Genomic DNA, 243793 nt, shown 5'->3' with positions numbered 1-243793 from the left:
CGAGCAGACATGTGTACACGCGTCCCCCCGACACCGATCTGTTCGCTTATGGTGAACTCTCCGAGTGGATCTGGGGTTCTGCCCACTCGCCGAGTGTTCGGTGGACGCCTGTGGAGGACCAGAGGCCGGACTCACGAGAGTCCTCGACCTTCAGTCCTCACCGGTGCTCTTCATTTCCTTCTTTTTTTTTTAAATTGTGGCAAAGCACACAGAAGTTGGCCACGTCAGTCATCTTTTAGTGAGCGGTGAGGTGCCGCGGGGCAGTGGGCAGTGCTGTCTGACGGTCACCACCAGCATCTCTGGAACTTGTCATCGTCCCAGAAGGAGACTCTGTCCCCATTACACACTCACTCCCACTCCCCTCCTCCTGCCCTGTGGGGTCATACAGTATCAGTCCCTTTGTGACTCTTATCCCACTCAGCGTGAAGTCCCCTGGATCCTCCAAGGGACAGCATGTGTCAGGAGACTGAATACCGTTCTGCACACACGGGCTACGTTTTGCTCATCGGTCAGTCGATAGGCACTTGGGTTGCTTCCAACTTTTGGCTGCTACGAATAATGCTGCTTGTGAACGTGAGTGTATCAATGTCCCACCAAGATCGGTGTTGCGTTTCCTGGGGGATATACCCAGAAGTGGAATTGCTGGGCATAAGATACTTCTGTTCTAAGACTTTGGGAACCTCCATGGTGTTTTCCAGAGTGCCTGCACTGGCTTTCGTTCCCACGGACAGTGCGCGAGGGTTCCGTTTTCTCCACATCTCTTACTTTTTCTTTCGTTGGCTGGACCCATCCTGTTGGGAGTGAGGTGGTAGCTCATCGTGGTTTTGATCTGCATCTCCCGGATGCCGAGTGACGTTGAGCATCTATTCATGTGCTTCCTGGCCACTCATACGTCATCTTCGGAGAAGCGTCTATTCAAGTGTTTGGCCCATTTTAAAATCAGGCGGTTGTTGTGAAGGTTGTAGTTCTTTATACACCCTGGATTTTAGCTCCTTATCAGGTGTAGGATTTGCAAGTATTTTCTCTCATTCAGTGGATTGTTTTTTCACTATTGGTTGTGTCTTTCTATACACAAAGGGTTTTTAATTTTGATGTGATCCAATTTACCTGTTTTTTCTTTGTTGCTTGTGCAGACAAGTAACTATGTGCCTGTAAGGCATTTTTTATACTGGATTAGAGGCAACGGAAACCTGCCAGAACCAGGAAAGGCTTTCCAGGTCTTAGTAAGCAGGGAAGCTTGCCAGACGGGAGCCGGGAGGGTAGTCTGACACGAGGAACAGAGAATTCTGTGCAGCTGCTGGGAATGGGGAGCTGGGTGGGGAGGTCACAGGGCTTTAAGACAGACTTCACACATGACAACTCAAGGACTTTTTTCTCTGAGCAGGAATTCGACGACAGCGCGGTGGTCAGCGGGGAGAAGAGACTAGAGGCCAGAAAGCATCTCAGAAAGCTCGTTGAGATTTGCGAGGGAAGGCTCAGGGGGCACCTGGAGGCAGCCCTTCGTTGTGGGGCGTGTTGAGAACCGGGACAGCAGCCACAGGACGCATGGAGGCCGCCGGGACAGGCACACGCGTGGCAGTGCGGACCATCAGGGGCAGGTGTGCGGAGGCACCCAGCTTCCTTAATTTCACACTTTTTGATTCAACAAACATCAGGGATTTGGGAGGACCTCCTGGGACTGCGAGCAGCTGGGTTAGAGGAGCTCTGGCCTCCTGCCTCTAGAAGTCTCCAGCAGCCCTGATTGCTCGCAGGCCACGGTGGTGCGGTCAGTACTGCTGCTTCAGGCACCAGATACTGGCAGGGTTAAAACACATCCAAGTTTCCCTAACAAGAGCGAGGATGCGGTTTCCTCCACTCCCCCTGGACACGCTGCACCCCTCCAGATGAAGGCCACACTGTCTGCGGCCCGTCTGCAGCAGGAACGAGATTCCAGGGACTCTGCCCAGAGAGGTGATCTTGGAGCTACTCGGACGGCACTCGCACTTCAGAGAGTGCCCGTGCAGGTGGCCGCAGACGTGACGGCCGCAGCGGGTCACCGAGCACGGAAATGTACCTCGTGCAGGTGAGGAGCCAGATTTTTAATCTTATTTAATGGTAATTAATTTTAACTGACACTGATTTTGTTACTGGAAAATACTCATGCTTGGCATAACGGGTATGCGAATTTTTTTAAACCAAGTGGTATGAAATCGAAGTCGGGAGAAAATATTTCTAAGGGAAGTCTGTCAGAATTGAGACGAGTGCTAGGTGTGAGTGGAACACAGTGGATTTTAAAAACTGCACCAGAAAACCAAGCCAACGCCACTGTGGCAATAATTTTGTAAAATGATGACATGTAGCTGAAGCAATATTTTAGATGCATGGTGTTAAATGAAATCCTAAGAATCCTAAGAATTTGAAATTTAAAAAGCTTTTTTACTGTGGCTATTAGGAATTTTTACATTGCCTATGTAGGTCATATTTGTCGAACAACCTGGAGCCAGACAAAACAGGATTAAGTGAAAGTCTTTCTTTTTTTAGGAGGAAAGTAACTTTTTAAATCAACTTGTGTGAGAAGCATTTGCCTGAAATCTCTCTTCTTCTACATTCGTTCGAAGCTTCCCCTGAGCCACCAAATCCGGGCTCAGCAGCTGGGCCAGCCAGTTGGCAGCAGACAGCTCCTGGAGTGTTTAAGGATTATTTCTTGGCAGCTTTTGAAAAAAAAAAAAAAAAAAAAACCCAACAAACCAAAAAGCACTAATTGAAAGGTTAATCAAATCAGTCACACTTGCATGTTGGTTAAACAAACACCGTCTCACCGACGACGGAACAGATGCGTGGCTCCGCGCACAGAAGGCCCGTGTCTTCCATCCGCGCCTTCACCCTCCTGCGAGGCTGTGAGCCACGGGGCGGCGTTCTGAATACTCCGCGATCAAAACTGTGTTCTCAAAATCACGCAACTCTTCTTCCTTTCCAGGATTTTGCAGAGCCTGAGATATGTCACAGCAACACGAACGCCATCTGTGGCACGTGCAACCGTCAAGTCCATGGGTAAGTGTTTCTAAGTCTGCTTCGGTATACAATGATTAGCTTCAAAGCGGACGCATTTTGAGGTACAATTTGTTAAAAATACAAGTAAATATGCCAGAATACGTACATCTGAGAATAAGTGCTCTTAGGGTCAACTTTAAAGAGCTCAAGAGAAGTACTTCTGGCAGCCAATAAAATATGTCACTTCGGGCAGAGTGAGCCTGGAGCTGTGCCCAACGGTAATGGGGCGGCTCACCAGGAACTCCCACAGGTCAGGGCTGGACACGGACCCTTTCAACTGTGAAGTGCGGGGAGATTTCCTTCCCTCTTGGTCAAAGAGCTGCACGTGGTCTGACCGCGGCAGAGCTGGGAGGAACCCCTGAAGAAGTGATGTCCTGGGGACGGGGGTGGAGGGCGCTGATCGCAGTGGGTGGGGGGGGTCACAAAGCCCTCCGGGAACAGCGACAGGTCCTGTAACACGGTTCTGTACTCACGTCTTTAGTGCATGTGTGGCACCTAAACTGTACACGGGAATTAAACTGAGACAATGTGCAGTTCAGGAATTACCGCGTGGGTCCCAAGGATGAGCAGTGACAGCAGCCCTGACCATCTGGGACCACGGCCTCCGAGTCGATCCAGCAGGAAGTGGCGGAGCATGGGGTCTGGATCAGAGTGGGACGGATGCGGGTCTCCAGGTTCTGACTGTGGGGTGCGCTGCTGCAGCGGCGCCTGGCCCGCTGCTTGGCGTTTATGCCGCTGGCAGAGGATGGCTGCCATCCAGAAATCCTGTTTTGCCTTAAAATTACTTAAAACGCGATCCAGTTTGATGTAAATCCTATACATAATGCACAAAGTAAAGGATCACTCAATTCTAAGTTCAAAAGTACATTTATTTAAAATGTGGGCAAGATCTCAATATAAAAGAAAAGAGTATAAGAAAAAAAATAATCAAAGTACAAAACGTTTCAAATCTTTAACATCCATAATTTAGAGATAGCAAGGTCTTTATTTACACCATTTTATTTATAGCCGAAGTTCTGTTAACAGTGTTGTGAAAACATTTAAAAACCTGGCAAATGAATCATAAAACCTAATGTGGGCTCGTAAATTCATATAATACAAAACATAATTTATGTTTCCTTGGAATAAAATTACACATCTTAATAAGATGCACAATATTTATTATATTTGTTCTCCTGCTTTAAAATGCCTGCGTCCCGCCAGCAGCTGGAGAACACGGGCCTCTGCGGGGGAGCGCGGCCGGGTCCGCCCCACAGTGGGCGCCGCCAGTTGTCGTTCCCGGGCTCCAGCCGCAGTGGCGAGGCCGTCAGTTAAATTTATATGTAGGCGCGTTGAGGAAAAAAACGTGTCAAACACAGTGTGAACTCACACCCCTTCCAGAGTGCCCAGTCTAGGTAAGTGAGCACGTGCTGCCATTTTTCTCTCCGCGTAAACTAGTCCACCTGTGCTCTCCGCCATGGCAGGACCTGGCACGCGTCTCTGACCCGGTCAGGGCCGATACGGCACGGACCGTCCGGGAGGCCGCCCCCCACCGCCCTCCCACACCCCCGCACCCAGCAACCCCTGCAGTTCTGACCCATTCTCCCGGGGCCAAATTAATCCGTCTCCTCCTGTCTCTAGGTGGGGAAAAGGCCCCTAAGAGGACACCCACCTAACTGTTAAAGTGGCTCTTCTTCCTGAGAGTAAAAGGAGCACAGAACAGGCGTTTATAGGTATTCTTAAAAATCTAAAATTAAAATCTTAAACCTTAAAAATCTTAGAATCTTAAAAATATTAAAAATTCTTTAAAATATGTACTTAAAAAGTACATATACATATACTTATTTGTACTAAAGTACAAGCACACAGAATCCTTACAGCACTGGGTCTGCAAGAATCACTGAGTCGGGCACGTACGCGGAATACACATGACTCCGCGGGCGGTGGGAGCTGCTTGCCCAAAGGATATGATTCGTAGTCCAGGGTCTGGGTGAGCACGCCCGTCAGCACAAACTCCGCGTTGTGAACGTCTGGAAGGGACGGACGAGCCCCGTGAGCGCGGTCGAGCCGCCGTGCCCACGCGCGCGCATCACGGGCAGGCGCGGCGAGACTTACCTATTCCTCTGGCAAAGTATTCTCGACATAAGTGAAGGTCATTTTCACAGGATATCAAAATTATTTCTGACAAACTCTAAGGAAAAGAAAAAGTTTATCGGTTATGGACAAGGGCTCGCACCGGGCACGGCGCGACAGCGGCCGCCTGCTCTCTCCCCACCTGGTTCTGCTTGTGCTCCACGAGCTTGCGGAAGGACGGCTGCTTCGACAGCACCCGTCCCCCTGCACACTCCACGATCGCCTTCATGGTGGACAGACTTGGGCAGATTCCAGGTGTGATGTAAAAATATTTTGCCTAAAAATAAAAATACGAGCACGTTTTTAACTGCTCTGAAATTCTAGGGTATGTAATTTTCCATGAATTCTACTGCAATTCTGGACCAAATGTGTAATCCCGTGGCGTTACAGAAGCCCCTGTCCCTGCCGGTCAACCACCTGATGTGGGCCCGGAGCCAGGGTGCCCGTCTGAGCTAGCTGGAGCGTCCCGCCAGGGCAGGTCAGGCCAAAGGAACTGGACCCCTGTCCTGAGAGGCGTGAGGGACTCCGTGGGTCAGCAAGGACACTACACTGTCCACCTCCAGGCGCAGGCGAGAGGCGGCCGGGCACCTGCGTGACCCTTGCTCGAGACCATGCGATCTCTGGGCTCCGACGGCTGAGACGTACCTTTCTAACAGCTGTTCTCTGCTCTCAATACTACTGTGTTTTAAACCGCTCGTAAAACATGCAGAAAACTCAAGACTATTTTAGATTAAGATACATCTTAACATTCCCATTCTCCTTCCTAAGCTGGTTCCCTGAAATGAGTAAAAACAGATCAATACAAAAAAAACTTTTCAAGCTGTTCTAAGCATCTTATCTAACAAATATTTAAAAATTTTTGGTCTTATTTAGGCACACGTTCAATTTCTCTTTTTCCAAGAATCCTCATTCTCCAGCGGAGTGTGGATTTAATGAGAAGAACAAGAAGTACCAAGGATTTGTAAAAGGAAAAATCAACCTAAATGTCTCTCGCTGATTCGGTCCTTCATGAGCACAGCGCGGGCCGCCTGCCTTGTCGTGCGCGTGTCCGACGGACACGGAGAGCGCGCTCCCGCTCCACACTGGGCCTCCGGCAGGGCCCCCAGGAACCAGTCCCAGGAGGACGACCAGCCTCCCGGGGCCGGGAGTGTGCGAGCCCCTCGGCCGCTGTGCCCTGTGGGGGGCAACCGCGAGGACGCCTGTGACCACCCTTTACCTTGAAGAGCGGGGAGGCATGCGCCCGTTTCAGGGACTCCTCCAGACTGAAGGAGAACAGCACCTCGGCCTCCGCGTCCCGGAGCACGTAGTTCTGCTCGTCTGGAAAACAGAGCCGCCCGCTCAGAATAGTGCAGACTCGCGGGGGACCAGGCACGGGATCCGCCCCCGAGGTCTCCTGGCAGCAGGTCAAGGGCATGTTGCCCGCGGCTCACCCCCCACCCCGGGAAACCGCTGAATACGGAAATCCCCGCTATTCTGTTTCATTTGCTCTTCCCTGAAAACAGCCAGACAACAGGACAGACAGACTTCCTTCTCCACAGCGTATCTTCGCCTCCGGGGTCATATGCTCCTGAAAACAAATGGACTGACAGCTGGGCCCCTCTTCCACTGCCCACCTGCTCTCCACACCCCTGCCCGTTCCACATGGTTTCAGCGAGTTCACAGACCCTGAAGGAGAACTCCGGCCCGGGGGACCAGCTCAGAACCCACATCACATTCAATGTGAATATGACGACCGCAGGCCTCGTTGCACTCAAGGAGCTGGTAATAAATTGCACAGATCTAACAGATTCCTTCTAAATATATGAAAGTGGACAGCAATTTACAAGGAATAGTTTCACCAAATCTTGAGGACGTAGGAGAACTCTGTCTTTCACAGTTCTTACGGTAACACTTCCAATTTACCAAAAGTCAAAGATCACAAGTTTCATCACATGTTTCAGGCTTCTTATCAAAGTCCCATGCTCAGGAAAGCATTTCTTCCTCATGTCATAGTAACAACCAGGTCGCATAACACAGCGGGCTCTGATGACAGTTGCCCAAAGTACGGCACAGGGCAGGGGTCGGGGAGCAAGACGACACACGCCAGGACTTGCTGGCTACGTGCGGTTTCTGCCCAAGGTCCTGTTCATAAAGCAATGAGGCTTCACACCCGGAGAAGCCGCGTCTGCTCACCAGCCAGCCGGCTGACCCCGACCAAGAACAGTCCGATCAGCAAAGAGACAAATCACTAACCGGGAAAGCCAGCTGATCCGCCAATTAGATGGAGCTGCTACGCTGTGTCAGGTGGGAGAAACAAGGTCTGGAAATTGGAGAAGTCCGAAATGAACAAAGGTGCCGGCACACAGGACACATCAGATGCAAATGTCCAGGGCAACCGACGAAGCAGCTATGCCTTCCCAGGACCTGGTGGCAGGTCAGCGGGCAGGAGCCAGCGCCCCCGCTGGAGCAGCCACCCGAGAGCAGCGCGGCTCTGACGGCCTGGGCGCAGGAGACGCTACCCTGGGTTCTGCACTCCAACCTCAAAACCTAACCAGACCGACACAGGGCCGCAGAGCATAATGTGAGCCTAGAACCTCCTTGTGCCAAAAGCCAGCCGGAGTGGCTCTCACTGGACATCAAAGACAGCACGGTAACAGCCCACGGAATAAAATTTAAGGTGTCCACACCAGGAAACAACAAATCAAATGAACAGAAATACCGGCACCGTTTGAATGTACTTCTCCGCAAATGACATACCGCACTGAGAAGGCCCGCAGATGGCACCTGCTCCTGGGATCACAGGGACCCAGGAGTCACACAGCAGAACAGCACAAGCCCCAGCAGGAGTGCTGCAAGGACCGACACCGAGTAGGGAGGCCCTGCCCTCAATCGGGAGGAAGCAGCTGGTGTCCCCGACAGAGGGACAGTCTATCAAACAACCAACCGAAGCGACAAAGGACACGGAGGAGACATGGTGACCATGTGCACGGTTCCGACCCGGACCCGCTGGATTTGAGGGACACCGCAGGGACAGCCAAGCAGAGCTGAGTGAGTGGCCATGGACCGGACTCAGGGTTATACTGTGGCCATGGGGCACGATGGCCCTCTCCGTGGGGGACACAGGTCACGGTGCTGGGGATGACTGAGCAGCACTCTGGTGGCGTGCCCTTCCATGGGTCAGGAGAAACCAGCAATTTATAGTATACTTGCAGCTGTTTGGTAGCTTAGTGATTGTTTCAAATAAATAAGATTTTTAAAAATCAAAACCAACTATATTATTTTTCTTAAATCAAAAACCAACTATGTATAAACCATGTTTATAAAGTATGTTTATAAAATGTTAAAAGATGGGTAAAACAAAGAAATGACTCTGAAAGCAAAACTTCAGACCCTACTACAAACCACCCACGTAAGGTCAATATTCTTCTTGAGAAATTGAGAAAATAATCCCAAAGTGTCAACTTTTGGCAAAACAAAATATTAAATGTTTATTAAAAATCAATGATTTGGGGCACCCGGGTGGCTCAGTGGGTTGAAGCCTCTGCCTTCGGCTCAGGTCATGATCCCAGGGTCCTGGGACCGAGTCCTGCATCGGGCTCCTTACTCAGCGGGGAGCCTGCTTCTCCCTCTGCTGCTGCTCCCCCTGCTCATGCTGTCTCTCCCTCTCTTGCACGCACACTCTCTCAAATAAATAAAATCTTAAGTAAATAAGTGATTTGCATATACCAACAAACTGATCCTAAAGCTGATACGGAGGGCAAATGGCCAAAGAAGCCGACTCAGCACTGAAGGACAAGAACAAAGCAGAAGGCCGCCTTCCAAGCTCAGCTCGACGTTCACAGAGTCAATACCGCGTAGCACCAGCAAAGAATCGATCAGGAAACCCCAGAAACAGGCCCATATCAACAATATAAACTGGTCTTTAAGAAAGGAAAAGGCAATACGACTGAGCAAAGACCAGTTTTTCAACACCTGGATGTTCACATGCAAAAAACAAACCTAGGAATCCAGACACAGACTCTACCCCCTTCACAAAAATTAAAATGGGTCACAGACCTAAGTATAAAACTATAAAACTCCTGGAACACAGGAGAAAATCTAGATGACTGAGTTTGGCAGTGACTTCAGGTACAACACCGAGGGCATGATCTACGGAAGGAATAACGGATCAGCTGGACTCCATTAAAATCAAAAATTTGTGTTCTGGGACAATAATGTCAACCGAATGAGAAGACAAGCCACAGAGGGAGAGCAACCAGCTGGAAAGACACAACTGACTCAGGACTGCTGTCCAAAATATACAAAGAACTCCTGAGACTCAACAATAAGAAAACAACTCAATTCAAAAAACGGGCAAAAACTCTGGATAAACGTGGCACCAGAGAAGATACAGAAATGGCAGATGTGTGCATGAAAAATGCTCCACGTCTAAGTGCTCACTGCACCGCAAACTGCCCCAGAACGAGGAGACCGCTACACAACACCTAAAATGGCAGAAACCCCAGACACCGACGCCACCAAACGCAAGCACGGACGCGGAGCGACGGCAAGGTCCTTCATCTCCGGCAGGGACGCGGACGGGGGCAGCTAACGCGGAAGATGTCCGGTGGTCTCTTACCAGACTAACCACACTCTTGCCACGTGATCCAGCAGTCACACCCCTCGGTACAGACTCTAAGTCACAGCCCCACAAAAGCTATACGAGAATGACGGCGGCGGCTGTGTTCATAATTGTCAAAACTCCCGTCGGCGAACAGATCAACTGTGGTCCACGCTCAGTGCCACAAAGAAATAAGCTACGAAGCCGTGAAGGGACGGGGGGACACGGAGATGCATCTCGCTGAGCGCAAGAGCCACTGAGAAACGATGTGGACGGCAGGCTCCAACGACAGGACTCCGAGAAGGCAATGACCGTGACCAGCAAACACTCTTCCATCCTGATACTCGGGGGCCGGACGGGAGATGTACGAATATTTATTACTAATACATAGTAAGTGTTTACAAGCGACTGAACCCCTTCGACCCCTCAGAGGTCAACAGTTAACGCCAAACAAGTGAAAGTCAGTCGGCCAAAACTTCGTGAAATGTGGACTGCTGTGAACTTTACAAACGGATAAAAGTCTTAGCGCCACTGCACTTCGGGCTTAAAGACCAAAACAAGAAACTAAACAGATGGTGGTGATGCTTGTCGCGGGGCCAAGCTCCCTTCTCCTGCTCCAGCGGACAGGTAAGGGGTGAGGATGTGGTTGCAGTGTTGCTGGGGAGGCTCACACAGAGGATAATGCCGCTGACGCTAACGAAGGCGCAAATGAACTGCGGCCATAAAGCTTCATGGAGGAATGGTCTGGAGCTCATACTCGCTCTCTGCGTAGCAAGTTCTAAAAACACTTGGATAAGCTAAGAGACAAACCTCTCCCTGACAGCCCAGAAGGAATTCACTCCTGGGGCTCTGAACAACAGGAGGCCGGCGAGGGGAGGCAGACCCCATCCCTCCGACGGAACCGGCCATCAAACCCGGGCCGGGACCACCACAGACACCGCTGCCTGCGGGGACGGCCTTCTACTGCCGGTTTCCAAACAAAGTACACGGGTCCGCAACCAGCAAAGGGTGGCAGGGCGCTTAGCTTCCCTAGCACTGCCTGAATGACCGAACTCCTACTTTGTAGCATGACAGCAGCAGCCACAGACTCGCCGGAACGCGGAAGAAATTCGTGAATTTAATGGTGAGTCTCCGGAGTAAAATAGTGAGCTGGAGTCGGCACGGACGAAAGCGGACAGACACCAGGGAAAAGAAGGTCTGTCCGGAGCAGGAAATGGGAGGGGCGCGACAGCAGCACGTACCGATGAACTTCTGACACTTGAAGCACTCCTCCAGCCACTCCGGGGTCACGATGTGCCGCACCACGGAGATGGCCGTCAGGAACTTGACCGTGCGCGTCACTTTGCTGGCGACGAGGTGCGTGCACTTCTGCGCCGACTCGGCGACCTCGCCCCCCAGGATGTAGAGCTTCTGAACGGAGCACAGGCGGCGATGAGTGCGGCCTCCACCGCCCCGGGACAGCGCGGCGCGGATGGCACCCACGGCTGTCGTCACGGCCACAGAGGCCACCTCCCTACCAATCGAGTCCCCGAGCACCGGGCAGCGCATCTCAGACCCGCAGGTGACACGGGCGTGCATGAAGCACGGTCACCTATAGTCTCTGCTTTCAAAGAACCCAGCAGAGACGTGACTGAGGAGGTGCGAGCACGCGGAAAACACTCAATCGTGAACACAAAAAATTAAATTGTACTGAACCTAGAATCCCATCTGTAAGTTTCTTTCCCTTAAAAACAATGAGAAGGAATCCAACAGGACAGTCACGAACTTTTCACTGCACCCCATCCCCATGGCCCAGCAACAGGAAGCTGCTGCTCCAGGACGGTGTCTGAGGTCGTGTCCCCACTTCCTATCCAAGGACATGATTCCCTGAGCCTCCCCCAGGTGGCCTGCAGCTTCAGTGGGAGACGCTGAGGGGCTAAGCTGAGCCTTTCTAGGACAATGCCTTTAAGCAGGCTTGCTCTTGTTTCTGCGGCTATAAAAATGGGTCTCGGTCTAATCACCAGAGTCCTACTAAGAAAGCAATTGTCTACGTAGAAAACCAAATGTAGAAAGCACAGAACGAGGTGAAAAAACCCTCAACAATTTAATGACTACTTATTACTATAAAAACTACTACAACTACTTTGTAAGTATATGTTATTAAGACTATTAGGATATTCCTGACTCAGTGTTATTTTAATTAACTGCTACCCTAAAACAAATATATACAGAAAGGCACAGGGCTAAATATCTTTACAGAAAGCAGAATATAATTTTACCTTAATATACTGTTGAACCTGGACAGGCTCAAATCCAGTGAAAAGCACAAAAGGGGTCAATTCTGGTGTTAACTTTTTGGTGGGAGGCGGTATATCTTCGATTCTGTAAAATGAATATAGAAAACACAAAGCTGACTTTGTCCACTTGAAACTACTAAAACCCCTTGTCTGCTAAAGATCATTTCTATTTTACCAACTGCGGAGAGCTTTAAGTATGTGGGGATTTGTCCATCCGGGAGAGTGCGAGGCGCCTGTCCTGTCTGTCCCCATCTTCCTTGGTCTCCCCAAAACACTGCACGGTGCCTCCAAGGAAAGTAACCCACTGACACCCCCCCCCCCCCCCAGTGACAAATGTTCTCAACTCCTGCCTCGATGGTTCTGCCGAGGACCTGTTCTGGGTGTGCGTCAGCCACTGAGGAGGCGTCCCGGGAGCTGCAGCCCCTCACAGGACCTCCGCCCTGTCTTACATACATCAGAGGCTCAAAACAAGCTACTGGACTTAAGCACACCTTTTAAATTAAATCACGGAGTCTTTTACTTATCCTTAAAATTTTGGAGTTCCTTTTTTACCCTACATTTGAGACCGTCTACATGAAATAGTTTTTAAGGTTCATTTGGGGGCATTTATATGACCATTTAATAAATGATCATAGGGACACTGGTAACTCCATTGGTTAAGTACCCAATTCTTGATCTCAGGGCCATGAGATCGAGCCCTGAGCTGGGCTCGGCACCGGGCAAGGAGTCTGCTTGAGATCCTCTCTCTCCCCGTCGGCACCCACGGCCCCATCACTGCTCATGCTCTCGCCCTAATAGATATGGTCAATCAGGACGTTACTGAATCCTTCCATGACTCACACACTGTGATGTGGGGGTGGATCGGGCAGGATGCAGAGCAGGGGAGAGACTAGGGGAAGCTGGTGACCACAGGGCACAGCCCAAGCAGGTGAACTGTGGTTTGCACGTCCAGCTGGGAAATAAGGGCTTTGGAAGACGCCGGATGAAGCAGCAAGCTCCCGGTTCATCCTGTGTCTGCTGTGCCTGACGCACCCAATGACAGCCGGGACACCACTGCTGCCCGGAGCCGGCCGAGCGGGTCTTTAGCACGGGAGCCCCAAGCCCCGCACACGCTCTCCCAGGGAGGGTTCAACCCCAGCCTGGCGCGCACGGCCAGCCCAGCTTGCCCTGCCGGGCCCCCAGTGCGCTCTGCCACAGCAGCTATGTCCCCCGAGCTTCTGATAAGGTTTTGTATAAAAAAAAAAAACCAAAAAAATACAGCTTTTTCTTTTTAATTAAAAAAAATACTTGCCTTTCACTTTTATGTTGAGCAACGAGACAGAAACAAACCACAACAAAGGTGTGAGGCAATAAACAAATCTCATTTACTGTGGAAACACCCTGAACCCGGCTCCCCAGACGCGCTGAGGGCTGAGCGCGGCAGGCGCAGGGCGGCTATACCTGGCTCTCTTGGAGGAAGGCTGGGCCGTCACGTCACTCGCTTTCGGCTTGGGAGGCAGCCGCACGCCCTGCAAGCAAAGGGTCACGTGCTTAGCACACGGGCCTGTGACCGGGCACCCCGGGCGATCCATGCAGGGAAGAGCCAGCGCGCTCCTGCGACGGCCCCGCGCCGCATTGCGGCGACACCAGCACCCGCCCGGGACCCCAGCAAGAGCCGCTGCCGGCAGCAGGCTCCAGACACTGCTGTGCGGGTCAGCGCCCGCCTTCCAGGCCCCCCAAACCCTCAGGCCCTCGGGGCATCCCCATCCCCCCCCCGCCCGCTGCTGCACCACGCAGGCCATCCTCCAGCTTCAACACCGCGTGGCGGTTTTCACTTCACGCGTGTGGCCCCGTGTCCCAGGGTGGACTATGGGGAACACGGTCACCGCGGTCACAGCCCCTCGAAGCCAATGGCCCCTCAAGCAGGGCTGCCGGCTGCGCGCGTTGTAGGACGGTCACGGGGCGGCCCGCAGCAGAGCGCGTTCCCGTAGCTACTTCCAGAGACGCGCCGTGGTTTACAGCCCGGACCCCTCCTGATCGCTTTCTAACCACTGCTGCCGGGTGTAGACGGCCCCTGCACAAGTCAGCGTGCGCGCAGGCGACGCCAGGGACCCCCGCACCCCGTCAGACTTAGGGCCGGGCTCACGGCACCCCGACAAGCGCAGCCCTCGGCTCTCAGCAGGGGGCAGGCGCTGGCAAGTGTCCCCGGCGCCACGGACCAGCAGCAGCAAGAAACACGCAGGGGACGCAAGCGGGGTGACCAGGCTGCTGTGACCGCCTGCACGGAGCCACAGGAAGGTGGTGTCTGTGGTGCGGGGCCTGGACGGGTCTTCCCTGAGGACCAGGTTCCCAGCTTCATCCTCAAGGCCACCATGACCCTCTCATCCATATGGATCCGGAGAGTATCTGTTCTTGCTCAGGTGTCAGAGCTGGTCAGGTTTCAGTAAAACCACAACTGTGAGTTTAAGCGAAAGGAACCACCCCACGTGACCACGTCATCACATCATCAGGATGAAGGAAACACTCTGGACAGTTGTCAGTGGCTTCTAACGACGTTAGACGTGGAAGCGGCACCGCAGATCGTCAGGAAGCAGGGCACAGGCTGAGGCGTTCTCGTAATCCTGAGAAGCGCACGCTCCTCGGCGGCTCGGGGGACACCAACCCTCCCTCTAAAGCTCCACGTGACCTGCAAGTCCATCAGCGAAAAAACCCAGCAGAGTGCACGCAGTGGCATGCACCTAACCTTGAACCTTTAACTTCCACGGACCCCACCAAGGAAACCATGGCTGTCCTTGCGGTGGCAGCGCGCCAGCAGTGACAGGGACCAGGGACCAGGTTCTACAGCGTGGCATTACTTAGACGTGCCGCGGAAACATAGCCCAAAACACCATTCGTGTCCCACCATCACGTCTGACCGACGGCCCCACCCAGAGGGCAGTCCAGCTTGCCTCCTGGCTGTCACCCGCATTCCAACTTGAGCCAAGGACAGAATCAGACACCTCCCCCGACGTGGCCAGGCGTCCCCTCCTGTCTCCTCTGCGGCCCAGAGCGCGTCGGAGCTGCCGGTGCTGCCGTCAGGGCTCCCGGCCCATGCATGAGACGGAAACAAGATGTATGTTTGTCCTACTTCCTTCTCGCTCTTTCCAGCAGCCACACGGCTCGTGGAAGCCAACAGTGCTCTTCACGTGGCAGCACCAAGGACGGAAACCACCACCAGGTAAGGGAGGAAAGGACCCAGGGCTAAATGTTCTATGACAGGTGGGGAGATACAACCTTCATTTGTTACGTGGACTAATTACTCAAAGAGTTTTTAACTGACAAACACAAATCCTGCACTTTTATAAGACCGTGACAGCCGAAGCGACTTGGCCGAAGCCTGAACGTACCATTAGCAGCTCGGCCGACACTTTCAACGGGACTCTCCAAGCATCTAGAGAGAAAGAGAAGTTACTTTACAACAACACTGCTTACGTGGAAAGCCTGTTTGTGAAAACCTTTTCTGGGGCTGGTAACCTTAGACATGTAGGTGACTTTCAATTTTATCAAGGCCACAAAACAGAACTTCGCTTGTGCTAACTTCTCTTCCAGGACGAGGGCAGGCGGGGACAGTGCTCGGGGTGAACATGCCGTGCCTCCTCTGGGTGAGGAGCACGAGGGAGAACAGTGACAGCCCAGCCACAGGTGTGCAGAGTGAAGCTATCCCACGGCCCGCTGTGGCGGCCGGCGGCCGGGCGTGGGAACCATCGCCACGTGGCCATGGCGTCAGGGAGCCAGCGTGAAGGACCACAGCACGTCCCCCACACATCCGCTGGGTTGAACGCTTCAGGGAAGGACGAGGAATCTTTATGATGCTTTCATTTCAGAATGGAAGGAAGACAGGTATGTCTGTCCCTAAGAGAGATCGTGGCTTAAACCGAGGACCTCTCTCGTGATTAAAGGCATCCGGACTTCACGCCGAATGAACTCGACAAGCGAGCACAGTAAAGCAGAGTTTGAATGACCGTCTGCTCGAACGGATGTCCTACAGCATACGCAGCACAGCTGCTGGTGGGTAGGGTGGGCAACAGAGGTCGGTGCCACCCAGGAGCAGCTGCAGCTGGCCCACACCTGCCCACACCGCCCTTGCCATGGCAGGTCAGCCAAGGCCCGACAAGGGCAAGAGGCAGGAGACAGGTGCTCGTCTACCACTGAGGCAGAGAAGGCTGGGCGTGGGTCACGGGGAGGGGGTGCTTCAGAGACGCAGTCACTGGCTGCAGACGAGACGGCAGTGCCCTGGGAGCTCCTCCGTCTGTGAGCGGCTACCAGGACGGCGACTGAGAACACAGAACGAGTGAGGCCTCCCTGCGGGGTGGCCGAAGGGAGTGTGGGCAGGAGACCAGGAATGACAGGGAATGAACACGACGGGAAGGCTAAGGGCACGGATATGCCTCCGGTAAATGCAAGGCGGCGGGAGCCCTGTAACCCGTGACGTGCCGGTGAAACCCCACTTACCCAGAAGATTGAAAACCAAGTGCGGAGTCGGGGCGAAGGGCTCCTGCAGATTGAATGCCGTGTAGCGGCCGTAGTGGACCTGCCTCAGCGCCTCGAAGTTCCCCAGGAGGATGTCGCCAAGCCACTGGGCGTTCACACACGGTATCCTCCACTCCTTGGCTTTTTCATACTTCAAACCGGTGGGTCTTTTTTTGGGGGGGGGGGACACATTTTATTAAGTGTTAGATTTGCCTACTGTTCAAAAAAAACGTTTATTTTCAACACAGTACCTTAGAAACATCGGGGGCATCTCAGCAGAGTCACCAGTAACCCCCGGCGGGTGATTCCGGGACGTGTCCCGGCTCACGCTGGGTCACCGGGTTTTCTGCTAGCTTACTAAAAATTCACCTTATTCCCAGCACCTAACTTAATCCTAATCTTGCCGATTCCTCTAATTTCGCTCCCTTTTATAGGTACTCCTGCTGCTATCAAACAGATCACTGCCCTGCCGTTCTTCCAACCGACTTGGGTTCTCAAACGCCCACCAGGGAACCAGGAGGACCTGGAGCCCCGCCCTGCACCGGGATCCCCTACAGGAGCCCCAAGCCCCCGGGGCCACGCTTACTCCTTGCAGATGAGCACCGTGTTGCCGCGGCACAGGTAGCCCGTGTACTTGGCGCCCGCCAGGTAAGCCATCAACTTCAGGTCGTCTCTGTCACTGTCGACAAATCCAGTCACAGAAATAATCTAAGCACAAAGAGAGCAAATAAGGCCGAGACACAGGGACAGGGCGACCCGTGAACACCTGCTCCTTTACCCACGGGTGTTCCCACGCGTCACCCGCGTCCCCGCACACAGGCAGGAACGCCCCTCCTGTGAATGTCCAAACCAGCGTCTTGTCCACAGTCCACCGGTGACATGCGGCGCCACGGGGGAGGTGGGGGGGAGGGCAGCGAACACGACAGCAAACATGGGGAAACCTTGCTTGCGTGAACAGGACGCCGCCCGGATCATTTGAACAAAGCTCTCTCACTAAGCACATAAACATGAACTGGCCAGTTCCTTGTTCTCACTAAACCCCAGCCTGGAGGTTACGTGAGTGACAGACCCCCACAAGTCCGGATAAGTTCTGCCAGCGGGGCCGCTCCCGGCAGACGAGGCCTGGTTTACTTGAGGGTTTTAAGTAGCGGCAGAAGCTGGAGAGACCCAGTGAAGTTCTGCTCCATGCAGGGGACTCTGATGGCTTTAAGGGACCCGGGCAATGAGACAGTGGCACCGCAGGGCCCTTTCAAGCTGGGCCGGAGGTAGCACGCCAGGACAGGGACTCAGAGGCCCACGTGGGAGAGGGGCAGGCGGGGCAGGATCACGACGCCAAGGGATGTCCCTTACGTGCTGAGAGCAGGGCTTTCCGCCCGGGGGGAAGGCCACAGGGAAGTGGAGGGCGCGGTGAGGCGGCACCAGCTTCTTCTTCTTTAGGACCATGTTCAGCCAGTGCGCCGTGACACACCTCTTCCTCTCCCTGATCGCCTGCCAAACAAGATCACAGGTTTGCCGGGCTGGCGTGTGTGCAGCTGCGGCAGAGGCACAAAGCGGCCAGGCTGTGTAACTGCAGCAGCACCTGCGTGGGAAGGCCTGTGGGGACTGTAGGGCACCGAGCGCTGGCTTTACCAAAGGGACAAATGACAGAGGCAGGCGGAGTCTCACGCAACTAACAATGGGACCACCTACATACAAGCAGCCGGCAACGGGGGACAAAAGCAACACATTTTATAACAACCTTAAAAATAACTTTGATCATGAGTAGGGTTTGTGATCATCAACATGAAAATTTCCCTTAAGAACACCAAGGGCCCCAAAGAGAACAAGTTTCTTCTGAAAAAATATAACCGCCCACTAAAATTAACCACAGAGTAGAGAAACTAACCCTCACAAGCACTTCTACGTTTTCAGGTGGAAAGTGTTTAAGAGGAGAGTTCTGGGCATTCATGACATGCCTAACGACCGCGGTCTGTCTACCAACAACAACACTGTTAGAAGAGAAAAGACTTGAGGGAACAGTCGAGGTGACACCCGGAGAAAGCCTGTGCCCCACGGAGCCTTGGAGCCGCCCCTCCAGCCTGCATACGTACACAGCCCCACAACAGCGGGAAAGCCTGCTTCCGCCCCCGGTCGGTCAGTGCTGCTCTGGACCGAGTACAAGGTCAGTGTCCTGTCCCTGACACCACCTGGGGTCACCTTCACTCTCTCCACGCTCAAAGACATAGAAGCCACCAGTCCACGAACATATTTATCCCGGCACAGATTGATGAAAATTACTAAAAACGTATTCCCTTTCAGAAGTAGACAAAAGTCCTTTCCAAAGACACTAGTCTCTAGAATCCTTGGATGGTCCTTGAAAAGGGACAGACCTCGCTGCAATCAGAGCCGAGGCCACTCACCTGCGCGTACATCCCGCTGACCTGACTCTCGCACAGCAGGTGTGTGCACCGGCTGGAGAACGTGGGGTCCACGGCGCCACCATGCGTCTGGATTATCTAGACACACACAAGACCCAAAGTTGCAATCAACTTCAAGTACTCAGAAAAACCGAGGAGAACTGACTTTCAGGTTAGACTGCTCTCAAAACAGTCCACGACAGGTTTTCACAGCCTACTTCGCCGAAGGGGGTGCGCTGGGTATCAGCTGTGTTTATGGGTGCTTCCGTCCAGCACCACAATGTGAAAATGAGCACCAGCACTCTCTGAATCTGAATCCCCAGATGGAGATGAGCGAGAAATGGAGCGCCCTCTTCCTGAAGCAGGGCCCTCCCCACCTGGCACCACCACGTGTCAGAGCCACTGATGGTGCGGGGCAGAGGGCGAGCCCGTGCAGGATGCGGACCACAGCCCTGGATGCCAACAGGACCGCCCCAGGACCCCCCCAGGTGTGACAATGAAAACCTGCTTCAGACATGACCAAACAGCCCGTGATTAAAAGCCATTACTCATTTCTTTAAAGGGAAACAAAAAAAGCAGCGAGAAAGCAGTGGATACCAAAATCTGTTAACTCAGACCCTGAGTGGGGGCGCGGGACTGCTCTGTGCCACACAGGCATTAGACGGCATTAGACGGCGGGCTGGGTGGGGGTCAGAGTCCAAACAACTGCACCGGAGAGACTGTCGCTGTCCGTTGAAAAAGACGTGCCCCGCAAAACAATTCTGCTTCACCTCCTTGTTAAGCTTCACTATTCTAGCCCTCTGCGCACACTGGTGAGGCCTGCTGGAAACAGCCACCTCCCCTGCCACCGCTCTGGTGCACATGCTGTGTACCCCCACCTCCAAGGACAGGACAGAGTCCTGGCCACCCCTCCCCCCATTTGGCCACATCACCGTTCGCGCTGGAGTCTGCCTCCGGTCCGTGTCCACTGCTGCACGTGCCCTCCCCGGGCTGGTCCAGAACTGCCCTCCTGCCTCCCTCTTCCCGTCCTGTACACCTTTCCCTCTGGCTCCCAAGCGCTTCAGAGAACACCACGGCAGCTAGAACCAGGCCCACACATCCCCAATGTGCTTCCCCTTGGACGAGAGCCCGATCCCCTCCGTGGGTACGGGCCAGCCCCACGGAATACGGATGACCATGGGCAGGGCTTCGTCCCTGCTGGGCCGCAGCTCACACGCCCTGGGGGCAAGCCAGGAGGCTCTCGCCCACCAACCGCACCGCCCACAGGGAGCCCGAACCCTGCGCCCCATCCTGCAGCACTGCTGCCTGGTGTCCCACCCGAGGAACGAGCACTGCCGCGACTCACGGCGCCATGGGTGGCCCCGTCCCACAGCAGCACATGGTACAACACACGCCTTGCCGAGAAGCCCACCAAGCGGCCTGGCAACCCCACTCTACCCAGTGCCACCCCTCTGAGACCCCTCTGCGTGCCCCAGCAGAGGCGGGCTCCTCCGGCCGCTCACCTTCCCATCTGCTGGACATGGCCCCTGCCCTCACCCCACTGACCGTGGAAGGTGAGGAGACCGTCCTTGCCGCTCTTCGGCCGGGGTCACCTGCTTCAGAACTCTGAGCTGCACCTGACGCGGCGCGTCCCCCTCCCCACCGCCCCAGGTGCTGAGCACCCTGCCCTGACCTCCCCTGCCCTCACACTCCTGTTGTTTAAGGCTGGCCCTCCTGGGCTAATCCTTTAATCCAACAAAACAAAAGCAAATCTTTCTCTACCTTCCTTTGAGTTATTCTACTGCTTTTTAGGACAGTCTCTACGCGTGGCCTCCTACCACTTCCGTGACTGTATTTTGAAGTTTTCTGCAGCTGTAACTCTCCAACGGGCCCCGCCCCCTCCTCCGACCACTGCCCCAGTACAGGGTCCTGGCATCACTTCCTGGTACTCCCTTCACCCAACTTTCGTGATTTAAAACGTACATCTCTCCTGTCTCCCTGTGCTCTAATAGCTCTAGGGAGAAGACTCCGGCGTCCACAACATGGCACGCAGCAGAGGCGTTAGAAGGGCTGCCCCAGCCCAGAGTGTGTGCCTTTCCACCGCCCCAGCCGCACCTGCGCCACCTGTCTACCTGCGGGGCTCCATCTGGGAGACCCTCCAACGCCCACTCCCACTTGTCCTTTAGGATGGAGTTCAGGAATCACCTGTTCCCGCAGACCCTCCCAAGGCACAGACCCACCACCCAAAGGGTGATGTTCTGTCTCACGGCTCGCCTGCACCCACCGTCCTGCCTCGTCAGTCCCGTACGGACAGCTAGTTTGCCAACTGACGCACCGTCTTCTGCGTCTTCTGCGCCCCGCAGTATCCCCCACATCCGAGTAAGCTGGGCAGAGCAGGGTTTACACAACAGGAACGCTCCGAGGGACGCGCGTCCCGGGCGAACATGAAGCAGACTCACACTCGCTTTTCTCTTTCAACTCTGACTCAGTTGGGGATTTGCGGCCTGAAGGGAAAAGTACCGCTTTCTCTTCTTCAAAGGCCACCAGACAGAACGCAGACCACAGGCACTACGGTTCCACGAGGGAGACTGTGCGATCCCTTCCTCGCTGGAGAGGCTAAGGTGCCCCAGCACTGCCTCTGGAGACAGGACTGAGGACACAGAAGTGCACGGCCCCTGCTCCAGGGCACCGAAACCCTCCTCTTACTGTCACATCCACAGCGACATACAAATAATTCATGCCCCATAGAATGTAGGAGCTGAAATGCCGTGAAGGGACAGAGCGCGCTTCACTCTCCCCTCACAGCTGCACAACCCCGCAGCCCAGGGGCGTCTGCCCGAGGTCGCAGGGACCGTGAGTGCAGACGCCGCCACACGTGCACGATGGCACTGTGTGCCTCGGGGGCTGGGGTGCGGGGCACCCGGATAAGCGCCATCCGGGCTACACTCAGAGCAGAGCGCTGGGGACAAGGCTCTTCCTCTGCGAGCACGACTCACCCGCTTCCAGGTGGCCAGCAGCTGCTTGTCAGACATCTGCTCCGGGTAGTCCGCAATCGCAAACACGCATCCCAGTAAGAAGCCTTCTTCCGGAACTGGCACAGAAAGACAGGAGAAGCGAAACCCCGTGAACACAGGAGTCTGCGTGCGCACACACGCTCACTTCGCCGAATCCCGTCTGGAGGTGTGAAGCAAGCCGCTCCCGGCCAGGACGTGCGGCAGCAGCCAGAGCACTAGCCTGGGGGTGTTGCTGGGCGCGCGCCAGCGGGGCTGTGTGCACTTGTGATCTGACAGCAGAACCAAGAGAGCGAAGCCCTGGGCACCCTCAGGGCAACGGTCATCCTGCGGGACGCCATCCACGTGGAGGGCTACGCCATCCCCCTCGGCAGAGGCCGTGCACCTGCTCTTCGCCAGGTGTGAGGCTCGGGGGTGACTCCGCACCCTGCCCCCCTCCCTGCCCCCGCTCTCAGCGGGGACGTTCGCACGGCTTCTGGGAGAAAGACAGACGCACCCCATGGGACTCACTTTCCACGGCTGGGTCGTGTCCAAAGAGCTGGTGCTGGGGCTGCTGGGACGGCGGGGGCGGCTGCGGCGGCGGGGGCTGGTGCTGCTGAAGGGGCTGGTGCGGGGGCTGGTGCGGGGGCTGCGCCGGGTGCTGCGCGGCCTGGGCCGGCTGGCCGGGCGCATGCGGCAGCGGGGCCGGCTGCTGCTGCAGGCGCTGGAGCTGGAGCTGCTGCTGGAGCTGGTGCAGCTGCTGCTGCTGGAGCTGGTGCTGCTGGAGCTGGTGCAGCTGCTGCTGCAGGACGTGCTGCGGCTGCGGCTGCAGGGGCTGCAGGGGCTGCTGGGGCCGGTGCAGCTGCTGCTGGGGGAAGGGCAGCGGCTGTGGGGGGAAGGGGTGCGGCGGCGGCTGCGGGTACGGCTGCTGGGCGATCTGCGGCTGCGGCTGGAGCTGCAGGAGCTGCTGGGCGGGAAGGTGCAGCACCGGGTGCGGCGGGGGCGGGGGCGGTGGCTGCGGCGGCTGCGGCAGGTGCGGCTCGGAAGCCACCTTCACCGGGCCGAAGAGCACCGCGTTGGCGTTCGCGTGGCCCTGCTGGCTGTGATTCACCTGCTGCTCTAAGGTTTTTGTAGGTGCAGAAAGGGACTGTAAGATCTAGGAAACAAACACGAGGCAAAGTCATTAGCCTTGGTCACTGAAACGTCCTAACGATCCCTCTGGCGACAGAGTATGCGCGTCTCGCACACGGCCTGACCGCTGACCGGAACAGGAAGCTCCGACAACTGCACGCTTCGAGAACAGTACGGCGTGTCTCTTCTCCACTCATGAAAGCATCGCCAACACCCACAAAGTCAGGGAACCCCATTCTGAGACCAACACTTGAAAATAAGGAAGACTCATAAATAAGCTCGCGACTTGGAGCGGACACACCTATGACCTCGTACGGCTGATGTGCTTTATGGAGCACAGTGACAGGGCTGCAAAAATGAATAAAACAAAGGCAGCACTTGCTCCCAGGGGCTTGAGCACGAGTGTGGGTGCCACGTGTGACACGCAGCCGCGCACAGCGCCCCACCGGGACCCCCTCCCTCCACAATGCTCCACGGACATCTGCTGACCCAGGGATACTCTGGGGAACGTCAGCGGACCCAGCCGCCTCTTGGCCTGAACCCCGCTCCCTTCCTACAACAAAAGCAGCGAGTGAGTGTCAACATGAAGACCATCCCCCAAGGGAAGCCACCGGCCCTCCTCATCTGTGGTCACCCTGCCCGTGCGCTGGCACACTCCGTCAACAGGGAACAGAAAAGACACCAACAGAGGTTTGTAAAAATGTAAGTGTTCTCGCAGATGAGAAATCCTCGGTAGAGCTGGTCCATCAGCCTTCCTCAAAGAGGCCTTGGGGCTCTTTACACGGAACTGAAGTGTTCTGATCCACAGAAGAACCCAACTAGCCAGACTGTTTCTGTTCTGGTTCCTTCTGCCGCACAGTGACAGGAGTCAGCGCAGCGCTCTGTGCCAGCTCAGGGGTCGGGGCGGATGGAACAGGGAGTCAGGAGAGGCCCGAGAACCGGACGGCAGGTCTCTGTACTGCCCTGCACGGCGCCGAGTGCCACAACGGGACACGACGAAGCTCCTTCTCCGATATGCTCCAACAGCGAGAATTACACCCCATCCCCAGAGGGTCAAGAGAACTGCAACAACCAAGGAGATTTTACTAAAAACAAACACAACGTGACCCTACTAAAAGAGCACTTGACATTTAAATAAAACTCTAGAAATTTAACTTTACTGTAAGCCACAGCTACAAAGAAATCTCAAGAAGGACCTTAAAACACGTCCTCCACTTAAACGGGCTCCGAAACACGAAGGTCCTACGATCCCCGAGGGGAACCCGATCACCAGGCCTCACGCCGAGCAGCAGTGCGGTGGCCCGTGCGACCGTGGCACAGGGAGAGCCCGAGCTCCGCAGGTCCTCCGCATGTGCAAAGGCTCCTCACTGGAGCTCTACGCAGAGGAAACAGTTTAACGAATCATAAACGACGGTGACAATCTCTTCTCAGTCCTTCAGAGTGGTAAAGAACACGCTGTGCAGCGGCGGGAGACGGGCCCTCCCACGCGCACGGCCCGGGCACGCGCACACGCACGCCTCCACCACCGGGGCTGGGGGCGAACAGCTGCGTGTCCTTATGGGTGGACCACAAGCCGGAAGCACAGAGCAGGGTCGGGAACAGCGGCTGCTTCCAGAGGGAACTGGAGTTAGGGGCAGGAGGGAGTTTATCACTTTACAGCCTTGGATGCCAGTGGAGTTTCTGAAGTCTGTACCTGGATTTTTTTACTCTCAGAGGGAACCAGCAGGTAAACTGGACTGGTAAGAAGGAATAAAGGCCCGTCTGCCCCAGCGCGCGGGGTCCAAGCGGTCGTCTGCCTCCCGCTGCCTGCCCCTGCCTGCCCCTGCGTGCCCACCCCCAGATCAGAGGGAGCTCCCTGGGACCCTCCACGTACACTCCACAGCCGGGAGCCGGGGGCTGTGCTCTCAGCTGGTCTCAGAGTGGCCAGCAGGACTCTGCAGGAGACCAGGAGGGCTGGGGCACCTTCCCTGTGGGGACCACGAGCTGAGAAGCTGGGGGAAGCCAGGCTGTGAGCACAGGGCAGCTGGGAGCCCACGAGCGTCGGAACAAGAGCACCGGCCAGAGTGAGATGGCACTGGCCTGGAGAGCTGGGCACCTGGCAGGCCAGCCAGTGAGGGGACTCTCAGGACATCACCTGTGCTCCTCAGACGGCTTCTCACCCTTCTGATCTGCCTCTGGCTCAACACACGTGAACCCCACAGGATCAAAGAAGAAGTAACCTTCTTAGCTGCGTGATCCCACACTTGGCCACACTGCAAACAAGTGTTAATGAACGTCAAGTCGGAATTTTTCGGTCACGGGATACTATCGTCATCTTGAAATCACTTGCATGCTGAGTGCCCCGACGCATGCAGAACTGCAGCACCAACCACACGGCTCCTAAGCACTATGAACCTGCAACCGCGACGGTCCGCTACATCCTCCCGACTCCCCATCTGATTTTAAACTAAATCCGTCTTCTATCTGTAACATTTCAAAAATTCATTTTCTCACATCTGGCAGTAAAAATGATCTAACATTGCCGGAGAACTCGGAACACCTCCTCGTGGCAGCTGCTGTCCCTGGAGCCGGGCCAGGCCCTCCGGCTTCCCACCTCACAGCACAGCGAGGCACAGCCCGCCTCTGACACCTCTCGGGCAGGCCGCCCCCCAACTGCCGGGTGTGGTCCCTCATCTCTACTTCTCAGATTGTTCCGTATCCAAATACCCATTCAGGGAGCGAGGGACTCCAGCTGACACCAGCGAATCCAGCGGCAAAGGCCACAGCGACGGCCAGCACTCCCTGCAGTGCCGGCAAGCCCAGAGCGGGGAGCACGTCTGTCCTGCTGGAACGGCTGAGCCCGTCCGGACCCCTCCACTCCAGGAGGGCTGGGCAAGCGCTCCCCGGGCCTCCCGCCGGCTGCGAGCGGAGCATGCCAGCCCCCTGAATCCTCGCGTGGCACCTTGTCATCTGCCTGCACGCCCGGCCTCTCCCACCCCTGGGACACCACAGCTCCCTGGTTTCTGACTGCCTCACGCTGTCCCCCTGCGGCTTTCCCCCGCCCGCCCAAGCCCCTGGCTTTCCAGGGCTTTCTGACCATCACCCCTGCTCCCGACAGCCCCCCAGGCTGGGCCCGGACCTCATGTCTTTGCCGGCCACCCCCAGTCAGAGGCGCCGCCGCCCAGACCCCTCGCCGCATTCTGTTATCCGTCTTCTCCCCTCCGCTCCGGGGACCCTCCAGGAGTGCGGGCGTCACCTGGACAAGCCTCGCCTTGCCGTGCTCGGACCACCCTACCTCAGGGACCTTCTCCTCAGCCCCCAGCTCCCTGTCGGCGTCAGACTGTCCTCACGCACTCCTCACCTCCTGGGCCCCGGGAGTCCGAGAGCGTGCGGCGGGGCAGGGAGGTGCGGGCGTGGGGAGCGAGCCTGCCGCAGGCGCCTCCCTGCCACACGGAAAGGGCCACTCGGCCTCCAAGCACTGTCACCGTGTAGACTGCAGGACACGGGCTCACCCACTTCTTGAGAAATGCCAGAGATCCCGTTTTTAATGAAGAATCTCATGATTTTAGCAAAAAAATTCAAAAAACTCTTTGGACCAAAGCGAAGGTGTCACACAAAAGGTGCCGTCAGCCACTGGTGTGCAGCCCTGCTCCGCCCCCGTCTGTCGGCCCCGGCCAGCGCGCCTCCGAAATCGCAACGTCAACCACGCCAGGCTCTGCCGGCCTCTGCTCTTCCTCCCGCTGGCCGCTGCCCCTGCCCCCCACCCCCTCCTGACCCGGTCACCGTCTTCCTCACTCTTCCTAATATCCCAAGCTAGACTGCCAACCTAAAACCGGGTCCTAACCAGGTCCAACATCACTGTCTTCCCGGAAGCTCTGTATCCACTATTCCAGAATTTTCCATTCTCCTCAAACCCCATTACCTCCCTCTTCCCCTACACACGCTGCCTCACACCATCTTAATTTCCTTCCTTCTGACACCCGAAGACCGTGTTTTCTTTTCCCCGGACCGTATTCTGGGTGTCACCACCTTCCGGCCTCTCGGGCCACATACCGCATCGGTTACTCACTGCTCAGTCAAGGGTGGGGGAGAAAAGAGTATTTTGAACGTGCCATCTCCAATGCAAGACTTTTTAAACCACCCCACAGTCATACCCCAACGTGACACTGTCATCTACATGTCTGGTCACCCTTCCTGGAGCCCAGCAACCTGCTCCGAAGGCGGACTCGCTCCGTCGGCACAACAGCCCGGGCGCCGGGGGCCAGGCCCCTGCAAGTGCCTCCAGCTCTCCCCGCTCCGTCAAGTCTCGCTTTCTTGCTTTCCTCACGACACGGCAAACCCACGCCTGCCACCCGGACGTCACGGCCGCTGCTCCTCTCGTCTGGAACTCTCCGCCCCCGGCTCTTCCCTCAGCCTGGCTCCCAGCCCTCCTCCCGGAGGCTGCTCCTCATCACCTCATCCAACAGCTTCTTCCCCCAACGGCTATTCTGTGACCCCTTATTACCATCTTCAAAACACCCAAGAGCCACAGAAGCCCTCCTGTTGGCATCCTGCGGTCTTCTCCATCTGAAACGAGGCTGGGAGACGCGTCTTCCTGATTCGCCCGCAGAAACGTACACGGCCCACGCGCCCTCTCCGTCACGGTCTTCCAGTTTTAAACTGAAAGACACCTACTAAACTTTTAACTCCATGCTGCGTCAACAAGCTCCAATCACGAAACTATCAATTAAGATTAAGGCATCTGGAATGAGTGAGTAATTCCGGTTATGTTATCTGTCTACTGTCGGCGAATGAGGAGCACAGGGTCGTCACCGGGCCTCTCTCTACTGCCGCTAACCCGGGGTTCGGCGGAGCGAGAGCCTGCTTCGGGGACCAGCGGTCTCAGCACTGGTGTCCCGCCGGAGTCGAAGCGACACTGAACTCCACACACACACACTCATGCAGACGACTGTAAAACACGTTCTTGAGTAAATACTGCTGGTAAGTCAATATAACCGCACTATGCTGAACCAGACCATAAAACCCGACTCCCAGATCCCCGCGTTAAGGAGTGACTCACGTGAGCAACATTTGACGGTCGGCTCATCTGCTGGAGATCGGCGTTGTTAGTGATGTTTCTCAGGGTCCGCACAGCCGGACTCCAAGTAGCGATCATTTCCGATCTGTCCGAACTTTGGAGATTCTGTCCCGGGGCCAGGAGGCTGCCCCGGACCTCGGGAGGTAAGATGTTGCCCGGGACGGGGGGCACGTTGGCGCACAAGTTAATGAGGCCAGGCTCCTTCCCCGAGGGCAGTCTGCGTTTCGCCGCAGCCAGCTGTGGGACCTCAGCGGGCGTCCAGTTTAAATTCCTCTCTTGTTTCTCGGGTGACGAGTCTGAAGAATCATCAAACATCAACTCCCCTTTAGACTTTTCGGTGTTGGATTTGGGTGAGAACTGCTGGTCCCCGGAAGGAGATCCTTCTTGAGAGCTGGCAGGGCTGGATTTTCCCTCCGAACTACCCTCATTTGGGGACTCCTGCTCCTCATTTTCTACCTCCTCCTCCTCCTCTTCTTCCTCCTCCTCCTCTTCTTCATAAATAATGAGTCGAGGATGATAAAATGCTTCGTCCTTTTTGGTTTTTTCTGATATGCAATCCAGGACCCAGTCAGGGGTCACGATCTTAATGCTTGCTCTCTTCAACGCACACTCGTACTTCTCCTACAAGCGAAGCACAAACACGCGAAGCTGTAAGTCGGACCAGACACCCCACAAGTGTGCATCTGAACACAGGACTCAGCACAGGCGCGCGGCTGAAGCGTCCAGCCCTACAGCGGTCATCACACGCAGACGAGCGTAAACTCCTTTCCGATGCAGGAGCTGGAACCAACCAGGATCCCATGCTGGCTTCAGGCCGGCAATAGTCATCGGAACAGATTTTGTTTCAAGTAACTTTTATAAATGGTAACAATTAAGGGAAAAGTACAGCTAGCAAACCCACGGGAAATTCTCTTAAATGAAATAAGTAACTGCCACCTCGTCTAGCTTTTGACACCTTGAAGGAAGAGCGCCTTCAGGACATCCAACACGGTCATGGAAGGGTGGCCAACTTTTCATGGGGAGGCTTTCCTAGTGAGGCGTCTAGTTTGTTGAGCTCAGTCCACAGAGACACAAAGGACACAACACGCCTCTGACCTAACGGGGTTCAGGACTTAGCTTGGGAGAGACAGTAAACGCCCCGAGAACAGGACGCAGGAGCCTGCGCTGAGTGAGGCGGGAATAAGCCCAGAGAGAGGCCCTACGGCGGAAAGCCGCACTGCACGGAGAGGCCTGGCAGGGGCGTCAGTGAGCACAGCATCCACCCCAGGGAAAAGGTGCGTCATAGGCAGGGGCTCTCCTCCAGGTGAGGGTGTACAACGGAGCAAATCCCAAAGGAAAAAGAGAGAAATGGGAGATAGGAGGCACGGGGAAGAGGATACCAGAGCTCTGAGATAAGGGAGATGCTAGCTGCAGCCCCCCAGGCAGCAGAGCCCACGTCCCACCTGGCAGCCAGGAGGATGGCAGCTCCTGGGCAAACCCATCCTTAGGGCCCCACACTGAAGCCCGTTTCCTGTCGAGGGGACCAAAGGTGGCACTCGAGGTCTAGGGTCGGGGCAAGGGGGACAGGCAGCAGGACTGTCCTGGAGGTGTGGAACAGACAGACGGCCGCCGTCCGTGTGGCACGGCCGAGGGCAGCACCGTCCAGTCCGACCTGCCTCCCAGGAAGGGGGAGACCACGCCCATGTACAGATTTCACCGCCTGTGGCTTCTGAGGATGTGCCACTTTAACCCTTTTTAAAACACAGGCACACTTGGTCACAGGGGAGCACACACAGGTAACCAGTGAAGCAGAGAAAGACGGACGCGTGGTCGTGACCCCGTGATGAGCAGCCACCGCGGTCCTCAGTGTGATGGCTTCGTTAGCAACATGCGCATGTATACGTGTGCTAGCGCACGGAGCCTTCACGGCGTGGCTGCACTGAGATCTCACGATCAACCTCCCACGACCACACGTGCCCCCTACCCTGGCGTTCTGGTGACCCTGAGACGAAGCCGAGCGCAGAGAGCTGGGAGACAGATCCCCCGCCTCCTGCACGCCTGCCCAGACTGGCTCCTAAGCGACACGGCTCACGCGCCTCCAACCGACAAAAGCGCAGCGCCCCGACCTCCACGCTTGCCGTCGCGCCGCCTCACGTCCACGGCCTGTCCGCTGGAGCCAGGCTCGCCGCTGTGCTGCGCAGCTGCCAGCTGGCAGCCCCCGGCTCACGGATCACTGCTGTCACCTCCAGGGCCATTTAGTGGTCCCGGGTGTTCCTATGCTCAGTGTTCTGCTGCCACGAGAAGCTGCAGTTAAAGCTCAACACACGCAGCCTAAATGGTTTATGCACAATGGACTCCCAGGTTCTGGAAGGCAGTGCTCTAAGGCCTCATTAGCTGCAACCACATCCCCCTCCCAAACGGCCAGGCCGCAAACTCCGTGTGACTGTGTCGATTCCCCCACACACAGCCCCCGCCCCACAGGCCTAACTCCTTGAAATGACACTGTGTAGACACCATGACCGAAGTGACATATTCTCTTATTCAGATACAAGCGTATCTTTAACTTCCCTTAAACTTACATACAGAAGCGTGTGGGGACAGCTAAACGCTTGACTCGGTAAAACTACGGCTTGTACGATCACAGCATCTTTCAGTGGGATAGAAGCGTGTGTGCACCTGTGGGCACACACCCAGCTCCCCGCGCCGGGTGACGCGCCAGCGCCGACCTCGGGACAGGCCCCTGAAACTGACACAGCACCGTGTGCGGACAGCAATTAACAAGAACGTTAACAAAACTAAGAAGATGTTTATTCTTTATTCTAAAAATCATTCTGAAATATTCAAGTATGAACTGTTAAATCCATCTTCCCACAGTAAACAGGGATGACAGGTTTTTACGGCAGACCGACTTCATTTCTTGACTACCTGTCCCAAAAGAGCCACAGTGCTGTCTCAGGAAAACATCGAGGCCGAATATACACCAAAGTAGCTATAAAACTACACAAATAAGGGCGCCTGGGTGGCTCAGTGGGTTAAGCCGCTGCCTTCGGCTCAGGTCATGATCTCAGGGTCCTGGGATCGAGTCCCCCATCGGGCTCTCAGCTCAGCGGGGAGCCTGCTTCCTCCTCTCTCTCTCTCTGCCTGCCTCTCTGCCTACTTGTGATCTCTCTCTGTCGAATGGATAAATAAAATCTTTAAAAAAAAAAAAAAAACTACACAAATAATACAGATGCACAAGATGACCAAATAACACATATATCAAATAAACCTTATATATTATTTTCCAAGGTAGAAAGGTGTTGAAATAACATGAAATAAACTTTCTCCCTTCTGTTACCAAGTAGCAAGCGTGAGACTCCTGCCATGACGTGCAGTGCTGAGCGCTCCGGACCCCAGGGAGAAAACAGCAGGCTCAGCGCCGGGACCCACAGCGGCAGCCTCGGGTTCTTGGTCTGCACAGCGCGTGGGCCCGGCACACATCAGCTGTGACCCACTTCTTGCACAAACTCAAATGCTATTTAAGTTTATATTTCACTCGGGTTTTCTCTCCCTTCTCACCAAATGGTTTTTGTCACCGGAAGACAGTTACTGCTTAAACCAAGGTGACCCAGGAGCAAAGCAATGTGAACACCCTGGCTGGGGCTAATTTACTAGCTAAGTCGCTCTCATTCCTGAATCTCCAAAATCACGAGTCATTAATGTGCGGACCGGGACACCAGCAGTGAGGCCGGCGGGGTCAGGGCCACGGCCGGCGGGGGCAGACGGCGCTGCACCGCCACGGCAGGCGTGCTTACACGCCGAAGCCTGCAGCAGCTGTGAACCAGCCCTTCCCAGTATCCAATGAGCACACCCTGTCCTGTGGATTTTGTTACTAAATCCCTCCATTCTTCTCCACTTAACTGACCATTTTTAAAACTTCCAGAGTATGAAAGGTAGTTTCACTATGCTATTCAAACATTTGCGGTGTTCACTTAAAAAAAAAAAAAAGGACTGAAAGAGATGCCACTGATTTCTGTGAGCCGTCAGCTGGTCTGCGTGGCAAACGCACCCCTCCCATACGGCCTCTTCAATTATCATTTAGCTCTCCAGAAGCATTGCTCATCCCTACAAAAGCTATAAAGACTTTGTTTCCGGAGCTCCTGGGTGGCTCAGTCATTAAGTGTCTGCCTTCCGCTCAGGTCATGATCCCACAGTCCTAGGATCGAGCCCCGCACTGGGCTCCCCACTCAGTGGGAAGCCCGCTTCTCCCTCTCCCTCTGCCCCTGCTTGTGTTCCCTCTCTCTTTGTGTCTCTGTCAAATAAATAAATAAATCTTAAAAAAAAAAAAAAAGACTGTTTCCTTTCAAACTAAAATCAAATGATTTACTTTTAGCCATAAATTATAAAATAAAATAGCATAACCAAAGCATACTATATTTCTCTTCCTGTTATGCAAAATGTAATCTTTTACTCAAACAGATTTTAAGATTCAAATCTTAAATTTTCACAGAGGATATGTCTTCCTGGACGGTGTGGCTTACGACGTGACAACCACACCCACTGGCCCAAAACCTGTCGTCAGGAATCAGGTGATACAAGGCCCGTGCCGGTGTCAGCTCTGCTCGGCATCAAAGCCCCGGGGACAGGTGTCTGCTCGGCCGGACCCGTGCGCACCAGCCCCGAGTCACCCACCGGGCAGTGGCGCCCGGCCACGGACCGCGCACGCATCCCCCCTCCCACACAGTCAGCACAGCGCACGGAAAGCACAGTGACAGCACGGAGACTGAAGGCCGTAAGGAAACACGGAGGGGATACCAACATGTGGAAAGGTCTCACTATAAATACACTGTCCGTGACGTTCAAAGGTACAAGTAACTGTTCAGGGGAGGACCAGGGTTTGGCTTCCAGAGAGCGGTAACTCTCAGATTCTCGGGTGCACCAGGATCACCGAGAGGCGAGGCCTGACACGGATGACGGGGCTCCTCACTCGCCCTCGGAGGGTGTACAGTCTGCCTTTCTAACACATCTACAGGACAGGCTGCAGCTGCTGACCTGGGGACCCCACCTGGGGAACCGAAAGTCGGTGGCCCCATCAGTGCTGAGACGGGGCACCCTACAATTATCAGGATAAATGTGCTTTTATATATTCTAGATTATTAAAAAGGAAATGGCCTTGAAAACTTCACCAAATACATGTTTACGAAGTTATCATCCTCAGCACAGACCTTTCTAAAGACAAGTGAAGACAACGAAAACTGCCTATTTTCACAAATAAAATAAACTGGTTTTACTGGATCTGAAAGGAAACTCAAGGGGTTCAGAAAACTTTCCCCTCTTCTCCATGAAACAAACCCACATTTCTCTGCATCTAGAGGTCAGCTCTGGCCCTGCATCGAAACGATCAACCTCTGCCATCCTCTCTGGAAGGAGGCTGGGTCCAAGGAACACAAACTAAGAACCAGCTTGTGTAAAGGGATCTAACAATTAATTTAAAAGAAACTCAAAACATGTGACTGCAGGAAATACGGAGAGGACAGCGTTCGCGAAGCGCTTACCCCCTTCGGCTCGGGAACGACCAGATGCGTGCATTTCTTGTTGAGCTGCAGCTGGCACCCCCCGCCGTAGAAGGTGAGCAGAGCCCACAGGGCACTCCTGTCGTCAGACGACACCTGACAGAGGGAGACACACATTTCAGCCCGGGCAAGGTTATCATTAAAATACACTGCAACATTGTAACAATTCTGCCGGATCTACTTAAATCGAACTTAAGGGTATTAGTGGGGAACACAGATGAGCTTTTAGCTACTTGCTTATCGTAACAAAAACTTTCATTCTTATCATGATAGTTTTATAGACATCTTTTTTTGCCTCATCACCAAATGAATAAAAAAAAGTTATATTCACACGTCAAAAAATGAATGGATTCTTTCAATGGAAGTCATAGGGAAAAAAAGAAGTAACTAATACATCATTCCATCTTAACAACTGTAATGTTTTAAAATGTTTAAATAAAATGGCAGTATCAAAATCATTAAGGAACTCCTTAATCATTAGTAGATAGGTACTAATTACAAAATGAATAAAATATAAAGATAAAAATATAGGTATCTGTAAGGTCAGGGAAAAACATTAAGTATTACTTAACACAAAGGAACTAAGGCAAGCATAGGAGTAACTGTTACGCTTGCGTAACTGATGAAGTCGATTTCAGAGCAAGTGATTCATGCTGGAAGAGAGGCTTTCAGGGGAACAAAAGCAGCTACCATTTATTGCCTGCCTACTATGTGCCAGGAACTGTGCCAAGTGCTTCATAAACATTCCTAACCCTGGGGACCGCCGTGGGAAGTCAGACTTATTAGATCCACTGTACAGATCAGGAAACAGATTTAAGAAATTAGTGACTCGTCAGAAAAGCTGGCTTTTAAAATCCAGGTCTGTCTAAACCCAGGCCTATCTGCATTTCCCCACTGCTCTATCCTTCTTTAAGGGCAGTTACTACCAAAAATAATTTCTAAAAAATAAAATTTTAGATTCTAAAAGACAGAAGAAACAAAAGGGTGTGTTAATTAATTCTAAGGTAATCACTTAACGAAGTGAATTTTTTTCCTGGATCACTGATTATAAACTGAGGGTTATGGTTGTTAAGAATCCTGAATGCTGTCTCACGTTAACTGTGAAAACTTTATGAACAGCACGTTTTGAAACCTGCCATTATCCAGCCGGCCGGAGCTCTAACACTTTACATCTACTTTCATCCGCTTCACAGATATTTCTAGAAATCACTCTGCATTCCACACTACCGTGACTACTCCTACGAACACACTGATTTCATAAAATCACCTTGAAAAATCACTACTTTGTATCTTTTTTAGTTAGTCACTGTCCCATTTCAGAGACTGGACAAGAAAACCTATTTTACTAGCTGCTTTCACAAAACCACTGATCTCCTGCCACATCTGGAGGGGTGAGATTTAACTACGTGACAGTAGAGCCTACTCCAATGAATCGTCAAGTCATCTTTATCAAAAATGAAACAAAAGACATAGAACCTCGGTCTGCCTCCTGTGGTGTGCCGGGGGGACAGGAGCGACCCCAGGCAGTCTAGTCCGTGGCTCTGGCCGGCCTGCGTCCCAGGCCTGGGTCTCAACCGGGACAAGGGTGTTGCTGTAGAAAGAACACTGGCTGGGAGACAGGGAGGCCCGGGACAGGTCCGCGGCCTCCAAAACTAGCTCCTGTCCACCTGAAGACTTCCATGAACCAGGTCCCTCCTCGATGCGAGTCTGGGTTAAATGACTTCAAACATCCACGCCAGATCATTTAATGAGTCTCTATCAGCATGATTAATAACTAAGAATGTTCTTTCCACACTACGATGTTAACAGTTATCTAGTGGTGATAGAATTATGGGGATATTTTTGTTTCCGTTTTTATACTTTTCTGTATTTTCCAAATTTTCAAGAGCATTAATTTTATAACTGGGGAAAAGTGTCTTTTTTTTTTTTTTTTTCTTTTTAAAGAAAGCAATCTTCATAAACTACACATCTCATCATCTTGGCTAGCAAAGCCTGGACGTGACCTCAATTCCTGAAGGCCGAAGCTGCTTCCATGGCAAGTCCAGCCGACCTGATGGAGCGGCTGCCGACTCCCTGGGCCCCGCCCACACCCCTATCTCCAACCACAGCCACGTGTGCGGCACCATCTGGCTCCATGCCCTCCCCACCCTGGGTTCCCACTCCGCTCCCACTGCCCCCAGCCTCCCCTGCAGAAGCATCTGCAGGCCGCTCAGGCTCTGTGAACTGCGTGCTTTCTCTCCCCAGCCGCTCTCCTCGGAGGATGGAGCAGAGCACCGTCAGCTCACCCATGCCCCCGCTGAGTAAGTGCTTCCTTTATAGCAATGGGGAACACCCGCCCTTCTTGGGAGGTCTCACAGAAGTAGGACACCCCTTGGGTCCAGCAGCCTCCCTGAATTTGTCCTTGTCCCACCGTGATTAGAAACTACAATCATCCCGATTAAAGTTGGGGATCTAAGAATCAGGCCTTAAACTTCTCCGAGATCTCTCACAGTACCTAGTACAGTACCAGGCACATGGGTAGGCAGTCAAGAAATACTTGATTGAGGTGCAGAATGGAAAGGGCTTTTATTTTCAGTCTTCAAGATTTAAGTCACGACCCTGGCCAGGCTCTCCATCAGACTCTCGACCTGTCCCCGGAAACCTACCCAGCACATTACAACGGGGCCCCCGCCTGCATCGATACCGGGTCAGGAGAAGGCAGATGGTGTCTGTGCTGCTCAGCTTCTGCTGCCACAAGTTCCCTTCCCTACCTCTCCCTGGGAGAGCTCTGGAAGCCTCCAACAAAGAGCTCCAGCTCGTATCAACACCCTGACGGGGAAAAGACAGAAGGTCACCGAGAGCCACCAAGCAAACAGTCCTTTCGTAAAGGCGGGGTCCTGCCTGATGTGCGCGTGTGCGCGTGCGAGTGCTCCCGTGTTCTGCTGCCTGGTGCAGACCAACCACCGCGACGGCTCCCTCTTGGCATGATTTCCACACCTCGCACTCCCTTGTACCTTTGTGTGTGCTACAACGTGCGGCTTACTCGCGGTCTGTCTCCCCTTCTAGAATGTACACTTACTGAGGAGCAGACAGCCCATGTGAATTGACCTGTACCCCTGGGCATTGCTCCTGTCACCAAAGATGTACTCGTCAGGTGTCTGCTGCACCCAAGTCCCTCAGCTGCACACCGGGCACACCGTCTGTTACTCCTTCTTAAAACTGATGTTAACACTTTTTAGCAACCACAAAGTATCAGTGTCCCCAGGGTACTTTTCTTAACCAGGGTCTGGTTGATGAAAAACCATCAAGTAAAATCTTGTCCATCCTTATCCGATCAATCCTCATGAACTCAAAAGCGCAGCTTTGTATTATGGGATCCCATGACTCCCTGGGGATTCCAAGTCACCATCCTAGTGATGAACGGAGTACTAAGTGATCCACAAAGATCATTCGGATGCTGGATTCCAATTTTATTATCTAATGAATTTGCTAGAGGGATACAGACACTGTCAAAGGTCCTCCTAAACTCACTTTTCTCTCTACCATGGACCCATCCACTGCCCACAATGAGTTCTGCACCTAGATACAACTCTAGGGGCTGGGCCACTTTCCAGACCACACCACCAAAGGACGCCTGCTCACCTCCGCCTGTGTGCCCTCTACCACATAGCTGGTGCCTTTTCCACAGGCTGTCCAGTCCCTCTCCCCACTCCTCTGGGGACTACACCTGCGTCTTCTCAGGCCAGAACCGGAGATCCACAGGGACCCCTGAGGCCGCATGAGGGCCACCAGAGCCATCAGCAGTCCCGTGTCCCTGTCCAGCACCCTTGCCCTCCTCCTCTCCCGGGCCACAGGTAGGACCGAGGGGACCAAACAAGGCCACGCACAACTACCTGCCACAAACTGGTGCTGCACACCTCTGCCCGGGGCGCTGCTCGCCTCCCGTGACAACAACCAGCTGCAGCTGATTTCATCCCTGGTTTCTGAAGACCATATCCTCCTCCCCAGACCACCTCTACCTATGCTCAAGTCTCTTTTCTTCCCAAATCTTCGCTGCACACTACCTAAGCTCTCTTCCTGGTTACAAGCCTTTCTGCCTTCTTCTACAAGAAGCTAATTCCCTGCCCTTCATGCCACATGTCCACAGCCCCCCACTTGGGTAGCAGCTCAACACCCCAACTCAATGTGTCCCAAGCCGACGTCACCATCTTCCCTGAGAAGCGCAGAGGAGCACTGCGGGCACTGCCGCCTCCTCCTCCGTCCCGAGAACGCCCGAGTCACCAAGGCCCGCTGCTTCCTGTCTGGGCCTCGTGTGCACAGCACCATCCAGGATCCAAACCTCTGCCTCAAGTCCAAGACCGCGCGCCTCCCTCCCGCCCAAACCCCCATCCTCTGCCGCCCGCCCGTGTCCTGCCACTGCTCCCAGACCTGCTGCACCTACGGACCGTAAGGATTTTAACTGTTTGCTTTCCTGTGTTTTCTGAACGTCCTAATGCAAATACGTGTAATGCAAAGTTAAATATGTAAGAAAAAAGGAAAGCGACAGCCTGCTGGCTACTTTCGAGAGCTCAAACTCCAACACCTGGGTTCCGCTGCCGCGTCCCCCACCATCTACCCTCCTGCACCGCAAGGACGTGCCGTTGCTCCCCGGCGCCCTCCTCCTCTCTCCTTCCACGTGGCTCTACCGCAAACACCCTGCCTTCCCCATTCCTGCTCGATTTCCGCCCACTCTTTCAAGCCCCTCAGGTCTGACATTTCCCCGCCCCACAGGCTTCCCCTCCTCTGCCGCCCACACTCAGGCCTGCGCTTGTGAACTCACAGACATCGGGGCCACGGGATTCTGCACAGCACACAGCAGGTCGTGTGTACCATAACCTTTATGTTAAGTGCCTAAAATAAGATCTGCTACGTTTATTATAACCTTTATTAAATAGAATCTTTTTTCTTAAGACTGAAAGTGTTCTCTAATGGTAAACTCAATTAATATTTCATGACGTCTGATTACCAAATTTAAAACCCTGAAATCAGGGCCCCGGAGTTGCTCAGTAGGTTAAGCCTCTGCCTTCGGCTCGGGTCATGATCCCAGGGTCCTGGGATCGAGCCCTGCATCAGGCTCTCTGCTCAGCAGGGAACCTGCTTCCTCCTCTCTCTCTCTGCCTGCCTCTCTGCCTACTTGTGATCTCTGCCAAATAAATAAAATGTTTTAAAAAAATAAATAAAACCCTTAAGTCATCTTATATTCACATATTTTTACTTTTCTTATTTATTTCCCCAACTCAGGTCTGCTAAATACCATGTCACTGTGATCTCAGTCCCTGAAAAGACCGTGGGACTCCCTGCCCCAGCTTCTTCCTCTTTTCATTCAACTTGAACCCACCGGATAGCGGGCTCCAAATCCCCAAGCCCACAAATCCAGTAAGTGAAAATAAAATTAAATGCAAAATTCACATTTTAGCCAAAATACACTGTGTTTATGCATTAAGGAATAATAATAATGTCTTCATTTAGAAAACTTTCCTGGTATTTATTGTACGTTTGGAACATACAGAGAAGTATAAGGGAACAATGAAACTCACAGAGCCACAGCCCTGGTCTTTAAAAGGTTTTCATTTTGGCCAACTTCAAAGACCATTATGGTCATATACATTTATAGCACAGATGTGAAAAACACTGAAAAATACAAGTATCGACAAAATTCCTGTTCTTAAGAGAAAAGAGGAAAAAAGGCCAAGATTTCAAGGATTCCTTTATTAAAAGAATGTAGCAAAAACAATAAAATTTGTAATTCTAAAGAACATCAGGAATTTACAAGAGATACAAGTAACAACCAAGCAGCCCTCCCTGAACCTGGCTACTGCATGGCCAGGGCAAGGCGGAACAGAGACAGGGCGGCCACTGGCACGAGAGGGTCACCCGGCTTCAGGACTCCGCGTGGCAGGGACAGGACTCCTAGCTCACCTAACACCTCTGACAGGTCCTTTCCTCAAGGCTGCCACAGGGATGAGGCCATGCTGCTCCTCATCAGGGTCACGGTGGGAGCGGGTCTGCAAGGCAGCACTGCGCACACCCCCTCCCTGTTGCCAAACACACTGCCCCATGCAATTTCCCAGCGAGCTCCAACAGCACCGGCTGGGCTGGTTATGGTGGCTTTTTACAGTTTGAGGGTTTTCCAGCTGGCGGTGCAGGAGACAGAATAAAATTTAAAAATACTGAATATTCACTTTCCCGCTTTCAAATTCCCACTGCTGGTGTTTTGGTCCCTCTTTTCAGATACTTCTCTCTGTCACTTGGTCACCAAGTAAAACACACACTGTTAATGGCCTCCCCTCCCCCCACTGAAAGCCTTTCCCTTCTCCTTCTCTGTTTCCATAAATCCTAATTCGAACCTGGCTCCGCAGTTAGGCTGCCGTGTAAGTGCACAGAACAGGTTTCTGAGCCATTTCCAAACACAGGATGACCTCATTTTTCCCCCAGGTTCACCCCAGCCTACGTAGTGCCCTGCTGAACACCTTCACCCGTCCATCTGCCCTCACCACTACCAGTTCAGGACAAAATTCTAAACCTCAGCGACCTGCAGGGGAAACTAACTGGAGTATTTTAGGGCTCCTGACTGAAAAACATCTGTAGAAAACGGCCGCACGGACGTGCACTTGCCCGCAGGGAGCGGGGCCCGTCTGCGGGAATGTGGCCCCGGACGCCGGTCACAAGCTGGAGAGTGGACAGTCTCACCTCGGTGCTAGGAAGATGCTCACGTCGTGGGTAATACAGTGTGTCGAATGTTCTGCCACACTCGTTACTTGTAATTCCTCTTTATAAAAAGTTGTGAGTTCATTTCTCTGCCTTATCTACTGAGGTTTTATTTTTCTTATTGATCTAAATTGAGCCCTTTACTAAAAAAGTTCTTTGCCTTTATGACTGAGTTTTTCTTGTCAACTTAAATAATTTCATTTTTCCTAGTTTGTCATATTCAAATTCTATATCTTTGTAATTCTTCGGATTAGAAAGACCATTTTTACCCATTAAAACTTCGTATCTTAAAGACCAAGCATAAATATTTAAATAACTGTAAGTGGGTCATAAGGTTACACCCAATACGCAGTTTAGCAAAGAGCTTCTTTAGAACTGGCTCAGCAACAGGCCGAAATCAAATCTTACACAAACTCAGGACTGTTACATGGGAGTAACACGAGACAGCTGTAGCCACACTTACCTGGGAGAGGCAGGCAGTGATTCCAAAAAAAATCTGACAGGACTCTGGAGAAAAACCATTTACTCTGTTTGATAGTTATTAAGATTCCAATGAAATGAGATTAGTGCACACTGCATCCCGCTCAGACGTCCTGTCTGCCCCACGCCCGCCCTCCCACCGCATCCGTGTAGGAGAGAGACTCGGGCTGTCGAAGAGCAAGACAGGCAGAGGAGAAGGCGCGGCTGGGGGAACCGGAGGGGCAGGGCGGCTGAGGGAAGCAGCGTCAGATCCGGCGTCACCGGCGACAGCGTCCATCACGCGGGGACAGCACCCTCGCAGGGAGAACCTCTGCCCTGAGAGCCAGCTCACCCCCCACCACACCAACACACACACACACACACGCACACGCACACGCACGCACGCACACACACGCGCGGCACGGCCACTGTCGTAAAGGCAGACGCAGTCCCGGGTCTGTTCCAGAAGGACAGGCCCCTGGAACCTGCGCGGGATGGTGGCGAACCGCCCACAAAGGAACCCGAGTTCCCGTCTCAGCACCACCACTAACTTCACACACTTGGGCCCGAGCAGCTCTGAACTTCAGTTTTCCCTTTGTGAAAATAAGAGTTAAAGACATCCTTATCCCTCCCGGTTCTACAGCTCTGAGTTTTAAAATTCATTCGCGATTAAAATTCACTCAGAAGAGCTTCCTGTGTGCCAGACGCTGAGCGCCCGGCCGGACGCCGCCGCGGCCCCTGGGTGTCTGCGCGCACACGACGACGGAAGAATCTGGAGTGTCTACCATTCGAAATGGGTTAGAGCATTACTTTGTTCTTCCTACAGGAGAAGAGTGTACCCCCTGAGATCAGTGAATTAAGAAAAACCGATCAGACTGAAAACTCCGCCCCCGTCTCCTCCAGGGCCCCGCGGAGAAGCCGGAGCGGGAGCGGAGCCCGTCTGACCGCGCTGCGCCCTGTGGCCCCTGACATCGGGCCCTCAGCCCCACTATCCATGATCGCTTCCAACCTCCTACCCTCGCGTCAAGGATTTCCGCCTTCCAAAGACTTGGGGAAACCCGGACAAAGGCAAATCCAGTGCTGCCCAACGGTCTGCAAGCTTCCCCTACCGTCCCTTCCAGCTGCTCTGGAACAGGCCAGGAAGAACTCCAGGGGAATGACGGCTTCTGAAGATCCTGACCCTGACCCAGGATCCAGGGCAGGAAGAACTAACCTCTCACTCAAAATCACCCCTCCCTCTCCCAGGCGTCCCCCAGGGCCGGCCCCCCCGCCCCCCCCCCCCCGCTTATAAACACTACACCAACTCCCAAGAAACCAGAAGAGTAAAAACAGAAATGGATTTCTCTTAACTCTAGGATTCTAGGAATCCTAGAACTTTTGAGCTGGAGATGCTGAAGTCCGGCACATCCCCTAAGAACTGCTTACTAAGCATAAGATGTTTCTGCTTATTTGACGTCACCCATAAATGTTTAACATAAAAAGATTCCCTCCATCTACATAAGTTCAGTAAGTAAAGATGCACTCACGGAACCGCCTGGCAGAGCTGCAGAACAGCACCGGAGAAGGCCAGCAGCCCTGCCCGAGTCCGCAATTTTCACATCACGGGGTGCTACCAGGTGCCTCCACCAGCACGTCCCGCCTGCCGGGACTGTCCATGCAGCCCCACGTGGCCAGAGGGCGACAGAAGCCATGTGGCGCAGGACGCGGACAGTAGCCCGACGTCTCCCATAGGCGGGGAGGAAGGGGCTCTGGAGCCGGACTCAAGAAATGAGGCAAGGGACACCGGCATGGAGGCAGCTCCTCGAAGCAACGAGAGCTTCGTGACCTCTAGTCTTCGTACCCAGCCCGCAGCAGGTGTCAACACGTGTCTTCAATAAACCTTTTACCCAGTGTCATCAAAAAGAACAGCAACCCCCGGAACTAGAAGTGCTCTGCTATTGTCTTCCTCATCTGTCCTTCCAATAACTCATGACCGGGTTCAGGCAGACTTGCACTCTGATCCGTATTCCACCTAACGAGACGCCACAAAGACGGGCTGTTCCAGAGACAAGAAAACTGAGGTCCAGAGAAGCAGACTGCCAGAGATCAGAAAGCCCAGTCCCAGAATGAAAGCGCCCCCAGGTTCCAGCCCAGAGATGTTCCCCCAGACCTGGTGCCCCTCCCTCCAGAGGTGATGACGAACACCGGGTCCATAAAACCCGATGCAGAATGGAAAACAGGAGGGACAGAGAACGCACACACACCAACTGCCCCAACTAGGGAACCCACCGGGTTCCCACGTCAGTCTTAAACCCAGATTCCCTCCTCCCTTCCCCAAAAAGGATACGGCAGAAGAGCTCCACACTGAACGGACAAAATCACCCAGGATGGCTGAAAAAGAAAACATGAACTCAAGTCAAAAATTATTTTCAATTTATCATCAAAATGACGTGATTTTCATCAGCACTGCTCCTAGAAATTAAAAGCTGTTATAACAACTATAAAGCACCTAGGTCACGAGCATTCCAGTAAAAAAATATCAAAGATTAGTCATTAATGCCTGAGGTGAAAAGCTGAATTAGAGAATGAAGCACTGCCAGATATTTTAACAATTTTTAGAGAAATTTAAATTCAAGGCATACACATTTACTACTGCATAAGTGTCTAGGCCAGCCGGAAACTGCCCTCACAACTGAAGGACAGGGACCTGACAGCCACCCCACCCCCTCCCCATGCTGGTACATCGGCTGCTCCCCGGTTCCCACCTTCAATCCTAAATCCAAGTGTAAATTCACGAGTGTTTTCAGTAAATTCCTACAGATACTACATTTGCAAACCATGAAAAGTCTCTGGTCATTTTTTACAACTTTCAAAATTCAGATTATAAAACCTTAGCTTATTACTACCTTTTGGACTAATTTATATTTTTTTAAAAATTTGCCTTACATTTCTACATTTAATTTTAAGTTACATTAAACTATGTAACACCCCATTCAGCCGGCTGAAAAGTCCAGAAACTTCCACCCGCTGAAATGTACATGCGTATGTTTTATTCACGCACCAATCTATTCACCCAGCACTCGCCGAGAACCTGCTCTGTGCCGAGGGTGCGAGCGCCGCGGACAGAACCGGGAAGGGAGGCACGTGCTCCTCGCTCTCCCGCACCTCGTGCCCCAGCCTCAGGAGCCCCCGCACCGCCTTCCAGCCTGGTCATGCAGACTCAAAAGGACTTCAGAGAGCCAGGTCCCCGTCCACAGCGTTCCAGCCTCCGTTCAGAACAGCGCGCCTTCTGTGAAAGGGTGTGGGAATACTGGGTATTTTATCAAAGAAAATGAAGACTGGCGGCACTTGGGACGGTTCTCGCACGACGACTGGGGGCTTCGGCTGAGCACACCCGTGTGCGATCACGTACGCTGCGCTGGAAGCCAGCACTTCACGTTTCTGACCACGCTTCAGGCCAGTGTGTCTTTGCATTTTCTGATAATCCGGGGCAAGCTTCAGGGAAGTCGAAGGGGGCTGGCCGGCATCAGGAACCGCTACTGGCTCTGACTCTTGTACAATCAACGTCATGCCGCAGGCCGAGCTTTCTCCTCCGCAGTGATACCCAGAGCCTCGCGGAGACCTTGGTGGCGTGGCTTAGCACCAGGCTGCTTTCCAGAAACCAGCCTTTCTACTTATCCCCTCGCCTAGAGTGCAGGGGGAATTTCAGAGCCTGGGATGACGCACTGGGATAGGGTTTGGGCAGGTGAAGGTGGGACTTTTCTCGAAGGCCCTGGGAGAGGTGACTCTGAATGGAGGAATGTGACCACAGAAGGAAGCAGACACTGGAAAGCCACCCGTTCCGACCACCATGCAGCAGACACCCTGGAAGTGTCCCTTTGCGAACTTGGGAGAGGTGGCAAGTATATAGGCCTGTTTAAGGATTCAGGGCTAGTCATGATGTCCACGCACAGCAGACCCGCGCTCGGACACTCATTCAGGGGGCTCTAGGCAAAATAACCCCAAGTCAGTAGGAAACACCAACAATAACAGAGCAGATATGGACAACTAGAAATGCAGAGTAACGAGGAGCTATTTAACCCAAAGGCCAACAACAATATATACAAACACACCCACCGTAAATTGCCACAATTAACACGTCCAATGATGCCCTACAGTCACTGAGAAAAATATTTCCATTAAAAAAATTATTCTGTAAGTTCGGGTGCCTGAAGACACAAGTTTTAAACATCTATATGATTCAAATACATAAATAACAGGCCATCACCATGCATTAGGAGGCCTTATTTTTAAAACGCATTCGTCAAATTAGTAAGTTAAAGGCCAAGGGATCTGCCTCCATCTGCTGAACTCAGACGAAGAGCCTGACGGTCTAGCAGCATCGTCTGGGGGTGCACACAAAATGCCGGGTCAGCTCTGACAAATCCCCCCTCCTGGCATGCAGCGCTGTAGGCCCCAGACAGGACAGGCCCTGCCACAAATCCCCAGCAGCCTGGAGCTGGGAGGTGGACGCAAGGAGTGCGCCCGGGGCCTCGTTTCAAGCTACCACAGCCAGAGCGAAAGTGCGGGATGGGGGCCTATGAGGCGAGATTGGCGAAATGGTGATAATTATAGGAGCTGGGTAATAGGTATTTTATGCAGCCTTATTACAGCCTGACTTTTCCAGAAATGCAACAGGTGAAGAGAAGAAGACTGCTGTTCGAGCTCAGCCTTCTAGCCAGGGCTGATCACCCTTCTGAAATGCTACCCCCCAGCCGGCGCCCCCACCCGCGAGCTCTGGGGACGAGCCCACATCTGCGGCAGTGACTGGACGCGGGACCAGTCCCAGCAGCTCACCTCCTGGCCCCATCTTCCACGGACCTGTGCCCAAGGAGCGACACACTGAAATACACATTATTTATTTTCTTTTGTTTCTCCTTTGCGTTCCAGTTTGGGGAACTTACACATAACACGTACATCCGGGTTTTAAATCATGGGACGTTCTCTCACATATAAATAAAGCGATACTCTGACATATGAAGGAATCTGACATACACATAAAAGGATAGTACAAAGCGCTTGCTGCAAAAACGAGATTCAAGAACCACTGCTCTAAATGGTCTGCAGCAGCCACCTGAGCGCGAAGGTTGGATGCTGAGGCTGCCCCTTTTAAGCTCGCTGTCCGACTGCACGATCCAGGTGAAGTCACCGTCATGAGACAAAGGGCTCCAGGCTGCTGAGGGAGTGGAGATCCGGTCCCCACAGCTAAGGATGAATGGAAGCAAACCAGAGACCAAAGCAGGGTCCCAGGGGCGGAAGTGCACGTGTCACAAGGCTCTCTCGCCGAGTGGAGTCCGGTGAAACAAGCAGCAGCCCTGCTGGTGTTCGGGCTGCACGAAGGAGCTGGTCGTGGCGAAACAAGGAGTCTAGGGCAGGATGGTGACCACCGCATGTCATTGCTGCACATTAAGTCACTCTGAATAACACAGCTGTCCCCTAGAGAGTGTGGTTTCTGAGAATCTTCTCATGAGACAAATCAGCATTCAGGTTTATTTTCAAAAATCAGGTTCCTAAGTCCGCAAGGCGGTTTCAGACCCTGGGTACTGACGAGCTGCAGATTTCCCAGGGCCAGCCAGCTTCTTGGCACCCCAGCCTAACTTACTGGCTCTCTTCCTAACTCCTAGCCTCTCTTGTTATTAAACCATGATAATTCTCATACTGATTTTTAGGCAGAGTATCTGACAGTATAAAGAGAAAAGTGGTAGTGGAACTGAACTGTTTTAAAACAAACATGTTAACACCTAGGATCAAAAAAAAATTGAAGGACCAAAACTACAAAATCACATCTCAAAGCATGCATTTAACAGCAGTCAACTCAACCACGAGGAGCAAGAGAACAGTATAGAGGGTGCAGACCAACAAACTCCAAACAAGCCACCCACCAGCTAAGGCCCCCACTTTCTAGAACACACCACCCAGAGTCAGCTTGACAGCGGTTCCCATGATGACCACCTGGTGGACAGAGGGACCGACGGTCATCATGACGCTGCCGGAGCAGTTAAACAGCACAGCAAATGGGGGGCAGGACTTCCTCCAACATGTCTAGCTGGAAATTCAGACCACTTGCCACAGCAGGGATGGAAAGTGGTCCCTGGAGGAGTCATGTCCTGACAGGACTCCGCCTGTCTGGGAGTGAGCACAATTTCTCATGGATCCCCAGTGCCCACCGCTGTAGGCTGACACACCCTTTTCCAGGATGCGTCCCTGGCGTAAAGAGCTCCGGGCAGGAAGGAACTAGGGCCACACCACAGCAGGTGCTGAGCGGACCGATCAGTCACCTGTGACGGACAGAAACCTGGCCACGGCAGGATCCCACGCAACGGGCCTTATGCTGCCGTAGGCTACCGCCGTGCGGGAAGAGCTCTGTCCACCGACAGCTTCCTACATGAAGCAGACTTGGGCAAACGCTCTGAGTCCCAGTGAGACTTTGCATTGACTTCAGGACACATAATGAAGCGTATGAAATTAATGAGACTTACTACTGACCTTAACTACAGGTAAATCAAAGACTTCCCGAGCTTCTCCAACCTCAGGATTGTCCCCGTCTTCCGAAATTATGTGGGAGGCTAGTGCGTTGTAGGACACTTCCTTAGCTTTCCCAGCTTTGAGGAGCTGGATGACCTTCAAAAAACCACACAAATTAAAATGAAAAACACCGCATTTCATTCTTGATTTACACAAACTGTTGTGAACGATGAAAATTCCAACAGAAACACGCCACGTTCACCACACAGAATTCCTAACCATTTACTCGAGTCACGTGCCATCAGACATCTGATGACAGTAGAAAGCAGCAGACCCTGATCCGCTGACCCAGGAAGCCTGCAGGCTGTGAGCCCGGGGCTAGGTAGTGTCTCGGTCTTGAAAACAGAAGGTCTGTCAGACAACACTTCAGAGCTGAGACGAGGCATCCAGGGTCAAACGTCAAGGCTTAGGGACAGGTAGCTTCACCACACACGGGAAGGTTTCCAGAAGAGGAACTACACGAGCAGAATCTTGACAAACTTAAGGAGTTAGCGAGACCAAAACGCATGCGCTCTTGGAGGGAAGAGCCTTCACGCGCTGGACATGTGCCCCTTCAGACTGGCACGTGCTACACAAAACTGTCTGCATTTTACTCTCATACAGAAATGTCTTCTGGAGCGACACAAGGGCTTTTGCTGGGAAACGGCACGACCGGATTTTACCGAAGATTGTGGCCAGCGCGAGAAGAACGGACTGAGTCCGAGACAACTGCAGCCGCCCGGGGGAAGCAGCAGCAACTGACCCGAGGACTGTCCCTAGGGAAAGAGGGAAGCGAGAATGCAGGAGACCCGGTGCCTGGGAGGGGGCAGGAGCAAGAGAGAAAGTGCTGGGGACACAGCAGCAGCATGCACGGAGGAAGAGCTGGTGAGTGCGAGGCGCGAGCAAGAGAACTTCTTCACCGCGGAGCACAGCCTTCCGACGCCAGCTGGAAGGTCTAGGAAATGACATCAGTGGGACCTGGAAGCCGTGGGTCCCCACCAGGGGGGAGCCAATGGTGGCCAAAGCTCTGAGAGTGAAGTCCCCAGGTGCAGAGCAGTAAGTGAACCGGAGGCTACTCACCTGCCAGAGACTTCAGGGACAGAAGCGGGCGAAGGCAGAGCCGGAGGAGCCCCGGCGTGCACCACGCATGCTGGTGACCGGATGCCCGCTCAGCTCGGTTTAGCCCCAAGTTGGTAAATTTTCTCAGAATACTTTATCGAGCATCCAGAGATGGCAACTAGAGCTACGCTAAGTATTTGTTCAATGAGTGAAAACAAAACAAAACAAAAACCAGTGGCTGTAGCCACAGGTCACCTCCAGGCACCGGCTCAGCCCGACCCGCAGAACACGGCACCCTCTCATCTGCTCAAGTCTGCATTTCCGACCCCAGTGCCTGTCCCAGGACTCCCGAGACCTCAGGCTCTCCCCGTCCACGCACGGGCAGCGGAGCTCCCGCGGGTCCTCACTCGCTCACACGCATCCTGGGCCTCCTCTGCTTCCTCTTGCTGACAAACCGCGTGGAGCCACAGACCAACCTGCCTTCCCTTCCTCACGGCCTCCTCACCCTGCACCACCGTCGCCGGCCCTTTCGGCAACTCTACTGCAGTACGGACTCTTCACGGACAGAAAGATGCCCAAACCGTCTCCCACGACGGAGTGTGTCTTACTAGACTCAGCTCGTGTCGGGGCAGCAGGTGGACTGCTTACCCTGGTCATCCCAGATACATGAACACCTCCGTTCCTCAGCGCACACGGTCCGCACAAAGGACATGGCCTCACCCTCCTCGGCTTCCACGTCCAGCTCCGCACCCCGCCCCCCGCCCCGAAGACGCCTCCTTTCAGAGAGCTCAGTGGTGCCACTTCCTCCGCACCGCAGCGGGCAAGTCTGTCCTCGCCGCACCTCCCACGCTACGCCATGCCTCCAGGTGGGCTCCCCAGGCCTGGGCAATGAGGGGCCTCCAGCAGAGCTATCACGTTCCGTTCACCTTCCGGTTACACGGCCACCAAGCCAGCCCCGTAACAGCTACGAGATGTTCAATATACATGAACGTCCAGAATCCGTATTTATAAGATGCAGGGAATCAACGTTCTGACTCTAAATCGTTTAGAAAATATACGGTTTCACATCGAAGTGGTTTGCCAAGGACATTTTAAGCACTTAGATTTGACTCATAGTTGAGCAAATATGGTTCCAATTCAACTTGTTCCAGGTTTTAAGTAACATTTGGTTCAAGTCCCTCCTAAGAGCCAAAGTCCTACAACGACACAGAGAGAGCAGGGAGAAGAAGGGGGCGGATGTTTGTGAAAGAGGAAAGTGATCAATACTGGAAACAGCGGCCGTGATTCGGGCGCGCATCAGGGCCGCGCGGGGTGCAGCACCTGCACCTTCAGATCCAAGGCTCAGTCTCACCTCATAGCCACAGCAGGACGAGGATCCACCTCGGGGGTCGCGCATGGGGGCTGGTTAGGTTTAGTAAGATGCCCGCAGACCGGCCTCTGGAAGGCCAAGACCCTCAGCGCCCGCAGCTCGTCCAGGCCGGCCCAGACCGCTGGAACCCGCCTCCACTCTGCGGACGGAGCCCGGTCACCGGCTCCGCCTTCCCTGGCCTCTACGCTGGGCTCTGGGCGCTGAGACCCCCGGGTACCGGGAACCGCACACCCTCCAAAGAAGGCGGCCCTGAGAGAACCCACCCCCAGACATTCACCGGGATTCGCTCCCGAGCGGCGAGCGCGACACAGGACGCCCAACGGGACGGTTACTGCGCTCAGAAGCGCACAACCTCCTGCGGCAGAGCCTCTTCGGCGCTCCCGGGGGTCCCGTGACCGCCAAAGCCCGTCGGAAGATCGAAGACCGGGAGGGCCGGGAGGACGCACGCGGCCGCGGCCGCACACCCGCGGCGGTGCACTGCGCCCCCGGCAGCCCGGACCCGGGTCCTCGGGGAGCTCCAGCCCCTCACCGCGTCCCCTCCGGGAGCCCAGACACTCGGGGGGGCAGCAGGGAGGGCGCTCCCAGGCCGCATCTGCCCCAGAGGCTCGGACGCCCCACAGCGCCGGGACGCCGGCCCCCCACCAGGCGAGGCCGGCGACAACCCACGCTAGGCCCGGGCCCGGCCCCCCACGCCCTCCCTCCTCTCCGGCCACAAAGTAGCCCCTCCACGCCGTGCCCTCCCGAGCCCGCGCCCCGGGTGCCGCCCCCGCGGACGGTCCCAGCAGAGCGCGACCCGATCTCCGACCCTCCCCGCCCCTCCAGCTCCCCTACTCGCGGGTCCTGAAGACCACCGCCCCTCCAGCCCCCGGCCGCGGTCGCGGAGACCACCCCCGCGGCCCCTCGCCCCGCCAGCTGCCCCCACCCGCAGGTCCCCTGCGTCCCCTCCAGAAGGTCCGGCGGACCACCGCCAGGCCCGCGCCCCAGGTCGCTCCCGAAAGTACGCCAGACCCCTCCCCCCTCCCCGGGTCGCCGGCCTCCAGCGCGCCGGGTCCCTCATCCCCCGCCCCCCGTCCCCTCCGGCCACCGGCCTGCTCGGCGCCAGGTGGCCCGGCCTCCGCGCAGCCAGGCCGGCGGGGCCCGCACGTTTTGCGCCCGGGCGCGCGCCCGCGGCGGGAGCGGGTCCGGGTCGGGGACGCGGAGGGCTGCCGGCCGGCGGGCGGGGGCGGCGCGGTACCTGCGGGTCGATGTCGCCCACCGCGTAGTACTTGACCTCCCGGAACATCTCCTCGGGAACTTTGGGCGCCGGGTCCGACATGGTCGCGGCGGCCCGACGGCTCGGCGGCGGCTCCCGCCCCGCCCGGCGGGGCCCGCTCCCCAACGGCGCGGCCGGGGCCCGGTCCTGCGAGTCGGGCCCGCTCCCCCGCCCTCTGCGCCCCCGCCCGCGCCGAGCGGCCCAAGCGCGGGAGCCGCGCGCGCCCTGCGGGACGCACCATCCCGCCGGCCGCCGAGGGGGAGCGCCGAGGAGCCGGCGGCCAGTCGGCGCCGCCCCCGCTGCCGCCGCGGCTCGCGGCCCCGAGGGCAGGGGCAGCGCGCAGCCCGCTCCGCAGACCCGGAGCCCGTGGCCGCCGCCTCCCCGCGAGGGGGACCCCGGGGACGCGGAGAAACGAGCCCCCCCCCCGGTGCGGCCCAAGTGGGCCGGTCCCGGGGAAGAAGGGAACGCGGCGGCCCCTCCCGTCCGCACGCGCGGCCGCTCGAGCTGCGCAGGCGCGCGGCGGAGGGGGCGGGGCTTGCGGCCGGCGGCGGCGGCGCGAGGCCGCCTGGGGCTCCGGGGGAGCTCACTTCGCCGGCGGCTGCCGGACGGGACCTGGGGTAACTCCTCAGCGCCCGCGGCCGGGACGCGCCGGGTCCCAGCCGCCGGGTCCCCGCTGAGGGGCTGGCGTTGGACTGCGTCCGGGACCGAGAGCGCCCCGGGCTGGCTGGCCGAGGGCCCCAGGCCTCGCCGGCGGGCTGCTCCCCGTCGCACCCGCACCGCGCTCCTGCTGAGGGAGGCCTCGCCGTCCCCCCCACACCCCCCGGCCGCGGCCCGCCGTGACGCGCGCCCTCTGACGTCACCGTGCCGGCGCCCAAACGCGTCCTCGCCCTGACGTCACCTGGCGGCGCCGCGGAGCGGTGGGCGCGGGGGGCCGGGGAGTGCGGCGGGGAACCGGGGCCCGAGGACGCCCAGGCCTGCGCGGCCGCCCGCCGCCGAGTGAGGGACGTTCTCAAGTCGGCGCTACGGCAGTCGGTGCTTTAGGGACCCGGGAACGTCCGGAGCCGGGCGGGGTCTGCGGCGACAGGCGCTCGGGCTGCGGAGGACGGCGGACGGGGCAGGGCGGAGAGGCCCGGGTGCTGGGACCGTGGCCGGCGAGGAGCGGCCCGGAGGGGACGGCGCGGTGCGGGCTCGCGGCTCCCGCGCGCGCTGGGCAGCCGGCGCCTTCCGCCGGTGGCAGGTGGAAGCGCGAGGCCGGCCTGCAGGAGGGGCCGCTGCCCGCCGTCTGCGAGCCGGGCCGGTCCCTGCGACGTTCCCGTCCGTGCCAAGGCGCTGTCGGGGGGACGGACCCGCGAACCGGCGAGGAGTGTCCGCGCGGCCGCGTGGGCTCTCCGGCCGGCCGGAGCAGGACCGCCGCGCCCGCGCAGACTTGGTGGCGCAGCGCGCGCTCGGGGCTCGCGTGCGGGTTCGGTCTGCGCTGCGCGGAGGCCGGCCTGTCGTCCCCGGAGCCGCGCGGGCCGCGGGCAGGCCGGGGTCGCGCGGAGGAACGCTCGAGGCCGCGCTGAACACGCCTTCGCCGGGGACGAGTACGACGTGCGGCCGAGGTCTCCCGTCGGGCGGGGCGCGCTGGAGACGGACGCCCGGAGCCCCGGAGCGCGCCCGGTCCGCGGCACCGCCGTTGGCGGCTCCCGTCCCCACGAGGAGCTTGAGACTCCTGGAAGTTTGCGAAGCGGGGGACGTCCGTGCGCAGAGACGGGGGAAGAAGGCGGCGTTGGGGCTGCTCGGCTGCTTGGGCGAGAGCTCTTTCTCACGGCTGTTCTGGCGCCGAGAAGACGTCCCGGCGGAGGGCACGACCTCCGGGTCGGCAGCAGCTTTCCACCCGGCGCCCTGCGCGCCGACTCGCCGAGCTTCTCCCCGCCGGGCGCGAAGTGGTCACTTCGTTGCTCGCCCGCCTGCGGGGACCAAACCGGCTGCTTGGTGCTAATTTGGCAAAGAAGGCCCCACGTCTCGCATTTTCTGTTTTGCAAGTTCGAGAACCCCGGGCTACGAAGGTGAAGTTGACAAAGCAGAAGTGCGGGGGGTACTTAGTTTGCACCTACTGGTGGGAACTCGAGGCGTTCTGGAGAGAAGTCTTTGCGGCTGGCTTTTTACAGTACATCCCTGTACTGGATACGACTCAGCCTTGCGCTCCTATTTTGTTCGCCCACTGGTCACGCACCCCTTAAAGCTAGATGCTAGCCGTGTTTAGTAAACCTTCTGTCGGGGTTGACCGACGGCCACATTCGGCCCTTCTCATGAAAGGGGGTACTTCAGCTCGACGCACAGAGAGCCGGAGTTTTATGGCAGGAGAACCCGGGATCCCTCGAGGTGTTGTGGATGGGAAAGGTTCATTCAGCTGACACAGCACAATTGCCACCAGTGATCACTGAGCTATTCAATGTATAAACACTAGAAAACAGGGACGCCTGGGTGGCTCAGTCGCATTAGCATCTGCCTTCAGCTCAGGTCATGATCCTGGAGTTCCAGGATGGAGTCCCGCACTGGGCTCCCGGCTCAGCGGGAAGTCTGCTTCTCCCTCTGACCTCCCCCCCACCTCAAATAAATAAATAAAATCTTTAAAAAAAAAAAAAAAAAAGAAAACACAAAGGGAAGAGTGAATTACCCCAAATTCCATCCCCAAAACTACACCTGAACCCCTACCACACATCGTCCCACGTCAATATATTTTCTCCTTAAAAAAACTGTGCCACACATACTCTCAAGTTGCCACTGAAAAGAATCGCCCTTCCACCTGAGTGTACAGATGTGCGTTATTTAATGCATACACCAGTTTTTTAATGTACCTGAATTTAATCAACTCTTGCACATTTGTTGGCAGTGTAACAAAGTGCAGTGAAGCGGTCATCATAAAATACACAGTGGCTCTGCTCTCCGTCACACTGACGAAGATTTTAACACCCCCTCGAACTTCTGAGCCCTGCCCTTCTCTTTAGATCTATTTCCATCTCCAAGATCCTGCCCATGGGTCTCACTTCTTTAATAGGATACTCTGAGGATGAGAAACCTGAGGCCCAGAAATGTTCAGTAACTTGGCCATGATCACAGTTACTAGCAGGTCGTGGGTTAAATCCATCTTTTGGGGCCTACTCTAATCCATTCTTTAGAAGAATTAAAAGGAACAAGTTTAATTTCATAGAAATAGAAAAACTATAATCCCTAAAAATAATATGGTATGGAAAATTTAGCTTTGTATCAGCCAAAAATAGTCCACTGATGACATATTTTTGTGGCTAAGTCAATGCTTCCCTTGGAATTGGCTGAAGACGAAGAGATGGTCGTTACATCTAAGTTCAAAACTTCCCAATTTTAATGTCTTGTGTCAGTTTTAATTTTCTGATTTAATTAGTTTCCTAATTAGAAGGGGTTAAATTAATTAACCTCATTATTTACTATATATTTAATGATTTCTCCTCTATTGGGAGTTACTTAATTTTCAGTAATTGGAAAGCTTATGACAAGAGGGAATATTGCCAAGTTTTACACTTACTGCTTGATCAGTGGCAGAAACAGGACAAGCTGAAAGGGATTTTAGGTGAGATATGTACATTCAAAGGCCCTTTCCCCTTTGTTTTGAAACATGGTACATATGAAAACAGATTGGGATTCCACAATTTCTATCAAATTAGAACTTAGTGGATATATCCTTTGTTTAAAAGATATCCTAGGACATAGGATTTTAAAAGAAATAACCTTACCACATCATCTTACTTACAGACAATGAAATAATCATGAAGCTTTGACTAATGATAGATAATTATAATGGAAAAAAAGGCATACTGAAATTATCACCCATATAAATGACACACTAAAATATTCAGATTTTCCTTGGACTTGTTAACGGTCTACATCAATGGCATTTGGGACAACGCAGTAAAACCATGACCTAATAGCCATCTGGCTTGTGAAAACCAAATAGGCCTGTTCTTCCATGCCATGCTCTGGGGGGTCATAGGAAGAGGAGGAAGACACCCATTCTGGTGGGGAGCAGCAGCCTCAGCAGAGGCCCAGCCCAGAACCAACATGGTGAGACAGCAACTCTGACTTGAGGAGGAGGCTTTGGGTAGGGCTCTGGAAGGCTCCCGCCGAGAAGTGGATTGAAGACCTTCAGGAAAGAGCAGTGTAGGAAGAATAATGATCACCTGCAGTTCTCACAGATCAGAATCTGCCGTAGATCGGGGCTAAAACAGACAGTTGAAGCTGGTCTTCCGTTGGATCCCGTTTGGAAAATGCCTACCTACCCTGATCAGTGTAGAGCAGGCATGATACCACAGGAGTTCTACAGTACTTGAGAAGTGCTAGCTGCCCAGTGCTCCCTGCTCTGGTCCACACTTTCCGGACCTTCTCACTGCCTGTGGACCAGAGTTCAATCCCATTAGCCCCCATCAGCGAGCTCTGTGACCTCCTATTCCTCTGACATAGGCCCCATCCTTATTCCCCAGAACTGAGCTCCGCAGGCTTAAGTCTGCTACTCCCCTTCATTCATGGTCTCTTCCCACCATGCTGGACTATTGGACTTTGTTGAAGCACGGCCAGAACTCCATGGCTTTCTACAGACTGTCAATCTCTCCATCTGGAACAACCCTCTCCACTGAACTCACTGTGCAGAACTTACCTCTTCCTGTGGCCAAGATCAAACGCCCGTTTCTTGAAACATCTCTCACGCCTGGGGATAGATTTTTTTCTGGCCCCTTCTACTTATGATTACCAATAAATTATGTAAGCAGACGCTCTTTGGCATGGATCACAGATAGCTAACCCAACCAAGTATGAGAGAGTTTATTTATCTCAGCCCAACGTAACGGCTGGTGAGGACTATCTGTGAACCATTCCAAGGGCAAGGAGTAGGACAGGGTAGGGAACCTAAAATGTGAGAGCTTGCCTTCATCCCAATACTTAACATTTAAAATACCAAAAAGGCTTTATTTTTAAATACTTCTTCATCTTAACCCCACCCCCACCCACCCTCACATAAACCCTCCACTGCTAACTAAAACAAGTCTTATTTCCCTTAGCATGTGTTTCCCCCACTGTTTAATGTGGTGCTTGACGTCAAGTGGACAGTGGACACATATTTAAAGAGTAGATGGATACCTTTTGAATGAATTCTTATCACTGCTAAGGATTCTTCACCCTGGTTTTAAGGCATCAGGAAAGACAGTCATCATTGTGCAAACTTAAAACCTCACTCTACTCACAATGTTACTACGTTATTGGCTATTGGGTTTTATTTTACAGACGGGGAAATGTTGAGAGAGGTTAGGTCTTGGATCAGCAGAGTTTTTTGTGTGAGCAGCCAGGTTGAAAAGCTTTCAGGCGTCCTTGTCCCTGGAATATGTTTTGATTTCCTACCTTGGCTGCCGCAGGGAAAGCAGCCATAGACCATGTGCTTACCCCGGAGTAAGGCTGTGTTCCAATAGAACTTTATTTGCAAAACCAGGCAGTGGGCCAGATATAGCCTTTGGGCCTAGGTGTGCCAACTTGGGGTAGGGGTGGGGGATGGGGGAGTCCAAACTTGAAAGTGGAAGAAACAAAGACTGACACCCAACAGGTGTGAACTAAGCCACTGGCAGCATGGCCCCGGTCGTTGCGCTTTCTGCTTCACTCTGATAGCTCTGCGCTCTCGTGAGGTCTGTCTGAATGCTTGACCATCAGGAAAACAAGGGGATTAGGGCTAATTAATTAGTCCAGACTTTGAAATCCAGAGAGAAAAGGGCCTCATATTAAGTGCAAATCATCACCCTAAGTAATATATTTGTGGCACTTTCATTAAATTTTCTCTCAAATCTTGAAAAATATGTATCTCCTGGATGCCAACATTTTCATCCTAGCATAATTATGAAGCCTCCCCAAATAATCATTTTTCAGTTTGTGATACTCAGTGGGGCACAATGCCAGCTGCTGAGACCTGCCCGAGCTGTTTGAGACTTATTAGCACGGCACAGGTGAAAATGAGTCAAGACTTAGTGAAATTTGTTCATTGTATATTGAATATAAATGCCTATTGTGTAGTGATGCTCGTGGAAAAAAAGAAAAGCACTGACATGTAAAAGAAGTTAAAATAATCCAGCGTCTGTCAAGATAAATACAGGGGTTCTAGGAACCCTTTCACAAGATAGTGATAAAATCCATGTTTATTACCAAAAGGAAGCCAGACATTTCAACATGGGATAATTGTTTTTATGAACAACATGTTCACAAAGAGAAAATGGTTGCAAGATTAGGTACGTGGCCATTTCCTAACATGAACAAATATTTTGGACCTTAAGCTTAGAACAAATCTAGGGACTATGAATCTAAAAAAGCATCACTCTTTGTTTATGGACATTCAATTCCTAGTCAATTCTAAAGACACATTTTCTAAGAAATTAAAAGCCCAAATTAAAAACCCAATTACATTGGGGCACCTGGGTGGCTCAGTGAGTTAAACCTCTGCCTTCAGCTCAGGTCATGGTCCCAGGGTCCTGGGATCGAGTCCCGCATCGGGCTCTCTGCTCCGCGGGGAGCCTGCTTCCTCCTCTCTCTCTGCCTGCCTCTCTGCCTACTTGTGATCTCTCTTTCAAATAAATGAAAAAATCTTTTAAAATAAAATAAAAAATAAAAACCCAATTACATCAAAGTTCTGTTACTGTCCTCTGTTTCCTGAGTAGGATTTTAAAAGGGACACTTAACTCAGTCTAAATCCGTTCACCATGGGGCACCTGAGTGGCTCAGTTATTAAGTGTCTGCCTTCAGCTCAGGTCATAGGTCATCCCAGGGTCCCGGAATCCAGCCCCGCCTCAGGCTCCCTGCTTGGCAGGAAGCCTGCTTCTCCCTCTCCTGCTCCCCCTGCTTGTGTTCCCTCTCTTGCTTTGTCTCTCTCTCTCTCTGTCAAGTAAATAAACAAAATCTTAAATAAACAAACAAACCCGTTCATCTTCTGAGGCACCAAGGTGGCTCAGTCGGTTAAGTGTCCAACTCTTGATTTCAGCTCAGGTCATGATCTCGGGGCTGTGAGATCGAGCCCCTCATTGGGCTCTGTATTCTGTACTAGTCTGCTTCTCTCTCTCTCTCCCTCTGCCCCTCCCCTCCGCTCATTCTCTCTCTCCCTCTCTCTTTGTGTCTCACTCTAAAAAAAAAAAAAAAAATCAGTTCATCTTCCACTAAGCACACACTACTCCTTCAAAGACAGAGACCTCCGGAAGTATCTTACCAGCTGGGAGTATGGAGGCTACAGGACGAATCAGAAGGAAAGTTGAAGGATGGAAATAACTGGTGTACTTCAACGGTGTGGCACTGACTTTCTGCTATTTCCTAAGAAAACTCACGGGGGTAGGTATTGGGGGTATCCGTACTCATCTTGTTGCCATGTTGCTCCATACCCATAGAGAGAAAAGAAAGCAAACCCGTGACAAGCAGAGAGCAACCTCGAAGAACTCTACCCAGGCAAGCAGCTCAATGATCAACTGACTTAGTAGAATCTTGGGTAATTCTACCATGTTCTAAGTGAGAGAATTTACTTAATCTATTTGCCTATCTTTAGGAGCTCTGAGAACAATCACAAAAGTATAAAAAATGGTGTTGAGTTCCACGTTCCATTGCTATAGAAAATTTTCAACATATTGGAGGACATGATGTTTCATCATAACATCATAAACACTGGATTTTTATACCTAAGCTTTGTGACTTATGTATTTCATTCCATTTATCTACGTGCTCATTAGAATCAGAGAAAGAAGCTTCGTTTACACCTTCTTTAGCGGTGGTACTTACAGGAAGGTTCACCAGAGATCAGCGCTCTTGAAGCTCAATCCATTGATGTTGCCCGTTTGCCGCGAAGTATTCTTCCAGACAGTCCCTCCTCAGAACCCATGCTAGGAACGGTTGCTTATATCCTGAATCAGATACTTTCAGATATAAAAGTATTTTTTTTAAAGATTTGTTTATGTATTTGACAGAGAGAGACACAGCGAGAGAGGGAACAAAAGCAGGGGGATTCAGAGAGGGAGAAGCAGGAGCCCCTTGGAGCAGGGAGCTCAATGCAGGGCTGAATCCCAGACTCCGGGATCATGACCTGAGCTGAAGGCAGACGCTCAACGACTGAGCTACCCACGTGCCCCTCAGATATAAAAGTATTAATTCCAGTCTTCGTGATGCTGAATGAAGATCCAAAAATTCAAATAAAAATGAGAGGCTCTGCCAAGATTTGAGGGTGGGCCACGTCAAGATTTTCCTTTCCTCCCTCCTCTGTACTCTCTCCTCGGCTTTCTTCCATGGTGCTCACTGATCCTCTTCTGTCTTGCTTGACTCGGTGTCATGCTTCTTCTGCATTTCTGTGGTGCTCAGACGAGAGGCTTGGAGAAGTTGGGGTTGGTAAGGTAAAACGTGCCGGAGGAAGGTTCCACCCAGGAGGAACAGGACTCTTTTCACCTTGTATCTTGCAATAATAATTGTGTTCATAATAATCAAACATTTGTCCAGATATCCATCCTTACTGGCAAAAAGGAAAAAAAAAAAGCTTGCTTATTCATACTGCCTCTTCATGTCCTTGACGGGCTTCTGTTACCACCAGCTTCTCAGAACTGACTTCCTCTTATTCCATCCCATAGTGATATAGGGACACCCACTGCTGCCTTCCAGCTGGCTTGTCTATCCCTCTTTTTACACCTTATGACTCCATATCTACCGGGAGTTCTGGGGACACTTAGTACCCCGTGGCCTGCGGTTAGAGCCAGTGGGGTGCTGTGACGACCAAGACCAGCCCAGGTGCTTTCGAAGGGCAAAGGAATCACAGAACGGAGAGCAGGAGAAGGTAGTTATGAATTCCAGCTGTGGCCATGGGAGCAGCTGCAAAACAATAAGGTCCAGTCACTATAATAAATTCCCTGTATATCTCGTGGTTGCTCCGCTTCTCTGAGTAAACCTAGATCCAGGGTATGTAATACATGAATTCATGTGCATAGCCGACTCCTGCCCTCTTCTCAGATTAGAACAGAGAACTTCCTTTCTGACTCTAAAGCTTAGATTCTATCCCACCTGTTTACATCGTGAGTCATCTAACAACCACTCTTTCTCTCCCTCTCAGCCTCTCTTTATTGGGTCTCCCAAAAGGCTTTTGTTGTTGTTGTTGTTGTTGTTGTTGTTAAGATTGATTGATTGATTCGAGGGAGAAAGTGTGAGTGCACACGTCGGGAGGAGCAGAGGGCAAGGGAGAGAATCTTCAAGCAGACCCCATGCTGAGCTCAGAGCCCAGCTCGGAGCTGGATCTCATGACTCTGAGATCGTGACCTGAGCCAAAATCAAGAGTTGTCTGCTTAACAGAATGCACCACCCAGGTGACCCCTAAAAGCTTTTATTTATTTTTTTTAAAGATTTTATTGATTTATTTGACAGAGAGAAATTACAAGTACAATGAGAGGCAGGCAGAGAGAGAGAGAAGGAAGCAGGCTCCCTGCTGAGCAGAGAGCCCGATGCGGGACTCGATCCCAGGACCCTGGGATCATGACCCGAGCCGAAGGCAGCGGCTTAACCCACTGAGCCACCCAGGCGCCCCCCCCAAAAGCTTTTAAATAAGCTCGTGCTGGGGCCCCTGGGTGGCTGAGTCGGTTAAGTGTCTGCCTTGGACTCAGGTCATGATCCCAGGGTCCTGGGATCGAGTCCTACATTGGGCTCTCTGCTCAGTGGGGAGCCTGCTTCTCCCTCTCCCTCTGCCTGCCGCTCCCCCTGCTTGTGTTCTCTGTGTGTGTGAAATAAATAAATAAAATCTTTTAAAAATTTGTTTAAAATTAACTTGTGCTTTTAAACATTACCACTTAATAAAGTCCAACCTTTCTCTTAGCCCGTATCCCTGAGCCACCGCAGAAGCACCTCACAGCAGAACTGGCGTGTGAGTTAGAAAAGGTTGTGGGCCATGGGGATTTCAAACGCTGCTGCAGGAGAATCCAGACATAAAATACAAGACTGGAGGGGCAAGCATAAAAAGACAACCATCTCCTCCATCCTTGTGCCCTTCTCTCGAGATTCAAAGTCAACGATGGGAGCACCTGTCAAACCTGCCTTGATGCTTCTCCTCTCTGTACACCACGGCCGCAACAGAGGCCTGGAGTCTTTCAGTACCTCCAATATGGGCCGGTGTCTGGATTTCTTTTTCCTCTAGCAGCTGTCCATGGTGGGGGATGGCGACCACACTCTGGAACTGAGGTTTTGTCTTAGCAAAAGGAAAACGGGGGCGCCTGGGTGGCTCAGTGGGTTAAGCCGCTGCCTTCGGCTCAGGTCATGATCTCAGGGTCCTGGAATCGAGCCCCGCATCGGGCTCTCTGCTCAGCGGGGAGTCTGCTTCCTCCTCTCTTTCTCTGCCTGCCTCTCTGCCTACTTGTAATCTCTCTCTGTCAAATAAATAAATAAAATCTTTAAAAAAAAAAAAAAAGGAAAACGATCTGTGGCAGCAAATTAGTGAGTCTTTTCTACTTTCTCTACTTACACAGGTAATCAAAATACGGTTGTGAATCTGTCTGCCCCCATTTATTTAAAAAATGTAATTGTAGGACTAATTTCCACTGAGTATGTCTTGGCATGCCTCCAAGTTAATATGGATGCTTCTAACTTAAAAAAAGTTATGTAGTTCCTATCATGGTTCTACCATAATTAATTAAACTAAAACCCGAATGCCCACTTAAACAGAGAGCTCTAGTTTTTTGTAACCACATATAACACAGCAATAAACAGCTTTGAACTACAACTAAGAACTGGTGCTTTCCAGCGAAGGAAACAGTCAACAAAACAAAGAGGCATGGGGCGCCTGGGTGGCTCAGTGGGTTAAGCCGATGCCTTCGGCTCAGGTCATGATCTCGGAGTCCTGGGATCGAGTCCCACATCGGGCTCTCTGCTCAGCAGAGAGCCTGCTTCCCTCTCTCTCTGCCTGCCTCTCCATCTACTTGTGATTTCTCTCTGTCAAATAAATAAATAAAATCTTTAAAAAAAACAAAACAAAACAAAAAAAAACAAAAAAAAAACAAAGAGGCAACCCACAGAATAGGAGAAGATATTCACAAATGACACTGTAGACAAAGGGCTGGTATCCAAGATCTATAAAGAACTCCTCAAAAAACTGATAAGTCAAAAAATGGGCAGAAGACATGAACAGACACATCTCCAGTGAAGACACACAAACAGCTAACACACACATGAAAAAATGTTCATCATCATTAGCCATCAGGGAGATTCAAATCAAAACCACATCGAGATACCACCTTACACCAGTTAGAATGGCCAAAATTAGCAAGACAGGAAACAACGCATGTTGGAGGGGATGTGGAGAAAGGGGAAGCCTCTTACACTGTTGGTGGGAATGCAGGTTGGTGCAGCAACTTCAGAAAACTGTGTGCAGATTCCTCAAGAAATTAAAAATAGAGCTTCCTTATGACCCTGCAATTGAACTACTGGGTATTTATCCCAAAGATACAGATGGAGTGAAAAAAAGGGCCATCTGTAACCCAACGTTCATAGCAGCAATGGCCACAGTCGCCAAACTGTGGAAAGAACCAAGATGCCCTTCAATAGACGAATTGATAAGGAAGATGTGGTCCATATACACTATGATGTATATGTATATGTATGATGCCTCCATCAGAAAGAATCAATACCCAACTTATGCATCAGCATGGACGGGACTGGAGGAGATTGTGCTGAGTGAAATAAGTCAAGCAGAGAGAGTCAATTATCATATGGTTTCACTTACTTATGGAACATAAGGAATAGCATGGAGGACACTAGGAGAAGGAAGGGAAAAGTGAAAGGGGGAATCAGAAAAGGAGACGAACCAAGAAAGGCTGTGACTCTGAGAAACAATCTGAGGGTTTTGGAGGGGAGGGCGGTGGGGGGTTGGGAGGGCCTGGTGGTGGGTACTAAGGAGGGCACAAATTGCATGGAGCCCTGTGTGTGGTTCTTGAACAAGGAATATTGGAACACTGTATCAAAAACTAATGATTGGGAGGGAGACAAGAGGGGAGTCAAGATGGCGGAGAAGTAGCAGGCTGAGACTACTTCAGCTAGCAGGAGATCAGCGAGATAGCTTATCTAAAGATTGCAAACACCTGCAAATCCATCGGCAGATAGAAGAGAAGAAGAGAAGAATTCTGAAACAGAAAAACAACCACTTTCTGAAAGGTAGGACCGGCGGAGAAGTGAATCCAAAGCAACGGGAAGATAGACCCCGGGGGGAGGGGCCAGCTCCCGGCAAGTGGCGGAGCAATGGAGCACAAAATCAGGACTTTTAAAAGTCTGTTCCGCTGAGGGACATCACTCCAGAGGCTAAACCGGGGCGAAGCCCACACAGGGTCAGTGTGGCCTCAGGTCCCGCAGGGTCACAGAAGGATCGGGGGTGTCTGAGTGTCGCAGAGCTTGCGGGTATTGGAACGGGAAAGCCGGCTACAGAGACAGAGCCGACAGTAAGCTCGCAGCTCGGGGTGACCTTGAACCGGTCGCAGGCTCGGTGAGCTCGGAGCGCGGCCGGAGGTCAGGCAGATGGGAGTGACTGGGCGCTGTTCTCTGAAGGCGCACTGAGGAGTGGGGCCCTGGGCTCTCGGCTCCTCCGGGCCGGAGACCAGGAGGCCACCATTGTATTCCCGTCCTCCGGGAGTCTAGGAAAGCGCTCAGGGAACAAAAGCTCCTGAAAGCGAACCCAAGCGGATTACTCACCCCGGCCCCTGGTAAGGGCGGTGCAATTCTGCCTGGGGCAAAGACACTTGAGAATCACTACACCAGGCCCCTCCCCCAGAAGATCAACAAGAAATCCAGCCAGGACCAAGTTCACCTACCAAGGAGTGCGGCTTCAATACCAAGGAGAGCAGCAGAATTCCAGAGGAGAGGAGAAAGCAAAGCACGGAACTCATGGCTTTCTCCCTGTGATTTTTTTAGTCTTGCAATTAATTTAATTTTTTTCTTTTTCATTTTTTTTCTCTTCTTCTGCTATAATTTTTTTTAACTTTTACCCTTTTCTTTTTTAACGTTTTTTAATTAGTTTATCTAATATATATATTTTTTCTTTTTTATATTTTTCTTTATTCGTTTTCTTTTTTTTAATTCTTTTTTTTTTCTTTCTTTCTTTTTGAACCTCCTTTTATCCCCTTTATTCCCCCTCACGATTTGGGATCTCTCCTGATTTGGTTAAAGCATGTTTTCCTGGGGTTGTTGCCACCCTTTTAGTATTTTACTTGCTCCTTCATATACTCTTATCTGGACAAAATGACAAGGTGGAAAAATTCACCACATAAAAAGAACAAGAGGCAGTACCGAAGGCTAGGGACCTAATCAATACAGACATTGGTACTATTCAGATCTAGAGTTCAGAATGACAATTCTCAAGGTTCTAGCTGGGCTTGAAAAAGGCATGGAAGATATTAGAGAAACCCTCTCAGGAGATATAAAAGCCCTTTCTGGAGAAATAAAAGAACTAAAATCTAACCAAGTTGAAATCAAAAAAGCTATTAATGAGGTGTAATCAAAAATGGAGGCTCTCACTGCTAGGATAAATGAGATAGAAGAAAGAATTAACGATATAGAAGACCAAATGACAGAGAATAAAGAAGCTGAGCAAAAGAGGGACAAACAGCTACTGGACCACGAGGGGAGAATTCGAGAGATAAGTGACACCATAAGACGAAACAACATTAGAATAATTGGGATTCCAGAGGAAGAAGAAAGAGAGAGGGGAGCAGAAGGTATACTGGAGAGAATTATTGGGGAGAATTTCCCCAATATGGCAAAGGGAATGAGCATCAAAATTCAGGAGGTTCAGAGAACACCCCTCAAAATCCATAAGAATAGGTCCACACCCCGTCACCTAATAGTAAAATTTACAAGTCTTAGTGACAAAGAGAAAATCCTGAAAGCAGCCCAGGAAAAGAAGTCTGTAACATACAATGGTAAAAATATTAGATTGGCAGCTGACTTATCCACAGAGACCTGGCAGGCCAGAAAGAGCTGACATGATATTTTCAGAGCACTAAATGAGAAAAACATGCAGCCAAGAATACTATATCCAGCTAGGCTATCATTGAAAATAGAAGGAGAGATTAAAAGCTTCCAGGACAAACAAAAACTGAAAGAATTTGCAAACACCAAACCAGCTCTACAGGAAATATTGAAAGGGGTCCTCTAAGCAAAGAGAGAGCCTACAAGTGGTAGATCAGTAAGGAACAGAGACAATACACAGTAACAGTCACCTTACAGGCAATACAATGGCACTAAATTCATATCTCTCAATAGTTACCCTGAATGTTAATGGGCTAAATGTCCCAATCAAAAGACACAGGGTATCAGAATGGATAAAAAAACAAAACCCATCTATATGTTGCCTCCAAGAAACTCATTTTAAGCCCGAAGACACCCCCAGACTTAAAGTGAGGGGGTGGAACAGAATTTACCATGCTAATGGACATCAGAAGAAAGCAGGGGTGGCAATCCTTATATCAGATCAATTAGATTTTAAGCCAAAGACTATAATAAGAGATGAGGAAGGACACTATATCATACTCAAAGGGTCTGTCCAACAAGAAGATCTAACAATTTTAAATATCTATGCCCCCAATGTGGGAGCAGCCAACTATATAAACCAATTAATAACAAAATCAAAGAAACACATCAACAATAATACAATAATAGTAGGGGACTTTAACACTCCCCTCACTGAAATGGACAGATCATGCAAGCAAAAGATCAACAAGGAAATAGAGGCCTTAAACGACACACTGGACCAGATGGACATCACAGATATATTCAGAACATTTCATCCCAAAGCAACAGAATACACAGTCTTCTCTAGTGCACATGGAACATTCTCCAGAATAGAGCACATCCTCGGTACTAAATCAAAAGATTGGGATCATTGCCTGCATATTTTCAGACCACAATGCTCTGAAGCTAGAACTCAACCACAAGAGGAAGTTTGGAAAGAACCCAAATACATGGAGACTAAACAGCATCCTTCTAAAGAATGAATGGGTCAACCGGGAAATTAAAGAAGAATTGAAAAAAATCATGGACAAATGATAATGAAAATACAACTGTTCAAAATCTGTGGGACACAACAAAGGCAGTCCTGAGAGGAAAATATATAGCGGTACAAGCCTTTCTCAAGAAACAAGAAAGGTCTCAGGTACACAACCTAACCCTACACCTAAAGGAGCTGGAGAAAGAACAAGAAAGAAACCCTAAGCCCAGCAGGAGAAGAGAAATCATAAAGATCAGAGCAGAAATCAATGAAATAGAAACCAAAAAAACAATAGAACAAATCAACGAAACTAGGAGCTGGTTCTTTGAAAGAATTAATAAAATTGATAAACCCCTGCCCAGACTTATCAAAAAGAAAAGAGAAAGGACCCAAATAAATAAAATCATGAATGAATGAGGAGAGATCAAAACTAACACCAAAGAAATACAAACTATTTTAAGAACATACTATGAGCAACTCTACGCCAACAAATTTGACAATCTGGAAGAAATGGATGCATTCCTGGGAGGGAGACAAACCATAAGTGACTCTTAATCTCACAATACAAACTGAGGGTTGCTGGGGGGAGGGGGTTTGGGAGAGGGGGGTGAGGCTATGGACATTGGGGAGGGTATGTGCTAGGATGAGTACTGTGAAGTGTGTAAACCTGGCGATTCACAGACCTGTACCCCTGGGGATAAAAATACATTATATGTTTATTAAGAAACAAACAAACAAAAAACAAAAAAACTAATGGTGTACTGTATGGTGACTAATGTAATACAATAATAAAAATATAAAAATACTGGCACTTTCATTTCCATAAAATTGAACTTTGATTCTTTGAGAAGGACTGCTGGGTTGCATAATATGCACATTGTTAATTTTAATAGCTCTTCCTTCTCTGTTGGGGATTATTTCCTTTCAAAATTGCATTTCCACCAACAATTTTCATTACTATCAGCAATGGGTAGGATAACTCATTTCCCTACACGCTCACCAATTTGGGATGTTATGTTATTTTTCTCCCATCAAATTAGCAAAATGAAAACAATTTTTAAAAAGTAAACTACAACATTTCCCGATCTGCAAGTAAGATTGGGCACCTTTTTGTGTCTTAATTTGGTTTTAGCACAGCAGTTATGCTCATTTGTAAGTCACATTCTCTGCCAGGAGTGCTTTGCAAATTCAACCCTCCTACGATGTCCTTGGTGGCAAGTGTGTGTTTAAGAGGGTGAAATTTATATACATCTACAAATTTGTACATTTACAGACATCTACACACGTGTATGGAAGACATGTAGCAAGATAGTTACTTTGGTGAGCCGAGGTTACGGTGTACCCATTCTCATTCTATTATTCTTTCAACTTTCCTGGAAGCTTGAACATTTTTCAAAATCGACGGTGGGATAAAGGTGGCCTCTTCAGTTGGGAGTGTGCTATATTTTGCGTCTCTGGGTTTTCCAAGACTCAGACACTGTGGCCTCCAAAAAAATGCTGCTTACAGAAAGATCTGCTTTTATTTTACCCCCCAAAGACTCCGTAGCTAGTCTTTGGAAGCTGTCATTGCGGCAACCACCTGGAGATGAGCACAGCTCGACGCAGCCGGCGGGGGCAGATCTAGAGCAGGGCTAACAGCTGCGGGTAGCAGGAGTGAAGGCTGGGAGCCACAGCAGGCTCTGGTCTAGTCTACTAATTGGCTTAAAGACTCTGCAGCACATAAAGCTTAATCAGCACAGAGAGAGCAGGGTCCCAAGCCATGACGGCACGAGCAATGGCACCTACTGAAAGTTCCCACACGACAGGGGTCCTTGGTTCTTAAACACGACACCTTGATTATCAGCGGAGCACAGACGGCATTGAGAAGCACAGTCCCCACCTGTAGGGGCCACACCCCCACCTTCAGCTCTTGGGGAAGGCGCCGTTTGGCCGATCGGCAGGATGAAAGCCGGGCCCAGAACGCCGAACGGTAATGGTCCCCGAGAAGTGAGGCCGCACGGCCATCCCCTGAAATGCAGAGCTCATTCTGCCAGCACCACTTTGAGGACCGTAGAGGTCAAGATTTTGAGAGTTCTAGGATGGAGGAGGGCTAGATTATGGAGTAAAAGGGCAAATCTGTGGTACAAATCTTCTATCACGAGATTTAAGTATCAATTATTGAATAGCAGGAGAAGTCACAGAGCAGAGCTGCAATCATGGTAAGTTTCCCCGCTTGACTGTCACCCCTGACCCTCTGTCCTCCGCTTGCTCTGCTATACAGACCAGAAGGCTTCACACGACATTTCCTAGCTTCTTCCATAGCAAGCATTCGTCACGTGCGGCCGTGCTGGCCCGTCCACGCTGAGCAGAAGGCTCCCGCGGAGGAAATCTGCACTCCTGGCTCACCGGTACAGGTGCAGAGGGCGAAGGCAGAGCTGAGCAGAACTTCGTTCTCCTTTGCTAACCTTCTCTTTCTTCTGGGAGAAGGACGCGGTGCTGGGATGTGGAGCAGGCAATGCGGAAGCAGGAGGTGGTGAGCCGGCCGGCGGGGCGTGGTGGGGTTCAGACAGAGCTGCGTCCTCGGAGATCTTGCTGTCACTGCTCTAACCCTAGGCTTCCGGGAGGTCATCCCAGTTTGGAACCACTGCTCACGAGGCATTCAGTTACCTGTAGCTAACCACATTCTTGGTTCCCTACGATCATTTTAAAACGACTACAAAATAACACCTAGAGTAGCAGATGGTTGACATCGGCATAGACATTACGGTTTTAAAATTTTATTATGATCTATCGAAGGAGGGTAAAATTTGATTTTGCTAAGAGGAGTGGAATCTATGACATTCTCAATATTGTTTTAAATAAATGCTTTCATACTAATCATGAGTTCTCTGTTCTGCTGAAGGCAGTTGTTGCTGGAGGAGGTAATTAATGTGAAAGGGACTGTTTTAAACTGGAAGGTACTGAGCAGCTCTCTCCACTGAATTTTCTATTAAAGTGTAAGGAAATATGATGCGTAATGTATAGTAACACGCACACGTCCTACATGTACAGCTGGAAGAGAGTCACGAGGTAGGCGCACTTTGTAGCCAATAAGCACCGGAACACAACCCCGTTCTGGTCACTCCGCGCCCCCACCAGCCACAGCTAACGATCCTGATTTCTGATGCCCTGGACTCACTTTCCTGTGGGTCGAATTGTATAAATGGAATTTCACAGTAAGCAGGACCCTGCACCTGTTGTCCTTTGCTCAAAATTCTGGGCGATCCGTCCTGGCTGTGGTTTTCGTAGGGCGTCTGCTCGTCTGCGGTGCCGCCTGGGACCCCATGGAGAAGCGGCCAGTTTACTCGCGGAACTACCCACGGATAAGGTGATAAAGTGGGGACATTGGTTCAAGAGGGTGTCATGGGGGACTCTGTATCAGAGGCTCAGAACTTCTCTGAGTCCTCGGAGAGTCGTGCTGCCGGAGACCCTGCAGGCAGAAAGGACGGAGCCCTATGTGCGGCAGAACGGCCGCCCTCCGCGGGTGGCCAGATCCAGCGTGGGTGGGTCTGGGACACTGTCCAGGTGGCTGGTGGGTCCCCTCAGTGGACGGTCCTGATGTGGAGCCCACACTGGTCTCTGTTTGCAGGCTGGCTCCTGGGCAGTGGCGGTAACTGAATGAGGCTTGGGGGGTGGGGGTCTGTCCTGTTCTACCACGGCTTCTCCATGCAGCCGTTGGCCTGCGCCCGGTGGGCCAGTGACAGAGGATGACTGTCCCCAGCTGGCTGGGACATTCTGCTCAGGATTTCATCCTGCGTGGTTGCCCTCTGGAGCACGTTCAAAGTAACTGAAAAAGGGAGAGAGACGTTCTCATTGGCTGTGTGTCCCTGTGGTTCCCCCACATGCTGCTTTCGCGGGGCCACCTTCTTCCCGCCTCCCCGCTTCCTGGCCTTCAGAGCCTGCTCACGAGTCTTCCCATATTCTTACTTCAGGCCACTTCTCTTTCCACACCAAATGGATAATGAGGAACAGCACCCGGAGCCCCGTCTGGTGGGAGGTACCGTGTTTCAAGGCCACCCGGAGCGAGGCCATGCGCAGCAGCGGTCTTTCCTCTGGCTCGGGCCAACGCCAAGTGACGCGTCTGTGTGACCCTGTCCCAGCCTTTCTCACAGCCCGTCAGCGGGTCAGGCAGCCACAGCTTTGAGCTGAGGAGCAGGTGCACTGCGGTGATGACAGGGTCGGGCGGTCTAGGGTACCCGTTTGTGGAGCTTGCTTATGTCTCTAGCTCTGCTCTGGAGCATTTCCATTTTAGACTCTTTTGCTGCCGGGCCCCCCCAGTCTTGTGGGTGGGGCTGGAGATTCGGGTCACAGTGGCTGTTTGTTCTAGCGCTACTTCACGTCCTGTGCTTGGATGCTCTCTCCCCACCGAACCGCTGGTGCACCATGAGCTGCCGTTCCAATGGCGTAAGGCTTTGTGCAGATGGCCTGACTTCTTATCAGAACCCTAGGAGTTCATACGGCGACTCCTTCACTGGTGCTCACTACAAAGTCTACACGGAGTCTCTTCCCATCCTGGGTACATCTAGTACCATAAGGCCTGCCAAGTCTCAAGGCCCAAGCCGAAGGGCCACTTTCCCTGCCCCCAGGACCTCTGGTAGATCCCTCTCCTGCTCTCAGCCCCAACCAGAGCAGGCCGCCTCTTCGTGTCACTGGGCGTATGAATCAGAGCCGTGTTCTCAAGTGTGGAATGTGGTGCCCGTGGCATCCAAATGCCTACCATGGGATTCTGCTCCCCTTCCAGTGGACCAGTCTCGGATGTGGCACTTTTTTTTTACTTGGGAAGGAGTGTTCTGTCACATCCCCGAGAACTAGACCCCTAACATCTTCCCTGATAGAGCAGCTGTCTGGATCCTGGAAGGGTCTGGCCCTGCCCTCTGCAGCACACGCGTTACCAAGGACTAGCAAATGGCCATCCGGTCCTCTCGATACTCTGTGTTAACACAGAGGACCAGTGTGACCTTCTGATGAAGGCACAACAGCACTTCTCAGCGCTGGTCTCAGGGCTCTGTTACATTCTGCAGAATGACTGGGGCTCCCAAAGAGATTTTACTTCCATGAGTTCTACCTGTGTATACTTACTGGAAGATAAATTTAAGTGGACATTGAGACTTATTTGTGTATTAATCTGTTAACAATAGTAATTGCTGGGCGCCTGGGTGGCTCAGTGGGTTAAGCATCTGCCTTCGGCTCAGGTCATGATCTCAGGGTCCTGGGATCGAGCCCCGCATCGGGCTCTCTGCTCAGCAGGGAGCCTGCTTCCTCCTCTCTCTCTGCCTGCCTCTCTGCCTACTGTGATCTCTCTATGTCAAATAAATAAATAAAATCTTAAAAAAAAAAACAAAAAAAAACAATAGTAATTGCTAGTATAGTAATAGTATATACTATATATACTACATATACTATAGTAATAGTAATAATAATAGTAGTAGTAAACCCATTATGTGTTTACATAAATGCATGTCTTTAGGAAAAATGAGTATTTTTAAAAAGTTTTTGAGAGGCATTGTTCAACATTTTTGCAAATCTTTCCAAGACAGCTGGAATCTCCTATCTGTTTCTGCATCCCATCTGTTGTGATACGTTGTTCTGGTTTAAGTTTATGAAGAAAATCTAGCCTCAGAGAAATGTATAGCTGAAAAGTGGAGGAGTATTTTAATAGTCTCTTTAGATAATTATGGGTATTTTTCTGTGACGCCATATCCAAGCTTGAAATGTGATCGTTTCTTAAAGGCTTGTTGTGATGCAGAAGGTGAGACCCTATCATGTACTTTGTGCACTTTGTTAGATTAAAGTCCACTGGTCTGTTTTGCCTTTGGGTTTTGTAGCATCGTGCATTGGTCATTGGCTCACTCTGGAACTATGTAGATCTTCCAGAGGTTGACACATTTTATTACATAACGTCAAAAACTCACATTTGTTAATATTGCCACCAATCTCATCAAAAAGGTCTTTAAATATTGGGAAGCTGTCAAATTCATAGTAGTGGATATGAGTTTTCCAAAATTCTAATTTTCACTTGAAAACTCACCTTTTATTATGGGCAACAAACTACCAGTTGTTTTGCCTGAAGGGAAGGTTCTCTTCAATCATTTTGAGAAAGTATCTGTCTAATACTGAAGACGCCATAATGATAGTTTATTATCTGTCGGTAGTTCTTTCAAGTAAAAACAGTGTTTCATTTTTTAAAAAAGCTATGAGTTCAACTCAATCACAGGCGTATTTTCCTTAAGGGAACTGTCTTCTTTCCACACACACTGGACACGCTGTATGCATAGCTTCGACTGGTTCCACCGACTTTTAAAAAAACTTGTATTCAAAGGTTGAGATTTAATATAATTAATAGTAATAATTTAATATATTGATATAATAGAATTGTATTATTACAATTACTGTAATTTAATATGATTAACGCTTCCTGAGGACATTCTTAAGTGAAACTGGCGATTTTTCCTTTTGTTTTCTTCCTGCCAGAGCACGGAGTGGGGAATCCCAGTGACGCTGGGACAACCTTCCTCCATTGCTTTGACCTGCGCTCGGCTGCCTACAGGTTAGCTCACCATCGCCCTCCCCCTCCATGACAGGGCCACCTCCGTGAAAAAAGCAAGCAGTCTCTTACTGTTACTGTGAAAACAGCTTTGACCTTGAAGACCTGCTGCAAGCGATTGAGGGGCTCCTCAGGGTTTATGGAGATGCTGTGAAACCACTAATCTAGGTGATCCAGGGTCCTTCAGACCGTTTTGACAGAGAGCGGGGGTTAGGGTAGCCCTGAACCAAGAACGTCCATGTCCGCCACGGACTGTTTCAAGGGAGTTGCACCTGTTTTGATTCTCCTGTGTGATGCGATGGGAAACTAGCTGGAGGCCAGCCCAGTGTCCGCAGACCAGTACTGGACACCGTGTTAGTCCCGCCAGCAGATAGGCCAGTTCGGCTGGGTCTGCCCAGGCTGTGGAACTGTGCTAATAATACTTGTTTGGTCGATCGCCCTTGCCGGCCAGGACCAGCTGACGTGGTAAGGATTAAGTATTGAATTGCATGCGAACGCGACAGGGAGGTGATCATCTCTGCCTTTTCCGCTCAGCTGTGCTGTTATTGGGTATTGTGGCTGCCCGCTGGGGGCGGAGTTTTGAAGACACTTCTTGTCCTTCCCTATTACAGCAGCTTTTACCCCACAGGCCAACCAACCAAAGTGGGGTTCCGCCAACCACCATAAGTGCATTCTCACCCTATACTAATTCCCACTGGGAAAGGTCCCCTGACCCAGTGCACCCGCTCTGATCTGGGCCTGCACCAGGCCTCCACTCGTTGGCTGGCCTCCAATCACACCTGCTCCCACAAGCCCATAGTGGGACTTCAGATTCTTAAGCTTCAATGTCAATTCAGACTGTGTCCAACTGTCCTCAAGAGGTCCTGACAATTTCCTATCCTCCAGGCACGGTGACCAGGCAATAGAGCTGCCAGTTCTCTGGAGAAGGACTGAGGCGATTTCTCCTGACTACACCTAGTTCTGTGTTGTAGGGTCACTTACGAGAGGCACCTGCCTTCTCCTGCAGCTCACGTTCTGGGCCATGAAGTGGCCCCGTGTGACCCCTGGGCAGATTGTGGCTCTTTCCTTGGCACTACCTACTGGCGGCCTCCTTGCCGGCCATGCTTAGCTTGTGTGGAGGGCGTACCTTAACCAGTACTCTTGCCGGCTAGACATCTGTCTAGGCTCGACGGTCACTGTGCTGCGTTCACAGTCTCCAAGGCTCACTCTGAACAGGTCCTTCCTGCCCCACCACTCTGCCCTGGCCATTTGTTGCAGTAATTATGGGAGGAGCACCATGTTATCTCAGAGGTGCAACTTCCATACCCATGTCCTGCTCTTACTGTATAAGATTTCTGTAACAACTTAGCATTTATGATTTCCTGACTTCCCCTCCTGCAGAACAATTAAGCTTTCTAAAAAAAGTGATCATAATTTTCATGTTACAGCATTTCTACTCAGAGTGCCTTAATCGTGCCTACATTAAACAGGAAAAAGAGTAGTTTACATGGGAGATTTTTTTTTTCTGATTTTGTCCTTTGAGCAAATACTTATGGAGCTAATACATTTTAGGCTCTGTTGGGTGTGATAGGAAAACAACCTTAAAGAAACATTGTCTGACTTAAGGAATTAATTACTCAGCCTAATGAATTGCCGATGACTAGTCAACCAGGTCATGTAGTTCATTCAGGAAGACGTGGATTTGGGGCCAGTAATTTGTGCTCAAGTGAATGGGTGGAGCAGGTGGCTTACTGCTCTCATGCCGCTCTGAATGATGACCTGTCACCCTTGCCACACGCTCTCCCCGACCAAGTCTATGTGTGTCATCCTCTGCAGATGGACCCAGAGAATGACCCAGAGTTAGTGGTCTCCAAATGAGGTACCATGCACGCAGGTGTGTATAAGGTGATCAATGGGGGTTCAGGCTAAAAATAACTTCCACTTGTCCCCCTTTATCCTTTGAAAAAGGAAAAAACACACTCTGTCATATATAATCTAGATCATGACTCGCACATTTCTTCTTCTGGTCACAGGGTCCGTAGGGAGCTTGAGACACCCTGGATGAAACGTAAGATCTCCACCCACGCCTCATTCTTCAGCTGTCAGGATACTGTGACTTGTGGCTGTTTTCTACTGTTAAGTCAATTAGATGAGGAAAAAAGCCAGACTTTTTACGTATAAACAGGGGTAAGCAATTGTGTTAAAAGTGTGGGGACCACTGTCTCTTAAGCTATAGCCTAGTGCGTGCTAGTCATTCTATCCATGATCCATTTCTGTTTTCTTCTTGACAAAACAGCAAGCCTGGATTTTTGTGGCCGTTATTAAGAATGTGGAGGAGGTAAGCCTTTATGCCATGCAGAATGGCTCCTGTCATAATTTTTATCTTCTATCACCTTTGGAAATTTGGTTGGGAATAACACTGAGCTATAAATTGTTTTGGTCTTTCCCTTACCATTAAGTGGTCTCTTAGGGCTGCTATGGACTGAATTGTAACCTCCCCACCCCCCTTCTGTATTTTGAAATCCTAATTCCCAGTGTGACTGTGTTTGGAGAGTCTTTAGAAGGTTAAATTAGGTCATGAGGGTGGGGCCCTTATCCAACAGGACTGTGGCCTTAGAAAAGAAAGAGCCCCTTCTTTCTCTCTCTCTCTCGCTCTCTCTCTCCCAACTGACTACACGCCAGAAAGAGAGCCCTCATCAGAACCTGTCCATGCTGACACTCTGATCTCAGACTTTGAAACTCCAGAACCGTGAGCAGGTCAGTTTCTGTTCTGTAAGCCACAGTCTGTGGTGTTTTGTTATAGCAGCCCAGGCTGATAAAGACTAAGGCTTAGGCTTTTAGTTAACTGTTGTGAAATCTTCATCATTACACAGTAAAACAGGCAGATCAAGAGCACAGATTGGGTTACACTCAGGCTCAAATCTCATGTGGTTTTGGGTAACCTCCTTCATCTCCAGGAAACCCATTGCCTCAATTATAAAGTAGGGATAATAGGGGCACCTGGGTGGCTCAGTCAGTTAGGCGTCTGACTCTTGATTTCCACTCAGGTCAAGATCTCAGGGTCATGGGATCAAGCCCCACATCAGGCTAGGTGCTGGGCATGGGATATGCTCAAGATTCTCTCTCTCTGTCTGCCCCTCCCCCTTCCCATGCTCTTTCCTCCTCTGTCTCAAAAAATGAAATAAAAATAAAATAAAGCAGGGATAAAAATTCCTTAAAATTTGAGGTATGATCATACAGGGATACATATTTGATACCTGGTTTATAATATAGACTTTATACACTAGCAATGAAGTTCTAATCATTTTTTGATCTCATGAAATTGTGATTTAGATGGGTAGGAAAAATCTTGTCCTTCCAATCCTTGCAAGTGGGGCAGAATAAGGTTATATTCTGCACTTCCCCATTTTTTCTCACTTTTAAACTTGGAATGAAGAATCTTCATTTGTGGGCGCCTGGGTGGCTCAGTGGGTTAAGCCACTGCCTTCGGCTCAGGTCATCATCTCAGGGTCCTGGGATCGAGTCCCACATCAGGCTCTCTGCTCAGCAGGGAGACTGCTTCCCTCTCTCTCTCTGCCTGCCTCTCTGCCTACTTGTGATCTCTCTCTGTCAAATAAATAAATAAAATCTTTAAAAAAAAATCTTCATTTGTAGTTAAACTCCTACTTGAATCAAATAGATGCATACCTTCCCATTATAAAAAATGTTCAGTCATCATTTTTCTATATGCCAATCACATGGCTTAATCACAAGATGTGGGTAACTACAAAAGACACCAGAACTTGCATCTAGTTGTTGCTAGAATGGGCACAAACCGCGTTTTATAAAGATGTGTTTCAGTAGATGTCTTGTGATTTGTCACCCCACATAGTATATCATCCTGGTTGTATCTTTTGTACGTATCTTTTTTTTTTAAGATTTTATGTATTTATTTGACAGAGAGAGATCACAAGTAGGCAGAGAGGCAGAGAGAGAGAGAGGGGGAAGCCGACTCCCCGCTGAGCAGAGAGCCCGATGCGGGACTCGATCCCAGGACCCTGAGATCATGACCCGAGCCAAAGGCAGAGGCTTCACCCACTGAGCCACCCAGGTGCCCTGTACGTATCTTTTGTTGAATGTATTTATTTGTGAGAGCTCCCATAACAAAATACCACTCACGGAGTGGCTTAAGAAATAGCAATCCTCCCCCTTTTATTCCACAGTTCTGAAGGCCAGAAGTCCAAGATCAAGGTGTCATCAAGTTTGGCTTCTCCTGAGGCTTCTTCCGTTGGTTCACAAATGACCACCTTTTTGCCGTGTTCCCACTTGGTGTCCTTCTGTGTGCACACATTTCTGGTCTCCCTTTGTGTGTCCAAATTTCCCTTTGCTATGAGGACACCAGTCTGACTCACCCTAAGAATTTCAGTTTAAATTCATCTTTTTAAAGATCCTATTTCCATATGCAGTCCTGTTTTGAGGTACTGGTGCTCAACACTTCAACACAGGAAGTTTGAGGGAGAAGAGGACACAATTCAGCCCACAGGAGGTGAAGCAGGAAATTCTACCACTCAAAACTGGCCTTCAGAGGTGCTTTACGGCAGGTAGGAGTTCTATACCTGTTTACTTTTTTTTTTCCCCCAAGCTAAAATCATGGCCATGCTCTAAGATAAAGAAACTGAAATGTTGTGATTTCTCTTTGTGTTTCTGTAAGGGATAAACCAGAATTTCTCAAAAACTTTGGTTCTCCTTGAGATGCTCCATTGGATTTCTTCTTTGTGAGAGCATTTGACTGTACTCTTACCTATGCGACACTCCTATTTTTACAAAATGTCCCCTGTCATCCCCAGCTTGGCGCCTTATTTGATGGCTTCTCACTGAACTCTCAGTGCGGACTGCTAGCTTCAGCACACGGTGCCAGTGGGGAATATTCTTGGAACCCACGGTGGCTTTTGAGATCTGTATCAGGAGATCCCTGCACCAAGGCCTGCTGCCTGTGGGATGTGTAGCTCACCCATTATTCCAGATCATGGGCTCCGGAAACTGAATGCAAAATAGTTCAGACCATTTGTTTCAAAGATGAAGATTCATAGTTTACATCTCATCCCAGTTGGTTCTATGGCTTCAAGAAGGTGATGTGCTCTGAATGAGCTCAAGTTTTCCCCTTGACTAGAGCCACATAGAGTAGCCCTGTACACAAGCGGGCACCATCAGCTGTATTTAGGGGGTATTTGGTGAAACAGCTATGTGCATAAACTTGTATTTAATGAAGAATATTCTCATCAATATTTCCTAACAGCTTTCTCTCCTCTGGGTCCCAGAGGAGGATTTTCTCTCTTTCCAGGGACTTCTCTTGGTGCTCATTGCCCTCTGATAGAAACTGAATCTTGTAACAAAACATATTTCTTATCTTCAAATAACTAAAAAGCTTTTGAACAAAGTTGTGGCCAACCACTTGTGAATGTATACGACTTATATGCACTTTAAAAATGCTTGATGCCATCTCATATTCTTTTCTGTCATATTGTTCTTCTTATTTTGGTTTATTTTATCTTGCTATATCACATTTCCCTTTGTGAAGTGCCTTCTATCATAACTTCTGGGTAGGAATTTTTTTTTTTCCCAATTACTATGGATGTGTATATGATCATGTGTGTATGTGGAGGGAAAGAATTAAATGCTTCCCCTTTCTTTCTAGTGAGATGGAGTTTTTATAACGACTTGTATCCCATATTGCATTTCAAAGGAAGCAAATCCAATGGGGAGCCCTGGAAGACTGCAGCTTCTCTGTGATTTTGAGGACATAGTTTAAACGTGGTGGTTCCAATACCTCAGCCATTTCTAGGAACAGCAGTAAATGCTCTCTTGCCTTTTCTCCTTAAAGGAAAACTATCCCTTAGGGGAAGCACCAGGTGTTGTGTAGGAAGGACGCAATTGTGTACTGACATCTTCAGAAGAAAAGCCAGTGATACCATCTTAGACCCGCAACGAGGAACTGTGCATGCTTAAGGTAAGCCCCCCCGGAGAGCTGAGAACCCACTCGAGGTATCCAGACCACCCCTGGAAGGACGTGGGTAGGAGGTAGCCCGAGGAATGCTTCCAGGAGAGTTCCTTGGTAAACTTGATCCACTCGGGAAGCGCATTTCGGGAAGCAGGGCCAGTACCGCGGACAGCACCAGGACCCCGGCCCAGGGTGGGGGGAGACGGCAGCACCACGGACAGCACCGCCGGGAGCGAGCCCTGCGCGCTCTGGGCGGAGGGGCGGGGATAGGCGGCCTCATCAGCTGATGCCTTACGTAGGCTGGATCCCCACTTTGAGAAGCAGGTCTGGAGGGGCGCGCCAGCGTTCCGCCCCAAAGCCGCGGCCCCAGACGGCGTGGGGCTGGGGCTGGGGCCATAGCAGGAGGCAGATCCCCAGAAAAACGGCCCCTGCCTGGCTTCCCTGCACGGGCTTGAGGCTGCAGCCCGCCGCCCGGAGAGAGGGGCGAGGAGGGAGCCAACGCGCAGCGCAAGTACTGCTCTGACGCACCAGCACCCCCTCCGGCACCCACAGGCTCCGGGGGCGCCAGCTGCCCCCCGACTTGCGAGATGCTCAGCTCTGGGTGACCAGACTGCTGTCCGTGCCGGGGGGAAAAGCCCGGGCAAGTGACGGCTTCGGAGGGCCCCGGCTGCGCTGCGAGACGCAGCCCAGCAGCCTCCTCTCAGCCACCCCGTCTCCCGCGTGTGCTCGCTGGCAGGAGGTTTCGTAAACAATCCCCAGAAACCCCGCCACCAGCCAGAGGTCGCAAACACCCCGAGTGGCTCCGGGCGCAGGGGCCACGACTGTCTTCCCGAACGCCCCTTCTGCACGCACCCCGGGCCGGTCTCCTGACCCAGCGATGGATTCACCTGTGAACCTAACCTATTTTTTTCTCTCCACCCCCACCCCTTCGGAGACCAACCACAGCAGCCTTGACGCCGAAGACCCGCGCCCCAGCCCGCCCCTCCACTCTGTCTTCGGTGTGCTTGTTCTGACCTTGCTGGGCTTTCTGGTGGCTGCGACCTTCTCCTGGAACCTCCTGGTACTGGCGACCATCCTCCGTGTGCGCACCTTCCACCGGGTTCCGCACAACTTAGTGGCGTCCATGGCCATCTCGGACGTGCTCGTGGCGGCTCTGGTCATGCCGCTGAGCCTGGTGCATGAGTTGTCCGGCCGGCGCTGGCAGCTGGGTCGGCGGCTGTGCCAGCTGTGGATCGCGTGCGACGTGCTCTGCTGCACCGCCAGCATCTGGAATGTGACCGCCATCGCGCTGGACCGCTATTGGTCCATCGCGCGTCACCTGGAATACACGCCCCGCGCCCGCAAGCGCATCTCCAATGTTATGATCGTGCTCACCTGGGCACTCTCCGCGGTGATCTCGCTGGCGCCGCTGCTCTTCGGCTGGGGGGAGACATACTCGGAGCGCAGCGAGGAGTGCCAGGTGAGCCGCGAGCCCTCCTACACCGTGTTCTCCACCGTGGGCGCCTTCTACCTGCCGCTCTGCGTGGTGCTCTTCGTGTACTGGAAGGTCTACAAGGCCGCCAAGCTCCGCGTGGGCTCCAGGAAGACCAACAGCGTCTCACCCTGGCCGGAGGCTGTGGAGGTGGGTGTTACAGAGATCCTTGAAAATACTTTACTTTCATTCGTTCAGGCTTTATCTCCAGCGCACCGACTCCAAAGTTTGTAGAAAGTGAGCTTTTTAGTTTTTTGGCGGGGGAGGGGAGGGGAGGAGGGGGGAGGACAGATGGTAACATGACTTGGCAGAAAGACTGCTCAACATCAGGCAGAGCAGATTAATGTTTTAGGCCGGTCTGCTTTTTTCTTTGCAAATCAAAGCAACTAATCTTGCAAAAACAGAGTATCTCCTGGCTTACCACCTGCTGTTCTGCAGTGTCCTTATGAGGCATTCACCCATTTCAGAGCCTGCTTTTGTTAGACACTTCCACTGCCTCTGTGTTGCCTTCTGGGTCTGTTTCCAGCCCCATCGGGCCTTTTGTGGGCAGCAGAGGGTCACTTGTCCGCCTTCCCAAACAAGCGACAGGAGGAAATTAAAAATCTAAGGCAGACAATTCCCCAGGCCTTTACAAGTAGCCTTTTCTGTGAGACAGTAGCTACGCAACAGTGAAGTCTCTTATCCTGCCCTCTTTCCACCATGCTTTCCTGTTTGGTTGTTAACCCTTACTAATCCAGCCCTGTGACTGCAGATTCAGGAAATGCATGACTGAATCCACCGGGTGTGAAGACAGCTCTCACTGCCAAGGTCTTCCCTTGAGCCCAATTCATGTATTTAAGTTAGGTCAGAAGTCTACACAGCCCCAGTTTCTGTTCTTGGCTCTGGAAAAACATAAATTCTATTAAGCATTTTAAACCCACACTGTGTATGGGCTCCGTGCAGGGAGTGAAGAATGATAAAGGCATCATCTCTCCCAGGAAGAGCTCCCTCTAGTGAGGGCGATAGACACTCCGGTGAGTGCTGCAATACGGCTGTGTTTGGGGATCAGTAGCTAATTCCAGCAATAACCAGTCAATCAAGCTCAGAGGGACCAGAGGTGTAGGTAAGGGAGAAGAAAGTGCGTCCTTCTAGAAGCGGGAAAAGGGGGTCAGAGGCTACCTGTCCTTTTATCCAGAACAATGGCCTCAAGCAGGGGGTGATTTATCCCCTCCAGGGGCCATTTGGAATGTCTGGAGACGTTAAGATTTGGGGGGAAAACATTGTATAATGCACCAGGCAGGCTCCCCCAACAAAAAATTATTCAGAGCAAAATGACAGCAGTGCTAGATTTGGGGAACCCTGTGCTATTAGATTTCGGAACTGAACGAGGAGTGCCGATGGGGCACCAAACTGCCCAGAGCTTCCACACGCGTGACGACCCACCCCAACTCCAGGCCAGGAACAAGAGCACTGGCCACCTTCAAGGGTCCTCCTCCCACAGACCCTCTTCTGCCAGGATGCTTATCCAGGCCAATGGTTTACAACCAATACCAGACACAGGGTGACAAGGAAAAGCAGTCACAGTTCCGTCTTGTGGAATTTACTGCAAAGTGATGCAGCCTTTCACTGCTCTGCTCTGGAGAGAACATTAGCAAAACATTTTGACATTGTTCTGCTTTTATATGTATTTTTTGCACCATTTTATTTTCTCTCTCTCTCTCTCTCTCTCTGCCACATAACTTAAGAAAATAGGGCCGTTGGTTTGCAAGACCTTCAAATGGTCCAGGGCTCCACTGTTACTGGGAAGGGTGAATGACAAACCAGGTCTCCTGCTTTGTCCCTGGTAGCAGGTGCCAAATTTTCCATATAGAGTCCTACCCCTAACTGGCTGTGTTACCTAGGGAAACACAACACTTTTTCCTTGATTCTTTTCCTGCCAAGTTTTCTTCAAATACCTACTGAGAGCCTAACCTCTGTCAGACACTGGGCTGGGAGGGGCCACAGGAGAGACGGGCCTTGCCCTGGACAAAGCACGTCATCATGCACCACTACTAAATGTCTGGCATAAAAAGATCATGCTGGATTTACTGCTGACTAGTCTGTGGCAGAGCTCTGCTGGCCAGCCACAGTCTCTAATCTTAAATGGCATTTTTGGGAAGCAATGGAGATCTAGGGGATATTAGGAGGGGTGACTTCATCTGCCTGAATCTTTATTTTTTTATTTTATTTAAATCCAATTCATTAACATAGAGTATATTATTAGTTTCAGAGGTAGAGGTCAGTGATTCATCAGTTGCATGTAACACCCAGTGCTCAGTGCACCACGTGCCCACCTTCATGCCGCCACCCAGTGACCCCGTCCCCCACCTGCCTCTCCTCCAGCAAGCCTCTGTTTGTCCCCTAGAGTTCAGAATCTTTTATGATTTGTCTCCCTCTCTGATTTCGTCTTATTTTATCTTTTCCTCCCTTCCGCTATGATCCTTTGCTTTGTTTCTTAAATTCCACATGTCAGTGAAACTGGATGATAATTGTCTTTCTCTGATTGACTTATTTCACTTAACATAACATCCTCTAGTTTCAGCCACATCATTGCAAATGGTTAAGATTTAATTTTTTGATAGCTGAGTAATATTCCATTGTTTATTTTTTGATATTTTCTTTAAGGTAAACTTTAATTATTTAATTTTATTTTTTTCAATGTTCCAAGATATTCCATTGTTTATATATACCACATTTTCTTTATCCATTCATTTGTCAATGGACATCTGGACTCTTTCCATAGTTTGGCTATTGTGGACGTTGCTGCTATAAACATTGGGGTGCAGGTGCTCCTTTGAATCATTACGTTTGTACCCTTTGAGTAAATACCTAATAGTACAATTGTTGGGCCATAGGGTAGCACTATTTTCAACTTTTTGAGGAACCTCCATATTGTTTTCCAGAGTGGCTGCACCAGCTTGCCTTCCCACCAACACTGTAGGAGGGTTCCCCTTTCTCCGCGTCCTCACCGACACCTGCTATTTCCTGACTTGTTAATTTTAGCCATTCTGACTGGAATAAGGTGGTATCTCATTGTGGCTTTTATTTGCATTTCCCTGATGCTGAGTGATGTTGAGCATTTTTTCATGTGTCTGTTGGCCATCTGGATGTCTTCTTCGGAGAGCTGTTTGTTCATGTGCTCTGCCCATTATTGACTGGATTTTTTTATTTGTTTGTTTGTTTTTCGGGTGTTGAGTTCTTTATAGATTTTGGATACTAGCTTTTTATCTGATAAGACATTTGCAAATATCTTCTCCCATTCTGTAGGTTGTCTTTTAGTTTGTTGACTGCTTCCTTTGCTGTGCAAAGCTTTTTAATTTTATGAAGTCCCAATAGTTCATCTTTGCTTTTGTTTCTCTTGCCTTTGGACGTGTCTGGCAAGAAGCTGTGACGGCCAAGGTCCTAGAGGTTGCTGCCTGTGTTCTCCTCTGGGATTCTGATGGATTCCTGTCTCACATTTGGGTCTTTCATTCATTTTGAGTTTATTTTTGTGTATGGTGTAAGAAAATGGTCCAGTTTTGTCCTCCTGCATGTGGCTGTCCAATTTTCCCAACACCATTTGTTGAAGAAACTGTATTTTTTCCATTGGACATTCTTTCCTGCTTTGTTGAAGATTAGATGACTATAGAGTTGAGGGTCCATTTCTGGGTTCTCTATTCTGTTCCACTGATCTATGTGTCTTTGTGCCAGTACCATCCTGTCTTGATGACCACAGCTTTGTAACATAGCTTGAAGTCTGGAATTGTGATGCCTCCTGTTTTGGTTTTCTTTTACAGCATTCTTTTTTTTTCTACTTACGGTCTTCTGGTTCCATACAAATTTTAAGATTATTTGTTTCAGCTCTCTGAGAAATGTTGATGGTATTTTGATAGGGATTGTATTGAATGTATAGGTTGCTCTGGGTAGCACAGACATTTTAACAATATTTGTTTTTCTAATCCATGAGCATGGAATGTTTTCCCATTTCTTTGGGTCTTCCTCAATTTCTCTCGTGAGTACCTTATAGTTTTCTGAGTACAGATTATCTCCCTCTTTGGTTAGGATTATTCCTAGGTATCTTATAGTTTTGGGTGCAACTGTTAATGGGATTGACTCCTTAATTTCTCTTTCCTCTGTCTCATTGTTTGTGTATAGAAATGCAACTGAATTCTATGCATTGATTTTATATCCTGTGACTTGGCTGAATTGCTGTGTGAGTTCTAGCAGATTTGGAGTCTTTTTTGGGTTTTCAACAAGAGGATCATGTCATCTGTGAAGAGTGAGAGTTTGAGGACTTCTTTCACAATTTGGACACCTTTTATTTCTTTCTGTTGTCTGATTGCTGAGGCTGGGACTTCCAGGACTATGTTGAACAGCAGTGGTGAGAGTGGACATCCCTGGCCATGTTCCTGACCTTAGGGGAAAAGCTGTCAGTTTTTCCCCTGTGGGTTTTTCATATATGGCTTTTATGATATTGAGTTATGTTCCCTCTACCCCTACACTGCAGAGCTTTAATCAAGAAAGGATGCTGCATTTTGCCAAATGCTTTTTCTGCATCTATTGAGAGGATCATATGGTTCTTATCCTTTCTTTTATTAAGGTGGTGTATCACGTTGATTGATTTGCAGATGTTGAACCACCCCTGGATCCCAGGAATAAATCCCACTTGGTTGTGGTGAATAATCCTTCTAATGTACAGTTGGATCCTATTAGCTAGTATCTTGGTGAGAATTTTTGCATCCATGCTCATCAGGGATATTTTTCTGTAATTCTTTTTGGTGGGGTCTTTGTCTAGTTTTGGGATCAAGGTAATGTCAGCCTCACAGAATTAGTTCCATTTCTATTTTTTGGAACAGTTCCAGAAGAATAGGTATGAATTCTTCAAATGTCTAGTAGAATTTCCCCTGGGAAGCCATCTAGCCCTGGACCTCTTTTTTGTTGGGAGATTTTCGATTACTGACTCATTTCTTTGTTGGTTATGGGTCTGTTCAGCTTTCTATTTCTTCCTGTTTCAGTTTTGGTAGTTTATACATTTCTGGGAACTTATGCATTTCTTCCACCTTGCCTAATCTGTTGGCATATAATTGCTCATAATATTCTCTTATAATCGTTTGCATTTCTTTGATGTTGGTTGTGACTTCTCCTCTTTCATTCATAATTTTGTTTATTTGGGTCCTTTCTCTTTTCTTTCTGATAAGTCTGGCCAGGGGGTAAAAGAAGGGCTTCTGAGGGATGCCTGGGTGTCTCCGTTGGTTAAGCAGAAGACTTGGTTTTGGCGCAGGTCATGATCTCTTGGTTATGGGACTGAGCCCCACGTTGTGCTCTGCCCCAGTACAGAGTCTGCTTTGGGTTCCTTCTCCCTCCTCTCCACCCCTCGCGTTCATGCTCTCTCTCAAAAAAACAAACTAAATCTAAAAGAGAAAGGCCTCTGAAATTGCTTTATATAATGCATTTTATATTTTTAGGTTTTAGATTTTCACAGCTGGATCAGACAGCCCCTCCCATTTCTAGCCTTCTCCTTGTAAGCATCTGCTTTTCCCCTTCTGAGGGGACTCCAGCGAACGCCACTCTCTGGGTCAGATTTGTAGTCCAGGACAATAAAAGCTTCCTTCAATACTCTCATGAAGCTTTAAGTTCTATAACAATTTTTATGTTTACTTTCTCTCTGAAGTTTAGGAAAAATCTAAGTTATAACTGTTAACTGAACTGCAGGCCAGGGTTTTAACTGAAAATCTATAGGTTTGACGTCTTACCTGGCACTTCGACTGTGTGACTTTGCTTTTTTCTGAGACACCCCTAAAGACAGTGCATTTAGGAGTTCGGGTGAAGCTGAACAGAAACATGCAAGACCTAGGTCTGCAAGGCAGGTGTGTTTGGGGATGTTACAAAACCTTTGAGACTATTTTAGAGTTAGAATTTTGCTTAAGACCTTAACATCCCAATTAAAGAAGCTGTTAACTGTTTGGTATTTCTCTCTCCTCTAAAATGATTTAATTTATTAATTTTGGTTTGGCCAGAAGTTCCTTATGAAGATTTTAAAAAGGCATAGAGGGCACGGATTGCATGGAGCACTGGGTGTGGTGCAAAAATAATGAATACTGTTATGCTGAAAATAAATTTTAAAAAAAGGCATTTGTCAAGAAAAGGACAAGAGTTAGGATTATAGGGCAATTTAAAATAGGAAGTCAAAGTTCTTAAAGGAGAAGTTCAAGACCTTGGCTTAGACAAACCATGACAGACAAGAAAGAACCTCCAAGAGCCATATGAATAATGTCTCAGGATCCCTGACCAGAGGCTGACAAGGCACCACACAATCACCAGCCCAACACTTACTGAGCTGGAATACGAGCGAAACAAAGTGACATTCTTTGTCACAAACTGAGACCCAAAGCCAAGTTTGATTCATTGCTTTCCACAAATTGGTCTTAGGTCTAATAGTCCTCAAACCATTACCCTTGGCTCTGACTTGGAATGGATTATCAAAGCAATGCCTTATAGAACAATCCTTTATACACTCAACTGAAAGAAAGGCTCTCCAGGAGAAAACATTTAAAAATTACCAATGAAACAAAGACTTTGCACGTATGGACAAAAAACAGCAAAAGCAAAGCAAGTAGCAGGAGAATAAGTACATTAAGGGCATAAAAAATACTTGCTAAATGGTACACCTCCAGGACTAGCGATCTAATGGGCTTATGCAAAGATCTAATTCAATTACCAAATGGTATACATCTCAATGAAAGGTCTAGTTACTTGATACAAAAACCTAAGCCTGAAGACCTTGAGGGAAGGCACTTTTGGTTACAAGTCCTAGGATAACGAAATGCAGAGAACAAGAAGAGCCAGTGAGACTGGCACCCTGAGGGCAACTGGACTTTGGGGCCCAGAAAATACACCTGTGGTCCAAGCATCCTGGGAGCATCTTCAAAATGGCATACTCTAGAGCTGTCTAAGGGTGATACAAGCACTGCACAGAATCTGAGATGGAAACACAAGCCGCACCTGCTGCTTACCACAGTAAGACAGAGCCACATTTGTCAGGTACTGTCTCTAGAGCAGGGCAGAATGCCAGCCATCTCTGGGCCTGGGGACAGCACGGAGTTCAGGAACTGGAGGGCGGTCGATGGATATCACCTTCAAGTAGGGTTACTCGGTGACACTGCTGTTGATTGGCGATCAGAGGAGCATTTATTGGGGTGAGTCCTACCCTAGTTGGCATGGGTTAGGGTAGGACTCAACCATGGATTGGTTGGTTTGCAGGTTTGTATTCACAGAGCTATATGGTCCCTGCTCAGCCAGAGATATTTAAACACATGGCAGGACTCCTTGTGACCATAGCTACAGAAGAATCCGTCTTTCCCTAAGTTAGTTTGGAAGTTTGAGGAAGGTTTATACTCTTCCCCTTGTGGAGCCGTCACTCAACATGCAAGACCAGTTCTCGCGTGAGCGTCCTGCCTCATCTGCCCGTCCCCCGTTCTCACAATGGTCTGGGCTAACTTGCAAATCACCCAAAACAACACTTTTGAGGTAAGGGTCTTCATCCCTGAGCTTCATACCCATTATGGATGGTAATCTATCGATTATTTGTGATATTAATAGGAAAGTGCAGCCAAATGGTAGAGGAAATTAAGGAAACACATTAGATTTATGATTAACTGGTGAATTATGATTTAGCACACAACCATTTTGGAAAGATGAGAAGTCTAACATGTAAGCCCATGACCCCCAAAGAACACCTATATGTGGAGAGATTAGGCTAATTGTTCACTTAGAGAAATTTCATAAGCGAAGTGATGGGCATTGAGGGCACGTGCTGTGATGAGCACTGGGTGTTACAGCAGCTGGGGAGCTGCTAAACACTAAAAATTAAGAAATAAATAAACTATAACAGTGTTATAAAGATAATTAGGAAAAGCCTAATTTGGCTTGAATGTTCACTTTCTTTTACCCTACTACTTCTTCAATGAGCATGTTGAGTATTTGGTAGAGTAATTCATAGAATTCAACTCTCCAGACTCAGTTAGGTGCCTGGTTGCTATCATTGATTAACAAGGAGCAAAGATCTAAGGAGTCCCCGAGTCAGAAAGCCACAGGTGAGCCACCAAGAGACATGAGACAACTAGAAACCTAAAACCTCCCAGACAACAAAGATCTTCCTCCTAGCAGGGCCTCTGCTACCCCAGAAGCACCACTTTGAATCAGTGACCCTCTTTCTTCTGACCAGTGAGTTGGTGTTGAATGCCACACCAGGAGAAGTGTCAGTGCTGATCAACATTTCACACTGAGGTCCTAGAAAATGTGCTTTTCCGAGACACATGGAGTTCTAGGACTCACCGATAAACAATTCCTGACTCCAAGCAAACCATAAAAAGAAAGTAACTAGAAAAAATATTTAACTTGAGTTTAGACTAGAACACTAAGGGGTTCTCATGGAACACGGCAAGAATTGTTGAAACATGACACTTGAATCTTTGTTGGAAGGACCCGTGGATGTGGGCCCCCACCCTGCTGTACTAGTAACTCCGTGAGAAAGGAGCATGAATCTAACACCTGTGAAGGAACATTCTGCTGGGACACCCTATTGACGTGAGAGAAATCGTCCTGAAGACAAACTCAGAAATACAATACCTGGAACCTGTTTGAGAACACACTTCACTCACCAGGAGAACCGTGACATGGAGGAAAACCCGTACAGGTCCAATGAATGTATGTTCTATTTGGGAATAGCTCTTCCTCTGTAAGAGCCTGTAATAGGCTGTACCAGAAGAACACGAGGTTTTATAGTATAATTGCCAAATAGTCTTTGAATCAGGGCTGCACGTAAGGCACTTAACCTCCCTTTACAAGGACCATGACTGAAGCCGTGGGCTTCCATGAAACTGTCTTACAATACATAGGCTCCCTTTCCTGAGACTTATTTTTATAGAAATACTCAACTCCTACACTTAAATGTAAGTCATACACCTGGACGAGCAACCACTGTGGCCGCATCCCTCAGATGAATGATGAGCTACATCCTGACATGGCAGCCCTTTTGCATATAGGACGGATCTGAGTGTAGGGATGGGCAGGGTCTCGAGAGAGGCAGATACTCTGAGTGTCAATCACTAGGAAAGAAGATGGCTCTCCAGAATGGAAACCTTGCAACCTCTTCCGTTATGCAACAGGAAACTCCTGCAAATTGAATGTGCAACTCTGGGGGTCTAGCTGAGCCTTACAGAAGGTTGGCTTTACGTTGGTAGTTTCGTTGTGGAGCTCATTCTGTCTTGTAATGGAAAGTTGAGAATATAAAGGACTGAACGTGGGCTTCTGGAGTCAGTCTGCAAAGGCTAACGACCACAGGGAAGGCAGACATGGAGTCGTGGTGCGAGGGGCTGGTCGGGTCCCAAGAGTGCGCCATCTCTCAAAAGCCAGGCTATCTGGGTGTGTGTTGCTGTGGTTATTTCTACTTTAACAAAAGTCTAGTTTTAGTGTTCTGCCTTCATATCAGCTGTGCTGTAGAGAATTAAGGGGTGGGTGCAAGGGAGTCACAACCCTGAGTGGCCAGTGTCACCACCAAAAAAGTGCTGGGAGGGAGCAGAATTGGGGGCGGGGTGGGGTTGAACGGTCAGGACCAGAATTCTCCTTCAGTTGCCATCTTTGGAAAATGGGGGGAAATGTCTTCCCTGATGCCATTTTAGGATTGAGTTTTATTAAAAATTTGGTGGGTTTCCCTGTTTTATGCTGGAAAATGAAACTATACATTGTGTTTGCATTTCCGTAAATGAATTCCCTGCAACGCACTACCAGATACGTGCCAATGATCTGAGAAAGCTGGGGCGCCTGGGTGGCTCAGTGGGTTAAGCCGCTGCCTTCAGCTCAGGTCATGATCCCAGGTCCTGGGATCGAGTCCCTCATCGGGCTCTCTGCTCGGCAGTGAGCCTGCTTCCTCCTCTCTCTCTCCCTGCCTGCCTCTCTGCCTACTTGTGATCTCTCTGTCAAATAAATAAATTAAATATTTAAAAAAAAATAATCTGAGAAAGCTTCCCATCGAGCCAAACCGGGGTGAGACTGGGATGTAGAAAGAGAGACTTTCCCTTCTCGTCTTGAGTCTGTTGTGAGGGGTGCAGCATGGTGCACTGTTTGTTCCAATACTGATGATCTTTTCAATTGTGCAAGAAGCAGTGTTTCGTTATTCAAGGAAATGACAGGAAGGCTATCGTACAAACAATAATTCATATCAACTAATATCGCTTTAACCATAGTATTCCTACGCACGCCTGATATTATATGACAGACAAGCCGATATCTTTTGACTCCAATTTATGGATGTAGTCTTAAACCTGGTAGGTGGTTTAGGTTGGCGAGAATGACCTTCCGACTTGGCCCTTGACCGGAAAGTTTGTGTGCTGCCTGAGAGAGAGCTGTGAAATTCTCCTTTCCAAACGCACTGGGGTCCCAGAATGCTGGTGTTGGGAAGAATAAAATCTAATATCCATGCAGTCTCACCTACCAGCGAATGCTTGATTGCCCCAGAAAGCCTGCCTGGGCCGGTTAGCTTGCTAGTTTAGTAAATCTACCCACTGTGATTTCTCCGTATTTAGGCTGTCTTTTTGTCAGATATTCCTTATTTCAATTCCCCAAAGATGGAAGTAAAAGGACTGGAATGGAGGGAAGAGCCCCTTTCCCAGAAATCCCACGTCTCTGGAGAAGGGACTGTGGAAACCTGCCCACAGGGGACCTGGGAGCACCCCCTGGGGAGAGCCTGAGAGTCTGGAGTCTGTTTTCCAAGAACGCTGGGGAAAGGCAAGGACACAGAATAAGCCCCGAAGGAGATCCTGGTGAGTGAACTGTCCCCAACAGTCATAGGAAGCTGACACCAGAAGAAATCCTAGAAAATTCCTTCAGGGAGGACCCACATGAGCACAGAAAGCTGTTAAAATTTCAGGAAATCAGGCCTTTATTGCCCAAGGGGTTGGTGAGGATTGAGCGCGCTTTTGATTACTCACGGACCTTTGTCAGTAAGTTCTGTCCTGCATGACCGATCTATTTCTGTTTTCCCCGCTGACTAGACAGCAGCAGGGAATTCATCGTCGCCACGTTTGTTAGAGACGCTCCCATCTCCTTCCATTTCTAAGACGTAAGCACGCGCCACAGTCCCCTGCCCTGTTTCCACAGCTGAGGGTGGGCTCCACAGGCGGCCAGTTTCCCGCACCCGACCGTCAAGGACTTCCTCTTCTGAGGGATGGGCAGGAGCCCAGCATCAGTGTCTGGTTCAGTTTACACAGGCCTGACGGGCCCGAGGAGCCCTTCATGGAGCTTCTGCTGATCTTTTCTAGGTGAAGACCCCTGCGCAGCAGCCCCAGATGGTGTTCACCGTGCGCCACACCACTGTCACCTTCCAGACAGAAGGGGACACGTGGAGGGAACAGAAGGAGCAGAGAGCTGCCCTGATGGTGGGCATCCTCATCGGGGTGTTCGCGCTCTGCTGGCTGCCCTTCTTCACCACGGAGCTCATCGGCCCTCTCTGCGCCTACGACATCCCCGCCGTCTGGAAGAGCATCTTCCTTTGGCTTGGCTACTCCAACTCCTTCTTCAACCCGCTCATCTACACAGCGTTCAACAAGAACTATAACAGCGCCTTCAAGAACTTCTTTTCTAGGCAACACTGAGCGGGAGGCCTGGGGAGGAAGGGACAAGATCCTCGAACTCAGTGAGATTTCCAGCTCCATCTGCTTCCCCGTCCCTACCATGGACCCCTTCCACATGGAAAAGGCACGTCCTCCAGGCTCTCCGGGGTCATCTTCAGAACTAGCCCTCACTTCCCCACTCCGAGGTAGGAATGTGGGTCTTCACAGGCAGCTTGGGTGCCCTTTTTTTTCTTTTACAATTTTTTTAAAAGATTTTATGTATCTGACAGAGAGATCACAAGTAGGCAGAGAAGCAGGCAGAGAGAGAGGAGGAAGCAGGCTCACCGCTGAGCAGAGAGCCCGATGCGGGGCTCGATCCCAGGACCCTGAGATCATGACCTGAGCCACCAAGATGGCCCTGGGTGACCTTCTTGATCTAACTTAATCTGTTATTGTTCACTCTGCACCTAACAGCCACAGACTTTGCCCACAAAATGCCCCTCCAGTCCACTCCAGCCTGGTCGTCGTCCTGGCCCCAGAGCAGTCATACAAGGTAAACGAGAGGAAGGAAATCAAGCAACGTGGCTAGAAAATGGTGGAGAAGAAGTCAGAACGGGGACACCAGAGGGGTAGGAAACCAGAATTCCCAGTTTTCTGGTATAGTCCCTAACTTGAAATTTCGTTCTATGGTCCTGGTAAGTATACCCTAGTACTTATTGTGTACGTCCCAGTGTTTGGCTACAAGATATTGTCTCTAACCCTATTGAAGTGCATAGCCACAGCACAGCAGCTGTGAATATTGGCTTTAAGACTTTGTGGCAACCACGCACGTGTGCTCTGGGCACATGCGAGCACACACACACACACACACACACACAGCTATGGAGGAGGTCAAGGTTCCGCTTGGCTAGTTTATTCTAAAATTCAACCCATCAACTTGGAAAGGAACTAAAAATCAAACACCCTTTCCATTCTGAAGCAACTGTACAATCTGCTGGTTTTGTAGAATCTGTCAAATGTGCTTATTTTCTATGGGTTTTATTTGTATGGAATTTATTCGGAAGTTGCAGGACAAAGACCTCTATCCTTGGATCCTGGGCGTCCAGGAAGCGTCATGACGTGAGTGGCCGACCTCAGCACAGCTTCACAACCGAGGACTGTGAAGGCACACTCACCAAACACGTCAATTTACAGGGACAGTTGGTTAATTCGCTATCTTTTTATTGGTGTGTGAATCCCACTAGCAACGAGTGAGAAAGGCAGAAGCACAATAAAATGTGGCCTCTGTCCCTTACAAAACGACACCTTTCTCTAAATGAGTCAACAACTAGATGATGATACAGCAGTTATAGGATCAGAGAAAACCCAGGCCGTCAGTCATGACTTTGAAAAGGTCTCGACAATAAAACTGACTGTGGTCCGCTACATCCCTGATTCTTGGAATGCATGAATTTAAAATTATGTATGATAATCACCTTTGAATTATTATAATAAATATATGTATGCTTTTGTTTATCATAAATTATATCAATTGAGACTTCAAAAAATAGTCTACGGCCATATCACCCTGAATGCACCCCATCTCGTCTGATCTCGGAAGCTAAGCAGGGTCGGGCCTGGTTAGTCCTTGGATGGGAGATTTCAAAAATAGGAAATTTGTGTTCGTTTGTATGCTTGGTTGGAAGCTTAGTCTTGCCCTTACTGCAAAGTCTTTCTCCAAGAATGTGAGTGAAGGAGAAAGTGTCGTACATCTTTTGTGAGGTTGTGACTGACATCGCTAAGTACAGACCTCAGGTCTAGAAGAATTTACTCAGAAACATTCTCAGATTTCTTTGTCCTTCTGCATTTATCACTTCAAGTGCCAAACCCGTAAATATCTCAAAATACAGATTGTTGAGTTACCTTCCCTGCTACTACCTGCAACAACAGAGGCCACCAAGTCCCATTCGACGCTGGTGTGGTAATAAAGAAGAGCTTCCAGAATTCCGCTAGCGCCCGCAGCGGACGGAGTCACGCACAGACACTGCAGAGAACCTGGAGATGCGCCATCAGAACCAAGGGTAAACGGTTAACGTCTATTCTCTCTGAAAGTGCATGTGAACTTCTTTACTATATGCCATAATTTCAATGTTTGCCTTCTTGTCTTTAAAGAAAAGGGTTATTTCCTTCGAACTTTTCAGTAAAGTGAGGCTTTCAGAAAACGTGCCACATCGGTCTGGTGGCTTTAGTAACTTCTGGACCCCCCCCCCCCCACCAACCAGGGTTCAACACACCTTGTTGGAGAGATACGTTGTCATAATATCCATTTCAATCTCCCACCCAGTTATTACTATCTTGTGAGATGTGTAAGGCACGGGACTGTTCGTATGTATCTCACACTTCCCAGACGTCACTTAGTCACTTAAAATATTCCCGGTCCAGAACACTCTACAGACAGCACCCAGAGCTGGAAACACCATCCGCGAGAAGGACCAAATGGCAACAAAGGAATCATTTTGCTTCCATTTCAATACCGAAGGCTGCCGACCACTAGGTAGGAAATATTACAAAATGCAAATGGTGGTCGAGGTAGGTGTGTCGGGGGCATTTCGTCCCCTGCGACTCCGCCGGCCGCCCAGCGCTGACCTGCAATCTCACGCTCAGTTCTGTCTGTTCGCCGGGCTGGGGTCCTCGCCCTCCTGAGCGGCCCCTGAGTGACGGGGGCCGGGTCAGCTCCGAGGACCACATCCTTCGTGGGTGGCCCGCGTCTGGCCACCATAAGGTCACCCAGCCACACACCGGCGCCCTGTCCTGTCCTGCCCTTTGCATTCAGAGCTGCACACTCTTCCTGACTGCTCTCGGGTGCAGAGACATTGTCTCTGGCCAACAGGTGTCTCTGTCGACAGGAATGAAGAGCGTCCTGAGCCCCGACCAGACGGGCGCGCGCTGCAGGCGGCGGCTTTCCACAGGACAGTGTCTCCAGGCTCCACCGTCCAACTTCTCTGGGGGTGTCGTGGGCTGAGTCGTGTCCCCCCAGAATGCGTATGTGACGCCCTAACCCCCAGCCCTCCGGGCGTAACCGGATGTGGAGGCGATTAAGGGAATGTGAGGTCCGGAGGATGAGTCCTGATCCCGTGGGACCGGTGTCCCTCGAAGACAGAAGGACACAGGCACACGGAGGGACAGCCATGAGAGGACATGGGGAGAGGATGGCCTCCACATGCCAGGGAGTGGCCACAGGAGGGACCCGCCTGCTGGCACCATGATCTCGGCCACCCAGCCCCTGCAACGGAGAAAATGGATTTTGTTTGTTTAAATGGCTTGGTCTGCGGTACTTGGCTAAGTCAGCCCAGACACACTAATGCAGGATAGGGCTAGGGATACGGTAGGATTAGGGACAGGGTTGGGGTTTGGGCTAGGGTTAGGGATAGAGATAGGGTAGAGATAGGATAGAAATAGGATAGAGATAAGGTTAAGGTCAGGGTTAGGGTTAGGAAGCTCTGGGAGCTTCACCCGGTAACCCGATGCCCAGCACAGGAGACTCGGATGCTGCAGCCCCGTCCCTGAGTCCAGCCACAAATGCACAGCGCTGTCTGTCTGTCCGTCCGTCTGTCGCTTGATTCTCCCCACGTGTCCCCAGCACCGCACTCTACGCAAGGCCTAGGTCCCGCTGTGCTGTCTGGCAGGTTCCCCAGCTTGCTCTCACGGTCCTTCACGGTCAGGGTCGTCCCAATTTTGTCAAACACTATCTTCCAGCTGCAGCCCTACTATCCGCATGCTGAGCTCCCGATAAAACGTGGTTGGTACTTTAAACTAACGGTGCGTGAAATGAATCCGTATGGCCCTCAAGTGACTCGGGGAAGGTTGTCTTCTTTCTGACGCTGAGTCCTCCTGTCCGAGAGCAGGGACATCCTCGTTCAACTGTCACCCACTCATTCCTTCCCACTCCTTCGCCAGCCAGCCTAGGTTTGCCCCCGGCAGAGCCAGGGCCCTCACGCCCCCCACGAGGCCATCCCTGGGACAGAGAGTTCCCGCTCCAGACACACCCACCCCACCACGCAGCCCGAAGCCAAGGCCCGGGGACCTATGAATGCAGCGAGGACCCCACACACCAGGCAGCTTCCCCCGCGTGATGGGAAGACACCGGATGCCCAATAATTTCACTAGAGAACATGTGCACTGTTGAGTTTCCTTTTGCTGCTGTAACAACCGGTACACATCTGATGGCTTGAAACCACGCAAGTTGATCATCTCACGGTCTGGGGGTCAGAAGTCCAACACAGCCTCCCTGGCTTCAAATCATGCCGCCCATGGGGCTGTTTCCCTCTGGAGGCACCTGCTTTCCTGGGCTTGTCATCTCTCCTCCGGCTGCAAAGGCAGCAGCCTTCCTCCCTCTGACATTCCGTGGCCACACGGCCCTGTGACTCACCTCTGTCCCCCTCCCCGACTTCGAAGGATCCCTTGATCACACCGGGCCAGACAGAGAATCAGGGAGGACGCCCCTCCCTGCTGACAGAAGCCTCGTGAGCAGCCGCGGGGGCCGGTGTCCACACGAGGCCGCAGGTGTGGATGTGGATTGTGCACTACCGATCGAGGGGGCTCAGGTCACTGGGGCCGTGGACAGGACACAAGCCCCTTCAAAGTCTGTACCTCTTACTGAGGGTTCTTCTGCCCGGGGCCCAGCAAACCTGTCCGAGATGGGTGGCTGAGTCCTGGGGCTGCTTCCAAGAAATGCTTGGTGATGGCACCAAAGCCACCACAGTCATTTGCCCAAGCAGTCGGAATGTGGGGTCTTACATGCGGCTTCGTGGGCTGATAGGCCGGACTGAACTCCTTTAGAAGCTCACAGGGTCACTCCCGAAGAGGGGAAGCTGGGTGCCGTGTATGCCAGCAGCTGTGCGGGAGGGCTCACTGCCCAGATCCCCCAAAATGGGCCACTGTGCAGCGGCTGTGCAAATCAGCCTTCCCTTGGGTCGTGACCTCTCTGCCTCGATGGGGCCCGGGACGCGGGGCCTGCGGTGGTCCGTCGGGGAGCACGGAGCCGAGGGAGGTGGGGACCTTGTCTTTGGGGCTGGTGGCGAGAATCTTGAGAATCACAAGGAAGAAGACAGAGGCTTTGGTGCTCAGGGACAACCTCCCAGAAGGGCTGGACTGGGAGCGGGATCCAGGGCTTGACCGGTTTATACACACAGAAAGACAGGTCACGCTGTGTCACCGTGAAGTCTGCGGTCCGTGCTTCTAGGGGAGCCGAAGTGAAGCATATATTTAAGAGAAAGTTGTATCTGACCTATGGTCTGATACCCGCTTTTTCTTGAAGCCCAGGCAGGTATACCGTGCGAGGACCCTCCAGGCAGTGCCCTCCCCTCTGGCCAGCAGTTAGTCCCGGGACGGGTTTGGTGTGGCCCTTCTGCACGGAAGACCAACGGCCCCGGCGCGCAGGCTGCCGACTGAGCACGGGGACCCTTGCATCAAGCCCTCACACTGCCCGGAGGCCTCTTGCCGGCAGGAACGAGGGACCGCTGGGGGCGGGGGCGGGCAGGGGCCCCTCCTCCTTCTCCTCCTCCCCTTCCCAGAGAGCACAACACTGGGAAGCCTGCTGGTTTCCTTAAGGCCTCGCAGACACAGATTTGTCCTCAGCTCCCCTCGGCCAAAATCCCCGTAGGGACCTGTCTGAGACAGGAGCACTCGGAAAGGTGCGCAAGTCCTCTCCGCACGTCCAAAATGAAGCCGCTTTCCGACAGAAATGACTTGGAAGGGAGCAGCCGGCTGAACTGGCCTTTCTCCCTGGTGTGCACCGTCCACGTTAGGAAATAATGAACATGTTTCATTCGCCACGTCCCGTCCTCGCGATGCCTCTGTGCTTTCGCGGCGGTGTTAAATCTGCTCTGAAATCGTTATTTCCTTCTTTGGTCCTCGGAAGACTCGGAAGCAGCTTATTAGAAAACCAGACAAAAACATCATTGTGATAAAAGCTGTAGGCACTTTGGAAGCCTCGGCAGAACGCCTCGGAGGACGATCGCGTTTCTGAAAGTGTAAACGGCTCTACCAGCGCACTTCCTTCCCAGTGCACATTCCGGGGAGCTGCTGTGGCCGTTCCACAGAGAGTGGAGGGGACAGAGCTGGAGGCACTAAAATGTGGGCCCCCCCCGAGGATCCCTCAGTCCGCACGGCCGCGGGGAGCACGGCTTTGCCCCTGTGCACGCAGTGGGGCACAGCTCTCAGACCGGCCGGTGCCCAGGGACCGGCGCTGGCTGCCCAGGGCTGCCCCGTGCGTTCCTCGCAGCGGCACGGAGGCCGCCTTCAGCCCTGGTGCGGGGAACACGAGCAGCCCCAGCTCCTCGCTGCTGTTGGAGACCGGCCCCTTGCAGATCTGAGGGTGACAATTAGTACGTCGTCAAGTGGCTGTTTATGCCCAAAGCACAGGACCGTCAAACACGTTCTCCGGGAATGGGGGGCGTAGCTGCTGGCCGAGGGCCCCACAAGAGCGGACGCCGTGGCTGACGGATCTGGTGTGTGAACCGGTGGTCCCGCGCGGAGGCTGAAGGAGCAACAGGACCCCCAGCCGAGCGATCTCTGTGTTAACCATCACGGGTTCGCCCTTTCTGATCCTGTCACATCTGTACGTGGGTTTTTTAAAACAAGATAAACGGACTTATAAAAAATGTTTAGAAAAGCCCCACTTAATCTCTGGTATTGCAACAGCAAATTGAAAGCTCCTTTCTGTAGTGATCATGGAGCTGCTTTCAGGGAAGGACGAACTCCGGGTTCCCCAAGTGCACCCCTTGGTCCGTCCCATCTGTACCCCTACCCTCCAGCCGCCGTGACTTCTGCGTCCCGCCCACCAAACTCCTATGCCGAAGGGCTGCCCGCCGTGGGAGAGCGTTTGGAGATGGCGCCTCCAGGAGGGGCTCAGGGTTGGGCGAGGTGATGAGGGTGGACCCCCACGATACCACTCTCATCCCTGCAAGAAGAGACGCCGAGGGCTTGTTTGCGCTCCCCGTGCACACTCGGGGCTCAGGCAAGCACACAGTGGGAGGCCGGCCACCTGCACGCGCGGCCACCGCAGCTGGAACCTTGATCTTGGACTTCCAGCTTCAGAACGGCGAGAAGGTCACTGCCTGTCATACAAGCTCCGAGTCTGAGCCGTTTTCCCAGCCTGAGCTCATACACCCAGGGTTAACTTACTCAAAATTGAAATTCTGGTGTAACTGGTAGACTTTTTTGAAGGATACGTTCATGTGCCTTCTTCTCATGCATCTCCAGGCAAACAGACCGCTCCCGGGTCACCAAGGGTGTCCATCTGCCAGGACTGGAGGGTAAGCCCGTCAGGAGAGACACTGGATTGGTCCGCTCAGCTTCGAACAGCCGCTTTGAAAAGACAATGAGAAAGGAGGATTTCCCACATTCCTCTAATGCCTTTTTGAGTGTTAGAAACAAAACCACTGGGGGGGATGTGTGTGTGCGCACACGTGCGTGTGTGGGCTCGTATGGAGAAAGAGAAAGATTTTAAGGAATTGGTTCATGTGATGATGGAAGCCTGCACATTCAAAATCTGTAGAGGCAGCCAGCAGGCAGGAAAGAGTGCATGTTGCAGTTGGAGCTTACGGCCACCTGCTGGCGGGAGTCCTCGTTCCTTGGGGGACGGCAGTCTTTTACGAAGGCCGTCCACTGATTAGACGAGTCCCACCTGCATCCTGGAGGTTAGTCTGCTTTGCTCAAAGTCCACTGACAGACGTATCAACCACATTTTAAAGATAGCTTCACACCTAGAGTATTGTTTGACTAAGTATCTGGGTACCATGGCCCAGATGACTCATAAAATTCCCTATTACGGAGGTTAACTCTCCTGCATTCAGGACCTGACTTCCCATCGGGAGGACAAGGGGGTTTCCTGGCTTCATTTCCAGGTGGACACATCCCTTCTTCCCAGGTACAGAGCAAACCTTTCAATGTGTGCATTCGGTCCGTCTTTCATCTCAGCAAGACGCCCCTGAACTAAGTTCTAAACAGTCTAGTCTATTGTTTTGTTTTTCTAGTGGCTCCATTTTTTGCACGTTGAACTTCTTTGTGACTTTCAGGATCTCTGATGGATCTTCTCTTTCCCCTCGGCACCTCCTGCCTCCGTCACGCTCCTCCTCGTGCTTCGGGCTCTTGCTTCCGTCCGCTGCTCATGTTCACGACCCAGTTGTCATTTCTGAACCGACTCTGTCTTCTCCTTCTCTTTCCCGAGATCGAGGAGCCCCCACGGCACGCCTTCACAGCTCTGATTCTCTTCTGAGTTTCTGAGTTGGAGTTTTGATCCACGACAATCTTCTTTTCTTGTTGAATGATACATAACTTACATTAGATTGTCGTGGTTCTCATCTGCCTTTGTTAAACGTCTACACATGAGAAACATCTGAATAGAAAACTGAGCTTAAATCCAAGTAAGCGGCTCAAAAAAGTTACACATCACTAATGATTGTAACAAATACATTATGAAAGCAACTATCTTTTCTTTTTAAAGATCTTATTTATTTATTTGACAGACAGAGATCACAAGTAGGCAGAGAGGCAAGCAGAGAGGGGGAAGCAGGCTCCCCACTGAGCAGGGAGCTGGATGTGGGGCTCGATCTCAGGACCCTGAGATCATGACCTGAGCCGAAGGCAGAGGCTTTAACCCACTGAGCCACCCAGGTGCCCCAACAATCAATCTTTCAATTAAGAAAAAAATCAGCAAGTCTAAGAATTCACACAATGGCCAAAATGAGCCGCCTGCGGTGCTAGAATGGCTAGGAGCACCCTCATTCCCAGCTGGTGGGAGTGAAAATTGCCCAATATTTTTGCAGTTCATTCCTCTCTATGTAACAGAAGCTTTGACCATGCGCAGAGCAGAAAAGCTTCCACGTGCTCTTCCTGCCCCACATTAGGGATGGGCCCCCCGGAGCTCAGAAAAGCAGCTCTCCATTTAGAAAATCATTTTTGAGAAGGTGACAGTTGTGTTATATGATGTGGAGAAAAAAGGCAAAAGAAAAAAATGTTATCTCCTTACAGCTTTCAGCCCATTGGCAAGTCCTTGAGACAGGCAGAGTGACCGTCCTCCAGGAAGCCAACTGCCTCCAAATTAATACTTTGCTAGAGGCAAAAGGCAACCTTAGCTTGACATTAGCCCGACCTCCAGGATCCTGTAAAAATCCCTTTAGAGGATGCCTGGGTGGCTCAGTGGGTTGAAGCCTCTGCCTTCGGCTCAGGTCATGATCTCAGGGTCCTGGGATCGAGCCCCACATCGGGCTCTCTGCTCAGCGGGGAGCCTGCTTCCCCCTTGCCCTCTGCCTGCCTCTCTGCCTACTTGTGATCTCTCTCTGTGTCAAATAAATAAAAATCCCTTTAGAAACTTCCTTTATCTCTGCGCCCCTCTCATGCAATCATCCTCCAGGCACGTGGGCACCAGCACACATCCGAAGGGTCTCACGACCATGGTTTTACTGGACAGCAGTAAATGACCCTTTCCTAACAACAGGTAGCCCCTTGGGCCCTCGAAACCTCGCTTCCAACTTCCTAGAGACTTACGCTGTCCCCAACCCCCTCCCAACTTGCACGTGTGTAATTGGCCACTGTTCACAACCCCAGCGCAGCTCTTTGTGCCGACGAGTCCTGTCCCGTGCTCTAATAAGACCGCACTTTTTGCACTGCAGACGTCGGAAGAATTCTCTCTTGACCGTTCGCTCCCAGACCCCAACATTTCACATCATTACATACTTTGATCTTATTTCGCCTGGAATTATTGAAGTTATTTTTGGGGGACCCTTATTTATTTGTTTTTAATATTGCTGGGGGTAAAGAATGGATTTCACTCTGGGGTGGAGGTGGGACCTTTTCTTTGGAAAGAGTCTCTGGCTGTGCAATGAAAATCCTGCTCTCAAAATCAGCTTGATTTTATTAAGAATCAAAAGGGTCCTTGTCCAATGTCTGTAAAACAGCCCTCATGCCCTATGTCCTTTTTATTTCTAGACATGTAGATTGTGATAAAAATTATTTCTCTTTTTTTTAAGATTTTACTTATTTATTTGACAGAGAGAGAGAGAGGGAGGGAACACAGCAGGGGGAGGGGCAGAGGGAGACGCAGGCTCCCCACCAAGCAGGGAGCCCCATGCAGGGCTCTACCACAGGCCCCTGGGATCGTAACCTGAGCCGAAGGCAGATGCCCAACAACCGAGCCACCCAGGCATCCCCAAGTTATTTCTCTTCAAGAGGCATTCCATCCTCTGCCCCTGAGGCCACCCACCTTACTCCAGAAGGAAGGGTTAGTCGAGGAATGTGTTCAGACCTGCTTCTCTGTGGCTCGACGTTGCTGCGATGCTGAACGTCATGGGCCGGACAGGAACCAGGTAGACTAGGTTTGTGGGGAGAAGGTGCGGGCGAGAAAGGCAGGAACCACAAGCCAGAGAGACCAGTGGTTCCTGAACTGAGCAACACGCCAGCTGCCCTGACCTGGGCTCATAGGTCCACGGCAGAGGTGGGCACACGGCACAGCCACTGGACCACGGGCTGTAGGGGCGGGACCCGTGTTTCTGGGCCTGCTGATGGTTGGCCTCACTCCGTCACTGGACCCCGATGAGACAGCTGCCCGCTGAGCCCTGCGAATGTGGGCTCACGCTCCGAACTCATTCAGGGCAGCAATGAGCACATCTCCCCGGGGTCTGCAGCCGGAGCGCGGCGTGGGCTGCCATCCGAGAGGCAGGCTCGGGGATGCGTTTTCTTTTCCAGATCCTGGCATGGCTGGGGGGCAGGTAATAGGTGTGAGCACCTCTGGGGAGACCCCCCGCCATGGCCTAGACCATGTTTCGTCCGGCAACCTCAGCCTGGTGACAGCCTTCACGGCCCTCTCCACACGGAAGCAGAGCCCCCCGCCTCCCCACACACCCACACCTCGGTCCCAGCTGCCTGTTCCCCATCCACCCGCCGGCAGGTGGCCTTCTGCGAGCCAGCTCAGAGCAGACTGGAGGCAGGGGGTCCCGGGTCCCAGGACAGCTCCCCAGGGGCGGTCTGGGGGTGCGCAGGGGGCCGGACTCACAGAAGAAGCCAAGGTAGCCACTGTGGAGATGGGAGCCCCTACATGGGCAGAAATAGGGCCCGATGGCAGAGCGGCCGCCCTACTGCTTCGGAACCTGTAAGGTGCCGGGACTTGAAGCCCGAACAATAACAAACACGTAGTAAGAATAATAGTAATGTGCGCGTCCTTGTCTCCACGGGGGTTTGGCCGCACCCACACAGAGTGAAGGTTGATATTGTAGCACTTCTGCCTCAGCCGTGTTTAATCAGCATGTATGTTCCACGGACATAGGGTCTGGTTTTGTGCTTTAATGATTCCTATAAGTCGCACGATGGCTTTCCTCGGCCTCCCTCTCAACAGTGCGTGGCACTTCACTCGTCACCCAAGCAGAACGGGCTCGTGCGTCTGATCGCCAGCAGGTGTTTTCTCTGTGACTGTCCCACAGGTCGTCCCCCCATCCCCCACCGATAGTCAGATTTTTCGAGTTTTTCAGCACCACCCAGGGAAGTGACGTTCTTGTGGGCGAGGAAGAGTCTTGTCTGCTTTTTCACACGCAAGGGAAGGCGTGCGATGGGTGCCGCGTGGTGCTGCCCGGAAGGAGACTCTGGGGTGGGGAGGCGGGTGTGGGTGTCCCCGGGGTCCCGAATCCCACCTTGCCGGGGAGCGAGGGAAGCAGGGCTGGACCGAGGGACGGGGGCCGCAAGGCAGGCGCCACAGAAGTTCGTCCAAAGTGGCCAAGCCCCAGAGCTGGCAGCTTTACAAAGGCACCACACTTCCCAGGGAGAGCATTTTCCATAGAGGCTACTGAACCGAGCCCGTGCTGGGCCACGGGGCGGGCCTCGGGCTCACGCTTCCTCCCTCCCGCCACCCCGACGCAGGACGGCGCCTTCTCAGAGAACGGCCCGGCTCTTCAGTTTCCGGGGCTGCCACTCCGGAGTTTTAATTGCTCCCTCAGGATTCAGCAGCCGCTCCCAGAAATGTCACCGCGTCCTGAACGGCCAAAGGGGTAACTGAGACTGTCAATTCACCCTCCAGCGGTGAGAGAAGCCCTTTATTCTTTTGCAAAAATAGACTGGTTTCCTAGGGTAAGGGAGCCCGCGGAGAAGGCAGATGACCACTGGATAATTACAATCGCGGCCCCTCCCTGAACACGGCACCGGGTTAGGAAGTCAGGACACGGTGCAGAACCCCGTACTTACCGCATTGGCACCGAGGCCGGCGGGCAGACCGCCCCGGGCGGTGTTCGTCCCTAGTTGTCGGAGCAGCAGGTGACGCGTAGCGAGAGCACGAGGCGGTCAGCGATGGCGCCTCACGGCTGCAAGACGGGACAGGTGGGTCTCTGTCTGCGTGTGGGGGTAGAGCCACTGCCCCAGAAGCGGAGGTCACCGTCAGAGGTACCTACAGGTGCTCGGTGCTGTCCCACAGGATCTAGAGCCTCCCCAGGGCTCTCCGGTCACCAGGCAAGAGGAGCACAGGTTAGAGCCCCATCTAACATGCTGTCAGAATCCCACTTCCTTCCGGCAAAATGGAACCAACGCCGGCCATGCCTACCTCACTAGTTCTCCTGAAATGACAGTGTGGACAGGAGCTACAAACACCAGGTTGGCACCAAAAATGTCCTCATTGTTCAATTCCTTGTGGATCCAGAACACCGAAAATCTCCTGATGGGCCAATTCTTTGCTGCTTGGAGCACAGACCCCAAGGGCAACTCACCTGTAGGTAACTGGAGGCAGCCCATCCCGATGGTCAGGCCCGAGGCTGCACCCAGAGAACAGAGTGACGATGCCACCAGGTAGGAGCCCTGGCTTCAGGGTCCATCCAGCATAGCAGGTGTCCAGTAAGTAATAGCCTCTTGGCCAGCAGGAGCCTGGGTCAAACCCAGGCTCAGAAACCCAAAATGTGCTTAGGCTGGAAGCGGAGAGAGTCCCGAAGTCTTTGTAGAGGGTTCCCAAAAGCCTGCCTCCCAGAGAAATGGAGTTTGAACAGGTGGTCTTGAACAGAAGCTGAGCCCAGAACTTTCCCACCCCGGACTAGAGACGGTCTTCCTCGATGGGGGAGGGCCTACAAGGCGTGGGCATGGCATGGCGGGGCGCACTGTCGGACCCCTCCAGCGGCGGGGGGGGACTGGGTTGGCAGTGGGCGGGGGGGGGGCAGCGACGCCTTCTCTGGCTATATCAGCTCGTCGGGAGCAGCTATGGAAGAACCAACGTCCAAGTTGCCGGGACAATGTGACGTCCACGTGCAAAAATGAGCCAGCGCTGTCCCTCACGTCACATACATGAACTAGATACGGGTCAGCAGCCCACAGGTAAGACCCGAAGCCGTGCACCCTCGGAGGGAAACACAGGGTGCGTCTCCGTGACCTCGGGTGTGGTGATGGATTCTTAGATGCGGAACCAAAAGCGCCGACCATGAAAGACAAACGGATTCATCAAATGTTATCAAAACTGAAAACTTTTGTGTATCAAAGATATGATCAAGAAAGTAAAAAGAACTTAGAGAAAGGGAGGCGTGCCGCTCCCAAGCACGCAGAACATATCTAGGACGCCTCCACCTCAACTGCAAAAAGGACAAACGACCCAATTCAAAAATGGGCAAAGGACATCCAAGAAGACGTACCAATGGCCAACAGGCTCGCAGAAGCGTTCCCAACCTCCTGAGTCAGTGGGGAGGCGCAAATCAAGCCCTGACAAGATGCTGGTCGGCCCCCGCTCGGTGCCGGGGTGGCTGGGACGACCACAACAACAAAACCGAAAACCAACGCTGGCGAAGGTGCGGAGAAAGGGGAAGGTCCGCCCAGTGCTGAAGGGAAGGAACAGTGGACCACCCTGCAAACGGTGTGGCCATTCCTCGAAGAGTTAAACACGAGATTCCAACCCGACCCAGCAATTCCACTCCTGGAAATGTGCCTTCCAGAATCGAAAACAGGGACTTACGCAAATACGTGTCACCCACTGTCCACAGCCACGCTCTCCGTGACGCCCTGAGGAAATGACCCAGCTGTCCGTGAGCGGACAGACGGACGACCAGCTCCTGCTGGACACACTCGGTCACCTCAGCCACCCCTGAAAGGGAATGAAGCGGGGACGTGCTACCATGTGGGCAGACCCGGAGAACACGGCGCTCGGTGAGGAGGGAGACACAGGGTTCCCATCGCAACTGCACGGATAGGAAACGCGCAGGACAGGGAAAGCCAAACCAGCGGAAAGGAGATCCGTGGCCAGGGGCTGGGGCCGGGGAGACGGGGATCATCCACGTAATGGGAGCGGGGGTTTTGCGGGGAGAGGAGATGTTCTGGAGGCGGATGAGGCACTGCTTCTAGTTGGTGCTGCTGGTTATTCACCATCAAGGGTTACTTTATATGTCGTGAATTTTAACCTTAATGAAAGGAAACCGCACCCAAGAGCCCCTGAACTCAGACAGAGGAACGGCCGAGCGCCCGTGTTTTTTTCAGAGCCCTCCGGGCAACATGACCTTGTAGCTTGGGCTGAGACCTGCAGATGTCGGAGAGAAGGACCGTGATCTCCGTGTCCCCCGGATGTCACGGGAGTGGGGCATGGAGTCAGGATTCGGTGTCTCACGGAGGGGCTGGCTGAGGCCCCCCGGGCAGGCTCATTCCCACCCTGTGTCGCTGGATTCCAGGATCGTAGATGCGGCTTGGCCGCTGAAAGAGGATTTGAAACGCAATTAAATGCCCATGTGGCCCCAGCATCTGTGTGCGGCGTCGGGCGCCTCTGTTGCTGCCTTTGGCGGACGGTTGCTCGGGCCGGTGAGAGCACCGGCAGCTCGTGTGCTCAGCCCCGGAGGCGGGGAGCGGTTTTTAGGGTCCCCTGCTGGCATTCCCGCTCTCATGTGCAACCCCACGTCCTCAAACCCTTCCTGACCAGTTCCCTTGGCTCCCTACGGGTCCACGCACTAAAGAGTCAAATAAGAATGTGACAGGTGCTTATCTAACGTGTTATTTACGGCGGCGGTTAAGGCTCCTGCTTTCCTAGTCTTACCGTCGTATTCACCTGCGAGCGGGAAGACTTACCAGTTAGCACCGGCAAGAAGCTTCTCTTGCGCACACGGTCAGACGTTCCTAACCTCGGTCCTTATTCTCAGCCCGAGACGGGGCCAAACCGTGACACAAGGCCACACAAAAGAGGTGTTAAAAATTAGTTCTTGGAGCGCCTGGATGGCTCAGTCGGTTAAACGTCTGCCTTCGGCTCAGGTCGTGATCTCGGAGTCTTGGGATCGAGGGCCGTGTTGGGCTCCTGCTCAGCCAAAATCCTGCTTCTCCTTCTCCCTCTGCCCCTCTCCCTCTCTCTCTCTCCCTCTCTCTGACAAACAAATGAAATCTTAAGAAGAAGAAGAAGAAGAAACCACTCCATGTTCCACAAACAATAAAACTGCTTTAACGTTTCTCGAGGCGAAGTGGAGTCCAGTGCTCGGCCTTCTCTAAAGGCTTCAAGGCCTGTCCTCTCTCAGGTGTTTGGAGATGAGCCGCCGCCGGACGTGAGGCGCAGGGAGCAGAGGCACCTCCTTTAGAAAGCTCTCCGCCCGCCCGGCGACCAGTGTCCCAACTTGCTGACACGTGGGAGCCTGGAGGCAAATCCAGGGAAAGGGGAGCCATGCCCCGGGGGGCGGGTCTGCGGGGACAAGAACCCTTTACAGGGCCTGACACGCAGCTGGCGTGTTCTGGTCAGGTTAGAGCAGGCGCGCCTGTACCCTTCCTTCCTGTGTGCGTCCTGCGAGAGAACGGGGAGGGCCGGGCCAGGCAGGGGATGTCACATGTCTAGACCAGCAGTGCTGACCTGTTGGGCCGGATCATGCCTTGCTCCCGGTTGGTCCCCCACACATGGGATGTTGGCGGCATCCTAGACCCTCCCCAGCGGATGTCAGCCCAACGCCCCCGCCCCCAGCAGCCGGCGACCTGTACAAGAACAGCCTCCAGACGTGCCGAATGTCCTCTGGGGGGCGTTCCCACAGCGACTCCTGGAGGCTCTCGGTAGAGCGCTTGGGTTCCCATACTCCTTCTCAGAGCCCTTGACAGGCTGGGTCGCTCTGCCTCCTAGACTGGTTTGGAAGCAGAAGAACGCGTATGTCCACGTTAGGATCTATCAACATTCCTTGGGATTAGGGTTTTATGAAACACGCCCTCAAGAGGTCTGGCTCAAGAAATCTTGCATGTGTAAGGGTCCTCAGGGGTGGGGGCCGGACGCCAATGACTGGGGCTGCCCGGCGTCCCGTGGGGTGGACTCGGCGGACACGGAGGCGACCAGAAGACGGCGGCACCTGCTCCCCGGCACTCTAGTTCCTTCCACCTTGCTTCCACAGGGGCGCGTTCAAGCAGAGACGTGCTCATTATCTTTCTGGGGTGGAAAACAGGGAGGAAGTGCCTTGTCGAAGCCAGAGTGGGGCCCCCCAGCCTCCCCCAACGCCCACACCCAGATGTCTCCAACTGCTGCCTCTTCCCTCTCTCTCCTGGTATCTTAAAGGCCACTTTCCTGCCGAATAGAAGCGTCTTGGGGAGTCTTCCCCACTCCAACCCGCTGACGGCCTCGGATCCACTAAGGGAGTGGCGGGACCTGTTCTTGAACCCGGGTTTATCCAGGCAAAACCGCGTGGGGATGGTCACACACGCGTGTCCTGCCTGGACTCTGTGGGACGTGTCAGAATATTCTTTCTTCCTCTTGTAGAGCTTGGGTCCGGGCAAGAAGACGTTTGGGGTTGACAAGGTGTTCTACGCAGTAAATGTACCTTTTCTGCCCTACATCAAGCATCGGGGAAGCCAGATGTGCCCCTTGACTATTCATGGTCTCGTAGCCTCTTCCGTTAATAATCCATCACACGCAGGAGCGTCTCATCAACAGGGCTGCGCAGGGAAGGAGACGCAGCAGAAACTCCTCCTCCCACCAACCCTGGAAGTCCCTGAACCCGAAGCAGGCAGAGGGGAGCCACACGCGCCTGGTGCAGGTCAGCCCCTGCGAAAGATGGTAAAACACGCTTTGTTGGACGTTCCTACATAAGCCCTTATTACTGTAGTAAGGCATGGGGGGGCGGGGAATCATCCGGAAAGAGGACAGCTTTTCCAGACAGACTTCTAAGAGGAACGTTGGCTTCTTTTGGTCATTATGAGGCAGAAGATCACTGCTAAGTGGGTCTATTTTAAATACACCGGGAAGTGTTCCGCCCCGGGCGAGCGAGCTTGTCCCCAGCTCCACGCCGGCAATTACAAACACCTTTGTTTCTGGTTAGAAACGACATTCGCTGCAAGAGTGTCGGAAACGATTTCAGAAGTTAAAAGCGAAGTCACACCTGTAATCCCAACACATGGATAGAAGCTCCATTCACGGCTTGCTTTGTAAGCTTCTAAGGTATATGGACCTACACAAACACGAATAAGTACCTAAAAACAGTGCTACGCTCTAAGTTCTCAGAAAGGTCGTTCCTTAGAAATATCTCGTCTCCCTCCTTTCCTGTAACACACACACGCGCGCGCGCGTGCACACGCAGTATGACGGCTTCACCGCCTCACATCGCACCGAGTATTCTGTTTTATCGAATTCCCTGGTAAATCTGAACGTTCCTCTACTATTTCTATGATCACAAGCGTGCCGCACTGAGTGCTCTTGTGTCGCCACATCCCGAGACTGACTTTCCTCCCTCCCTCCGTCTGCCCTGGTAGGAGCATGTGCCCGAGGTGACGATGTCTGTGATCACCGACTGTTAAGACACAGGGACAGAGCGAGAGAGAGACAGTGACAGTGGACCACAGGTTGACCAGGCACAGACCGGCCCCCGCAGCTCCCCTGCTCAAGGGAACAAGGGGAGATCCGCCCCAGAATGGCCCTGCAGGGAATGCAGAGCCTCTGCGATGGCGTTTTGGAGCGCAGAGCTGAGACCATTGGAGCCTCTCCTGCGAACTTTGGGTTCTGGGAAAATCAGCGTGAGCTTTCCCGAAGATGATGGACCTCCAGATTGCTTTCTGCAGGACGTACAACAAAGCGAGTCAGAGGAGCCAGCAAGAGGGTCGCCCCGGCCCGAGCGCAGCCTGCGTATGCGGGCGGCGCGGGGCTCCCGCCCTCCGGCTCCCCTTCTTCCCGCAGGCAGAAATCGCTTACAGACTTGGTCATAAAAACTTCGTAGTCTGCAGGCCTTGACCTTCAGACTCAGGACTCCAGACAGAGACACGTCAGGCGAATGCTGGCTTGTTTCTGTAGTTCGGGGGTTTGATCCCTTCACGACGCGCGAGTCTCCGCAGACCACGTCCTTCTCCCGTTCACCCCTCCCCAGCTCTCAGCCCGAGGAGCTCCCGCGCAGGGAAAGTGTTTGTATGGAGCAGTTTCCGCATCGTCCTCAGCTTGAAAACGAGCGCCGCCCGAGGGCCACACTCACTCGTCCGTCCGCCAGCCGCATCCTTGCCTACCGCACGCCAGAAACGGTCCGTTTATACCCGGCACGTCTTTCTTTCCTGCTCTTAGTGAACGCTGGTGCTCTCTCCTCGCGAACGCATGAAGAATTCACCTGTGTGTGTGTGTGTGTGCACGCGTGGAATTCTACACTGTCTATTCCACTGCTGGACATTTATATGACAATAAACAACCCGCATTCTTGGGCTGAAGGGTACGGTTAGAATTTCCGTGAGCGTCTCTAGCTCGAGCACCGTAACGGCGCCAGAGGGCCATCCTGCAGAGCGCGGGGACAGGAGTGGGGGCCGGGGATGGGACCCCCCCCTGCTTTCACCAGTGGGGCCAGAGCGAAAGGTGGACAAGGTCATCTCCAAATAGTTCTTTTGGCACTTCTTGCTGTCGGCTAAGTGCCCTTTTTGGTCCTTCGCTGTGAATCCTCCTTGTGCTTTCTCCTCTGTCCCGTGGAGTCACGCGTCTTTATCTGTACCCGCAAGCAGACGCCCTACCTATTGGGAAAATCAACCCTTTGTCTGGGAAGTTACCAGAAAGTGTTTTCTCCCATTTTATGTCTCTTTGGACCAAAGAGAAAGAAAGGAATTTCTGGATGGCAAAAGGGCCATATGCGTCAGATTTATTCATTTTTGTTTTATGGCTCCTGGGTTTGTGCACTTCGGCCTTTTCAGCTCCAGGCTGGACGAAACCCGCTGCTGACTCCCTCCTCCTTGTGGGTTTCATTCTTGCATTTAAGGTTTTAGTCCTTCTGGAACTTATCCTAGAGTCAGGTGTGAGACGTAAACCCAGTGTCGCTGTTCCACAGTCGTCGGCCTACGTTCCCGCTGCGGTTGCTTGAAAGTAGCTCCATATTTGAAGGACCCTCCTCCCTTGAAAGGGGCAGCCACCTGCTCTCCCTGTGGCTGTGGGCCAGACTCAGGGTCTCCCCTCGGACTAGCAGAGAGACACAGAAGTGACGGTCGCAGGAGACGGCGGCGTCTGCCCTGCGTGATTGGGTGTCCCGGCAGGGGCCAGCACCACGGTGCGCGGACACAGCGTCCTGGGTGGGGAACTGAGGCTTCTGGCCGCTTAGCACATGTCCGAGCACGCACTGCACCCGCAGGGCCTCAGCCCCGTCCCCAGAGCGGGACGGACCCCCCGATGGGAGGCCGCAGAACCACCCGGGAATAGTCACTGCGGAATCCCTGACCCACTGAAACCGTGAGACCATAATCGCTGCGGCAGTTGTAAGACACTAATTTGGGGAGGCGAGTTCTCACGCGTCATGGGGTAACTCGTGCACAATCTATTTTTCCCACAAGCCGGAGTGGTCGCTGTTTCTGTGGGAACGTGGGTCTGCTCCTGGATTTTCTCTGATGTTCTCTTGATCTCATCGTAAAGACTTTATTCCTGGAAGGGTAAACCCTGCCTCCCTTCCTTCGTCAGCCCAATCTCAACATTAGATCGCTGTGACTGTCGGGATGACCTAAAGCTTCCCACCCTGGGTTACGGAGGAGGAGTGGCAGCTCGCGATGCTGTGGGTTCCCAGGATGACAGTGTCGACGGTTTGCTTGCAGAAGGTGCGTTAGGAGCCGCTCTCGGGTCAACACCTCTGAGAAGGCGAGGGGCGCATGGACCAGACCCGTGGAACAGAGCCGGACGGTGAGCCATGGAGACGTCCGCCGGCCGCTCCGGAGCTGGTGTGGGGGAGACCCGGGCAGGGGCGACCTCGTGCTGTCTCCCCAGCAAGACCACCAGACGGCTCTTTATTTGTCGAAGTGTCATTTGTATCCCTTGGGAGTATCCGAAAGCCTCCCTCGTACAGATACTGTAACTGTCTCACTACGTTTATTTCTAGTTATCTTTAGTTTTGTGCTGGCGATGGATTTATTCCGACCCGTTCTTTTCCGTATTTGGTACGTGAAAGCTACTGACTGTTGCTTGATTATTTTGAACGCTGACACCTTGCTGAATTCTTTTAATCACTTGGTCTTGGATTTGGCTTTGGTCTTGGATGACCTGGTTACGCAATCCTACAGCCGACAGACAACAGCAAGTTGTCCGCTCCTCATTTCCTTTGTCCTCGTGGTTCTGCGGCGCACAGCCCGGCACGACGGTGTGCAAGGGCGTCCTCACGGGTCTCCTCTCGTGCCTCCTCAGTGAGAACCTTGCAGCCCCTTACCACTAAGCGTGGTCCCAGTTTGGGGCTGAGATAGACCCATTTCGTCACATTAAAGGAATGTCCTCGATGACTAAAAAAAAAGTGCTTTGTTGCTTTCCCAGGTTTACCCCAAACCTTCTCGAAGATGCCCATAAAAGAGCTTTCCCATTCACTGTACCAGCGGTCAGCTTGGGGCAATAAAACACAGGAGCTGCGCAGAGTCTGGGGACGAGGTTCACGTCCCAGCCCTGCCACCGATAGGCTAACTGCGGCTGGTCAGTCCCTGCAGTGACTCCAGGGCTTCCGTCTGAAGCCAGGGTAGAGATGCGGAGGGTGACAGGTGATGCCTGGCAGGAACCCAAGAGTCCCCAGCTGAGGGCAAAGTGAGCAGAGGCAGCCAAGCACAGAGCACAGAGAAGTGTCCTCTAACACAGGAATCACCACGGATCTGTTCTTCGTCCTCAGGGAGACAGAAGGACCAGCGCTGACTCTGTAGGTCCGCAGCACTTCCAGTAGGAAGCTTGGTGGTCGTCCTCGGGCAGCCCTAGGCTTGCAGCCACGAAGCCCCTGGTCCTTCAGGGGCGCAGGGCCATGCCCAGGGACGGCTGTGCAGGTCACTCTGCCAGGCTAGAGGCCCTGCCCCACCCCCGCGCCCAGCACAGTGCATGCCCAAGGACAGGGTGTTCACTGGGTGCCTACCGTCCCCCCCCTGCTCTCCAAGGGGCACTGCTATTTGCTCCAGGGCCATTTGGGGATTCAAACAACGGTCAGCGGCGTCTGCTCTGCCCCTGCTCTGGCTCCTGGAAGGAAGAAGGCGCCAAAGTCTGGACGCGCCAGAGACACGTCTGTTCCCGCCCAGTGACCGTCTGGCTAAGGAGTTTCCCAGGGTTGTCCTCGAAGCCCCTCCGTCTCCCGAATGTGCGGCCCCCACTCTTCCCTGCCTCCCTCCGCAGACTTCACGGTTTAGTTATTTCGTTTTTATTTGTTTAGTGGGGCAGGGACGGGAGGGGTAAGCGGGCTCCAGGCTCAGCTGCAGGGCCCGGTGCGGGGCTCGATCTTACGACCTTGAGATCAAGACCTGAGCAGAAACCAAGGGTGAGACGCTTAACCGACGGAGTCCTCCAGTGGCTCCACCTCCCCTGGACATTAGAACACCCTATCAGGTGCACTTCTGTGATTTTTTTCCCTAGGACTTTAAAATTTCAAACAACTTTTATAACCGAAAATCCTCTAGATTAGTAATTGTTAAGACCATTGAATCCATTTTGATGTCTACATACACAGCTGTGTGTGGCGTAAGGTCACGGTGATGCACGCGGCCGGACAGCTTTCCCGGCGCCATTCACTGACGAGAATGTCCTTCCCCACTGTGTAATCCTGTGTTCATAAATCCATGGGGCGCACACGCGCGGGTTTACGTCTGGGCTTCGGGATCTGTTCCATCAATCTGCGTGTCCGTTCTTCTGTCAATGCCGTACTATTTTGGTCACTGCAGCTCTGTCCTAGAGCTTGAATCGGGGGCGTGATGCCTCCAGCCTCATTCTTCTTCAAGACTGCTTCGGCTCTCCGGGGTCACTGGTGGTTTCATACACATGCTGATTGTTTTTTCTGTTTCTGTGAAAAATGCCATCGGCGTTTTGGTAGGGATTGCTTTGAATGAGTGGGTTCCCCGGGGTAGGAAGGACAAGACACTGCGTGCTACCGCTCGTATTCGGGTCTGAAAGACTCAAACTCGTAGAATCAGAGCAGAGCGGTGGTGGCCAGGGGCCGGGGTTGGGGGCCTGACGGGAAGTTGGTAAAAAAAAAAAAGTTGGTACAAACGTTCCATTACCAGATGCGTAAGGTCGGAGGAGCTAATGTATAACACGGAAACTCGCTCATAACGTTGTCCTGTCTGATTCCACGTTGCCGGAAGAATACAACTGAAGTGTTCGTGCCAAAGGAGAGGAGGGTAAACATGTGAGGTGACGGGTGGGTGTGTTAATCACCCCGATCGCGAATCTTCCGTACCGTGCGTGTATATCAAACCAGCACATTGTACACCTCTGGCATATTATGATTCCACTTGTCAACTATACCTCCATAGAGCTGAATAAAGGAAACATCACGGGACGAGCGGTTGACTGCAAGCAGTTCCCACTGCAAGAATGAATGGCTAACGCAGCATTCCATGGTCCTGAGACCCGGCTCTGGGACAGAGTGACCTGTTGGGGCCCCTCAAGCTGGTTTCGAGCATTCTAGGACCATCGATCTAGTGTTTTGAAAAGACCTCTTTGCCACGGGGGAAGAATTTTCTATTGTGCAAGGTGCTGAAACAGACTCCTGCATTTCTAGGAAACAATGGGAGATGGGCGGCTCCGTGGGACATCACGGCTCTACAGACTAGTGCGAAGGCCAGGGCGAGAGTGCACAGGCTCTCCTGCAATGGTCAGAACGCATCACGGGCGTCTGGAGAGCTACGGGAACGTAGGGGAAGCAGACCCGGCCAAGCAGCTCCCACGGGCTGCAGATTTCCCACACGCCCCGCCTAACTCACGCCCTGGCCCAAGGTTCTGGCCGCTGATAACAGCTGGCCAGGAGCCCTGTGCTGAAGACAGCACCCCCTCCCCACAGCACCCCCTCCCCACAGCACCCCCTCCCCACAGCACCCCCTCCCCACAGCACCCCCTCCCCACAGCACCCCCTCCCCACAGCATCCCCTCCCCACAAGCAAACGGGGGAGGCCAGCTCTCAGGCACGCCATGAGAAAAGAGCTGTGTTGCACGGCCGAGGAGGAAGACATCTCCGTGGAGGCTTGTGCCTTGTCTCAAGCAGAGGAACGTCCCGCGTGTCAGGTGTCTCGGTAGGCACAGGATCTTGGAACGTTTCTGAAAACCTACGATGCACCTGTTCCCCGGATAGGTCGCTGGCTTCGGAGCGGAAGGATCGGAAAGACTTCAGAGATTTCCGTGAGAGCGGCATCCTCCGTCTCTTTATCTGCGTTGACTGCTTCGGACTCGGCACGCACACACAGCCTTTCACGCAGGAAATCGGATTTGATAGCGTTTTCTCTAGTTTGTTCACGGGACACATGACTACGACGAAGGCCTCAGAAACAGGCAGAGAACCCCGTGGGCAGGCAGTAGCCTCGGCCGTAAATGAGACCTACCGTCTCACTCTTCCCTTCCTGTCCGCCCGCCGGACACGAAACGCTCAGCCGAAGGGGTTCCCCTCTGACCCTCTTCTTCCTGGTTATGCAAATAACTTTGGCTTCCGGCAGCTCGTCTTCCTGCGGCTGAGACGATGGGTTCGCGAAGGTCGCGGTCCCCTCCGGCCGCACGAGCTTGAGGCCGCAGTCACGGAAGGACGCGTCTTATCGCGGCTGACGCCGCACGGATCCGAACACCCGGAGCGGGTTTTCTTTGCCGAACTGATCGCCTACGTTGACCGCACTCGTGTCCCATACCAGTTTCTGCTCTACGATTTCTTCTGCAGGGCACGGCAGACACCGGCTGGCTTCCTGCCTGTGCCCGGCGGGAAGCATCATCTCCGGGCCTGTCCGCAGACGGCCACCCACAGCTTTGCACCGTGTGGTCAGACGGGCCTATATTCCAGCCCTCGTGGCCCAGAACCCCTGGCCTGCTTTTCCTTCTCATTGAAATAATACAGTTCCCTGTTTATAGCATATTCTATAAAAATCCAATAAAGTTCCTTCAGCTCTAAAACTCTAGGATACTACCATGCAAATGCATTTTCCTCTCCCGGAGGACAGACAGGCTTCCAGGCGCAGCCTCCCCGCGTGTGGAGCGGGTCGGCCCAGGAGCCGAGCACACGTGCGGAGGACGTGACAAGTGCTCGTGACATCTCGTGTGCGTGCTCCGCTCTACTTCCTGGTCCACCGCGACCGAAGTGAGGCGACTTCCGTCAGCACCCTGGGGGCTGACCAGGGGTGGTCCCCACATCCAGGCCTCAGGTCCCCCAGGGCCGGCCATGCTGTCCCAGCTCGCAGCCCTCCCGGGCCTCGCCCTCCGCTGGGATTTCTCTTCCAGGCCGTGGACGCTTCTGATGCCGTCCTGGGGCCAAGCCCCTGTGGCCCCTGCCCTCTGGGGGTGTTTATTCTGGTGAGCAAAATAGATGTGGAGTGATCACCGTCTCCTTCTCAAAGCACGAAACGACCCACCAGAGCTCTTTGTCCCAAGGTGGCTGGAGGGGTTGGCGCGTGTTCCCACAGGAAGGATGTCACCCAGGCTGTCAAGCAGCTCCTGGTCTTTGGGGCTGTCTCATCTCTCCCTCCCTCACACTGATCCAGACAGACCCAGACATGTCTGCCCTTGCCTCGCCTTCTCCAAATCAAAAATGACGGCCCCGCGGCTGTGGCTTCCATTGTCCTGGGCAGTGACAGAGGATGCCGCAGTTTCCGAGAAAATTAAGTCATCAGCTCCCGGGCACCCCTGACATCATCAGAAATGTCCTGGCTGGAGAGCCACAGGCCCACAATTTATTGTTGGAAATAATGGGCAAGAGGGACAATGACGTGCTGACACGGGCTGTGCCACTGCGCCGAAGGAGGGAGCTGTAACTCCTGCCCGGGGGGCATATCAACATTCGCAACCAGAGCCCAATTTGAAATAACATACACTAAAAGAATTGATTAGACCAGGTGTCATTCGTGGTGCGTCTCTCTGAACCGCCCACAAACCCCTGCAGGTTATAATCTGATGCACAGTAATTGCACCGACTTCCAGGGGGCCGGAGAGCAGAGAGGAACAGGTGACAGATGCGTCCGGCCCTGTCTGGACCAGCCCTCCCGCCTGCACAGCCTCTCCTCGCCCGTCCTTTCAACGCCGTACACGCAAGCCCCAGCCACCGGCACGGGGAGAGGCCCTCGGTAATTAAGGCCGATGATTACAAGCTGAGGTGCCCGCTGAACCCCCCTAGAGGCATGTCACAGAGGAGACAGGAGAGGTCTGGTTCCTAGGTGCCCACCCCGAAGTCCCAGGCAGGGCCCGGCGGAGCAGACAGCACAGAGTGAGGGCAGTGGAGAGCGGGGCCCTGGGAATCTGTCGGGGCTCGGGCTGTTCCGACCCAGAGGCAGAGCGGGCCAGGGTCAGGAAAGAGCCACTGGCTTCCTAGGGCCGCTGCGCATCTGAAGCCACATGCCCTTGGCAGTGGCGGTTGGAGGGGAGGAGCCCTGTGTATATTTCCCGGATTTTCAGGCACGGAGAATGGCCATACGAGCAGGGCGGCCACCCCCCGGCCTGAACCAAAATCCCCCAGCATTTGCCTTCCCTTGTCCTGGCTGCCCTCCCCACGTGGTCCCACTTGCTCTGTGTTTGGGGTCCAGCCTGGGCCCGAGCCTCCCTGAGGTCCCAAGGCACGCAGGCCACCAGGCTGAGCAGACAGCCGGAGCCCCCGGGTCTCCCACGGTCACCCCTGCACCCCCGTGTCATTGCCCAGCCCTGCCCACAGGTACCCTAGAACACCTAGACTCCTCCATGTCCCCACTCAGAGTTTCCTTTTCATGTGCTTATTTAAGAAATATTTGCCAAACCCACTATGGCGGCCGCCGCCTTCTCGGGGCCTCTGGCTACACTCCCGGGGCTGCATCTGGTCTGGGACGAAGAGATGATGAACAAGACGGCAAACAAATAGAAATGTCAGTCCCTCGCAGGGACTCGGGGACGCGCCACGCATCGACGTGGAGCTGAGCGCGGGAGCCGGGCGCTGCTCTGCGCCGCGTGGAAGGGAGCCCGCACCAGCCTCCACGGAGGAGCGCGTCTGTGGGTCGGGTGCTTGGTTTCTCCTGCGTCCTGTCAGCATTGACTGGTCTCCACCTGCCGAAGCACGGCTGGACACAGGGGACCGTGAGTCACTCCCCGGAAAGGCAAGTGCCACGAGCCAAGGGGAGAAACAGATCAGCACCAGGGGCGGCTCCCCGTGCCGGTTAGCCAAAGAGCAGGACAGGTTTTTCTCCAGATGCTAATCCAGTGGAGCACAGGTCCGTGGTCACAGAAGCCCCACCACTAAAAAAGAAGAAAGAAAAGGAAAAAAGGAAAGAAAGGAAAAATTTTAAAAATTCTTGGGAAAACCCCATTTCTCAAGAAATAAATAAAATAAATAAAGGAAATAGGAAAGAAAGACTTTAAAAGCTTAAGACATAACCAGCACCACTAGTAGAGTCCAGAGGTCGGCACGCCGGTGACTCAGGTCACTGTTCCAGGGAAGCCTGGACACGTGTGAAGAAGTGGTCTGAGTGCCAATAAAACTTTATTAACAAAAACCAGAGGACGAGGCCCCCACCAGGCAGCATGGAGAGGAGACCCCACCGGGAAAATAAGTCGACCAGAATGGCTCGTAGAAGACGTTTGACATTAACATTTCTCTATGTCCTCGTACATTTTAAGCTTCAAACCTGGAAAATGTATCAATATTTTAAGAAAGAAAAGTAACAAAGGACCATTAGTGATTCTAAAAATGTTGTCTTCACACAACATAATGAGTAGCTGATAAGGAACTAAAGTCTGATTTTAAAATCTTTCACGGACACCTGGCGAATGCCTGTGTGTCTGTTCACACCCACGCGGTCTCCGTCGAATCAGTATCACGCTTATCCCCATAGCACAGCAACGTGGTACTTTTTATTATACAAAGGAGGTAGAAGGAGATCCAGATGCTTTACTCTATAAAGTAGGTTAAAAATTTAAAAACCAAGTTTTGTGAGAAAGAGCAGCCGAAGGGACACAGCCGGGTCCCCATGAGGACTCAGAGGGGTGGGGGGGATGCGGGGGCCGACTCCCAGCATTCCACAACTCGGGGGGCCGGGGAGGGGACGGTGAGGAAGGGACAGCAGGTCTGGGAAGCCACGCTTGGGAACTGGACGCCTTCCTGTCCTCTGTCCCCCCCACCTTCCTGAAGTCCAGCCCCCGCTTCATAGGCTCTGCCCACTGCCTGCACCGGCCCTCCTGCCCACCTGCCCAAGCCCCCACCCAGTGGGGCTTCAGTTCCAGCGGTAACGCCTCTCCCCCACCTCCAGCCCGCCGCCTCCGGGCTCAGGGCCGTCCTTGCTGCCCGCAACGCCCGTCTTACTTATTTGAACCACATGCTGTTTCCGACATTCAACCATCTGACCTGCAAGGTGGCGATTTCGTAAGATTCACACAAAGAACACAAATATGGCAGTTTTCCAAGTCCGCACATCCCAGACCGTTGCATCCCCAGCTCGAGAGTCCTGGAAGACGGATTCTAGAGGCATGACGTGTGCACGCGGGATGCCCCCTGCTCCCGCCCCCAGCAGATGCCTGCACCGAGCGGCTCGAAGGACCCCCAGGTGGGCTTCCTCATCCAGACGGTGGCCGGTGGGCTGTGCCACCCCCTTTGCAGGCCAGACCCAGCTCGTCCCAGACCAGCCTTGGGGGTTCTCTGTGTCTCGGTGTCCGCGTGTGCCAAAAGAGCCCCGAACTAAAGATTCACGAGCGGAGCCTCTGTCCCAACACCGGCACAGCCCCAGTCGACCGCACAGTCCTAGACGTCTCCGAGCCGACGGCACCGACACCCGCCTCCGTCCCCGCGCGGGTCTTGCGGGCTCCCCCGCGCCACTCCTCGGAGCCTCCGAGCCCCCACCCTTGCTGCCCCGGGGGCCCCCCGTCCTTTGCCTCCGCGACCGGCAACAACTGGTGTATCACACCCCTTCCCGAGAAGAAAATGAGCCTGCACAGGAGTTGACGTCACCATATGGCCCAAGCTGCTGGAGCCAACAGATGGGAAGATGAGAAACAGAGCGAGACTCCAGGGACTCCGGGACGGCGCAACCCTCCTGGGGCCCGGGCCTCACGTTGTTTCCCAGCGGGCCGGAGACAGCCTGGTCCCAGCCCCGGACCACCCCTCCCTCTCTGGGTGACCTTGGTCGAGTTATTTACCCCCAAGACCTGGCTCTTCCCATGTAAAGTATCAGCCACAGCCGGTTTTCCTCCAGAAGGTGGTTGGGAGGGGCAGTGGGCAAGTGCACACAGCAGGCGCCCAGTAATCACTCTGGTCCCTGCAGGCATGCAGCCCGCGACCCTTGGAGTGGACTGTACTTGTAATAGGACACTGTGGCACGGGGACAGGCCACAGAGCTGGCTCTGCTTCAGGCCCCTGTGTTCTGGGCTCTGACCCAGCACCGGATCCCGCCGGCGGGAGAGGAGCGTGACCAGGTGTCTCGGGCGGCCGGACCGGGCATGGCCACGCCCCACCGTCCTCTGTGGAGACAGGTGAGCGGGGAGCTACCTGCCACGCTCTGGATGGGTGGGGATAGCGACATGAGGGCGACCACCTTGGGAGACCACCTGCCTCGCCACAGACACACCCACGGTCACCTCCCGGCAGCAGAGGTGGGGTTACGGCGCCACGAGAAAGGACAGTCTTTTCGATAAAGGCTGCTGGTCAAATAGCCACGCAGGTAAAACCCTGAGACGAGGCTTGGCACCCACTTTCCACAACACCCTCTCGAGGAGCCCATTCTAGAAGGAACAGAGATCCAAAAATGAAGGACAAGAGAAGTGGGTTTTGGAAAAGGCCAGGAAAACCGCTTCTCGTTACTGGAATAGGCAAGCGTTTCTTCAACGGGACACACCAAGTCCCCCCCAGAGAGGACACGCGACAGTGAGCGCAACCGCACTGCAGCTGAGCACGTCTCACCATAAAGACACCTTTAAGGGGAAAAAAGTCACAGACTGAGGGACGTCTTTGCAATGCATAAAGGGTTGATACCGAGTACACACACGCACACACAACCTGACCCAAGTCAGTAAGAAAACGACAGACTAACCAACAAAACCGGAAAACAGGAACTCCAAAATAAAGTTTCCCCAAAATCCAAAAACACAAATGAGAAAGTGCTCAACGAAGCAGGTACACGTCCCAGGACTCTCCTGAGAACAAGTTCAGAAAGCCAGGAGACACTCGCCTTTGCTGCGGACAGGAGGGACAGCCCTCCCCCTGGGCAGGGGTGAGTCCTGGAAGGGGCTGGACACCCTCTGAGATGCAGGGGTGCCTTTTTGGTTATATGACGCAAGGACTTTGTGAAGCTCACTGACCTGTACACTCCTGGTTTGCAGGTTTTCCTGTCTGTGTGTCGAACTTTAATGAGACGCAGTAAAATAAAAGGGAAAGGTCGACATAGATAGATGCTTTCTCACATTTCTCCATCTTCCAAGATTAATTACAAATTTGGAGAGAGAAAAGCAGGGAGGTGGGCCCAACAGGAAAGAGAAAGAAAAAAACAGAAATCAGTGTTTTCAGTGAGTGTTAAAGTGACCAAAGACACACACGAAGGGGGCAAGTCAACACCCCCGGCTGTTACTGTGATAAGGTTTTTGCACGTAGAATTGGGGATGTCTCGTTCTCGCTATGTTTTCTGTATCGAACACGGAGCCTCCTTTCCAAGACAGCAGATAGGAAGTAAATTGGAATTATTTCTCGTCCCTATAGAGGCTCTAACTTCAAATAACACAAAATGTCAAGTTTAATGATTCTTCCCACTGTTAAGCTGGAAATCAATTTCTTACCTCATTTATGGAGCCACCGCCCGGTCGCCAGCAGACACCGTGTCCTCGCCAGAAACCGCGGCTCCCAGCGGCGAGAGCTCGGGGGTCCCGGAGAGACGGCACCCGTCTTCTTGCAGAGAGGACTGACCGCCTCACGGGAAGGGGAAAACCCATCCCTGGGAACAAATGAGAAAGTGACGTGTGAGCGATCGCGGACTAAAACACTCTCCCAAGAAACCCAGAAGCAGGTCCCTGCCTCGCCCGGGCGGGAAGGTGGACCTCGGCCACAGAGTCACGGGAGAGAGCTCAGGAGAGTGTCCCTGCGACCTCGAAGGGAGGAAGGATGTCTTCATCGATATGTCTGAACCCACGCGGTGCGCGCACAGAACGTCCGCTCCATGACGGAGGACCCGGGCTTCTCTCCAACGCGCACCTCGGCCGTGAGCGCCCAGCACGGGAGGGACTGAGGGCGGTGTCATGACGTCTGGGGCTGGTGAGCCCGGACTCTTGCACCAACAGGAAGGCGACAGCCACCACAGGGGACCAGGAGAAGCCTCCAAACTGGCCGTTTGCAGAAAGCAGATGCCAGGAGGCCTCAAGCAAATAAAGCCATGTTCAAGCCACGAGGCATCCCGCAAACACGAAGGACAGCACCGTGTCTCCCTTTACGCTCAAGGGCTCGGCAAATGCTACACGTGGGTCCTGGGACACGAGGGTGGCGGGGAGCGGCACGGAGCCCGGCCCGCAGCCCACAGCAGCCCCCCGTACCCGGGGAAGCCGTGCCTGCAGCCTGGGCAGAGGGCAGCTCCCGCCTTGGGGTGCGGACCTCACCTGCTGCTGGCCACCCAGCTTGCCCGTGGGGGGCCCTCCCCCAGGAGGCCATCCTGGGCCCAGAGCAGAGGACGGAGCTGGGAACGCGCTTGTGTTTTTGAAAGTTCACGGAAGGGCGAGGGCCGCGGGGGTCTGGGGCACGGGCGGCGTCCAAGCCCCCGAGAGCGGGGCAGGGGGCAAGCGTGTCCGTGTCCCAGCTGCAAGCAGAGTCTGCCATCCGTGCGTGCACTCTCGTTTATTGGGAGACCAGACCGCTCCTTGGGGAAAATCACTTTAATGGGCTTTGTTTTTTCCTCCAGAAACAAAGATTTGCGGAGGAATCGGAAACAGCGGCATGTAATTAGCCAGGCTTGTGCTGTGGGCTATTCCCACCTTTGCGAGCCTGTTTCCTTTAGGAAAGATGCTCATTTCCTGAAGAAAAATGTTTCTTTGTTTTTAAAAAATGGGTTTCTAGTGCATTGCCCCAGAAACTCACTAGTTCTGGGGAGATGTGTGTGTGCACTCAGTCCGCGGCCCTCGGGGCCTGGGTGGGGGCCCCCGGCAGGAGGGTGCAGCACTAGAAAGGAAAAGGCGACCCGTGTGGAGCTGGGGTGCAGAAGGGGACGGTGGGGGTCAGAGCAGCGGGGCCTTCGGGCAAGACGACCGTCCCCAGTGAAGCAGGGCCCGGCCGCAGGGCATCAGGCAAAGGGGCCTCGGAAGGTGGGAGGAGTCAGTGCTGAGCCCAGGGAGGGAAGGCGGGCTCCATGCTACCCGCCAGCACGCAGACTAACCCCCGTCCCCACAACATGGGGAAGGGCCCGAGCTGAGGGCATGTGGGATCCAGGAGGGCTCCTTGGAGGCGGTGAGCTGACAGCCACGCTGTCTTCTGGTCCCAGGCCCCTGTCCCATGATCCCTGCTGACCACCCCTCAGGCGAGGCACATCAGCAAGGGGTGGGCATTCGGGGGCGGTGGGGAGCGTCCCAGCAGACACGTCGGGCCCCCCGGGCAGGCCCCCTGAGCCAGGAAGTGGGTGGTCTGTGGCCGCACCTGGTCAGGCGATCGGGAACCGAGACCGCCTGCGTGGCTTTCTGAGGCAGCGGAGGGCTCCACGCCGACGCAGCGTGACTCATCGGCTGTGTCCCGCGAGCAGGAGGTCTTGTCACTATTTCAGGACATCCTCACCCTCGCGGCTGACGGTCCTGCAGCTGTCAGCCGCGGGCCTCCCGCATTTACACGTCCGGGTGAAGGGCTGTTACGGATTCAAAATCCTCAAATACGCCTGACAGCGTGGGCGCAAGGGAAGAGCGGCCTCGCGGGCAGACTTGAAAAGGGCGCGGCGGGCGCACGAAGGCCTGGAGGAGGACCGCAGACGGGCGCCGCGGAGCCTGGGCAGCGGCCGGCGGGCAAACCCCCGCACGTCTCCTCGGGGAGCACGGCTCTCCCGCTAACCGGCCTGGCGGGGCTGTCAGCTCGGGGCCCTGCTGGCGGGGCGGGGGACGGAGCTTCGGGACACGCACGGAGGCCACACAGTCGCGCTCTCGAGGGGTGCGGGGCGAGCACTGCGGGCGAGCAGCGAGGGCCTGGGTCCACTCACACAGGTGATGGGAATCAGACAATGAAACGAGGAAGCAATTGATTTCTCCCGAGTTTGGGACTTTTCAGCACGTGGTACAGCGCGTGGACGAGGAGGGCCCCCTCCGCTTTCGGGGAGCTCAGGGGACAGACGGGGGAGGGAGAGAGTGACGGCCACAGCGGCAGTGTCCGTGGGGATGGGGCGGGGGTGGGGCCCGGGGGCAGGAAGGAGTCACCGGGAGGCGGACTTGAGCTCTCCCCACGGTCAGCACCGGGAAGCTGACTTACAGAAACACGCGGAGCAAAACACAGAGGGGAGCCCCCACGGCCCCCACAGCCCCCACGGTCCCCACAGCCCCGACGGCCCCAAAGGCCCCCATGGCCCCAACAGTCCCAACGGCCCCCACAGCTCCCACAGCCCCCACAGCCCCGAATGACAGCAGCTCGGGGCGTCGACCCGGGAGGGTGTGGTGCGTGGTTGAGTCTCAAGTCCTGGGTCAGACCTCAGGGTCAGGCCTTGTCTCAACCCCGCGGAGCCTCACCTTGCCCATCTGGGATGTGGGTTCGGTGCCGACCCGTGACCTCAGCGAGACGGAGAGACGGCACATCGCGGTGCCCCAGACCAGGGCGGTGCCTGACGCATGTTAGCTATCGTGGCCATGACCCTGGTGAGGGGTTCGGGGCGACGCGGATGCACGGTCGTGGCCCGCTGGGAGCGAGGACTTCCTGTCCTGGGGAGGAGGGGCCCCCCCGGAGCTCCAGGGATTAAACATGGAGGCTTCCTGCTGAGAAGCCACGGCCAGAGCGCAGGCCTAGCCCCAGGCCAACAAGGACGCTCCCGGCCCAGAACATTTCAGGGCCCAGACGCCTCCTCCCAGTTGTCCAGGGCAGCACAGGGCAGACCTTTCCTCGGGCGCCGTGAATCCCACACTGCTCCGCCCCCACCTCCCCACTGGAGAATGATAAAGACCGAGGACTTTCATTTTCTTTCTCCTTTTTCTACTTTTTCTCCAGGGACTGCTCTCACCTGTACAATTCCTGTTAAGACTGTCCACACCTGGGAGCGAGGCCCACAGGCCCACCTACAACAAGGAGATGCAACTGCGTTTCTTTGGCTGCTAACTAAAAGGGCCCAAGCTCCAGCTGTAAGTGGGGTCTTCGCAGGGAGAGGCCCCTCCCCCGGGCTCTGAGAACCCCCCAGACGCTCACGCTCCCCCGTGGGCGGCCCTCAGGCCCCACCCTCAGCTGCCGGGAGGGAAACTGCCGGTGTCCCCCGACCCTCCCCTGCCACTCTGCCCGCCGCCGCCCCAGCTCAGGCCCCCCGTCTGGCCGCCGTAGCGCCTCTGGCAGGGGCAACACTCAGAAAGGAGGGGGCGGTCATCCAGTCTGGGAGCAGAAAGTGGGGGCTGCACAGACAGGCTCAAGCAAGCTGCCTCAGGGGACTGGGGCCTGGGCTAATCCGACCCAGAGAACTTGAGCCCCATGGTCCAACCCTGACTAACGGGGCTGCAGGCTGGCCTGGGTGCTGGAGCCCCGAGGGGGCCTCGGACTCCCCAGCATCTCGGGGAGTCTGCGTGTGACACATGGGCATGTCTGCCGTCCACACCACCCCTTCTGCCTCTCTCTCGCGGGCATGCACGGTCCAGGGCTGGTGCGGGTTGGGGCCTGGGACAGGAGCCCCCCCCCCCACCTTCCCCGATGAACCTCCACACAGAGCGTGGCCTTCACTCAGCGTCTAGAGGGTCTGGGGGACCTTTGCTCATACACGCCCCCCACACTGGGTGTCCGCCTGGGGAGCCCCGGGAGCTCACCTCTTTCCGTGGATCTCTCTCGCCCATCGGAGCACGGGGTCCTTCTCTGCCAGGCGTCCCAGTGCCCCCACCTCGTTCCGAAGCCTTGAGAGGACTGGATTTACTTAAGGAGGGTCCGTGCGGGGCCCTGGTGTCCATCCAGGACGGACATTTGCGGAGCTGGGCACCACGAACGGCGGTGTCCCACGGGCCATTCGTTTACTTCCTCACGGAAAACCCGTCACGTACAGTGTTTTCTAGAACAGAGAAATGTGACTTCATCTTACAAGTGCAGTCTCTGGGAAGGACGAAACGGTCAGACCGAGAATCAACCCTCGTCCCTCAGCGCCCTGCCTTCCTCTCCTCTGCCCGCTCCCCCAGCCTGAGCCCGCACACCTGACGCCCCCAGCCTGAGCCCGCACACCTGACGCCCCCAGCCTGAGCCCGCACACCTGACGCCCCCAGCCTGAGCCCGCACACCTGACGCCCCCAGCCTGAGCCCGCACACCTGACGCCCCCAGCCTGAGCCCGCACACCTGACGCCCCCAGCCTGAGCCCGCACACCTGACGCCCCCAGCCTGAGCCCGCACACCTGACGCCCCCAGCCTGAGCCCGCACACCTGACGCCCCCAGCCTGAGCCCGCACACCTGACGCCCCCAGCCTGAGCCCGCACACCTGACGCCCCCAGCCTGAGCCCGCACACCTGACGCCGCTAGACCTTCCGTTGGCGTCGTTTTCGAGTTCAGACTCCAGCCGCCCTCGGCGACTTCGGGATGAAGAGCTGCACCTGTCTTAGGGCGGGCTGTCGGGGAGTCTGTCGTGTCCCTGGTTTTGAGCAACACATTCACGGGCTTCTGGTCTCACCGATCTGTCTGGTGGGCTTGGCTCTCGAGTCTCTGAGAGACAGCACGCGGCCGGCGCCGACATGACCGCGCTTCTGAGCTCAAGGCCGCAGGTCCTACCGGACGGGAACCGTTTCCCAAGGAGCCAGGGACTCCCCAGGAGGCCCCACGTGGGCTCTGCTGTCCAGACCCTGCAGCGCTGCGGCCTGAGACGGGGCCACAGCACAGACGTCCCCAGGAATTCCGCACCTGCTTGTCCAGCCACAGCCCAGAGAGCCCCCCCACCACGGTAAAGACCCCCCGGCACGTCGGCTGGGGGATGGGTTTGATCTCCAGGGAGCGGTTCACAAGGGTCAGAAAGGCAGGTGGAGGCTCTTGAGGGTGTTGGGGGTGGGGTCTAGAGGAGACAGGCTGAGGACCGCCCCCACCCAACCTCGGAGCGCAGCTGGGCCCTCTTCCTGGCCCTGCGTGATCTAGAGAAGCCATAAGCCCCGTCACTTAGCTGCAGCATGGGGTAGTGACCACTTGCATGGACGGAACTGTATCTCTAAAACCTCATTTAATGGGGCGCCTGAGTGGCTCAGTGGTTTCAGCCTCTGCCTTGGCTCAGGTCATGATCTCAGGGTCCTGGGATCAAGCCCCACATCGGGCTCTCTGCTCAGCGGGGAGCCTGCTTCCCCCTCTCTCCTGCCTGTCTCTCTGCCTACTTGTGATCTCTGTCTATCAAATAAATAAATAAATATCTTTAAAAAAATAAAAATAAAAAATAAAACCTCATTTAAGCCCTAATCCCCCAGTGCAGCTGCATTTGGGGCCTTTAAGGAGGTGGTCAAGGTTAAATGAGGGCCTGATGGGGGGAGGGCACCTAATCCCATAAACCGGTGTCCTTATAGGAAGCAGGAGAAACACCAGGGCTGGCTTTCTGAACACCCGTGAGCACATGGCCGGATGGGTCACCCGCCGGCCAGGAAGAGAGGCCCCACAGGGACCAGCCCTGATGGCACCCTGATCTGGCATGAGAAGGGCACTCCTGTGGGGGAAGCCCCGGATGCAGGCTGAGATGGCCACCAGCTCTTCTTGGGGCCTCGCAGGCCGATTTCTACAAGCAGGTGCCTGAGGATACGGGACAACCTGGCTAGACCATGAGCCCCACCGTGATCCCGAGATTCAGAGCCGTGATCCCGAGATCCGGAGCTGGGGGGAACACACGCGACACCCCACCTTCCCACTCTATGCATCCCTCCTCCGTCCCCCAGGAATGTTCCTGGAATGTCAGGACAGCATCAGACCCCGGCTTCTGCAAGGCCCCAGATCCCAGCAGGTCCCTGCACTGCCAGGCGTGGCCACCGGGTGGCAGCCCACAAGCGGTTCAGGCTCCGGGTTTGCAGGTCCAGGTGGGGACCCTGGCCAGCAAGGCTGGTCCTGTCCTTCATTCGGATCAATGCAGCTGGAAAGAGGGGGCGGGTGTAAGCTATTTCTGCTCTGAAATAACTTCGTTGTTCTGGTGCAACTGTATTTCCCTTTAATGGTTGAAAATTTGGCATCTCAATCGAGATGCGCTGTTCAATGTAAAACAGACACCCAATTTTGAAGACTTTGTACCAAAAAATGTAAACTAGTTGTTACTATATGGAGTAGACACTGAGATGATGTTTGCTGACGTCGGATGAAAGAAGACAACGTCGCCTGGACGTCCCCGTTCCTGGGTACTCCGGCTCATTTAAATGACGTAGGAGCTCAAACTGCATTTCTGCGGGACCCCGGGCTCTGCCTTCCTCCTCCCCGTGGACACAGGGAGGGCGTGGCCAGGCTGCATGGGGAGCGCCTGGGGGTCGGGCAGCCCTGGGTGCTGCAGGGGGAAACCGGTTGGGTGGGCTCAGGGCACCAGTCGGGGTCAGAGTCCTGCTAGTCAAGGAAGACGCCACTCACCAAAGCTGCTCCTGGGGCGTCTTGCTACAGGTTGGGTCCTTCGTCCGTTCAAGCGGCATTTACTGAGCAGCAACGCGTTGGGCCCGTGTGGGAGTCAGTGCCAGGCGCGAAAGGCCCTCTGGGTTTCCGGAGCTGAGGGGTGGGCTGCAGACAGCACCAGAGGCCTGATCCCCAGCAGGGATTTGAAATTTGGGGTGACAGGCGAACCTGGATGCAGGTCCGTGGCGTCAGAAGCCATCTGGTCCTATGGCTACAGGAGGGAGCCTTGTGTGGGCTGTGTGTATAGGCACACACACACACACACACACACACACGTGCACACACATTTACACACATGCATGTATCCAACACACATGTACACAAATATATACACACGCATGTGTGCACAAATACATGTACCCAACACACGTGTGCGAACATATACGTGTGTGCAGTACATGTGCCTGATATGTGTGTGTGCATATGCACATGCATGTACCCAGCAGACACAGATGCATACGTTTATATGAATGCACGTGTACACATACACACATATGCACTCGCATGTATCTGACAGATACAGACACACACGCACATGTGTTGCACACAGACACGTGTGGCTCGTGTGTGCACGCGTCTATGGCGAGACTGCTGAGCCCACAGCATGCGGTGTTCCTCGGCGGGATCCTGCCCGTGTTCCTGACTCCCGACGCTGTTGGAAGAACCACTTCCCTCTTCTCCTGTCTCCAGCAGACTCTTCTCGCCCACCAGCGGTTTATTCCTCTTGAATTTGAGGACACGTGTCGGGTCCTCTCTCTGACGCGCTGTGTGGTCCTGGGGAGGTGACCCGCCTCTCCTCATGGGCGTCATCTCTCTGGATGAAAATGACCCGGTTTTCCTCCTTCCTCCTCAGCACGTTCCTGTCCAGCAGGTAACCCTTCCCCGGGGACACCGAGTCCGAATTTCCCAGAGGAGAACTTTGAGCCCATCTCAGGGATCAGCTTTCTCTGTGGATTCACCGAACGCCCGAGGCCACCTATCGGCGTCTACAGACCTCGCAAGTCAAGAGGAAGACTCCGGCGGATCCGGAGTGAACACATCACTCGTTTGTTGAATGGATTAGCCTGTGACCCAGGAAGAGGGCAAAGCTGGTTCCAGGAGCAGCGGAGGGCAGAGTGCTCCGTCGTGAGGCCAGGAAGGCACGTTCGAGTGTCTTCTGAGGAACTGGCAAGGGATCACTGCCCTACGGGGAAACAGACCCCGTTCTCAACCCCCGACCGTGGGCACTGTTCTAAGTGTCCAGGACCCTCAAACACACGGTGCAAGGAACAAGCTGTAAGCCCAGAGGACAGAGTAACAAGCACTTACGATCACATGCTTGGGGGGAATCTTTCCTTTTAATATATAAATTTTATTAATTTCTGGAGAAGGGCACGGAAGAAGAGGCTGTGCTGAGCCGAGCCCACAGGAGAGCCTCCAGCTGAACAAGAACAGACTCGTAAGGATGATGTCTGGAGCCCCAGCGGCCCATGGGGAGCCAGAGCAGCGGGAGCGCATCGCCTCACCCCTGCTCACTCCCCGGGCCCCTGCCTCCCGCGTGGCCCAGGGGGCTTGGCTGCTCCGCTGCAGAACGCAGAGCTCCCCGTGACCCCATGTCGACCATGTCAACCACGCCATCTGCGCCATCCGCGCCATCCTTGGCTCGTAAAGAATCCGGTCATGGGAAAACCAGTTTGGGTGTGCCACACGTCGTGAGGTGGGACCTGACAGCCACAGGACATCTTTTTCATGCGCCTCCTCTGACTCACTCGTCTAAGGAGGAAGGTGTCCCCGCGGCCACGCTCTCTGGGGTCAGACCAAGATCCCCCTATGACCATGCTCTCTGGGGTTGGACTGCACTTGGGGGGCTCACCCTAGGCCACCGAGCTGAGCGTCCGCCTGCCCCCAGAGCGCGTGCTGCAAGTCCAGCGGGCTGCCGCGGGCCTGGAAGGAGGCTGGACCGCAGCCGCGCACCCCCAGATGCTCGGCAGGGCCATCTCCATGTTTTCTGGGGAAAACTTGGCTTCCGAGTCCATTCAGCCCCATTCCGGGCCGAGGACAGCCCTGGCATGTGGGGCCGAGTTCACAGCCAGCGTCTCCCCTCAGCCCGCGGCCCTCACTTCTGCGACGGGTCCGCGCCGGCGAGGCCAGGCCGGGCTGCAGAGGCGGCGACTTGAACTTCGCAAGATGTTTGACACGTCCTCAAAGCCTGGTGGGAAGTGTGGACATGCGGGGCGTCGTAGTAACGTTCAGGATCCCCAGAGGTGTGGCACGGGACGGCACCCGTGCCCCCCCACGGCTGCTCCACAGCAGAGCCCGGTGCTCGGAGCCGGCGTCGTTCGGGGCCAAACCAGGGTGACCGTGTCCCTGTGGGATGTGTGGCCCCATCAGGACACAGGTGGGGCTGTCACGGCGGAGGGTGGCACCCGGGAGCCAGGGAATGTGCGAGTGCACGTGTGGCCCCAAGTGTCTATGGGGTCGAGGCTGAGGAAGCGGGCGGCGGCGCCTCACCCGTTCCGGACGCGCTTCTCCACACGCCCCGCGGGAGCAGACCCTGTCGTCCTGCTCACTGACACGGTCACCCCGGGCCACACACTTCCTGCGACTCAGTGATGGGAGTGACCGGGCAGGGCGGGCTCATCGCGACCCGAGTGGGAGCCGGGAGCGGAGGTCGGGGACAGCCGTCCGCCGGGAGGAAGCTTCTGCGGCCGGAGCTGCCGGGCCTGGGAGCGGCCGGAGTCGCGTCGATGACCTGGACGCAGAGGGGGAGCAAAGCTGGCGACATCCTCAAGCTGAACAAATCCTGGAAAGACCCTAAAATCCGGCGAAGGCCAGCAAGGTGGCCCCTGAGAGGGACGACCGGGACGTGGCGTGTTTGGGGCAGAGCAGCCGGCCTGCCTGGACGAGGCTCGCAGGGCAGACTCCTGCCTCCTCCTCGCTTGGGAAACTCCAGGTGGTGGAGAGTCACGGCCGGGGCCGAGCCCACGCAGCAGAACCTTCTGGCTCCGGCCCGGCCCTTTGCAGCTCGTTTTCGCTCGTGGTACCTCCTCCGACCGAGCCTCTAATCTGTGCGGGGCGGGGGGTGGGGGGCAGGGATGTCACTGGACCCACGTCATCGATGGGGCTCAGAGAGGCCACATGACTTTCAGGGTTTCAAAGAGCTGGGTTTGGAAACCGGGTGGTTTATTCCAAATCCCACATTCTTCTCGAAATGCCCGGCCCCAGGGGACCCCTGCGGGACAGCTGAGGGAGTGCCCCCAGGACTGCGAGCCCCGCGGAGGTCAGATGTGGGGGAGGAGCCCTTAGGCATCCGGACCAGACAGAGGAAGGAACCAGACCTCATCGCTTCACCAGCAGAGTCGCGGGACAGAGGGTTCTCCACCCAGAGCGCCCCGTTCATGGATAAAGGAAACGGATCCCTTGAAAGTGAGGGGCTGCAGGGAGCATCTTCCACGTGACTCTTTCTTAGGGAATGCGCTAGGGGATGAGCTGTGATCAACGTGAGATAACTAGGAAATCCGGGACAAAGGGTCAGCAACAAGCGTGTTGGAGCGAACGAGCTGGGAGCTGGAGGGGCTGTGAGCAAGAGGACCGGACGCGAAAGTCTTCTGCCTCAACAATGAGGCGCCCGAGGAGCCGCTGTCAAGAGGAGGCACGTCCACTAATATGACTAAAATGACTCTGATTTTTCATCAGAACCGCTAGGCGACGAGCGATGACATTTGGGCACAGAAGCAGCCGTAACAACTCAGAAGTAGTCGGTACTGAGAAGAGTAGCTTTTGATTAAAGCCGGAGGAGCCGGAAGGAAAGAAAGAGCAGCGGGAGGGGGAGGGGAGGGAAGCCGCATCGTCGTCACTCTCACGAGGGAACCCAAGGACCCTGTGTGAGGACAGAGGGACGCCCAGCCCTGTAAGGAGGCTCGCTTATAAAGGACACGACTGGAGCACAAGCACAACCTTAAATCTCAAAATAGTTAACATTCAAGACGTGTGTAGGAACAGACCCCACAGAAGAGGACTGTTTGAACACATGTGTGCCTGAGAAAACTGCTCCATATCCATCCACACAAACGCGCACACGCATAATATACACATACATGTATCAGCAATCGAGAGAGAGAGAGAGGAAGACACAGACATAGTCACCTACTCTGTATCTACATGCATGGACAGATACGTCCAGATGTCACAGCACAAAGTAATTAGCATAAACACATTCATCATACAGTGAATGTAAAAGAAATTAACTACTAAAATAAAATAAACAAGGTTCTCAAATTGGATTATTGCATTAAACATCCACTGCTGTGTAACCAGTCACCCCCAAATTTAGCGGCTGAAAACAACAGTCACTACGTATTGTGTCTCACGGTTCTGGTGGCTCAGGTGTTGGGGGGGTGGTACTGGTGGATGCCGGTCTGCTCAGGGTGCCGGCTGGGGGCGTGGGCTCATCGGAAGGTTCAGCTGGGCCGGGAGACTCCACGACCAAGACGACTCCTTTCATGGCTGGCCAGATGGGCTCTTTCCGCGTGAGCCTATCCACAGCTCGACTCGAGTCTCCTCGCCGACAGGGCATCTCACTTTTCAGAACGAGCAACGCCGAGCCCACAGCAGGAGCTTTTATAGCCTAGAGTTGGGAGTCACACACCACCATCCCCCGCCGTCCTCTGTTGGTCACGCAGACCAGCTCCGGTTAATGAGCCGGGAGCCCACCCGAGGGGCAGAAGACCAAGAGATGAGAATCTCTGGATGCCCTCTTGGAGCCTGGCTGCTACTCCAGTTCTGCGGCTACCTTCAAGACAGTCACCCAAGGCCGTTATTTAAAAAGGTTAAAAAATCAAATATAAACAAAGACATACCAAAAAAGAAAGTCAGTCCCCAGTTTTAATAGAAGACTGCTATTTTTTCCACCAAAAAACATTAAGTAAGATAAAACAAAGGCCCTTTGAATCCTTGAGCATCATGATTTATGATCAAGACGTCATGGTCATAAATATTGATACGCTAAATATTATAAAAGAAATTTTCAAAAAGCAGAAATGACAGAGAATACAGGAAAATCAGCAGACGCCTGTGATTTACAGGAGGTTCAGTCTGTCCTGTCTGGTTGTGTTACCCCGTTCCCCTTGAACATATTTTTAGCATCCCATTTTAAACAATCTCTTGGCTTTCTGGCTGTATCTTTTTGAGTTATTCTGTCACCAGTTTTCCGGGGTTATGACAAACTTACCTAACACCTTGCAGTCCATTTAGAGGGGACCCTTGGCTCTTTCAAGAGCACTGGAGAAGCCTTCCTGTCACACTGTCCCATACCCCGCACTGCTCATGTCATCGTGGTCACGTTGACTAAGTCCACATAAACACTACACCCAGAAAATGCTAGAACATTTGCTCTCGACAGTCACATGCATTTCCCAGAAGTGCAGAGGCGCAAAGGAGCACATCACCTTTACCCGAGTACCTCCTGTTTCCGTTGCTCTAACCCATTCGCGGGAACCGGCCAAGTTATAAATCAGGAAACACCCACGTTCGTTTCAAAAAGGAGAAATAACATAGAAAACATTTTCTGACCCTAGTGTAGCAAAACTAGAGGGTGCCACAATCACAAAACCAAACACAGCCCGAGAAATCTTACAATTCCCTACTGATCAATTCTTGAGTCAGAGGGACACTTAAAGCAAAATTACAGAATTTCGGGGAAATCATCGTCCCTGAGATACTAGGCAGCGTCTGTGCGATCCGAACAAAGCACACTCACAGACGGGACTGTTTGTGTCAGTAAAAAAGAAAGACAGGAAATGAGTTCACCATCTTGTTCAGAAAGTTGGGGAAAGCGTGCTGTGAACCGTCACACAGAGGGGAGCAAAGACTCCGTAACGACAACAGAGAAAATGCTCTGAGACAGGAGAACAGCTGAACTGATGAATAAACCAAGCGGCTGGTTAATTTCTAATCAAAGAAAAAGTGAGGAAAATGGAAAGCACAAAGCAAGGAAGGCGGGCAACGCACACCCCAGGTCCGGGCTAACGTGTCCCGCTCGCCCGAGCACGGAACACAACGCCCAGAGCTGTCACTGCTGTTACTAGTTTTGGCCCCAGTTGACCCGTGGGGCAATGAGGCTCCAAGAGTCCTATGACCCCTGTGCGCCTCCCAAGTCCCCTGACGGTGGACCCACAGCCAAGCCCAAGGCCGAGAGGCAGTGAAGCCCTTTCCGTCTGGGGTTGACCCTATCGGTCAGTGAGGTCAGCTAGGCGTTTCCCGATCCCTGGGACCAGGATGGCCTCAGTCTGAACGCGCTTACGAGCGCCCCATGGAAGATGGAGCATGACCCCTCCCTGACCGCCAGGCCAAGGGCACGGCCGGCTTCTGTCTCATGCAGCAACGGACTTGCAACAGGGAGCCTGGGAAGGAGGTCACGACCTCTCCTGCTTTTAGCCCATCACCTAGTTTTCCAGGTAGCCGATGAAGATAGAGAAGTGGCCTCCAAGAAAAGGAAATACGTGAACGCCCTTTGACTTTCGTGCTGGTGGCCAGGCGAGATGACGACAGGCCATGCGGTAACGGGAAATAAAGCAGCTGCGTCACACCACGCCTCCAAATCAGTTTTCAGATTGATTGAAGCTCAACACAAAATATACACCGTGAAGCCTAAAATCCTAGAGAGGAAAAGACACTAGCATCTTGGAGAAAGGATAAATATGTAGTAAGTATTTACAAATTAGTAAACGACCCCAAAGAAACATGGACAAAACATCTGAACAGGCAATTTCCAGAAGGTGGTAATGATTTATGATCAAGACGTCATGACATTCCAGACATTTGTCCGAGACATTCCAGAAAATCTGCTCAACCCTGCTAAGGACCGCTGAGTGCCGGTCATCTCAGTAGAGGTTTCCAAGTGCTGCTGGCGGGGAAGCCTGGCGGGGCAGTGCACTGGCCTTGGGGAGGACAGCCGTGCCAGCCTCCTAGGGCTGCTGTGACGAGCGCCACAGGGTCTCATGCTCTGGAGCCGGATGTCCGAGCTCAAGATGTGGCAACCGCGGCTCCTACTGAAGGTTCTGGGAAGGTGTCCTCCCTCTGCACCCCCCCCCCGCCCCCGCTTCTGGGGTCTGGCAGTGGTGTTCTCCCTGTGCGTCTCTGTGTCTCTGTGTGTCTCCGTCCCCTTAGAAGAGCACCAGTCATTGGACTTAGGGCCCACCCTAACCCAGCATGACCTCATTGTACCTTGGTTACATCCGCAAAAACCCCATTTCCAAATAAGGTCACGTTCAGGGACCTCGGGTGGATGTGAATTTTGAGGGGACTCTGGTGAGCCCAGTACAGCAACTTAGCAACACCTTTCTATTTTAAATATTCCTGTTCTTGTCCTACAATCTTCCTATAGATATGTTTGTGTCCTGCAAACACTCTGGGCAGCCTGTCTGACCAAGGCTGTAGGAACAGGCTCGCCGCAGCCTGTGAGAGCACCATCCTTGGACCAAAGCACAGTGGCAAGCCCAGGAGCCACTGTGCTCTCTCCTCTGTCTTCCGAGCTCTACCTCCGAGGGCACGAGCACCCTCTCACCGACTAACTTCCCTCCCAGGCCGCACGCCTACGCGTCTACCACAATCTGCAGCTACATCTTCCTCCCTGGCCTCCGGCTTCACGAAGGTTCCCACAAACAGATGACTGTGTTTCTTCACGAGAATCAGATGACATCAGGCCAAGCCTGAAAACCTTCTTTGACTTCTGTGATGGGCTGAATACATGTGTCCCCCTAAAGTTTCTCTGTTGAAGCCCAAATCCCTGGTGTGGCTGTTTTTGGAACAAAGAAGTAATTAGGGTTATGGGAGGCCTCAGGTGGGCTGATAGGGTAGGATTAATGTCCCTATTGAAGACACAGCAGAGAGCCTGCTCCTCCCCTGCACATGCACCCAGGAGAGGCCATGGGGGCCCCCGCTGGGAGGGCAGCCACCTGGCTGGGAGGAGTCCCCACAGACCCTAACCAGCCGGCACCTTGACCCGGGACTGCCCGCGCTGAGAACCAGCCTCAGACGGGAGCATCTCTGGGCTGCGGCCCCCAGGCCGTGGTATCGGGTCCTGCACTCTGAGCAAACCAAAGCAGCTCTGTCTCCCGTGGGATAACACCCCGAGGCTTTGCCCTGGTCGCCTCCCAGCTGAGTGGTCCGGTCCCCACGCAGCTCCAGTCCCCAGTCTCTGGTCCCCATGCAGCCCAGTTCCCATGCAACCCCGGACCCTGGTCCCCAGTCCTGACGCAGCCCAGCACCACACAGCCCCAGTCCCCATGTGACCCCAGTCCCCGGTCCCCGGTCCCCATGCAGCCCCTGGTCCCCAAGCAGTCCCGGTTCCTGGTCCCCATGCAGCCCTGGTCCCTGATCCCAACGCAGCCCAGCACCACACAGCCCCAGTCCCCACACAGCTCAGGTCCCCAGTCCCCATGTGGGCCAGGCTTGCTCCTGCCCCAGGCACACAATCTGGGCTCTGCCCTCCCCCCCAGGCTCCTCACCACGGACGCTGCACCCGCAGACCTTCCTTGAACACGGAGTCTAAAGAGCGCACAACCCTCAATTTCTACTTACCTGCTGGTATTTCTCCCCTACAGGATCCATCACCACCTAAAATTAGCTCTCTGTTCCCTTCATCGGCCTGTTTTGTGAGTGGCCCCCACCAGGGAAACGCTCAGGGGACAGGCCCTGGCCTCCCTTGCAATGGGACGTCGTCAGAGCTCAGAAACAGGGATCAGGCATGTTCATCGAGAGACGCAAATACTACAAACAGAAGCTTTTACTCAACATGTGTGACACCCTTCTGCGGAGAACAGCCGTCACAGTGAGGCCCAGGGCCCTGGGGGGCTTCGAGGCCCTGCTAGGGGGCTGTGAGCTTGAAGCAGTTTTTCTAACAGGAGCACAGTGTTTGCCCTTTTCTGCCTCATTTCGAGCGGCTACAGGACATTGGCGCAGAGAGAAGGCGGAGCAGACCCGAGAGCCCAGCCGTCCGCGACAGCGTGAAACGCCAGTCTCCTCCGCTATAGCTTTCGTTCTGGCATAGTTATTTTCGTATGAACATATTACACATACTAACATGTAACGGGGTTATTTTTCTTTTAAAATGCGTTTATTTTAATTTCCCAGTTTTCATTTCCAGTACGGCAGGTGTCAGCGGACGTAATCCACGTCAGCGAAAGTCTTCGGGATCATCAATGATTATTTTAAGAGTGTGCGGGGGTCCCAAGACCACAAACCGTGAGAGGGGCAGCCACAGACCCTGTCCAGCCGTGGACGAGGCCACAGGGGTCTGCTGTACCCACGTGCCCTCGTCACGTTAAACAGACACGCTACAGACCAGCGTGTACAGCTCGACCCTCCCATGTGAAGTCAGAGAAACGGTAATAATCACTTGTTTAGCCGCAACCCTGCGCATGCAGGGGTCCTCACAGCCCACTGGCCAGGGTTTATGGGGGGACAGCCGGGAGGGAAGTGACAGGAGGTGGGGGGAGGACCTACTTCTTCCTGTGTGCATTTTATACAATGGGACTTATTCCTTTATTACCCAGACTCTTCTTTTAATTTTAATTTTTATTAATGTAAGTCGGAGGCCGGCGTGGGCCTTGGACTCAGGACCCTGAGATCAAGACCTGCGCCGTGATCAAGAGTCAGACACTCAACAGGGTCACCCAGGCACCCCCAGACTCCTTTCTGAAGAAGGCGGGGACGTGAAAGCCCGAGGAGGCCGGGCTGGCTGGCTGGGGGCTCTCGGGAGACGGAGGCCCCGCGCGGTGGCAGGAGCCTGAGGCCAGGAGATGGGCTGCCCGGGGCCTTGGAAGCCCTGGTGGGTGCACAAGGGTGTGAGTGGCGCTGACGCCGGGCCGCGTGCTGCAGGGGTCCGTAGGTCGCGGGCCCTGCGTCTGTACTTGGCAGCTCCAGGGGCCTCTGCTGGACACACACGTCTGAGAGCTCAGAGCTTAGCAGGGGACTCGGGAGGGGACCCGGTCGTGGAGGAATCAGAAATGAGGCTGGGACGGCCCATGGGGAAAGCCCCCTTCCGCCAGAACGACAAGAGGCACCGTGGTTCCCGGAGCGCCCCTCCGCACAAGCCTCAGACATTGTCACGGCTCCTGGAGGTCGCTCTGAGGCAGGTGGCACTGTCCCCAGCGGACCAACGCACGGCTGTGGTGGGGAATGTGCAGCACTTACAGCTGGAAACCTGCAACCATCCGCGACCTTGAGAGAGCACCTTCCTGGGGTCAGGTTTCCGCAGTGTTCCCTGCCGGTGGGGGTGGGGGAGGCTGGCGGATCCCCGCCCAGGGGCACAGGTAGACGGGTGAAGGCCAAGCCCTGCAAAAGCCCGCCTCTTCCCCAACCACAGTGGGGGAGATCACGGATGAACAGACACTTTCATTTTGAGTTTCTTTTCCCTGGGCGTCCTTTCTTAAGCCCCCACACTTCTGCCGCTTGTCTTTCTGAGTCAGTGTCGCTTTGGTCCCCACTGACGCTGGTTCCCTGTAGCTGAGCAGCTGGTGGGGGGCGGGGACACGCAGCAGAGTCTCGGGCCCCCAGCGCACAGGGCCACCATGAGAGCCACAGGTGTGGAGGTCAGGAACAGGACTTTGCACGGTGCCCAACGCTTGCAACCAGCGGCAGCCGACAGGACCAGGCCGGCAGGTCGGCTGCGATTCTACCTCCTTTCAGGTGAACTCTCCGCTGAAAGCCTAAGCAGTAGGGTCCTGGTTTGCTCTGAGCGGCTCACGCAGTTTCCAAACTCCGAGTCAGGCTTGATGCTGGTGGTTTCCCTTGGCAACGTGCCCCTTGTTACCGGCACTCCGCCTCGGCGCCACTAGAAACCTCCGGTCACCACGTCTTCCCGTTTCGCGCCCCACTTCTAATGGAGGCACCGGGAATCTCCCGATAAAGAGCTTGCCGGGCACACAACCCCAACTTCAACTTCAGGCCGTATTGTCCCTTGAGGTAAATATTGATTTGGTATTTAAGTTGCATCAGTATTTACCTCTTAAGTCAGTAAAGCTTGATGTGCTTCCCCACCGGCGCGGGTGTCGGCTTGGACTTTCTCCTACTTCCAGCCCGTGTGCGAGCAGCGTGGGGAAGAGAACGGCTCTCGCGGGCGGGAAGGGCTCCTGGGGCCCGCAGGGTTCCCAGGTCCGACACCGGCGTCGGACGGCGGCACGTCCACGTAGTTGGAAGCTGGCGCGGGTCTGTTGGCTCCGGATCGTAAGGAGAATGAAACATGGTTTCTCCCTTTGGACGGACGAAACATAGTTACACTGATCTCGGCTGGTACTGCTCGGGAGCAAATTTCTGGGGAGAGTGATGAAAACCATCAGATGGCCTTAAAACTGGGACCAAGGAGATGAGGGGCTCTGGTTTCCATGGGTGAGGCCCTGCGGGAAGAATGGGGGGGCCCCTGCCATGCCTCACAGCCCGAAGGAGCCCATGTGTCTCTCATACCCAAACCTGCGCATGCCCCGCCCTGGGGGGCCAGCACCAACGCCACCTGCTGCAACCGGACCCTGGGAGGTGTTCTAGGGTCGCATCATGGGAAGGGAGAGCCGGGAGGTCAGGGGGCTGAGCCTCTCCACCTACAGAGGACAGAGATGGGGCTGGGACAGGCTCTCCCGCTTCCCAGGGTGGCAGCCCTTCCTCAACACTGGCTTAACCAGCCAGTAGGAGCTCTGCACGCTCTGCGGTCAAGGGACAGACTTAGACAGCCTTTACTGGGTACGGCGGTCAAGTTCTCGAGCCAACGTACCCGAGCCCCAGGTGGCCAGACATTGGGTCTGACAGCACTCTGGGTGTCCTCAGTGAGGGTGTTTCTGGATGGGGTTGGCGTTTTAATGTGCGCACTGAGAAAAGCTGATTGCCCTCCCCAACCGGGACGTCGGTCTTCGGCTGCCCCCACTGGCTTCCTGGCTCTCCAGCTTGCACGTGGCTGCGTGTGGGACCTGCCAGCCCCTGTAGTCACTTGAGCCCACTCTTCACATGCACGCGTGTATGTGTCTACATCTCCCACAGCCTCCGTTTCTCTGGAGCTCACCCTGGGGTGAGCTGTGCTGCACTCATGAATCTGAAGCCTGGGGCTTCCCCGGCCTCTGACCCTGTGTCAGCACAGATGCGACCGTGACCTCTCTTGGCCACCGAGGGCCTGATCGGGGTGATCCCCTGGGATCGCTGGACTGCATCTGGGGTCATGGAACAGGTCTGCAGAGCGTGTGGCCTTCGCCACGAGTGCCGTCTGTCTACACAGGACTCCAAGCGGCAGGGAGCACAGCCTGGGTCGGCACGCACGGTGAGTCTGGCGTGGGAGCGGTCACCGCTGTCACAGCTGGGCAGCTGGGAGACCTCGTCAGGGGCGCAGGTCTGCGGTCAGGCTGTGTGGAGGTGAAAGTCTCCCGAGAACCCCGGGGGGGCCCCACAAGCTCCTTTCTGCCCAGCCACATGTGTGTGAACAGCACGAGTTTCTTCATCTTCTTCAACCAAAACATGTCCTAGCAGAAGAGTGGCCGAAGCGGACAGGAAAGCCCAGCATCTTCAGCTCAGCCAGTCAGCGAAGGGATTTACAGAAACATAAAGATGGCTGTTTGCCCTGAAATACGTATGTTAAAATATAACAGATTTATCCTCGCTATTTCTAAATGAATCAACAAATACGGTTAAGTGTTTTTGGTTTTGTTTTCCAATCCAGAGCGTTTCTCATCGGTAACGGCTGACGCCGCAGATAACCACAGGTGTGACTCGCAGGAAGAACGGAGGACGGTTCCGTGTGTCCTCCCAACCCCTGAGAGTGTGGCGGGGTCCAGACGAGCTCCGGATCGCAGCTCTGTCCCCGCCCCCACGACAAACCAGCACCTTCCGTTCCTCCGCACCTGCCTGCGGGCCTCTCCGGTGAGGGTGAGAACTGCAAACACACCTGGCTTTCCGCTTCCCAGGCTCTGTTCTAAGCCGTTTGCAAATATTAAGTCAGTTGACCTCCATGTAATGCCGTGAGGTGAGCATTATTTATTACCTCCCATTGACGGGGGAAGCCCAGAGAGGTTAAGGCACTTGCCACTGGTCACACAGCTGGGAAGGGACGGAGCCAGGACCCACAGGCAGCCAGGCGCCAGGCCCTTCGTCGCTGGGCTGTGCTGTCTCCCATGCCAAATTACGAGTTACTGACGCTCCCGGTCCGCGTCCTCCCAAACCACACTTGCATTTTAATAGCCAACTTTGATGTCCTGACTCTGGGTTCACAGTCACAGGTGGTGCGGCCTCCCGGGGCGGAGACGTGTGGGTTTGTGCTGCGTGTGTCCTACTCGGTTGAGGTTCCCCCACAAATATGCAGCCCGGGGGGTGAACAGCAGAATCGTACCTCCTCCCAGTCTGCAGTCTGGAAGCCTGAGATCGGGGCACGGCAGGGTGGGCTCGTCCCGACACCTCGCTGACGTGTGCCTCCACACCTGCCCGGCACGTCGCTCGCCAGGCCTCGGTTAGGGCCACCCAAAGCCACTGTGCCTCCTCGTAACTCCTTGCCTGCAAAGATCCTGAGTCCAGATGAAGTCACGATCGGAGGCATGGTGGGGCAAAGGCGTCCACGAGCAAACGCAGGTGCCTAATCCAGGCCCCGACAGTACCTCCCACCACAGCTGTGCGCCCGACACTTCTGCAACCCGAGCGCCGCCGCGGGTGTGGGACCACGGACAGCCTAGGGAGTGGGACAAGCCCCAGATGGGGGCCAGATCAAGGGGGTGCTCCGAGCCGAGGCAGTCCTGGGTTTGATCTGTGTTTCTCTCTCTTCTCGCTCCTTCCCCCCCGGCTGGCAGCAGGACTGGACGTGAAGACCGTTTCGGTGGGGAGTCCTCGCGCTGCGCACCTGCGCACCTGGACCCAGGAGCTGTGACCTTCCTGCTGCAAACACGGTTTCTCCAGGTGGCCCCGCAGGCCAGGCGCCACGGGGGGAGGCCCGTCTCTCACCAAGTACCCCCAGAGTTGTTTGTGGTAGCCAGTGCTCATATCCCACTCACCGGAGATAAACTGAGGCAACATGCCGGGATTCAGCAGAGGCCCCATCCCAGTTTCCCGGGAAGGCAGCTTCTGCACTCTCGGCCCACACACAGCGGGGTCACCAGGGGAGCCTGGCACCTTCCACAAAAGCTGTTTTGCAAAATTAAGATAAAAGAACGTGCAGATTTACAGAAGTGAGAGGCTGGGGGTTGATTATCGGCTAATCAAAAGGCCTCCCCGAGAGGTTCATGTTTGGCAGGAGGGCGCCCCGGGAGCGCCAGGGGCCAGCCGGCCCGCCCTTCCCCTGCTCCCGAACACGCCTCCCAGTCACGTTTGTTCCCAACACTTATCACACTGTGCAACTTGATTAAACAACAGGTCAGCTGTGGCCACCGGAGCTCTGTTTCTACGAAAACAGAGTCCAACGACTTTGGGAAGTCTCCATAACGAGTTTGCCTTAAAAGAGTTGCCATTGTATTAGCTGTGGACAAAACACTATAGAAAATAGAAAACAGGGAAAACTGGGCCGCCTGGGTGGCCCAGCGGGTTAAAGCCTCTGGCTTCGGTTCCGGTCATGATCTCAGGGTCCTGGGACCGAGCCCCGTATCGGGCTCCCTGCTCAGCGGGGAGCCTGCTTCCCCCTCTCTCTCTGCCCCTCCCCCTGCTTGTGCTTGCACTCTCTCTCTCTTTCAAATAAATAAATAAAGTCTTTTCTAAAAAAACGTCAAAGAGAAAATCGTAACGCGCGACTCTACGCTAAGGTCACATTCGATCTTTAGTTCTCAATCCGTCTTATTTTTAAAACTTTCTTATCGAGGTAAAAAAAATCCATAAACTAATCTTATTTGTACAGCTTGTGTAACTGCCATGTGATTTAGGCTTGTCTAGCTACTCCATTCCAGGGTTATCTCCAGTCCACTTGTTCAGTGCACAGCACACTCTACAAGCCTTGTCCCCACAGAGCACACAGCACAAGGCATCTTGTGATGCTTCTCCACGTGAATTCTGGGGCTTGACTAGATGTACTCACCAAGGCCAGTGACACCCTTAACTCTGCACATAGTAGGTCCTCAGTGATAAGTGTTGGTCCATGAGGAGCCCACTTGGCACTTGTTTCTAATTTTGGGGAGTCAGCACAGATGTGGGCAACTGGACCCGCTCCTTCTCCCCCCATGCACACTGAACACCCCCCCCCCAGGCACTGAGTTCGTGAGGTCATGGGGCAGAAAGGCCATGAATTTCTTGAGGGCAGGACTGTGTCTTTTCAGCTCTGGGTCCCCAGACACCAGGAATCAAAGGGTGGCGTCAGCCTGTCTGTCTCTATCAGATGTTGATGTTCAAGAGCGTGTGCCCAGAGACCAGCCTGGTGGCTGGAACCATGCCCCTCCCCTCCCCCGCAAAGCTATGTCCAAGTCCCCAAAAGCTGCAAACATGACCTTATTTGAAAATGGGCTCTTCGCAGATGTGACCAAGTGACAGGTGTGGATGAAGGTGGCCCCAGCCCCACAGCTGGTGTCCTCACCGGAGAGAGGAGGGACCTGGGCCACAGAGAGGAGCAGGCCCCATGAAGAAGGCAGAGGGGGCCACTGTGAGCCGTGCCGCCGAGCGCCACGGACGGAAGTGTAGCGGGAGCCGGCAGCCAGGCCTGGAGCCGCACGAGTCTCCGTGCAGCCTCTGGGAGGAGCTTGATGCTCTGAGCCTCCCGGCGGGTCTCTTACGAGTGGCTTGAGGAGGACCGGAATCCCAGCCCCGCACCCCGCTGCAGAACCCCGTCAGAGGCCCACTGCCCGGGGCCGCGGTGGCTTCTTCTTGTTGCCTTGTGCTCATCCCACACAACGGGCCAGCTCTGGGGGAAAGGCCTGCGACCCTCGTCCCTCCTGCTCTGCTCCTCGGTGACCTGGCTTTGCCAGCTGCTGTTTGCCCGTGGTGGGGTGACAGGGGCCCGGGGTGGGGGGCCACCCGCCCACGGCTGCCCGAGGCCTGGCAGGAGACACCTGGGCCCAGAGCCCACCGTCCCGCGTGAGGGTGTGGATGGCCAGGCTGCGTCTCAGGATGGCTCCAGCAGGGGTGAACCAGAATAACAGAATTAAATCTGGTTTCTTTTCCCAATGTACTCATATTTCACTCAGAGCTACGCATCTTCAGCCCAGAAGATACCCTAAGTGTCTATAAGGCTGATTCTTTTGCAAAGCCCTTCCTCGCCGTGACCTGCTCGCAGCCTGAGGTCAGCAAGCTGGTGCCTTTAAGCCTTTTGGACAGCTGAGGAGCCTCGGTGACCCAGGGTGGCAGGGCCAGGCGCCATGCCCAGGGGCTCCCAGAATCCCCCGACACCCAGTCCTGGGAGATCAGAGGCAGCTTTCAGACCAGCCACCCCGCAGCCCCATCCTCTGCCCAAGTCAGGCCCCACAGCTCCCTCCGCTCTGTGAAGCTGCCAGGCACAGACGCTTCCGCACATTTCTGGGCTGTGACATCCCGCTGGGCTGCAGGGCTGAGGTCTGCTATGGCTCAAACGTCAGCATGCCCGAGGGCTAGGATGCTTTCCAGAGCTTGTGGGTTCGAAGCCTGGGGGGCTGGGAGATGATGACAGCATCTACCTGGATCCTGAGGTTACTGGAGAAGGTGCCTACGTGACAGGCGACATGAGCTCAGCTCGGGGAAATGGCAAAGAAACAAAGAAAACCATTTCAGGCCTGATGTAGCACACAGTCTGCTTGCAGCGCTGAAATATGTACACATGAAGCCTCTGGAACACGTTCCCCGGGGACTTGTCTGCCGGTGCAAAACGACGTCCCGGCTGCCTGCCCGAGCACCGGCAGAAACGCGGGACTCGCCTGCAGGGGAGGAGAGTAATCCTGGAGGCCTTCCTGGAGGAGAGGAGGAGTCTCAAGTCAGGTTTTACAGGCCAGTGACGGGCGACCAGAACATTCCAAACCAAGAAGCACCGGCCAGTACTCGGAAGCCCTTTATTCAGAAGTTTTGAGAGAAAACACGGAGAGCCAAGGTGGGGGCGAGGAGGGAGGAAGACAGGCAGAGGCGGCAGAGACGGACGGACCGCCCGGGAACCAGCGCTCTGCGACGCGAGTGGGCGTCCTTTCAGGAAGTGTGCTTCCTCCTTCCTTTCCGCTTCTCCCCGAGTAAATGGTCTAAAACCTCCTGTCATGAGGTTTGCGTAGCTCCCGTGGCCCAGGTCAGCTTATTTAATTAGAGCGAGGATTTCGGCCCGCCAGCCGGAGCCGCGAGACCTCAGCCCTGCCGCCCTCCGACCCGGCATGGGGGGGCGACTCGCTCACCCTCCGACCCTGGAAGCTATTTTTATCCGCTTGATCTCAGTGTGATTAGCAAAGGCAATTAAGCAGTCACATCAAAGCTCAGGGCCAGCCGCCTCTCCCACACTCTCTAACAAGCTGGAAGGGTTTACAGAAATGTGCCTAGAAGGAGTCCAGCCTGGCCGTGAATAACGCCACCTGGAAACGTTAGGACAACCTGATTCCACCTCTGAAAGAATGTTCTGGAAACCAGGCGCAGGCAGAGGGCCCTGGACACCCTGCCCTGGTATTTCGTTGTGGACCCCTTTTTTTTTCTTTAATAAGAGAGTGTTATGTATTTTGGGGGGGGGGGTGGAGTTTCTGAAACAGAAGGAGCCGCCAATACTTATCGGCTACAAAACGAATCAGAGTAATGTTATCTGGGGCGGGTTGATAAAGGGGTTTCAGAATTGACCACTGCTTTCCGCAGCAGGCTGTGCCTCCTGGCCTGGCATGCTGGGCACTGCCTGGAAGATTGTGGGAGGGGGTGGGTGGCTCCAGCTTGAGGACCCCGTGCTAGACAGCCACCACGTAGCCGGTCATAGCCAAGCAGGGGGAGCAGGTCTGCAGGGCTCGGAGGGAGTCAGAGACACAGAGGAGAGCAGAGACAGAGACACAGAAATAGGAGACAAAGCAAGAGACGCAGAGAGACGGAGACGAGGCTTCACGCCCTCGGTTCCTAGGGAATTCCTTTCCTCAAGCCCAACTATCTGCTCGCACCACCCAGGGAGAGTGTAGGTTCTTTTCAACCAAAGGACTTCGATTAAACCCTCAATTAGAGCTGAGGAAAGTGACCGGTGATGTGGAGCCAGGGCGGGGGTCCCTGGGGCACCCCTGTGTGGTGGGAAGCCTGGGCACTCCGCGGGGGGATGTGGGGTATGTCCTGAAGAGCAAGTATGGGGGTTCACACACCTCCAGCTACAGGAACCTAATCACAGAGCCCCGGGCCACGCTCCGGAGCCGTCCGCCACCCCGCCGGGCTGGTCCGGGGGTCTGGTGCTGCTCCCAGCCGGCCACCGAGCACAGAGGGACACTGAGGAGGGATGGGTGGAGGCCTCAGAAAGTTCGAAGATGAAACTCCCAGTTAGAAGACAAGTCCTGGGGACGCCCGTACAGCACGGGGCCTCCAGTTAACAACACTGTACACCTGACGGGGGGCTAGGACTAGCACGGGGACTGGGACTAGCTCGGGGACCGACATTAACTCGTTGCGGTGATCACTTTCCAAAAGATACGTGATCCCTTCATTATGTGGTACGTCTAAAACTGATACGGGGCTATGTGTCAGCTATGTCTCCATTTCAACCGTTAAAGCGCTGGTCCTACCGCTGGAGAGCAGGGAGACGGGGCCCCCCAGTGGACAGCTGCCCCCCCCAGGCTCTGATCCTGTCCTGACAAGAAATCAGGAAGAGCCTGTCCCTCCGACCTCTCCCGGAAGTGCGCCCCCCCCAGGTCAAACCCTCCGACCGCAGCTCTCCGTCCCCACAGCCTCCTCCCCAGGAGTCAGGTGTCCCGACACCCCGTCCCTTGTCCTCCTCCCCTGAGTAAGTCTCACGGTGACTGGACCCGGGAATGTCGTCCAGCCACCAGCCCGCGTGTCTGGCCAGCCGCCACACGCTGTCTTATCACTCACTCAGGGAGGGATCCTTTGTCAAGGTCAGCGTCATTGATCTTCATAAAAGCAGTGAAATTCCAGTTATCCCGGCAACGCTCCCCTGACCTACATCGTGAGCAGCGTCAGACCAGACCGGCTCATGCACAGCATGAAAGGTACTGCACGTTGGGTAACTCAGGACAGCCTCCTCCGGACCGTCACGTCCCCGTGTTGGCCACCAAAGAGCCTTGCTCGAGGACAATATGTAGTTCTACCCAAAGACCCCACAAGAGGGAGGAGCTCGGGTTGAGTCTGGCACAGTCACACGACGGCGTGCATATTGAAGACAGGTTTTTCTTGACATGGGAATGCCCAGGCCACTTTCCCTTCGGTGGAAAGGTTAGAAAACATCATGTCTCAAAGCAGAAGAACACATGGGGACTCCGTAAGGGTGCTGGGCCAGAGGAGGACGCCTTGAGCGTGGGCAGCTCCCTCAGGGCGCCGAGGACAGCTAACGCACCCCCAAACCCTTGGTGTGAACACCACCCGGAGGCCTCACTGTTTACCCCACAGCTTTGTTCCCAAACTGGTTCTTTATGAGCTTTAGCCTGAGGCCAGGGACAGGGAGACGCCATCGTCACACCAGGTCCACGTTGTGGCAGGAGGAGAGGACGTGACCACGTGTCCAGAGCCCCCTTTTGAAGGAGCTGGACCCACACGGCTCCCGTGTTGCACGGGCTGGGATGAGAAGCATGCACCCCCGGGCTCAGATGCTAGTGCCCGAGCACACACACCCCCGGACGCGCTGGAGGATGTCCCGGGGCGCCCCCGTGCGTTTCTGCTCCTGGAGTCGGTCTCCGGGAGGAGCAACCTGGCCTTGGGTCTCCGTCACTGACACTGGGGTCACAGGCTCAGACGATAAACTGGCTTTGTCCCCCGCAAAGCATGGGATTCCCAGAGGCTGAACAATAGGGGACTCGCTGGGGACATTTCCAGAGCCAGGAATTCGACGCTTGGCCAGGGAGACCCACAGGCCTGGGGCGGCCTCCACAAGGCCACGGGATGCTCCTGTCTTAGCAGAAACCCAAGCCGCCTCCCACAAGGCTGCTCCCGGGATCGGCACAGTAACAGCCTCCCCAGTCACCACATCCTGATCCCCAGAACCTGTCACTATCTTAGGTTCCGTGTTAAAGGGGAATCAGTGACGTAGATGGGCGAAGGTTGCCAGTCAGGGGACCTCGAGCAGGGACAAGCGTCCTGAAACACGAAAGAGCCAGAGGAAGACCAGCTGACAGTGGCGGGTGGGGAGGGGCCTGGGCGAGCCTGGGGGAGTGGGCGTGGGAGGAAAACCAGGGAACAGAGCCCCCCTAGTCCCCCTGGAGGAACCGGCCCGCCAACGGCTTGACTGCGGCTGGGTGAGGCCCGCCCGGGGGTTCTGACCTGCAGGACACCCATTTGCGTTGTGTGAGGGCACGAGGCGCGTGGGAGAACCCCCTGCCCCCCACTTCCCCCCGCAGCTGGCCGGCCTTGGGCAGGCGACTGAACAGAGGGACGTGTCTGTGAAGGGTGGGGGCCGCCCGCGGCGGGTTTCCTCTGCCTTCCCACAGAACATTCGGGTGTTTCCTCTTTATTCCTACCCCGGCTGACTATTCCTTTCCTGACGGTTTTACATCAACTCAGCAGGATAAACACCAGGAATCCTGCCGATGGCAGAAATTAGGAATGTCCTTCCATGCACCCCTCCCCCCAGCGGACAAACAATTCATGCTGGGGGCGGAGTTGGCCGCACCTTTGTGCCATTCAGTCCTGAGAAGTGTTTGAAGGGAGTCCCCCTCCCCCCACACCTGACAGGTGCGTCAAGGGCCCCAGGTGCTTGAGAGGCGGTCGGCTGCCCGAGGCTCTCGGCTTCCTCCCTTTCACAATTAACATCTCACTTCCAACACTAACCACCTTTCAAGAACTGGAAAACACATTATCTGCCAGATGATTCAGGTAGTCGCCTGGCAAATCTGCCGTCTCAGAGAGTGGTTAAGTCAGCGGCTGCTGGACGGGCGCCCGAGTGACCACAGATTCTGAGTCGAGTCCCGCGTCACGACGTGGACCTGTAAGGAGCATCCCAGACGGGTGACCCGGCGGCGTGTCCGGGAGGGTCTGGGCCCGAGGACGTGGCTGCTGTCAGACGCGCTGTTCCCTACCGCAGTTTCTCAGCCCGTCAGCCAAACGCTTTCCTGACATTTTACCAAACAGCAAACAAGAAAAGCGTTCTTCAGGCAGCTTTCAACACTGCACCGCAGAGATCCAAGTTCCTTGGCCTCTGCCGTTCAGATGGGCGCGGGACTGTCACGGCTGTTCACATGCGGTGACCGAACAGCCAACCATGGCCATGCTCTTCCCATGACCGCGGAACGGCAGAGCTGACCAGGGGCGCCGCCGGGGCAGGCGAGCAGGCGGGTGTCAAGCCAAGTTCACAGAACAGCAGCCCTGCCTAGGCCCCGAGATGTGGGCCGGTGCACCCCGGATGGGCTTCCGCATAGAGTCTGGGCGGGGCGGGCCTGGATAATTAGAGGGCCTGTCGCACCCAGTCACGAGGCCGGGAAAGGCCGGTGTCGGCGGACTGGTTCCCCAGCGCCCTGACCTTCGGGCCTGTTATTTCCCTGCAGTAAAAGGCCCCGACCTGCGCCAGGTGCTCAGCCTCTTACTCATCAGAGAGACGCACCTGAAACCAAACAGCGGCGCCCGGACACACCCACCTGGAGGCCCATGAAAGAAAACCTCACACGGGGGAACACACCATCGCGGTGATCGCGGGGGCTGCGTCCTCGGCGGGGATGGCCGGACCCCGGCGAGTCCCTGCGCAGTTCCCAGCCCGGCTGTCCCATCCACGACGGCTCCACACAGGGCGTCTTCAGCTCCGAGGGCCTCTGCTCCTGGACTCCAACCTCGACCTTCCCGGCAACGCCACTGTTCGGAGAACACACTAGAAGTGGCAGGAAAACAGCAGTTCTCTCCCTGAACCGCCGGAGTTCACTTCTCGTCGTAAAATACTCGTGTGATCTCTAGTGATGTCTGTCCCCCGCCCCAGACGCGGCCCCGGAGCACCGCTTCTCAAACGTAATGCCGCTCTGCTTCAAAGGCAACATCCCGGGGCACCTGCGTGGCTCAGCCTGTGAAGCGGCCACTCTTGGCCTCGGCTCAGGTCACGGTCTCGCGGTCGGGGCATCCAGCCCCGCGTTGGGTTCTGCTCTCAGAGTGGAGAGAGTGGAGCCTGCCTAAAACCCTCTCTCTCCTTCTGCCCCTCCCCCTGCTGTGCGCCCTCTGTCTCAGATAAACAGATAAAATCCTAAAATAAGTAAATAAATAAAATGCAACATCCCGGACCCAGCGCGGAAATTCTGTCTAAGATGCAGCCCAGAAATGTGTGTTTTCAGAGACTCCCAGGCACCTCAGATGCAGCAGCCACCGTGCACCCCAGGACGATTTGGGGAGCGAAGGCACATGATTAAGGAGTAAGCCGGCAGCCGCCGATGCAGGAGACCGACACGGCCGAGCAGAGACATCAGGTCACCCTGTGGCACACCTCGCTGCTGGACCCATCCTGGAGCTGCGTCAGCGGAGCCCCCGCGTCTGACTCACGCCCGTCGTAAACAGCAGGAGGGCTGACCGCGGGCTGGGGATTAAGACGCAGAGACCAGACATCAGTGCGCCGTCCACTCACCCACACACAGGATTGTCACCGGGATGTGAGCTCCTCCGTCGGCCTCACTCTCCAAAGGGTCCAGCTCCGCCCCTGGATGCGGTCACGACCGTCAGGCGTCCTTTGTCTCCGGAAGCGGGTGCTCTTCAAGGCTCTCCTGCCGGCAGCGACGTCTACTATCCATTCTGCCTGTCTTCCTCCGTAAAGAGAGGCCTGGTGTGGCCCACCTGGTGTCAAGACCACCTCCTAGCCTGTCTCACGGCAAATCGTGGCTCTGTCCAAGTTCGGGTCAAGGTGATGAAGGCAGAATTCCTGTGCACCTGCCAGGAGACGTTGTTCAAGGCACGGCCGCCTCGTAGCTGGCACAGGAACCTCAGAACTGACGCTCTAGGAACCCTTGTGACGTTGGGCGTGAAGTGACCTTGGGCCATGCCTGGTGAGCAGTGGGCTACGAAGGAACTGAGCTCCATGAGCCGAGAGGTGCCATTTCTCCGTGGACGTGATGCTTGCAGGCTTCTTGACGCTGAGAGAGAACCGTGCTGCCAGGAGTCCGAGCTCGTCTCCTGCGGGCAAGTTAATTCTAACCAACCCTCTTCTCAGATGACAGGATACTTTATATGGAAAACCCAAAAGACTCCACCCCCAAACTACTAAAACTCATACAGCAATTCAGTAATGTGGCAGGATACAAAGTCAATGTGCAGAAATCAGTGGCTTTCTTATACACTAACAATGAAAATACAGAAAGGGAAATTAGAGAATCGATTCCATTTACTATAGCACCAAGAACCATGAGATACCTGGGAATAAACCTAACCAAAGAGGTAAAGGATCTGTACTTGAGGAACTACAGAACACTCATGAAAGAAATTGAAGACACAAAAAGATGGAAGACCATTCCATGCTCATGGATCAGAATAATAAACATTGTTCAAATGTCTATACTGCCTAGAGCAATCTATACTTTTAATGCCATTCTGATAAAAATTCCACCAGTATTTTCAAAGAGCTGGAGCAAATAATCCTACAATTTGTATGGAATTAGAAGAGACCCTGAATTGCTAAGGAAATGTTGAAAAAGAAAAACAAAACTGGGGGCATCACGTTACCTGATTTCAAGCTTTACTACAAAGCTGTGATCACCTTGACAGCATGGTACTGGCATAAAAACAGACACATAGACCAGTGGAACAGAGTAGAGAGCCCAGATATGAACCCTCAACTCTATGGTCAATTAATCTTCAATAAAACAGGAAAAAATATACAGTGGAAAAAAGACAGTCTCTTCAATAAATGGTGCTGGGAAAACTGGACTGCTATATGTAGAAGAATGAAACTCGACCATTCTCTTACACCGTACACAAATATAAACTCGAAATGGATAAAAGACCTCAACATGAGGCAGGAATCCATCAGAATCCTGGCGGAGAACATAGGCAGTAATCTCTTCGATATCAGCCACAGCAACTTCTTTCAAGATATGTCTCCAAAGGCAAAGGAAACAAAAGTGAAAATGAACTTTTGGGACTTCATCAAGATCAAAAGCTTCTGCACAGCAAAGGAAACAGTCAAAAAAACAAAGAGGCAACCCACGGAATGGGAGAAGATATTTGCAAATGACAGTACAGACAAAAAGCTGATATCCAGAATCTATAAAGAACTTCTCAAACTCAACACACACAAAACAGATAATCACGTCAAAAAATGGGCAGAAGACATGAACAGACACATCTCCAGTGAAGACATACAAATGACTATCAGACACATGAAAAAGTGTTCATCATCACTAGCCATCAGGGAGATTCAAATCAAAACCACATTGAGATATCACCTTACACCAGTTAGAATGGCCCAAATTAGCAAGATAGGAAAGAACGTGTGTTGGAGAGATGTGGAGAAAGGGGAACCCTCTTCCACTGTTGGTGGGAATGCAAGTTGGTGCAGCCTCTTTGGAGAACAGTGTGGAGATTCCTTAAGAAATTAAAAATAGAACTTCCCTATGACCCTGCAATTGCACTACTGGGTATTTACCCCAAAGATACAGATGTGGTGAAAAGAAGGGTCCTCTGTACCCCAATGTTCATAGCAGCAATGGCCACGGTCACCAAACTGTGGAAAGAACCAAGATGCCCTTCAATGGACGAATGAATAAGGAAGATGTGGTCCATATACACTATGGAGTATGATGCCTCCATCAGAAAGGATGAATACCCAACTTTTGTAGCAACATGGACGGGACTGGAAGAGATTATGCTGAGTGAAATAAGTCAAACAGAGAGAGTCAATTATCATATGGTTTCACTTATTTGTGGAGCATAACAAATATCATGGAGGACAAGGGGAGATGGAGAGGAGAAGGGAGTTGGGGTAAATTGGAAGGGGAGGTGAATCATGAGAGACTATGGACTCTGAAAAACAATCTGAGGGGTTTGAAGGGGCGGGGGGTGGGAGGTTGGGGAACCAGCTGGTGGGTATTGGGGAGGGCACGTATTGCATGGAGCACTGGGTGTGGTGCAAAAACAAAGAACTGTTACGCTGAAAAGAAATAAAAAACAAAAAGAAGAAGAAGAAGTTTGCCTTCTCTCTCCTGTCAGCCAGCGCCGGGGAGAGGGACAGAAAACCGGGGGTGGTCGGGGGGCAGGTTGGGGGAGCCCCTCGGAGTGGGGAGCACTTCCAGAAGCAGGAAAGGGCGTCCTGGGGAGGAGGCGGGGAGGAGGCCACGGTGGGGCGTCGGGAGGGCACAGGGCAGGGGCTCAGGGCAGGCCAGCATGGCATCCGGTCTGTGCTTCCAAGGCCCCCCCTGCCTGCTTTGTGTAAAACGGAGGGTCAAGGAGGAGCTGCCGGCGGCCGGGGGAATGTGGAAGAAAGCTGGCCTTGCTGGCCGGTTTGACGGGCAGTCTGAGAGAAAGGCGCCACAAGGCCGGTCTGCAGGGGAGCCACCGGGCGGAGAGGGGCGCCAGTGACGCGGGTGTGAAAGCCTAGAGGGGGTGTGGATTTGAGGAGATCTCCAGCACCGCACTTGGGGTGCGACGCCTGGCCCAGGGACGGGAAGCTGGAGTCCAGGCCGGGTGGGGGTGACACAATGGGGCCGGGGTGAGCAGACCCTGCGCAGGGAAGGAGCGCGGTGGGGACAGTGGGCCGGCTGGCGAGGGCGCAGAGCCGGGTGCTGGGGCAAAGGGTCCAGGCGCCGGCTCGAGTCAGAAAGGCCACAGGAAAGACGAGGCGTTCCAGGGGTTGGGAAGCGGCCCACGCGGAGAGGTGGGGGGACCCTCCCTGGTCCAGTGAGGCCCGCGGAGCAAAGCCAGAGAGACCGAGGCAGTCGGGGCTGAGGTCCCTGCTAAGTGACCGTAGAAAATGGTGGCTTTGTTGCCTTCTTATTCAAAGACCCCTGTTCCGACGTGGCCTCCTGAAGGACTTGCGATGATGGCGCACAGACACGCAGACACGCACACCCCGGAGCTCCGGCGCGCGATCTGGGGAGCTCCTTGCGGACACCCCGCGCCCCGAGCTGGGGCGACAGCCGAAGCCCAACTCTGGGCTTGGAGCTCGCACTGCTGGTCCCGGCTCTGTCAGGGGATGCTGGCCCCGTCTCTCACCCACTCTGGGCCTCAGAGCCTCCTCCATGGATGGGAAACGGGGCGTACACCCCACCCCCCAGACTGAGTGAGAGGCCCACAGAAGCCTGCAACAGGCGGTCCGGAGTGAAGCCGGGGACTCATTCTAGCGATTTCCGTGACCCTGTGGAATAACCTCTTTCCTAACCAATGATCTACCTTCTCCCTTCAGTCCACTTCTCACCACCGGCACACCTCGACGGGTGGCAGCCACATTCTGAAAGGAACCACAGCCAGGTGTCTCCCCTGTTCCAGAAGACGGGCCACATCCCTGCGCGCCTCCCCCACCCCCTGCAGGAGTCCAGGGACCCCCCACGGGCAGCCTGGGCGGGACCGGCAAGGCCGGGTGTCACTCGGCTTCCCGCGGGGCCTCCCGTCCACGCACGCCCCCAGGACGGGAAAGCCCTTGCCTTCCTCATCCTCAGAGCCCGATCCCCAAGAACCCGTCTTTTTCTGGGCAGAACAAGGACAATGGCAGGAAAAGGGAACAAGCCGCCCCGCCACGGCCGCCGGCTCCCGCTCGCGCCGCACGGGCTCCCGTCCCCGCGCCAGCCCGGCTCTCTCTGCCGCTGCCGTCCACACGGCATGAGGACCCTATGTGGTTCTCGGGCCGGAAGGGTCTGTGTCCTCTTTGTGGATACTTGGCAGGGACAAGCTCGCCGCCGCTGTGAAGGTCCGCGAGCTGCTCTCACGCGGGACGCGTCACCCTGTGCGGAGTCCACTTGAACCAGCAGCTATAATGAAGGGCAGGCGAGAGATTTCAGCGACCTCGGGGCTCTGCAAAGTCCAGCACAGACCCGCCAGGGACTTAATTTCCCCAGAGACGGTGCGGAAACAGAAGGGTCCTCGCAGCCCTGTCCCTCCCGCTGGCTTCCGAGTCCTGGGCTCTCTCTGCCTCTCTCCCTCCTCAACCTCAACTCAAGATGGAAAATGACGCGCTTCCTCCTGGGATCCTGCGTCCATCCCAGCCAGACTGGGACCAGCCTCCCCTGGGCAGACGTGCCCCCGCTGACTGGAACACTTCCTCCCAACCAAGGCCAAGCACATCCCGTGTCCTCTGGGCTCCGGGCTTCCCAGCCAGAGGGACAAGCCCAGGCGGGGGGTGAGCAGGAAGGCCTGGCTTCTGTCCCTGCGCATCCAACGCCGTTTCTGCCCTCTGGCCTGTCTCCGCATCTGCAAAGTGCCTCTTCCAAATGGTGTGTTCTGGGCTGTCGCACATCAGACCCTAGGAGAGGCTGGTGGGGACAGTCCCTGCGGCCCAGCGATGACTCGGGTGGACACTGGGGTCAATGGGGGGGACAGTCCCTGCGGCCCAGCGATGACTCGGGTGGACACTGGGGTCAACAGCTCCGAGTCCATCCTAGCCTCCCTCCTCTCTTTCACCAGCGATGACATTTAGGGGACTGACCCCATGTGTAGGGCTGAGTCCCTTCTTTTCCACTCATGGTGGGTCAGGGATTCCAGACTGGCTTCTCCCCGGGCTGCTCTCACCGGCATGTGGACAGCTGGCCCCTGCGTCTCCGTGTCCCGACGTCCTCTTCTTAGAAGGGCACTAGTCAGACCGGACAAGGACCATGTTCCTGACCTCCTTTTACCTTCCCCACGTCCGGAAGGGCTGTCCCGACACCGTCGCGTTCTGAGGTCCTCAGTTCAGTAGGACGTCCGCATGTTCACTTTTAGAGGGACAGATTCCAGCCCAGAGCAAGAACTGTATCATTTTCACCTGCCCGGAAACCCTGCAGAAACTTCAAGTTGGACTCCCCAGGGCTCAAAGGGGGTGCAGCTGGCCCAAATTCTCACAGCCAGGAGTGGCCAAGCGGGGATTCCCAGACACACCTTTTCCCTCCAAGGCCAGAGCTGCCGAAGGCCACATCCCGGAAGAACCCCAAAGCGCACTGGGTAAACAGCTCTGGGAGTTCCATGGGCTCCGCACCTCGCAAGGCGTGAAGGAAAATACAGTGAAACCCGGGAATGGCCCCTTTCGCTCAGGACGCTCACAGCGTCGTTGGGGAGTGGATCTAACAGTCCGGGAGTCGCAGAAGCGTTCTTGGCCCTGTCCTGAAGGACACGCCTCTTCTTCGGGAAATAGTCCAACTTTTTGGCTCAAGACAGCTCACGGCGCCCCAGTCCACCTCAGGTGAGAGCTGCTTGTCCAGAGCTGGACGTCTGTCCCAACCCCCAGCAGCTGCCCCTCACCCGCTGGGAGTGAGTCCCTGGCCTGGAGTTGGCCTGACACCAGCAGGACCCAAGGGAGCCCTTCCCCAGCCCTGGAGCCTTTCCCCCGCGTGAAAACTCATCATGCCAAAGCCAGTCTGGACTCCTCCCTTGTGGCAAAGTAGGGAGGTGGGAGGGGCTGGGGCGGCCGTGACCTCCTTTCCTGCCACCGCCTAGAGAAGGCAGTCTGAGCCAGGCCGAGCACAGGGGGAGGCGTAGACGCGGTGGGGAGAGAGGTCCTGCCATCCTAGACTGTATTCCTATTGTCCCTGAAGACAAGTGTCCCCTACCTTTCTTAGAGTTGCATTTCCACGAACCCATCGAAGGTGCAGACCCCAATGACGATGACGTTCTGAGCAGAGGAACAGGGGTTTGTTCCAGGCTACCTGCTGGGCTGGGCTGTGAGCGGTCACGGAGAGAAGCGGTGGGGATCCTGGTACCAGTGTCTTTCTCCGGGTAGGGTCTCTGCTCCTGTTTAAGGGTTAGACTCTATCCCTCTGCCCCGCCTTCCAAATGTGTATGTCAAAGTCCAAACTCCCAGAACCTCAGAGTGTGACCTGATTTGGAAATGGGACCCTTGAAGATGTCTTTAGTCACCATGAGGTCGTACCAGAGTAGGGGGCTTCCTAAAGCCAAGGGACTAGTTGCTTCTGAAAAGAATGTCGAGTGGAGAGGAAGGGTCCCCACGGAGGAAGCCCTGCGCAGACAGGGAGAACACCGTCTACACCAGGAGCGCCGGGAGCTGGGAGCAAGGCCGGCCGCACCTGCTCGCCAGCGTCCGGCTTCCACAACCAGAAGACCGTCAGTTACGGCATTCGAGCGGCTCTGCCTGTGGCAGTTTGTTCAGGTGCCCCTGGCAGACGGATGGTGCCCGTGCCCAGCCTCCGAGGCCTGGGGTCTGGGGTCTCGCACGCAATAGGGTCTAAGAGGCTGGGGAGAAGCTCTCCCACTGCTGCACCGGGTGTCGGGAGGGCAAGAGCCCTGGACAGAGAGGTCTGGGAGGAGCAGGTGGGATGCTCACAGGAGAGGAGGGAGGGTATGGACCCAGGTGGATGTCACCAGCGGAGGACCGAGGCTCCGACTCCTTGGGGGAAGGACAGCAGAAGTCGTGGAAAGTATGGGAGAGGACAGAGAGCGGGAGGCCGGGGTCTCGGCCGGCTCCGCACCTGTCTCATTCTCTGCCCTCCCATGGCCTTGTGGCAGCGCCAAGGTAAAGCTTTCAAGTTCACAGCCAACAGTTGCAAGAAGGCGCCCCAGCAGCCCGACGCCCCCTGCCCCCACTGCCGACTCCCACGGCAGGGAGAGCAGAGCCGACAGTTCCTCCTGTCAGGGTCAGCCAAGTCTCACGACAAAAGGTGGTGTGACTTAGCAGGCTTTCCAGAATGGCACAACCTTCCAGAGGGGGTGTTCCCGCTGTGTACTGGGTAACCACCATGTTTCCAAAAACATTCTGTTTCCACACTTGGCTCACCAGAGTGGGGAGCATTGCACAATGGAAGCAGATAAGAACAAGCCGGTCTCTCTGAGCACAGGGGCCGCTGTGTGCAAACGAAGACTACAAGAGGGCAGGACCGAGACAGGGGGGCCCTGGGCATGCTCTGAAACTACCCGCAGGTGTCCAGTGTCCCGAGGACAGACGCCCACATCTCCCAGCCTTGCAGAACCCGCCTCCTGCTTCGTGAGCAGAGTCACGAGAAGGGACACTTGCTGCGGAAGAATGATTCACGGGGCTGGCCCTGCAAACAGCATTGGGAAAACAGGAAGGCTGAGACTCAGGAATCACACAAGGCCACGCACCTGCCGGGCTGGGATTTGCCTTCAGCGGGCTTCGCTGGGAGACACCGGAAGACGGAGAAACGCCCACAGCGGGAAGAAAAGGGGGCTTTGCAATATGGTCTGAAAAGGGCGCACTCTCAGATAAATGCCTGCTCTCTACACCGGCCCTGAAGAGGAAAGCTGCCTCTGTGCTCCGGTCGCCAGCCTTGACCCTGAAGGTCATGTGTCAATTTGCAGCAGGTGCCAGAAGTCGCCGGCAGTATCAGCGAGGAACGGGCATTAACAAAGCTGTCACAGCAAACCCAGAAGCAGTGGCAGAATTAATTTTTCCTTCATTAATAATATCCTAATTTGCATGATTAATATGTCATGGTCGATAAACACAGGCAGCTACGAATAAAATCACTGAACAGAAATGCCACCCGCTGAGCCCAAAGAATAAGACAAATCCATGAGTCGACACAGCTAAGTGAGCGGGAGACGCTGCGGTTCCCCCAGAACAATGCTCGCAACGCTTGAGATGTCACCACGATTGGGAGAACTGGTTGAGGAACACAGAGACAATCATCCAGGACGCTTCCGTGGAAAGATGAGCTGCAGGCTATTCTTGACTCTGGCAGGTCGCCACGGGACGAGGCTGACTCCCTGGGCTCCTTCCCCACCTTGCCCTGCTTCCTGTGCCAGGCTCAGGCCATAGGGCAGAACATTCCAGGCCGAAGTGGTGCCACCATCAGCCCGATCCACGTCTTCCTCCAGCGGCAAGCCTCAGCAAGTTTGGGCCGGAACTGGGGAGCAGGGCTGTTGCCAAGGGCTGGAGTGGCTGCAGGGAGGGGAAAGGGAACCTGACCGAAATGACCCTAAAGGGCCTCAGACGCATTGGCCAGACCCTCCGTGGACACCGGCCTGATGTCGGGCGTCATCCTGGGAGCTTGGGAGAAACTCCTCCGTAGGTCCCGGGTGCAGATGGCGGTCCGAGAGCCTGGGAGGTGGAGCGGCCAGAGCGGGCAGCAGCCTGTGCGGCAGAACCTCCTGCAGTGAAGGGAATGTTCTAGATCTGCAGTGTCCCACCAGGGGCCAGCGCACAGGGCCTGCGCACCCGAACGGTGGTCGGTGATTCAGGACCCTTGCGGACCGGACCGTCCCTTTCCTTCCCTTTTAATGAAGGCAGATCCGGACAGTCGCGTGCGGTGGTGGCCGCCGTTCCCCGCGGGGCCGGAAGGACGCTCCAGCACAGGAAGGCAGGCGGCCCAGGTCCCACAGCCCTTTCCCGGTCGCGACCTTGAGAGATGCGGTTCACCTCTGGCCTTCGTCTGTGACACAAGGGGCGGGGCTTTGCACGACCCGCGTGCTGCCTCCTCACCTGAACATCTGATGGACGGCTCTGCGCATGATTTGGCATCACTCAAAACCTTGGAGAGGCCCCCGTGACTTACCAAACACGCACCCCTTTGGACGTGGGGTCTTCACAGCCTGCTTCGTTCCCCCGGCACCCGCTGCGTTTGCCAGAGATGCTGGCCACACTGGTGCCCCCTGCCTGCACCGGTGCCCCCTGCCCCACTGTTCTGTGTCACCCCCCGGTCCTGCTGGGAGACCTGCCTAGAGTTGGAGCCCGTGGCTTCCTCTAACCCAGCGTGGGCCTCGCTCAGCCTCTGGGCACAGCCCGTGACCCTGGCTTATCGATCCCTCATACTCTGTATACGCAGTCGTATTGCCGCACCACGGCGGCAGCGAGACAGCACAGTAGGGCCGCAGGCAGCGAGGAGAGGCAGAGGCAGGGATCCCTGACCTCCCTGCCAAGTAGACGTGGGGCCTCAGGAAGCTCCTGGACCTCTTCAGCTCTGGGCTCCTCATCTGAACACGAGGGGAGCAACACCTTCCCCTTGGGATTCATGGGAGCGCAACCCAAGCCAGGGCTGGAGCTCGCATGGCCTGGGGCTCAGCAGATCCTCAAGCCCCAGGGGTCTCTGGTTCACCCCCCGAGGACAGTCGCATTCCTCTGCTCCACAGCTCAAGGCAGATGTTGAAAACTATTGCCACTTACGGGCGCGGGAACCCACAAGACATGGTACCACAAATGGTCTTTATCTTCGCCTTATTTAGTGACCGGAAACCGGGCTCTGTGTTGAAGGACCTCTGCTTATGCACCTTTGCTTTTGTCAGCCTCCTCCTCAGGGGAGAGCTCGGAGGAGGAGGAGGAGAAGACGCTCGGCGGGGTGAGGCGTGCTGGAACCGCGCGCCCAGACCCCCCGGACGGCGATGGGGCAAGTGCGGTCCCCAGTCCCGTCCCCACCCCTTGCTCCACAGCAGGGTGTGATTTCCGCATCTCTCATGTGCCTCGGCCCCCGCCAGGGTCAGACACCGGGCACGGGGGTCCGACCCTCTGCAGCGTCAGTGCTGCGCACCACAGCGGTCGCGTCCCACTCGGAGCGCTTTTCCTTCGTCTCTGGGATCTGATGTGCAGGCGCTTCCGCGGACGACTCGGGAGGGAAGTCCTCCCCAGAAGGACCGCACGTTCGTCCCCGTGTGTCTCCCCACGACGCCGTGTCTCACTGTCGCGCTGTCTGCGCCATCTGGCGCAGCTCCATGCCCCCCGCGCCTGCGATCTGGAGTCCGCGATGCTGCCGGAGAGCCCCACGCGCCCTGAGAAACCGGGGGGGTGGGCAGGGAACGGGCGGCCGTGTCTCTGCCTAAAGCTACCTTCGAACACCCAAAGGCCAGAAGCAAAACATAACATAGACAAAATTCTCGTGTTTTCTTTATACCCGTCAGAGGCTACGTTTACTTCTCACTGACAGCGGCTTCTCTTTGCCCTCACGATTTGGCCATGGGCTCGGTGCCCCGGCCACAGGGACGCCCACGGCCCGCCCCAGCCCCATCCCAGCCCCGTCTCCCCCCTCCCCTGCCTCTTCCTTCTCCCAGCTCCGTCCCATAGAAACACGTCTGCAGCCACACGTATGAGCTTCCGTCCTCTCACAGAAATGTGTCACAAGGATTTTTAAGAAATAAGTGAAGTCAACTGCAATGTTCTGTGTTATTTAACCCTGTATACTCCAAAACAGCATCGTCTCAACATATACTAAGAAATCAAGTATTTGGGTTACTTACAGATAGTTCCCATTATTTTTCCAGGCCAAGTTTCTGAGGTTCGGCGCGCTCTGGGCTCTTCAGCACGTCTGGACCGGGCGGGCCCCATCTCAAGGGCCCCAGAGCCGTGGGGGCTCTTGGCGGCGATATTGGACCCACAGCTCTAGTCCATCCGATTTGTTGTTCTGGACTGAACGTTCGTGTCCCCCAGCCAAACTTGTTTGCTGACGCCCTAACCCCAGTGGGATGCAATCAGGAGGCAGGGCCGTCGGGAGGCCGCGGGGTTTAGGTGGGTCGTGAAGGCGGGGCTCCCAGGATGGCATCAGTGTCCTTACGACAAGAGCCACCAGGGAGCCCTCCCACTCTGCCTCTCGCCCCCTCTCCCTCTCTCTTCCACACGAGGACACAGCGAGAAGGCGGCTGTCTGCAAGCCAGGAGAGAGCCCTCACCAGAACCCCCGATGAGTGGCACCCTAATCTCGGGCCTCCCGCCTCCAGAACTGGGAGGAACAAATGTCTGTCCTGTAAGCAGCCCCATCTGTGGTGTTCTGGGAGGGCAGCCTGAGCTGACCACGACGTGGCATCGGCAGGACCGGAGCCCCCAGTCCGGAGATGATGAGCAAAACAGAGCTCTCCACAGGGGCCGAGCCAAGAGCAGCAAGAACAGGGACCACGGGGAACCACGGAGACCACAGGGGACCACAGAGACCACGGAGACCACGAGGGACCATGGGGACCACAGGGGACCACAGAGACCACGGGGACACACCGCCCATCTCACGGTGCTCCTGGGTGAGTTCCTGCATGTACAACATTGTGGGCAGAGAACAACATTTCTGGTTTCTGTCATGCCTGAGGCTCACCGTCTCGGGGGGAGATGGATGGTGAGTCTCCTTCATATCCTGTTTTGCTGGTTTACCCCCTGTGGTTTGGTGAAAAGTGGCCAGAGGTCCACCACGGACCCTATGAGTCACAGAGATGGCCATGGGCACTGGATCCCAATGGAAATGGAATGATCCAGGGACCCAGCTGAAGGAGCCCAGTGCTTCTTTCCCCCACTGTCGGCGACCTAGGAAGTCGCATGTGGCTATGGCCTTTGGAAAGGTTTCCCAACACATCCAAGACCTGTGCATGGTCACAGGTCATTCCTGGTGTTGGACGCTGTCTGACTGATGACCTACACCACTGTTCCAGGCTGTCCCTGAGCCACAGAAAAATCCTCCCCTATGTCTTCTGGTACCATGCCCCCCCCCCAAATAAAACATAAAATAATTAAAGAAAACAATAAAGACGCAAGGCCCTGCAACCGTCAAGAATTTAATTGCTCAGTTTTGACCTATGAGACAGAAAAGTCCCAAACTTCCTCAAGGTCAGGATTTTCAGTGTGAATAGGAAACCTGGAGAATTTAGAAAATATTTGCCTTCAATTATCATCAACAGTCATCACAGCAGGGGGCCCTACAGACCAGGTTGAGTCACGTCAAGGGACTCCCATGCTTTTGGAGTCATAAAAATATAAGAAAATGATTAACCAAAATAATTAGAAATGCCTGGCAAGGTCAAGGCATTAGGAAAAGTCCTTGAGTAAAAAAACAGGACCCTGGGATTCATCCGAACAGAATCCGAAATATCTGGTATCCCGTGTCCATGTTTTTGTTGGCGGGCACGACAGAGGCCAGAACCCACACCCCCAGGGAGCGGCAGTGGAGTGACACAGAGCACAGCCCGCCTAACCCCTAACACCCTGACGGGACTGGAAGGCGTTCCTGACATGGCCAAGAAGCAGGCCTAAGCCAGTCTGAGCACCGACACAAGCGTAAGTTGAGAGGAGGCATAATATCAGAAATTGTGCAAAAGGTCACCTGGAGACTCAGCCAAGTTCGAGGGAGGAATGGAACTGTGCACGAGAAACCAGCCGGGAGCACAGGCCAAGAGGCCGAGCGCGGAGAGCTGATCCGGCAGGGGCCAGGAGGCTGCGAGGATGAGCCGGGGTGTCCAGCGACGGCACAGTCCCAGAAAATGCCAGCTGTGCTGTCCACGCCAAGCCCCGGCCACCTTTCCCACACGTCCCCAGCAACTGCCCACACAGACAGCCTGCGGGGCTCTGGGGTCCCGCTCCAGGGCCCGGCTGGTGGCCGAGGGGCGGGCCACCTGCTTGCGGGCGGCGGGGATCGTGTCCTGTGTTGTGCCCCTTTGCTGCCCAAGGACCGTGGCCATCAGGTGCGTTCCTGCCTGTCCCCTGGCGGGTCCTCGCACCTTCCACCCGCCTGTCCCCGCTGGCCCGGGGCGCACCCCTGCACAGACGTCATCCCACCGCCTGGTCTGTGCCCCGCCCCCCAGCCTCCCTGGGAGCTGCCCTCCTGGGGGGCAACCACTGCGCTTTCCCATAGGATCGTTTAGAGACGTGGAGCCTTAATCCAGACCTTGGCCCTCACTGCTAAAAATCTTGTTCATGCTTATTTTTAGTCCTACTCTGTACAGTTAATGCAGTGTCCCACGAGTGTAATTCAGCAATGTCATCTGCTCCTCAGTGCTCGAGACCCACATCCTCTCGATACCCATCACACACGGAAACTGTTCTAAAAGACACGGTTTCCTGGGCTCCTGGGGGGCTCAGTCGTTAAGTGTCTGTCTTCAGCTCGGGCCATGATCTCAGGGTCCTGGGTTGAGTCCCAGATTGGGCTCCCTGCTCAGCAGGAAGCCTGCTTCTCCCTCTCCCTCTCCCCCTGCTTGTGTTCCCTCTATCTCTGTCTCTCTTTGTCAAATAAATAAAATCTTTAAAAAAAAAAAAAAAGCCATGGGTTCCTGGGGCTCCTGTGAGTCACAGCGTAAGGAGGGCCCTGCAGACACAGCAGTCGGAGGAAGGGAGACAGTTCGGGCCAAGAAACGCTCCCCTCGACTGTAGGAATAGTTTGTCTTAAGCTTTTATTTATGCCATAATTATTTTTTTTCTGATCAAAAAAGTAATGCAATTGTGTTGTGAAGAATTGAAACACCTGTTACATAAAGTTTTTGTTCAGGTGTGCTTGAAATTCACGTCCGAGAAATGCTGCGCGCAGTCACGTTAACACTCTGCTAGAACTTCCGCGTGCATGGTTGTGCGTGTTCACATACACACGCACACATCGAGAGAGAGAGAGACGGTCTACACACAAGTTCTAAAAGGAAACTATCCCAAGGCCCAATCTTCTCGGTCGCGGTTGGTTTTCCCTCCCTGTGTCGATGCTAATAGAGGGCATCACACCTGGGGCAGAGGCGGGGGACAGACGGGGACAGGGAGAGACAGATGTCCTATGGCCCAGGGGCCCAGGGCCCAGCAGGTGCTGGAGAGGTCAGTCCCGAGGTGAAACATGGGGGCCTGTGTCTTATGGGAACAGTAACTCCCTTTCTCGGGATGTGTGGCCTCTGCTCCTGGGCCGTTAATCTCATTCAAGGGGGCGAGCTCAACCAGCACCCGTCAGGCTGGGAAGACAGGCCCTGCAGCCTCTGTCCACCCAGAACCTTGGTTTCCTTGTGCCGAAAGCATCTCCCCAGGTTTGAATACATACTCATGGGCTCGGGAGTTTTCCGTAAAGACTTCCTGGTCACACGGACCCTTCTTAGATCTAACGGACATGGCACTAAGTTGTGTTCAGGGTCAGTGGGACCCCCAGGGACCGTGTCCACACCCATTCCCAGTCCCCGTATCCTCGTCCCCGTGCTTCCCGCTCCGGCCCCCGCACTCCGGGGCACAGCGGGGCAAGCCTCATGGCGGGAAGCCGCTGACCGCCGACTATCTCCACCAAGGTCACGGGAGCGTCTGAGTCCTTCAGTGGAATGACTCCTTCCTTAAGAGTGTGAATCTGGGGGACCTGGGGCACACCGCGGTGAAGCGTCCGGCTCCTGATTTCAGGTCAGGTCATGATCTCGGGCTGGTGGGATGGAGCCCTGCTTTGGGCTCTGGGCTCAGTGGGGGGTCTGCTCTTTCTCCCTCTCTGTCCCTCCCCCCCCACCAAAAGAAAAGAGTCAATCTGGCAGAGGTGGCCACCTTCGAGGATGGCACAAATGCCAACGCAGGGGGTTGGCATTTACTCTGTTTTGGCTCAGGAACCATCGTGTCTTGTAGGACCAGCAACACGGAGGGTCCGCTCCCACTTCCTGCTGGGTGCACACAGGACACGGGGCACTGAGGGGGCAGACCAACGGCCTGGGACGAAGCTGGGGTGCCGGGGCCAGAGTCCCCCTTTCTCCCTGGCCTGGGCGCACCCCAGACATGGTCACCAGAGGCAGAAGGGCCACCATGCTCTGTGTTCAGCAGCTTGGCTTTTCCCCCAGCCAGCACTCCACACTCGGGACGGCTGTCTGTCCGTTGTCCCTCCGCCCTCCCCTCCGACCCCCGTCCTAAATCTCGAAGGTGTGTCTGCAGAAGATAAACCGCAAGGACAGTGCCCTCTCTGCCAGACGCGACTGTCATCTTTGTCCAAGGATGACCAAGCTCCCCCCAGCCAGCAGGAGGTTTGGGTGTGAAGGATCAGACGTCCTTGTGATGGGACCTTGCTTTCCCGCCTTCCTTCTCACCAAGCAAGCGTCTCTCCGTCCTGGGCAGGCGCCTACACAGCTCGCTCGCAGGCCAGGGACCTCAGGGTGTTGCCCGTAGAACATGCTGGTGCCGAGCGCTCTCCGCTGCTCCCGGCCCGGGAGAGATGAAGCTCCCGGATATCAGGTCAGACAAAGCTTGACTTTGCATCTGCTCATGTGCATTGGACCCAGATCCGGCGTTTGGTTCTGGACCCACCAGGAGCAGTGTGTGAGCTCACACAGCGGACAGCAGGAGGGACAAAGGGATGGCTCGTGGCACCGTCTGGCGGGACCCACGTGCTCGGAGCAGCATCACTGGGCTCAGACGGTGCCGATGCCTGACGGACCCAATTCCAACACACCTGCTAGGCCAGCGAGGGCTGGTCACGGCCCCATCTGTTGGATGACACTCTAAACGCGGGGTCTCAGAACCGGGATGCCTCACTTCTGGGACTCCATAGGCAGGAGACAGGCTACGAACCCAGAGGGCTCCAAGGTCAGCCCGGAAGGCGCAGGGGACAGAGCGTGGAGCCTCAGCCCTTCTCTGCTGAAGCCTCCTGGAACGTGCCCCGTGGTTTCAGACTTGCTTAGGACCTGTGCCCACTCTGCTTCCTCACCGTCTCCCTTTTGGAATGGAGCTGTGTCTCCCCGGCCCGTTCACTGTTGTAGTTTGGAAGCAAAGAACCTATTTTCCGCAGGGAGAGGAGAATATCCCGGGAACACGCACACACGGGGACCTGGCCTGACGGGGCAGAACGTGAGGGGGTTGCTGCTGGCCGAGGAGAGCCCGGAGCCCTGGAAAGATGGCACAGACCCTCCCTCTGCACCCACCAGACCAGACCTTCGAGGGGATACGTTTCTGTTGTCCTAAACTGCGAGGTCTGTGCTGTTTGTCCCCAAAGCCATCGAAGATGGACACCCACGAGGGGGCTGTGTGCGGGACAGCTCTTCAAGGCACAGAGCTTCCCTTCACCAGTGCACGGCCATGGGGAAGCCACTGGGGAGGGTCTCACCCGACCCTTGCTCTGCTCAGACTGTCCCCCGGCTGCACACTCCATGTTACTTCCGGGAACACACAGAAAACCGCTCATTTTTGACCTACCCACCCCATACTTGAAACCCTCCTCAGTGCCTGGGAAATCTCCCGACTTGGGAGACCACCCCCAAATGCAGCCACAGGAGGCAAGGGTGCTCCCCACTCCCTCCCCGGCCCCCCGTGCCGACAGAACACACAGCACCAACCAAACGTAGGGCCCTCCCACCCAAATCCAGCCACTGCCAGGAGTGGTTCAAAAACAAGAGGAAAGTGCTTCTCTCTAAAAACACAGCAGCTGTGGAAGACGCAAAGCCTGTAAAATGATGACATCCGTGACTAGGGCAGGTGCGGCTCCAAGCAGCAGAGCACTGACTACGGGAACCGAGGGAGCCCCCCCCACTCCCGGCTCGTGGATCCCGAGGAGTCATCCGAGAACCTGTGTGCACCTGCGGGTCGCCCCAAACTTCTGGGGTCGACACCGTGGAGGGCAACCAAGCTCCCCCAGAGCTCTGCTCGGCATCACGGCCAGCAACACCAGCCGAGTGTGATGGAGCGAGCCCCAAAGCAGAGCTGGAAAATCTGGACTCAAGCCCTGCTACGTGGTTTGGGCCAATCCCTGGGCCTTCAGCTCTATCTGCCTGTTTCCCTGGGTCGGTGTGTGGTTTAGGTGAGAGGGATACAGGGGCCGAGCGTAAAGCCAAGGATGGGACCTTCTCCCCGGGCCTCACACCAACGCGAGAGGCGCCACGGGTGCAGTCTAGACGAGCCGGGCAGGGGGCAGCGGTGGCCAGGGTAGGAACGAAGGTGTGTGCGAGGCTGGGAGGACCCGGCAGTGGCCGGCAGTGGAGCAGGGTGCGTGGGGGCCGGCCTGCTGGGCTCCCCAGGACAGAGCAGATCGGCATCTGCATTGTGGGAACATCAGGCTGCCAGAGAGATCCCAGAGATCTCCCACCGCAAGTCACTCTACGGGCGGGCACAATTCTTGCCTAAGCCAGGGAGCCTCAGTCCAGGAACACATACCGTCACATGTGTGTTGTGTGCTCACACACATAGGTACGTACACATGCATGCACACATATGGGTGAGGTGGTCATACTTGTGTGCACGTGTTTGCATCCACATGTGTGGACAGATACACACATGTATGCATGGGCATTGTACACATGCAACATGCATGTGTACACATGCAGAAATGTACCGTGCAGACACACACATGCGTACTGTGTGCACAGACACGTGCTTTAGGACCCGCTGAGAGATTGCCGATCTGATGAGAGATGTTGCTAATTTGGGGAGTGACACCGTGCATACCAGTGGGGCAGAGAAAATGAGTCACGGGCCCCCTGCCCGGCCTGGAGTCAGTGGTTGCCCGGAGAAGGTATTTCCAGATCTGGCAAAGAACCGGTAATGATGGAGGTGGCCTGTCTTCCCTACTCCCCGATTCACCCAGCACTCGGGCCCGTTGCTCGCAAGTCCTTGTCCAAGTAAGTGCAAGGCAGCCTGAGCCCAGCCAGTTTGCTGTCCTGGCTTCCTGCCCGACCCCACGCCCTCTGCTCTCCACTGACCCCAAGTCCTGCACAGGACCCTCCAGCTACAGTCTCGGTCGGCTCCCAGGGCCTGCCCCCAGCCCCACCCCACCGCACACAGGCTCACGTCCTGCTGCTCTTCACACTTAGTCGTGGAAGCCAACTCAGCCATCGGTGTGAACAGGTTGTGAGCTCCCTGCAGGCCACGGCGACAGCTTGTCCCGTGTGCATCTCCCCCGTGGCGTGGGGCCCAAGGAGCACATGGCAAACCCTTGCGAACTTAATTAACGAAGAAAAGCAAAGGGTCGCGCACAGGTCTCTGCTCCAAGCCCTTCTGTAGTAGAGTAAAACCTCTGTGTTGTGCTGCACGGAGAGCTGCTTTTAAAAAACTGTCCTTTGGTAGGTCTGAAGGCCAACGGTCCCCGCCCGATGATACACAACTGCAGGGACCGGATGATACAGTACAACTTCCTCTTGGTAAGCTCCAGCCTCGGTCTTATTTTCAGATCGGACACTGTTACTGCTTTTCATTTTGCAACTCTTGTCCCACGTGGTAACCGTGAACACAAACGCGATTTCCTGCGCTTATTTCCTTCAAGCAGGCTTGCTACACTTCCCCGTTCTCAGACCCCTGCTGTTCGGCCGCTCTCTGGGGGCTTTCCTGGGAGCTGCCAGGCTTCACTTACCTGCACTCAGCCCCACGCCCCAAGATGCTGGCCCTTATGGACTGAGTCCGGGCTTCCTTACCCTCCGGCTTCCAGTTAGGTTCCCTCCCAGTGGGAGAGTGGAGGGGGCGGGGAGATGACGGCAGCCTCTAGTGTCCCCGTCAGCCCTGGTGGCGGCTGTGTTCCTCCTCTGAAAGCCACAGCCCCTCTCTGGGGCCCCAACAGCTGCAGCTCTCTTCCAGGTCTGCTAACCGCCCCTCACCTTGCCCCCGGAGGCCGGGCTGGGAGAGCTCAGAGACGCTTCCCCCGCCCCAGCCCGGGATGGTTCCCCACGCCTCCGCCTCCCTTCCCTTCCGGGGTGCCGGGAGCAGCTCCGCAAGAAGGAGCTGCGGCCCCAGGGGGGTGTCGAGCGTCCAGACCGATCCCAGGCCGCCTCCCCAGGGACCGCCCGTCCGGTGATCAGGAACAGGCGGTAGCAATTCCACCTCTGGCGTGCGGTTTGCTCGCACCGTGGCCTGGACTCAGTCCCCACAGAGCCGCCCGCACGTGAGTAAAATGGAATTCCCGTCCTCAAAGACACTCCGACCGGGGCGCGGGGACAGGGAGATACTGACAAGAAATGTGCCCCCCGAGTCAACGAGGGAGCCCAGGAGAGAAGTGCCGTGGCAGAGACAGCGGCTCGGGGTAGGTCCGCGCAGGGGGCCATCAGGGCAGCGGGGAGGGAGCCGTGGGAGGACACGGCGGGGGACACGGGAAGACACGCGGAGCCCCAGCCGCGGGCAGGCGGGCTTCCCGTAACCCTTCAGAAAAAACGCCCTCGGTCGCTAGTGCTCAGGGTGGCGGGGGTACCGGGGAGCGCAGCAGCAGAGGGGCGGCCGGTGGAGAGCCCTCTCTCCAGGACACGGGGACACGCCCGGCTGGCGGGGATCCCAGCACAGGTGCGACCTCTTGTCCTCCACACCTGCTGGCTTCTTGAGGCTTCCGGCACAGGTGACCTGCCAGCTGAAAACAGGGGTGCCCGCTGGAAGGGCCTGGATATTTGGGTCACTTAGATAACACGCTTTGCTGTGGTATTTCAGGGAAGAAAGTTTGCCTAAATTTACTGGAAAAGGCGTAAATCCTCAACTAAGGTATTTCTTAAAGGACGTGAATGGACCAAAACCCATGAGGGAGCCCCCGGATGTCTGAGAAACTCTGACCTCCTTCCCTCCCAAACAGACGGCTTCAAGTTCAACGGCGTCTTCCGCTGGTTCCCCCTCCTCTCCTCGAAGCCGGGCCAGACTTGAAATCACGGACGTCAGTAAGGACGGAGACGACACAGTCGATCAATGCTGACACACACACGTTCTGGAACAGCGAGAGCTTTCAAAATCAGTTAGCATCCTGTTTCTCTCGGTCAAGAAGAGAGTGTACCTCTTCGAAACATGGGTGTTGCAACTCGGTCGCTGACCTCTGCGGACACCCAGCAGCCCCCCCAAGTCGGCCGGAGTCCAAGCCCCTGCCACCCAGGCGGCGTGGAAGTTGGAGCTGTTTATTCACTAATACATCGCTGGGTCTTGAGCCGTGGGTCTGCAGACCTTGGGGAGAGCGAGGAGGGGAACTCTCTCCCTGTTTTGTGGCCTAGTCGGGCCCACCTGACGCCGCTGGAAAGCAACACACTCCCGGCTCCAGGACACAGAGTCCACGTGCAGCCGGACATCCTGAGCACCTGCTTGTGCCAAGTATTGGGGGGAAGCCACCGAGGGTTCCAACACATGCCCCGCTTTCAAAGGGTTTCCAGTTTGCAGGTGCCCATTAAATAGGGCAAGACGTGCAAGACATCAGGAGAGGACCAGAGCCTCTCCTCCCAAGAGCATCCCAGGAGGACTTCGGAGCCCAGCCTGGAAGAGTGGGGCCAACCCCCTTGCCTCGGCTCTAGAAACTTACCTCTCATCCACACAAATAATGCTTCACTTTTGCCTCGTAATCCATTTCAGCACTGGGCAAACGGGCCACATTTAACACCTTGTGATGACTTTTTGATTCTTAGTATGCTTCCACTATGGGGGCTCACTGAGAGCGGGAGCTGAGAGGTACCCGCATCCCTAAACACCTAACACAGGGTCCCGCCTGACCGGGGTGCCCCGGACACTTGGTTACCTACAGTATATGGCCACGGGCTCTCCGCACCGGCTCCTTCCCAGGAAGTAAGTTGCAGCTAGAGACTTTCTATCCCTCTCCACCCGGCTACCAGCGTCTCAGGGGAAAGAAATCCAGGAAAAGACAAGGCTGAGAGCTGGCAGCATAATGTATATTTTGGATGAACATTTTTATTTTTATTTACTTTAAAGATTTATTTGAGAGCAGGGGGCAGGGGTAAGCAGAGAGAGGATCTCGAGCGGACTCCCCGCTGAACATGGGTCCGGAGGTGAGGCTCGACCCGCGGCCCTGAGATCATGACCTGAGCCGAAACCAAGAGTCAGACGCTCGACTGACGGAGCCAGCCAGGCACGCCGACGAAAGCGTTCATTCAACCGTTTCCGCTTTCCGAACTAGTGCTCAAGTTCACACGGCCGAAGACAACCGAAAAGGCCAAGGATTACGAGTTCCCCAGACCAGCAGGACCAGCTCAGCCTGAGGACGGGCTGGAGCAGACCCGGGCCTCCCAGGCCTGCCTGATGGGCGTCGAGGCGAGCTGAGCTCCCCAGGTGACGGGAAGGGACACTGAAGTTTGAACAGCCCCACTTTAAAGAACTTCAACTAAGACACTGGCCACCTTATCTGTATGAAAACAGAGAAGCTGGGGGTGCACACCCCCCCCAAATTAAGTGCCCCCGCCGTCCTCCAAAGGTTGATGGTGTGACCACCTCTCAGCAGCGTGCTGGGGTCACCGAGAAGAGGGCTTCTGGGGCCAAGTTTCTGGAAGCTGTCCTCTCTCTGCTTTGATGTGTCAAAGGTCTCCCGGCTTAGCAGAGGCACCGGATCAGTCAGTAACACGGAGCCTAACCTGCTGACGCAGGTGACAAGGTCATGACCAGGGCGGGCAGGGAAGGTGAGGCATTGGGGACACACACACACACACCCCTGGCCTCCAGCCCCGAGCTGGGCCACCGAGAGCCCACAAAACACTCACACTGGGTGGAGTAAACCCATGTCCTCCTGTTAGCGAAGCCACTGCTTGCGCCACTAACGTTTCCCTGGGGGGCGTTGGGGGCCGCGGCGGGCGGGGAGGAGCCCCCAGGGCTGGGGAGCAGCAAGCTTGCCCTCGGGCGCCCAGGGGCTGGCCACACGTTCTGCACGTTCCCAACCTGAGACAGAGGCAGGTTCTCACGGGAGCTCGGAGGCTGCCTGGGTGCACGGCCAAGAGCGCAGAAGCCCCCATCTGTGTCTACCGAGCTTCAACCTTCCCGCGGAGAGACGGTCGGGGCTGTAGCCAGGCTCGAACACGCTTCTCACCTTATTTAGGATTTTCCCATAGTTTAGTTTTATAGAGAGTCATACAGATCTTTTTCTCATTATGATGTCTTTACCTTCTTTCTTGCAGGGGTTTTTGCAAAAAACGCTTCAAACAGCGGGAACGGAGAATGGGAGGAGGGAACCGGACTCCTAGAGCGGGGAGTGGTCCGCGACCTCGCCTCGGGGTTCCTGGATCACCTCCTGATGCGTGAGGAAAGCTGGGTACCAAGGAGAAGTTTAGGCCTCCAGCTCCCAGGATGAGGGGCTGAGTCAGAACCGGGCCTCTCTGACTCAGAGGTGGAACTGACCCGACACCACCCTGCCTTTCCGCATTAATGTGCACACACACACACACACACACACACACACACACACACACGCAGTCCTTCGTTGCGGACGCACAGAACGTTCCAGTAAGAACAGTAACACGGTAAAGGTGACTCTTGGACGTAACCAGGGGCTCAGGGAGCAGATACTTCTGGCTCTTCCTGTGTCTTGCCCTGTGAAAGGAGCAAACTGAGCTGTGTTCCAAACTGAACCTTTTATCCCATTTCCTCTGCAAGGATCTCGTGTCTGAAACCCATTAATAAAAAGATTAGGAGCAATGCTATGGAAACTGGCATATTTTAAATAAAGTAGCATGCTATGTAAGCCATCATATGTTCACCATCCAAAACGGTGCCTACAGCGTCGGCACGGAAACTTACAGAAGACGTCCACGGTGCCCCACGACGCTCCGGGAGGAATGGTCTGAGACAGCGGCTCTCCAGCTGGGGTCCCGAGCGGGGACAGGTCCCGAGCCTGTCTGTGTCTTCTGGGACTTTTCAGGAGCACAGAGGTTGGGGTCCCAGCACAGACCGCCCCAGCAGAACAGCCCGGGGAGTGGGGCCTTGGCAGGGCCTGTCTTGCCCCCTCCTCTTGTACACAGACCTGTCCGAGGCGTCTGGCTTTCCGTCTGCAGCGAGTCTGAGCTAAACACTGCTCCCTTCAAACCTCTAGTCTCGCGCCTGTGGGCTATGCCGTCCAGTCCCCCTGGCTTTGACGGGCAACCGTTTCCACCCCATGAAAACCACAGGCTCCTCTGTGAAAGGACGCTTGTGCGGGGCAGTGACGGAACTGTTAGTAACAAAACCCACAACGTCCCACAAACGTGGTTTATTATCACCAGTGTTATGTACTGTGAAGCCAAGTAAGGCTGTGACAAATGTCGCTACAAAACGTGCCTCACTCCGTACTGAGAGTTGAAAACCAAGGCTCTAATAATCAGGGGCACTTGGAAGGTTCTCAGGGTTCCCCAGTAGCTGGAGCCCTGGCTTTTTTTTTTTCTTTTTTTAAGAGGAACTCATTTTATCCTTCGTAAACAGTCTGATTTAAATTAACTAACAGGGTGCCTGGGTGACTCTGCTGGTTGGACGACTGCCTTCAGCTCAGGTCCTGATCCTGGAGTCCCAGGATCGAGTCCTGCATCGGGCACCCTGCCCAGCAGGGGCCGCTTCTCCCTGTGCCCCCCTGACTGCCCCCCATGCTCTGCCCCCTCACTCTCTCAAATAGAAAAATAAAACCTTAAAAAAAAAAAATCTAAATTAAGTGACAAAGGGGCCACTTGTCTACACCCAGGAAGGAGATGTTGAAAAGTTTCTTGAAGAAGCCTTCAGCAAATTTATTTATATTAAAGGGAATTTGAACTTTAGGAAACAGCAGAAAAGGAGATTTTGAAGGTATGAGGAAAGGGGTATTGGAGAACTAGGGCATCTCAGGAGAGGTGGGACCATCACCGCAGCCACTCCCCACCCCCCACCCCGACCCCGCGTACGCAGAAAGGCTGAGCGAGGAAGTAGGAAAATGATGATGTTGCTTGGCCAATGACAGCCAGTGACAGCAGAGCCTTTGCCTGGGACGTGGGAAGCCAACCACTGTGGTTACTTCTGCAGACGCCGTGACTGGGGGAGGAGGCGGGGGTGCAAGGTGGTGGGGGGTCGCCCTGCGGTGGGGGCTGGGCCGTCCCCAGCACGGGAGTCGGGAGAAAACCCTTGATGTGGCCGCACTTCCCCAGGACTCAAACCAGTTGTGCCGAGCGGCCCTGTGTTCTCTGCTGGGAGGGGTCGTGCCTACTCACAGGAAGCACGTCTGCGACCCCGTCTTCCTGAGAAAAACGGCCTCACCATGTGCCGCCTTGCTAGTCGCTTTCCCAGGGACTAGCCTATCATTTTGACGCCTTAATACTTTGGTCTTTTCATTGGCTCATGGGGGCTGGCTTCCATTTTTGGCGTAACTCCTACAATAGCAGCCCTACCCACGCCTCTCCCTGGCTTGAGAATAAAATTTATCCCTATATGTATTCACAAACATGTGTTTCTGCAGTTGAAAACAAAAATTATCGGGTCAACACCGATTCTCAAAAGCGCAATCCCTGCCCTCCAATTTTGTTACTTGAACGCCTTTCGTGCCCCAAACCGTCACCTGCCTCACGCACTTGAGTGTCATTGTGAAGAAATCGATAAAAACCTCTTTCTCATGATTTTAAATACCTCTTTTCTATGTCATGATACCAAAATTAATGTATTTCCCTGGTTTCTTTGTTAATAATAACAAACCTGCCACTGGGGAGTATGAATTGTTACCCAAAGGATACAAAAACACTAATTCAAAGGGAGACCGACACCTCGATGTTTTGCAGCATCCTCCACAATAGCTAAGTTACGGAGACACCCCAAATGTCCAGATGTGGGGGGAGATACCCAGATACAGACAGAGACACAGAGCTACGATGGGCTGTTACTCCACCGTCACAAAGAATGAGATCTTGACATTTGCCAGGAGGAGCTCGAGCCGCAGAGTATTGTGCGGAGTGAGATTAGCCGGAGAGACAGACACCGTATGATGACACTCGCGCGTGGAGTAAGAAACAAACAAATGAGCAAAGGGGGAAAGAGAGAAACAAAAGGCCAGAGACTGAACTACAGAGACCTGACGGTCAGTGGGGATGGGGGGGGGTGACGAGAATTAGGGAAGGCCCTGGTCCCCATGAGGGGAGGCACAGAGTGCTGAAGCCCCGCGCCGCACACCTGACGCTCTCCTCACGCTGCACGTGAGCTAACGGGAACGCAAGTAAAAGAATAAGATTCATCGACGACAAGAACCTATCATTGCTCTTCATCTTCACAAGAAGTGTCCCGTTTCAAATGCTTTTCCTGCAGCACACGTATTCCGGAACGAGCCTGGGTCGGCCACCTCACTTTGAGACGAGCTTCCCAGACGCTGAGCTGGGGAAGCCCAAGCCGGTTTGCAGGTGCTGGGGACCGTGTGGCCATCACGGGCACTGCAGGGGACCCACCAGCCCCGACTGCAGCCCTCAGGGCACCGCCAGAAAGTGCTGCAGCCGACTGCGGGTGAGAGGGAATGAGAGGCCACCGGCAAGGCGGCGAGGCAGGACCCAGGAAAGGTCTCTGTGCACACTCGTGGGTCGCCTGCCTCTCTTCTTTGTAACACGATGGCTGCTTACGTTGAAAAACTGTAACATGACAGGGCTCAGACCGGTGGATGACGCGTGTGGCAAGAGTGGGGCGTGGTGGACGGAACTTTTACGTTGGCAAAGATTTTACCTTCAAGTGAGATGAGGCGCTAACTCGAAAGAGCCGGCGAAGGATGGATATTGCAATCCCTACGGCAGCGACTGAAAAAACAAACAAACAAACAAACAAACAAAAGATATAGCTTCAAAAGACAACGATAAACTAAAATGGAATTCTGAAAATCAAGCAACTCTAAAGAAAAGAAAGGAAGAAGAGCAGAACAAGGCCACGGAGGAGGAGGGGGGGGGGAGGGGGAGGGGCGGGGGGAGGGGGGAAGGGGGAGGGGCGGGGGGAGGGGGAGGGGGAGGGGCGGGGGAGGGGGAGGGGGAGGAGGACAGACCTCAAACTGCACCAATAACTACAATAAATTACAATAAACACAGAGGATTAAACTCACCAAAGAAAAGGCAGCACAGAAAGTGGATTTTACACAGGGAGTCTGGGTACAAGAGCTGCGTTCTAAGTGCGAACACGCCGGAGGCTGAAACAGACGGGGAGAGGGCCCCGCCACAACGAGCGGGACCCGTCACCCCGTCACGGTGCTGAAGGCAGACGGGGAGGGAGCAGAGGGTCGCCGGAAACAGGGGAGCATTTTGTAACAGCAAAAGGGTCCACAGAGCACCAAGCCCTAACGATCATAAATGTGTATGCACCCAATAACGGGGCTTCAAAATACACGCGGCAGGGACCAGGAATTTGCACTGGCGCCGCATGCCTGCAGGTGGTGTGCAGACACGCATTCTCGACTGAACCATGGACAGATCGGGAGGAAAACTGGAGATGCCGAGTAGATCAGGTCGACTCAGAAAATCAGACAAAGCTTTCCATCCCACTCTGTTTGTGCTGGCAGTGACACCTCGCAGGGAGCTGCGTCCTCCACGTCTGGTTGCAAAGGTTTAGTGTTTTTTGCTGCTGAATGGTGTGGGAAGAGAAGCTGACTCCGACCCCAGGCACAGCACAGGTTGCTCTGAAGGCATTCCAGTCTCCCTTAGAGATAGGGGTCATGTGTGGGGAGGTCACAAGTCACCCAAACACCCAAACACCTAGTGGCTCTGTCCTCGTTGGGTGTGACCCTGACTGGGATGAGGAGGTTTCTCTCTTTTATCAACTCTTAAACATACAGAAATTGCATATCCCAGCATCTCCCCTATTGAGGAGGCAGTCAGTCCAATACTTAACTATAATTAATAAATTACAACTCACAAAAGTTTCCTTATTGCAAAAAGGAAAAAGAATCCCATGAGCAAGATTCAACAGTCTGTTACTCAGCCAGATTACACACAGAGCAGCAAAAACTAATCTCACACCAACGAAGCATAACGACCCTGTTCGTTAATGAGCTTTATACACTGTTTTGTTTTCATAAAGCCCCTGAATATTTAAGATTATAAGCAATTTAAGGGTTTCTTGTTCAACCACAGATTTAAGCTCAGCTCTGATGGCTTAAAAAAATAGGGAAACAGGAAATGATTACGGATGGAAAGCAGAAGGAGAGCCAAGTGTCCCAGGAGAGAGTGACAAAGCTAGCGTCAGTGGTGACATGGTCACTGGGACGCGTGGCTCACATCTACACCCGAGACACAGCTGAGAAGGAATATCAATCCCAGCGTCCGAAACCAGACTGAGTACTTGCGATCAAGAATGGCACATGTACTTAGCTGAGTGTGCAACTCGATTGCTTTCTCAAAAGACAATGCCGGGGCGCCTGGGGGGCTCAGCAGGCTGAGCATCTGACTCTTGGTTTCAGCTCAGGTCATGATCTCATGGAGCTTGAGATCGAGCCTGAGACCGAGCCCCAGATCGGCTCCGTGCTCAGCGGGGAGTCTGCTGGATTCTCTCCCTGCACCTCCTCCCCTACTCCCTCTCGCTCACATACATGCTCCTCTCTCTCAGATAAATGGGTAGATCTTAAAAAAAAAAAAAGTGCTACAATTTATCCTAAGGAAGAAGAAGGATATGCCCGCGTATACAGCTGTGAGGTTACTTCTCGAACCTCTGTTTATGATCACGAAAAACAGGAGGCTGTCTGTGAATGCCCAGTGATTGGACAGGCTGAGAAATTTGTCACACACACCCACACCCCATGTGACCAGTAAACATCGATGTGACCGATGACCGGGATGATGTTGGCCCCGGGCTATCAGACTGTCCGAGGCAGGAGTAAACAGAAACAAGATAACAAGATACGATGCATAGTATAATGCTAACTGTAAAAACTCCCCCGTAAGTTCACAAGTGTAATTATACGTGTTAAAGATCTGGTCATTCGCCTATAGCAGAGTACTCACCGAAATCATCTGAGTTTGAGGATTATAAGTCATTATTTTCTTGTTTTTACTTCTTCTGACTTTCCTATGTGCACATGACTTATTTATGTAACAACATACATGAAGATTTTTTTTTAGGGGGAGCAGAGGGAGAGGGAGATAGAAAGAGACTCCGAGGCAGATTCGACACCCAGCACAGAGCCCCAACAAGGGGCTCTATCTCACGACCCTAAGATCGTGACCTGAGCCGAAACTAAGAGTCAGACACTTCACCAACTAAGCCACCCAGGAGCCCCGACATACACACAAAATTTTAATCAACACACCAGGGCATTTCCTACTTCTAAGGTCCTTAAATTCTTTGTTCCAATGAAATCTCCATAGTGTTTCAGACTATTAGTAAATATTTTCTCTAAACTAGGTCAAGTCAAGCCCAGTCACTTCCCTCTGAGGTCCCCGCTCTCAGCAGAGTGGGTACCGTCCAGGGTTCAACTGTGTCTCCCCGCACCTGTGAAGGTGACCTTATGGAGACAGGGTTGTCACAGAGGGAATTCACAAAGATGAGGTCCCGCCGCAGTGGACCGGTGTGTTCCTAAGAAGAGGGGAGGAACACGGAGAGGTCACCCCCGAGCAGGAGACAGCCGTGTGGGGACAGGGACCGGCAGAGATGGGAGAGAGCTGGCTGCCGGCCATTGCTAGAAGCCAGAGGTGCAAGGAAGGATTCTCCAGGAAAAACCGTAGAGGAGCGTGACCTGCTGACAGCTTGATTCCCACTAATCTACTTTCCATAATCCCCTACCTACTACTCCGGGCACAGCACCAAGACACGGCAGTTCTCATGGGACCTAGAGCGTTGCCAGTATTCTGGGTGGTTCAGTGTCTGTGTATCCGTACCCCCAACTCACGGTAGTGGCCTGCCAACAACACTTTGCCTGCTTCCCCGGAAGAGTCTGCACGCCCACAGCAGCCACCACCAGGCCTTGGGGCACTGTCAGAAGCGTCCCTGTCTCCCCATCCGGACTTGCTGTCCTCAGAAATTTCTGGAAGCCTGTTGCTGGGAGGAGGACCAGAAGAGGTGGTGGTGATTCCACCAGGCCCAGGGAGGAAACAACTCCTGCATCGTCGGGGAAAGATCCGACGAGGACTCCCAGGAGGAGGCTGGGTGAAGGGAGAAACAGGGCAGCCAGGCATCCAAAGACCAACGAAAGGGAAAGTCACCCCCCTCTGGCCCCCGGGGGCTGATGGAGCTGGGGGGGCAGCTGGAGGGGCCTCCCCCCCCACAGCGGTCACCCAAGCCAGAGCCCACGTGCCATCAGCCAGCAGGGGTGTGGGGAGACGCAGCCGGCAGGCGGCCATCTGCAGGGGTCGGGCAGGGCAGAGACGGAGCCAGGGGGAGAGCAAATGGGCAGTAGCCGGTGCAGGTGGCAGTAACCTTGGAGGAACGGTCCTTACCGAACCCTGCCCAGGGGAGAAGCTGTAGAGACCCCAGAGCCTTCCTGCCACGCAGGCGGCCTTCTAGCAAATGCGAGTGCTCTGCGCGTAGAGGTGACCAACACGGGACATCAAGAGTCGGGCGGGCACGGCAGAGGGGAAGGAAGCAGGGTGCAAAGAGAGAAGGGAGCCTGACCAAGGCTTCTACCGCCCTTGACGCTGCTCTGGTCCCTGGCCACGAGGACGCCGACAGCATCGCACAAGGCGCCGGGCCCTTCCCCTCCCGTGTCACTCCCTCCGCTGTGTCTCGCCAGCCGAGGGGCTGCAGAATTCAGGCCCCGGTGCAGTCACACACACAAGGAAGCGCCAGGCCACCCGTCCCTGCCTCCTTCCAACTTGTTCTCACACCTGTCTGTGTTACGGCGAGATCCACGCAGCGGACGACTGACCGTCTTCGCCATGTGTGTCTCGTTCTGTGGCGCCGAGTACGTTCACGGTGTTACGGTGTTATGCAGCCGCCACCACTGTCCGTCCCCAGAACTTTCCATCACCCGCAGCTAAAACTCGGTCCCCACTGAACATGAGTCCCCCTCCCCCAGCCCCTGGCACCTGCCCTTCTGCTTTCTGTCCCTGCTGATTTGGCTCGTCCAGGGGCCCCTTACTGACTGAGCCACAAGGCGTTAGTGCTTCAGGGACCGGCTTATTTCCCGAGGCAGAAAGCCCTCGAGGTCGGCCACACGGTCCCAGCGGCGGCCTCTCACTCTTTTCCAGGGTAATAGTCCCCCACGTGTCCACACCACCGCGTCTCAATCCCTCCTGCATGTGGGAACAGCGGGCCGCCCGCCTGGCATCCCGGCGGCCTCTCTTAGCATTGCTGCCATCATGCACGTTGTCCCTTAGGGTCCTGTCCCCAGGCCCCCCCACCCCAGCCCAGCCCTGGTCGCGTGAACAGCACGTGCTTTCCCCGCGTGGCTCTCTCCAGGTCCCCAGCAAGGGCAGGCCGTGCACGCCGCCTGCTCGCCCAGAGCGCTGGTTCTCAGCAAGCACAGGGATGCACGAGGGATTAACAACAGCAGCAAACACAGGGAAGTCCCAAACCTCCCACCGCCCTGCGGGAGTCACTGTCCCCCGCCTACACCCCTGGGCTCACTTCTGAGGAGGCAGAGGAGGCACCGGGGAGCAAGGTCTTCCCACCTTCAGTTCTGAGAAGGGGACGCTCTGTCCCACCCATGTCCTCTGGGCTCAGGCACCTACGACACACGATGAGCTGATGACCCCTTTCTCCCTCCCAGGCCCGAGTCTGAAGGGACATGGGCTCTGGGCTCCCTGGGACTCTCCGGGCCAAGGGGCCCATCCCGACAGGCACAGCACCCAGCAGCACGCACCCCTGTCCGGGGCCGAGGGGAGAGGTGGCATGGCCAGCCACCGCGCCCACCCCAGAGCCCCCCGATCAAAGCCCCCTCTGACCCCACCCACCCCAGTCACTGTCACTCCATGGCCTGCTTCCCTGCGACATAAGTGATGCCTCCCCGTCGGCCCCTGCAGGTGTCCAGTCTGGTCAGTCGTCTTCCAGAGCCAACAGCGTGAGCGGGAGCCGGAGCTCACAGGACGCCCGCAGCCCGTGCATTCACGAGAGGCCTCCCCCGAGGAGCGGCGGCCGGCGGGGTGGGGCACAACGCTTCCGGAGGACGGACACGGCTCTGCGGGCATTCGGCGGCCAGCTTGACGTCCAGCTTGACGGCGACACCTGGCTCGGCCCGACCGTCAGGTGCACACCTGGAGCCCGCCCGGCATCTCCGCGGAAACGCCGCTTTCTCGTCTCCCGAGCTCTTACACTGTGCGTCATTATAATAAAATCTTTATAATTCTCTATAAAGAGATGGGAAGTGACCGGAAAACCTTTTCCTGCACGCACAGCTTTGCTGTCTATTCCTGGCGAAGGACTTTAAAAAGCCAAGAAACAAAATGGCTTGAGCTTAGCCCACGAACCCCGTACATTTATCGGGGTATAAGCACCGCGGCTGCGACAGGGCAGCGGGAACCAGGCGACGCAGACGGGAGCTCGGCCTCTCGCCCGCGGCCCCGGGCCCGGTGCTTCACGCCCTCCCCACGCCCCCCAGGACCCTGCGGCTCTGCCCCGTCTTGCCCGCGTCGCAGCAGCCGGCTCACTTCGCGTCCACGCTCGCGGCTGGAGAACAAACACGCTCCAGGAAACCACCTTGCGCGCACCAGGCGGCCCCGGAACTCCTCCCGGCGCACCTGCGCCCACCCCGGCCGCGGGGAGGGTCACGGAGGACCACAACCGCCTGCAAAGGAGCCTGGGAATTGTGGTCTCTACCTGGTGGCCTGTAGTAAATGCCCCTTCCTTGTGTATCTTAGCTACAGCGGTGCCCGCATAATTTGTAAACACACGAACATATTCGGGATGCAAGCTAAGCTTGTTGTAACCTGCGGGAACACATGGCCAAAGAAGGTTTGGAGACACGAACCCACAGGATCAAGGCTAAGCTTCTTAGCAAATCCTTCTTCAGAGTCTGACCCAGCTACTCTCTGCCGCTTCTGCAGGCTTCATCCCAACACGTCCAGCCATGCTTGGAGACCTCGGGCCAACTTGCCCCTCCGCGCCTTCCTCCCACAGCCCCTCCTCCCATGTTCCCCTTCTCCTCACCGCACACCGGCCGGCCTCTCAAGCCCTAGGGAAATGTGCCACCCTCGGGGGAGTGTTTTCTAACTTCTGACCGTTGGACTTCTGTTCCCTAGCATTCTGTGAGCCCCTGGAGCGAACCAGAGGAAACCAGCCACAGTGCGCGGAAATGGTGTCCTCCCCTTCTCTAGCAGGCAGAGCAACAGACTCGGCCCTTAGGTGCGCATGCCAACCGCTGGGACCTGTGGACGTGTCGCCCACCATGGCGGGGGGCCCTTGCACATGTGACGGAGGGTGCTGAGACGGCACCGTTGTCCAGTAGGTCCGTGTGAGCATCAGGGGCCTGAGAAGCGAATGCAGACACGGCAGAATTGGAGGAGGTCTAAGGACAAGAGGGGGTGGGCAGACTGGCACTCGGAAGGGGCCTTGAGCCAAGGAGCGGGGCTGGTCTCGAGAAGCGGGTTAGGCAGAGAAGTGGGTTTTCCCACGGAGCCCCCAGCCAAGCAAGGCCCGCTGACAGCGTGGATTCCGCTCTCTGAAACCCATTTCCGACGTCTGACCTCCGGAACTCGAAGATAATAAATTTCTGCTGGTGTACGCCTCTAGGTTCGCGACAGCCTGCTCCCGCAGCCCTAGGCCACGCACCCAGCGCCCTTCTCCGCGAGCCCGGGGCTCCCTGTCGTGTGCTGAGGCTCGAGCTGCCTGCGTGTCCTGCGCAGTGTACACAGCCGGTGCTCAAGGATGGTTTGTGAGTGGAACCTGGGGTGGGGCTGGGGGAGGGTAGCGGCCTCAGACGCCGACAGACTGGATTTGAGTCCCTGCTCGGACTTTCGTCGTGTGCTCCGAGCAGATTCCTGAATCCGAGACTCGGTTTCCTGGCCCGACAGAACACGTGACACCTGCTTCAGGTGTTTGCAAGGATTAAGTAAGATGTGATATTGGCCCTTTGTGTTCTGGGCGATAACCAAGGAGATCAAGGCCCTGAGGCTCGAGGCCCTCGCTGGGGGTGGGGGGGGTGCTCTGTGGACCTTGCCTACCCCCACCCGCCACCTGGCTCCTAGTGTCCCAGATGTCTGGGCGTCCTCCGGGCACACCACTCCCCTCACCACACCCACGTGAGCCTGCCTTCACCCTCCCCTAGAGCCCCGGCTGCGGTGACCAGCTCTCTGGGACCCCCTGCCCGGTAGCCGCCCACTGTGCGGGTGCCTCACCTCCGTGCCCGGGGCCTTCACCTGGCATTTTATCCTCTCCTGGCTCGGAGGTGCCTCGGGGGCAGACCGGTCGCAGGGATGAGGGAGAGTTAGAAGGAACGCAGGCAGGGACGTGGGACCTGCCCTAAGAGGACATGCCCTGGAAGGAGCCCTCCACCCTTCCCCACCTGACAGGGGAGGTAACAGAAATCCCACAGGATGTGACAGGGGAGGTGACAAAAATCCAATGGGAGGACCAGCATGAGGAGGATTAATCAGATTAAAACAGCCCGCGGGCAAGGCCAGAAAACCCCCTGGACGTAGAAATAGAAACTCCGGTGGCAGCTGCGGTCAGGTCCCCTCCCTCCTTGGGAGATTTGTGCTATCACTCTGCTGTTGCTCAGTAAATGTCACTCTGTGGCCCTCCAGTCTGTCTGGTCTCCCTCCTTGGTCTTCAGAGCCGCATGACCGAGAACCCGGACAAGGACAGAGAAGAGTCCTGCAAGACGAGCCCCTTCCACTCCTGGCGGCACCTGGCTGTCCTGGGCCTATGGGCTGCCAGCGGAGCCGCTGTGATCTCGGCCGCCTTCTCCACGTGTCCTGTGTCTCCCCTCTTCTCGTAAGGACGTCAGGCATACTGGATTCGCGCCAACCTCCTCCTCTATGACCTCATCTTGACCCAGCACGTCCACAAGGACCAGATTTCCAAATAAGGTTGTCTCCTGAGGTCCCAGGAAGGACATGATTTGGGGGACGCTGGCCAGTGCAGTCCGTGCACCCGTTTTGCCACGCCCGTGTCCCACACTCCTGGACAGCACCTTCGCCTCCCCAGGAACTCGGGCTCTGGCCCACGGCCCGCCCCCACATCCTGAATGTGACATCAGCCGAAGCAACTTTGTCCTCCACAGGCACAGCCCGTCCAAGCCCCAGGCTGTCTGCCCGACCTCCCCGGGGCTGGCGACTCATCCCACACCACTTCCGCCGCCCAGTCCGAGCGCCACTCCTCGGACCCTGTCGCCACGCACAGCTGCGGCCTCGCTCCGGACGACGCCCCCTAACACCTCCTGCGACCTCTCCTCTCCAGACGCCAAATCCAGTCACAGACGTGGCGGTGCTGGGTTTCTGTCCGCTCATGGCAGAGCCGACTCCAGAGCTCACACGGTGCTCCCTTCCTCCCGGGGGGCCTCCGGGAGAGCCTGGCTCCCCAACCCTGCAGCATCCCCCCACTCCCGCCCTCCTTGGACTCCATGACCCCCTGACCCACTCGTCAAATTCCTGGGCTTCCTTGCTCCATCATCCCAGAAAAACTCAGTCCTGAATGCCCCAGAGGGCAGGCCTTCCTGCCCCGGCCCGCCCCGGCCCGCCCCGGCCTGCCCTGGGCATGGCCCGAGGAAGAGTCGCACCACCCTGAGGCCTCTGTGGGATCCCGGCAGAAACTCAGCAGGCGGGGGGCACTTCTCCTCGGCTCCTCCCCCCTTAGTTAAGTCCTCGACCTTCAGCCACAACTGGAACGCCCCGGGCTAGGCCCTGCCGCCCACCCGCGCCCCCACGGCCCGCCCATCTCAAGTCCCGTCTCCTCTCACACCGGCTTCCAGGTGATTCCAGTAAATTCCAGGAATCCGCAGGGAATCATGCCACGTCCTTCCCCTTTATCAGTCTCGCTACCAGAATCTTCCCGCGGCATTAAATTGACTCAGGTCTTCCTCGTTTGTAAAAGAAAAGAAAACTCCGTCTGCCCTGGGTCCACCCTGGGCCCCACGCTTTCCCTGCCTCCACCTCTCCCCCCGCGCCCCCACAGGCACCGCACACCCCACGCCCCACACCGGCAGAGGGAGGCAGGGCTGGTGTTTGTCTCGCCGCTTCCCGCCTCCTCCTGGGATTTGCGGGCGTCTCCCCTCCTCCGGCCCTGCTGGGCTCCCCAGCCCTGCACCCTGCGGCCTCTTTTCCTCCTCGCCATTCCCACGGCTGTCAGAGGCGCACAGATTTCTCCCCCCACACGCTCTGCCTTGGCCCATCCTCCAGCGGCTTCGGCCGCCATTTACAATGGTCCCTGACGGACGGACCGACGACCTTGCACATCTAAGGGTCGGCCTGGAAGGAAAGGACAAACTCTTCTCAGTCTTCCAAGATCTTCCTTCTGCAGTAGGAATGAAGTGTCTGGGAGACGACTCACAGCAGAGAAAAACAAAGATGTATTACGTGCTCACCGCGGTCCGATAATGAAATTGAGACATAAAGGCATTCACTCTGGAAGCTTCAATTAGTAAGGAATTCTAAACAGAACAGGGGCTATGGTAGTAAATGAGTAAGAAGTAACAAGAGCTGTCGGCACAGCCTTCTGGGCTGCAAATCTCCCACCTCCGGTCAACAAGATGTCTCTTCCCTGCCTGGTACAGGAGGGAACGTTCACGTGCTAGATTTGTTTCCTGCTTTTAGGAGACAGAGGAGGCTCTGGGTGTCCTTTTGCACAGGTTGTCTCTCTCTCTTTTTTTAAAGATTTTATTTATTTGACAGACAGAGATCACACGCAGGCAGAGAGGGGGGGGAAGCAGGCTCCCCGCTGAGCAGAGAGCCCGATGCGGGGCTCGATCCCAGGACCCTGAGATCATGACCTGAGCCGAAGGCAGAAACTCAACTCACGAGCCACCCAGGTGCCCCCAAGCTGTCTCTTTAGTAACTTACATTTTAAATAATCAGTATGCCAAAGTAGCACCTTTGGGGACACCCTAATCATGTTTTTTGGACCCCCCTTTCGAGTGACTGAAGGAAAATGGGACCAAACCAGACCTGCAGAAGCTGTCTGGGCTCTTCCTGCCAGGAACGGCTGAGTATTGGGACAGGAGAGCAGAGGGGTTAACAGCCGTGGGGCAAACCCGGCCCCGCGGGGACAGGAGCGGAGAGAGCTGACTAAGACGCATCTGTCCCCCAAAGGACTGTGGTAGCCGCAAAGCGGAAGATACCTCGCGGGGCCCGGCCGGCTGGCTCCGCAGCGCACGGCCTTGTCTTTGCTTTTCCTCCTTGGCCGCCCACTCGCCTCTTTCCCTCACTCTTGTTGGGATGATGCCGGCCAAGAAAGTCTTAGCAAAGGAGTCGAGATGCTCCTCGGCCTACAAAAATGCCATCTCGCCACCAGAATTGTGACCGGACTGCGTCGGGCCCACGGGCTCATGAGAATCCTGAAGTCTTCGTAGTAACAGGTGCTGACAAGGACGTGCAGACATCGAATCCTCATTCCTCGCCGGTGGGAACGTGCTGTGGGGCAGCTGCTTTGCAGAAGAGGTTAACAGGTCCACGAAGGACGGAAGACCAGAGCCACCACATGACCCAGCCCCGGCACGCCCAGCAGCCCCACCCGAGAGAAGCAAAACCTGGCCCCACAGAGACGCGCACTCCAAGGTCCCCAGACGCCTTGTTCATCCGAGCCCCAAAGTGAGGACGATGCAACTATCCAACAGTTGGCGAGTGGGTAATAGAACGTGCATTTCCGTATAATGGGACATTATTCAGCCACAAAAAGTGAAGTACTGATGGCAGGACACAACACAGGTGACCCTTGAAATATTCCCCTAAGTGGAGGAAACCAGGGGCGCCTCGGGGGCTCAGGTCGTGGTCCTGGAGTTCCAGAATGGAACCCCGCACCGGCCTCCCTGCCCACTGTGGAGTCTGCTTCTCCCTCTGCTTTCTCTCACGCTCTACCTCCCATATAAGTAAATAAAAAATCTTTTTTTTTTTAAGATTTTATTTATTCATTTGTCAGATAGAGAGATCACAAGTAGGCAGAGAGGCAGGCAGAGAGAGAGGAGGAAGCAGGCTCCCCGCCAAGCAGAGAGCCCAATGTGGGGCTCGATCCCAGGACCCTGAGATCACGACCTGAGCTGAAGGCAGAGGCTTTAACCCTCTGAGCCACCCAGGTGCCCCTAAGTAAATAAAATCTTAAAAAAGAAAGAAGAAAGGAAGAAAAAAAGAAACCAAAGAACACATATGATGTAATACCAATCATATAAACCTCCAGAACAGGAAAACCTATAGGGACAGGAGACCACTAGCTGCCCAGGGCTGGGGAATGACACTGGGATTATGGGGTTTTTTAAACTTATATTCCCGGGGCACCTGGGGAGCTGAGTCGGTTGTCCTCTGACTCTTGATGTCAGCTCAGGTCATGATCTCAGGGTCGTGGGATCGGGCCCTACGAGCCCTGTGTGGGGCTCCACGTCGGGCCAGCGTGCTCAGCGGGAGTCCACCTGTCCCTCTCTCTCTTTCTCCTCCTCGTCCTCCTCTCTTGCTCTGTATATTTAAATAATTATATATTTAAATAAATTTTAAAATCTTTTAATTAAAAAATAAAAATATGTTCTTTCATATTTTCTGAATGTTTTACAAGCATGTGGTATTTTTCTATTAAATATAATATACTTAGCTATTTACCCTACACTGAAAAGATATGTGTTATAAATTGTTATTAAAGTTTAAAAAAAAAAAGCAAAATAGCAGGAATATTGAGTATGGGCGGCATATCCCCCACTGCCTGACCTCTCAGATCTCCCAGACCCCGCACTTCCCTTCGTGCTTTTTGTCTTCTGTGTACAGGAGCTACAGAGGTCTCGTTTCCTGAGTGAGTTATTTGGGGAGAAAGTATGGGGCTGTGTTTAGTCCGTAAGCAACGGGAAACTTCCCTCGCTCGATGGCACGTCTACAATGATTAACATAGAGTGATGTGATTAAGAACTGAATGGTGCTGTCCCGAACACGTTTCCCCAAATACTTAACTCACAGGAACTGGCGGGTTGGGGAGAGTTGACCCCATCCTGCTCAACGCAGAGCTCTCGTGTGCTACAGAGACTGCAGCAAGAACGCCGTCACCGGAGGGAACGGACTTGTAAATTCTCAAAATATTTCAATAGGGCTCCCGGATCCATGCCTGTGGTTTGCAAGGCTGTGCATTGACGTTCCTCCGGTGCGGTTCGCCTGGACCGACTTCCTTCGTGGGACCACACTCTACCGGCACTGGGGCAAAGCACAGACCCTGGGGGTGCAGGGTCTAGGGATACGGAGGCCGCCGGCAGCCTCGGCAGGAGCCCTCCCACCTTCCCACAGGACTGCTGGGCCTCGGGGTTGCTCCAAGAGGCCCTGATTCACACAGTCCTGGTCCACATGTGAGGGAATGCAGAGTCAGAGGCCGGGCTATGTGGACAGCCCCTCCGGTGGGGAGAAATGTAGCCACATGAACAGACCCCAACCCACATGAACCCATGCGATGGAGAGTCCCTCTCCACACAGGAGACAGACAACACAGGAACCCACAAAATATTTTCATAAGGGGCGCCTTGGAGGTTCTGTCAGTTACGCCTCCAACTCTTGGTTTCAGTTCCGGTCATGATCTCAGGGTCCTGAGATCGAGCCCCACCCTGGGCTCTGCACCGAGGATAGAGTCTGCTTGGGATTCTCTCTCTCTCCCTCCCCGCCCCTCCCCCCACACCCTCTCCCTCTCCCTCTCCAATAAGTCGGTCCTCTCCCATAGTAAGTCTTGAAAAAAAACGTAGCTTCAAAGGGTTTGTCCTTGTACGTAAGGGGAATTACAACTGAAAGTGACACCGGGCTAGTCTGCGTGACCAGACAGGCTGGCCAGAGAAAAAACAAGGAACACCCACTACGCCTCAGGTCCCCGCAGACAGATACCCCGATTTCAGGGCTCCACAGGTGAGTGGAGAGCCCTGAGCTCCGCTTACTGGGTGTTAAATATCTGAATGAACCGGTTTCCTGAAAGCTGGTGAGAAGCTTCCTCCATTCGCTGGTGTGTCCTGAGTCTGTGACAGGCTTCCATTTCAGGGCCAAGACGGTGGTGTAGATTCTCGACCATGAGGTCCACACCTCACCCACAGCCCGTGTGCACGGTGCTGGACGCCGATGGCAGCGTGGGGGAGGCGGCCCAGGCCGCTGGTGGCCGACCCAGCAACGCCTCAACCCTGCAGCAGCTTGGCGAGGCGAGCCGTCCACCGTGCCAGCGAGTTCCTACCAGTGAATGGTGGGGCAGCTTTCAATTTTTTTGCTTTTTAAGAAATGTTTTGCTTCTACAAAATTGCAGCATGGCTCCGACGGCCCGCGCTTACGTCAGGGGCCTGGAGGAAATGGCCACGACCCAGATGACAAAAGGCCACGAGGTCGAGAACGCTTTGAACGTCTGCGTGTGAAGGTGCTCACGGCGACCAGCGCGTCTGCCCGCGCCGCAGCCGGGGTGAAGACCGACCCGCCCTGCCGGCCACCCCCGCTTTGGGGCCGGGCGGGAAACGAGACAAGTCACGTTATTAGCGGCGCGCGGAGACCGCGAGCGGGTCTGAAGCCAACGGCGTCCGCGTCCGCGACGGCGCCACTGCCACGCGAGCGGGAGAGCGCAGGGGCAGCGCACACGCGGGGCAGCGCACACGCGGGGCAGCGCACACGCGGGGCAGCGCACACGCGGCCCGGCACGAGGCTCCGGGCGGAGGCGCCGGCCCCGCAGCCGGCCGTGGGCGGCCCGCGCGAGCAGGACGGAGCGGCCAGGGCCCCGGCGACAGTTCCGAGCCGGGAAACGGCCGCGGGTGCCCGCGCAGCGCCCTCGCGCCCGGGAGGGTCGGCGCAGCCCCGCAGGCAGCACTGTTCCTTAACTCCCCTGTTTTACCACCAAAGCCTCGTGTGCGCCCCTGCCCCGCTCCCAGCCCCGCCGGAAGGATCCTGCAGCGGCGGGAGCGGCTCCGGACCACGTTTCCGGCGGTTTCAAAGCCGCTCGGGTGGAGCCACAGGCCGATCCCGACCAGGCCCGCGCGGTGCAACCTCCGCCGGGGAGGGGCCGCCGGGGATCTGCTCTGGGCAGGGCCTCCCCGCACGTGCGCTCGCGCGGACCGGGCGAAGACCGGCCGCGGCCCCGCATCTCCAGGAGCCGCTCTGGCTCGGCGCGACGCGGGCCTCCGACCGGCGCGGGGCACGCGGGGACGACGCGCGCCGCTGCCCGTCGACGACACGAGCCGCCCGCGGGGAGCGCAGCTCGGTGAGTCGCCCGTGGCCGGAGCACGCGGGGCCGCCTCCCGCGCGCCAGGAAGGACGACGGGGCCGCGGGGGAAAGCGCTGCGCGGGCGCGGCCGTGGGGATCCGTGTCACGGGACGGCTCCCGCACCCGCCGTGCGGCCGCGGCGCGCGCACACGCACTCAGGCGCGCGCACACGCACTCACACGCGCGCACACGCACTCAGGCGCGCGCACACGCACTCACGCCCCCCACCGCGGGGCCCTCCGCGCCAGCTCTGCAGCGGCGGGCCGCGGGGGGACCGGCGGGGGCACCGAAGGCGCGGGACGCGGGCCGCACACGTCAGGGGACGCGGCAGGCGCTGGAGCGGCCGGGTCGGCAGGGCAGGGCCACCCGCGCGCCACGACCGGGCGAGGACCTGGAGGCCGGGCCGCGCGACCGACGGGCGCCACCCCCCCGCTCCCGCCGCCCCGCTCTGCCCTCCCCGGCCCGCCGGGCCGGTCCCCGCGGCTCCCGCCGCCGTCCGCCCGCCGACCGTCCGCGCTCCCGAGCCAGCGCGGCGCGAGGCGGCGGTGGCGTGTGCTGACGTCATATGGGCCGCCCGCCCCGGATTGGCCGCGGCCGCCTCACCAGACCGCGAGCGGACGGGCGCGCGGGCGGGGCGGGGCGCGCGCAGGCCACGCCCCCAAGCGGCGGGCCGGGCAGGATCACGTGACCCGACGCCCCTCCGCCCGCCTTATAAGCTGCGCCGCGCGCCCCGCGCCACGGGCCCAACTCCAGGAGGTCCGGGCCTTGACCTCCTTCTTCCGTGAGCCCGCGCGCGGGCGCCCCTCGGACAGGTACGCCGGGCGCATTGGGGGGCTCAGAGGCGGGCGCGGGCTGGGGCCGAGCTCGGGCCGGGGGCGTGGATGGGGAGGTCCGGGCGCCCCCACCCCCTCCCGGGAGCGGCACAGACCCCGGCCCGGCCCCGGGGCGGGGCTGCACCCCCTGACCCCGGCGAGCCGGCTCAGCGTCCCCTCCGTCCGGGCCCGGGTACCTTGCGCCGCGCGCGGACGGCATGCGGGAAACTTTGGGGCCGGACGGGCCAGCACCGGAGGGGCGTGCGGAGGGCACTCGCGGGCCCGCGGACACCCGGCCGCCGCCAGCCCGCGCGCCGCCCAGGGGGGCCTCCCCGCGGGACCTGCGGCGCGGGCCGCGCATCTGCGGGCGCCCCAGAGGCCAGGGCTCTCCCGCACGAGCCGCTATGGGTGGGCGTCGCGGGCCGCCCCACGGCCGCCCCGGGCCCGCGCGCCCCTGGCCCGCGAACTTGACGGGGCCCGCCCCCCGCTCCGTGTGCCCGCAGGAGCGCCGGCCCGCCCGCGGTGACCGATGCCCAGGCTGGACGACCACTGCTGGAGCTGTTCCTGCGCCCAGGGCGCCAGGCACCGAGGCCGCCCGGGAGCCGGGGCCGGAGGGCTGGCGGCCAAAGTGGGTGACATGCTGAGCCCCGCCGCGCTGGCGGCCCGCAGGGGCCCGGACCCGGACCCCGCGCCCGCCCGCGGGCCTCGCAGCCCCGGGACGGGGGCTCGCGGCGCCGGTGGCGGCCCCCCCCGGCAGCTGGCACCACCACCTGGTGCAGCGGAGCCTGGTGCTGTTCTCGGTGGGGGTCGTGCTGGCCCTGGTGCTCAACCTGCTGCAGGTGCAGCGGAACGTCACCCTGTTCCCCGAGGAGGTCATCGCCACCATCTTCTCGTCGGCCTGGTGGGTGCCCCCGTGCTGCGGGACGGCGGCCGGTGAGTGCGGCGGGGTGCGCGCTGGGGGAGGGCGCGGGCGTTGTGGGGAGGGCGCGCTGGGGGGTGTCGCGGGGGGAGCCGCGGGGGGAGCCGCGGGGACGCCGGGGCAGCCTCGCGGGGACGCCGGGGCAGCCTCGCGCCGACCTGGCCCGGGGGCCGCGCGCAGAGCCCGCCGCTGTCCCCTGGCCGAGCGGGCCCGGGATTGGCGGCCGGCGAACTGGTGAGCGGCGCGGCCTCGCTGCCATTGGCCGCGCGCTCCAACACGCTACCCGCCGGCCACCGAAAACAAACTGTCACGTGGGCCGGCGGGCGGGGGCGGCGCGCGGAGGGGACGCTCATCCCGCCGCCGGGGTGCCGCGGGGTGCCGCCCGGCGAGAGCCTGGGATCGGGCGCGCCACCCTCTTGGGGACTTTCTGGGTTACCTGAGAGTGCACGCTTGGTCTCGGCTCGCAGACCACGGAGCGCGTCCGTGCCGGGCCGGCACTCATTGTTCCCCGCAGCCCCACGGGCGCCAGGTGCGGAGTGCGGAGAGGGCACTCAGGCCCCTGCCCTCAGCGCGCCAGCTCTGCCGGACGGAGCAGCGGTCTTCCATGTGGGACCGGGTCGGGGCAGGTGTGCCCCGCTGTCGGCTGTGTAGCCAGCGTTTACGGACCGCTTGCTTTGTGTTTGATGTGCTCTGCTTTGTGCACGTCTCAACAGCACGCTCTGATGGCTCCATTTCACAGATGTGGAAACTGAGTCACAGAGGCCTTAGGCATCCCTGTCTTAGGGGGACACAGTGGACGGCGGGGCCACTGTGCATCACACTGCAGACTGTCTGCGTGGAGTCTGGGTGTGTCCCCGGACTGTGGAGACACATCCTGTTGGCAGCAGACTCACTGACCACAGCTGGAGGACACAGGGCTCAGAGCCGGGTGCTGTGTTCTAGCCAGGACGCATCATAGGGGATACTGCAGCTGCTCAGTGTGTAGACTGCTTTCGTCTCTGTTCTTAGGAAGATAGGGTCCTACTTGGCCTTGGTAAATCCTTTAAGCATATGGCTATGCTATTAAAAATCCTCTTTGAGATTTTTACCTAGATGCAGATTCCTTTTTTCATGCACATATGGTAAAGCATTTCTTTCTCCAAATCAAAGATCTGATCTTAAAAATGAGGTATTTTAGGTTAGGCTTTATTTGCAGTTGAAGCTTCAGGGGATTCTAGGACTATCTGAAACACAGTGTCTCCTACCTCATTTAAAAAAAAAAATTATCAGATAAGCTATGGCAAGATCCCATAGTACATTTGTATCTCTTTAGCCTTTAACCCTATAAGGTAAGGTTAAGTTATAGCAAAATAAGTTCTAGAATTGTTTGGGTTCTGGTTTTCAAAACTCTAAAATTAGAACTTGGTAAAATGTAATACAAAATAGAAACTGAAACTCGCCCATCGGATGTTTTATCAGGACTGTGTCTCTTGTTTCTCTGTTCAGGAACCTGAAATAGTTTCCTCTTTCATGGGACACCAGGTGGAACTGCCCCGTGGCTTTCAAGCCTCCACCCTTGGTGACTTTAGGTTCTGAGCCTTGTGTCCCACAGTTGGTCCCGGGGCCAGGACCGCCACCAGTCCCCATGTGCCCTGGTCCTGCCTTGGCTTTGTCTGCTTTGCTTCTGTCCTGGAACGCCACACCCTCCCCTGTCTAAAATCTCTGTCCTCTTGTTTTAAAAGTCTGTGCCTGTGAAAATGCCGTAACTCTCCCCCAACAGTAAGCTCTTCCTACTCCGCCTTCTAGTTACATAACCCTCGTCATTTTACACATGAGGGAACAGACATGAGGCTCCAGGTCCCATCAGAGCCCGCGGGGAACAGGGACCTGGTTCTCTGAGCCTGGTCCCAGGCTGTTCCCACAGGTCAGGACCTGGAGTCGGAGGCTCAGCATGGTTGACTCGTCATAGCGTTATATGGATAATTACCCCTGCCCGGCTCAAGTCTGTGCTCACCTGGACTGAAGAACAGCCATTTTATTTTCAGTTTCTCAAAACAGTGTGATCCTTTTGTTGTACTCAAGGAAAACAGAAATACAAGATCCGTCTTCGGCTGTCATATTATAGCTTGTATATTTTTCTAGAAAAAGAACTGATTTGAGTAATGTGTTAATGATTGGCGCATTGAGATCCTTTCCTTGTGAGCCAGCATGCTCTAACACTGTGTTGTTTTCCCAGCTGTCGTGGGCTTGCTGTACCCCTGCATTGACAGTCACCTCGGCGAGCCGCACAAGTTCAAGCGGGAGTGGGCCAGCGTGATGCGCTGCGTGGCCGTCTTCGTTGGCATCAACCACGCCAGCGCCGTATCCTTCGCAGATGTGCTCGGTCCAGAGCATTTCCTTAGCTTACATGTTGAAGTGTTCTGTGCCTTTTAATCAGTATGTATTGTCTCCTAGGCCAGTTGAATGGCCTTCTTCCAGACCTTTAAAGACCTTGGCTTGGTGTCTACTTGGCAAGAGTTTTCAAAGTGGTTCAGGAAACTTAAAGTAATCCCAGAAGTGGAGAGGACTTTCTCTGTTGTGCGATAGTCTTCCGGCCCCTTGGAGTGGGTTTCGTGAATTCCCTTCACCTTCCCACCTTCCCACCTCCTCTGCTGTGAGGACTTGGTTGCTCTGGCCCGGGGAGCAGTGGCTGGGTGGGGGGGGTCCCTGTTGTGGGCCGCTGCTTCTAGAGGTTGAAGAGAGACGGGTCTCTGCTTCTCTGCCCCTCCCTGGCTGTGCCAGCTGTGAAGTCTCAGGGCCAGCAAAGGTGGTGTCCTCTGCAGGGGGTTCTTAACCAAAGGTCCCTAAACTTCCCGAGCCCTCGGGTGGAAGGTGTTGCACAGAGTACATCCGCGCTATATGTCAGTGCGTTTGTCAGGAAAATAGGCCGTAGTTTCCCAGGTCTCAAAAGACTTGGGGTTTCTTTAACACAACTAGATTCTATTTCAAAATCTTAGGGGAAGGTCTTTTTAGAGTTACTGTGTCCTACTCTACCTGTATCTTAACGGGAAGAGCGTCAAGACGGGATATTATACCTTAGCTCCGACAACGTTTGTGTTTTCACCTGCCAGTCGGTAGCGCTGTGATGAGAGGCAGGCGTGTGTCCACGGACTGTGGGAGCGCGTACTGTCGAATGACAACGGATGAGGCACCCGAGGAGACATGGGGAGAGAAGTGTGTTTCCTCGGCTCAAGTTAATAGTCAAAACAAGAAATAGGACGGGGACTGCGGATGACTCAGCAACAAAATGTGCTGTTCCGTGGTCAGATACCAGCAGCTGGAGCTTCTGGAGCGTTTCCTTTTAGATCGTGTCTCACCGAGTGACCCAGCGGAGTCCTCGGGGTCATGGCAGCCTCGTACCCAGCAGACCGTTTCTGCTGCAGTCCGGGCGGGTTCTTGGGATGGAGAATTGTGGGCTGCGGAATAATGAAAGCACACGTGTAGGCTCTGGGCGTTTTGTTTGCTTGTCTGGGTGGTTTTTTCCTTGGCTTGTTTTGATCATCTTGAAAATTATTGAACTTTTCTTTAACCTTGCATCACTAGAAGTTGGATTTTGCCAATAATGTCCAGCTCTCCCTGACATTAGCGGCCCTGTCTTTGGGCCTCTGGTGGACATTCGACCGTTCAAGAAGTGGCCTTGGTCTTGGGATCACCATCGCCTTCCTGGCCACGCTGATCACCCAGCTGCTGGTGTACAATGGTGTCTATCAGTAAGTCTGCGCCCCCAGGCAGCGACTGCGTCTGCCAGCCGTTCCTCCACATTTTTTTTTTTTAAAGATTTTATTCATTTATTTGACAGAAATCACAAGTATGCGGAGAGGCAGGCAGAGAGAGAGGAGGAAGCAGGCTCCCCACTGAGCAGAGAGCCCGATGCGGGGCTTGATCCCAGAACGCTGGGATCATGACCTGAGCCGAAGGCAGAGGCCCTAACCCACTGAGCCACGCAGGCGCCCCGCGTTCCTCCACTTTTGTTAGAAATACCCACGAAGCTGAGATGCCCTGTTTTACTTACATAAACATGAGGTCAATTTAGGCACGAAAGTCTCAAAAGTGCTGCTGGTCGTGGATTGACGGGACCGTTTCCTCTGTTGTCTCTGCAGGTACACGTCCCCAGACTTTCTGTACATTCGCTCCTGGCTGCCGTGTATCTTCTTCTCCGGAGGCGTCACCGTGGGCAACATCGGGCGGCAGCTGGCCATGGTACGTCCTGACGCGGGCAGCTCCTGGCACGGCGGGGCTTAGCCCCGTAGAAGCGCTTGACGAGAGTCGCTGTGACGTGTGCTGCTCGATGTCTAGTTGAGACCCAAGAACGATTATTGAGAAAAGCAGACTTTTAAAAAAAAGAAAGAGTAACAACACCAAGGCAGCTCTTTGCTAAACTGTAAAGATTCAGGGATCTGTAAACACATGGGGAGCTAGGAAACAAGCAGAGTAGTAGGGCCACCCGTCACGGAACAGACGCGGGTGGTGACTTTTCTGCGCTCTCTGTTGCTCCGGGAACCGGCAGGGCGCAGTGGCCAGAGTGGCTGATGGTGGGTCACGGGCCCCCCAATCCTGCGGGGTAGCAGGTGCCAGGAGACCCTGTGCCAGGGTCTGGGCCTGGGGAGGCCGGCCCTGCCCTTCCCGGGACCCATGGGCCTGGCTCAGCAGTGCTGGAAACCCCGCCGTGGTCGGGGAGCCCGGCTTCCGGGGTGCGGAGCCATTTCCCGCGAGCCGGAAGGCAGAGGAAGTCGGGGTCGCTTCGGTGGTTCTGGTCAGTAGTAAACACTCATGTCTAAACACTTCAGTGGACGTGGACATTAAACTTCTTCTCGAGTTGACTTGGACTCTGGGCCTTCGGAAAAGTGAACTGAAGAGAACTGTGGCCCTAGGAGGCCGCTGCCCTCAGAGAGCAGCCAGGGGCTGTGTCAGAAAACTTATCTCGGTCCCTCCGGCTGCTTACAGAGTTCGTGTGTGCCAGCTGATACTCGCTGGTGGGGGTCGAATTTGAAGGCTGCTTTGGGCTGGTTCCCAGAAATAGAGCTGATTTCAGAAAGACAGAACGTGTAGCTTGTCCCATTGGTTCTGGAGTTCCTCGTCCCCCGTCGCCCCCCTCAGCCCTTAGAGTTTTGTGCAGCCAGTGCCTCGATGGGGGATTGATGAAAATACGGTTTCTCGCAGCCCTGATGAGGGTCAGAGGACTTGGCTGACTTCTGTAGGCCCATGCAGCTTCACGGGGGATGCCCCTGAGGCTGGCTTCCTGCCCCCAGCCAGCCCACTGACTGGTTTTCCGAGTAGAACCTGGCAGACCCACCGTCTCTCCGCCATCCGTCCGCCAGTGCTGGCTGCTGTCACGCTCCTGATTCAGTAACTTCACTGGAGAACTCCTAATACAGCTTTCGGGATAAAGCTGTCGTCAGCCAGGGTGACTTCATAAGACGAACATTTGTATGACATTCGGCACGTCAGAGGTGGTGGCTTCGGGCTGCTGGGGGTGCTGCTCTGTGTTCTCGGAGAAGGTTCGACCCAGGCTCAGCCCGTACACGTGTCTTCCGGTCATGACGGGCCTCCCACGGGCACGAGTTGTAAGCGTCTAGAAATGGTGGGAGGAAACGTCTTCTAAAAGTCATGCAAATTGTACCTTCGAAAATACCACTTGAAGATTGTGTTCGTGAATGATCCTTGCTGTGCCCCGTCGGTCATTATGGTAGAAAGCTTAAAATTAAAAATTGAACCGCTAAGTTGTAGAGATAAAAGTAGCTAACTGCAGGCTGTGGTCCCTCTTTAGTGTTTAGAAGCGGGGAACGTCCCTAAGGATGTTCCTGTTGTGTCTTGAAATGCGGGGTGTGACCATCCCCTTCCCGCCCAGGTGGTGAGAATGAGCGGACTTGTCAAGGCTCTGTGCCCACCCCGCCCCTGTTTCCATCCATGAGAGGGTGCGGGTCCTCCCCCGGGTCCCAGCCGCAGGGACAGTTAGCAGAGTCGGAAGTGGGGGCTTCTTCCTCTGGGCCGGCCGCCCGCGGTGCTGTGGGCCAGGAGGGGAGCTGCTCGGTGGCAGGTGGCCACTCCTGGTGGCTCCAGGCAAGGGACATGGCAAGGTCCCCATTCTCTGGCTGGAGAGCCAGGACGGGTGAGCACGTGTGAAGCGGTGTTCAGTTGTGCTCCTGGCTGTGTTGATGCTGGAGAGGGCTCCGCAGTGGAGCGCGGTTTCTGGCAGCTTCTGGCGCCATGGCTTCAGGGAGTTACGGATGCCTGTGGGCGGGGGCCAGCTTGAATTCCTGTTCCACAGCACGGGCCCTCGGACTTGGCGGGCAGCACTCGAGGAGACCAGCCTCTTGGGGAGGCGGCGGGGAGGTGGGATCTGGAACAGGTTAGAAGCTGCTGCTTCCGGAAAGTAGAACTGTGCATGGTTTAGTGTACGTTAGATTTTTCTAGCCTTCATTTAAAAAGTTACAGCAAGGGGCTCTGTGTGTTAGAGCCTCTGCCTTCGGCTCAGGACATGATCCCAGGGTCCTGGGATCGAGCCCCGCATCGGGTTCTCTGCTCAGCGGGGAGCCTGCTTCCCCCTCTCTCTGCCTGCCTCTCTGCCTACTTGGGATCTCTTTCTCTCTATCAAATAAATAAATTTTTTTAAAATCTTTTAAAAAGTTATAGCAAAAGCATTACTTTTAGGATCAGAAACCGAAGTGATGTGCGTAGGGACTCGTAGTCGGTGGAGGGTGTGGATGGGGGAGCAGGCAGGCTCGCTGGGCCCTCTCGGAGCCCGTGCACGTGGGGGCCCTGCGGGTGGCTGCCCACGCCTGCCTCCACTTGCAGCCAAGACCCCAACTGAGCTTCTGAGCGCCGCTGCCTTCCCGGGCGCAACCCCGGCCTTAGACCCCGTCCTCCCGCCGCGAACGCAGTGGGCAGCTGGTGCCCGCCTCTCTGACTGTCCCGGCTCCCACCCCCGCACCTGCGCACGCCCGTCTCAGGAGGGCAGCCCTCTAGCTCTGTGACAGCACACCCCGTGCGGCGCGGGGCTGCCTGCGCCCCGAGAGAGTCCTCTGTGCCCTGCAGCGGCCAGCAGAGCGGGGGGCCTGCCGATAAGGTGGGGGTGTGGGAAATGACACTTGTCTCTGACTACGCCAGGACCCAAGAATGAAATACGCAGGCCTGATGAAGGTTCCCTGCCTCCCTGCTGGTGCGGCCTAAGTGCTGCTGACCCCGAGGTGGCAGAGGGCCATGAGGGGCTGGAGAGCGGGAGGGTCTGCAGGTGCCCGCAGCCCAGCCCTGTGGGGGCTGCGAGCAGGCCCTAAGGGCCCTGGGTGGCAGGGCTGGGGAGTGAGGCCCAGGCCCTGTCTTGGAGCAGCCCTGAGGCCACCCACCGGACAGACTGGGAGAGCGTACCCTGTCGTGCAGGCGCGTGACCTGGCAGGGGGGAGCCTCCCGGCCGAGGGCGACGAGGAGGTCGTTGACTGGGGGGGAAGGCGCCTGTCTGCCTGTCTGCTGCGCGGGTGGCTCCCTTCCTGCCCCGGCCCCTCCAGCCGAGGAGCTGCTCCTTCGCACGCGCAGGGCTCACCTTCTCGCTCTCTTTCCGTGCAGGGGGTTCCCGAAAAGCCGCATAGCGACTGAGTCTTCAGACCCACCGGAGAAGAGCGCGATTTGGGAAGAAAGTCTGTGACATTGGATTGTGACAAAGATTGTCTTTTTTCCTCAGTGATCCATTTAGATGGGGCTGACTGTCCCCATGACTCCCGGAAAAATAACTCACCTGTCCTAGAGTAGCACGCGGAGAAGAGCTGCTTCTCTCGAAAGGGCACTTGCTTGATGCGCCCGTGCCCGAGTCCGCTCCGGAGACGCGCCCCCAGGCGGGCAAGGGAGTGCTGGCAGGCACGGCTTCCCGAGTATTCGATCTCCTTACGTTATTAAAAGCAGGTTGCCATATTTCAAAGCCTTGAACTGAAGCCTAATTACCAGCTGTTGGTTTTGTATCGCTGCCCACAGGGGATAGAGCTCGATGGTGCTTAACAAAGGTGAGGTGTGGAAAAATAGGAATATTTATCCAAAAGTTTTTAAAAATAGGGTTGGAAAGAAGAGAAGTGGCGGTGAGCGCAGGGAGGCTGCATGGGGAGGCCCCAGTGCTGAGACGCTCACGCCCCCACGCCTCACACGCGTGTGCCCCGCAGCGCACAGATGCGCTCCTCCCTGCCTCGGAGCTTTGTGCAGACAATCTCCCCGAGCGCAGAGGGCAGGGAAGGCCGCGGGTCCACACTGCGGTCGTCTGAGGGCCTCACCGCGACACCTGGGGAGTTTCATCCCAGATCCGTAATCTGAGAGGGCGTCCCCGTCTGCCGAGCGTCTCGGGCTTAGGGATCCGGAGTCGCATGCGGTTCCCTCTGTGCACCGGAACGGACACGGCGATGCGTCCACGGCCCTCTGGAATCTGCAATCCGTGATTGCCTCGTGAGCGCCGCGTGCGCACGCCGCCGCCTGGAGCGCCACGCGTCTCTAAACACTCGGAGATACCGGTGAGCACAACGTCTTCACGGACTGGCATAGACCATCCCGGACCCGCTTTGCAAGGACTGGGTCTCAAACATTAAGTGCAATGTATATGAAACCAATCTGAGCCTTGTATTCTCTTAAATATTTATTTTTTTTAACGTATGAGAGGTTGAAGAGGGCTCTCCGTTCATTTCAGCGCTGCGCGGAGGCGGGACTCAGCAATAATTTCTTTCAGTGAGGAAGTTGATCTGTTGTGCCCGCCACTGAGCCCCGGTCCTTTCCAGATACTCCAGACGTGTGGGATGGGCAGATAGACCTGGCATTTTTACTTACAAATTTACCTTTTTGTACTTTGCAGTTTAAATGTTTTTGTTTCAAATTCTGTGAAAGTGACTTCATTACGAGACTCCTTTTGACTAGAAACGGGCAGTGGGCAGGACGGGGGGTCGGAGGGCCGGGCGCCCGCGGCTGGGAACGTGCCCCCTCGGCTCCGCTGGTGCAACGATCTTGCTACGGTTGTTCAGTTTTGTTCCAAGAAAAACACCTCGGAGCAAATTGTAGGTGACCGTGTAGCTAATCTGTGTTAGAGGAACTTTGTGTAATGAAAACAGGATCGTTCCGAACTTGGCACTGACCTCTGCACGTTTTCTGAAAGTGCAGTTGGATGATTAGCCGTGTGAAAAGATTTTTCAAGGAAGAGGTCAGCATTTTATGAAAAACCAGAAGTTATTAGGTGAAAGCAGTAATTGAATCTTTAAAGTATACTTGATCATGTACAAACAGTAAGTATTTTTTTCTCTGAAACTGGAAGTAAATCTCTATCTCTTAGAAATAATGTAGCCAAAAAATGTGAATCTGAAGAATTTTTTTGCCAATACTTTATAGCAAGTATATGAACCAAAGTGATTTGCGTTTGTAAAAATGTAAAATATGATGAACAAAATTTGCACTATACCGGATACAGACATCTAGTGAGATTCACAGTCATACTAAGTTTTCAGCACTGTGTTCTTTTTGCATTCATTTTTTACTTTTATTAAAGGTTCAAAACCAACGCTTGTGTTTACGAGATTTTCTTTAAGGGGAAGGAGGGGGTTCTCTGGAATGTTAGGGTTCGGAATGGGAAACGGCGTTACAGCTCTTCAAACGTGACTAAATGTTGAGAGAACCTCTTGGGGAAACGCTGCTGGAGCATATTTTTACTTCAGGTGGGAAGTGGGCCGGCAAGAGGGGCGGCAGGGTACCCCTCCCTGCGCCGGAGGCGGGGCCTCTGCCTGAGCCTGGCCCCGCCGCCCAGGAGTTCTGTGCTCTGTCCAGGTGAAGGGCTCCTTCTCCCCATCCCAGATAGGTGTCTCCCCACAAAGAGCCCAGGAACAAGTCCTGTCAGAGGAGTCCCATGTGTGTCCAGCCCAGGGGCTCAAACCCTCCCAGCCCGGGTCTGAGAGTAAATCCGCGAGGCCTGCGCTTCCTGGCCTGCGGCCGGTAGGTGGTTCAGGGATCCGGCTGCCTCAGGGGCGAGACTCACCACTCAGAGGTTCCTCCTGTCCCTCTGTTGGTGGCAGGGCTGAGCGCAGGGACTCCGCGGGTCCTGAGTACCCCCCACCTCAGCAGCAGAGTTTCTGGAGATGAGAGACACACTGGTGCCGGTCGGCCTGCTGGTCAGCCGCTGCCCCAGGGACGTCCCACCCTCGCATTACAGGCTTTCCCTCCATGCTGGTGACAAGATGAGGGAGGGAACCTGCCTTTCCTGGGGCGCTGGGGCGGCTCAAGTCAGGATCTCAGGGTCGTGGGATCGAGCCCCACGTCGGGCTTTGCACGGAGTATGAAACCTGCTTGAGATTCGCTCTCCCTCTCTCTGTCTGAAATATAATAATAACAAAAAAAAATAAAATTGTCTTTCTATTTCATGTGTTCAAAGAAACCTTTGGCATTCATTTCTTTTATTAAAGGTTCAAACTGAGGTTTGCTAGCAATGCTCACTTGGTGAGAGTTTCCGCGGTCTCTGTAATAATGTGGCCGGCAGTAGAGACCGAGAGTTGGGGTCTACTCTGAAAAGCATTATATTGTGAAAGATTAGTACAGACGCTACAAGTCTGCTTCAGCACATGCCGTGTAGTAAGATTCTCGCCCACGCCCCGCTCATCTGCCGTCAGGCCTGCTCCCGACGGGTTGTGGGCTGATGAGGAGTAATTCGCGGCAGGCCCTGAATACGGCCAGGATGAAGTCTACCCACAGCTGACACCCGCCCTTGGTGCTCTGATGGTTTCTTCATAAGGTTCACGCCTGAGGAGTTCCTCACCTGGGCATTTATAGAAACCGCCGTGTGCCAGGGGGCTGGGGAGCCGGGGGGCGCTGTGGCAGGACCGTGGGAGCCTGGCCAGCCCAGAACAAACCTTGGCCCCACACCACACTCTTCCATTTCTCAGACACTGGATTTTGGCGTGGGGCACATGCGTGACGAGTTCGCTACGGTTCTGTTGTTGCTGGGACGCGCCTTCTCAAGCTCAGGAAGACAAGACAGCTCAGGCCGCTGGAGTCCCTCCTTGGGTCCCGTCTCTGGCAAGTTGTCCCAGTCACAGCTGTGCTGCTCAGTTCTCGTCCTTCAGACCTCAGCCAGCGTCCCTCTCCCTTTCCACGGCACATCCGTCTCCCCAGCGCTCCCCAGGCCACAGGGCCCTGTCCCCAAGGCCCCTGGAGCTGTGGCTGCGCGCCCTCCTCCCCCGGCTGTGAGCACCCTGCTTGCTGCCCCGCCTCGGTCGGGCTTAGCGCTGCCCGCCACCGTCGGCCGGCGTATCTGCGGCCCTCTGCCCCGCGTCCGCTCCAGTCTGCGAACGAGAACCCACGCACGGTTGTTAGGGTCTCTCATCCGCGGGGCCTCGAAGTGAAGTCACCTGTTCGCGCAGGCTTCTTACCAACGAGACGCAGTTGGCTCTTCTTATTGGGCCCCCTGCCCCCCAGTGAGATACTGACTGCCCTGGGTCGTCCTGTCCCCCGTGCACAGTGTCAGCGAGCATCGTGGCACCATGACGTCGGGCTGGGCTGCACTGGGCCATCCACACCTCCTGCCTCCAGTGCCAGCCTCCACCAGCCGAGGCCAGCGGGGCTGTGGGGACCCACCCTGGAGGGACACTGGCTGCTGGCTCGGAAAGCCCCAAGATCCTGGAGCTGCAGCCCCACACGGATGCCCTCAGAACCCGCCTTTTCTGGGCACAGTGCTGGGTGCCCTGCACCACCCTTCACCTTGGCCCTCGCTGGCCTCCTGCCTGCTTCCATACCTGTCCTCATACTCCTCCGCTCGGGGCCTACTGCCCCCCACCAGTCCGAGCAGCCGGCATCCCCCGACCCCTGGCTTCCTGTTAATCACCTTAGTTGCAAAGACCCAACGAGGGCAGGGCAGGTGCACAGCTAAGCTCTGAGCAGGGCAGGTGCACAGCTAAGCTCTGAGCAGGATGGCGGGCTGAGGAGAGTGGCCATGCCCCTGGTGAGCCGCCTCCTGACTCCAGTTCCCGTCACAGGCCCTAGGGAGGGGTGCGAGCCGGCGCTCTCACATTGCGGGAGTCAGTAGGCCTCCCCAGGAGCGGCCTGCCCAGCCAGGTCTGGGGCTTTCCTGCCCCCGCCCCACCACACATCACTATCCGCGTCTCCCCCGGACACCCCGCCAGCTGGCCAAGCTGGCCAGTAAAAGGTCATGACGTCAACAAGTCACTGGAAAGATTATTCCAAAGTTTCACAGGTCTGGAAGGAGGGAGTCTGCACTTTATTTTACATTATAGGACTAGCAACGAGCTCCGAGTCCTTTTAGAAATCTGGGCACACAGAGAAGCCCCCGCTCAAAGGTTTCTCATAAATGAAATTGTTGCATTTCCTAAGATGCACATAGAGGAATTTGCAGTTGTACAGTTGGTCATTTAAAACCCCTGGGAACAAGAACTCTAGTAGGAGTTCAACAGAAATGAAAGAATGAGGGAAAGCGGGAGGGAAGCTGTGAACCCCCCGGTACCTGCTGTCATGAGCCAATGTTTAACGTGAAATAGCCTCTTGTTTTATTATTTTTTAAGATTTTATTTATTTATTTGACGGACGGAGATCACAAGTAGGCAGAGGCAGGCAGAGAGAGAGGGAAACAGGCTCCCCGCTGAGCAGAGAGCCCGACGCGGGGCTCCATCCCAGGACCCCGGGATCACGACCTGAGCCGGAAGCAGAGGCCTTAACCCACTGAGCCCCCAGACGCCCCGGCCTCTCATTTTAAATCCAGCACGTGAACTTGGTACCTGGTTGCCTGCTGTCCAGGCACCCTGGCTCCCCTCGAGGTCACAGCGAAGACAAGTTGGCGACCGCTGCCTTTCCCAGTCCTTCCGCGTGGAACCTTCTCTCTGGAGATCTCCCTGGTCTTTAACCTGTGGGTGACGGGCTCACCTACGCTCCCCACCCCAAGATAAGAGGAAGCCCAACCAGGACACCTCAGAATGTGACCTTGTTTGGAAAGAGGGTCATTGCAGTCTTAACCAGACAAAGACTCGGTCACTAGGGTGGCTCTGATCCAGCAGGGCTGGGTTCTTGTCGAGAGGAATCACGGACACAGAGCAGGGAAGAGAAGAGACTACGGGAAGACCCAGGGAGGCCCCGGTGAAGCCTGGGACTGCGGAGCCAAGGAACGCCCCAAGCAGTGCCCAAGGATCGCCCGCCCTCCTGCCTTCGGGGGGACCCTGTCCCATGACACCTTGGCCTAGACTCTTGCCTCCAGATCTGGCAGATGCCGACCTCCCTGTCGGCTTTTTGTTTCCCACAGTGTTTGCTTTTCCAGAAGCACAGCAAAACACCAGCCGGTCCCTGTTGCCTGGCCCGCTGTGCCCAGACTTCAGGGAGTTTCTAGAGCTTTGCCCAAACTCCTTTTTTCCCCAGTACAAGTATATTGAAACCTCTTCCAAATTACCCACACCATCCCGAGGTGGGGTATTCATTCATACTGTGTTGTAGTTGGAAATGACAGGGAACATTTGCCAGAGAATTCATTTCTCCAGATTTCTGTCATTTGAAAAACCCTCTTAGGTGGAACCACTCCATTTCCCAGGCGGTGAGAGGGAGAAATGGGCTGAGAAACTGCAAACTGAGTGGGAAACTAGGAGCCAGGACCTGGAAGCCAAACCCTGAAAGGCTCTATTAGTCAACAAGGAAGTTTGCGGGTCTGGGCAAACGTAACTGGCCCAGACTAACCAGGTAGAGTTTCTAATCCCCAGGTCAAATTCTCCCGCTGAGATGAGTCAGTCTTCCCTCTCAGCGGCTGGCCCCTGGGGCAACTGACTCCAGAAAACTAAATTGTGAGAGCCTAGGCAGGACGCCTTCCCCTGGGGCAACCTCACCGCAGCTCAGCCCCCATCAGAGCCAGACCCTCAGTTCTACGGCTGCAGCTTCCCCTCCCCAGGGAGCCCGAAGCTGCTGGGCCATGAAAATGAGCCGCCGGCTGGACTCCTCTTCTGTTACTGGGAATGCAACTGCAGGAGAGCCGGGCAACACCTGCGGAATCGTGTGCACCTGCCTCTCGCCCACGTCCACTTCACGGGTGAGGAGCTGAACGCCCAGGAGGACACTGAGCACACTGTATCCACACCCACGGCCACGGCGGCCTCAGGTCCTCCCCTCTGGCCCCTCCCAGCTCCTCTGTCCAGCCCAAGACGCTCCAGGTGCCCAAGCTCTTCTTCCCGCTGGTGAGCCCCTGTGCTGACCTCTGGGCCAGGCACTGCTCCCGGTGACAGCCAGCCACCGATGTGACCAAACAGGCAGGGCTGCACTGTCCCCAGGACTCCCCGTTGTTTTCCTTCCCCTGTTGTCATAAAAACCGTGGGGTGTGGGCTACACTTGCGCTCCCGTTGTGAACACCACGTGATCCCCTTACATCACTGTCCGCCCCACAAGCAGCCCATGGCCTCCTGGAGTAGAGCCCTGCCCCTCTCCCCTGGCGTGTCCCCCACCCCAGGAGCTGAAGCTCTGCCTCACTGATGGCAGAAACCTGGGATTACAGGGAGGCTCATGGTCTTCCCACCACCCTCCTGGAGCTTCCTGGTGCAGTGAGCCTGAGCCCATCCCTTTGTACAGACCCATGGGATCTGCGCCCTCTTCCTGAAGGCATCCCTGTCCCATGGTCTCTACTCTGCTGTGCCCATATGACTTCTGCCCTCTTCTGCAGTGGAGATGAGGAAAGGCAGAACAGGACAGTGGTTCCCAAATCAGGCTCAAGTCCAGGGCCTCACCCATTCCTAGCTACACATGCTTGGCTGATGACTTTTGGTGTCTCCTTCTCCTTATCTGTAGAAGGGGCACAGTAACAGTACCTGTCTCATGGGGTTGTGATACCCTTGGAAGCATATGAGCTCAATGAATGCTGTCATCACCATGACCACCATCATCAGCATCACCATCATCATCACTATGACCACCATCATCATCACCACTATCACAACCATCAACACCATCATCACCATCACTACCATCACCACCACCATCACCATCACCACCATGACCTTCACCACCATCACCACCATCATCATCATCATCGTAATTATTACCATCATCACCATCACTCTACCTACACCACCATCATTACCATCACCACCATCACCACCATCACCATCATCATCATCACCATCATCACTATCATCACCATCACCATGACCATCATCACTACCATTACCACCACCATCACAACCACCACCATGACCATCAACACCATCACCACCATCATCAGCAGCAACATCGTCATCATCACTATTACCATCATCACCGTCACTACCAACACCATCATCATCATCAGTACCATCATCATCACTATTACAATCATCACCACCACTACCATTACCACCATCACTACCATCACCACCATTACCACCATCACCATCACAACCATCATCATCACCACCACCACCATCATCATCACCACTATCACAACCATCACCACCACCATCACCATTATCACCATGATCATCACCACCATCACTACCACCATCATCATCATCATCATCATCACTATAACCATCACCACCATCACCATCATTACCATCACCACCATCACTCTACCTACACCACCATCATTACCATCACCACCATCACCACCATCACCATCATCATCACCATCACCATCATCACCACCATCATCACCACTATAACAACCATCACCACCACCATCACCATCACTATAACCATCACCACCATCACTCTACCTACACCACCATCATTACCATCACCACCATCACCACCATCATCACCATCATCATCATCACCACCATCATTGTCACCATCATAATGATGTCTTTACTCCTTTTATTTGCTCTAATCCGCTTTGGGTTGCTACAATGGCACTCTATGGAGGAGCCCACCAGGAGAATTTTACAACCCACTTTACAGGACCTTACCTCTGGTTTCCGGGATTACAATCCTGAAGTGTAAGTGCACAAAAGTAAAAAGAACAAATCTACCTAGAGAAGTAAAAATAATAATCATTATTATTTTAGATAGAGTAGATATTAGATATTAGATATTAGATATTATTATTTTAGATAGAGTAGAGGACTGAGTTTCAGCATTCATAAGCAAGCACTTAAGTAGTTAGGTAACCAACTTATCATCTCTCTCCCTAACTACCCGCCTAAGCTATATCAATATTAAAACTTATTTTTCTGGTTTAAAAAACTGTACTAGTAATATCCTTTCCTTCTGAAAGTGCCAAACGGTGTAGAAATGGATAAGTTAAAGAAGTCTCTCCTCCAACTTTTACTTCCAGGAGTAAATACAATGTGATCTGTATACTTCTAGGTCTATTTTAATACCTACAAATAGTAAGAATAAAACATAAAGTAATGTGATAGAAACATGCACGATTGCCACTGTCCATCTCCAGAGCTTTTCCATCTTCCCAACTGTAACTCTGTCCCCATTAAACACTAACTCTCAACACCCCCCCAGACCCTGGTGCCTACCATCCTACTTTGTCTCTTAAATCTGATTCCACTAGGGTCCTCATATAAGGGTAATCACACAGTATTTGCCCTGTGGTTGGCTTGTGTTTCACTCAGCATACTGTCCTCAAGGTCCATCCGTGTTGTAGCACGTGTCAGGATTTCCTTCCTTTTTAAGGCTGAATAGCATTGTTTGTCCGGACCACATTTTGTGTATCCATTCACCCATCAACGGACAACGTTTGGGTTGCTTCCAACTCTTGGCTATGGAGAACAATGCTGCTGTGGGCGTGGCATGTAAATATCTCAATGAGGCCAGGCTTTCCCTTCTTTTGGGTCTATACCCAGAAGTGGGATTGCCGGATCACAAGGTAGTTCTACTTCTTATTTTGTGGCACTTCCACACTGTTTTCCATCACAGCTGGACCATGTTTCCATCCTACCAATGCCACACCACATTCCAACTTCTCATATCCTTGCCAATGTTTGTTATTTTCTGTTTGTTTGGTGGAAGTCATCCTGAACAGACGTGAAGTGACACCTCGCTGTGGCTCTGATGTGCATTTCTCTGATTTTAGTGGTGCTAAGCGTCTCTCACCTGCTCGTTGGGCCATTTGTAGTCCACATTTGGAGAAATGTGGCCTTGGTTCCTTTGCCTGTTCTTTAATCGGGTTTATTTTTATTGTTGAACTGTGGAAGTTCATCATATAGTCTCAGTATCACCCCCTGATTAGATATATAATTTGAAAATATTTTCTGGAGAACACTTGACCTGGAGCTCCACGCTCTCTCTCTAAAATGAAGAAATAAATCTTTAAAATAAATAAATAAATAAAGTCTTAAAGAAAAAAAAAGGAGAAAGAACAGATTTCCAGCTACTTAAGTTCTGCTGCCTGTAGAATGTAAGGTCATCTCCAACTTTTCATCGTCATGACCGCACAGTCAGGCAGACACACTTGTCCATTTGTCCTTGTGACCCTGCCTGAGTATGTCTACGGCCAGAGCTCTAACAACGAAACTCTTGGACTTCCGGCACACGTGGATCTAACCTTCGGATCGGTCCTGTGACGTTCCCTTTGGCTCTGCTGTGCCCATTCACACTCTCACACTGAGTCTCACGTGTTTGCAGCTCTGCAAGTGGAAATGCTCTCTCATTTTTACCTGGCGCTTCTCTGATCACTGGTGAGACTGGTGGTTTTTACTGCACTGATCAGCTGTCTGTATTTCTCTTGTGAGTTTTCCGATCAGTTCCTGCAAGGGGGTTTGTTTTCTAACTGTTGCTGTTTTCTCACTTCTGGGGTCCAATTTGTGTATCGGGAAGGTTAGGTCTTGGTCTTTCCTGTGCCGTTCACGCCTGTCAGCGTCATCGGCAATGGCCCCCTTCACTCTGCAGGACTGGGTTGGAGCTATGGGGGTATCCCGTGTAGCACCCGGTTACAGAGGGCTCTCGCTGGGTTCCCGTATCTTGCAAAGGCCAGGTACAGTAAAGATAACCCAGAACTGATTATCTGAAATTTGCATGAAACTGCCTGTGTCTGGAGGTGAGCGTTTCCATTGTCCTCTGGAGGAGACTGGGCTTAGTTTTTAAAGAATCACTAGGACGGATCCTTCAGCCGTACGGATACAACACGCAGCATAGAGATCAGCGACTATTTACTGAATCAATGCTCCCACGAGTGGAAGAAGCAGTCAGTCAGATGCTTCTGTTGGATTAACCTTTTTGTCGAAGGCAAAATGGTGGAAACCGACTAAAGAAAAATGAGATCTGGGCCAAGAGCCTGGAATCAACCGGCACAGGGTGCCTCATAGCTCTCCTGGTGCCCCTTCTCCCCAGCGCTCTGAAAGACAGGACCCGATGCCACGTGCTGTGCTGTGTGACCTCCGCCACATGCTCCGCTGCGGAATCCGCAATCCCAGAGAGAGGGAAGATGTCACGGAGGAAGGGGAAGGGTCTGGGACTGGGTCGCCAGGGCCCCACAGTGTGCCCAGCACTCTAGAACCCAACAGATACATTCCGAAGGGCCTGGTGATGACCGCTCAGCCAGCAGGCCCTCAGCGGCTTAGCAGGTGACGGAGCCACCCAGGGCCACCCAGGTGTTCCTACAACTGTTCTTGCGGCCCAGAAGGTGCTGGTGGGCCGGCCAGCCGCCCTCCCCCACAGCCTGGTGCGTGAGGCCGCTGTTCCAGCGCTCCTTCTGGACTACCTCCCCTAACCCTACTGACTGACAAGGTACGGATTATTGCCATTGCAAGATGGTGAAACTGGACACAGAGGCACCTCCTCACTCACCGCTGGCAGCATCTCCTCTCCCCAGTCTAAAAAATGTCCTCAGACATGGGGGGCGTAGGCCTGGGAACACAGAGCGCCAGCTTCTCTCAGGGCTTCTCTCAAGCCCTGGGCCTTGGCTGCCCACCCCCCACCCACACACCTGGGGACGGGGAGGGGAGCCTGCTGACCAAAAGGTCCTCAGACCCAGCGTTCCAGAAAGATCCACCCCACTGGAGCCTTTTCTGCTCCGTCTGGGACGGTTCAGGGCCACCCTGGAATCGCATCAGCCTTCTGGACACCACTTCTCACTGCTGTGGGGACCCCCACCCGAGGAGACCCCCATCGTGGCTCTAACACACTCCCGTGGTTGCCGGAAGCTCCCCCAGATGTGGGCCGTGGCCAGTGTGCTTCCCGGGACAGGAGCTGCAGCGGTGCTGGAGGACAGGGCGGCCGCGGTCCTGGAGCTCTGCCTCACTGCCCGCCTCAGGCTTCTAGAACGAGCCGCTGCCACCCAGGCCCACATCTGCCAGGGACACAGGCTCCCTGGCAGTGCGGGGCGCGGATTCCCGCTGGAGCTGGGACGGAGGGAGCCCCATCCCCTCCCCGTGCCCCTCCCTCCCCCGCCCTGTGCCGCTGTCCTTCCCCTTCCCACCCCGCAGGGCAGCGGGGCGTTTTGTCACTTTCTCCAAGTGGCGCCCGCGCCCCCTGGTGGCCACTGCAGCCCCCGCGTCCTCCGCGGCCTACGCTGTCCACACGGAGAGCCGGGGGGGGGGGGGGGGGGGGGGGGGTGTGGATCCTGGTGTAGATGATCTGTTCTCTTTCCTAAGCAGACAAACGGGCCGGAGTGTTAGGCAGTTTATTCATGGAGGTTACGGGGCTGGGTCTCCAGATTGCAGCAAACCACAGTTTGGGAAGGACAGAAGGTCTGATCCACGGCGCAGGAGAAGCCGCGCTGGGTCCACCCAGACCCCAGCCCAGCCCCTCACCGTCGGGGGTGCTCAGGCTGCGGCTCACGCCTGTTTCATCAACGGGCTCTCTTGCCGCGGGTTTCCAGGGACCCCGGCGACGACAGCCCTCAGCCACCCCGCGGCGCTCCAGGAGGACGATGGATCCCGGCCCCTGCCGCCCGGAGGGGTCGACCGGGAGGACTCCCCGCGGGGCATCCTTAGGGCTCGGGCGCGAGAGGAAGGGCGGCCAGCCGCGCACACCTGCCTGCTAGGGTCTGGCTGTCAAACCCGTCTGTCTGTCCCGCCGGGGAAACGGGACCGTGCCCTCCCAGCTGACCCCCGCGGCTGTCAAAACCTGGGAAGGCGGCGAAGATGCTGGCACGGGCCGGCTGAGGCGGCAAGGTGAGCTCCTGGGCCCTGGGGGCCCCGGAAAACCGTAACAGATGCCGTGGCCTCTGCCAAAATGAATTTTCAAATGAGTCGCTTTAGGTAGCAAGCACGTTCATGAAGAAAAAACACACTCCTTTTCCCTCACTCGTGGGGGCCAACAGCTGGAAGTCCTGTTAGGAAGGAGGAAATCACAGAGAAAAGCCAGAGAATTCTTTCCACTGAGGGTGGAGGGTGGGCATCCGTCAGCGCCTCAGGGACACGGAGACACTGCTCAGCCCCTGCAGACAGGAGGCTGGCGTGTCACTTCACAGCCTTGTCCTTCGTAGCCAAGGGCAGACCGGTGGGCTGGAGAGCCTGACCGCGCCCAGCCCAGCCCCACTCAGAAGGGAGGCTCTGAGCCGTTTGGGGACCACAGCGATGGCCGAGGACAGAAAGTCCTCTCTGATGGGAGGAACAAGTGTCCCCAAAGGCTGCCCCCAGGCCCCCCTGCCACAGAAGGCAGGCTGAGGTCTGGGCAAGCCACATCACCCCAGGCCGGCCCTGCTGTCCTCTGTGTCCCTTGCCGCAGGCATCGCTGGGCACCAGAGAGACCGGAGCTCTAGACGTTCATCTTCAAGTGTCCAGAGTGGGTTCCCGGCCAGAGGTACAGCGGTGAGGGCCGCCCCTCAAGGCCCAGAGCCCCACGGTGTGGGGCAGAGTGAGCACCGGAGTGCAGACGCAGAAGAGGGGAAAGATGACCCCAGGGTGTGTTTTCAGGCCACCCCCCAATGCAACATGTCCCCACCGAGCCCCGCCAGGCCACCGACCCCACGTGCATTCTCCATCGGGATCACGCTGCCTGCCGAGCCTGGCATCCAGCCAGGGTCTCGGGTGTGGGCGCCTTGGACAGCTGTCCCCGACTGTCCTGCTGGCATCTGGAGGCACAGGATCCAGATGCCACTGGCATCGGATCAGCCCCAGCTGTCGCTCCCAGGAGGTGGGGAGCTGCTCCTGCCCTCTGCACCTGCGTCCCCAGGGCTTCCACGCTGAGCCATCCACCGGGGTCTCACCTACACACTTTGTATTTTTTTTAAGATTTTATGTATTTATTTGACAGAGATCACAAGTAGGCAGACAAGCAGGCGGGGGTGGGGGGAAGCAGGCTCCCCGCTGAGAGAGAGCCCGACAGGGGGCTCGATCCCAGGACCCTGAGACCAGGCACCGGCTTCCCCCTCTGAGCCACCCAGGTGCCCCACACACCTTTTTAAAGCTGCCAAAGCAGTCAAGGACATTAGTCCTCCTCTAGTTCATCAAGATAATATGTTTGAAAAGGAACAGGATTTGGCCAATCGATGACACAGAACAGCACCCCCCAGCAGGGGGTACCCCCATTCAGGGCAGCCATTCTCCTGTCCTACCTGTTGTTTCTAGAACCTTCCTCACGTGCATAGGTACCGTGAAGAGCTGCCCGGTTGCTTCCTCCCGTGGGGAGCGGTGGTTTCTCCCCCCACACTGGTTCTCTGCCCCTTCCTTCCACAATCATGTTTCCTAACTAGCGTCGGGCGTGTGCAGCAGTTCGGTGCTGTAAATACCGTTCAGAGCTCCCCGCCTTACGTGGTGAGATGCTTATTTTCTTGTGCAGCTTTTTGCCTTTCCTGATGTTCATGGTCACCTTTCTGCCCAACCTGACCTTCCACCTGGGCCCCTCACTCATTTGCCTCCACGGCACTGACCCCCCGAACCAGCCCAGGGTCGTTTCTCCTCTGGATACCGCCCCCATCCCGGGCTGTGCCCCTCCTCGCCGGCTGCCGCGCCCGGGCCAAGCACTGATCTGAGTGTCTGCACTCCCAGCGGCTCTGGGGTACCCAGCTCGATGGCCATGTCCCCTTCTGTCCTGTCCTTGTGTATCTGTGTCTCTTCTACTGTGGGCCTCATGGGCACAGATGAGAATTATGAAGAAGGCTAAGACGTCACACGTTGTCCCCACTCTTCAAAGGGATAAAGCCTCATAGAACAGTGACCCCCCGCCATGGACCCCCGCTGCTCACCCTCCCCCCTCCCCCTCCCCTCAACTTGGACAGAACCTTTCCTATGCGCTGAATTGTGTCCCCCCAAAAAAGTTACGTTGACGTTGAAACCCCCAGCACCCTATTTGGAAATGTGGTCACTGCAGACGTGACCAGTTGGATGGAGACAAGGTCACACGGGGGCAGGGCAGCCCTAATCCAGTGGGACGGGTGTTGTCGCAGAAAGGGGAGTGTGGTCGCTGGCAGGTGCAGGGGCGGGCGGGGGACGCTGTGGACGGACTGGGGTCCTGCTCAGGGACCCCCGACACAGAGGGAGAGGCCAAGAACACGCCCTTCCCGGGCACCTGCCGGGTGCCGGGTGCCAGTGTGGTGGGCCCGTGGTGAGTCCTGGGTGAGAGGCCGCGCACCTGTGTGGTTTAAGCCCCTGAGGTGTGGCCACGCGTGACTAGTGGACAAACAGCTTGGCTCCGTGCAGCTGCCCAGTGCCTCAGTGGCTATGTCAGCGACCACTCTTTGGCCCCAGACGCTGCTTTTACTTTCAGACCCTTCCAGAACACCTGAGCTGTCCCCAGGACACCCTGCGGAAGACCTCACTTCCCAGCCTCCCTTGCAGCAGGTGGAGCCCTGAGCACGAACGTGGGCCCGCAGGGTGACAGGCGAAGCGTCCGGACCAGCTTGTTTATGGGAAGTCCTCCAGCCTTGGGCGCCCTGCCCTCTGCAGGGACACAGATGTGATGGGGGGGCTCTCCGTGCAGGCCAGACCCCGGTGAGCACGAGACAACATTGCCATCCCGAACCGTGGACGGAGGCTCTCGAAGGGAACCGGGAGCCCTTCGAACTTGCCGAGGAGGACGGGGGCTTCCGGCTCGGAAAGTGCATCCCGCGTCCAGCCCCGGCGGCCCTGGGGGAAGGAAGACATGCTCTGCTTGTGGGGATGGCGCGGGCGGCCCTTTATTTGTAACCTGAACAACTGTGACGAAAGCTCGCAGCAGAAAGGCAAAGCCGTGCACTGTTGTTGTTGTTGTTGTTTTAAAGATTTTATTTATTTATCTGACAGAGATCACAAGTAGGCAGAAGCAGGCAGAGAGAGAGGAGGAAGCAGGCTCCCCGCGGAGCAGAGAGCCCGATGCGGGGCTCGATCCCAGGACCCTGAGATCGTGACCTGAGCCGAAGGCAGAGGCTTTAACCCACTGAGCCACCCAGGCGCCCCAGCCGTGCACTGTTTTTACAAGAGTCTAAATTACAGATCAGAGCAGGTGCGATACTATCATTTAATTTTCCTCTCCTCCATTTTTCAGATTGCAAGGATGCTGCTGGGCCCTGAGAGGAACTGGTTTCAAGCATCTGGGCGACCAGTCGCTTCCATGCTTTTAACAGTTTAAAGGCGACGAAACTAGCAGAAACACTCCCCCGCTAACACAGGCACATGTTCCCCCCACGGGACGGGACATCACGGAACGTCACTTCGATGGTGCCTCTTCTACCCTCAAACGCAGATTCGGTCTCAAAAGAACGCTGCTCTGAGAAGGATTTTCTCCAGGGCAAATGCAATCTTGCCCAGAGACGCACAGAAGATGTTCAGGTGTAAATGAGTCCTCGCCTTTGGAAGTGACCAGGAGTCGGGCAACATGCTCGTCCCCCAGTCTCATCCCTCAGGACACCCCTGCGGGGTCTCTGTTTGGCTGGCTAGGCGCTGGGCCAGCTCGGGGCTGCACAATAAAACCTCAGACAACGACTGTTTGCACCCCTTGTCCTAACCGAACCATTGGGTGAAATGCCATCTCGTTAGCTGCTCACGGGGGACAAGGGGCAGAAACTGCGGGTCCCCAGGAGTGGGACCCCCATCCTTGGAGCTGGGTGTAGACCTCCCAGGTGAAGGGAGACACCAGGTGTCCTGCACTCCTGGGACGGAAGCAGAGGCGGGACATGCAGAGAACTCGCGCAGGAGCAGGACCCGGCCCTGGAGGGGCCCCTTAGGCTGAATGCGTGTGTTTAATGTGGAAGGCAACCCCCACCTTTTATTAGATTTTAATCAAGAATGATCCTGTTAAATATTTAAGATTGCCTTTTGAGGATGATATTTTTAAAGAACCATGTGATGAAGAGAAGAACACGGGGAAGCATGAATTTTTAAAATTCATTCCCTGTGTATAATGACTCCGCGAGGCGCTCACCGCTACTCAGCCACGAGGAGAGCCAACCACAGGTGTCCTCCATGTGGCCAGTTGTCCTGCCCCCATCGGCCCCAGGACCCCCATCCCGACCACCATCCCAGCTCCGTTTACCTGAACTAACAGCACTGGACTGATTAGCAAGGGGACACCGGTTTCTAAAAGGTCTGGCTGTTGGAGGCCTGTCCGACCGACCCGTTCTCTCACTGAACTGGACTGATTCTGTCGGGCAGAGAGCACGTGCACACACACACACACACACACACACTCACACACACACACACACACACACACTCACACACACACACTCACACTCAGATGCTTCCTCTTGATCCTGGGCTGCTGGTGAGGAGCCTGGGAAGACGGCGAGGCGGGAATCATAAGGGACCCCCCAGGGGACCCGGCACAGCCCAGCTTCCTCTCTTCTCCCGAAAAGGCAGGGGGCTTGATGCCCTTTCGCTGCCATCCGCGGCCACAGAGGCGAGGGGCAAAGATGGGTTGAGGCGTGCGGGACCCCCCACAGTGCACCGTTCCTGATAAGCATCTTCCTGCACCATCGCCCTCCCCCTGCACACCCCGCGGCAGCCCCCGCTGGCCCACAGAGTCCCTCCCGGCCTGCGCACAGGTACCGAGGACGTGCCGTGCGGACTCAGGTCAGGTGAATTGTGCTTCAGAACGCGAAGGCTTTCGTTGGAGACGCACTCGTCTCTCAAGTAAGAGTCGCGGCGGGGGGTGACCGAGGCCTGGGGGCTCTGCTCCCCAAGGCTGCTGCCCTGCCATGGCCCCGGGGGTCACCTTCGTCCCACAGGGCCTGTGGCCCACCACCAGCCACGGGAGAATGGCCAGAGGCGGGGATCCCTCCCTCTTACTAGCTGCTGTCTCACACGCAGCGTCCTGACCTCGCCCAGCTGAGAGGAGACAGGGGAACGTGTGTCTTCCTGTGTCTGGAGGGACAGTCCCCACCATGCGTGACAAGAACCTCTGTAGACCTTCTTCTTGGTCGGTTGGTCCCTACACCACAGGACCCCCTGGAGCAAAGAAAAGCCAACTGTCTGCATTGGAACCTGGGACTCAGAGAGGGAAAGCCTTCAGGACCTCCAAATGCCAAAGCGTGGGGTCAGTGCCGGGTCGGAGGGCTGCCTCAGAGACCACGGGACAGCCCAGGACAGGGAGGACGCCTTGCAGTGCGCTCACGGGAGTCCCATCCGTGCGCCCCTCCTGCCGACAGCTGGGGCACACGACCCGAGCCGCAGGCACTGTGCTTCCGGCCCGGCCAAACGACCTGGGGGGGCCCTGAGGGGCGGGGGCAGGAAGGACAGGGACGAGTATTGCTTTTCAGCCTCACTCAGGACGCGGCAGCTGCCCGGCCCCACACGCTGCCGAGGAAGCTTTCTCTCGTCTCTCCCGGGAAGGCCCGCGCCAGAGACGCCCCTACCGTATGCCCTGCCTCAGGGAAAATTCTGCGGCCCAGGACGGTCTACAGAGAGGCGATTTGGATTAATAACTATTTCTTAAGAGGCTGCCTTTGGGTTCGCTAGAGAAAGACAGAACCAAGAAGGAATGTGGGGAGGGAGCAGAGAGAGACAGAGGGAGGGAGATTTATTTAAGAAATTGGCTCACTTGACCGCAGGGACTGGCAAGACTGAAAGTCGCAGAAGGGGCTGGAATATCAGGTAAGAGTTGGTGTTGACATCTTGCGGTCAAGTTCTGAAAGGTGACCACAGGCCTGGAAACTCAGGCAGGACTTCTGTGTTAGTCTTGAGGCAGAATCTCCTCGTCTAGAAAACTCGGTTTGTGTCTGAAGGCCTTCAGCTGATTAGATGAGGCCCACCCACGTTCTGGCTGATAATTCACTTCTTCAACGTCTACCGATTAAATGTTAATCACATCTACAGCATCCTGTCACGGCCACAGCCAGGCTGGTGTTTGACCTAGTGGACACAGACCATTCATCATCACGGACTCAGGGCACCTTTCTTCTCCGTGCCCTAGATTTACACCCATGCTTTTATTTTTTTTTAATTTATTGTTTTTTCAGCGTTCCAAGATTCATTGTTTATGCACCACACCCAGGGCTCCATGCAATCCGTGCCCTCCATAATACCCACCACCTGGCCCTCCCAACCCCCCACCCTCCTCCAAAACCCTCAGTTCGTTCCTCAGAGACCACAGTCTCTCATGGTTCATCTCCCCCTCCGGTTCCCCCAACTCCCTTCTCCGCTCCATCTCCCCGTGTCCTCCGTGTTATTCCTTATGCTCCACAAGTAAGTGAAACCCTATGATAATTGACTCTCTCTGCTTGACTTATTTCACTCAGCATAATCTCCTCCAGTCCCATCCATGTTGATACAAAAGTTGGGTATTCATACACCAATGCTTCTTTAAAAATTTTTTACTTTGTCTAGTTTTGAAGGAAACGAGAAACTTTCCCTAAAAACAGTGCCCTCCGGTGGGCGAAGCTCCAACTTTGAGCCAGGGGCCCTGGAGAGGACACTTTCGACCCAGAGCAATGGCGGGTGGCCCTCGGCTAAGAGGCAAACACCCAGGCACGTCAGCAGCAGACACAAAGCTTCCTGTCCATGCCCAACTTAGGTAATATCTGCTGGCTAGCCATTTACACATTAGTATAAACAAGCTTTCTATTCTCGTCATGAAGGAAAATTTCGAGGAGAGGGAACACGGGCAGAATGGGAACACTGGGTATGTGAGCCGGTCAAGGAGAGGGACCACTGACGGGAAGGCCAAAGGCACTGAAGACAAGTGATCTCATCTTCCCCGGGAGGCGGCCCAGATACTGGCTTTCAAACCTGTCAGTGGGCAAAGCCTGCCTGGTTATTAGGTCACAGGAACGGAAACCATGTGCGCTGCTGATTTGCTCCCAGACCATCTCCCTTCTATGCGTAAAGCAGGACTCTCCGAGGTGCGCTGGGGTACCAGATGCTGAGGGATCGGGAGCTACTCGGAGCAAGATTCCAGGGAAAAGCCCTGGTTAGCTGAAAACACATGGTTTTATTCCTTCAGGACTTCTCAGAGGCTTTAATATGCTTACACGAGTATGTTAACCTCAGGGAGGAGGCCCCAGTGGTGGTGTGCCCAACTATTCCTCCCAGGGAATCCCCCTTCCGTTCTGCATGGCGTACGATACCGACACTAGAGAAACTAAACTTCCCAGGAGCGCCATCTGGGAAACAGTGACCCTGAGGTCTGGACCAGACGGGAAGGTCCTTGCTGCTCCCAGGAGGGATGTCCCCTCTGGGGTAATTAGGCACAGGGGACCTAAGTGTAGGCTCGGAGGGACCATCTCCACTAGCTTTATAAAGATGCTGCAGGTCCCGACCCAAAAGATGAAGGAGGGCCGTGCCCTGACCCACTCACCTCTGCCCAGAGCTCCCACCTTCTGAAAGGAAGAAGAGAGAGCAGACAAACTGTGCAGAGGGAGGAAAAAGAAGACGGGCATGGGGCTGGCACCGTTCTGCCCCCAGGACACCCCTCAATGGACATGCCCCCCTCTCCCGCCCTCGGTCTCCTGTCCGGCCTCGCTCCGGCCGCAGCAGGGGGACCACCAAGAGAGCAGGGCTGCGACACGGTGTGCACACTCCTCTGCTCTGGGCCTCAAGGCTGTGCTGTCACTGCGTGGACAGCGACTCCTCTCATCCGCGGATTTCAAGGCAGATGTGCAGCCAGACCCTGCGTGCCCCCCGGAAGGGAGCCTGGCACATCGCGAAGCCGTGTTCCCCCTTCAAGGTCACGGGCCCCAGCTCTCTCCTGCTCCACACAAACAGCTACAGAGCTCTGAAGCAGGACTGGGCAGCAGGCGATGGCAGATGGGCAGCAATGTCATGTCCTCGGGTGCCGGGTGACATGCAAGGACCCCCGTGGTCTCTGAACCGGGGGCACAGAGTGCTCCTGGGAAGCTGTGACACTCGTCTGCAAGCTTTGCAAAGAAAGCAAAAGCCACCGGCAGAGCTCCCGCTCCCAGCCGCGCTCCTGCCTTCCCTCTGCCTCACCTCGGGGCCCTAGGGGCGGCTCTCCTGAGCCTTCACTCCTCCCTCCACGGGGAGGCAGCGCTCTCTGCACCGGCCCAGAAGCACCCACAAGGGGGGTGACACAGGTGGCTGGCGGGCTGTCCCTGATCGTCCCTGCTCAAAGGCAGGTCTCGTCGAGAGTAGAGACAGACAGACGTTCGAGATCGGGCTGTCTACCTTGTACGTAGTTCTTTCCGTGTAGCATGACCTTGTCCGTGGCTGCCGTCCCAGGGGGCAGCCTCGGAGAGGCAAGCGACCCATCCACAGCCACACGCCTCGGTCTGGCCTGTGACCCCCCATCCCGGAGGCACGTTCTTCTGCTTTAATCACCCCAGTGCAAGAGGGCGCGTGCCGGGAAGCTCAGAACCCCCACAGGGCAGAGCCTCCGACATTCTTCACACTGGTCAGTCCTCAGCTGTTGGCCTGGCCCGGCCCTGCCCTGGGAAGCCCTGAAGCTCTCCCTCAGCCCTGCCCTCCAGCTGCCAGCGGCGCCGGGGCTCCCCGAGGCCCTGCGAGGTGTGTGGCCAGCCCCACGGGGGTCTTGTGAGGTTAGAGGCCTCTTCTTGCCAGGCCCAGCTCGCGTCCCCTCCCATGGACTTCACCGGCCCCCACCCCTACGGATGCTCCCAGAACAGGCAGGTGCTGTCTGGCGGGGGTGGGGCCGGGAAGGGGAAGGCGAAGCGAGTTTCCAGCACATCCCAGCCTCGTCCCACGTGGGCCTGGCACGTGGACGTTGGCTCCTCTTGAGTCCATGTCGGCTGTCGCAGGGGAGACGAGACCCACCCATGGCCGGACCGGGGGACGCCACACATCAGGTGAGTTCGCTCCGTGGTCCCGGGTGCTCCTCCAGCTCACGCCTTGTCACGCCCCTCGTCGGACGCGACCGGGAGGCCGTCGGACGTGGACCGGCTGTGGCTGGTGGGGGTGGTGGGGGTGCGGGGGGGCCAGCTGGGCAGCGTCCAGGCACCATGGAGTGGAGACTACACGGGGTGCTGCCGGGACCTCGGACATGCTCCGTTTATAGGCCAGGTTTCGGTTCAGACTTAGCACTTTCCTGCAGCAAATCCATCCACCGGGGCCTCTTCGTGGGGACCCTCCGTGGCAGAGACGGTCTGGAGGCGTGGGGGCCCCACTCGGGCTGGGCAGGACTGGTCCGGCTTCACTGACAGGAGTTGCGTTGTCTCAGAAGCAGCCCAGACCTCAGCCCCGCTCAGACCTTCTCTCATCAGGACACCCGGAACTTGATTTCCTCTGAATGGAAATCCATTGGCCACCCACAAGGTGACAACACCCTTGGCGTCCTAACTTCAAAGCCTGCCCAGATCCCAGCCCTGCAGGTGCTTCCCTTTTAATTTAAACTTTAATTCTGCAGCTCCAGATGAAGTCCGGGTCAAGAGGGGTGTCTTTTAGGCAAGGCCGTTGGAAGCTGGGAGACTGTGACCCAGAAGCAGAGTGACTGGGGGAGATGCCCACGACGGTTCATCTCTTATAGACGACAGAGCCCACAGGGCCCACAGGGCCCACAGGCAGGGAGCAAAGAGTCAGAGCTGCCCTTGGGGGCCTCCCATCTTGGGGGTCAGAGGCCCCCGCCCCTGCTTCACCCACGGGCCTCGTCGGAGGGTCTGCGAAAAGGCTCACGAAGGTAAAACACAGACCCGCCTGCTTCCTCAGCGGCCGGGTGCTCAGTGAGAGAAGGCGCAGCGTCCATACTGTGCTTTCGGAGGCTCACTGAAGGGAAGTGATTTCCCCCAAACTCCACGCGGCTGTTTCCACCCCTGCGGTCTCGGAAGCTTTCACAGCGGAACTCTGATGTAAGTGCAGTTTTGCTCCGCAGGCAACCAGGGGACAGTTTCAAGCCAGGCAGGTAAGGTAAGGCCCCTCGGGGCCTGGTCACTGGAGGAGGAGGTGGTCCCTCTGTTTAACGCGCAAGAGCCCGGATACGACGTGCCCCCAGCAGAGGGTCAAGGATGGCACACCCTGACCTCACAGGGTCGCAGGAAGGACAGATGCATAAAGAAAACGAAACACGGTGCAGGGTGCAGGTGAGACATACGAATTCTCAGGGCCTCCTGCACAGCAGACGGGAGCGGCACCCCGTGGCCGGCTCTGCTGGGAAGGAGGGAGCTCAGCAGAAGCCGGGCGCGCCGAGCTTCTCCCGGACACAGTCTGTTTGCTTCTCCTTCTCCGTGGCGCCTGTTCGAATGGCGCCTTCTGCTCCCGGCCTCTCTTCCCTGCCGGCACCCCGGCACCCCGACCTGTGGGTGCGCGGGCACTACTGAGCCCACCGAGAAAACGACTGCGATGGGTGTGGAGTCCTAAAGCCTTGACTTAGGTTCCCTCCCGTACCATCACAGCAACTCCCTGACGCCTGCTGCCTCCCCGCTTAAGGGGGGAGACAGGCTCAGAGAGGGCAGCAGACTTCTGCAAGGCCACACAGCTACGGAGTAGAGGGGCCGGGCTCTAGGCCAGGTCTGCTGCTCTCAAAGCGCCGCCCCCAGCCCCCCACAGGTAGGCTCCTACCACTTTGCCTGGTGGTGCCTGGGCTGCAGAGTCTTGAATGAATGGTAGAGGAGCGCTTCGCTTTCTCAGGAAGCTAAGTTTTCTCGATGTCTAATCAGAAAGCATCTCAAATTTTAACATGTCACCCACTTTGGAGGGAATCCTCTAATCTCTTACTCAACACACTTCCCAACTTCTCACTGCAGTGTATTAAACATGTTGACTTTTTCTTGACAGTTTGGGGGACATTTACGCAGGGGGCAGTGACAGCTTCACTCCAGCTGTGTTTGTGTCTCCCTGTGGGAAGACGGGAGGTGTGAGGAACAAAAGTCGCCCCTGAGAACAGGTGTTTAGGCCCAAGAATCCCAAAGAGGCCAGCGCTGCTGCCCGGATGGTGGACAGAGCAGACGGAGGGAGGCCAGATCGCCAGCGGGGATTAGGGCTCATTAGATCAAAGCTAAGGACGAGGGGGGCTGGGGCGAGGGTCAGCAGCTGGAATCCCTCCCGCCAGGGGTTATTGGACGAACGGCATGTGGGGCCAGCTGCGCCCTTTGATTTGGGAAGGTTCGAGGCATCCTTCGTCGAGTCTGTCCACAGGGCCGGGCCAGGAGGCTCTGAAGATCACAGGCTGAGTCCCCGCAGCCAGGTGGGCGGCTGGACCCGTCTGTCCCCATCCAGCGACAGTGGGCGGCGTCCCTCTGGGAGCGGTAATGCTGCACAGGGCCAGGCCATCTGGAGACACATCAAGGCTCCGTCACTTACCTGGAGGTGTGTCCCGTGGGCAAGTCCAGACCTCACGGTGCCTGGGCTCCTCATCTGTCAAATGGGTAGAATGAGGATGGACTCTCTGTCCCCGGCTAGGCGTGAGGGCAGGCACAGGATGGGGCGTGGGGGAGGCCGCCCCCATACGGGCGCCATGAGCGCCGCCCGGCCTGGGCCCGACCTCCCGATGGCTGCTCGTTTTGTCCTACGGGAGCCCATTTCCCGTCTGGAGATGTGTGTGCGGGCAGCTCCGGACTCAAAGCAAGGCCCTGGGGAAACAGACCCCTTCTGCTCTGAGGCCCATTTCTCCCATCTGCCCTCTTGAGGCTCTTTTCCAGCAAAGATGACGCACCCCCCATACTTGAAGGGGTGGGAGGCGAGGCTGGTCTCTATCAGCCGGCGGACGTGGTCTGGGGGAGTCAGGAGAGCAGGTGCAGGGTGGGGAGACCCCCAGAGACCTCACTAGACAGCACTGTATGCTCACACCTCTGAAAGTGTAACAGAGATCTTCCACAGAACGTTCTAGAACATGGCTGTCCCATGCAGGTGCACCGACATACATCTCCCAGCGCCCGCACCCCTCACCTGTGCCTCAGTCGCTGGCATGGGCGCTGCTGCAGCCCAGCTCAGCACACGGGGACAGAGCGTCCTCCCATGAGAGGGAAGGTCCCGGCGTGAAGCTGAGGGAAGCCGTCGACAGGAAGCTGGGCTGTTGGCACAGCGTGGAAGGCTCCAGCAGGCCTGCTGGTGCCCGTTTCTTCAAGCTGTAACTGGGGAGCTAGGCTGGAGGGCACCTTCCCTGAGTGAAGGACACAGACGTGGGAGGCGAGCATCGGGGGGCTAGCGTGCCAACGCGTGTGCAAAGCCCTCGGGCAGCTCATGCAACGTTTGGCCCTTCCCAGGTGCTTGCTTACATGTGCTGAGGGCCGGTACCCAGAAAGCTCTGACACCAGCGTCGTTTCTCCCCAGGACTCGGCCTCACTGCCTTGTGGTGGTCTCAGCTCCATGACTCATCGGCTGATTCTGGAACTTCGAGACACATTCCCTGAGGGCTCTGGCACGTTAAAATTCATCGATGCGCAGAGCACTGTCCCATCTGACGGCGGCCCCACAGCTCCAGAGGGCGATGCCGGAGCTCCTGCCTCGGGAAAAGTCCAGCCCGTGCTTGGCCGTTCAGGCCACAAGGAGACAGGACACACACTGCCCACTGCCCCGGGAGCAAACCTCCCAGGTCCAGACTCTTCTCCTTTTCAGAGCATCAGCTCATCCCTTTTTAGTCTAGGCTTCGCTCTGGGGTGGGGTGAGTCGGGTCGTTGTCTTCAGTTCACAGGCCAGTAGTCTGAGCCCCCACTCAGACTGCGAGCAGGCTCCGTCCGCGGGCATCTGCCCGGCGGACACTCAAACAGGGTCCACAGAGTGTAGCGCTTCTAAAGGCGGGTCTCAGTCAAATTCTGGCCACTTACCTGTCGGGCGGTCTTGGAAAAGAAGCTTGAGCTCTCTGTGTGTTTGCGAGAGGAACACAGGAGACGACAAACGTGCCTATTTCACGAGTGGTTGGAGAAGGTTAGAGAAAGTAACCCTCGAAGAGAGCAAAAAAGCCCCCTGGCCTGCCTGTGCTCTTGACCTACGGTGGTTATTGATACAGAGGAGGCCAGGCTGCACAGACCCTGGCCACAGCCCACCCTCTGCCTGGTGGCTGGGGAGCAGACGGGTCCTGTGGCCACAGGAATTCTTCTCAGCCTTGTTCAAGGTCCTGCTCTGCACACGAGTAGGTACTTTTTCTGGGAGTCTGTAAGGAGTCTGGGCAGCTCAAGGGAGTGGCTTAGGGCCCCAAAAGTAAAGGGTCAGGATCGGAGGAGGTGCCCCTAGGCTGTCGGCAACAGTTCAGCCCAGTGGTCCTGAAACCGGCAAAAGGACATGGAGACCCCATGGAGCCTGCGAGGATCCCGAGCTTCGTCAGCCAAACAAAGGCATCTACTTGCCCCTGCACCCGGAACCGGACCACCGTGAGCGGAGAAAAGGGACGCACAACATGGCCGCACCTGCTGGCAGAGAGTTCAAGGACAAACCTCCTTTGTGTCTTCTGGCTCGGGGTGCTGGAGTGATAAAGCCAGCCAGGGCACGACCCGCTCAGCACGAGCTGACAGCGCCGGGCTGGGCTTGGTTTGGCACACCCCTTTCTCTCGGGGCAAGGGTGTGTGGTCAGGCGGGGAGCCGCTGGGGGCCTGGATAGTGTGCTCCCCTGCATGGGGGGGGGCGTGCACAACCTGAACGCCTGGCCCACCCTATGCTAGAGCCATTGAAAGCGCCACGGCCTTGCCCGCCGTGATGTCAACAGCCCCACAGCCCCACTGATGTCAACAGCCCCACAGCCCCACTGATGTCAACAGCCCCACAGCCCCACTGATGTCAACAGCCCCACAGCCCCACTGATGTCAACAGCCCCACAGCCCCACTGAGCTCCTGGAAAAGTTTGGGCCCCTTGTGTCCCAGCCTCTCCAATCTGGAGGAGCCCTCTGTGGGCCCCTCCCAACCATTGAGCAGGTTCTGACTGGGGAGAGGAATCATCGTGTGGGACAGCGGCATCTGCACCAGGAAGGGTCACCTAAGCAGACCCAAGAGACCTCCTCGCCCATCACCCAATCACCGCCGTCCTTACTCCTATGTTGTTGGTGGAGGCCTGTGCTTGCGTGGAACCAGAGGACTTGCTCTAGATTTATGCAAGAATATCCTAGGAAGAAAGCACATTTGCCTCTGGACTTGGCCAAGAGTTTAGGGCCAAAGTGGTGGAGACTGTCCAGAAAGAACTAGGGGGCGCATCTTGGACGCGACCAGGCGAACTCTCTCTTCCCGTCCTGGAGCTGAGGCCAGACTCGCCTGCCCCCCGGGCTCCAGCTGGCCTCTGCCTTAGCCCTCCCGGCCCTCCCTCCGCTAGGGAGCTCGGCGCACACTCCCCAGTCAGGGGAAGTGCTTGCTGGCAGCTGCCCAAGCCCAAGCCCAAGCCCAAGCATCCCTTCTGCCTTCTCCCAAGGAGAGAAGCCGGGAGCTCACAGCAGCCCCGGGGGCACAGAGGCATCTCAGTGTGCCCCCTGCCGATGGCACGCGGTGGGGGCAGGGCCGCCTCCCTGGGGAGGCTTAGGGTCCAAGGCAGAGGGGAAAAAAAGCTTGTGCCTCTCACCAAAGACGGTCCAGTTTAGGAAGGAAATCTCCCGAACTACCCAGAAAACAACCTCTCGGGAGCGAAGCATTGGTCAGCGTTCCCTCAGAATGCTGTTCGGCCAAGGAGAAGGACAGAGAGCCCTGCTGGGTCTGTCTCCCCCTTTGCTGATCCACCCCAACCCATGGTGACCTCAGAAATCAGGTCTCCCACTGAGTCTGCTGCTGAGGCAAAATTCTAGGATACTGGTCATCTGTAACACAAAAAAACGTCAAAAGGGAAAGCAGAAACTGGGTTTTAAAGGGCCCGGTGGCACCACACGTCACCCCGCAAGGCCAAAGGAATGGTCAGCTCCCTAAAAAAGGCCACAAGGGCCAAGTGACCGGACTGAACGACTTGCACGGCGCTCTGCCCACCGCCACACTCAGTACAAACGGCCACTTCTCGGTCCTGACGCTCCAGGCACCCAACCAATCGCCCCAAACCCGGAGTTTTTCAAATCACTTGTGCCGGTTTTCCAGGGTTTTCCTCCCCAGAGGCTTGGTTCCCGCGCAGCCCTGTCCGGGAGCCACCCTTCCGCGCCCTGCACGGCCCCTCCCAGGGACAGCTCGGACGGATGCTGAAGGAGCTCCTCCTCCTCGCAAGGCGTCCGGCGGGCGAGGCCACAGGGCGCCTCTCGGGTGCCTCCGAGGACAGTGCGCGTCCGCGCGGTTCCCCGCGCCCAGGCCCTGGCTCTCGGGTCTGGAGGCCGGAGTCGGGTCGCGGGGCTCCTCGCGGCCCTTCCACCTCCGATCGCGCAGACCCGTTTATGTGTGTGTTTTAATGTAGCAAATGGGCAGCTAAATGAATTGCAATTTGTAATTTTTATGGTTAATTTGAAATCTCGCTCTTGTTGGCTAATCCTGTTAGTTGGTAGCAAAACAAGGAGAAGGTCGCGGCGCGGAGGCCGCGATTTGAATCGGCGTTTTATGTGCAATTACAGCCACCGGCAGGACAAAAGGCGCCGCCGGACCTGCGGGCGGGGCGGCCTCGGCGGATCCGCGCCACCCGCCCCGGCTTCGACATCACCAAGCCCCGCCGGGCACCGGGGGAGGTTGTGCACTCCCCCGCGCCCCAAATCCGCAGCCCGCGGCCGCCGAGCCTCCCGCAGCGGGGGTGGGGGTGCGTCCGGGGCGCCCAGCCCGAGCGGGGACCCGCCGAGGCCTCCGTCCAGCCCGCGCCTCCGCTCCTTCCCTCCTGTCCTGCCTCCCGCCTCCTGCTCGGTCCCGGGCGTCCCCGCGGCCAGCGAGCCGGGGCGCGCGGCGGCTCCGGAGCGAAGTCCCCTCCGCCCGCTCCCGGCCTCCCAGGCCTCGGTCCCCGAGGGCAAGGGCCCAGGGACGGTGCCGGGCGGGGGGCGCCGGCAGCGCGCGCGAGTCGGGGGCGCTGGGGCGCGGCCCGGCTGGTTCGCGCGTTGTCGCCCGCGCCCTGTTTCTTGTCGCCGGCGTCGGCTCGGTGCCATCCCGGCGAGTCTGCTGAAACGCGGCGGCGAGCAGGCGTGGAGCGGGGGCCGCGGCGCGCGGGGCGGGAGGGGCGAGGAGGGTCCGGAGAGCGACGGGCACCCGGGCAGGGAAGGGGCCCCGCGGGCGCTCGGGAGGGCGGCGGCCGGTGACGGACGCGCGGCGCCGCTCGAGGACTTCTATTTTGAAATCCGTGGCTGTCCCCTCCGGGGCTCAGGATGCGAGGGTCAAGTGTCACTTCCTCTGGCAGTCAATCTCCAATATTCCTTGTAATGTTTCTAAACGGACGAATTCATTACGCGGGGGCGCGTGAATGGGGAGAGGCCGCCCGCGCGCTGGGTCAGCGGCGTCCGCGGACGGTGCATTCCGCCCCGCGGAGCGCGGCGCCTGGAACCCGAGGAGCAGCGCGACCGCCAATGCCCACTTCCTGGCCGCCACGGGCCTGCAGTCACGCAGGGAAGGTGGGACAGTGCGGGCGCAGGCAAGCCCTAATTGTCTCCCCCTTTTCCCTCCGACCTCCCGCACCCCCAGCCTGCGCGCTGGAGAGCCGGGCTCGGGCAGGGCCGCCGCGCACGTCCCCGCGCACACGAGTCCCCGCGCGCGCCACGCGCCCACGCACGGCGGTCCACGTGCTGGCGGCCGGCGCTGCCCGGCCCCAAACCCGCAGCCGAGGTCCAGGCGGGGGCGGGGGGGGGATGCGGCTTTTTAAAGTCCAGACAGGTTCTTCCAGCTAACGAGGGGGCGGCAGGCCGGCTGGGAGGTGAGACCCACGCCTCTCCTCCGGCCGTGTTTTAGAGGAAGCATTAAGTACAATTAGAAAGGAAATACCTCCTCATGCCTTCCCGCAGGACCACCGGGACACGAGTGGGCAGACCTGGGGAGGAGATTCAGACTGATCCAGGAAAGGCGACATGCCCAGGGAGGAAGGAGCCTGCCTCCGCCCAGACCGCTGCTGGGTGGCAGTGAGGGCTTCCCCAAGGCAGTCCCCAGGCTCAGAGCAGGGAAGGGCATGGAGCTCACATCCCAGAAGTTTCTCCTGGGAGATTTCAAAGAGGGTTGGCAATAGAGTACAGGGCCGAAGGAATTACCTGGTAACCTGCTCAGTTCCGGAGTCTGGGGAAGGGAAATAACTTGCCTCCTAGAAGACACCCCACCCCGCCCCAAAATGAGACAGCAGCGCCTCTCTTCCTTTTGCTTTCTGGGCTTCCCCCAGGAAGGAGGAGAAGGAAGGTTCATAGGGTTCAAACTGCCGAGGGATATGGAGTGGTCCTGTCTGACCCACTGACACCCAGCTAGAGAGCACGGCTGCCCTCTGGACACGTGTCTCAGCCAGGAGACCCGGGGATGTCCCCATACCACAGACAGGCACGCCAACTGGAAAGGAAGGGAGGGTCCTCGGCAAGGGGTCCAGCTTCCGTTGTTCTCTGGGACTGGTGGAGACCCCGCTGCCGGTAGGAGGGGGCATCTCTGCTCCCTTTAGATTTGAGGAGACAAAGCAGAGAGGGAGGAAGTAGCTTGCAGTTAAGATGCTGCCGTGACCTAATTGTTGGGGTTGTTAGGAGTTTCTCATCTCCCGGGTTTTGGACATCATTCCCCCAAAGCTCACTTCTTTAAAAAGTCAGATGGGAGGCGGTTGGAACGCTGCTGTCCTCTCTAAATGGACCGTCTTGGTTTCCGATCGGACCGCTCATTTTCACCATCATCTGAGAGTCTATTTTAAAGGGCGGTGAGGGGGCAAAACTGTTCGCAGTTAGGTTTACCTGGAAATAAACCTCCCAGAGAAGGCACAGTTTTCTCCAGCTGCGCTCCCCACGATGGTGAGGTCTCGTCCCCAAACCTATTTGTCTTCTCTGTCTTTTAGCTGGACTCAGTGACGAAAAGAGTGATTTGCCAAATTTAAGAACGTGACATGTAGAAACGGGTAAACGCGAGATAATGCAACACAGCTTAAATATTGAGCTAATGAAATCTTGAATTTTTTTTTACAAAATTCCAGATGTTAAGTTATTTGTTCAGTCGTCAATTATAATATTAAAAAGACAAACATTAAGGGGTCTCTGGTGCCTACATTTTTTGGAAAGCAAGCTCTTTTATAATTTCCCACAAAATACATTCTTTAACTTGTCTCTAACCGAGCTTCTCAAATAATATTATGAATGCTGTTTTCTCATTTTCCTACCTCCCATAAGCCCGTGTACCGAAACACTTTAAGGCAAAGCACTTGCTTTTTGTTTATACATATTAAAATTGCTTTTAAGAGTGGAGTTTCCAAACACAGTGTGTCGGGACAGGAAGCAAATGTTGTTTTAGGGGAAGACTCCAATAACAACCCCATTTATACAAGCACATTAGAGCAGAAAGAATCATTTCTGTTAGTGAACATTTTTAAGCCAGAAAATTAAAAACAAATATTTAACTTCCCAATTTGGAATTCGGGTTGGCATTTAATGGCAAAACTTTTACAATGCATACTCAATGAGTTAAACACAATCTTTACTAGCCAAATAAAGCTGCCTTCCTGTGGCGGAAAAATAAGTTTGAATAAACTGAAGGATAAATAAAATGTGGGGGGTGCCCAGGGAGGGAGCTGATGTGTGTGAACTTGGTCAAGAGACAGCGTTTGGACTCTGCCCAATTCAGGGGTTTTAAGACATCTTTTATTAGATGCTATATTTGGAGAAGACAAATATTGAACACCGACACTTACAGACATGAACAGTTCCCGCTCTGTTCTCTCCCCGAGAGACTTTTACAGCGCTCTTGGGAACGAACTTACTCTCCACTTCTCCCTTTTTGTTCGCTGCTGACCCTCGAGAGAGACTTCTGTGATCTTGCCTGAGTTTATCTCATTTCCCCTACATAGACCAGCAGTGGGGAGCAGAAGCTGGAGTCTCAGACCTCGCTGGACGGCCCCTCCTTCAAGTTTGCAGACGAAGTAGGTTTCTAACCTGGGGGCCACCCGGAAGACCTAACGCGAAGCTGCCTCTGGTTCCAGCACCCACCTGGCTGGGTCTCCCTAAAACCTAGCTTAGCTGGCCTTACCTCTAGGGCTGAGTTCTTGCCAAGGAGACATCCTAATATTTCCTCTGCGCTCCCCAAACGCCCTCTCCAAACAAGAACAAAAACACAACAACCCTAGAGCCTGGAGCTCAGGCTCAGGCCTGACTTAGGGCTCAGGCTCTCGGGGGAGGGCTGCCCAGGCCCTGGAACCCCAGCCCCACCAGTGCCCTGGGCACCCAGGAGCAGCTTACCCTTTCCCCACCAGGGTACAGCTGGAGGTTCAGCTCCCATGCAGGCCCCCCCCACTCCACAACACCACCAGCCCTCCATCTTTGGAGCCTGGGTCCACTGGTGCAGACCGTCACCCCCAGAGCGGGAGGCTGCCCATCCCGAGGCTGGTAGAGGCAAGGGGCCGTGGCTGAGAGCCCCCTCGTCTGGGTCACGGCCCGGATGGATTTGTGCTGTCTGTGGGCCGGAGATGGGTGGGCAGGGGGGTAAGGCCTGCGGGAAGAGGCCCAGTCTCCCGTTCCCCCAGTGGCCCGGGCCTTTACTAAAGGAAACACCACCCCCTCTCCTCCCCTTGCCCTCTCCTACCCACACCCATGGAGACTGTCCCTGCCACACCCCATTTCTGTGAGTTTGAGCGTAGGTGCTCGATCACTTGGGAGCATGGCTCAGCTTTGCTTTTAATTTCTAGCTGAACGAAACCCATTGTGGGTGTGGGTACAGGCAGCATCCTTCCAGCAAACACCCGCTAGTGAACACCCGCCCGTGAAGCCCGGGGAGGGGGACGGAAGGTGTGCATCGCAGCCTGAACAAAGCTGTGTGAGCGAGCGAACATTTTCATGTCTTCTACACAGTCGGTCAACTCACAGCCGCTGGGGAACTCGCCCTGCCCACACAGGCTCTTCTGTACTTGTCTTCCAACTGGACATTTGTCCCACCTGCCCCCATCTGGGGAGCCCTCTGTGTCCCATCAAACTCAGGTCTCCAGAGGAGAAGGGCGGGGTGCAGGTGTGCTGAGCTCGGCATCTGCACGCACCCCACCCACCCCCCATCAGACACCTGGGAAAACCCTGCAAACAAATCCAGACTCAAGGGAAGGAAAAGGCCCCCAGATGTTATAGCTTAAAGATGGGGAGAAAAGGAGGCAAAAGGGTCAGAGTCCATAGGCCTCCAGACCATCGGCCGCCTCGTGGAAGTGAGTAAATTCACATGTGTGCGCTGAGTAATCAGGACAGACTTCAGACCAAAGAGGTGGTGGGTCTTACACCACAGGAGGGAGAAAGACGGTCCGGACTCCTGTAACCTTAGTCCTAAGTGGGATGATTGCACGGTTTCTAGAGGTGCTCGGTGCATGGATTCACAAACCAAGCCAAGAAAGCCTGGAATTGGTGAGATTTGGCCTTGCAAAAAGGCTCTCTTAGGGCGTGCGTGCACACATCTACGTTAAATGTGGGAGGCAGGAAACATTTAAAAAATAAACAGATCCTTGACTCCTCTTTCACCAGCTTGATCAAAATGCACTTACGGACTTGACTTTGCCTGAATGCGAAGATAACTAGGGGTATGCACCCCAGCACGTCTCCGGCTGCTGGAGGCTCTCGGACGCGGCTGAACGAGGTAGGCAAAGCCAACGTCTCCTTCCGTTCCCGCAGCGGGAAGGAAGCTATCTCCATCCAGGAGCTCACGGGGCAGGCAGACATGAGCCACGGCTTTCCCGGACTTCTGACCCTGCACAGTTCTTCGGGGTCACCTTCTCTGGCTACAGAAGCTGCTGCCCCAGCTCCCCACCCTTCAAGGGATCACTGCTGCAGCCTGCCATGAAGGGAAGCCGAATCCCACCTCCCACCTCGCTCCCAGCACACCCCCACCAGGCCCAACTTTGATCAAGCATAACTTTCCTTTCCTCTGGCCCTGAGCTTCTGCAAATGCACATTTCTCTCTCAGCCAGAACCTCAAAAAGCTTTTGGATTGATTCTGTCCCCTCCGGCTTTCTGTCTGCAGTTCATCCTGAAAAGGACCTCAGCAATGCGGCAGACAGCCGGATTCGAGGACTTCCAGCGGTCGAGAGCTGGCCTTGGCTACCCCGGGAGCAGCAGCCCCCACCCCCCACCCCGGAGCTCATTGCTCAGTGATTTGCAGACTTAAACAACTGTAAGCATTCCCCTGTCTCGCCCCAGAGAAACCGAGCTAATGGAAGACACCCAAGAGCCTGAAAGCAAACCTCAACTAAATCCGCACGTGGCAAAATGCAGTAAAGATCTAGGGCTTTTGCCAACGGTAGTAACACCAGGCTTTGCCATCGGATTCCGCGGTGCCGGGTTCTATGCATTTAAAGCCCGCCTTGGTCAGGGTGTTTAAGAAACGGATCTGCGTGCAGTCCCCTCTGTGGTTGCCTGTGGGGAAGGAGCCCATCGGCGACACCTCGGCAGCCCGTGCGAGGGGTGTCCTTCCATCAAAGCGACGCCAGGGGGCAAGAGGCGTTAACAAAGGATGGCGGAGACACGCTGCCTTCATCCGACCATGCGTCGCACGTTACAGGGCGAAATGTCATTCTGCAAGGTTATATGTTTCCAATTCCACACAGAGCCTTATGGCTCATCATTTACCTCCGGGGCACAAACACCCTCTTTAAATAAAACCAGGGAAGGGAAACATACACCTTTGTACAATTAAAAATCGCACAAGAATGCCAAAATGTATTGAACCTTGCCAGTAATCCGACTTACCTTGCTCATACTTTGGCCTAATCCTATTTTCTCCTCGCAGGAGAATGAATATGCAAGGCCCGGGTTTTTGTTCTCTGGGAGGATGGTGTACTCGGCCAATGGGCTGAGGGGTGCACAGCCCCCACCCGGCCTCCTGAGGTGGGGCAGGGGGGTGGCGGCGGGCTGCGGGCCCCGCAGGCTGGAGGTCCGAGCGCGGAGCCTGCGCCGCGAGACAGAAAGCAAACGAAATCACTCAAGGGAAACTTGGCTGGAGACAAAACACATTCAATTTCCTGACTCCTCCGCTTTTCTCTCCCGAATTATTTGCTTTTGCAAAGCTCGTGAAACAAATGAAACGCTAAAAATGGAATCTCCCGGGCTCAGAAAATAGGTTTTTTTTAAGGATCTGGTAATAACAATAATAAGCATGAAAGAAAACAATAACACTGTAGCACTTTAAAAATAAACTCCTTTGGTCACCTAAAGTCCTTCTGGCAAATTCTTAGGTGGCGCGGCTGTGCGGACAAGGGGGGGACCTGTGCCAAGGGTCCTGGAAGCGTCCACGCTGCGTATTGGGGTTTCTTTTCACAGCTTCACCTTGCAAACAGCAGCTGCTTGTGACCCTGACCTTACCGCCTCCCCATCCGCCTGCCTGAGAAAGGGAGTGGGTGGGGGGTGGGGGCTGCGGCCTGGAGGAGTTCAGGGCTGTCGCCCGCGCGTTTTAGGGTTCTGCTTCTCCTGCACACCCTGCCCCCCTTCCCTCCTCCCCAGTATCATTTCTCTTTGAAATGTCATGAACTTGGCGCTTTCAGCCCCAGCAGCCGGGCTCAGGCCCCAGACAATGGCATTGTCAGAGGGCCAGCGCGGGGCTTTTTCTGCGTGTTCACCGAGCGTTAAGCCTTTATCCCACAAAACGGCTCTGTCTGACCGGGTCAGACAAAAGCCAACTTCCATCTTCCGCCTCGGAGGGGATCTGGGCAAAGCCGGGTGTCCCGTGCCGGCGGCCAGCACCCTGTGTGTGTGTGAGTGTGTGTGTAGGGGGTCCCGCACCGCCCCCCTCCCTGCTTCCCAGCGGGGCAGGCCAGCCACCCCTCGCCCCCAGGCCGCCTTCCGCTCCAGAGGGCCTGGGGCGCTTCAAGCTGGGGTCCCAGTGCGGGATGGGCCGCCCCAGCCCTGCTCTCTAAGCTCCCCCCAGACCTACACACCCGCCCTCGCTTCCCAGGCCTTGGCCGGCTGGACCCCGCAGCGGGGCGGAGATGGGGGGCTGTGAGTGCGCGCGCACGAGTGTGCAAGGGGCGACCCGGGAGGCCTGCTTGGCTCAGGAAAGGCTGCAGCAAAGGCCGGCGCGCCCAGGCTCCGTGCGGTGAGTGTCGGGGCTCTTCTCCCCCGCAACACAGCCCTGCGCGTGGGGCGGTCCCAGGGCGGGGGGAGGGGCGGGGGCTGCTGCCGCTTACCCCCCCCCCCGCCGGTGCCCACCCCTCGCTCCCGCCCCTCCCCCACCGGCTGGAGCGCGCGGCCTCCCTCCCGCCGGCGCCCACTCCGCCCGCCCGGGGACGCTCCCGGGTGACTGAGAGCCGCCGCGGCGGGGTTCACGGTCAAGGGCGGCCGGGGGCGTGTGCGGGGCGGGGCGGGAGGTGGAGGAGGGGCGCTCCCGGGGAGCCCGGCGAGGAGGCAGCGGCCTGGGGGCAGGCGGGAGGCTCAAGGCGCGCTTCAGAGGACAGTGTACTTGGGGACGTGGTCGCCTTCGTCCCTCCTCCACCACGGAACTGAGTGTGTGCAGGGGCAGGGGGCGGGCTGGGGGTGGGGAGAGGCCGTGAGCTCGCGGTACGCGCCGCGCCCGCCGCAGAACCGCGCGGAAGATGCCTTCCCCCAAACAGCGTGTGCAGTGGCCGCGGGTCTGGGGCGGGAGAGGCGCGGCCGGCTGGGTCCGGGCCCCGGGGGCTTGGGAGGCCTGTTTTCCCTCCCAGATAGGCCTGGGAGCTCCTTGCAAGTCGTGGAGTTGCTGAAGGCGGACAATGGAGGGTGGACGGGTCGGTCTTCTCTGGACTCTGGCGCCCTGCCCTGCCGCTCCGCCTGCTCCCCAGGGTCCCGTCACCAGCCCTCTTGGGTCCTCCCTGTGCTGGGGCCCCGCAACTCAGTCTGGTAAACCCCAGGGGCCTAGGAGAACAAAAATTTATTATCTCCCGATTCTGGAAGCTGGAAGTCTTAAATCAGCGTGTGGGCAGGGCCCAACTTGCCTCTTCCTAGCTTCTGGGGGTGGCCATCCACTCGTGCTTCTCCTTGGCGTTCCAAGACCGGCAGGCACCGCCGCACGGTCGCTCGGTCGCATGGCCTGCTTCCATCATTGTCCCTCAGTCTGTGCATCGGCCTTTGCTCCTTTCAGGCATGAAGGTGGCCTTGGGGGACACTGAGAGATGCCCCTGGGTCCCAGCAACCCACGAGGTCGACAGGGGACAGCAGGAGACGAGCAGCCACATGGCATGGGGAGTTGGGCACGTCCAGTCTCTGCTCCTGCGGAGCCCTGTCCCCTCACCTACCTGAGCTAGAATCTAGACCAAGTGCAACCTAAGCATGGTGGCTGATGTTTGCAGTTCCCCTGCGGGGTTGGTGATGAGACAGCCCATCCCCAAGAGACTTGGGGCTCCGTGGCACTCTCCAAAACGAGGGGCTCCAGGGCCCCCAAAAACCATACACTTGGCCACAGCTCCCCTGAGTCTCCGGCTGTGGGTGGGCCAGCACTTGGCAGGACCTTGGGCCAGTGAAGGAGCCGGCAACACGCCAGCAAACTTGACTCCAGCCCCCTCCTGTCGCATCTGTGAGGTTGGACACCCGCCTGGGCCTCCACGAGTCTGCTTCCTCCTTTGTGAACCCGGGAAAACCATCCTCCATTCCAAGCAGCCAGCAGGCCTGCAGGTCACACAAGAGCCAGGCCATACCATTCTGTGTGCAGAGCTCAGTGGCTCTCAACCCTGGCCCCTGTGACAGCCACCTGGGGAAGGCTTTGAAGCTGTTTGGGTGGTTTCACTAGCATCATGGTGGAGACCCACTGGCTTTGGGTCTCTGCCCCCTGAAACCTGCTCCCTGCTGGGCTATTCCTGCCGGGAGGGCCCAGCAACCCACCACGGAGCTCACAGCCACGCAAGGCCCTGTCCTTCTCCCACTGTTTCCCGTGGCCTGCTTTTGTGTTCCCAACTAGACAGCCACGTCTGGGGGCAGGACTCACTAGCACAAACCTGTGGCTGGTGAAATCAGGACATGTGGGAGGAGCTTCCTCAAAGCTTCCAGGGACAGGAGCACCTCCTGTGGGCCTAGACTCCCAGAACCAGGCAAAGAGGAGCTACCTGGGACTTCTCCCACTTCTTCCCGAGTCCCTCTTTTTGTTCTTTTATTTTTTCTAACTGTCAAAAATCCCTAAGCACCTGCCCCCTTCAGCTCTAAGATCTCAGAATCTATCATAAGCCTCTCCCAGGACGCGCTTGCCTGCACCGTTCCCCCCACCTCTCCCTAATCCCAGGCTAGGAAGGGTAGCCATCCTCTGGCTTCCTGTAACACCCAGGGCCAAAGTCTGTCACAACACGGATTCCACGGATTCCACGCTCTGCCTTTGTTTCTGCATCTCATCCTGGGCTGAGAGGGACTTTCACAGGCCCGTGTGCAGTAGGTGCTTAATTAATGCAAGGAATGCCTGTCTGGCCACCTTTCCCTCAATGGGGATAAAGGAAACACTGTACTGATTTAAGCCCCTTTGCCCGAAAGTCATGTTCCCAGAAGACATGACTTACAGGAGCATTGATCCAAATATCTCTCTATCTACCTCGGCTTCCTAAACGGTGGGAAAGAGCAGGAAGACTAGAGACCCTCCCACCCAGAAGGCTCCGGATCCCGGTGTGTGTGGGTGGTGGTTCAGATGGGAGCAGGTGCACCAGCGGGCTACGACTTCTCCGTGGGCACCTCTGCGCCCTGGGACCAGATCCGAAGGGGCCGCAGCTGGAGTTCAGCTGTGAGTCAGATCTCGGTTTGGGCATCTCGGCCTCCCGAGGCGCCGGCGGCTGTGTCAGCCTCTGCAGGCAGCAGGCGCCCCCTCTTCCCAGCCAACACCTTGAGGCTCCTGGTTTCCTCGATTCACCGATGCAGCCTCAGGAATGACGAGGCCGGGGTGTGTCTAGCAGAAGCGCTGGATGAGCGCGTCTGAAGAAACGATACCAGCCTGCGTGCCGAAGCGGGTGCTGGGCCCGGACGTCATTCCGCACGTGCCGCGCAGGAGTAGACCCCTCTGCCCGCCGTCCACTCTCGGAGACAACGCACCGCGGGTCACCGGGGGGACATCTGCACATTGTGTGGCTCGACGCACTCCGAGGCCGTCACCAAGGGGCATCCTGGAGAATTTGGGGTACCGCCACAGAAGGAGCCCGGGACTGGGTGAGGGGCACCTGGTTGGAGTCCGGCCTTTGCCAATATTTAGGCACGCAAGGTTTGGGGCAATTCACCCCCTCAGTGTCATCTCTACGGCAGGCTGTCCTGGATGAAGAAAATCAGACTCTCCTCCGACCAGTCCCGTAGTCCCTACAAGAAGACACAGGGGTTCGCAGCGGTCCTGGGAGTTACCGTATGTCCCAGACTAGTCGTCTCAGTCCGTCTCTCACACACGTCCTGATTTCACCAGCCACACGTCTGTGCTAGTGAGTCCTGCCCCCAGACGCGGCCGTCTAGTTGGGAACACAAGAGCAGGCCCCGGGAAACAGTGGGAGAAAGACAGGGCCTTGCGTGGCTGTGAGCCCCGTGGTTGGTGCTGGTGCAGCAGGAGCTCTGGGAAGCTGGGCTCTCCCGGGGGCTTGCGGCAAAGCCAGGCACTGGCCAGGGAAACCCTTTCCTCTCTGTGGCTGTGCCCTGTCCCTGTGCTCTAGATGGCCGGGCTTGTCCTGACAGGAGCCTGGTGGGGGTCCCTGTGAAGACCGTGGGCAGGCTCCCTGCGTCCCCACCCTCCCGGCCTGTGCCCTCATCTCTCCCGCATTCCCCCCCAGCATATGTGTCTGGTGTCCCCTGAAGCACACGTTTGGCTGCTCCCATCTTGGTGACTCGAGGATGCCTGACGTGGTCAGGGGCAGGGGTGGGAAAGATGAGCCCCGCTAGGCCCAGCCCCCACCAGCTGCCCGGGGCAGATTGCCGTCACTGCTTCGCAGGACTTCCGCAAGGGCAGGGGGGCACTAGTCCAGAGCAGGAGGCGCTGGCCAGTCTCGGGGTGACCCTCGGTGAGGTGAGACACACCCCGGGACCCGAGGCCTGAGGCCATGCTGCCTCCTCGCTGGGCCGGCGCGAGCAGAGAGGGAGAAGTGCCTGTAGGCTCCCCTCACAGCACTGTCGGGAACGCCCTCCCTGCGCCACAGCGCGGAAACCGAGGCCCACGAGGTCAGATCACGGGGCAGGTCACCAGCGTAAGGCATGGAGCCAGAAGTTAAATCCGGTCTCTTGATGCTGTAAACCTGCCAGCCCTCCACTTCCAGGCCATGGGAGCCCTCCGTCCGGGGGAAGTCTCTGGCATGGGGACCGCTGTGACACCCCTTCTCCTGCGTAGACAAGCCAGCCCCGGACGCAGCGGGGTCTCCAGAAGCAAGTGGATGGGCCGCCAGGGCCTCTGTCCACCCACTCGCCCCACTCTTGCTTCCACCTGGACGTCACCACCCTCATTACTGCCACCACAGGCCCGCCCCGCGGGATGTAATGTCCCGGAGAGCATGTCCCCCGAACCGAGCCGGCCCCCCCCACCCATTCCAAAGCAGCTCGGGTGTAGCACTCAGCGGCCAGAGGGGGGCACCGCAAAGCAAGGGTGCTGGATGGTGGGGGAGACGGTGGCAGGTGAAGTCACCCCTTCCCACATCAGCAGCTAGCGACATGTTCTCTGAATGAAGCCGGGGGGCTCAGACGCTCCCACTGGCCTCCGTGAAGCCCGCCGTGGCTGTAAGCTTCCCGGCCCAGCCGTGCTTGGCGCTACCTGGCGGAGGGACAGACAGACAGACTTGGGCAACGTTCTCACTGACTCGCACGGGGCCCCAAGGATGGTGGGGGTGGGGGGAGGGGTCCTCATCGATGGACCGGGAATGGCAGTGACATTCACATTAAACTTTATTCCACAGTATTTCCTGAGAACCCGGAGCGTGTTGTCGCAAGCCGTGTCCGCGTGAGTGGGAGATCATTAAAGAGAAAAGCTCACGGTGTGAGAGGTCTCGAAAGATTGCACAGAGTGAAAGGCATAAAGCGATATATTTTCTAATTCCACTCAAACACGTGCGGGACCCCCCTCCCTACCGCGTGGAGGATGCCGTGCAGACCCTGCCCGCGGGGCTGAGAGCTCACACTGCCCTCCCCCTGCTCTCCGTCCCGCTTCTGCCACCGGCCCGAGGCTGTCCGAGTGTTTAAAATGTCAGAGAGGGCCTCTCCGTCTGCACAGCCTGGGATCCGGGATTAATAATGCACACCCCCCTTCCCAGCCACAGGTCCTAAAGCTGCAGACAAAACCACCCGTGCGGCGGGAGAAACCAGCATGGCCACGGCCTGGGGTCAGAGGCATCCCAGCCCGGGCAGGAGGGGTGGCCAAGGGTGCCAGTCACCTGGGGGCCCCTGTGTCTCTCGGTTCTCCCTTGTCATATTAGACCCGGTGGCAAATCGAGGTGCTTGAAGAAGGGTGGGGTTTTTAGATCTCAGGGTGAGAGCTAAGAAGCCTTGGGGGCCGCCACCCGGGCCCTTCCCTGGCTAGTGGCTGCGGTAGGGCCACCGGGACCTAGTCCTGTGGGGGCAGGGAGGACAAGTTCTCCTGTGGTCCCGTTCGATCCCCCACTTCCTGGGAGGGAGGAATGGGCCGCAGCGCCAGGGGACCCCCGCAGGCCAAGAGAGGCCCAGAGACAGAGCCCTGGCTCGTGGACTACGGCAGAGGCCCGTCTTCTTGGAGAATCAGAATCAGAAAAGAGGGCTCTGTGGTATTCGGCCAGGTGTTTGCAATCTCTGTCCTGAACATTGGAAAGACGCGTCCAACTACGAACGTATTCAAAGAGCAAACACACGTGGGGGGTCAGAAGGAAAGATCCGTCACCGGCCGCTGCTCGGAAGGCAGGGTGAGACGCGCGTGCTTGTTTTCCACAGGAGCGAGCAGTGCAGGAGTCTGGCTGGGCTCTGAAAGCCGGGGAAAGAAATCATTTAAAATTTAATTTTAAATGAATGACGTTTTCTTGAGAATCTCCATTTTGTGCCCATCGCCCTAGCAGCACAGACCACACTTCCTTAGATACCAAATTAATTGCTTTGCTGAGAAGCCCGGCAGTCACCCAGGAGTGAGGGCGGCCGCGCCCCGTCTCGCCAGCGACGGGACGGCTGGTGCTTCTCCCCAAGGCAGCCTTTCAGGACCTGACCTGAAACAATGAGGAAAACACAGTTTTTGCCCAAACGGGGTTTGAAATGTGTTTTCCAGACTTGCTTTTGCGAAGGCACAGTGCAGTCTTCTGATGCCGTGTGGGTGACCTTGAGATCACCACCTGAAGGAAGGAATCCCTGGTGGTCTCTGCCAGGGGCAGAGGTCGAGGCAGCGGGGAGGGCGGGCGGCCTGGTCCTCCTGTGCCTCCACGGAGCCCACGGGCCCCGGGCACGATAGGCGAGCTGGCCTTCCACCAGCCACGCGGAGCGTCCTGTGGCTGTGGCTTCTCTGCGCCAGCGCTCGGCTGCTCCAGGACCCGGGGGAGCACACGGTGGGGGGGGGGAGCTACCAAGGCCCAGGGAGGAGAGGCTGCTGGGCAGCTGCAGCCGTGACTGGGTCGCACTCAGGATGGGCTTTCTAGAAACAAGGGCACAGGCTTTGCTCCCCCGGTGGCTGGGAACTGCAGGGCCTGGGGGGGGATTCGGGTGGATTCTGGAAGCCGCGTGACCTCAGCAAGGGCAGCTTCCCACTGACCGTGTTTCGGCTCCAGGAAGCCAGTGTGTGAGTGCTCAAGGCCGCACCGCGGAACGTCTGCCTGTCCTCTGCGGGTGTGGACAGAGAGGACGGCAGGGCAGCAGCCTTGCCCGAGGACATGGAGCCTTGGCCCAGCTCCCCTTTCTCCGCAAACGCTGGGAGGCCAGCTTGCGGGAGCTCCTTTGTTCCTCCGCCCGCCGCCCGCCGCCCTGCGTTTCCAGTATTTTTCAGTGGACGAAAGTACCGATCCCTGCATCTGCTTTCACACGGGCAGGGCACCCAGCTGGCGGCCACAAAGCAGCAAGGACGCCATGTGACTCGCAGGCCGGGCAGAGGCCGGGGGCACCCACCGAGGGGCCCTGCCGCCCCCCAAGGCCAGCGCGATTGAGGAGAAGCCTCCCGGGAGGATTCCCCACGTGGCTGCGCTTTTCGTTTAGGTCTTAAGGCCTGGAAGAGCGCCGGGGCTGGGGGCCCGCTGGCTCCCCCCGCTTCCCCGGTTTCCTCCGGCTGCCGAAAGGCCAAGGAGGTAGAGCACCCCGTCCCCTTCCCCGACCCCGACCCCCTCTCAGTGCCGATCCCGTGGAGCCGCGGCAAAGAGACCTCTGGCCTCCCCGTTCTGTCGCCTACTGGACCCGTGCCCGCTGCCACCGGAGGCTGAGCTGGGGCTGCAGGGTTACCCGTTCGGGCTCGGCCCACAAAGGGAACCAGCGGTTTGTCAGCGAACCAAGGGCAGGCCCCTGAGCCCCCGGGCGACGAACGCGGGATCTGGAGTCAGCCAGACCAAGGTCGGATCCTGCCTCTCACCGGCCAGGGGTCAGGCAGCTCACTCTCCTGGGCCTCCACTAGCTTTTCCATAAAATCCAGGTGACGGTGGAGGGCTGCGGAGGCTGTCGGGTATTCCCGAAATGGCAGGTGCGCCCGGGGAGTGTCGTGGGACCTGCTGCCCACCCCCCGCCCGCATCATTCCTGCGTCCGGTGCTGGCTTCGGGCTCTCACTCATGTTTACTGAGCGCCTGGGACTTAGAGCGCCGGGTGCCGCCGGCCG

General features: G+C 55.4%; 5 protein-coding genes and 3 long non-coding RNA genes across 12 annotated transcripts; 4 read left to right on the top strand and 4 right to left on the bottom strand.

The window, feature by feature from the left end:
* Positions 1-3998: 3998 nt before the first annotated feature.
* Positions 3999-127240, bottom strand: PAXIP1 (PAX interacting protein 1). 5 transcript variants are annotated; one of them, XM_032305836.1, is made up of 23 exons: positions 126511-127235; positions 125828-126063; positions 121655-121809; positions 47258-47392; positions 43080-43123; positions 40758-40821; positions 33551-33664; positions 28020-28658; positions 22382-23006; positions 21857-21951; positions 18885-18980; positions 17836-17973; positions 17072-17193; positions 16468-16652; positions 15363-15406; positions 13438-13505; positions 11980-12082; positions 10963-11131; positions 6359-6459; positions 5285-5419; positions 5125-5200; positions 4979-5039; positions 3999-4352 (listed from the first exon to the last, which is right to left on the bottom strand). In XM_032305836.1, the coding sequence occupies exons 3-23, from the start codon at positions 121805-121807 to the stop codon at positions 4337-4339; spliced, it is 3183 nt and encodes a 1060-aa protein (XP_032161727.1). In that variant the 5' UTR covers positions 121808-121809; positions 125828-126063; positions 126511-127235; the 3' UTR covers positions 3999-4336. The 5 variants fall into 5 exon arrangements, with proteins under 5 accessions (XP_032161727.1, XP_032161729.1, XP_032161728.1 ...); XM_032305838.1 differs by lacking the exons at positions 121655-121809; positions 125828-126063; positions 126511-127235 and adding exons at positions 47516-48051; positions 48356-48629; XM_032305837.1 differs by lacking the exons at positions 121655-121809; positions 125828-126063; positions 126511-127235 and adding an exon at positions 50938-51169.
* HTR5A (5-hydroxytryptamine receptor 5A) lies at positions 78708-93233 on the top strand. The gene is made up of 2 exons (XM_032305841.1): positions 78708-80116; positions 91282-93233. The coding sequence occupies exons 1-2, from the start codon at positions 79373-79375 to the stop codon at positions 91612-91614; spliced, it is 1077 nt and encodes a 358-aa protein (XP_032161732.1). The 5' UTR covers positions 78708-79372; the 3' UTR covers positions 91615-93233.
* A 161-nt stretch (positions 127241-127401) lies between the features above and the next one.
* On the bottom strand, positions 127402-135298 carry LOC116569550. Its single transcript, XR_004277069.1, has 3 exons — positions 133827-135298; positions 128579-133388; positions 127402-128096 (listed from the first exon to the last, which is right to left on the bottom strand). It is a non-coding gene; the product is annotated as an uncharacterized LOC116569550 (long non-coding RNA).
* A 10896-nt stretch (positions 135299-146194) lies between these two features.
* Positions 146195-170577, bottom strand: LOC116569551. The gene is made up of 3 exons (XR_004277070.1): positions 170567-170577; positions 165638-165643; positions 146195-148525 (listed from the first exon to the last, which is right to left on the bottom strand). It is a non-coding gene; the product is annotated as an uncharacterized LOC116569551 (long non-coding RNA).
* LOC116569549 lies at positions 169769-173750 on the top strand. The gene is made up of 2 exons (XR_004277067.1): positions 169769-170339; positions 173179-173750. It is a non-coding gene; the product is annotated as an uncharacterized LOC116569549 (long non-coding RNA).
* An 18786-nt stretch (positions 173751-192536) lies between these two features.
* Positions 192537-202484, top strand: INSIG1 (insulin induced gene 1). Its single transcript, XM_032304744.1, is given in 6 exon segments — positions 192537-192775; positions 192777-192963; positions 195165-195289; positions 196511-196677; positions 197068-197167; positions 200528-202484. Coding segments are annotated over 6 exon segments (825 nt in total). The 5' UTR covers positions 192537-192559; the 3' UTR covers positions 200558-202484.
* A 2418-nt stretch (positions 202485-204902) lies between these two features.
* Positions 204903-215375, top strand: LOC116569507. The gene is made up of 8 exons (XM_032305799.1): positions 204903-204911; positions 206853-206990; positions 207097-207176; positions 208173-208237; positions 210773-210857; positions 212308-212997; positions 213742-214027; positions 215214-215375. The coding sequence occupies exons 1-8, from the start codon at positions 204903-204905 to the stop codon at positions 215373-215375; spliced, it is 1515 nt and encodes a 504-aa protein (XP_032161690.1).
* Positions 215376-228427: 13052 nt separating this feature from the next.
* Positions 228428-240102, bottom strand: LOC116569506 (translation initiation factor IF-2-like). The gene is made up of 6 exons (XM_032305798.1): positions 239956-240102; positions 239320-239375; positions 232353-232566; positions 229627-229831; positions 228858-229313; positions 228428-228825 (listed from the first exon to the last, which is right to left on the bottom strand). The coding sequence occupies exons 1-6, from the start codon at positions 240100-240102 to the stop codon at positions 228572-228574; spliced, it is 1332 nt and encodes a 443-aa protein (XP_032161689.1). The 3' UTR covers positions 228428-228571.
* Positions 240103-243793: the final 3691 nt, after the last annotated feature.

Source organism: Mustela erminea, chromosome 11 (genome assembly GCF_009829155.1).
Source record: "Mustela erminea isolate mMusErm1 chromosome 11, mMusErm1.Pri, whole genome shotgun sequence".
In the NCBI taxonomy this organism is placed as follows: Eukaryota; Metazoa; Chordata; class Mammalia; order Carnivora; family Mustelidae; genus Mustela; species Mustela erminea.
This window is presented reverse-complemented; position numbering and strand designations above follow the sequence as displayed.

What these genes read in the sequence shown, in the direction of transcription:
- PAXIP1 (XM_032305836.1), bottom strand. Translation starts at nt 121,807, where the DNA reads ATGGGTTTTCCCCTTCCCGTGAGGCGGTCAGTCCTCTCTGCAAGAAGA. An exon ending in TCACTGCCTGCCTCTCCCAG is followed by an intron (nt 33,665 to 40,757) that starts GTAAGTGTGGCT and finishes TCCCTCTGTCAG; the next exon opens with GTGTCGTCTGACGACAGGAG. An exon ending in CCTTCCTCCAAGAGAGCCAG is followed by an intron (nt 12,083 to 13,437) that starts GTATAGCCGCCC and finishes TTCATTTTACAG; the next exon opens with AATCGAAGATATACCGCCTC.
- HTR5A (XM_032305841.1), top strand. Translation starts at nt 79,373, where the DNA reads ATGGATTCACCTGTGAACCTAACCTATTTTTTTCTCTCCACCCCCACC. An exon ending in CCTGGCCGGAGGCTGTGGAG is followed by an intron (nt 80,117 to 91,281) that starts GTGGGTGTTACA and finishes GATCTTTTCTAG; the next exon opens with GTGAAGACCCCTGCGCAGCA.
- LOC116569506 (XM_032305798.1), bottom strand. Translation starts at nt 240,102, where the DNA reads ATGGCCTCAGGCCTCGGGTCCCGGGGTGTGTCTCACCTCACCGAGGGT. An exon ending in TGTACCCTGGTGGGGAAAGG is followed by an intron (nt 229,832 to 232,352) that starts GTAAGCTGCTCC and finishes CCCCCTCGTTAG; the next exon opens with CTGGAAGAACCTGTCTGGAC. An exon ending in CTCCAGCGCGCAGGCTGGGG is followed by an intron (nt 229,314 to 229,626) that starts GTGCGGGAGGTC and finishes TCGCATCCTGAG; the next exon opens with CCCCGGAGGGGACAGCCACG.
- LOC116569507 (XM_032305799.1), top strand. An exon ending in CGCCCACGTCCACTTCACGG is followed by an intron (nt 206,991 to 207,096) that starts GTGAGGAGCTGA and finishes TCCTCTGTCCAG; the next exon opens with CCCAAGACGCTCCAGGTGCC. An exon ending in GGGCCGGCTGAGGCGGCAAG is followed by an intron (nt 212,998 to 213,741) that starts GTGAGCTCCTGG and finishes GTGTGTTTTCAG; the next exon opens with GCCACCCCCCAATGCAACAT.